Below are 288,358 nucleotides of genomic sequence, written 5' to 3' on the forward strand. Positions count from 1 at the left end.
GGAGGACTTCCTAAAAGAGGCCGATATACTCATATCCAGATTTTTGGAGAAGGGCTACTCCTCCGAATCTTTGGATCTGGCCTTACAGGAAGTGGATGCGTAAGATAGGAATGAGATGCTGGCCTTGCGCCCCAAAAACACTGATGGAATTTCAGATAGTTTCTCATCTAAGTTCTCTTTTTTTACCTAATTTTCTACTCAACACCATGTGGTTAAGAATATCATGAGGAAACATTGGGATGTTCTCAGGAATGATAGGGTTTTAGGCCCTCTCTTGCCTGAGAGACCCCAAGTCACCTTTAGAGGTGTTCCTCCAGTTCGTTTACACTTCAAAGAACTATGACATTGATCAATTTCTTACTTGTACTACTAAGAATGTGGTGTATGTAATCACTTGTCCGTGTGGCCTACATTATATTGGCCGCACTGTGCGCGCTTTTCAAGTGCGCATGAAAGAACATATCGCCAATATAAAAAAAGGATTCCCCAAACATAACCTTTCAAGGCACTATGACCTTTGTCATGGTAAGAATCCCATTGGCACATCATTTGTGGCCATTCAACAGTTTTGTCTACACTGGAGAGGTGACAACGTTAGGAGAGGCATTTCCCGTCTCGAGACGAGATGGATATTTGATTTCAAATCTTATAAGCCTTTTGGTCTAAATGTGGACTGGGATATAAACTTGTTTATTAGTAACAGCTGATTTTTGTTTTAATTTTAGATTTTTTGTACTTTGTCTTTTTCTGTATTTATTTATTTTTCATTAACATTATCTTTTGTGGCGGTGTTGTATGTCACTTGTCCAATAGATTGGCCGGCCTCCTTTATCCTCTTCTTTATCACCATATTTTTGATGCAATCATATTTATGGTGATTGCATCAATTTATGTTATATTTGGGATATTATTATTGGGTGAATATTCCTTCCTCTACCTATTTATTTATTTATATCCCTATAATTTTTATAATTTCATTTGTGCACTAATAACAGTAGTGTTGATTATTGGGCTATTTATTGACATTGCCCGTGCCCCACACTATATATATGTGTAGGTATTAATTTACAAACACATTTTGTTGTCTGTTATCATTATCTTTTTATTTCGTTTTTAATAGCTGATTGGTGTCACCCCCCCTGGAAGTGCTTTTTTTCAGTGTATGGGGTCACGGACGTGGAGGCGGGGCAGACTGGACATCTTTTGCGATCAATTGTGTCCTCTCATGTCTCGCCCTGTGGCTCCGCTTGTTTACTTCCGGGGATGTGTGAAGTAGTGACGAGTTCCGGTATAGCGAAGCGTCACTTCCGTCCGCGATTTCCAGGCAGATCGGTCTTTTTTGGTTCCGCTCCTGCCTGTGCGCCACCTCGTATTGGCTTTTAATTATATATTATGGGGGTACATCGAAAATACCCACAATTTCTAATTATTATTCTTACTATAGGTAAAGCAGTGACGAGTTCCGGTATAGCGGAACGTCACTTCCGGTCACGACTCTTGGGCAGAGCGGCTATTTCTGGCTCCGTTCTTGCCCGAGTGCCACCTCATATTGTTTGTTCTTTTATACACTATGGGAGGCATTAAAATTTTTATATTTTCCATATATTACTTTTATTATTTGTGACCTCATGACCTCCACTCACTTCCGGCATAGCCCCTGTGACAGTGTTCACCGTCACTGGAATTTAAGGACAGATGGGTGATGGTTTGGATTGCTTCATATTTGTCAGCAAGGTCTCCATGTAGAAATATTGAGATTTGTTCCCATTTGCCATGAGGTCTCTGACTAGGAAGTACAACTCCTAATATGGTCATTCCAGGAAGTTCAATGAGGAGACTGACTGTCTAACAATGTTGCTTTTGTCTGAGGTGGCTTTCCATTCACCTGTTGTCGGTGTGCTAATGAACTCACCTGTTGTCTGCTAAGGGATGTATTGACACTCAGAGTAATGTGTATTGGGGGCTCGTTATGGAACCATTGTTCTGTGTCTGGCTATTGTGTACATTGATTGTCCCCTGGGGGCTTCTGTCTCATTACACATAACAGTCCTTCTAATCAAGCTATCGGACCAATCCCTGCTGGCTCATTTTCAAGTCCTCATTTGCATGGCTAAGGAGGACCTGAAGGAGAACGGCATGCACTGTGCAATTGACCAATGGGAAAGTGGTTGTTGGGGGCAGGATGTTCCAAATTCTGTATAAAAGTGTGCTGTGTACTTCCAATAAATTGTCTTCCTGTTTGAACTTACATACAGCCTGCCTGGTGTTTGTTCTAATGGATTCCGAACGGCACATAGCTGTAGTTCGGATCCCGGAGCCTTGGTTGACCGAACCATCAGACGTTGCGATCTTCAAGCTGACTCACTAGAAACAGAGGAGTGTCGGGAGAGTGGAAGCGAGCGAGCAAAGGTCTCGTTACAGCCCCTATATATAACATTTGATTGGTATCATGTGGCCACGCCCCCTGATGATGTCAAGTGTGACGAAACATGTTGGGAGGAGCCTTACCACATGATGCTGGTATGCTGCTGGAGGTCGGCCATGTGTTTGGATGACTAACAGACACACGCTATTTTTATCATATGCCTTTATCTTTGGATATAATGGGAGTACCCTGTGTGCAGCGTTATACTATATGTTTAATAAAGCCTTTTTAAGGATGTCTGCGCAATGATATTGTCATTTCATTTTTATTACGAGGAACAACTCTATATGTTGGGTCCATTCCCCTGGACATACACTTTTATATGATTGATATCTATGCTATCTGGTTGGATTCGCCTGTTGGTCTGTGACAGATGCCTGCTTCATTTGGTTTACCCTGATTGAATGCTGTTTTCTTTAGACCATCTGGTAAGAGGCTGCATGTTTATACCTTCCTGGTGGTGGATATACCGACAGCACGAGTTTGTTTTTATTTTCACTGGGGGATCGTTTTGGAACTTTGTATCTCCTCTGAGCGTGGCTAATTTATTTTGAATTCCTGATTATCCTTCATCAAGAGGACACTGTGTCTCCTGCTCATCTGCCCTTCATGGACTCTCCCTTCATCTCCTTTTATTATTTTTAACATATTCATGTACTAGCGCAATTTATTTCTGTTTACTATAGTTCCTATAGGGACAGCCCCTATAGGCATAGTAAACTGTTTTTTTCTTGTCTAGCACTACTCCTGTAGGGGGCAGCATAACCCAATGGTATAAGAAGCATAAGAGCTGCGTCTGTAAGTGGACGATAGAAAAAATGGGTCCTGCATGAGTTTGGTCTGAATGCGATGCAAATTCAGCCATACAGTTAGTATGGCTGAATTTGCATTGCACATACAGTATGTGACGGTACTCGCCGTCACTGAGGCTTAAAAAACTATGTGACCGATAAATTGATGGTTTGGACTGCTTCAGTTGATCAGACTTGTAACAGATGCATGCCATCAGCTCAAACACCTGTCTTCCATGGATTGTAAATCATGTTGATTTGCTCATCTATTGTTTACTGTGGGTTCTCAGTATTTACACTATGATATGTATATTATATCTTGTTTTACCCTTGGTGCCGGCAGTCTGGGCTTCCAGGCTGACTTAAGTACGCTGAGCTAATTAGCATGTGAATGATAACCTTGTTTAGATGGGATTAGCCATGAGTCAGCTGTACCTCGTTAGCTATTCATTGTGTGATGTTTTTATGTAAATATTCCGGTCATTGTTCATGTAGTGACTGTCATGCTTCTTAGTGTATAAAAGTCTGCTGCTTGTTTTAATAAAAGAGTGAGTTGCTTTCAAAGACATACAAGCTAAGTTTTCAGGCTAGTTTTTGTATGGGGGGCGGCTGGAATATCTCTATGTGTCCAGACTGGAGGAAGCCGTATACTGACGGAAGACCACAAGCACGGTGTGGGTCGACGGTTCCATTACATTGGTGGCAAGCGGTGGGATGCTTCCTGCAGTCAGGAACATCCAAACCTCCACCGGGATCCAAGGCCCGGGGAGCAGTAGAGGAGAGGTACAGATATCAGCCGCCATGGAAGAGGAATTTGGAAGGAGGTTGCGAGAGATGCGGATACAGCACAGGGGGCCAGTGTCAGAGAAGGTCCTGCTGGGATGGCACAATTCAATCCGATTGGAACTCTGGGAGGAAGCGCTAGCTTGTGAGCAGCGACACCAGGGAAAAATCCTCCCCTCCTTCCAGGAAAGGTACTGGTCGCAGTACGAAGTGCGAATGGTGTTTTTGGGGAGACAGCCGCATAATGAATGGAAAGCTGAGTTAAGAAGGCTGGTCCAGGTGGAGATGCGGTTGGATGAGAGCTATAGAGCCCTTCGCTGGTACATAACCCAAGTGTGCCCATGGACAGCAGACGGCAGCCCAACAGAAGGCTTTTGCTACAGCGGCCTGGGGCTGTTATTAGAGAGGCTGTCTGAGGACCCTGACTTTGGGAGCGATTTGGAGTGGCGTTTGGAGGAAATCTTAGAATACAGAGAACAGATGCTGAATGTCTTGGACGTGCACTGGAAGATTTGGAATTTCTAGCCAATCAGGAATGGGAGCTGGAGATCGCCTACAGACGTCTGCTAGACTCTGCTCAGCGCCGGGCCTGGGCTCCCCTTGCCTGGGAATACCCAGAAGTACCAGCTGACAGTCCAGAAATCCTGACTGAAGAGTCGGCAATGTGGCACAAAAATAGTGTGCTTTGCACACCTGCACCCACGGTTTTGGAGGTGGAGGTCTTATGGCGGATGCAGCAAGTGCTGACTCACCTTGACCAACCTGTTTCTGCACAGGACGAGCTTGGATGGAGGAATGCATCTGATCAGCCGCTGGATAAAGGTATGGGAGAAGAGGAAGCCATCTTCATTCCCCAAACACAGATCACAGATTTAACTAATGCCCCATACACACGTGCAGATTATCTGCAGACTTACCAAAACCATATAATATAAGTTTTCAGGCTAGTTTTTGTATGGGGGGCGGCTGGAATATCTCTATATGTCCAGACTGGAGGAAGCCGTATACAGACGGAAGACCACAAGCACGGTGTGGGTCGACGGTTCCGTTACACAGTACATTGCATGTAATCTGCACAGCAATGCGGTGCGAATCACATGAGATGTATGGCATCACACCAGTGTGATCCGGCCCTTAAACCAGACATTTTCTGAAAGCACATGACCTGTAAAATAAAAAAAGTGCTACTGATTTTTTGGGCCCCGCAATAATTGCGCAAATGTTCATCATATCGCTATTTTCACTAAAAAAATACACTAAAATCTTTAATAGTGCACATAAACACAAATTGCAAAAATCCTGCTAAATTACTACTAAAGCATCGTTCACATGGGGCATACTAAAGTGTACGCCCATGGAGGGCCGTGTTTACCTGCGCATGTGTTCCGTTCTGTACAGGCACTCCCAATTATGTCAATTAGGATGCAACATCTGCACAGGCATAGCTGCTATTCCCAATCCGACATCCGTGTGGGTGCACGACCCCAACGCAGACAGCGTGAGCTCAGGGACATGCAAGCGGACCTACATGGATGTCAAATTGGGAGCGGCGGCTCTGTTTGTGCAGTTGCTACATCCCAAATGACATCAACTGTGCATCCCTGTAAAAGTACGCTTTTACACAAGCAGACCAATCGGGTCTGCCTGTTCGTTTTTCAAGCGGGCCCAATCAGATCACCCATTGTTTTCTATGGAGAGGCTGATGTAAATGGGCATGTGTCCGTTTACAACCGCCTGCATCTGAGCCGGTCCACTAAAAACAGACGGATGGGGATCTCATTCCCCATCCATCTAGCAGTTTGGATCGGATGGAAATGGACAGGTGGCCCGTTTCCATCCGACCGCCCCATAGAGAACAGCGGGCTGTGTCTGTTCTGCAACAGTGGAGTGGCCGTTGACCTGTCATCTGCCCGCTCAGCAGGGATCAGCAGAGAGATCCATCACTGAGCAGGCGGACCTGCTTAAGATAAATAAAAAGTATTGCAGCACTGGTGATAAAACAATAACAATAAACACGTGAAGTGAAATTCTCGACATATAAGTCAGTATGTGCAAAAAAAACAAAAATAGTGCAAGCATATATTAAAGTGCATAGTGACATGAACTTTGTTTATAGTCATAAACGTGCATATACTACTTACACAATAAATAATGGTAAAAATCCTATAGTCCATCCAATTCATGAATATATACAATGTTGTCTGTAGAAAAGTCAACCTAAAGTGCAAAAAATCTCCTTTAAGAGAGGTAACTGTGATCTCTTGTATATAACCACCACCGGTTAATGAAGTAGGTAGGTGGCTTACTGGGTGGATAGGATCCAATAGTGTATACTTTTAGGTCACTCACACATAAGGAAAAAGATGTAGTTGTCACTGTATTGCTGATGCTGGGATGCCTTCAGTACACGGGGACCACCTCCAAACACAGCGTGTCATCCATATGGTATTATCAATGGGTAACCACTAGTGACCACAGCCAAGATATCCTCCACAAGAGCTCAATAAAATAGAAAGCAGCCAGCCATCAAGGGGATGTCCACCAATAGGCTACATGTCATAAGAACCAGGCCACTAACCTTTTTTTTTTTCTTATGACATGTGGCTGATTTTCTACCATCCAGGGGTTACACTGGACCATGCGGACGAATTTAGAAGCTTGCTTTAGCATGGACTGCATATTGTGATATTGTGTCATAAAGTAATCCGGAATCTGAGAAAAGCCCCTCTTCCTGGATGTTTCCTGGTCTAAACCAGTGATATTCTGCATTCCTAGAGGATCCTTGTTGCTGAATGCTTTCCTGGCCTGGTACATGCCTTGTGCTTGCAGGTTGATGCCCTTCAATGGAAAAATCCTTTGGCCACCAGCAGTCTTCCACAGCCTATCTGAAGATCTCACAGGGACATTTAATCTTTGAAGGTTGAAGAAAGGTTACAGTAAACTGCTTTAATGTCTCCCTGCCCCAACCTTTATTGTAGTCTTTCCTCTAGACTGAGACTTCGTTCCTGATTGGGAGTTAAGACAGATTCTCTGCCATCATCATTGCATTGCATTGATTGCGACGGATATCTTATAGCCATCATTGGAATAACTTATATTACTTTGACCCACGCTGGTGTTGACCTCTCTATCGTTTGAGGGTCAACACTATCTGGAAAGCAGTTCACCTTATAGCCACGTGGTGTTTGGCATTACATTTCCATTTCATTCACTAGTGTATGGAGAAAACCTTCTTGTTCACCCTTGTTATGGACTTTTTATATGGACTATGATTGTTATTGTACTCCTATATTGGGGTATAGAATTGTTAGAGTGTCAATTCTGTTATAAGTTAATGGTCATTGAAGTGACCATGAACTTACAGCAAGGGGAGAAATTATGTCCGTACGGCGTACAGGCCTTTGCCAGCTGCAAGCAGTGCTGTAGGTCTGTACGCCATACAGACCTGGCAGTTAAATGCTGCAAAGATTCTGATTCCCAAATTCTGGAAACAGTCTGCCTGCCCTACTCTATCTGATTGGCAAAGTGAAGTCTATGTCATTATGGAGGGTGAACGCTGGATACATATTGTTAGGGACCAACAAGAAAAATTTAGAGATGTATGGACAGGATGGATGTACTATGCGCAAGAAATACATAATGATTGAGTATGTCTTCTCCCTGGTCTTATGGAAACCAATTTGTATATCATGAAAACAGGTCAATATCATGCTTTATCCCTGTAAGTTAGCACTTTTTGTACCCTAGTGACAGGCAGGTAATTTATTTCTCTCTTTCAGCTTTATTTGTCTTTTAGCCAGTTTTCAATCCACCAAGGGTCCTTTCACATGGCCGCTCCGTGTGTCCGCAAATCATCCCATCCGTTTGCGGATGATTTGCGGACATAATGTAAGTGAATGGCACTGCGGGTGTCAGCGGAATACCATCCGCTGACATCCGATTTTCCTCCTTTCAGTTCTGTTCCGTTTTTACGAATGGAACAGAACCCCATTTTTTCTTCCGTGTAAAAAACGGAAAGGAAGGAAAATCGGATGTCAGCGGTGTCATCCGCTGACATCCGCAGTGCCATATACTTACATTATGTCCGCATATCATCCGCAAACTGATGGGATGATATGCGGGCACACGGAGCGGATGACAGAAATGTCATCCGCTCCGTGGAAAAAAAAAGTCCCGCAGCGGACCTTTCACAAGGAGCGGCCGTGTGAAAGGACCCTTACAGAGTTTTCCAGGCCTGTAGACTTTACCTTACATAGTAGTCATGTGTGGAGAACTGTGTCAAACACTTTTAGAAAATCCAAGTATACTCCTCATAAAAAAGAAATCAGATTTGACAACGTTTGTCTTTTATGAATCCATGCCGTTTATAAATTAAAATGCTTTTCTTTCACAAAAACTAATCTATGCGGCCTTTCAGTGAACTCTCCAGTATCTTTCCAACCATAGAAATCAAACAAACAGGTCTATAGTTACTTGGTAAAGACTTTGATCCTTTTTAAATACAGGCACCACATTGGCCCGCCAATCCAGTGGTACTATGCCTGATATGAATGATTCCCTGGTCATGAATAATGTCTTATAGACTCATAGTAACCTTCCCCTAGACACAAGCAAAAGGTATGCGAATAAGTGTTTTCATGTGCATGCATTGTGGTGGGTGTGGGGCTGTCATTTTTCTGAGGCCTCACTACCTAAACTGCTTATCTGGTTTCACATTAGTTAAAAGAGTTATACAATGACAAGGTGGAGACCCTTGGTGTTCCTCATCAGAACTCATGAATGAAGATTCTGGTTATTCCTATATCTCCAGTTCTGCTTTGAATAAAACATGCTTTATCCCAATACCGGTTTTGGGTCAGTGTCTTGTTAAGTCTTGAAGCCAAAGCATCATCATGACATCAAAGCAATCAGGATTCTTTAATGACAGTCCAGCAATAGTAGCTTAAAAATATGTCTACTTTTCCAAAAGTGTGCAACAAATGGGCATCACTGAATGCTTAAATCTACAGTAAAAATAGCAAAGAGCATTCATGTTTAGTACCTCTTAGCTGCCAGACTCTAGTGACAGACACTGGAGAGAGTATGCTGATTTTAAATTTGAAAGGTAATAAAGATGTGAGAAAAATTTTATATAAGCACTACAAACTATGTAAGAAAATATAATGACCTATGACCATCAGACCTGGAATGCAGTGGTGCAGGACTTCCAACTAACAAATGAACAGCTGCCACGGGTGCTTTTAGCCTTCTTCTGGAATTCCTCTCTGTATATATACATTTTTCATTTCTATTGCATCCAAGCCCTGGTGAAGTGGGATTACAGAACCTCCAAAATGCATCAATATTTATTGAATACAACAAATAAATAAATGTATCTAGACACACACCAGTGGGTTGGCGCTCCCACCCTTTACTCTTCTGGGTTTTTAGAAAGAAGATTGTGGAATTATGCCCATCATGAGACTCCATCCACTTGGGACTCCATTGCACTTAGAAGGCCAGTGCTTTTCTACCCCTCTATCATATAATGAATATAAAATACAGATTTGATATTATAACTTTATTTAAATTTATGAAAAAAAGTAGATACATTACCCTGATTATATTTTCCAGTTGCATTCAATACCTTTGATTTATATAAAATAAAACACCAAACATCACCACAGAATTCAATTTCTAAACCGTATATACATGTTCTTTTTTTCTTTCTTTTTTTTTTATTTAGATAAAGGATTAGTCTGAAAAAAAAAAGTATTTTGGTAAACTATTTTACCTGTAAACCTGAACAAGTCCACAAAAAAATAAAATAAAAAGGCCTTCTCCATTTTATTTCCCCAGGCCCACTATAATATAAAACATGAAGTTTATGGAAGATAATCATTCTTCAGTATTTGGCACAACTGTATTGCTCTTCATTGATTGACAGTAATGTATTACTATCAAAACACATGAATGCTCAGACCACAGAATAACAACTAATTCAACCTTAGAAAACATAGTGTAAAAAATTGAAACCATGGAACAAATTAGAAAAATGCCTGAAAGCACAACAGCATACTTAATTCTATATTTGTTTTTCTATTAAAGCTCAAAATCTTTAGGCTCTTTTACACTATCGGGCATATTTGTAAAGCAGTGAATGTTACATCCACCAAACAATCACTGCAGATAAATTAAAACTCATGCACCAGGAAGATTTAGCTGACGCTCGGCCCTTTTCTCTCCTGATTGGCTAACTGAATTTTATTGACAGCAGCGGGAGCCTATGGCGCCACTGCAGTGTTTCAGCCAATCAGTAGAGAGAGTCCCGGACGGCAGAGGCACTTGTGGACATCGCTGGATTCCATACAAGACTACCATAAAACAACCTGCATATAGTAAATAAGCAGTTAACTGCCTCCTATCATTGCCATTATTATTCCTGAAAAGATTCTCACCACTGCCACATTTGCGGCTCCCTCTCAGGTAAGGGCTGTTATCAGTGATGTATTTGAGAAAAAAATGGCCTTTCTGGTGAGGTGTTATCAAGAGTTCTGTGTGCTGAGAAGGTTGTAGTCTTGAGCGTTTGTTTAAATACATACCTAAACTTCTCCTATTAGCTCTCTACTGGTCTTTTAAATATACTACTGAAACAATTTTTGTTATATATCGGTTTTATTAGTGCAAAAAAAAGCTGCTGATCCTGTCAGAAATTCAGCAGTGCTTTGTGTCTGTGTACAGGGACATTTGCCCCAAATGCAAAAATTCCATGTTTGGGACATACATCAGTGCTCCATGATGGAATGCTGCTAGAAAAGCAAAAACATCTACAGACTATATACCCTTACAGAAGGAACAGAGTTTCTGAATTGTATGCATGAATAAATGCATGCCCTAAGAGTACATTCACACTTTCTATATATATATAAAAAAAGCCTGTGGTTTTCAAATGCCAATTTAAAACAATGAATGGTGTATGATGCCTACACCACAGATCCTGTATTGCAATGAGCGTGTACTGCACTGTTGACATTGTCCAGGAGCTTCCAGGGGTGCAACAACACTGGAAATGTTAGCTGTAAATTTGAACTTCCTATTGGATGTCACCACACATTTTGGACATTACATTCTGTGAGATTCAGCATTATATGGTCATTGTACTGCTCTCTATTGTTGTACAACTGGTAGTACAGTATTGGGCATAAATTATCAAGAGGCGTGAACACAATCTGTGGTGCCTGATCACAACAAATCCCTCTAAACATTTGTGTGTGTTCTGATTTAAAACATAAATAGGTTTCTGAATATGCAAAATAGCTTTCAGGTAAACATTTCCTCTTTAAGGCCCCTTTCACACTTGTGCAACCTAAAAGTCGCATGATTTTGCCACGATTTTGACTGGATTTGAAGCATTGTCTATGTAATCTTGAAGTCTGTGGACCTCAAAACCCATCAGAGTCGGACCAAAGTCACTGCGGCTTGAATTTGCACAGATATGAACGGTACTCATTGGAAATCATATAATACGACTTGTCTTGCAACTTTGCAGTCTAAAGTTGCAGGAAAAGTCACACACGTGTAAAAGGGGCCTAAACCTATCTATGGACACTGGTAACAGCTAGGTAAAGTGTTCCCACCTTTAAAGACCTGCTGAGTAGGCACCTAGTCTCGGTCTACCTTCCACATGCCAGGGTTCTATGTCTAAGCCATTTATCACTAAATCTGAGCATTGGGAATGTGAGGTTGTGCTTATGCAAATATTGACTTTTAGCCAGTATTGCATAGGTGCACAGTATACAGGGGAACACTTAATCTAAAGATACCCACTGCAATCTTGCCAGAGATGTTAAAGCGATTGCAAGGGTATTTAATATATTTTTTTAAAAATAACAAACCTGTCTATACTTGCCGGCTCTGTGCAATGGAACTGCACATGGCAACTGCGAACCTTCGCTTCTCAGGTCCCCCGCAAGTGCTTTTGGCCCCTCTCAGTCCAGAGTGCCCCCATGGGAAGCTGCTTCTTTTGACACAGACAGTGGGACTTGCACCTCCCCGCCTCAATAGCTTTGATTGACCGCACTGGGAACCAATGGCTTCCGGTGACCCAGAAAAGCCAGCGAGACCCAGAAGTGAGGGGAGAGAAGAGTCTGCAGATGTGCAAAGTGCAAGTTCGAATGACGGCTCAGGTAAGTAAAAGGGGGGTGAGGGGGATGCTAACGACTAAACATTTTTTATCTTAATGCAAGGAATGCATTAAGGTAAAAAATGTTTAGGCTTTAGAACCAATTTCATTTAGATAAGGTTCGCTTTAGAAGGACTGTTTTGGAAATGTGAACATAAAATGTGAATATCAGAAAAGTCAACTGTTGGAGTTCCCAATTTTTACTCCCATCTGCATTCTTTTAGTTTCTTTCTTTATAAATTGCCCAAGTGTTCTTATCCTTACATATAATGAATAAAAAAAGTTCACGTACTACAAATACATGCTGTTTACCAGATATATGTGATGTCATATTTTAACTTATGCTCTATGTACAGTATAAATAAATCAATGGATCAAAATGTATTGAAACACTTCCCAGCAGTGGAGAATGACTTCAGTGTCTTAATAAGTGCATGAACTCCATTAGTAGAGTATCCATTATGGAGAGTATATTTTAGTGTAGGACAATATGGCCTGTAAAAAATAAAAAAAAATAAGACAAAAACAGACTTTGTTTCCCCAAGGTGCATTTAAATTTAAGCTTGTGACCTGACAAAATGTATCTGAGCACCTTTTATAAATAATTTCCAGTGAGGTTAGGACATGCTGTCCTCATACTCATCTAAAACATTTAGACTCAGTAACAGCAATATGTTGTCATGCTGCTGCCACTTGTCTCACTGCCTAGAACATCGTCAACTTTTGTCACGAAAAAAAATGTATGCTTTGCCTGGTAAAAATGCATTGTTACAAAAAATAAGACTGCACACACAGTGGTTTAAAAAGGAATCGGAGGGTGCAGTAACCCAAAGAAGACTTTTGTACTTAAGTAAAATTGTTTTCTTGGAGTCCACTGAGGGACACAGTAGCTCAGAAACAGTTGGGTTATACTGCTGCCTACAAGAAGTGTGGGCAATGGCAAACAGAAAAATCATAAGCCAGCCTCTGTATAACCCCTCCTCTAGCCAGCATGTGAACAAGCAGTCCCAAAGGCAAAGCAAACGCACAGCAGTGTAACCCAACAGACTCAAAAGAAAACAAATTTACTGTATGTATAATAAATCTTATTTTCCTAATATGTCTTATGTGAGATACAGGAATTCAGATGCAGTTGAGACGCCTTAAAGCAGTCCAGCTGAGGGGTGGGCAACACACTGTTTTTTTCCCAAATGTAGGGAATCTGAAGTGCCATGTGTGCTAAGGTTTGCAATTTGCAACAGATAATTTGATGTATTTTGATTGGTTGAGCCATGTAATAGCATATCACTGCTTCTTACAATGTTGTTAATGCAGGCGATTGTATATTTTGATATCCATTTTATTTGGTGTGGAATAGAAAGTGGTAAAAAATACTATGCCAGTCTTTGGTCAAACATTGATGTAGCAGCATTTAGTCTATTAGTTTAGCTCAATACAGATAAAGATATGAACATAAGAGTGCTTACTATTTCAGTGTTCCACTCTCTGCAGGCCTAGGGGAGCTCAATGCCCCTAGGGTACATGTGTACATTGTCTGTTAGTGTACATATACATTTGAAGCCAGGTTGTGCACAGCACCTGGATTTTTCCCTGGAGGTTCTTCATGTGCATCGGTGGAGAAGTTTTATCAACTCCGTAGTGAATGGAGCATAGGTACATAGGAAGCATGGAAGAGAGTCACTGACACAGACACGGTTACCCCATTGGAACAATGAATGAAGAAGGCACAGTTCAAATACATGGCACATTGCTGTATACAAGTAAATAAACCAAACAAAAAAGAGCAATCAATTCAACAGGACACAGGGACACAATTGCTTTAAAAGGGGCTTTTTCCAGCTTGTTTCCAGGCTTCATTAGCTCCTTTAATGGTCTCTCGCTTGACACATCTCAAGTAACCCTGCAAGCCTTGTTGTTGGGGGACATGCTGAAGAAACAAGAAACAGAGTGTGAGCTGTGGGATATCCAATACCTAAATACTCTTGTCTCTTCCAGTATACAAAGCAATATGAAGGATATAACAATGAGCCGATTCTGCTTGCTATGGAGAAATGTCTGGAAGTTATTGTCTTTAACACATGGATGAAGTGCAAACCTCACCATAGGTACAATTTAGAAATGTAAAAGCATAGTGTATGTAGAAATTTAATGATCATTTGTTATCTATTTTATAGTCAAAAATGTATTTTACAACTTATTAAGGCTAGTTTTTACACTTGTGGTTGGGGGGACAGTAAAAAAAAAAAAAAAAAAAAAAAAAAAGTTGAGCTTCCCAACATGTGGTAAAAGTGGTTTTCTCTGTAGCCAGTCAACTGAATTGCGCTGGGACACACTTGCCTGTAATTAGTACGGTTGCGGCACGGTGGCGAGCCGGAGGGCAGGACTACGCGTTTCAAAGTCTCCTGGCCTATGAAGTGTATAGCCATAGCCATACCCACTGACCCTCCCACACACATGCAACAGATTTGTAGAGTTCCTGGGCTGTGTTTGGCTATTCTGTATACTGGCGATTTCTTCCTTATACTGTGGATCCTCTAACAGATGACAGCTCTGCCCTTTCAGGCTTCCCAGGCTGGACAGAGTTGAGATTATCCAGTAATAGCTTTACAATGTGCTACAGTTCCTTGCTTCATGCAACTGGCCAATAGCCTGTATTTTGTTTATTAAAATCTTTCTTACTTCACTTAGATTGTGCCCTCTACTTTTGTTTTTTGTGTGTCAGTTGGAGATCTCAAAGAGCAGCTGCATTTGAGGTGTATGTGGAGTTTAACACCTTGCTTCCAAACAGTTTTCATATACAAGACTTTTTAATATAAGGACTTTCTCACAAACTTTTCTGAGAATTATTTTTGGAATAGTTTAAGTTGTTGATTGCTAGGCTGTGTTTGCGCCAGTTTTTAAAAAAATAATATTCTTTTTGCATGAACCCTAAAACATCACTTCAGTCTGGTGATAGCTATGGGTGTCAATGAGGTGTCTAGAGCCTTTGAGGTGCTGATAAAATAACAAATCACAAGATAACCTATTAATCAGATGGGGTTTTTAACAGCTGTATGCCTATTTAATGCACAAAAATAACAATTTGACAGAGGCAATATTTATTACTGTGAACTGAACATTTTTTAGTATAAAATTTTCATTAAAGGAGAAGTACAGCCAAACCTATGGATCGCAGGAGTGCAGTTCGTTTTGCAGTCACGGCTCTCTGATAAGAGCGGAGGAGGAGAATTGAGCAATCAGCAGTGTTTGATCGCTCACTTCTCACTGCAGAGCCGGCAGGGGATCAATGCTGCATAAAACTGGGTGAGTATGTTTTTGTTTTTTAAAAAAGCTATACTTTTCTTTTGGATAAAATAACAAACAATTATTATCATGCACCCATGTAATGAATAAAGCCTGCTTAGTGCATTCAAACATTTACAAAGAGTGAAAAGTGAAGAGAACAGAACAATGGTGTGCACCGAGGAACAATCCAAATTCTAATTTTAGCAGTATCAATCAAGGTGTCTGATTAAGTAAGCATGAATAATAGCTTTGGGTTATGAATTTTTACACTGAATACATCTTATAGGAATTTACTGATATTTGTTAGTTTGTTAAAGTAATTTATTCTTCTTTCTTCTTTACCAGAGCTAAATAGTTTATGACAATATATTCCATAATTGTATAATGATATTTTTGTATCACATATCACCTTAGCAAAGTGCCTCCACTGTGCCCAACTGATGCGCCATTCTGATTGGACAAAGCTTCAGTTTGTTGGTAGTGTCAAAGCTTGCCTGACTTCTGCCCCCATATACAGTATCTCACAAAAGTGAGTACACCCCTCACATTTTTGTAAATATTTTATTATATGTTTTCATGTGACAACACTGAAGAAATTACACTTTGCTAGAATGTAAAGTAGTGAGTGTACAGCTTGTATAACAGTGTAAATTTGGTGTCCCCTCAAAACAACAAAGCCATTAATGTCTAAACTGCTGGCAACAAGAGTGAGTACACCCTTAAGTGTAAATATCCAAATTGGGCCCAAAAGTGTTAATATTTTGTGGGGCCACCATTATTTTCAAGCACTGCCTTAACCCTCTTGGGCATGGAGTTCACCAGAGCTTTACAGGTTGCCACTGGAGTCTTCCACTCCATGATGACATCACGGAGCTGGTGGATTTTAGAGACCTTGCGCTCCTCCAACTTCTGTTTGAGGATGCCCCACAGATGATCAATAGGATTTAGGTCGGGAGGCATGCTTGGCCAGTCCATCACCTTTACCCTCAGCTTCTTTAACAAGGCAGTGGTCGTCTTGGAGGTGTGTTTGGGGGCGTTATGTTGGAACACTGCCCTGCGGCCCAGTCTCCGAAAGGGAAAGGATCATGCTCTGCTTCAGTATGTAACAGTACATGTTGGCATTCATGGTTCCCTTAATGAACTGCAGCTCCCCAGTGCTTGCAACACTTATGCAGCCCCAGACCATGACACTCCCACCACCATGCTTGACTGTAGGTAAGACACAATTGTCTTTGTACTCCTCACCTGGTTGCCGCCACACACACTTGACACCATCAGAACCAAATAAGTTTTCAGGTTAAGGTTCAGGTTCCAGTAATCCATGTCCTTAGTCTGCATCGCCTTTAGAAGAGGCTTCCTTCTGGGACGACAGCCATGCAGACCAATTTGATGCAGTGTGTGGCTTTTGGTCTGAGCACCTACCCCTTCAACCTCTGCAGCACACATATGTCTAATTCCCAAAGACAACCTCAGGATTCGACACTGAGCGTGTGAGCTCAACTCCTTTGGTCGACCATATGGAGGTCTGTTCTGAGTGGAACCTGTCCTGTTAAACCGCTGTATGGTCTTGGCCACCATGCTGCAGCTCAGTTTCAGGGTCTTGGCAATCTTCTTATAGCCTAGGCCATCTTTATGTAGAGCAACAATTCTTTTTTTCAGATCCTCAGAGTTCTTTGCCATGAGGTGTCATGTTGAACTTCCAGTGACCAGTATGAGAGAGTGAGAGCGATAACATCAAATTTAAAACACCTCTCCCCATTAACGCCTGAGACCTTGTAACACTAACGAGTCACATGACATCGGGGAGGGAAAATGGCTAATTGGGCCCAATTTGGACATTTTCACTAAGGGGTATACTCACTTTTGTTGCCAGTGGTTTAGACATTAATGGTTGTGTGTGGAGTTATTTTGAGGGGACAGCTAATTTACACGGTTATACAAGCTGTACACTCACTAATTTACATTGTAGCAAAGTGTAATTCCTTCAGTGTTGTCACATGAAAAGATATAATAATATATTTACAAAAATGTGAGGGGATACTTTTGTGAGATACTGTATATTCCCACCGTCCATTGATACAACTCATCATAGTTATGTTCCTATAGGAATGTTTGGGGATGAGAATTGCAAGAGCTTTAGCCAACCAAAAAGGCACAGCATCTAAACAGAGCAAAGGGGAAGGGTAGTCCCTGAAAGCTTCTGCAGATGCCTCAGACACCTCTAGATGCCCGCACTTTAACAAGAAAAATTGCTGCTGTCACATGTAAAAGTGACAGAGTCACTGTAAAGCTGAACTCTGGACAAGTTAGAGGATATACAGTATGTGATTGGATTAACCTGCCAAAGCATGTGTAGTTCTGCACAATCAATGTTCTGAACCAGACATCACAGCCAGTTCCATGAATCTCTTGCACTGCAAAAAAAAGCAATGCAGCCTGGTTGAGGACCTGACCCAGCCTGAAGCTGGGCAATGAGCAACCAATTAAGCCTGAGACTGGACAATGAGCTAGCAGCAAGTACAATAAGCTTAACCTTCCTGGAAGCATCAACAGTGTGTTGAGCCAGCTATAGATAAAGCGATCTTCTTTTCTGCAACCACAGACCGAGTTGAAAGGGGAAACACTCCTGCAGAGCCATTGTGTTCTTCCAGTGGGGGGGGCTGCCCGATTGATCAACTTGGGTATATTCAGCCTGCCCATACATGGTCCAAATCATCCCTGCTGAACCGGGCGAGATTCGAACTGTCTATGGCTGGCTTTAGACTGACTGCACTGAGCAAGGCAGTAGAACTGTCCTTGCATCTACTAGTCTGAGTGCTGCTGTGCAGGGGATTACAAGAGACAGATATCGAGACAAATTCAGGGACTTGCAGTTTAATACAAAACATTTTTTAAAACATTTTTAATGAATGACTATTCGGATTAAAAGGGGTTTTAACATCTACCCAGCTTTAATCCTTACATTTTATATTGTGGTCTCAAAATGTGTCTCAGGCACTTCATAATTTTAAGTTCCTTTTATTCTCTCCAAATTAGTAAATTCACAAAACCTATATAATTCTTTTACCTTCAGGCCTCTGTGGAGTCTATTCTTCAGAACACCCAGGAATTCTCCGTGGCTTAAGCAGTTGTCCCCATCCAGGTCAAAGATCTTAAAAACTGTGTCCAGCACGCTTTCTGATAGTTCCTGGCCTGTTGCCACTTTAACAGCTCTCTTGAATTCAGCTAGTAACAATAATGATTTATTTTGTATTACAAAATGTGAAGGAACACAAATATTTTACTCACTGTTAAGTAGTAATGTAAAAAAAATAAAAAAATAAATCCTGATCACCTCCCCAGAGCAGTACAGTGCCACTATATACACGACTTCAGCAGATGGAAGCCTTCCCTCTGGTGGGCAGATGTAAAAGCTGCTCTATGTCTGGTGTTGGAGCGCCGCTGTAACTCAGGAGAGAGCCTCCAGGAATGGCCAAACTCCAGCCCCTCCGTACCACTGTGGACCACATGAAAGTGTCCAGAGTGGGCTGGGAGGGGCTACCGTGATGTGATACGCTGAGAATTGGGCATGGCAATGCGTTTTGAGGCAGAAAACCCCTATAATCCATCAATATAATCCCCTGATGCTCTCAGCCTATAATTTAATCCACTGATGTATTTTTTTTCCCTTTTCATATAATAATGCACTGCCTTAAATGCATCAACATATTGTCGCCCCCCCCCCCCCTATTTTTATTTAGTTTTATGCATGCAGTGATTTTATGTTATTACATGCAATACCATCTGCCCTTATGATTATTAGTATTATGTTCATCAAATTTCTGTTGTAATCTATTTATTCCAGCACTTCTTGGTGTTGGGCAGCCCTAAGAAAGAAGTTCTCGGCCTCAAAACGTGTTGCCACACCCATACATCAGTGTATGACATCACAGTAGCCCAGCCCACCCTGGAGGTTTCCACAGCATCCTGCCTGCACCCTATAGAGGGAGGTGCTGAAGTTCAGCCCTTTCTGTATGCTTCCTTGTGGTTCACAATGGCTCCCCAACACCTGACACATAGCAGCTTTTACATCCTTCCAAACCACCCACCAGAGGGAAGGCTGCTATCTAATGGAGTTGTGTATATGCTGTTCTTTTATCACAAACATGCGAGTACAGTTTTGCCTTTATCTTTTAAGGTTTTTTTTAATATAAAGCATTTTAAAATGAGATCCCATCATGGTGCGGATGGATCTAAATCATCAGAAGATACTATTTCCTCATTATTTAATCGTATAAGAAGTTAGTGACTGAAAAAGCCAGATGCATTCACCAGACAATTATCAGTTATGTGCTGACTGTAGCAAGCCATGCACTAAATTATCAAATTTCACAATCTGACTCAAGAGGAGACCACACATAAATTTGTCAAAATTTTAGAACTGTGTAAGTTTGACTCTGTGGCCTAATTGATTAACTGGTATATGTGGAATTCTGGCATATAGACTGGGGTGATGACTGCCCTTGTCTAGGTAGGTTTATCCTTTTCACACAGCATCCTGTAATGCAGTTTGCGGTTTAACAACTTGTCCTCCGGAGGATATACCCCCCTTCATGACCAGGCCATTTTTTGCTTTACAGCACTGCGTTACTTTAACTGACAATTGCGCAGTTGTGCGATACTGTCCATAAATCCCTGCAGGCATACACCCACACATTCTGCTATAGCCTTCAGTTTTGTTGCAAGCAGAGTTTAGAAGAAAAAAATCCCCATACCACTCATAATTAGAGGGGCAGGTGCTGCGTCTGTCAATGAATTTTAGAGAAAAGGGGTCCAAAAGATAAGTGGCATTGGGGGGGGGGGGCCACGACAGGGACCCCCACCAGGATTACCTCCCCCCAGCAGGTCCACATAGCGGCCTCGGCGCATCTACCCACCGAGGACCATCGTCGCGGACGGAGGTAGGTACCTCTATGACTGGTGGGGAGGGAGGCCTTGGGGGAGTTCTCTCAGAAACTTAACTAGGTAAAAAAATGTATTTTTAAGAAAGGTTCCATTTAAAAATAAAAGAACCAGTTAAGACCGAAGTCCCAGCCGGAAACTAGGTCCTACTCCAAAACTAGGCAGAAACAAATTGAAGGCTATAGCAGAGTGAGTGGGTGTATGCCTGCAGAGATTGCCCCATAGGTGTGGTAAAGTTTTTTTCTGCCTAGTGTCCTACTCCTGTAGGGGGCAGCATAACCCAATGGTCATGAAGAATATGGAGCTGCGTCTGTCAATGATCGATACAGAAACATTTTTTTACTTTCTGCTATAAAACTTATCCAATAAAACATTTTTTAAAAATCTAATTACTTCATAAATTTAGATAAAAATGGATTTTTGTAAAATCTTACCGTAAAATCCTTTTCTCTTAGCTCATTGACAGACGTAGTCCTCGGTGATACAGCACCTTCGGGTTATGTTGCCTCCACAGGAGTAGGACTAGACAGGAAATAAAATGCTCTGGCCACACCCTAGGGGCAGTCCCAGAGGGTATATCCTCTCTCTCTCTGCCTCAGCAAATCAGTTATGTCATAAAAGCAGTCTTTAGAGAATTTAACCCAACCCAACTCAAAAAAACAGAGGGGCGGGTACTACGTCTGTCAATGAGCTAAGAGAAAAGGATTTTACGGTAAGATTTTACAAAAATCCATTTTTCTCTATCGCTCATTGACAGACGTAGTCCTCGGTGATACAGCACCTTCGGGAAGTCCCAGAGCAGTATCACAAATGAGGGGTGGGAAAATGGAAATCAAATCCAAATCTAGAAGGCCCAACCGGTGCCAACTAGAAGTTTACAATGCTCATCCTTAATGATGAGACTCAACAAAAAAAAATTTTCAAACAGAAAAAAACCCTCGAGGTAGACCACCGGTCTCCTCAAATTGCGGCCTGCAAAACCTTGCGGCCAAATGAGGCATCCGCCGATGCCATCACATCAATTTTATAAAATTTTGTAAAGGTATGTACCGACGACCAGGTGGCCGCTTTACATACCTGGACCACTGACGCCTGATGGCGAAAGGCCCAGGAAGTACTGAGCGCTCGAGTGAAGTGCGCCCTAACAGGGAACGGAGGATTCCGACCCTTAATAGAATAAGCCTGTACCACCGTCTGACTGATCCATGTAGATATGGTCGCGGCAGACACAGGCAACTCCCTTCAAGGGCTATCCGTGATCACAAAAAGTGAGTCCGTCTTACGAAAACCACTTTAGGAAGGAAGGATGGATTCGGAAGAAGAACCACCTTATCCCTATGAACCACCAGATCTGGGGAACGACAGGATAATGCGGCCAGTTCTGACACCCTGCGTAGAGAAGTAATGGCCACCAAGAAGGCCACCTTCTGGGAATGTAAGCAAGGGAATCTCCCTAATATCTTCAAAGAGAAGTTTCTGAAGAACCGACCACACTAAATTAAGATACCAGGCGGTAAGGGTGCGCACACTGGCGGAGCCAGATGTCGCACCCCCTGGATGAAATTCCGCACCAAGGAATGATTAGCCAAAGGTTTCTTGAAAGAAGATTGCTAACGCCGAAAACCTGACCCTTGATCGTGCTCAAGGATAGTTTCTGCTCAACCCCTTGTTGCAGACAGACCAAAATTCGGGTCACCGAATAGGTCTGTGGGGGAAATCCAATAGATTCACACCATGCAATATAAGACTTCCATGTGCTGGAAGTCGCTTTCCTTGCTTTAACTGGAGGTAGGAATAACTGAAGCTGACACTCCCTTGTCCTCCAGTACCTGGGTCTCAATGGCCAGGCCATTAAGCCAGCGACTGTAAAGCAAGATGGAAGATCGGTCCCTGAGACCGCAAATCCTCCCTGAGAGGAAGTCTCCAAGGAGCGTCCGCGACTAGCCTCGCCAAGTTGGCGTACCAGGCTTGACGAGGTCAATCCAGAATTTCCAGAATAACTGGAATTCCCTCCACCTCTATCCTGCGAAGAAGTTCCCGCGGCAACTTGAGAGGATGGAAGGCATGCCGTAGCTGATACTGCCCCCACGGGGCGATCAGCGTTTCTGCTGCGTCCGCTAGAGGATCGTGGCGCGAGCTACAAACCTCCGCACCTTCCTGTTAGGCCAAGGTGCCAACAGATCCACATCCGGGATGTCCCAATGAAGGGACAGCTAGGGAAAAAACCTCTGGATGAAGAGGCCATATGCGATTGGATCCGAATCGGGCTGCTCTAGAGCTGCTCGATCCAGTAAATCAGACAAAATCTGATCGCTCTCAGTTCCGATACCCTTATTGGTAATCTGGATACTATCGGAAGAAATGACTTCCCCTGGTTGAGCCTCGGAGACTTCCTGGTCCGCTCGCTCAACCGGATCCGATTGTCCAGGGAATCGGAATTCTGATTCCATTAAAAAAGAATCTCCTTCAGGAGAATTCGGGTATGAGACTGGGTATACGGTACTGCCTCTAAGAAGGCCACCATCAGTCCCAGCCAATTGACGGACAGCAACATCCGAATCGTTGACTGAACCTTCTGGAGTTTCCCAGCAAGGAGAAACTCTTGCCCAGGATGTATCCAACCTTAGGCCCAGATAGTTCAGTCTCCTGGTGGAAACCAGGGATGATCTTTGGGAAAGCGAAAAAACGCTGATGTCCTGCAATGATGGGGATATAAAGATAGGCATCCTATATGTCTATGGACGCCAGGAAATCTCTTTGATGCAGGGAGGCCACCACTGTACGGATGGACTCTATTTCTTCCCAAGTCCAGATTTGGACGCACCTTGCCCTCTTTCTTGGGCATTGTGAATAGGTTCGAATAGAACCCCTGAAACCGTTCAATGTTAGAAGGGAAGAATCGCACCGGTGGAAGTGATCGAAACTCGATCCTGTGTCCTCCAGAAACCGGTGAAGACACCCCCCCCCCACCCCAGAGATGGGTAGAGGTGTATCAGGCTATATTCTTCAGGCTTGGCTGAGCCGGACTCTTTGTTTACCCGACCAGCGCCCTTTGAAACCCCTCTAAAGGGGCTTTGGAGGGTTTTGCCTTATCCCCCGCCCTCGCGGAACGAACAACTCTATATGAGCAGAAAAGGAAGGTCCTCGTTAGTTAAGAGGTCTTTTTATCCTAACAGTCTGTGGCAAGACAGCAGGTGGTACCGTCTATCCTATAAAGAGGAATTCCTCAAACGGATAGCACCTAGCCATGCGTTTGGAAATAACAGGGGTTCGTTTCAAAACGACCCCATTTGGGTAAAGGAAAATCCTTCGCCCTTTTGGTAGGCTAACAAGTACCAAAAAGGAATCTCAGTCTCAGCTACCTCTGCCGGTGTAACCTCAAGACTAAAGGTTTCCCGGACGGACACAACTAGTGCATCCACCACTCTTGTGCTATGGCGGAGGCAGAAAGGTGCTCCTCACTGCTGAGGAGATATTACCTGAGACAACAGCCCCCTAAGAGGGACCTGCAACTGCATTGACCAGTTCCGAATCCGTATCTGAAGTATCTGATAAACAATAGGGGTAGGCGGGGGTCGCTACTTGACCCCCGTCCCTGACAGGCCACCTCCACCCGGGATACCAAAGACTCCAAAACTGCCGATAATGCATTAAAAACAAGTGGGGTACTGGAGGGTCCTGCGGCCACCTTGAGGGGATCAGGTGGGGATACCTATGCGGCAGGGTCAATGATTATACAAGACACTTGCCAGCGACAAAAAATGACAAAGTAAAAAAAAAACTTTTTTTTTTTTGTGTCCCCCAGTCGCAACAGCGCCCCTCAGTGTTACCTGCCTTTTTGGACCCCACAGAGAGAGAGACAGACCCCAAGGCTCATCCCTGATGCACAGAAGTTTTCATCAGCTTGCTCAGTGCTTGTCTTGTTACAGACAGGAAGTCTTTGGCCCTATTTCCTGGGTAAAAGAGGCGGCTCCGCCCCTTAACACGCCTGCCGGCTCCTCCACCTGGCTCCATGAGGTGTTTGAGTCACCTCAAACATGGCCGCCCCCATGCTGGAGACACGAGGCTACACCAAAATGGCGGCCTCGTGCGATCTACCAGACAATGGCGGCGGCCTGCACAGAATAGCGGCATGTCTGCAGAAGGATCTCGGCCTCACAACCCTTCACCCTCATGGTGGTCAGCGTGGTCGGAGGTACCGGACCCTAGCGGGCCGTATGCGGTCCGCTGCTTAGCTGGAGGAATGATCTGGAATGCAGTATACATGTATAGACATCGCCCTGTGGCTACTGACAGGTAGGATACCTTATACTATCACAGTAAAGTTCTAGTACTGCCACTGACTACAATCATTTACACATCTTTACAATTAGATTGTCAGCTCCCAAACCAAGCCTCCTGGCTTCTTGTACACAAAAATCACACTCAATTAGGGGGATCTGTGACATGTTGTAGGATAGAGGGGAACCCATCCTTACCATTACAGAGAGGGGCCCGCGTTCACCACAAGACCCGTCAGGGGGAAAGGGGGAACATACTACTCACCATACCGGAACCAGGCGGGCGCCAACTCCTGACAGTACCCCTCTCCACCGAGGTAGGAGGGCTGTCGACCAATACGGGCGCCGTGACTCATGGTCTTTGGCGTTTCAGCGAGACGTTTAACTCGCAGGGTCAGTCCCCGTCCAGTGGGACTAAGTCGCGGCCGACCCAGCGCGAAGCTATGGCCTGCACGCGCTCGTAGGCTGAACTGGGGTGACCACTGGATCTCAACATCCAGCCCGTCGCCCAGTTCAGCTTTCTTGCTTGAAGATCTCACAGGAACACTGGAGAAAAAAAGCTGTCTTAAAAAATTCTAATTTCTAAGAAAAAAATCCTGCCAGGACCGAAGATCCCAGCAGGGTATCTAGGTCCTTACTCCTGACTAGATAGAAAAAAAAATGATTTGCTGAGGCAGAGAGAGAGAGGATATACCCTCTGGGACTGCCCCTAGGGTGTGGCCAGAGCATTTTATTTCCTGTCTAGTCCTACTCCTGTGGAGGCAACATAACCCGAAGGTGCTGTATCACCGAGGACTACGTCTGTCAATGAGCGATAGAGAAATATAAATTCTGCTACATAATTGTGGTAAAAAAAATCCCAATAAGCTATATTGATTGGTTTGCACCAAAAGTATAGCGTCTACAAACTATGTTATAAATACTGGAATTTTTTATTTTTTTTTTTATACTAGTAATGGTGGTGATCAGCGACTTGTAGCGGGACTGCGATATTGCAGTGGCCAATCGACACTGACACTTTCTGGGAACCAGTGACACTAATACAGTGATCAGTGCTAAAAAATATGCACTGTCACTGTACTGACACTGGCTGGTAAGGGGCTAAAACATCTGGGGCAAAGGGTTAAATGTGTGCCTAACCAGTGTTTAGGTGTACACTGTGTGGTGTTTTTACTAAGGGATGTGGTGGATTTTATTCCCTGTTTTACAGGGAAACAAAATCCACCACATCCCTACTGCCAGGATGGAGTTCTGCCCTGTTTACATAGGCAGAGCTCCGTTCTGTGTCTCTCCGTGAAGGTGCCAGCAGACAGAAATGGGCTGGCACCCACTGATCGGCTTCTGCTGTGACTAATCACAGCAAAAGCGGCGTGCCCCCTAGGTGGAAATGCAGAATCCCGTGATTCTGCACAGATTGGCCACCCTGTAGCAGTAAATCTGCTATAGGGTGGTCATTAAGTAATTAACGTAGATGTAAACTCCAGGTGAAGCATATTTAGTTTGCTAAAACATGGGGTATTAGCTGCCTTTATGTTTTTTTTAAATAAGAACTTTTTTCTCCCCTTGCTACATATGAGTCAAGCAGATCTCCTGCAGTCTCTCTGCTGCTGCCTGTTTACTGTATATTCAGCAAGGGCTGCATAGCATTTCTCAGGGAGGGTTTTCTGATACTGTGACAACAGTGGACCATGTCTAGGTAGTGTGCATCGAAACAGTCATTTGTAGTCTTCAGTAGAAGCCTAGGTAACAGGGTGAAAACACAGCAGCACAATTGGGAGACAGGCACAGGGCACTGTCACCCTATAAAGTAAGTGCTTGAACAATGATCTTCATAGTAGGATCACCAGGCATCATTTCAATAAAAGCCAAACATTTAAAAATTAACATTTCTGTTGCACTTTCCTCCTCCCCGCTGACGTCAGCGGGGGACTCTCAGCCCCTCCCACTCTAGCTGTCAGATCGGCAGAGGGGAGAGCGGGCCGGTCACATGAGCCTTGAGGGGCGCTCAGAAATCAGGTATATAGCAGCATTTTTTTTAATAAAGCATAGCACTGGGACACTTGTCATTAGCAAACAGGGATGTTTGTGTAAACATAACAAAATGGCTTAACAACCACTTTAAAATGTCCATGGGTCGACTGCATGTGAACTCATCACTTGCACTGATGAGCCGGACATTTAGCGGTGGCGAGCTGAGTGCAGGGTGCAGCGGGTAGGATGCCGACCCCTGCCTTAAAGCGAACTGTGTTTTTGATGTTCTCACCTAATTTCACCGCTCTGTTGGCCACACTAAACATCTTCACTGTGATGGAGAAATCCTCCAAGTTGTTCATAAAATGATAAAAGCTCTTAAATTCCTCCAAGCTGATGCTCTGAAATTACAAAGAGTTACAATTCATATGAAAAGCACAAGCTATGCATTCAGTAATTTCTGTACGCGCATGAAGAGGCTGTATAACTTTACAGCATCTCACAAAAATATTTTTTTTAATATTTCTTTGAAGAAATTACACTTTTCTACAATGTAAAGTAGTGAGTGTACAGCTTGTATAAAAGTGTAAATTTGCTGTCCCCTCAAAATAACTCAACACACAGCCATTAATGTCTAAACTGCTGGCAACAAAAGTTAGTACACCCCAATGTGAAAATGTCCAAATTGGGCCCAAAGTGTCAATATTTTGTGTGGCCACCATTATTTTCCAGTACTGCGTTAAACCTCTTGGGCATGGAGTTCACCAGAGCTTCACAGGTTGCCACTGGAGTCCTTTTCCACTCCTCCGTGACCACGTCACGGAGCTGGTGGATGTTAGAGACCTTGCGCTCCTCCATCGTCCGTTAGAGGATGCCCCACAGATGCTTAATAGGGTTTAGGTCTGAAGACATTCTTGGCCAGGCCATCACCTTTACCCTCATCTTTTATAGCGAGGCAGTGGTCGTCTTGGAGGTGTGTTTGGGGTCGTTACGTTGGAATACTGTCCTGCGGCCCAGTCTCTGAAAGGAGGGGATCATGCTCTGCTTCAGTAGGTCACAGTACATGTTGGCATTCGTGGTTCCCTCAATGAACTGTAGCTCCCCACTGCTGGCAGCACTCATGCAGCCCCAGACAATGACACTCCCACCACCATGCTTGACTGTAGGCAAGACACACTAGTCTTTGTACTCCGCACCTGGATTCCGCCACACACACTTGACAGCATCTGGACCAAATAAGTTTATCTTGATCTCATCAGACTACAGGACATGGTTCCAGTAATCCTTGTACTTAGTCTGCTTGTCTTCAGCAAACTGTTTGCGGGCTTTCTTGTGCATCATCTTTAGAAGAGGCTTCCTTCTATTTCTACAGCCATGCAGACCAATTTGATGCAGTGTGCGGCGTATCGTCTGAGCACTGACAGGCTGAACCCCCACCCCTTCAACCTCTGCAGCAATGCTGGCACCACTCATATGTCTATTTCCCAAAGACAACTTCTTTGGTCGACAATAGCGAGGCCTGTTCTGAGTGGAAACTGTCCTGTTAAACGGCTGTATGGTCTTGGCCACCGCACTGCAGCTTCGTTTCATGGTCTTGGCAATCTTCCTATAGCCTAGGCCATCTCTATGTAGAGCAACATTTCTTTTTTTCAGATCCTCAGAGTTCTTTGCCATGGGGTGCCATGTTGAACTTCCAGTGACCAGTATGAGAGACAGAGAGCAATAACCCCAAATTTAACACACCTGCTCCCCATTCACACCTAGGACCTTGTAACACTAAAACACTAACGAGTCACATGACACCGAGGGGGGGGGGGGGGGGTTATGGGGTCGCTAATTGGGCCCAATTTGGACATTTGCACTTACTTTTGTTGCCAGCGGTTTAGACATTGTCTGTGTGTTGAGTTACTTTGAGGGGACAGAGAATTTACACTGTTATGCAAGCTGTACACTCACTACTTTACATTCTAAAGTGTCATTTCTTTAGTGTTGTCACATAAAAAGATATAATTAAATATTTACAAAAATGTGAGGGGTGTACTTTTTTATGTGTAGGTACGACAGCCATGATGCCTCATGGTTAACACAGTTGCCTTGCACAACTGTGTTTCTGCATTCAAAACCTTTCTGATACCAACTTGCAAGACAGAAAATGATGGCCAGTCCAAAGCAAATCCCATCTTTTTGGCTACAGCTTTCACACACTACCCAACACCAGAGGTAAGGTAGCACAGGCCATAACAGTATTGTAATAAAAGGTAGTCATTTAAAAAGTATGTGTGCTAGCCAACTGCCTGTTTAAAATACAGTTTAAAAGCTTAACCAAACTTTCAGATTAGAATGGCTTGATACAATACAGGCACATTTAAAACAAAAGGTCTTCAAAGTCTCATAGTTTTCCATTTTAGAAAACAGCCACAGCCTAAGTATTAAAGCCTGTCTCCTGCCAGTGTGCTGTAGAGGAGGACCCTTGTTCTCTGTGGGGAAGAAGTGACCTCTCTTAGAGGTCTGATGTGCCCGCTGCCAGGTCAGAGCTCTTCAATCAGCAGAGAGCATGAGCTTTGCTGCCGGCAGAGCTATAGACCTAACTCCCAGATGGTATGCTGGACGTCTGCAGAGAGACTACTGCTTCCATACAGAGAACATATCAGCATGGGACTGGCTATTTTAAATAGCTGCGGCAGTCTTTTTTAAGTGAATAGTAGCACTTTGAAAACATTTGTTTTAATGCACCTAAGAATATATTTAGCTGAAAGTTCGATTGTGCTTTAAATCAAAATACAGTTATTCATTAACATTTCTGGCCGATTCCTGTGGAAGTAGAAAATCACTTTAGTAGTCACTGCTAGTATGTGATCCTCATTATCTTCCCTTTTGTTTATCAAAGAATGCAAAGCATCCTCTGATTGGATAAGGTGGAAAGGTAGGGCAGTGATGTCTTGATTGTCCTCTTGTCCAGTCAGAGAATGCTTTGCATTCATTGAGAAAAATGCAAGGCGTTTTTTGAATGGGAGCCGTGCCAAGAAATTAATTCTTTGTTCACTATGCAGCAGGGCAGCTGCTAAACATGGGACCCAGAAGATAGCAAGGCTCACTGTAGTAGCGGAGACTACAACAGTGATTCTCCACATCCACAGGGATCAGCCAGGTATGGAATATGCATATTTACATTGGTCCAAGCTGGGCTAAGGTAACTAGGAAAAAAACCCCCGGAAAACTGCTTTAAATAATCTATTTAGGAAATTACTTAGCTGTGGTCATAGAAAAATCACCTGTAATAGGTAATAGCAGAACACATCCTCTGGATTAACTGTGGGTATAGGATTGTGTATATGATTTTCTATTGGTTGAACTATATGAATTTTTTACTTTTTTTCAACCTGGCAAACTATAACTATGTCCACGTTGTAAAGTACATTAACAAAAAAAGAAACTTAAAGCAAAGCTCCACCCATAAAGGGAAGCTCCGCTTGTATGCTTGCTCCCCACCTCTGCTGCCACATTTGGCACCTTTTTGGGGGGAGCAGGTACCTAGTTTTGACCAGTTTGGCCCCCCTCCTTCCCCCGCAGCCTTCAGTGCACTTCAGAGGTCCCAGAAGACTAGAGCGCATTTACACAGCGCATGCGCTGTAGGAAATCAGCTGTGAAGCCACAAGGCTTTACTGCACGTTTCCTTTACTTAAGATGGCGGCCCCAGCACCAATTGAATAATCAGGCTCTAGTGAGAACACCACTGGATGCCTGGACAGGTAAGTGCCCCAATATAAACAGTCAGCAGCTACAGTATTTGCTGCTGACTTTTAATATTTTTTCTGAAGGAGCCTAGAGCTCCTCTTTAACTTGCAGGGCTTATTGTTATTATGGTAATGACAGCATGAGTGAGACACCTGGCAGAAGAGGCAAACACTGCAATGTTATTTTTATTGGCTCTCAAAGTAATAGTTGCTGAACACACTTCGCCTGGAGGAATCCTGGATTTCACATTCTGCCAGTAGATGTCATTGTTCTCTTCGTCAGTGAAGAAAAGCAGCCACTCTGCGAAATCCTCCTTTCTCATGAAGTCCAATCCCTTCGAGAACTGGGCAAACTCCATTTCTTGAACTTCTGTCTGTAAATTCTCCATAAATCTAAAATAATAAAGGATAAAGACATATTAAGAAAACAAAATATATCCCTCAATCACTGGTACATATAAGCCAGAACAGGCAAAAACAGAGCTCTTGTAATACATGTACAAAGAGTGATCCTATTAAAGTGTACCTGTAGCCTTGGAGCAATCGGTATGCTGTAAAGGAGGTGGTATTTGGGTCCACAACACATCAAAGAGACTCACTGGAGAGGCAAACTGCTGGAGGTATTCCGTGCAAATTGTTCTGACAGGTGAAGCTTCAGCAAACTGCTTAAGTTATACAAAAAAATTGCAAAAGTGCTAAAGGGGGGGGGGGGGGGTGATTCACTAAAGCTGGGTATACATGTACCAAAAAATTGTCTGGTTCAGCAGAACGACCAGCCTCTTTCGAACAGTCCAGCATTTGAACATTGTATTCAGCCAATGGCTACAGTGCTGATCTCTATTCTGATTCAGCATGCTGTTTGAACAAAAAAACCTTAGTGTAAACCTTGCTGAAGTTCAGATTTCCCTGCTCACTCTTGATATATTGCATATTATATTCAGTCTTCCAAGGCTTGACTCTAACTGGTGCCTATGAGAAACATTTTAGGGCAGACATCAGGCTTTTGGGATATGTGACACATCAAGGAGGCTGTAGTGGGTGTACTTGGTAATATCTCTCCTACAATACACATACAGTGCATCCGGAAGTATTCACAGCGCTTCACTTTTTCCACATTGTGTTATGTTACAGCCTTATTCCAAAATGGAATAAATTATTTTCCTCAAGATTTTACAAACAATACCCCATAACTACAACGTGAAGGAAGTTTGTTTGAAATCTTTGCAAAATGTATTAAAAATTAAAAAAAGGAAAAAAAAAAAAAATCACATGTACATAAGTATTCACAGACTTTGCCATGACACTCAAAATTGAGCTCAGGTGCATCCGGTTTCCACTGATCATGCTTAAAATGTTTCTACAACTTGGGAGTCAACCTGCGGTAAATTCAATTGATTGGACATGATTTGAAAAGGCACACCTGTCTACATAAGATCCCATTGTTAACACTGCATGTCAGAGCACAAACCAAGCAATGAAGTCCAAGGAATTTAGTGTAGACCTCCGAGACAGGATTGTATCCAGGCACAGATCTGGAGAAGGGTACAAAAACATTTCTGCAACATTGAGGGTCCCAATGAGCACAGTGGCCTCCATCATCCGTAAATGAAAGAAGTTTTGAATCACCAGGGCTCTCCCTAGAACGGGCCGCCTGGCCAAACTGAGCGATCGGTGGAGAAGGGCCTTATTCAGGAAGGTGACCAAGAACCCGATGATCACTCGGACACAGCTCCAGCATTTCTCTGTGGAGAGAGGAGAACCTTGCAGAGGAACAACTATCTCTGCAGCATTCCACCAATCAGGCCTGTATGGTAGAGTGGCCGAACGGAGCCCACTCCTCAGTAGACACAGGACAGCCCGCCTGGAGTTTGAGAAAAGGCACCTGAAGGACTCTCAGACCGTGAGAAACAAAATTTTCTGGTCTGATGAAACAAAGGTTAAACTCTACGGCCTGAATGGAAAATGTCATGCCTTGAGGAATTCAGGCACCGCTCATCATCTGGTCAATACCATCCCTACAGAGAAGCATGGTGGTGGCAGCATTATGCTGTGGGATGTTTTTCAGAAGCAGGGACTGGGAGACTAGTCAGGGTCAAAGCAAAGATGAATACAGCAATGTACAGAGACATCTTTGATGAAAACCTGCTCAAGAGCACTCTGGACCTCAGGCTGGGATCAAGGTTTATCTTCCAACAGGACAACGACCCTAACCACTTACCCACCAGGCCTATTTTTGACACTTGGTGTTTACAAGCTAAAATCATTTTTTTTTGCTGGAAAACTACATCGAACCCCCAAACATTGTATTTTTTTTTTTCAGAGACCCTATAGAATAAAATTGAGATCGTTGCAATATTTTTTATCACACCGTATTTGGGCAGTGGTCTTCCAAACGCAATTTGTTTGGAAAAAGTCACTTTTTTAATTAAAAAATAGGAAAAGAGGAAAATTATTTTCCATAATGTGAAAGATAATGTTACGCCGAGTAAATAGATACCCAACATGTCATGCTTCAAAAATCCCTATGGGCGACATTTTAAACATTTCTATAGGTTACCAGCTTAGAGTTAAAGAGGAGGTCTAGGGCTCACATTATTGCTCTCGCTCTAACGATCGCGGCGATACCTCACATGTGTGATTTGAACACCGTTTACACATGTGGGCGGGACTTGCGTATGCGTTCACTTCTGCGTGCGAGCTAACGGGGACAGGACGCTTTAATTTTTTTCCCCCCTATTTATTTTATTTTCTTTGATTTTTACACAGTTTAAAAAAAAAATGTGATCATTTTTATTCCTATTACAAGGAATGTAAACATTCCTTGTAATAGAAATAGCCATGACAGGACCTCTTTATTGTGAGATCTGGGGTCAAAAAGTCCTCAGATCTCACAAAGAAGGGTTTAAAACAAATCGGCTCTTTAATGACGATTGACGTTGCTCCGGTCCTCCAAGATCCAAGATCATAGAATCGAGTGAGGGCCATCTTTCCCTCACTCGACTTCCTGTCTGTGTGGAGAGAGGACCGTATCGTTTTCCCTGCTGTCGGCGGGTCCGGAAAGTGGGTAAAACAGCCGGGGTGCGGCGGGAGGGCACCTGTTCTACTGCATCGTAAGGGTGATCCTGCATCGAATCAGCCACAGGGACCATCCTCACCTGAAAGCCGATCGCCCGCCGTTTTAAAAAATAACGGGGTTATGGCAGCTATCTGCTGCCATAACCCCGGTATTTAGCGTCAAAGTAGCGACGTACAACTGCGACGGGCGGTCGGTAAGTGCCTAAGCACACAGACAAGATAACAAAGGAGTGGCTATGGGACAACTCTGTGAATGTCCTTGAGTGGCCCAGCCAGAGCCCAGTTTTTAACCTGATTGAACATCTCTGGGGAGATCTGAAAATTGCTGTGCACCGACACTCCCCATCCAACCTGATGGAGCTTAAGAGTTGGTGCCAAAGAACCTTCAACAAAGTATTGAGCAAAGGCTGTGAATACTTATGTGCATGTGAATTTTATTTTTAATACATTTGCAAAGATTTCAAACAAACTTCTTTTACGTTGTCATTATGGGGTATTGGAGAAAAAAATATACAGAGTATATTACCTGCGCCAATGGGGGACCTGTACAGGTGTGTAAAACCTAGTGATATAGTGACAATAAGTGAAGATTTAAATAAATATAGTGAATGAATGAATGAATAGCAGCTGCTATAGTAAAGTGCTAGTGCCAATGGTGAAGTGTAGTAATCAGAATAAAGTGATTACCTATAGCGCTTGCTAAGGAATATCAACCAATATGATAAATAATACATATAATAAATATTAAAAACCTGATGGTAAATAAATAATTCCTAATAATACATATAAATAATCAATGACTGAAATACATGTGCAAAAACCTATACTAAAACAAGCAAAAAACGCCGTCATACACGAGGGCTGCGAGTGGAGAGCGAGTGGAGTATCGCTCTCCACTCGCAGCCCTTGTGTATGACGGCGTTTTTTGCTTGTTTTATGGACTTTACCCACGTTTCATCTCACCGCTTGAAAATTTTTACCTTTTATTGATGTTTCCTGATATTTTACACCAGTTTTTTATCACTATTGGGACTGTATGTATTTGGAGTGACCGGGGTTGTGTGCAATAAAAAAAACACTTTTATACAGTACTGCACTATCCGGGTTTTTTATTCCCTTACATACTCCGTGGCTGGAGGTGACCCAATAGGAGGATCATTGTACCATCGAGTCCCTGGGGAGATCTAACCACTTTTGGAGACGGCCAGCAGTGGAAGTGGTACTGCAGAGGGATATCCTTACCCGCCAGGAGGGACGTACCTGAATCTGGAGATGGTCTCCTAAGCACGGTTGGTCTTAATGCCGTAAGGCATATAGGACCCACGTTTTCAGGTGAGTTTGAATTTTACCTATTTTCTACGGTGAAGGGCAACCTGGGAAGAGGAAAAAGGAGCACTTGCACTTATTTATCTACACAAGTCTTTGGACTTTTCACTCAGAAGTCACTTTTTTGGTGGAAGTTACCAAAATATGGACTCTCCTTAAATAATTTAGTATATGTTTGTGCACATGTATTTCAGACATTGATTATTTATATGTATTATTAGTAATTATTTACCATCAGGTTTTTAATATTTATTATATGTATTATTTATCATATTGGTTGATATTACTTAGCAAGCGCTATAGGTAATCACTTTATTCTGATTACTACACTCCACATTATGGGGTATTGTTTGTAGAATTTTGAGAAAAATAATGAATTTAATCTATTTAAGGCTTTCTAAATAAAATGTGGAAAAAGTGAAGCACTGTGAATGCTTTCCGGGTGCACTGTAAGTACGGTAACTGTGTTCCCAGATCAACGCTTTATTAATACATGGGAAAAAGATGGACTGGTGCAATAAAATAATTCCTAAATTAAATATCCATATCCTGTGCAGGTAAACAGGGTACATTGCATATAATTTAAGGCTTCATTTTCTTTTTCCCCTTAGTTTCAGGTCACAAATAAGATTGAATGGTGCAAATAATAACACAGGGTACACATTTTGTTGTTTAGAGGAACATAATGTTTTGGAAGTTAAATTGAAATTTGATACTGAGAAATGCAAAATCCAATGATTCGTTTTATACCAGGACTTCTTAAGCACTGCGCCCCCCTGTACCTGCTCACCCCCTATGGACCAGAGCAGTTTTTACATTTCTGCTATGGACCTATGTATTTCAGCCATATCTTTGTTATTACTAAAGATAACAAGTTAATACATATATATATATATATATATATATATATACACACATATTGGCCTACATTTATTAATTTCAAAATTGTCGGTCTTTTTTTGTTTATAGCACAACAAATAAAAAACTGAGTGGTGATCAAATACCACCAAAAGAAAGCTCTATTTGGGGATTAAAATAAAATGTCATTTACGTACAGTGTTGCATGCTTGCGCAATTGTCATTTAAAATAACGCAATGCCGTATAGCAAAAAAAAATGGCCTGGTCACAAAGGGGGATAAATCTTTCAGAGGTCAAAGTGGTTAAATGGGAAATGTTTCAATATATGGTAAATGTGTAAAAATATTAAACAAAAACAAATAAAGTTTAAATATTAATGGATAATAAAAGAAAAACAAAAAACAGCAGGAAAATAATTAAATGTAAATAGAGACAGAGAATAAGGAGTTAATTAGGGCCTGATTAGAGTAAAGGTTATTAAGGGGTTCAAGTTAGAAATCTTTTTTTTTTTTACTTATGTTGCTTTTTTTGTACGGATGTTATCTGCAGATGAAGCTCATTACTTTGGTCTGCAGATGAATGAACACAACGATACAAAAGTATTGTTACGTTACTTTGCATCTTTCTTTATTTGTGTCTGGAGCAGTGTTGTTTATACATACAGATTCAAACTGCTTTTTTGATAACTTCAGCTACCTTCTGTGAGCATACAGTGATCCTGGCTTTGATTAATCAAGGGGGAGTGCCAGCAGCAGGCCAGAGACCCTGGATGTGCTACACACATTCTGTGTACAATGATGACTTTTTTTGGTTGTGTCTGCGTCTATGTAGCTGGCGGCAGGCGAATATGGCAGTAAAGATCTGCACATGCTTGCTGACTGCGCATGCGCGGGTTACTGCCGCCATAATTTACTGACTACACACTACTGTGCATGTGGTGATGGCCACTCTGATGATTGAATTAAATATTACATCTGCAGGACATTAAATAGGGAAAAAGCGCAGGATTATCATCCAGGCTGCAGCTGAAGGGTCTTCAGTATGATTCGGCTCTCAGTGCACCCCTCTATAGGTGGCTGGTGGTTGTGGTATGTTCCTATAGATATGTCACATGCCATCCAATTTGTGTTTGCCCCTCACACCCCTGCTCTACGTGCTTCCTAGATGGCTATACTACTGCTGTGCTATGTGCTCCCCCTCCTGGCCACTTGACCATGTTTCATGCCACTGCACTAAACTGAAAATCCCAACTGTTTCCACTGCCATGATGCACAATAACCCACTCAGTGCCACTCAAAAATCTACTGACTGCCACTGCACCGATGTGCAATACTCCACTTGATGACACTGAACAAACAAGCAATACCCTACTTATAGCTCCTGCATTGATGTTCACATCTGCACTTGCCATCACTGCACCAATGTTCACTAAGCTAACTTCTGCAGTCCTCACCACTGCATCGACACCCACTTGAGCACTCACCACCACTGCACTGACAACCACTTCTGCACTTGCCACCACAACAGAAATGCGCACTTCTTCACTCGCTGCTCCTGCCCCAACAAGCACTTCTGTACTTGGAGCCAGTGCACTGACACAGTTCTACACTTTCCTTCACTGTAATAACACACTCTCACCACATTGGATTGGGTTAAAGAATAATTTTACCTTTGGTAACATGTTACACCTGCATTTAATGTAACATGTTACTGTATAGATGCTGATCCCCTTCCTGTGACAGCAGTTGTTTTCCCTGCACCCACTGTCATATTTTAAAAATAGCACATCTGTGTGGGGTTCCACCCATGCAACCGTGTCATCATTTACAGAAGTCCCATCTTCCACCATGGCAGATGGCTTGTAGGTCTCAATGAACTACGAGAGTGCTGATGAATGCCCTCACAGTTCATTGACTCTTCCTGCACTTCAGTAACTGTCTGCTTATATGGGGTAGACAGCTGTACCAAGTGTCTGCAGGAGCCTGACACTGCACATGCGATCCACTGATCGCAGGCTGCAGTGCACTTTTTTACATGTAAAATCATGTGTATTTATTATTTATTTTATTTACAAAAGGTGAACTTAGCCTTTACGTTTTCTCCTGAGACAGTTTTAGAAATAAAACCCACTATAATTATGGCATGTAGAAAAAATCTTGGATCTGTTTAACAAAATAACCACTAGGGTGTGCTGCTGTTCCATTTAAACGTAGGATATTTTCAGAGTACACACTACATTAGTAGATGTAGCTGTTTGCTTTGCTTCATTAAAACATGCATCTTACAGCAGGAAAATGCATTTTAAGTTGAAATCCCATTCATAGTATGTATCTAACTCACACCGGTACACTGCATCTTTTTAACAACCAGAATTGGTTTTATTGACAGAGAAAAAATACATTGGAAAAGTACAAGAGTTTTAGTTTACATAACAAATCAGCAGAAGTAATAAAGGAGAATCAGTGTACAATAATTAATCATAGAAACATAGAAGATGTGTGCATATGCGAAATCCACACTATTGACACATCAACAGGTGAGAAGGGGAAGGAAACCTCATCAGGGGACACAACACAGCCTAGGGTAAGCAGCCAAGCCCCTACAGGGGGGCCCTCACTGCTCTACCCAGGGCTGCCAAACCTTATTGTACTTTCCGGGGCATCCCCTACTAATGTACTTCAATTTGCACATTGGTAGTACACTGCATCAATAGAGGATACCCAGGAGACCACCGCGGGGGGGAGCGAGGGAAAACCATTTACACAGAATTTATTTTATAGCGTAATACAATAGAAGTGCAAGCAGTGTTTTGGTACAGCGAGGCCTTTGTTCATCTTGCCATCTTGGGACAGGACCAAAACATAGGATAGTGTGTATCTTTATTAGGATGGCATTTAGGACACTCTGGGGAACAATGTGGGTAAATCTGGTGTAGTCTCTGAGGCGTGTAAAAGATTTGATGCAAAAACTTTGTTAGAATCAATCTGTCTGTCACAGGAGAAAATTACCATCTTAACATTATGCTCAAAGCATTCTTCCCAACTTTCTCTATCTAGAGTTGAGATGTCCTCCTTTCACCTCTCCCACAGCCTGTCAATTTTGGGAGATGCAACACTGAGAACAACCAAATAAAGGGAAGATAGGGGTTTCACCAGTCTCCTGCACCAGGATATCCTCTATTGGGTCTGCCTTTAGGATAGGTGCAACAGGAAATTGGGTCCTCACAGCATAATACAATGGATAATATCTGAAAAACATACACCTAGGCAATCTGTATCTGGCAGTCAGGTCACAGTAGGGCAACAATACCCCAGCAGGCATAATATCCTTGTGTTTTCATCCCAAAGCGAGCCCATAGTTGTGGAACTGGAATTGTCCTAGAATGGGGCAGTGATGGTTTACCCCACAACAGGTGGAATGGGGACCAGTGATTAAGTTGGAGGAATCGTTTCCTAGCCACCATCCAAACTCGCAGAGTAGTCTTGGTGGGACAAGGTAGCAAATCGTAGGCCCGAGGGCCCCTAAAGACCAGGTTACCAAGTTCTGTCAGGGAACCCAGAACCGCCGCCTCTAAGCAAACCCCTGCGTTGGCCCAGGATTGCTCAAACAACCATCTAACAGTGACCAGAGTAGCCGCCCAGTAGTATATTTGCAAAATGGGTAGCTCTAGTCCGCCGAAATGTACCGAGAGCTGTCGGGTTGACTTCGCTCAATCCTCAATCCTCCCCAGAGAAAGGAGCTAAGTACCCAAGTTGGGCTGTTTCAAAAGACGTAATTGAATTTAGGGAGATAGATCATTTTGAAAATATTTATACGTCCTAGTAGGTTCAATGGCAGATTGGCTCACTTGGAGCAGTGCGCTTGAAGTTGTAGAAGTATTGGATGAAGGTTCAGTTGAATTAAGCAGTGCAAATCACGAGTGATCCGAACGCCCAAGTATTTAAATTCCTCTGCCCACTGCAGAGGGGTGGAGACCATAGAAGCCCTAGCCTGGGGGTCCAGAGGAAAAAGAACAGACTTGGACCAATTAATGCATACCCCAGAGAACCTTCCAAACGTATCAAAGACCTCGAGGGCCGCCTGCAGCGAGGAGTTTGCATTATGGAGGTACAGCAGGGTGTCATCGGCATAAAGGGAGATTTTTTCCTTCAATGACCCAACCCGCAGGCCCTCAATGTGTCGGGAGCTCCTAACCATTATGGCCAAAGTCTCTAAGACCAATGCAAAAAGGCTAGGGAAGAGGGGACACCCTTGGTGAGTTCCTCTCTGTAGGGGAAAAACAGAGAGCCTATCATTAGTACGAATCCTAGCCCCAGGAGATTTGTAAAGCATGCCCAACCATTGTAAGAACCTAGGTCCAGATCTCTGGAAGACCTTCCAAAGATACCCCCACTCCACAGAGTCAAAAGCTTTTTCAGCATCCAATGAAGCTATGACTCTTGTACCTTCGTTAGAGTGGTGTGTATCCATGTTAAAGAAGAGACCGTGGATATTAATGTCCGTACCCTTTCCAGGCATTAATCCAGTCTGATCAACATGAATCAGCTCTTTCATCACCCCAGAGATGTGAAGGGAAAGAATTTTTGCCAGTATTTTAGCATCAGCATTAATTAACGAGATGATCTTTTAGGAGGCACAATCCTCTGGTCCTTACCCGGTTTGGGGACCAGCATTATAAGTGCTTCAGACAGTGAGTCTGGCAGGGAGTCCAAGGAGTAGAACTGGGCAAAAAGGGACGTGAGCCTAAGTGCCAGCAGGTCTTGATATAAAGAGTAGAATTCAGCAGGAATTCAGTCAGGTCCCAGGGCTTTCCCAGATTGTAAAAAATCCATTGCCATCTGCAACTCTTCTAAAGATATGTCCTGATCGAATTTAGTCTGAGTCTCCAAATCCAGGGTTGGAAAAGAGATCTGGTCCAGATAGGAGCACAGGTCAGTCAGGTTATACGAGATTCTAGAAGAATAAAGCGTTTTGCAGAAATCTGTCATTAATATCCTCAGGATTCATCAGTAAACCCCCAGTCTGTCCCTTAATCCTACCAATGTGTGTGACAGCACATTGCCGTTTATCTAGCCAGGCCAAAAGTTTACCATTTTTGTCTCCAAATTCGAATACCCGCTGAGCTGTAGGGTCACCTCCCGCAAGGGCCTCTGCCAGATCGCATAATTACCCTGTGATGGTTGGGCTACATAGGCTGCCTCTGCCCCTCTCGCCGCCTCCTCAGGGAGGGATTCCCAGATCATCTGGTTCAGAATCCAGTATCTGGACAGCCTCCACAACCCCCGACCCACCATAACTGACAACTGCATGGTGACAGATAAGGGGGCATGATCCAAGACCCCCCCCCCCCCTGGACAGAAGCTCAGCAGAGACCACCCTTCGCAATGCAGCAGGGGAGGCAAAAGCCAGGTCTATGCGAGACTGTCTAGAAGGTAGCGAAGTGGCAGGTATATTCCCTGTCAGAGGGGTGGAGTGCCGCCAAACATCTGTCAGGGAATAAGAGGATGCCCAATGGGAAATACCAGTCGTCCCGGAACCAGAGGAGTGAAGCCTGTCCAGAGCGGGAGAAGGCACCAAATTAAAGCCCCCCCACAATCAATACATTATCAATAGCATACTGTGCAATGGTATTCATCAATAAGTATAATAGATCAACATCAGCCGGTGGAGGCAAGACCAACTATTATTTATGGGGTATCAACTATTGTGATGTGGAGCTGGACATACCTGCCCCCAGGGTCTGTCTTTACCTCCAGGAGCTGAAACGGTAAGGAGTAAGGACTTATGTATTAACACACTAACTCCCCTGGCATAAATGGGGCATGATAATGTGCACCGACCCAAGCTTTCTTAAGACTGAGGACCCTGGATCCCACGAGGTGAGTCTCCTGCAGAATGCAAATATATGGGTGTTTATATTTGAGGCGCAGTTTAGTTAGAAAACTGTAAAATAATACAGTAGAATTATGAAACACACATATAGTGATGAATTAATAAATTGAAATATCGATATCAAACAAATTCTTCTAATCACCAGTAGTGATAAGTGTTCAATATCTTCCTTAAATAAAAGTGCTTGTATACAGTGCGCCTCCACCCGTGTACAAACAGGCCACTCACTAGAAGGCTAAAGGCCTCCAGGACCCAGCTCACTTAAATTGGAAACTTTCACTCTTGGGATCACCTTGAAAGCCTCCGATGCAGATAACCAGACCTATGGTATTGCCCCCCTGGGCTATGGTAAGGAATTTGTATGCTCATTTTTTCCAGCAGGAATAGAGAAATGCCAGGAATTCCACAAAAATATAAAATAGACGAATAATCGTGCAATAGCATCTTTATTCTGTGGAATTAAAAAATATAAATAGATGTACACTTACATATGTTGGTGCCTAACTGTGGCACTGCTTGGCAAATGCCACAAAGTATCCTGCTTACAATACGCCAAACAGCACAGAGACAAGCCCCAAACCTTCTGGTACATAGTCATTTGGAGTGATAAGACCAAAATTTAGCTTTTTGGCCACAACCATAAACGCTACATTTGGAGAGGAGTCATCAAGGCTTATGATAAAAGGTACACCATTCTTACTGTGAAACATGGAGGTGGATCGCTGATGTTTTGGGGATGTGTGAGCTACAAAGGCACTGGCAATTTGGTCAGAATTGATGGCAAGATGAATGCAGTATGTTATCAAAAAATACTGGAGGAAAATATGCATTTATAAGCCCAGAAGCTGCGCATGGGACGTATGACAATGATCCTAAACACAAGGCCAAGTCGACCTGTCATTGTATACAGCAGAATAAAGTGAAGGTTCTGGAGTGGCCATCTTAGTCTCCTGACCTCAATATCATTGAGCCACTCTGGGGAGATCTCAAACGTGCAGTTCATGCAAGACAGCCCAAGAATTAACAGGAACTGGAGGCTTTTTGCCAGGAAGAATGGGCCAGCTTTACCATCTGAGAAGATAAAGAGCCTCATCCACAAATACCGCAAAAGACTTCAAGCTGTCATTGATGTTAAAGGGGGCAATACACAGTATTAAGAACTGGGCTATGTAAACTTTTGATCAGGGTCATTTCGGTAGTTTCTGTTGTCATTATGATTTAAAAAGAGTAAAAACAGTTGACTGATAAATGGCTTCAGCCAAACACTAACCACAAGTGAAAGAAAAGTTTTTGTGTTATCATTCAGATTCTCTGAAAAATGGCCAAGAAATCATCAATTCGGCCAGGGTATGTAGCCTTATGAGCACAACTGTAGTTAGAAACTATCCTGGATTTTGTTAGTGGTTTTGATTAGATGCTTTTTTATTAAATGGACTCTCTGTACAAAGGACTCCTGCATTGAAACTATTTGTTTGCTGTCTTGTTGAAAAAACAAATTGCAAGATAAACCAGCTTGGACTATTCCTAGGTGTGCCTGTGTCATGCATGGTTTACCGCTGCCACTACCAGTTGAGCTACTCACCCTTACACTATGTATATACAGCATATTTACAGACTATACAATACAAGAAGGTTTTTAAAACAAACACTCCTTGATTAAATTATTTACATTAAGATTTTGTATAGATTTCCTGCATATCTTTCTGATACACTCTTCAAACTAATGTGTTCTTTTCAAATGTATATAAAGGAAAAGTGCTGAAGCTGTCCATACCAGTCAGCTACAGTTACTTCTGTAGCAAAAGGTACTCACTACAAGACTGTCAGAGAGAATATCAGTATAGATAATGAATGGGAACCTGCAATACATGGTTAACTGGAGAGCTTTCCAGATCCAGCCAGAATCGATTAATAGCTGTAGATGACTAGGGAACTTCAGGGCTGTCACAGAAGGAACACCAGTATAAACTGGGGACACCTGTGTGCATTGGCTGACTGGACAGCCTTCCAGGATTTAACATAACTGGCATGAATCTACCAGCGGATGTTGATAGTGGAAAAATATTTCAAGCAGGGAGCAGCAGATCTAAAGAAAATACCTCCACTCTCCTGAGAACACTAGCAAAAAACTGAAACAAGCCAGTATATCATGGGTAGGTGGCAGTATAACCCAAAGGTTTAAAGACTTCCTGTGTCCCTCAACAGATGAGAAAGAAATATATGTTTTGTATAGAGACAAAGTATTAATGGCCTGTCGTTTTTTTCTAGAGGAAATTATAAAGGTATGATGTGTGATTTAGAAAAGGCATCTTCTGCTTACACAGCTAAACTAGTTCCTCTTTCCTTCCTTACCTTACTATTGGTCAATAAAGACTCCTGAGTAAATATATGTAGGTTTGATAGATGTGTTCTCTATATACTCATATTTATATATACAGTTATTTCTGCTTTTTCACTGTCATTTAATTTTAAGAGCTAATGTACACTTTTCTGTTAACTGTAGGAAACAAAGTTTGAACCTGTGATTACACTCACCCCCTGATGAAAACTAACCACCTACCATCCTGTTTGATCAAAGAATAGACATTTGTGGTCAGAACCAGTTTGAACCAACTGTCATGGCAGAGTTCCCTTTTTGTGTCAGTCACATAACGTGAACGCCCATTTAACAATTAAGTTACCAAAAGAAGATATGGACACTGATTGGATTGATTATACGATCACACCTAGATTACAACCCAAATAAAAAAAATACAAGGCTGAGGGGTCATTGGCAGCATTTAAGCATTACAAAGAGTGTAATATGAAATGTAAAGGCGAAATCAAGGCGGCTAAAATAGAACACGAGAGACATATAGCGGAAGAGAGTAAAAAAAACCCCAATAAATTCTTTAAGTATATAAACAGTAAGAAAGCGAGGCCAGAACACATTGGCCCCATAAAAGACAAAGGAAATCTGGCCACAGAGGACAAAGAGAAGGCAAAAGTGTTAAATAATTTCTTCTCTTCAGTCTTCACAAAATAATTGGGGGGGCTACACTAACCCAGCTTGTAATGATAAACTAAAAAATACACCTCAGGAAGTACCGCCATGGCTAGGATAGACTTAGAACTAAACTAGAGAAACTTAACATAAATAAATCACCAGGACCGGATGCTTGCACCCGAGGGTTCTTAAAGAGCTCAGCCAGGTGATTACCAGACCATTATTCTTGATCTTTAAGGATAGTCTACAGATGGGTATGATGCCAGCTGATTGGAAAAAAGCCAACGAGGTACCAATATTTAACCACTTAAGCCCTGGAGGATTTGGCTGCTCAAAGACCAGGCCCTATTTTGCGATTCGGCACTGCGTGAATTTAACGGACAATTGCGCGGACGTGCGCAGCTGTACCCAAATTAAATTGAAGTCTTTTTTTCCCATATACAGTGCTTTCTTTTGGGCGTATTTGATCACCTGTGCAATTTTTATTTTTTTCACTATAAACAAAAAAAGATCGACAATTTCGAAAAAATAACAATATTTTTCACATTTTTTCATAAGAAATTTCTCAAAAAAAATGTAAAAATCAAATTTTTTTAAACATTTTTGGCCAATTTGTTTTCTGCTACATATTTTTGGTAAAAAAAAAAAAATTGCAATGAGCGTATTTTGATTGGTTTGCACAAAAGTTATTGCGTTTACTAACTACGGGAAAGATTTCATTTTTATGGTTTCTTTTTTTAACTAGTAATGGCGGCGATCTGCGATTTTTTTTGCGGGACTGCGACATTGTGACGGACAGATCGGACCCCTGACTGACATTTTTGACACTTTTGGGGGTACCAACGACATTACTACAGTAATCAGTGCTATACATATGCACTGTTACTGTAAAAATGACAACTGTTAGGGGGCGTGGCTAGTGAAGTAATCACAGAGACATACAATCCTACATAGCAGGATCGCATAGCCTCTCATTACTTCAGGGAGAATGACAGACGGCTGTGTTTACATCAGCCGTCTGTCTTTCTCCCTCTCCTGAGGGAGATCGTGAGTGGCTGGCTGACATCGGAGCCCCCGGTCACATGCGCAGGCTAGGCAGGGAACGAGCGGGGGCCCCCTACAGGTTCGCGGGCGAGCGACGTACCCATATGTCACTTTGCCTGTAGGGGGCTGACTGCCGCAGTATATAGTCGTGCGGCAGTCGGCAAGTGGTTAAAAAAGGGCCGAGATATATCCCGGGTAAGTATAGGCCAGTCAGCCTAACATCTGTAATGCATAAAGTGGTCACTGCCTCCATCTATAACTGGTCTTAATGGTAAGAAGCACTGGAAGGGCGGATGCATATCAAAAACGAAGAGATTTCCAGTCACAACTTACCAACCAGTCAGCACCAACCGAATTGAACAGGGGTTTGGTTGCACACATTTGCAAATACATACGTAAGCTGCAGGCCCCGACAAGGCACCCTGTGATCTGCAGTCCCTAGCTCTACAATTTAAGGAGTCTCTACAATGAGAGCACATGTATTTAATGGGATAGATGGAGGACAGGTGTTCAGTGTGACCCTGTGCCTTTAAGGAGGGTGGGCTCCCTCTAGTCACCTGTCCTCCATCTATCCCATTAAATACATGTGCTCTCATTGTAGAGACTCCTTAAATTGTAGAGTTAGGGACTGCAGATCACAGGGTGCCTTGTCGGGGCCTGCAGCTTACGTATGTATTTGCAAATGTGTGCAACCAAACCCCTGTTTTTAACGCATACTGTTAGACAGGTCAATTCGGTTGGTGCTGACTGGTTGGTAAGTTGTGACTGGAAATCTCTTCGTTTTTGATATGCATCCGCCCTTCCAGTGCTTCTTACCATTAAGACCAGTTATAGATGGAGGCAGTGACCACTTTATGCATTATTGATCTATATTGAGCCAGGCAACGCACTGACACCTTTGCCGCCATTGTGCGATGTGCTGGGTGTTCAGTGTGACCCTGTGCCTTTAAGGAGGGGTGGGCTCCCTCTAGTCACCTGTCCTCCATCTATCCCATTAAATACATGTGCTCTCATTGTAGAGACTCCTTAAATTGTAGAGTTAGGGACTGCAGATCACAGGGTGCCTTGTCGGGGCCTGCAGCTTACGTATGTATTTGCAAATGTGTGCAACCAAACCCCTGTTTTTAACGCATACTGTTAGACAGGTCAATTCGGTTGGTGCTGACTGGTTGGTAAGTTGTGACTGGAAATCTCTTCGTTTTTGATATGCATCCGCCCTTCCAGTGCTTCTTACCATTAAGACCAGTTATAGATGGAGGCAGTGACCACTTTATGCATTATTGATCTATATTGAGCCAGGCAACGCACTGACACCTTTGCCGCCATTGTGCGATGTGCTGGGTGTTCAGTGTGACCCTGTGCCTTTAAGTAGGGGTGGGCTCCCTCTAGTCACCTGTCCTCCATCTATCCCATTAAATACATGTGCTCTCATTGTAGAGACTCCTTAAATTGTAGAGTTAGGGACTGCAGATCACAGGGTGCCTTGTCGGGGCCTGCAGCTTACGTATGTATTTGCAAATGTGTGCAACCAAACCCCTGTTTTTAACGCATACTGTTAGACAGGTCAATTCGGTTGGTGCTGACCGGTTGGTAAGTTGTGACTGGAAATCTCTTCGTTTTTGATAGCCTAACATCTGTAGTCTGCAAGATTTTGGAGGGGATGTTAAGAGACTACATACAAGACTTTAGTAATGAAAACGGTTTTAGTAGTAATCAGCATGGATTCATGAAAAATCGTTCTTGCCAAACCAATCTATTAACCTTCTATGATGAAGTGAGTTGCCATCTAGATAAAGGAAGGCCTGTGGATGTGGTGTATCTGGACTTTGCAAAGGCATTTGACACCGTTCCCCACAAACGCTTACTGTACAAACTAAGGAATGTAGGTATGGACCATAGAGTCCAGAGGGTGGTGATTAATGGGGAGTACTCTGATTGGGTGGGTGTGGAAAGTGGGGTCCCCCAAGGTTCTGTCCTGGGACCAATCATGTTTAATTTATTCATAAATGATCTAGAGGAGGGTATATCTAGCACAATCTCGGTATTTGCGGATGATACTAAACTAAGCATGCCAATATCTTCTATGCAGGATGTGGAAACCTTACAAGCGGACCTGAACAAAATAATGGGGTGGGCAACTACATGGCAGATGAGGTTTAATGTTGAAAAATGTAAAGTAATGCACTTGGGCGTCAGAAACACGAAAGCAAGCTGGGGGGGGGGGGGAACCGCTGGGTGAATCTAAGATGTAAAAGGACCTGGGGGTACTAGTAGACATGTAATGCCAAGCCGCTGCAAGCAAAGCCAACAGAATACTGGCATGTAGAAAAAAGGGGATTCACTCCAGAAATAAAGAGATTATTCTCCCACTCTACAAGACTCTGGTCTAGCCACATCTGGAGTATGCCCCAAGAAAAGTGCCTGAGCTTTTATACATGTGTGTAAAAATGCTAGCAAAACTCATTCATGTGTGCAAGAAAAAAAAAAAGAAAGCCTTAAACTTACCTTAACCACTTGACCTCTGGAGGTTTTAACCCCCCCCTTTCATGACCAGGACATTTTTTGTGCTACGTCACTGTGTTATTTTAACTTGCAATTGCGCATGCAACGCTGTACCCAAATAAAATTTATGCCATTTTTTCCCACAAATACAGTTTTCTTTTGGTGGTATTTGATCACCACTGCATTTTTTTTGTACTATAAACAAAAAATACAGACAATTTAAAAAAAAGAAATAAATATATATTTTTTACTTTCTGCTGAAAAACATATCAAATAAAAAAAAAAGAAAAAAAAAATCAAATTTTTTCATAAATTTAGGCCAATATGTATTCTGCTACATACATCACTGTACTAATGACACTGGGAAAGGGTTAAACATCTAGGGCGATCAAAGGGTTAACTGTGTGCCTAGCCAGTGTTTTTGTGTACTGTGTTGAGTGCTTTTACTAAGGGAAGTGACAGATTTTATTCCCTGCTTTTCTGGGACACAAAAATCAATCACTCCCCCCCCTATCAGAACTGAGCTCTGCTTTGTTACATATACAGAGCTCCATTCTGAGTCCCTGCCCAACGATCAGCGGGTGCCTGCAAACATTCAGTGCTCGGCACCCGCAAAATGGCTTCTGCTGTGAATGTTAAAGCGGTTTCCTCCTCTCTATATTGCCCCTACTTCAGGGTTTTTTTTTTTTCTCTTCTTCCTTTTAACTTCTTATCAAAATCTTTCCTGGTAAAATTTCTTCCCGACCCCTCTTCTGTCATTTGCTAGGCGAATGACGTCAGCGCCACCTGGTGCCCCTCAGGATATATGATGTGGATATCCCAGGAGGCGCCGGGAGCTTCCATTTACTAAAGCTGGAGGGACGGGCCTATTGGCATGCCATCTATAGGATTGACTGATCCTCCCGATGACCTCCTAAAAGAAAATGGCGGCAGATAACCCGAGTGTGTCGGCTATAGAGAGGGGATCTCAGTGGGACAACGCTGGATCCACTGGGTGGGTAAGTAACCTTCCTGTGTAAGAGGGGAGAGAATCCGCGCTAGGATAGATAAATTTGAATGCTGGCTGCAGCCTACCTCCTATATATAGTCCAAAAAGGATATATAATAGAAATGGGAATGGGGGGAGGTAAAATGGCGCTGCCCAATATACCATACAAAGTAAAAGAAAAGGACCCAATGAAGGGCGTGCTTCTATACGGTGTCAATACAATCAATACATAATATTTAAAAACCGAAAAATGTAAATAAGTGCTTAGAAATTTTTTTTTTGTGTACAACTAGATAATGTAAATGAAACTATATATATATATATATATATATATATATATATATATATATATATATATATATAAGATGCTTGGATATAAAGCGACTAGGTAAATGATCAAATATAATCCATAAAAACACAAAGTGACCCAGTGCTGAAATATATAAATAGATGTGTCTTGATATAATTAGAAAATCAATTCAGTGCAAATTCCAAAAATTCAAAAATTAATGGTGACAGTGCAAAATGTGGCAGTAAAAAGTATATATTTCAGTATGTGTATATATATATTGTAAGCTGGGGAACAGGTAGCAGGTGCAAAGCTCCCTGGGATGAGCAGTCTTTCAGGCACATATACCAAATCCAGTGAGGTAGTGACAAACAGTGCGGTGTTTATTGGTGCTATATACAAGTTTATATACAGGTGCTGTACAGTGCTTTAAGGAAAACAAGCAGGAATAATAATAATAAACAAAAGCCTAGCCGTGTCCCGGCGCTTACTACACACAATGCAGTCCCTCACTAACACAGACTGAGCAAGCCTACAGCTTGTCAGCTTCCAAAGACACAAACTGGTAGTTTTACTGACCTTCCGCTCTCATAGACAAACGTTGTCTATTTTCCCAGGCTGAGAGAGCACTGGCCGTCTGTCTCAGGTGAGTTTAAATTGGCCTGGGGAAGAGGACCAAGACCTGAACTGGATCATGGATCAGAGATCCCTAAGGTATACGAGAGATGCCTGGGAGATGTATAAACCCCGAACAGGACTTTTCCTGGCTCTCTCTGGGACGCTCTGCTACAATATATTTATATATATATATATATATATATATATATATATACACACACTACATATACACTGGAGTGTAGAAGTAAAATCAACTCAGTGCAAAAGTCCAGGAATTAAATCACAGATAAAAGTGCTATTAAGGAGTAAAAAAAAAGTGCTTGCGTCCAAATTCTAGTACTCTTCAAGTGTGGCTAGTGTGATGGATCACTCGTGCTCCCCTCACTCCCAGGACAACACTCACCAGAGATACTAACCCCCACAGGGGTAGTAAGCCTTGAGTAGTTGGAGAAATATGGCTCCTATGGACCTCTATTGGTATCCCATAGTTCCTATTGGTATCTTTTAGAATTCCTTAAAACGTGGCCAATATGCATCCAGGAATGCTCCAGGTATAGAAGAGGAAAGAAGGGCTTGTATATTGTAGTACCTTTAAAATATATTGAAATTTATTGGTGATGTACTCACATAAAATGATAAATCACAGGCAGTAAAAAAGGGCACACAATCCGTGAGGTAGATCACAATGGAACTCTTCCGGAACGCGATGCGTTCCAAGCGCCCAGAGATACGCTCCTCGGAGACGGAAGTGACGCTCAAATATGTGATTTGATTCCTGGACTTTTGCACTGAGTTGATTTTACTTATACACTATGTGTTTTTATGGATTAGATTTGATCATTTACCTAGTCACTTTAAACCAAGCACCTTATATATATATATATATATATATATATATATATATATCTTTTCATTTGCATTAGTTGTACACAAAACATTTTTTTTCTAAGCACTTGGTCACTTGATTGACAGTTTTTGTTTATTAAATATTATGGATTGATTGTATTGACATGGTATAGAAGCAAACCCTTGATTGGGTCCTTTTCTTTTACTTTAGGCTGCATTCACACACCTGGGCGTTTTTGAGCATTTTTCAGCTCCAAAAGCGCTCAAAAAAAACGTTCCAAAACGCCCAACAAGTAAAACCCCATTCATTTAAATGGCCCCTGTTCAAATCTGAGCGTTTTAACGCCTGAAGCAAAACGCCTGTAGCTGGAAAAAGTACATGAGCTTCTTTTTGGGCTGATTACCAGCGTTTTTGATAGATGTCAATGCCTGCCTCCAAAAACGCCTGAAAATTGCGGTAAAATCGCGGCAAAAAAAATTGCAGTAAAAACGCGCCAAAACGCTACGCTCAATTGTAAATGCAGCCTTTTATGGTATATTGGGCAGCGCCATTTTACCCCCTATTCCCAACCTTTCTGTGTAGAACACTGCATCAGGCAGGCAGGGAAAAAACATTTTGTTTAGGGAGTAGGATAAAGTCCTGCTTTAAGTTGATTCCTCTTACATAGATATCTAAGGTTACCCATACACATGAGGTGGCAGTCAACTGATCAACTAGTTTGGGGTGGACAAACATCTTGTGTAAAACAAAGATGCTCAGAAAGAACAACTGATTGCGCTGCTTACAAAACCTTTCTTTCTTTAGCGCCCCCATACCTCCTGAAATTTGCTCCAATGCCCTCCAGTCAAACCTGCCCTTATTTTACCCACTGCTATATATGCTCCAACTTGGAGACTCTTAAAAATATAGAGTTAGGACCACAGTATACAGAGGAGCCTTGAAGTAAGTACTACCACTTCCACATATATTTGCAAATGTGTGCAATTAAACTCTGTTTTTGATGTGAATTGTTAAGACAGGGTCAACTTGGTTTGTTGGAAGGCTAGCTGGTAAGTGTGCTGGAAAGTTTTTTTTTTGTTTGTGTACCCCATGCCTTTCTAACAACCCCCCCCCCCCCACCCACCTCACATACACATTTTTGCCATTATTTTTATTGGTGTTAAAAAATCATTACAAATTGTTAGTAAAAATTCATCAAATTCAACCAGGCTTGTTCTGTAAGAAACCTTGCAGCTTATTAAAGCCTTTCCTGGAGTGCTAAACTTTCATACCTTTCCCATCCTGTTCTTGGACAATCAACATTTGCCTTGACACACTCCAATGTGATTAAATTAGAGTGACCAAGTTACCATATGGCTATAAATGCTGGGGGGAATATTTGTGACACTCATTTTAATTAAAGAAGCAGTTTTGAAGAACAAGTCTGAATACATTAGGAAAAATGTCCCCCATTTATTCTCCCTGTGACAACATGATAAAAAATGAAGAAGGCAGGTGTCACCAACATAAGAAGGTACAGCACAAAGCATGGCTATAGCCATAGCAGGCAATGAATGTGCTTGCAAATAGCACTGTGATTGCAGTCATTTAACCCAGTAGAAATAGTAAATGCAAAAACTTTTGGATAAACCTAATGCATGTATAGTTTGGGAAACTCTGTAAAGAATGTTTACCTTTAAAAAAAAAATTCCACAAAAGCAAAAGTATTCTGTATATCTAGAGAAACTGACTTTGAGGTGTAGTGTAGGCAGGGGGCCCCCTTCAGGGTTATACTAGGGGACCCTTTCTCACAGTGTACATTTGGTACAGACAATAAAAAAAACCTGACCCACGTGATGGATTTTTCTATTGGTTCTTGTCTTTCTGGTCCTCATCCCTAGACTGCGAAGAGAGGGGAAAGCTAAAAGGATAGTCTAATGCTCTGCCCCCACCACCAAAAAAAAAAAGTTTTGGGTGGGATACAGCTTTAACTTCTGGGTCACATCCACCCTCCACAGTAGTACAGCTGAACCTTTTCAGATTCATTGTGGATGAATCCACTGTCCCAGACTCAATATACAATCCAGGAGTCAAAAGTGTATTTTCCATGATAGGTGTCTTGTGTAGATATTTTGCTTTGTGTAGTTACTTAAAAAAAAAAAAAAAGAGAAAAACTTTCTATTTTGAGGGTACTTTGCTTCACTCATGACAACAAGTGTGTTACCTAACTAGAACAGACTGTGCAATAATACAAAGGGAATGCAGTGTAATATAATATAACACCAGAGGAATTAGAGGCTCTTTTGTCAAGAATGCTGGGTAATGACTGCTGACATTTTATAAATAATGAGAAATGACAAGAGTCAAATATTTATTAAATATGACTAAAACTGGCCTGCACGCATAGCAATATTGGCCTGAAATAGCTGATTAAATGAATTATTCATAGGCGCGCCACAAGCTCGGCTGATAAACTCCATGCTCACAGCTTGTGATGTATGAGGTCCTGCGCCCTGCAGGCAGCTGTGTGCCAACACCCTCACAAGTCAAAGGGAGTTCTGCAGGAACAAAGAACCCCAATCTGTCAGAGAGATGCAATTAAATATTTCTCGGGTCCGCAGCTTTTTGGTATTAACTAAACTATGCCTAGCATTTACGGCCCAACTTCTGGACCTGATCAGGATAAGCGAACGTTAGCTGGAAACTTGAAAATGCATTTTATTCTGTTTGGGGAGCAAGTCCAAGCAACAAGTATAACCAGCCAGGAATTATTTAAACCACTGTCACTAGGCTACTTTTAAATGTTTAATTCATTTATTATATATATAATCCAATGCTGCCACTATCGATCAGGCTTCTCACACAACTTCTAGGTGGAACTACAGTCTTTTGCTACATGACTGTGTGTAGGGCAACCTCTTTCTTATGATCTAAGTGTGGGTAGAGTTTCACAGACACAGGAGAACCTAAAGGATCATCTTTAAAAAAATATACATAGTTAACACTTTGTTTGAGCCTACCTAAGAAACCAAATTAAAATAGTCATACTTTACTTAGTAGCTAGCAAGCTTCAAGACAAACCCTGTGGTAGGCACTTTGGTATGTATAACGCAATGCAGTGTATCAGCCAGAAGTATGTGTCGTACTGGACTAGTGGTGTATTTTGGTTTTTGCGCTGCCCTAGGCAAGACTAAATGGGGAACCCCCCCCCCTTTCCCCTCCTATGTAAATTTGTACACCCCTTCCTGTTTAACGGATGTGACTCCCTTCAAAATTGAAGGACTACAAGTTCCAGCAAGAACCCCTGAGATCTCATGATGGGGAGGGGGGCTGAGAAGGGGAGGGTGTGAGAGAGGGGGGTGGGAGGGAGAGAGAGGGGGGTGGGAGGGAGAGAGAGGGAGGGTGGGAGGGAAAGAGAGAGAGGGAGGGTGGGAGGGAAAGAGAGAGAGGGAGGGTGGGAGGGAAAGAGAGAGAGGGAGGGTGGGAGGGAAAGAGAGAGAGGGAGGGTGGGAGGGAAAGAGAGAGAGGGAGGGTGGGAGGGAAAGAGAGAGAGGGAGGGTGGGAGGGAAAGAGAGAGAGAGGGGGTGGGAGGAAGAGAGAGGGGGGTGGGAGGAAGAGAGAGAGAGAGAGAGAGAGAGGGGGTGGGAGGGAGAGAGAGAGAGGGGGGTGGGAGGGAGAGAGAGAGAGGGGGGTGGGAGGGAGAGAGAGAGAGAGAGAGAGAGAGAGGGGGGTGGGAGGGAGAGAGAGAGAGAGAGAGAGGGGGGTGGGAGGGAGAGAGAGAAGGGGGTGGGAGAGGGAGGGTGTGAGATGGTGGAGGGGAGAGAGGGAGGGCGTGAGATGGTGGAGGAGAGAGAGATAGAGACTCTCTGCTTTCATCACGCACTTCAATTCTATAGAAGAGAAGAGAAGAGAAGAGAAGAGAAGAGTTAACTCCAAATCCTACTGGGAGAAGAGGAGCCAATGGTGAGAATAGCTGCAAGGGACATGAAAAACTGAGGATTTAAAAATCCTTTGCATAGACTCACCATCCATTCCCCTTTATATTACCCCCCCCCCCCCGCCCACCATCACAAACTCAACTGCTTTGGCAATGCTAAAATGTATTTGGTCCTGCCAATAAAGCTTATTTGAATTTGAGAGGAGAGAGAGAGGGGGGATGAGAGAGAGAGAGGGAGGGTGAGAGAGGGAGGATGAGAGAGAGAGAAGGGGGATGAGAGAGAGAGAGAGAGAGAGGGGTGAGAGAGAGAGAGGGGTGAGAGAGAGAGGGGGGGTGAGAGAGAGAGAGGGGGGGTGAGAGAGAGAGAGAGGGGGTGAGAGAAAGGGGAGATGAGAGAGAATGCAAAGAGAGAATGCAAAGAATTAAGGAACACCCTACGGACAGCCACCAATAACAAACACAAGAAACCCCAACAACACTGACCTAAGGATAGCCCATAGCATCTTACAGAAAAAATACAAACAAACCCTTAAAAAGAAAAGGCAAAAGTTAATCTCTAACAACCTGCAACAGTTAGAAGAGGCCTTTCAGGAAAATTCTTTCTGGGAAATATGGAAGAATATTGGCTCAGCACCCAGGAAAAACAACCTCCACATCCAAAATGGTGACATCTGGTTTAACTACTTTAAGAACCTCTACAAAGATATTCCAGAAGAGAAATTAACTGTAGAACAAAAAGACATCATCAAAAGACAAAGATATGGAGGAAAAAATCAAGGACTTCCAGAACCCTCTGGATGTACCAGTTACACTACAAGAAATTAGGGAGAAAATCCAAGACTTGCAAATTAAAAAAGCCAGCGGGATGGATGGAATCCTGCCTGAAATGATTAAGCATGGCTCCCCAGATGTACATGCTGCAATATGCAAAGTGTTCAATCTGATCCTGAGTGCTGGTTACTACCCAAAAGTATGGAACCAAGGCCTCATACCACCCATCCATAAGAGTGGAGACCAGTATGATCCAGCCAACTACAGAGGGATATGTGTCAGCAGCACATTAGGGAAACTAATGAGCACAATACAACGTCCTCAGCAGAAGTCAGGCAGGGTTCATGCCAAACCATCGCACTACAGACCACATCTACACCCTGCACAGTCTCATTAGGAACCATATTTACAATACAAAACATGGAAAGATATTCGCCTGTTTTGTGGACTTTAAGAAGGCATTTGACCCTGTGTGGCACCCAGGCCTGTTCCTCAAACTATTGTAAAGTGGAATAGGAGGGAAAATATACAATGTCATCAAAAGTTCATATACTGAGAACAGCTGCAGTGTAAAGGTGAATGGGAAAAAAACCAAACACTTCCAACAGTCCTGGGGAGTCAGACAGGGCGGCAGCCTAAGTCCAACCCTCTTCAACATCTACATCAATGAACTGGCTGCAGCTCTAGAATCCTCCCCAGCACCTGGACTGATTCTGCATGACACAGAGGTGAAGTTCCTGCTCTATGCGGATGACCTCTTACTTCTGTCACCAACAGAAAGAGGCCTACAAGACAGCCTGGAAGTGCTGGAGAAATATAGTGCCACATGGGCACTACCTATCAACTCAAGCAAAACAAAAATCATGGTGTTCCAAAGGGAAAATACAAAAACAAAGAGCCCCTCCTTTACATTAAACAACCACACTCTTGATGAATCCAACAACTACACTTAACTCGGTCTAGAAATTAACCAATCAGGAAGTTTCAGGCCAGCCATAGAGGCCCTAAAAGACAAGGCACGCAGAGCCTTCTATGCCATCAGGAGACGGCTGTATCACCCAAAACCACCGATGCGAGTCTGGCTCAGAGTATTTGATAGCGTCATCACCCCAATCCTTCTATATGGCAGTGAAGTTTGGGGTCCTGTCACCTACCCAGACCAATCCCAATGGGACTCCAGCCCGACAAATATTCCATCTGGAATTCTGCAAGCTACTCCTCCAAGTCCATCGGAGCACCTCCAACAGTGCTTGCTGGACAGATTTCCCTTACTTCTTGCGGTACAAAAGAGGGCGCTATTATTCTGGGATCATCTACAAAAAAGCAGTCCTGACTCGTACCATCATAAGGCCCTACTGACCAATGGGAAACCAGCCCAAGCCTGCCGGCCTGCAACAACTCATCAACGCCTTGCCTATCCCAAACTCCCAACAATTCTACCTGACAAAATCACAAATAAAAAACATAATGAAATATTCAGAAGAAAAATATGTTGAAGAATGGAGAAATGAAATAAACTCCAAGAAACAAACTGTTTACCAGTTACTGCAGAGAGACTACAAACTGGCCCCATACCTGGAGGTGCTACAAGAGCCCAAAGACAGACAGACCCTGAGCCTGTGCAGACTGAGCGCCCACAGCCTGGAAATCAAGTTAGGATGGCACAGACAGACCTAAAAGCCCAGGGAGAGCAGATTGTACCAGCAATGTGACCAGGGGGTCCTGGAGGATGAGGACCACTTCCTTCTACAGTGTCCTAAGTACTTATCAGTGAGGGAAACTCACTTCCAGAGACTCTCCGCTTTCATCCCACACTTCAATTCTATAGAAGAGAAGAGGAAACTCCAAATCCCACTGGGAGAAGAGGAGCCAATAGTGAGAATAGCTGCACAATATGTGACAGCGTGTCACAGACTGAGAGGGACATGAAAAACTGAGGACTTAAAAATCCTTTACATGGACTCACCCCCCATTCCCTTTTATATTACCCATTACCCCCCCCCCCATCACAAACTCAACTGCTTTGGCAATGCTAAAATGTATTTGGTCCTGCCAATAAAGCCAATTTGAATTTGAGAAAGAGGGGGGGAGGAGGAGAGAGGGGGGATGAGGGGGAATGAGAGAGAGGGGGTAGGAGAGAGGAGGGGGGGTGAGGGGGAATGAGAGAGAGGGGGTGAGCAGGAAGAGAGCGAGAGAGAGGGGGGGTGGGAGAGAGGGGGGTGAGAGAGAGGGGTGTGAGAGAGGGGGTGAGAGAAAGAGGGGGTGAGAGAAAGAGGGGGTGAGAGAGAGAGGGGGTGTGAGAGAGAGGGGGTGAGAGAAAGAGGGGGTGAGGGATGAGAGAGAGAGAAAGAGGGGGTGAGGGATGAGAGAGAGAGAGAGAGAGAGGGGGTGAGGGATGAGAGAGAGAGAGGGGGGTGAGGGATGAGAGAGAGAGAGGGGGGTGAGGGATGAGAGAGAGGGAGAGAGAGAGAGGGGGGTGAGGGATGAGAGAGAGGGAGAGAGAGGGAGAGAGAGAGAGAGAGAGAGAGAGAGAGAGAGAGAGGGGGATGAGGGATGAGAGAGAGGGAGAGAGAGGGGGGTGAGGGATGAGAGAGAGGGAGAGAGAGGGGGGTGAGGGATGAGAGAGAGGGAGAGAGAGGGGGGTGAGGGATGAGAGAGAGGGAGAGAGAGGGGGTGAGGGATGAGAGAGAGAGGGGGTGAGGGATGAGAGAGAGAGAGGGGGTGAGAGATGAGAGAGAGAGAGAGGGGGTGAGGGATGAGAGCGAAATGGAATGAGAGAGAGAGAAATGGAATGAGAGAGAGAGAGAGAGCGAGAAATGGGATGAGAGAGAGAAATGGGATGAGAGACAGATGGGATGAGAGAGAGAGAGAGACAGATGGGATGAGAGAGAGAGAGAGGGGGGGTGGGGGAGAGAGAGAGAGGGGTGGTGGGGGAGAGAGAGAGAGAGGTGGTGGGGGGGAGAGAGAGAGAGAGGTGGTGGGGGAGAGAGAGAGAGAGGTGGTGGGGGAGAGAGAGAGGTGGTGGGGGGAGAGAGAGAGGTGGTGGGGGAGAGGGTGGGGGAGAGAGAGAGAGAGAGAGAGAGAGAGAGAGAGAGAGAGGTGGTGGGAGGGGGGGGAGAGAGAAAGAGAGGGGGGTGGGAGAGAGAGAGGGGAATGGGGGAGAGAGAGAGATGGGGGATGAGAGAGAGAGGGGAATGGGGGAGAGGGGGAATGGGGGAGAGGGGGAATGGGAGGGAGCGAGAGAGAGGGGGAATGGGAGGGAGAGAGAGAGGGGGAATGGGAGGGAGAGAGAGAGAGATAGAATGGGGGAGAGGGGAATGGGGGGGAGAGAGAGAGGGAATGGGGAGAGAGAGACAGAGAGAGAGGGGGGAATGGGGGAGAGAGAGACAAAGAGAGGGGGGAATGGTAGAGAGAGGGGTGAGAGAGAGAGGGGTGAGAAAGAGAGAGAGGGGTGAGAAAGAGAGAGAGGGGTGAGAGAGAGAGAGAGGGGTGAGAGAGAGAGGGGTGAGAAAGAGAGAGAGGGGTGAGAAAGAGAGAGAGGGGTGAGAGAGAGAGGTGTGAGAGAGAGCGAGGGGAAGGGGTGTGAGAGAGGGGAAGGGGTGTGAGAGAGAGAGAGGGGAAGGGGTGAGAGAGAGAGAGAGGGGAAGGGGTGAGAGAGAGAGAGAGGGGAAGGGGTGAGAGAGAGAGAGAGGGGAAGGGGTAAGAGAGAGAGAGAGAGGGGAAGGGGTGAGAGAGAGAGGGGAAGGGGTGAGAGAGAGAGGGGAAGGGGTGAGAGAGAGAGAGGGGAAGGGGAGAGAAAGAGAGGGGAAGGGGTGAGAAAGAGAGAGGGGAAGGGGGAGAGAGGGGGTTGGAGACCCCCCTAGCCCTGCCTGCAGTCCCTTCTGTGCCCCCCCTGTCTGTGGGTAGGTGTATGTGATGCACCTATCTCCCGCCCGTCCTCGTCTTCTGGGCCCTTGGTCAGCCTGTCTTCCTGTTGATGTCCCAGCTGGGAGCGGAGAGGTTTCAGAAGGAGTGCAGGCTTTGGGAAATGCCAGGGATGCTTTACCTGTTGCTGCTTAGGACAGGGTGGTTCCGTGGCAGTGTAGGTCTTCTCCCTCCCTGGCTCTCAGTTGTAGCCAGCCTCCTGGGCCGGCCGGCCGCCCGCTCACTGTGTGAAGACGCCCCAGCTGGCAGATTTTGGCGGATTTTGCTCTGTTGCCATTCACCCCACTGTTACCGAACCAGTGGGACTCTTTGGGCCTCATGAGCACTAGGCGCGAAGGAGGAGGAAGTTAAATCCTCCTGCACTTTGAATTATGGGCAGGGCCAGAGAGTCACGGCCCTGACGCCCCTGGTTGTTAAGACCCCAGCCGGCTATTTTGCCGCCCCCCTGCAAAGTGCCGCCCTAGGCCTGGGCCTTGTCGGCCTAGGCCAAAATACAGCACCGTATTGGACTGCTTTTATTGCTGGTAAAAGATAGTCTGAGTCTGTGGTCAACATGATGAAAACGGCCAGAGTTGGTGCACAACGGGAGAATAATTGATAGGTGTTTAAAGAGGGAGGAAAAATGGCAGGTATTGGTGGTCAAAGGGAGGACAAACAGTAAGCATTGGTGGTCACCAGGCACCAGGGTCGATGGTCAGAGGGAGAAAACATTGTCTGGCACTGGTGGTCAGCACAAACAACAAATGGCCAGAGTTGGTGGTCAGTGAGAAAAGGAAAGACTCAGCACTTGGTGGTCAGGGGGAGGAAAAGTGTTCTCATAGGTGGAAAGGACGGACATGGATGCTCAGTGGGGGGTGAGAGAGGTATTGGTGCTGTGGAGGGAAGGGGTGGCACTGGCACTCAGCCGAAATAGGGGGCATTGGTACTCAGTGGAGGAAAATGAGGGGGGGGGAGCACTTGTACTCTGTAGGGGTAAAGGGGAGGGGGCACTGGTAGTTTGTGGAGGGATGGGAAATGCTGATGCTTTGTGAAGAGGGAGGGAGGATGCTGGCACTTAGTGAGGTTAGGTGGGGGAACATCTGTCTCTCTATGGGGGTCATTGGTGTCAATGGATTACTTACCCATCGAATCTGTGCATCCCACGTTGGGCAGGTTTCCACTCTACGGTACAGCTTAGATTTGTAAAATTCTGGGAGTGTGTTAAAATCCTAAAAACAGTTTTGCAGAATCTGGAACCGTTGGGAGGTATGAGGTTATCCGTGTTCTCCATGTACTTGCTATGCACTTTTGTATTTGCTGCAGATTATGCTCATTCATTTGGCTGAATTCCCTTTTCTACTGAAAAAGCTTGGGTCTAGATTCGCAATAATGCTGAACTCCAGGGTATGATCTTTATTGCATACTTACATTGGTCCAGCTTGAACTAATGTAATTGTATGCATACCACATACCTGAAGGACAACTAGGGAGGCCAGCAATCACCTAGTTGGTACTAGGGTCAAATATACACTGTATACCTGTGAACGTGAATAAAAACGTTTATATGCATACAGCGTAAAATACAGCTAATGCCCCATGCACACCAGCATTTAATTTTTTTAAACTCAGGAAAAGTTCTATTGGAAATGTAAACAACTTTTATGTCCCCCAAATAACTTGTTATTGCTTTAAAGCAGGTTCTCCGTACTCAGGTCCATGGTCCAGTTCTAAAGCACACATGCTCATTGTAGGCTGTGTGTCTATGAACAAGGGTCAGCATGGGAGCCCTAACTGAGATAAAGCTGTACAGCCTCATACAACAAACCGCATGCCCATTTTTTTTTTTGCTTTCAGCACATCAACTTCACGGACAACATGCTGTCTAATATATTCCACCAAATTATGCTCCAACAAAGCATATTGCTCTATAGTATGTACTTGTCTCAATTAAAAGCACTAAGAGTCATTTATGTATGCTGCTTTGTCCTCTGCTATCTGCATAAATCACTTCTGACACCAAAAAAAAAAATGATGACATGGGAGGGACCTCCAGTTCATTGACAGCCTCAGCTCTGTTCCGCTGTGCATGCCACGTCACTGCCTAGTTCTCATTTTGGGCAGGAAATCACTCTGAGGTACAGCCTAGATTTGTGAAATGCTGAGATTGTGTTAAAATCCTGGAAAAGTTTTGCAGAATCTGGAACGGTTGGGAGGTATGTGAAAAGGGGTGTGTCCTTTCCCTCCAATCAGCTGTCAGAACTCTCCTCACTGAGCTCTGCACAGAGTAATTTTAGCTCTCTGCCTCATTTCTGAACGCTCGGACAAACTTTATAAATTCAGGACTCAGATTCAGAACAGATCTAGAGAAGAGAAGACTGCAGATAAACAGGTACAACATATTCAGGAGGATTTGTTTAATCTTTGTGTATCACCTGAGGCCAATCACTTCATGGGGTATATGTAAAGGTTTACAGCCACTTTAAGTGTTGGAACCCCATATAGAAATGGAGGAAAGATACACATGTGCAAATAGGTCCTGGAGGGATTTTAAATCAATGGGTGCTTCAGGCTCTTCTGATAGATTTATAATCTGAGCATGCCTTGCACTGTGGTAGACACATTTTAGTGTACAGCCCCAATTCCAATAAAGTTGGGGTGCTGCGTAAAATCGACATAAATAAGAATGGCAGAATAGTTGTTATAACCCTTGATAAAAATTGTTCTGCGTTTTCTGTAAATAAAATGTATTTTTTGTCTTCTCCAAATAGTACGAATGAAGGAAAAAAAGATGACACTATATGGTGTACTGGCCTTCAGGTATAAAGGTATTCACTAAGTGTATGAAGGGAAAGTGGTCCTCCCTAAGCAGCCAGATACCTGGAATCTGGTTGGTTGCTACAGACTCTTAGATGAGGCCAGCTGTCTAACAGATTAAAGCAAATAGGAAAGAACTACCTAAACCTGGCCAGCCCTTTTCTCACGCAGTGTGTGCTATGTCGGACAGGTGTCTCCATGTGTAGAGAGTTTTTTTCCTGTACTGCAGACAGGTGTCGTCTGGCTGTGTATAGAGCTCTCCAGACCTGTCAGCGTATGTTATCTCAACTGGTAAGAGCTCTCATGTGGGTCCACTCAAACTGCTCTATAAAAATGACAGCTCCATCTAAAAGCAAACAGATATCAATCCAAGAGTGTTCTAGATCTTTACAGAACAGAGAAGCCTTCTTAGTAAACACATGTGACAGATCTGGATGACTTCTGCCTTTCCCACCAAGGTAGAGATTTCCCTTTGTGAAATAATGTGTGCCTCTAAAAATCCAATCCATCATCTCCAGCACACACAGCAGGGAGGGGCAGATCAAACACCCACACCAATTTTGTGTGAGGCACGGGATGTAGGCTGGAAAGCTTTCTTTGAGAGATCCAGATGTACATGAATGAAATGGGACGTGCTGGCTTTTCACTCCTAGGAAATATAGAGTGAATAGAGTCAGCATAACTGCATGGCCACAACATCTCTGGTCTGTCCTTCATGGCAAACTCCCCTGTCAGCCAACAGTATAGGCAAAGACAGAAAGCCCTTTACAGTTTATGAGGGAGACAATATAAGTGCCATATTAGACATGATACAGAACTTAGACTTCAGACAGCAAATTTGGGAGAGATGTGTGAAAGTGATGCAGTACCAGGCACTGTGTGCTTTCACAATATACTGTATTTGTTATGCCACCTTTGGTCGCTTGAAGAAAAAGCTCTGCTAGAGAGAGGCTTCCAGTTACATTGCGGCATCCTAAATAGGCTGCATAACATTTATACATAAAAGTGTATTTATAGCCTGTTTTTTTTTTTTAAGTTTTGCATATCATATGGGAAATGTTCAAATACCTATTGTCTGAGCACTGACAGGCTGACCCCCCACCCCTTCAACCTCTGCAGCAATGCTGGCAGCACTCATACGTCTATTTTCCAAAGACAACCTCTGACACTTTGCTACAATGTAAAGTAGTGGGTGTACAGCTTGTATAACCGTGTAAACTTGCTGTCCCCTCAAAATAACTCAACACACAGCAATTAATGTCTAAACCGCTGGCAACAGAAGTGAGTACACCCCTAAATGAAAATGTTCAAATTCAACCCAATTAGCCATTTTCCCTTCCAGGGGTTGTGTGACTCGCTAGTGTTCCAAGGTCTCAGGTGTGAATGGGGAGCAGGTGTGTTAAAATTCTCTCACTCTCTCATACTGGTCACTGGAAGTTCAACATGGCACCTCATGGCAAAGAACTCTGAGGATCTGAAAAAAGAATTGTTGCTCTACATAAAGATGGATTAGGCCAGTGTTTCTCAACTCCGGTCCTCAGGGCACACTAACAGGCCAGGTTTTCAAGAAAACTGAAATACATCACAGGTGATATCATTTGTTGCTCAGTGATTGCAGTATTCTAGTCTGCATCTCCCCAAGGTAACACCTACAATCTGGCCTGTTAGTGTGCCCTGAGGACTGGAGTTGAGAAACACTGGACTAGGCTATAAGAAGATTGCTGAGACGCTGAAACTGAGCTGCTGCATGGTGGCCAAGACCATACAGCGGTTAAACAGGACAGGTTCCACTCAGAACAGGCCTCGCCATGGTTGACCAAAGAAGTTGAGTGCATGTGTCTCCAGACCTAAACCCTATTGAGCATCTGTGGGGCATCTTCAAATGGAAGGTGGAGCAGCGCAAGGTCTCTAACATCCACCAGCTTCGTGATGTTGTCATGGAGGAGTGGAAGAAGACTCCACTGGCAACCTGTGAAGCTCTGGTGAACTCCATGCCCGAGAGGGTTAAGGCAGTGCTGGAAATAATGGTGGCCATACAAAATATTGACACATTGGGCCCAATTTGGACATTTTTACTTAGGGGTGTACTCACTTTTGTTTCCAGTGGTTTAGACATTAATGGCTGTGTGTTGAGTTATTTTGAAGGGACAGCAAATTTACACTGTTATACAAGCTGTACACTCACTACTTTACATTGTAGCAAAGTGTAAGTTCTTCAGTGTTGTCACATGAAAAGGTATAAAATATTTACAAAAATGTGAGGGGTGTACTCATTTTTGTGTGATACTGTATGTGTGTGTGTATATATATATATATATATATATATATATATATATAAACACACACACACACACATATATACATACACGCCCTTTGTATTCAAGCAGCTGCGGAGGCAGGGAATGCCTCGGCTTCTTATGACTGGCAGTGTGAAGTGATCGCCTCCTGGCGGGATAGCTGAGGCATTTTCATAAAAAGGATCTGAACATGCCGGAGCTCATTACTACTGTCCATAAGTCAACAGGAAGTGAGAAGGAATCTCTACACAAGATCATTTTTGTTGTCATTTGAACACAATGGAAGAACTGTTCTTACTTATTGCTTTGGTTTCATTGCAAAATTTTTGAATTTGCCATTATTTTATCTCTCAGTGACATTTGTCACACTCCTCACAGGCCCAAAGTTCGTGTAGCATGTGGTAGTGGATAAATGGATGGAGCCACCGTGCAAATCATAGGAAAATAAAGTTTTTACCAACACACATGGGTATAGTGATAATCTGGTCCTTTATTCACATAAAGCAACAGGCACCACAGGCCAACAATTCAGGACCTCGCAGGATCTCTTTTTTAAAGCATAAAAAGAGATCCCAGCAAGGTCCCAAACCGTTGGCCCCTGATGCCATTTGCTTTTCTAAATAAAGGATAGCATAAACAAAATGACTGTGGTTCTAATGTTTCCCTACTCTTTGTGAAACTAAAAAAAAATGTTTGGCCATTACATATAAGTCCCCTACTTATAAACAAGTTCCGTTCCAGGAGCTCATTCGTAAGTCCAGCACAGACCAATGCTTGCAGACAAAGGCTGCAAGCGCTGATCAGTGTGTTCTGGGGGGGGGAGGGAGTCCGCTGTCAGAATACAATGGCACAGCACGGGAATTCGCTGCACCAACATTGCTTGTGTTGGTACAGCGATGTGTCAGTTTTTTTTTTTTTTGTTTAGCCCACTGGGTTGAACGAAAAAAAAAACTAAGTGTGTGTGTATCCAAGCTTTACAGGATTGGACATGTGATAACATTTGCATTTTTGAAAGTTCACAAGTTGAATGTTCACATGTAGGGGATTTTCTACGCTGTGATTCAGCCTGGGCCCGCGTCTACAATCATACCAGCGATCTGGGTTGACCCTAATTTTTCCCCTTACTTTATTCTTGGTCTTTCTCCCTGCATCGTGCACATTTTGTGGACTCTCTTTATTAACTTATGTTTGAATTGTCACAATTTAACAACAGTGACAATGGAGGAACATGGCAGCATACTGTGTGTTGGCATGGCTGCTCGTAATTCAACTCGGGTGTTTGCAGTAAAGGGGAACTACACCACAGATGGGGGAAATGTGCCTGTATAGCAGTGATATACTGCATATTTTTCCCAGACACACTCTACACTTACAAAGCAGTGAATATGACTCTCAAACATTCACTGTTAGGTAATTTATCACACCCATGCACCCATGTGGTTAATTTTTGTTGAATTCTTGGATTCAACACTTTATACAGTGCTTTGCGAAAGTATTCGGCCCCCTTGAACTTTATGACCTTTTGCCACATTTCAGGCTTCAAACTGTAATTTTTTTGTGAAGAATCAACAACTAGTGGGACACAATCATGAAGTGGAACGAAATTTATTGGATATTTCAAACTTTTTTAACAAATAAAAAACTGAAAATTGGGCGTGCAAAATTATAGCTCGAGCTCAGTGAGGTTGGATGGAGAGCGTTTGTGAACAGCAGTTTTCAGTTTTTTCCACAGATTCTCGATTGGATTCAGGTCTGGACTTTGACTTGGCCATTCTAACACCTGGATATGTTTATTTGTGAACCATTGCATTGTAGATTTTGCTTTATGTTTTGGATCATTGTCTTGTTGGAAGACAAATCTCCATCCCAGTCTCAGGTCTTTTGCAGACTCCATCAGGTTTTCTTCCGTTATGGTCCTGTATTTGGCTCCATCCATCTTCCCATCAATTTTAACCATCTTCCCTGTCCCTGCTGAAGAAAAGCAGGCCCAAACCATGTTGCTGCCACCACCATGTTTGACAGTGGGGATGGTGTGTTCAGGGTGATGAGCGGTGTTGCTTTTACGCCAAACGTAACGTTTTGCATTGTTGCCAAAAAATTCGATTTTGGTTTCATCTGACCAGAGCACCTTCTTTCACATGTTTGGTGTGTCTCCCAGGTGGCTTGTGGCAAACTTTAAACAACACTTTTTATGGATATCTTTAAGAAATGGCTTTCTTCTTGCCACTCTTCCATAAAGGCCAGATTTGTGCAGTATATGCCTGATTGTTGTCCTATGGACAGAGTCTCCCACCTCAGCTGTAGATCTCTGCAGTTCATCCAGAGTGATCATGGGCCTCTTGGCTGCATCTCTGATCAGTCTTCTCCTTGTATGAGCTGAAAGTTTAGAGGGACGGCTAGGTCTTCGTAGATTTGCAGTGGTCTGATACTCCTTCCATTTCAATATTATCGCTTGCACAGTGCTCCTTGGGATGTTTAAAGCTTAGGAAGTCTTTTTGTATCCAAGTCCGGCTTTAAACTTCTCCACAACAGTATCTCGGACCTGCCTGGTGTGTTCCTTGTTCTTCATGATGCTCTCTGCGCTTTAAACGGACCTCTGAGACTATCACAGTGCAGGTGCATTTATACGGAGACTTGATTACACACAGGTGGATTCTATTTATCATCATTAGTCATTTAGGTCAACATTGGATCATTCAGAGATCCTCACTGAACTTCTGGAGAGAGTTTGCTGCACTGAAAGTAAAGGGGCTGAATAATTTTGCACGCCCAATTTTTCAGTTTTTTATCTGTTAACAAAGTTTGAAATATCCAATAAATTTCATTCCACTTCATGATTGTGTCCCACTTGTTGATTCTTCACAAAAAATTACAGTTTTATATCTTTATGTTTGAAGCCTGAAATGTGGCAAAAGGTCGCAAAGTTCAAGGGGGCCGAATACTTTCGCAAGGCACTGTAAATATGCCCCTAGGACTTGTTCACAAATCGCACAGAAACTGGTGTTTTTTTAGCATTGGATAAGGGCCAGTCACCACTAGGGTACATGGGAAACAATGGTTTTTCATTATCCCTGTTCGCACTGCAATGCAGCTCAGAGGTATGGTGCAGTACGCTGCTTTCAAATGCAGACATGTAGCACTTTAAAACAGTGCTCAGGAAGGCACCACATGTCATGGCACTACAAAACACACTGCACTAATGTGTGGAGACTTGAATAAAGTGTCACTCTTGGTAAAAGGTTAAAAAAAAATAGAAAGAAAATTAGGAAAAAAAAAAAGTAAATAGTGTAATGCTGTGAAATGCACATCCCACTGCCCCCCCCCCCCCACGCCACGGCCCGTTGCTATCAAAAATGGACAGATGCCAGCACATTAATAGAGTATTTAGTGTGTGAGCAGTGTGAATGAGCCCCTAGGTGTTTATGGATTAGATACAATTTAAATGATTATATCTGTAGCGGGAAAAGGATGGATGGTCAGGTTTGCTGCCAGATAGTACTACATATTACAGTTCCATTAGTCTTCCAGCTTATCTTATGTGCCTAGTTCTAAAACCTAAATGTGCTCTGCATTTGTTTGGATTACAGGCAATAAAAAACAGCTCATCATAGGTCTAGTATGTTAAACTATGAAGACAACATACCTGTAGAAATTTGAATACTGCAGCTTTTCCCGACCTCCTCGTCCAAAGAAATGAACTAGTAATGTTGTATTGATATCATCACCATCTGTCAAGGTCTCCTGCAAATAACAGAACTTTGGCATAAATAATCATCTAAACATGTTACAGGAGAAATATTTTCAGTCATGATACATTGTCATAGCTGGGGGCTGCAAGCCAGATATTGCTGAAAAATCAGAGACTGTCAAGCCACCTAATAAAACTTTGGGAGCCACCTCAAGCCTATGGGATGCTTGTTGGACATCACTGCCCTAGGCACATTACATTGTTTTCTGGCTTGTCCTTTGTACTTGGTACATGTGTACACTAATTTTAGCCTTTTTCACAAGTGTAGTGCTTTCTTAGAGCCTACAGGTGTCATTCTTGCCACACTAGCTGGTTACAAGAAGTCACCGTAGTTTAACCTTTTACCCTCGAGGAACCTATGGAATAATGTCCAGGTTCTTGGAGAACCTTTGCTAAAAAAAAAAGATTCTACGATTCTACCTACAGCTCACAATACACTGGCATGACCAAATTTCTAAAGAATGTTATAAATAAAAGAATAAGTAATGTGACGTACTCCTTTAAAATTATTTTTCTGTGCTGTCTGGACCACAAGATCACAGCAAAATTTCAGATAATTTGGAAAGGAAGGGCTCATTGAACACTACGTTGAGCTCCGGCAGTCAAAACGTTTTTATCCTGAATGCGATTCCGGAGAGGGATGTTGAGTCAGATTAAACCTTCCCTTACCGCAGGAGCTTCTAAACCCTTGTAAAAACATGGACACGTAGGCTTTTATGAAATTGCGCTTCGAAGCTTTAAAGGGCAAAAAAAAAACAACAAAAGCTCCGAAACTCAAGTTTAGAAGCTGTAGTGTACATGAGCCCTAAAACAGTTGATAGAGTGCCAAAGGATAAGAGCAACAGGGAGACTGAGGCAGAGTTGTCACCCTATAACTGGAAATGCCTAAACAAGGACATTTATGACAAGATAATCTGGTATTTTTTGAAAATTGCTATAGGTTTAAAAAACTGAAAATTACTTTTGAAATAATATTAACATGTTAAAGGGATTGTAAAGGCAGAAGGTTTTTCTTTTTTATTTTATTGCATTCTATGCTGTCAAAGTCAGTCAGCCAATCAGGAGAGAGAAGGAGGTGGGTCCGGGCCACGGCTCCATGTCTGAATGGACACAGGGCGCTGTGACTCGGCTCGGCTGCCCCCCTAGCAAGGTGCTTGCTGTGGGGGACCTCCACAGAAGGGAGGGGCCAGGAGCACAGAAGAGGGACCCGAGAAGAGGAGAATCTGGGCCACTTTGTGCAAAACCAACTGCACAGAGCAGGTAAGTATAACAGGTTTGTTATTTATTTTTATTTTTTTTAAACAAGACTTTACAATCACTTTAATGCTCATTTGAGATTTAATTGATTGGTCTTACATCCAATGTCAATGTTTGTAAACCAAAAGAATGAATTTCTCCAATCTGCTCCCTTCTGGCCAGTTCCTCTTTGAGATCAGGCCAATTCTGACTTTTCTCACATACATGTTAAATCTGCATTTCCACATCTGCATCATTTAGAACCCTCAAACATTATATATTTTCTGAAAACGAAGGCCGGAGAGTAAAGTGGCTGTTGTAGTTTTTGATGTTAAATGATAATTGCGCAGTGCTTCCTTAATGCAAATTTTCAGGAAAAATATACTTTGACCACTTCAATACCAGACACTTTCACTGCCTTCATGCCCAGGCCAAATTTTCAGCTTTCAGTGCTGTCGCACTTTGAATGAAAATTGCACGGTCATGCAACACTGTACCCATATGACATTTTTATATATTTTTTTTTTTTTTTTTAAGACAAAAAGAACTTTCTTTTGGTGGTATTCAATCACCACTGGGTTTTTTTTTTTTTTTTTGCTAAACAAACGAAAAAAGGCCGAAAATCTTTCACTGATGTGCACTGACGAGGCGGCACTGATGGGGCTGCACTGATTATTTGTGTTAATGTCCCCTGTCACATTTGCCGGTTACCAGCTCTCCTCATGCTGTGACAAGGTGTAAGCGGAGCAAGGTTCAGCGGGCAGAAATGGGGGCATTAGTGGTAGGTTACTCACAGTTCCTAAACCCATGGCGGGTAGGGGGACAAATTGCAAGTGCAGACTAAAAACATTGAGTGAAGAAACAGCATGCAACCGGACAAAATTACGAGATTTGTATGCCAATTTTAAAAGGCTGGCCAACAAGATGGGAGAAGTGGAACTGCTAATGTATGAGGATTTAGATTTTGTGGGAATTTCAGAGACTCGGTTTGACAGCTCTCATGACTGGCTGGCAACCATTCAGGGGTATTCCCTATATCACAGGAAGGCAGAAAAGGGGGAGGGGTATGTCTGTATATTAAGAACAGTGCCCAGGTAAATATGAGGGACGACATCACAAATGGAGCTAAGGCGGAGGTAGAATCCCTATGGGTAGAACTTCGAAGGGAAGGCACTATGGGGAAAGTAATATTGGGTATATTCTATAGGCCCCCTAACCAGAGGGAGGAGGGGGAGGCGGACCTCCTATCACAGCTTGGAATGGCAGCAAGGATGGGAAATGTCATTATAATGGGGGACTTTAATTATCCAGATATAGACTGGGCAGAAGGAACCGCGCATTCGTCTAAGGCTCAGCAGTTTCTAAGTGTTTTGCAGGACAATTTCATGGGTCAGATGGTGAACGCACCAACAAGAATCAATGCGGTACTAGACCTACTGATCACCAACATTACTGACCTGATTATGGATATAGAAATACGGGGCAACTTAGGAAACCCTGACCATAGTTCAATCAGTTTCAGTATAAATCGTAGAAGCAGGAAACACAAGGGTAATATAAGGACACTGAATTTCAAAAGAGCTAATTTCCCTAAACTGCGCTCTTTGCTATACAATATAAAATGGGATAGAACTCTAGGAACAAAGAACATGGAGGAAAAATGGGAGTGCTTCAAGAACATACTAAATAAAAGGATTGGCCAGTGCATCCCAAAAGGGAAGTTTAAAAGAGCAAAAATACTTGCATTTACTGTACGCAACTGTCTGGTGATTCTTATGCTTTATAGTTTTTAATGTTTGCTTGGGTTTCAAATTTCACTGCTCACTTTACTTTGTATTTTATCTACCCGATTGTATTCCTCATTTGCTTTACAAGATAACCTTTAGTTGAAAAAAAAAAAAAAGAGCAAAAATAAACCCTGGGTTGCTAAACCCCAACATAAAAATGCATATTAAAACTAAAGAAAAGGCCTTCAAAAAAATACAAGGCTGAGGGTCATTGGCAGCATTCCAACATTACAAAGAGAGCAATAAGAAATGGAGACATATAGCGGAAGAGAGTTAAAAAAAAACCCCAAGAAATTCTATAAGCATATAAATAGTAAGAAAACGAGACCAGAACACATTGGCCCCTTAAAAGTCAATGAAGGGAATCTGGCCACAGAGAACAGAGAGAAGGCAAAAGTGCTAAATAAATTCTTCTCTTCAGTTTTCACGAAAGAATTGGGGGGCTACACTAACCCAGCTTGTAATGTTAAAATAAATAATACACCTCAGGAAGCACCCCAATGGTTAACAGAAGATAGCCTTAGAACGAAACTTGAAAAACTTAACATAAATAAATCACCGGGACCGGATGGCTTGCACCCGAGGGTTCTTAAAGAACCGTTGTTCTTGATCTTTATGGATAGTCTACAGACGGGAATAGTGTCAGCTGATTGCAAAAAAAGCCAAAGTGGTACCAATATTTAAAAAAGGGCCGAGATATATCCCAGGGAATTATAGGCCGGCTAGCCTAACATCAGTAGTCTGCAAAATTTTGGAGGGGATGTGAAGTGATTATATACAGGACTATAGTAATAAAAACGGTATTATTAGTGGTAATTAGCATGGATTCATGAAAAATTGCTCTTGCCAGACCAATCTATTAACCTTCTATGATGAAGTGAGTTGCCATCTAGATAAAGGAAGACATGTGGATGTGGTGTATCTGGACTTTGCAAAGGCATCTGACACAGTTACCCACAAACACTTACTGTACAAACTAAGGTACGTAGATATGGACCATAGGGTGAGTATCTGGATAGAGAACTGGCTCCAGGGGTGAGAACCAGAGGGTGGTGATAAATGGGGAGCATTCAGATTGGGCGGGCGTGGAAAGTGGGGTCCAAAGGATCTGTCCTGGGACCAATCTACTTTAATTCATTCATAAACAACCTAGAGGATGGGATATCCAGCACAATCTTGGTATTTGCGGACGATACTAAGCTAAGCAGGCTAATATCTTCTATGCAGGATGTGGTAACCTTACAAGCAGACCTGAACAAAATAATGGGGTGGGCAACTACATGGCAGATGAGGTTTAATGTAAGGTAATGCACTTGGGTGTCAGAAATACGAACGCAAGTTACTCGCTGGGGAACCTCTGGGTGAATCCAAGATGGAAAAGAACCTGGGGGTCCTAGTGGACAACAGGCTTGGCAGTGGCATGTAATGCCAAGCCGCTGCAAGCAAAGCCAACATAATACTGGCATGTATAAAAAAGGGGATTCACTCCAGAAAATAAAGAGATTATTCTTCCACTTTACAAGACTCTGGTCCGGCCACATCTTGAATATGCCGTCCAGTTCTGGGCACCGGTCCTCAGAAACAATGTGCTAGAACTGGAGAGAGTACAGAGAAGGGCAACAAAGATAATTAGGGGAATGGAGGACATCAGCTATGAGGAAAGACTACAAGCATTGAACTTATTGTCAAGAGACGCTTTAGAGGGGATATGAGATCAAGGTACAAATACTGTACTGGTGACCATAGCATAAGGAACAAACTTTTCAGAGTAAAGGAATTCAATAAGACATGGGGCCACTCACTAAAACTAGAAGAAAAATGGTTTAACCTTAAACTATGTAAGGGGTTCTTTACTGTCAGAGCGGTAAGGATGTGGAATTTTCTTCCACAAGCAGTGGTATCAGCAGGGAGCATCAATAGTTTTAAAAAACGATTGGATGTGCACCTTAAAGACCGCAGCGTACAGGGGTATACAATGTACGGTTAGCAGCAAACACACACACATTATGGGTTGAACTGGATGGACTGATGTCTTTTTTCAACCTCACTATGTAACACTATGTAAGTAAAGGAATGCCGATAACCGGAAAGTGTGTTCACGTGATCGGCTGTGATTAGACACAGCTCATCACACGGTAAAGGGCCGCTGCGATTGGCCCTTTAACGCGATCTGTGATCAGCTGTTAACCAAGGACACATCGATCACAGAGCACAATGGATGCGCGTGCACCAGGGGGTGCGGTTCTGGGAGGATGTCCACGGACGTCCTCACTGAACGAGAGCACTGCGCTGGAGCTGTCTTTCGGCTATAGAACGGGTTTTAGGGGTTAATGAACTTTAGTGCACTCAAACACAATATAATATCCATTATTTGGTAAAATATAAAACATGAGGTTACACTGAGTAAATACACTGCTAACAAAAAATTAAAGGAACACTTTTTTAATCAGATTATAGCATCAAGTCAACTAAACTCCTGGGATATTGATCTGGTCAATTAAGTACCAGAGGGGGTTGTTAATCAGTTTTAGCTGCTTTGGTGTTAATAAAATGAACAGGTGCCCTAGGTGGGCAACAATGAGATGACCTCCAAAAACAGGAATGGTTTTAGAGGTGGAGGCTACTTACATTTTGTTTACCTACTCATCTTTTCTGACTGTTTTTTACTAGTTTTGCATTTGGCCAGGGTCAGTGTCACTACAGGTAGCATTAGGCAATACCTGGACCATATAAAGGTTGCACAGGCAGTCCAACTCCTCCAGGCACATCAATACGTGTCATTGCCAGAAGGTTTTCTGTGTCTCCCAGCACAGTCTCAAGAGCATGGAGGAGATTCCAGGAGACAAGCTATTACTCTAGGAAAGCTGGACAGGGCCATAGAAGGTCCTTTACCACTTGCTGACTAGCCACCATAGTTTTACTGTGACAGGTTGGCTCTATTACACGAAACAACGTAACCTACCAAGGCAGACCGCCGTTCTGTCACAGATGAACACGGGGATCCTGTGTTCCTACTATTTAGGAACACAGGGCTCTGTGTTTATCTATTAAGTACATCCCCCACATAGTAAAAAAGCCCTCCCAAGGAGCACACTTAACTCTTTGATTGCCCCTGGTGTTACCCTTTCCCTGCCAGTGCCATTAATACAGTAACAGTTCATATTTTAAGCACTGATTACTGTATTAATGTCACTGATCCCCTCAAAAAAGTGTCAAATCCGTCCGCCAAAATACCATTAAAAATCGCTGATCGGCGCCATCACTAGTAAAAAAATAAATAAATAAAAATGACAAATCTATCCCCTAGTTTGTAGACGAGATATCTTTTGCGCAAACCAATCAATATACACTTACTGGGATTTTTTTTTACCAAAAATATGTAACAGAATACATATTGGCCTAAATTGATGAAACAATTTTATTTTTTTTATTGGATATGTTTTATATCAGAAAGTAAAAAAACTGATCTTTGTCTTATCGAAAAATCCTTTTCTCTGATGTTCATTGACGAACACAGCTCCATATCTTCTTTGACCCTTGGGTTATGCTGCCCCCTAGGAGTAGGACACTGCTATAGGATCGTTTTGTCACAAGCAGTGTCAGAAGAATACATAGCCCAACTGAAAAGAGGGGTGGGTGCTGTGTCCGTCAATGAACATCAGAGAAAAGGATTTTACGGTAAGACAAAATTCCAGTTCTCTTTCGCTCATTGACGGACACAGCTTCATATCTTCTTTGACCCTTGGGACATCCCAAAGCAGTGTCAACATGAAGGGGGGGGGGGGGGACGGCAATAAACATACTGCCCAAAAAGGCTAAACGTAGCCAACCAGGTAACACAGGAGCTCAACCAGGAACAACTGGAGCTCACCTGACACAAAAATTACACCTTCAAGAGGCTCAAGCCTCTCCAACAGCAGCCTGCAAAACCTTGCGGCCAAAAGCAGCATCCACAGATGCGAATACATCCACCTTGTAAAATTTTGTGAAAGTGTGCACAGACGACCAAGTGGTCACCTTGCAAACCTGGACCACTGACGCCTGATGACGGAAGGCTCAGAAGGCACTAAGCACCCTTCTAGAATGCCCCTTAACCAGGAAAGGAGGAACATGACCCGTAATGGAATAAGGCTTGCCCCACCGTCTGCCTGATCCACCTGGAAATGGTCGCAGCAGATGCAGCCTGCACCCTTATGAGAACCATCTGATTTCGGAAACAAGGAATCCGATTTCCAAAACGACTCAGTTGCCGCCAGGTACACCCTGATTTCCCAGACCACATCCAAGGGATATAAGGCAATCTCTTTAGGGTGCTTAGGCTGAGGACACAAGGAAGGCAACACAATGTCTTCATTTAAGTGGAAACCAGAAACGACCTTAGGAAGGAATGACTGGCAGAGACGTAGCAACACTTTGTCCCTGTGAACCACCAGGTAAGGTGACCGACAGGACAAAGCAGTCAACTCCGACACCCTGCATGTGGAAGTAATAGCCACCAAGAAGGCCACCTTCTGTGTCAAAGTAAGCAGAGGAAGTTCCCGAATATTTTCAAAAGACAGTTTTTGAAGAAGTTCCAGACAGTACCAGATTAAGGTCCCACGGAGGAAATTGAGACCTAACCAGGGGAGCCAAGTGGCATACCCCATGAACGAAAGTGTGAACCAAAGAATTTGTGGCCAGCGGCTTTGGAAGAAAATAGCCAAGACAAAAATCTGGCCCTTGATGGTGCCCAGGGCCAAACGCTGATCTACACCTCTATGGAGAAACTCCAAAAGACGAAACACCGGAAAAGAACGGGGGGGGGGAGGGGGAACCCCTCGAGACTCATACCAAATATGCCCTTCAGACTCGATGATAAATCTTCCTAGAAGTAGATTTTCTAGCTTTCAACAGCGTAGGAATTACTGATTGAGACAACCATCTGTCCTTCAGCATCTGACTTTCAATAGCCAAGCCGTTAAAGCCAGCGACCGTAAAGCCGGATGGAAGATCGGTCCTTGAGCCAAAAGATCTTCTGAGAGGGAGTCTTTAAGGGACATCGGCGACCAGTCTTACTAGATCCGAGTACCAGGATCGGCGAGGCCAGTCTGGAGCCACCATAATGACTGGAATCCCTTCTGCCTCGATTCTGCGCAGAAGCCTCGATAGAAGTTTTAGTCAAGGAAAGGCATACAATAGATACTGGCCCCAAGGGGCCACCAAAGCATCTGTGGCGTTGGCCAGAGGATCCCGAAACCTTGCCACAAACCTCGGAACCTTCGGGTTCAGACAAGAGGCCAACAGGTCCACATCGGGAGTCACTCACCAGAGACACAGTTGTTGAAACACCTCTGGGTGAAGAGACCATTCTCCCTGATCCAGCGACTGCCAACTGACGTAATCTGCCTAATTTTGCATGAAATAAGGTTAAAACATCACTGGTGGTTTAGCGGTGCGGGCTGCTAGTCTTTCTCGCAGAGTGGCGGGCTGGCTTCCGGCTTGCGTTCCACCTAGACATGACGTGAACACGCTATGCGGTCCAATCTGAGGACGTCACCGGAAGTGACGAAACGCGTCAGTTTGGACCGCATAGTGTCATCACGTCACATCTAGGTGGAACGCAAGCCAGAAGCCAGCCCGCCCCTCTGCAAGGAGGACGAGCAGCCCGCACCGCTAAACCACCAGTGATGTTTTAACCTTAGTTCATGCAAAATGTACCCGTTTATGGGAAATAAACTATCTCTTAGTGGAAAATAACTACACTATCTGGAGCTTCTTTCTCTTTACATACCACATATTTGGTCGATTACCCCGGAGCCTAAAGGAGCCATCAGCAGCCCATAGGACCACCAAAGGGGGAACACCTATTGATCCCAGGGGGTTTTCTAAGCACGAATGGTTCTAATGCCATATGGCATATAGGACCCACTAGATCTGATAAGTGATCCAATCTACTTACTCACACTGGCAAGCAACCGATTATACGGCCAATCACGTCAAAGCACTCTGCACCTTCGAATTTCAAGACTCACCTTCACTAAGGACTCTATTTATATTCTTGAGTACTAAAGTCACTATTTGCTCTGGACTATTTATTATTGAATTTATTTTTCCACCATTGTTTATTGTGCTTGTTTTTAGTCTTTTTATTCACCAGTCACATATGCACTATATTGCACCTATTTAATTACCTACTGGGAGTTTTTATGATTTATATGTATATTATCTATATTTATTGACCTATTTAAATGTAAATGTTTGATTGATGCTATACACTCACCATAAAGACTGGTACGGATAACACTATCCACTAGTTATCTATTAGCAAGCGCTGTATTGTGTCTCCCTATAAGACCATTCATTCCACAATAGGTTGAGGTGGGCTGCCAAAAGATGGGGATATGTTCAACAGCAAGGTAGCAAGATGAAGTCACCAGATAAATCTGAGGGTATTGATTTACTCAATTAAGAGTACAATACTTCCTCTATTTGGTCAAAAGTGGAAGATGGTAGTGTTGCATGGTTATTAAAACAGTAAAGGGACTTAGATGAATGTCAATAGAGTCTATGTAAATAACAGCACCATATAGTGACAGGGGTTGTTCGTGTATTGCTTATGCAGAGCAAGGAAACTAGTATACACCAGATAGTTCACAAACTTTGTGGTAAATAAAGTGCACCAGCACTGTAAACAGATTGAAGATTGATTTGTCGGCTCACCTGACTGTGACTGTAATGTACTGAATGTCCCATTTCCTGGAACGCCAGAGGAGAAGGCAGCTCTGTCAGATGTACGGCACACAGGAGTGAAGGATAGGCAGCATCAATTACTCGGGACCATTCGTCTGGTCTGATCACATCACTGTAAGGTCAGTATCACAGTGCCCTTTCCAAGATAGAACCCGTTGTCCTAAGCAGGTGCATTGGAAAAGTGTGCAAACACGCAGCGCTATGTCATCTGTGACGTCAGGAGTGTAACTCACGAGAGCATCTTGCAGGTTGCGAGCTCTACGGGCTACCATTAAAAATATCAGACCTCAGATCTCTCCTCTGCCCTCAAATGCATCTGATCAAACAGACATTGGTTTGATCAGATGCTTTAAAAGCGGATATTGGCTTGTAAACAACAAAGAGACCAGAAGTGACAAAATTCGCCTTTACTTCTGACCTCATTCATCAAATAGGGGGGAAGGTATGCATGCACGTTGCCTTACTGTCTGCAATCGGCCACACAGGATGCAGCAGTCCTGGGTTCCCAGATCACACCAGATAGCCCAGGAAAGACGGTGGGAGGGGGCCCGAATCCGCACCCTGTAAAAGTGATTGGGTGACTCTAGAACTACTCAATGAATGTTACAAGAAAGCCCATTACCAGCTGCAAATCTTAATAACCCATCCTACCTATAATATGGAGAGGGGGGAATGTTCTGTAGTATCAACACACTTTCTGTCCTAGGCTGACAAAAGCTGCTCCTCTCTACATTAGCAAAGAACAATAAGTGCTGTCATCCTAGGACAGGGTCACCAGGTCAAAATAAAGAGAAAAAACAACAGAAAAAAAAAAATACCATAGCTATCAAATCTAAGGACTGGTAAGAGGTTATATAGGTTTTGTTATAAGGTTTAGATCCGCTTGAAGGCTGGCCATACATTAGAAGAATTTAGTTTGAACGTTCGTACAGAAAGTCTGAAAAATCATTTGTTAGAGCATTTACCTTGCCATCACCGAGTAAACTAATTTTGTCCCTTAAAATTTCACCAAGACCTGCTACTTGAATGGAATACTAGTTTTTTTTTCTGCCTAGAACATGTGCTTCACAATATGTACGATTTTCCCCAAACACAAACCCCATTTGCAGTTAGAATGTGGGTAATTCGAGAAAAAAAAAATCTATCCTTCGAATTTTCTTGTCACTACCATCAATAACAATGGTTGATATGACCCCACCAAAAAACAGAAAACAGAACAAATGATACGAAAATTAAAATTTTTAAACATACTTTTACTAGTGCACAGCCTGCATTAGTCTACAGGGAGAGTAGAAAACTCCTTTGATTTGGTATATTTAGTGATCTATCCTGTTTTTAAATGAGGTCTTTGATTTGTGTTCTGCTCATTTTATGGGGAGAGAGTTTATGTAACTGAACACCTAGTCACACTAGACAGAGCTGCTGATGGGCAGAACATATTACAGTCTGAGGTGAGGTCTGCGGACAGATTGCATGTCAGGCTTCTTAGAGAGCAGAAGAGTCATGGTAATGGAATGTTAAAGCAGAAGCCTTCCTGAATGACTTCACAGGACGCTGCAGTTTGGAAACAACGACAGGGTCTAAGTGCGTTCTTTCTGTGGATACATACTTGTGTTTATTCTGCTTGAGCGTAGAAGACGAGTCGGTGCAGACACCTTTGTAGTAGAATTTGCACCATCAAAAAGATATGGAATGAGTCTACTGGGCTGGAAAATGTCTGTGACCAAATACAGGCATGAGTAAGTACTATACATGCCGTACATTGCTCCAGACTCTTTAGCCATAATAAGCAATATCTAATGCTTGATGTGCACATATGAAGACCAATCATACAACACTAACCAACACCTAAAATAGGTCAGTTGAATGAAGACTTCTATTTCAGTTGTGTGTAAACATTACTGATAAAGTCACCCAATGGCTTATGTTTTTTGGTTACTCCAACAGGTTAGTTCTTAGCTTCAGCCACCTCCTTCAGCCATTAAATGAGAATCTCTTTCTACCTACTGGAGCTTTACTTTATGTTACATGAGAAAATAGACATCCTCTGTCACAATGGCGGAACTGCAAATTCATGAAGTATAGAAACTGTTTATCAACAAAAGTTGTTATATCCAATGATCGACTTCTGTTGTGTATTTGCTAATATATACAACAAAAACCTTGGTTTTTAACCCATTTAAAAAACATTTAAATCTATGTGTAAGGATAATGCCCAGGCTTTAACTCACACATGCCTGTGCGATGTGTTAGGACAGCACATTAATTTGGATGGGCTGCCTACTGCACCAAAGCACACCAATAAAATGTATGCACTGTTTATACCCATGCAGCACACACAATGCATTAGTGTGTTACTGTGCACTATTGTGAACTGAGAATGTGCAATGGGGGTGCTATTCAGAATGAATGGCACCACGGCGCATTACATACAAAGTGGCAATCCATGCTTTACTGCAATGCAACAGATTGAATCCAATTTAAACGTTGAAATAATTTAAAACTGAACTGCAGGAATTATACTGTAGAATACCTTGTATTCATTGAAAAGAAATAAAAGACTCTCCCTGGAACCAGATTATCTTGATAAAGCCTGGGCTTTCCAGTCTGACACTTCTAGACAAAGGATATGGGCCCTTAATGAGGGGAAACATAATCTGAACCTCATTCTTGTAGACCAGGAGGAACAAAAACTATTAGGTGTAAGAAACATACCTTCTAGCTACCCTGCTGGAGTTGAGACCAAGAAACCTCAAATTTAAGTGCAAGCTCTATGACCTCATGGATACATAAGCAGCCTGCTCCAAAATAGTTTGTCTCTTTCGTCAACATTTAAGCAGATCTCTATATCTCTAGCAGATGACCACTTCTCTAATATAACTCCCTCCTGCAGTTTTGCCTCAGATGTTGGGACTCTCCTATTTCAGATGAAGAGGTTACGCTAGCTAATAAAACCCTAGAAGTTCACAAAAGACCAGACCCAGGTGGCTTCTCAGTCCCCTAATACAAATGTTTCTCAGACATTTTGGTGCCTTTCTTGCACCATTCCTTTTGACGACAGTCACAACCGGCATTCTTTTCACCCAGAATCCCTCCTGGCTGCCATCTCTATGATCCCGAAACCTAAACCAAACATACTCTCCTGGTTGAGGCCTCCAAGAGAGAAAAGATATTCCCCAGGCTCCTCTCACTTGACTTATGGAAAGGGTTTGACACTGTATCCTGGCCTTACCTTTTTTACATCTTAGAGAAGTGGGGCTTTGGCCCAAGTTTCTCCTTTTGATCTGGACAAACCACTCGCCTACAGCGTAAAGTATGCAGGGTTATTATCCCCTTCTTTCCTGTCATGACACTAGGCAGGATTGTCTGCTGTCCCTGTATTTATTTGCTTTTAGTATTGAGCCACTTGTGTAATTCAGGAAACTACAAATTTAGCCTCTTTTGCAGATAAAGACATTTTGACTGTAACAAATCCATTTGTTTTGTGGTCCAACTTCTACAAAATTCTGATGCAATTTTGGGTCACTTTCGGGCTTGCAGGTTAACTCTACAAAATCTTGGGCTTTAAACATTTTGCCTCCCCTCCCTTACTCCATACCCTCCAACAAATGTTTAAACACCATTGGGAGTATCATAAAATCCCATATCTGGCTGTTTTTTTCTTCATAAATAATTCTACTCTTTTGAGGTTATTACCCCCCTTTCCTTCAGAAACTCAAACTTCTATTACATAACTGGGATCATTATAATTTGCCCTGGCTGGGCCGCATTTGCAGCTGTGAAAATTACATACTTGCCTAAATTATTATGTTTAGAGTTTTGCCAGTTCTGGTACCTGCCGCCACCATGCGCTCTATCCAGTGGCAGGTGACCCTCAAGCCCAGATTTTCCAAACATGTATTTTTTAGACCAAACAGAAGACTGGGTGACCCAAGTTTCTTGAGCTCCTACCACACTGCACAGATTACTGACTAAATATCATGCTGGTCAGGAAACCAAGCTTTGGGTTGAGTTGGAAGCTATTGATTGTTCTCCCATATCCATCCATAAATTACTGTAGTTACATCTTCGAGATAGGAAAGCTCTTCTGAATACTATCACCTAGCATTCACTGCAGCTCTGGGATAGCCTCAAGTACCCATGAGGTTTCTTAGGCCTCCATTTACCCCTTCTGTCCATAATTAGCAAACCTGCTTTCCTCAAGGGTTTTGAATCCCCAGGGGTTTTTAAAACATTAGATCGCTTCCAAGGAGACCTGATTTAATTCCCTGCTGACTTCACAGAGACCCAAATCTTTTGCCAACCTCCAGAAATCCCACCATTTGCCTCCCTCGAGTTATTTCGCTATTTACAGGCCTAGCACTATGTTTTGTCAACCATGTACCTTGAAAGGCGCACCCCAATACTCACTCTTATTTAATCTAAATGTAAAAATGACCCACACTCCACAATTATATTGTTCAGCATAAATGAGCACACCTCAACAGATTGGTCAGAAAACCTTTACTTTCCTTTTAGAATCAACATTTTCTATGAGACACTATACTACAAAATACTCCCACAAATGTGGGCCATTGATTGCAACCAAGATTTGTTCATTTGCACACACAAAAAAAGTATTTTTCCTAACAAAATCATTGAAGACCATGTTGCAAAAATGAATACACCCCAGTGAAAAAGTCTTAGGAGCAAAGCTACATTTTAGGCAACACACACAAATTTAACCACAGGGGAGTCTAATTGTTCATTAAACAGGTGTCCAGCAGACAGTTGATTATAAAAGAGCGTTACTTAAGAAAACCTCTTCCCATTTCTTGCGGTCAGCAATGGCACCACAGGGAAGCGAAATGTCACAAGGCCGGAGATAGAAAATTATTTCTTCACACAAGAAAGGTGACAGCTACAAGAAAATCAGCAAAGCTTTACTCACTAGTCAGAATACGGTAGCAAAAGTGATACAAAAATTTTCCAAAGATGGAACTGCAACCATCCCACAGAAAGGACCAGGCCGTCCACTGAAGTTAACACCTGAACAGGAGAATCGTCTGATAAGAAGGGTTGAAGAAAATCGCCATGCAATGTTCACTGTAGTTAGCTAAAGAAGTAGAAAGCCAAACTGGCGTGATTGTTTCCCATGACACAATACGCCGTACACTGAAGAGGAATGGCATGCATGGGTGTTGTCCACGAAGAAAGCCTGCCTGGAATTTACTGGGACTATGTACTCTGGAGTGATGAGACCAAGTTTAATGTTTTTGGAACTGATGGCTTCAAAACTGTATGGCGTTGCAAAGGTGTGGAGTACAAAGAAAAATACATGGTGCCTACAAGTAAAACATGGTGATGGCAGTGTCCTTCTGAGGGGCTACATGAGTGCTTCTTGTGTCAGGGAGCTGCATTTCATTGATGGTATCATGAATTCACAGATGTACTGCTCTATATTGAAGGAGAAGATTCCACCATTACTTTGTGCCCTTGGTCGTCATGTGCTTTTCCAATATGACAATGATCCAAAACACATCTAAGACCACTGTTGCATTTCAGAACAGGGTGAAAGTGAATCAGTGGCCATGTATGTCCCCTGATCTGAACCCAATTGAACACCTATGGGGAATTCTGAAGAGAAAAGTTGAGCATCATTCTCCATCCAGCATTCAGGCTCTAAAAAGTTGTTCTTGAAGAATCTAAAAAGGAAGATGTAGCAATATGTCGCCAACTTGTTCATTCCATGCCTAGAAGACTTGGTGCTGTCCTCACAAATCACGGAAGTCATACAAAATACTAGATGTAGTAGTTTTTTGTTGTTGGGTGTATTTATTTTTGCATCAACTAATTTGAGTAAAACTGAAGATTTTATAATCCAAGTTATATTATTAACCTTACTTTCATGAAATGGAGCTAAACAAATGTTCTATAAAACTCAAAAATTGTCAAAACTTTGGAAATTGTTCTTGTGTTCATTGAAATATTGATTAAAATCTTACTTTTCAAAAGGGGTGTAGTCATTTATGCTGAGCACTGTACGTCTGTAAATTGGAATGAGACCTACAGATATCCTTGGACCATGAGCACAAGTACCTGTTATCAGAGTACCCGTCACCAGCCCATCAGAGTACCCGAGTACCTGTCTCCAGCCCTTCAGAGTACCTATCTGCAGCCCATCAGAATACCTGAGTACCTGTCTCCAGCCCATCAGGGTATCGGAGTACCCAAATACCTCTCTGCAACCCATCATAGTACCCAAGAACCTCTCTGTAGCCCATCAAAGTACCCGAGTACCTGTCTCCAGCCCAGAGTGCCCGAGTACCTATCTGCAGCCCATCAGATTACCCGAGTACCTGTCTCTAGCCCATCAGAATACCCAAGTACCTCTCTGAAGCTCATCAGAGTACCCGAGTACCTGTCTGAAGCCGAACAGTGTACCTGAGCACCTGTCTGCAGCCCATGCCTCCTAGATGTGTTGGGGTGTTTGCTTTCCAAAATTGAGTCATTTTGTGGGGGTTTACATTGTCCTGGTGTTCCAGGGCCTTCAAAAGTGTGATAGGTTGTAATGAAATTATATATGTGTAATTTATGCCCCTAGAACGCCTGACGGTGCTCCTTGCATGTTGGGCCTCTGTATGTGGCTATGCTGTGACAAAGTCTCACACATGTGGTATCGCTATACTCAGGAGGAGTAGCAGAATGTATTTTGGGGTGTAATTTTTGCTATGTACATGCCATGTGTTAGAAATCTTATAAATTTACAACTTTGTAAAAAATGCGTTTATTTTCTTTACACGTTTTCCAAAAACTCGTGGAAAAAAATGACACGTTTAAAAGACTCATTATGCCTCATAGAATATATGTTGGGGTGTTTGCTTTCCAAAATGGGGTCATTTTGTGGGTAATTCTATTGTCCTGGTGATAGGTCGTTAGGAAATTATATGTGTAATTTATGCTCCTAGAACACCGGACGGTGCTCCTTGAATGTTGGGCCTCTGCATGTGGCCAGGCTGTGTAAAAGTCTCACACATGTGGTATTGCCATACTCAGGAGGAGTAGCAGAATGTATTATGGGGTGTAATTGCAAGTATGCATATACTGTGTGTGAGAAATAACTTATGACAATTTTGTGTAAAAAAAAAAAATGATTTCTTAATTTTCCAAAGAATTGTGGGGAAAAATTACAACTTCAAAAAACTCACCATGCCTCTTACTAAATACCATGGAATGTCTACTTTCCAAAAAGGGGTAATTTGGGGGGTATTTGTACTGTCCTGACATTTCAGGGCCTCGAGAAATTAGATAGGCCATCGGTACATCAGGTGTTATCAATTTTCAATGATTGGCACCATAGCTTGTAGACTCTATAATTTTCACACAGATTAAATAATAACCACTAATTTGGGTTATTTTTACCAAAGATATGTAGAAGTATAAATTTTGGCCCAAATTTATGAAAAAAAATTACTTATTTGCAAAATTTTATAATAGAAACTAAAACAAAATTTTTTTTTTTTTCAAAATGTTCGCTCTTTTTTCACTTATATCGCAAAAAATAAAAAACCCAGTGGTGATTAAATACTACCAAAAGAAAGCTCTATTTGTTTGAAAAAATGATAAAATTTGATTGGGTACAGCGTTGCATGACTGAGTAATTATCATTAAAAATGTGAGCGCTGAAAGCTGAAAATTGGTCTGGGCAGGAAGGGGGTGTAACTGCTCTGTATGGAAGTGGTTAATGAAAAACTGACCGCTCAGCTTCGATGCAACGTGCCGAAATTGAATTGTGTTTGGTAACCACGGAACTACCTGCCACAAGACTTTGATCGTTGACTCCTAGATCTGTACCAGCACCTGTTCTAGTAGGTTCCGACACTTGAAGTCCAAGCCCCCCCAACTGACTACCCTTCACACCTGCTTGATTATTTCTAGCTCTTACTATTTCACTTTCCTGATCTAAAACCTCAAGTTCAATTTAAATGGTCATTCTCCATTTCTGTTGACAATCTTGACGTGACACACACCAGCTGACTTAATAGAAATATGCAATGTTTTATCTGTTCACATGTGCATTTCCATATGTGTAAACTGTAGCACCAACAGCTGTTTTGTGACCAATTATTTTGTGTACTACATTGTGCATGCCAACTCATTTTTAAATAGGGAAATTAAACAAGAAAAAAAAAAATGACGCTTGCTGAATGGTAGAGTTATGGGAGCGGGAGACTCCCTGAGTTCAGTGTACAGATCGCAAGTTGCTCTAGCAGCACCTGGAACGGGACAGCGTAAACTGTATGCAGCACAGACTGCTACATTAAGTTTCAGAATTCCCAGTGGCCATCTGGATAGGGCAAATGGGTAATTACATGTAACCAAGCTGGTCCAATATAAAATGAAAAAAAAAAAAAAAAAAACGACAATACATGCACTTTTGGTTTAATTTTTTTTTTTTTTTTTTGTATGGAGTGCATGTTGGGAAAGTTTTGTACTGTTCGGTGAACTTTGATTTACCCAGTCATCAAAATATGCAGACTTTATATCATTAGTAAATGCTTTCAAGTCAGCCTTTTCTTGGCAGAAGGTGGTATTGGTTAAGAAATGGCTGTCTTATCAACACTTTTTTAAAGCATCAAGGTGTAAGAAGAGACGTTCATGCCAACAGTAGTACGGCATTCAGACAGATTTTCTTCTAAGACACATAGTTTATGATTTTTTACTTATGTTAGGCATAGAATGCTCATTAGATAATGCAGTTATGCCTGAGTGGGTTTTCCACCCAACACACGGGATATGTGCGCTTCTGTTTAAATTGGTAGGCTTTATCTAGACACACACTTTGTAATCCGTGGGACTGTGGCATGTTGACTAGATTACAGCTATCTCAAGATACCATTTTTGAGTTGCTCTCACTTGCAAAGAACGTTTTTTGGTATTGATGTGTGCCATATGCCAAGCAAATGCATACTTCACTGTACATGGCACATGTTATCTGCTGCTAATTAGGTGAGCTGCCAGTTACTGCTAAATGTTAGAAGTCTGCGCTCCCGTTTCTCAGTGGATGGAGAGCTTGTTCTACTCCTCCGTGGCCTGAGAGAAATGTGAGCGGTTTTCAGAGATTCCCTTTAAAAACTGTATTTTATCCAAAGACAACTATATTAAGCAGTTCAGAACATTGCAAACACTCTACCTATGATTAGGTTTCTAGGAAAAACTCCAAACACATTTCCTGCCTATAACATTTGTTGTCTTTACCAATTCAATTATTTTTAATCATCTTTCCCACCTTTTTCTTTACAGTTCTGCCCCTTGTAGTGTCAGAATAGTCCCACTCAACATTTCTCTTGGCTGATCCATCAACACCCATCTAATTTAACAAAAATGAATTTTTCAGTGAACCCTTCTATTCAGGCTGTTTTCTAAAGCTGAAATAGTAATAAAAAGCAGGTACCTTTAGATACCATTGTTGCTTTGAGTTACCCTGCCCCCTAAAATACAGGTGCTCCGATACACACAGGGATTGAATTACTAAAACTAGAGGATGCAAAATCTGGTGCAGCTTCTAGTTTTTTTCCCATTAAAGTTTAATTGAACAAGCTGAAGTTAGAAGCTGACTAGCTACCATGCGCAGATGCACCAGATTTTGCACTTTCCAGTTTTAGCAAACAGTGTGACTTTGTTGGTCTGCACCCCCTTTGCTCCTGAGTCCTTCTGTTATCAATAGCTAGGCAAAAAAAGTGAGAATGAGCAGACCACTGATCACATTTATGTCACATTGAGGGCGCCTCTAAGCAAAAGCACCATTCTAAGACAGTTTGCATTAACACGTTATTCAAACGAAAGGGAAGACTCAGCACAGATTGGAAAAAGAAAAGGGAAGGAATTTTTTTTCATTTAATGGGAGCCAGGGTCCACCTGAAACCCAGTGCCGCCTCTTCGTGTGTTTCACCCTGAAACATAATCATAGGTCCCCATGAGTAGCTTAGTGGTTAGCACTTCTGCTTTACAGCACTGGTGTCCTTGGTTCAAATCCCAGCCAGACAGTTTGCATATTCTCCCCATGCTTGTGTTGGTTTTCTCCACTTTCTTCCCACATCCCAAAGGCATGTTGGTAGGATAATTGGCTCCTGTTTAAATTGCTCCTGGTACGAGTGTATGAAATATTTTAAATAGAAAGAATATCATGGGAACCAGTTAGAATCAATAATGTACTGGTCTGAGTTGGAGTAAACGGTGATGTCCATCAAAAAGTATAAACCAACATTACAGGTAATATGTTATTATGTTTTTACTCTATCAGCCGTGTCACATGCCTCATTTAAAGTCTCAATTTCCTTTCTCTTCCAATTCATAGAAGGGATGGAGGCGCTTGGTCTAGTATAATGTGCCTCATTTAAAGTCCAACAACCCCTCCTTCTTGCCATTTAAATCTGATATGGAGACGTGTGACAATGACCGATATTTACATCTTTGACTATAGGTGATCGCTTTACCCTTATGGCTAACACCGGTGATTGACCCCCTTTAATTAGGCGGTCTCCATATATTCAATTAACATACCGGATAATATGCCTATTCGTATACATTGATTACAAGTTTAATCATGTCCACGTGTAGTATTGTTACCATGTGTGCTGATTGTGCTGGGCTGGCTGACTGACTGCTTCCTTAACCTGGGAGCTGTGATGCACACTGGGACTCTTCCCTTTACCCCGAGCCCATTGGCGTGGGTGATCAGGCGGATGTTTTCCCACTGTGCATTGGTGCCACGCCTTGCACGTGATTTCATCAGCATGGCACTGCGGCATTGGCTGCGTCTTTCCATCTAGTGTGTTATAGGCACCCCTCCAGGAGTTGGTTGCCGATTGGCATCCACCCCCCAATGAGAGATGCTTTTTCCTCAACACTTTAGCGTGGCGTTGGATGTGCAGTGTGGGCTGGCTTTTGACACGGATGTGGCACCCTCTCTTTGGAGCAGCTGGGTTTCATCTTTGCTCTCACGATCTTGCAGATCACACTTGGATTTCCTGCCACAACTAAAGGATTGTAGACCACATTGCTTCAGTGTTTTCCATATCTCTCCTTTACGTTGGTCCTCTTGGGATTTTTTCTTTCTACTTTTTGTCTTTGCACATACTAATCTGGGCTCAATTCCTATGTGGATGTGTCCCAGCATTTCCTGTACAACTATACTTCACCAATTTTGGGACCCCACTTGTACTCCCAGACACCTTGTTTAGCATACAAGCAGCATTATGCACTACATAAAAAGTATACACTATTGTTAAATTTATAGGAAAATCTTGTATGCTGCTGCGCTTGTCACTACTGATCACCATCTTATTTCCATCTTTCTCACAGTTGTGCCATGTTTGTGCCTTGCTTGCCCGCATTTTCACGCCCCAACAGCTCCTGGGAGGGCTGCATTTTTGGCCGAGTTCAGCATTTTATGCCAGTGTGTTTTGTAAGATCTGAGCTGTAGTGTAAGTTAATTGGGGGTTGGCGTTTTCCTCCTTTTCAATTATACCACATTGGTACCTTTTTAAACACACATTTTTTGCAGATACGCATCATACACCTGCTCCTGATGAAGTGGAACACAGACCACAGAAACGCATCGAGCTAACTTTGATGCAGTTTTATGATCATTATGTATTTACAGTCATACTGTACAAATTACTTTGTGCAACAATGGTTGCATCAATCTGGGATTCTGAGAAATGCATACCAGCTCACATCTATACTTTTTATCATCTGCTACCAATATTTTCTTGTTATATGTCATGTGTATTGCCATTGTAACAAGAAATATGTTATTATGTTTTTATTCACACGCCTCATTTAAAGTCTCAATTTCCTTTCTCTTCCAATTCATACAAGGGATGGAGGCGCTTGGTCTAGTATCATGCGCCTCATTTAATGTCCCACAACCCCTCCTTCTTAACATTACAGGTAATGCGCTTTCACCAGGTGGTGTCTGGAAATACTAGTACTCATCTTTTTTAGTTTTTGTGTCTGCGATCATAGGCCCAGAGCTTTAATTGTCTAAAAAATAAGCCCCACCCATTCCAGGGCTCAACCCCAACCCCTGTCAATCAGCTGTTACATTCCAGAGCCTCTATTGCCAACTGAGGTTTTTATTACTTCCCTGGCTCTAACTACTGACCAATCACAATATAAAAATATAAAGGGTAGATTGTCCATTTAGGGTGGGTGACAGAATAAATGTCTCAGTACTGGTTATAGTATATTTTTAGTAGTGTACTTAATTGATTGGCAAAGTAGAAAAAGCTTTATGAAGCTCAGTGCTATTCTACCGATAATGGTGAAGGCTGCTGAGCTGTTAGATTCATGTTTTTCACAAAAGAAAATAACCATTACACTCAAGAATGGATCACATCCTACTTATATTATTAACTTAAAATGTACCTTTTATGTCGTCACATCTCAAGTGAACTATCTTTCCACATGGAGATGTTAGTGGCATTATTTAATACCTACCAAGAGCGTGTCTAAAAATAATTATGTGCACATAATTATTAATAAATTGTGTACGTTGTCAGAATGTGAGGTAAGAGAGATCATGTAGCAATAATTCTCATCCTATTTTAACACATTCAAAAACAGATCTTAAGCACATACAGGGAACCCCCTAAAATCTTCAAACACTGAAACCTAGATCTGAAATGTTAGCACATTAAATATTTTGTCAAAAGACAAACCATTTGGAAGGGAACTGCAACTTTTCCAGTGATCTGTAGGTGGCAAACATTTACTTTTATACAGCACAAGAAAAGTAAGCAAAAAGGGAATTTAGTGATGTGGGTGTATTCTGCTTGCCTCCAACTATTTACACTGATGCACATTTTGTATGCCATCTCTACCTAAAACCTGATTTTATAAACTCCCAAAATGCAAAAAGTATAGCAATGCTCGCTCACTCTCTGGATTGGTCTGGAGTCTACCTGAGTATCTTGTTAAACACACATTTCATTTCTCATGCCCTCCTCATTATGAGGACTAGCATAGACCTAAACTCGTTATACATAATTAATACATGCTGTGTTGTCCAGAGGAAAAAACAAACAAAAAATAGTTGAGGCAGATTCTGTTAATAGCCCTGCCAGACAAATGAGTTCCATCTACATGGAATTTTCTGGAAATGTTATGAATGCCATGTGGACCATTTATCAATGGCCCTGATGGCATGAGTGACTGATTAATATATAAATATACAAAGTGACAGTGAGAGGCCCTGTCATTGTGAAAATATAGGAAAATGTTACACAGGATTTGCATTTAGGGTAAATGCAACATTCCAGACTAGTGTTTCTGCGCAGAGAAAGCTGTGCATTTGGCTTTCTCTGGATTCCGTAGTTCTGGATCAAAACTTTCAATCCTGTGTCTGGGTTTTGCTGAACGCCTGCAAACTGGCTGAGTACACAGATGTGCAGGGTTATTATATACTCAGGTCTGAGGAGAGCTCAGAGCTTCCAGTTGGGAGACAGACCGGTCTCGTTCCAGGAGTCAGGTCCGCTCCTATCAGGGTATCATGACAACACAAATCCATAGGCCAGGGGTGGGCCTTACAGCAGGGTGCGGTCACTAAAGTTTAGAGAGCCAAGTATCCAGGAGAGCCGGACAACATATGGCGCTTTTCCACTGCATGGTACGGCTCGATATGGCTCGCTTTGGCGCTTTTCCACTGCATGGTACGGCTTGATATGGCTCGCTTTGGCGCTTTTCCATTGCATGATACTGCATGGTACGTGTTGGTACGGCTCAGTACGGCTCGCTTAAACAGTACCACCTTGGTTGGGGTTCCAAGCTGGCCGTACCTATACCATATCCCACAATCCTTTGCATGCAGCCTTGATTGATTGTCACTACTAGCCACTGATTGGTCAGAGAATCGTTGAAATCCCACCCACTTACTACTTTAGTGGAAAAGCAAACCGAGGTGAATAGAGCCTATACAGTGCTGAAACGTGCCGACTCGTACCACGCAGTGGAAAAGCAAACCGAGCCGAGCTGGGCCAAGCAGTGCCGAGTGGAGCCGAGCCGGTACTCGCAGTGGAAAAGCGCCTATAGTCAGACTGGTAAGAGGTGCAGTATGGTACTGAAGTTGAAGCTGAGTGAGCTTATGCATTTTACAGTGTTTGTATTCTGCTGAAGCTGGAGAAGATCCCCTGTGTGTGGGAAACTATGTGGGACTGTCTAGCTTTCTGCCATCTTAATAAAAGTGAGCTACCAGGCCCTTAACCCCTTCCAGCCCACGCTACAGCCGACAGACAGCTACAGCATGGGCCTAATTTGCAGGGAGGGCATACATGGACGTGATTGCTCTGTCTGTGCGCCCCCTGCAGCGCACTCTGATCAGGGTAAAGGTCCAATCACAGCAGCCCTTTACCATGTATCCAATGACAGCTGATCATGGAAGTAAACATAAGCTGGTTATTGACTTTTCTTTCCTCATGCTAACAGTGTGAGGAGAGAAAAAGAGAGCCGATAACCTGCTTGTGTTAAAGGAACATCAGCACTGATAATCAGGGCACTGATTATCAGTGTCCTGATTATCAGTGCAGCCCAACAGTGCCACCTATCAGTGTCACCTATCAGGTTCTGCCTATCAGTGCCCAGCAGTGCCACCTACCAGAGCCCATCAGTGCCATCTATTAGTGCTGCCTATTAGTGCCACCTATTACTGCCCTTCAGTGCCGTCTATCAGAGCTCATAAGTGCCACCTATCAGTGCCCATCAGTGTAGCCTTACCAGTGCACATCAGTGAAGTAGAAAAATTATCTGTTTGCTAAATTTTTATAACAAACTATGAAAAATGTTTTTTTTTTCCCCCAAAATTTTCGGTCTTTTTCGTTTGTTTAGAAAAAAATAAAAAACCCAGTGTTAATTTAATACCACTATAAGAAAGCTCTATTTGTGTGAAATTTCATATGGGTACAGTGTTGCATGACCACGCAATTGTCATTCAAAGTGTGACAGTGCTGAAAGATGAAAATTGGCCTGGTCAGGAAGGGGGTAAAAGTTTCCAGTAGGCAAGTGGTTAAATATAGTTCCTGTCTGCTGTGGACTTACTGTATAAATGCATCTATAACGAGAGCTAACTACCCCATGTCACTATTTATCAATCTATATACATGTAGCACTGCCCCTGTACGGAATGCCAGTTATTCACTTTATGGGTCCCCCTGAGTTACCAGCACACAGTCATGACAGATACAAGTTCTTAATTTCTTCTCTTCAGCTCACTCCAATAATCAGTCCAGGGGTATTTGGTTGTTTTTGTGGTTTATAGTAAAATGGGGATAGGAAAATGAAATAGTGGGATACTCCAGTTTAACTATAGACAATGTTGAGGACTCCTATCTTTTGATACAGCCAGGCTGCTGATTCACCCTGCCACTATGGATTATTTTGGATTGAGTCTCTTTTCCCAAGATGACTTGGTGAACAGACAATTATCTTAAGGACACTCTCCCCAGTATCCTCTTTCTCTTCTTTTGCTGACACCTGTCCACTGACTATCCTACAAGCAGGGGTTGCCCCCCTTGACATGAGTCCCTGTACGCACAATACTGTAGTCCCAGGGTCTCCCCTCTCAGTCAGCTTTCCTGGACCTCAGGGTTCAGCTCCTCTCAACCGTTCCTCTAGTCCTCAGGACGACCTCCTGCGACCACATGACACCTCTACACAGGAGGAGGCAGCCGCCTCCCTCCGGGACTCCGCTCCCCAGCCAAAGACCCCGCAGCACATGTGCTCCTGGCTTTTATACAGTATCCCAGAATGCACCGAGGTGACCTGCCCTCTGTCAATCATCAGGACTGTATCAAAAGCCTATGCACCCATTCGTCAGGTTTCCTCCCACTGTACAACATGCCTCCCTATTGGACCAGCATGAAACACTCTTCAGACTGAATGAACCGCTTACTGAGCGCAATGAGCAGACCTCACTAATAGATCCTGCTCCCTGATAGGCAAGGAGAGCAATATAGATTTGCCTGCAGCCCCTCTGGTAAGCAGACTGGGCTCAAAACTATACTCTCTCACTAGCACCTACCTAGGAGGGTGCTACCCACACATTATATCTATCTATCACCACACAATTCCAAGGCAGGGGAGTCGCCTAATGGTTTCATTCAGGGTGGATGCAGCAAGACCAGCCCCAGCAGTCCAACATATAGCACATAATCCAAGGCTGCCACACTCCACAACTTCACAATTTATTCTCTTTTATTTCCAAGCAATAGCCATCCTGTACATCAAAGCAAGTGTTCCATAAGCAAGCTTTCGGATCATGATAGTGTGATGGCATACTGTATATTTTAATTCTGAGTGCGCAATTTCAGCTGTGAATATTTATGACTTTACTATCTATGCTAATGTGGCACTTGGAGCACAGCTAAAGCATACCGGATGATTTGTATACATAAAAGGCACACAGTAGGTTAATGTCTGACTGGGGTCCAGAAGCCTTTCACTCACTGTGTCACCTTTGTCCTAACTAATATGACTGTGATGAAGTGTGGTCCAGTGGATTACAAACAAATACATGTGTGATTTCTTTATAACCTAACATTGCTGCAATCTGTGGTCCAGTCAATTATCGGTTATCAAATACATATTCACAGAATATGCGGGCAACAATCTGGAATCCAGTGGGTCACACATAAGTGAGTATTTTTTAAAGGATGGACTGGACTGGACAGTGGATATGTTCTTACATAAATGTCATTATGAGCAAGTAACTGCAGTTTACCAAAACACTGCTGCAATCTGTGCTCCTGTAGTTTATCTATAAACATATATACAAGCATTCTTGCTACAATCTTGTCTCCAGTGGATTACAAATTTAAGGGGCAATGTTTTTAATACCCTTTACAACTCATTGAAAGAATGCTTCATTTATCGTGAAAAGTGATGAAATTAAAATCAATTGTCTCACATACTCATGCCTTTTGTTTGTCATAGAAAAAGGAAGTGTGAAAAGAGAAATTTTGTTTAACCACTTGAGCTCAGAAAGATTTTACCACCTTAATGACCGGGCCATTTTGTTGCTATTCAGCAGTGCGCTACTTTAACTTGTAACTGTGCAGTCCTGTCACGCTGTACGCAAACATTTTTAGCATCTTTAACATTTTTTTCACACAGAGCTTATTTTGGTGGCATTTGATTGGTTTTTATTTGTTGCAATATAAATTTAAAAAAAGACCGAAAACTAAAAAAACATTTTTTTCTACTTTAAAACATATAAAAAAAAAAAAAATACTTCATAAATGTAGGCCAAAATTATTCTGCTACACATCTTTGGTATAAAAAAAAAAAAAAATTCCAGTAAGTTTATATTGATTGGTTTGTGTGAAATTTATAGCGTCTACAAACTATGGTATAGATACTGGAATTTTTATTTATACTAGTAATGGGGGTGATCAGATACTTACAGTGGGACTGTGATAGTGCGGCGGGGAATCTGGCGCTGACACTTTGTGGGAACTGACTGCCATTGACATCTCATGTGACACTAATACAGTGATAAGGGCTAATATACACTGTCACTGTACTGACTGGGAAGGGGTTAACATCCAGGGAAATCAACTGTGTGCTGAACAAGTGTTAATGTGTTTTCTGTTTTTACTAAGCAATGTTCTGGTTTTTACTCCCTGCTGCTCAGGGAGAAAAACAACAGCACATCACTGCTGTCTGTATAGAGCCTTGTGTTGTGTACCAACACAGAGCTCTTTTTGGTCATTTGCTGATCGGCTTGTATGCAGCGAACAGCAGATCATGCTTCCAGGTGCGCAAGAGTGGCCCCGGAAGAAAGCCATGACATACAGGTACATGATTGTGGCTGTACAAGCTTACCTGCCACAGTAAATGTACTGCGATGGGTCAGCAAGCCGTTATTCTACAAAGATTTTCTAAAATGGAATGGACAAAATGGATTTCTTTGTTTCTATTTTGCAAATAATCTTTTTTCATATATTTAGGACAAAATATATCCTGCTATATTCTTTGGTGAAAATAACTAAAATGCAGTGTTTATTTTTTCGTCCGTAGGAAAGATAGAGAGTCCACAAACTATGTATATCTGAAAATTGATCAATACTGACGATCTAATTTCTTGTGGCTCAAAAAATGCCAGGACAGTACAAAAATGCCTCAAATTACCAATTTTCGGAAAGTAGACAGTCCAAGGTATTTAGTAAGAGGCATGGTGAGTTTTTTGAAGTTGTCATTTTGGTCACATATTTTTGAAAAATTAGGAAATTTTACTTTTTTTTTTTTACATACTGTCACCAGTACAGTACAGCGTCATCTTATAATGGGTGTGGCAGAGATCAGGAAAACTGACTGGTGACAGTATTTAAAAGAACAAACAATTTTTAAGTTTATTATAATAAGTTCCTTTTTATGATTTTTTTTTTTAACACACTGTGACCAGAGCAATACAGTGTTACCATAGTAATACTGTACTGTTCTAGAGAAGTCAGAACAAGAGAATTGGCCCGCGGGACTTTGTATGAGGTACGTGCTCAGTGGCTGGAAATGAATGACATGCATAGTATATGAATAAAATAATGATTGATTTTATTGCATAATACATAAAAATGACAACATATGCTCAATGGCACATAATAGCTCAATGGCTCAAGTACAAATGACATGTAACATGAATAAGAATATCACATTATAGTAGACAACTTGGTGTAACCTCTTGCTTTTGTAGGTAACATAAATAATATAATGAGATGACATGGCATTTGGAATATATATTGTGAACTGACGCGTTTCGGGAGAACATCTCCCTTCTTCAGAGATCGATATATTCAAGGTGTCTCTATAAGAAGACAATATATTACAGTATGCAGTGGGAATGGAATATGAATGAAATAAAAAGGTTCAGTAAATGATAAGAGCTAAAGGAGTACTCAATACTCACAGATCATTAAAGCTCAAATGGCAAGAGTGGACTCCTATGTGGCAGCGGTGCGTCGTGTCTAACCCGGGAGCTGAAGGGTCCCAAAATGCCAGCAACCAGAGAGGGGGGTCCATGGCAGGCAAGTGTGTATATAAGAAAGAAATCAAATCCTTCCAGACCTGTTGTGTATATATATGACAAAATAGTAGAAATGTAGCATATGTGCTAACAATAGTATTATATTCATGTGATTTAATACCAGGTGGGAAGGGCTGGTGTAAATAAAGTATGGGGTTCCCGAAAAGAGTGTGAGAACGTGAATGGGTGAAGACAGGAGGGGGGGGGAAAGGGGGGGAGGGAAGGGAGGGAAAGGGGGGGAGGGGAAGGGAATGGGGGGAAGGAGGGAAGGAGGAAAAGAGGAGGGAGAGCCCAAAAGTAAAAGGGTGATTGGGGAAGATAGAGAGGCAGTGTGTAGTGAAGAAATGATGTGAAGGATAGAAGAGTAAGAAGGGGGTGAGTGAGGTACTAGCCTGAGGAGAGTGGGTGTGCAGAGAGGAAGTGACCGTGAAAGGAGAGGTGAGGATACCCAGTGACTAACCTGTCAAGTTGCTCCGTGGCTGGCAGCAAGAAGGGGACCCTGGCGTCATGCAGCGGGTAGAGTAGATCAGACAGAGCCGAGGCATCTGTGATCTCGTGGAGGAGAGGAACGCTGAGGGCAGACCTCCCCGTCCCGCAGATATGACGGCACGCAGTAGCGTGGGTACGTCAGTGGGAGTACTGACGCACAGCGCTGACGGTGCAGCATGACGCCGATGTAACAGGTGGACCCGCTCATCCCAGATAGGAGGGAGGGGCGGGGACAGCAAGGGGGGGCGGACCCTCCCTATTCGTACATCGCAGCTCCCGGGAAAAGACCAGAACACAGTCTGGCACAAGGGGCCACTGTCGCAAAACAAATATAACATTATTTAATTGTAGAGGAAACCTCTGTATTGATGAAACACTGCATACTGTAAAGGCAAAAAAATAGTAATAAATGGAAAAAAGGCAAAAAAGAGAGAGGGGGGTCACCAAGATTGCATTGTCAGCCGGGAGGGAACCAGAACATTGATGGGCACAGTGGGTGTCTTCCACCCTAAATTAAGTAACAAAAAGGGGTAATGGTCTGGTTCCCACCAAAGCACTCCTCCATCCCAAAATATGTATCAGAACAAGAGAATTGGCCCGCGGGACTTTGTATGAGGTACGTGCTCAGTGGCTGGAAATGAATGACATGCATAGTATATGAATAAAATAATGATTGATTTTCCTCCTTCCCTCCTTCCCCCCATTCCCTTCCCCTCCCCCCCTTTCCCTCCCTTCCCTCCCCCCCTTTCCCCCCCCCCCCCTCCTGTCTTCACCCATTCACGTTCTCACACTCTTTTCGGGAACCCCATACTTTATTTACACCAGCCCTTCCCACCTGGTATTAAATCACATGAATATAATACTATTGTTAGCACATATGCTACATTTCTACTATTTTGTCATATATATACACAACAGGTCTGGAAGGATTTGATTTCTTTCTTATATACACACTTGCCTGCCATGGACCCCCCTCTCTGGTTGCTGGCATTTTGGGACCCTTCAGCTCCCGGGTTAGACACGACGCACCGCTGCCACATAGGAGTCCACTCTTGCCATTTGAGCTTTAATGATCTGTGAGTATTGAGTACTCCTTTAGCTCTTATCATTTACTGAACCTTTTTATTTCATTCATATTCCATTCCCACTGCATACTGTAATATATTGTCTTCTTATAGAGACACCTTGAATATATCGATCTCTGAAGAAGGGAGATGTTCTCCCGAAACGCGTCAGGTCACAATATATATTCCAAATGCCATGTCATCTCATTATATTATTTATGTTACCTACAAAAGCAAGAGGTTACACCAAGTTGTCTACTATAATGTGATATTCTTATTCATGTTACATGTCATTTGTACTTGAGCCATTGAGCTATTATGTGCCATTGAGCATATGTTGTCATTTTTATGTATTATGCAATAAAATCAATCATTATTTTATTCATATACTATGCATGTCATTCATTTCCAGCCACTGAGCACGTACCTCATACAAAGTCCCGCGGGCCAATTCTCTTGTTCTGATACATATTTTGGGATGGAGGAGTGCTTTGGTGGGAACCAGACCATTACCCCTTTTTGTTCTAGAGAAGTAATCAGGATTTCTTTTTTTTTTTAACCACATTATGATTGCTTATACCAGTGAATTGAACTGATTCATTCAGTGTGTTTTGTTGCGATTAGCTGTGAATGGCCACAGCTAATCACATGGTACAGGTGGGCTGTGATTAGCCCTGTCTGTACTGTGCGATTACTGTGGCCAATCACAGATAGCAAAATAATTTGTACACAATGAATGGCATGAAAGGAAGCCATTCATTGTTTACAAATGTCATTTGATCTGCTGTGATTGGTCACAGTGAACACATAGTACCAACAGCAGGCTGGTACACTGTTCACTCACCTGCAGTGTCTCGTGGACACAGCCATTCACAGATTGGCGCTGTTGTGTGGCCGCGAGTACGGTGCATTCCAGGAGGACGTCATAGGATGACGAATGTGGTTAAATGGAGAAAATAGTCCACAGGAGTGTAGCCAACCTCCCTAGATACGGCTGCAACAAGAAAATCAACCCCCAGATTAAATAGAGGGAAAATATAAATGGTAGTTTAAAAACCAGGGAAAACTTTCAAAGAGATACAAGTTGAACTTCAAGAACAGGGTGGATCAATGTCTGATCACATCACCTGTTACTTTTTGAGCAACAGTGGCCTTAAAATTAAGAAGAAACAGAAGGACTCCACTGTTAAAATAAAAAAAGCAAGACTGGAAAGCTTTTGGGGGGTTGTCCAATGGACAACGGAGAGAAAATTGCAGCTTTTTGGCAAGTCAAATCAGCTCTATATTGACGGACTAAAAAAAAGGATCTTTTAAAGGAAAGAACACCATTACCTCTTGTGAAACATGGAGGAGGCTTGCATATGTTTTGGAGCTGCTTTGGCGCATCTAGCAAGAGGTGCACAGAATTTGTGCAGGGCACAGTAAAATCTCAAAGCTATCAAGGAATTCTGAAGCAAAATGTACTGCCCAATATCAGGAAGCTCTTTCTCAGTTGTGGGTCATGGGTTCTCTAAAAGGATAATAATCGAAAACACACAGCTAAAAGCACAGAAGAATGGCTAAGAATAAAAACAAAGGACTATTCTGAAGTGGCCTACTATAAGCCCTCATCTGAATCGTATTGGACATTTATGGAAAGGGCTGAAACCCCAGACAGCCCCCAGAAACCCCAAGAGGAATGGGATAAACTACTAGTTGGAAGGTGCTTTAGTCTAATTGAGAGCTACAGAAATCTCCCTAAGCAAAGACTGTTTTTTTTTTTTTTCTAAGGAGAATACACAATGATGGATGCCATCATTGTAGGTTCCTCTTTCTTCATGAAAAGGTTCAAACAAATCAGTCCATGCTTGTAAGTGAAAAGTATATAGGGGATAGCGAGGACTGGTCTTTTGTGGATATATTGTTACAAAAGGATCATTACAATTGTGTGGAATACACAATGATGAATGGCAACCACTTTGTTCAAATCCAAACAATTTCAGAAACAAATGTTAAAAAAAAAAGTTTTTCATGGAAGGGTACCAACAAATTTGTCCACGTTTGTAAGTGAATATTATATTCACTGGCCCCAGGATTGACTAGCGGAGATATGTTTGTGATGTGGCATTATTATCGTTTTGATAAGTATCTGTCCTTTTGCTGGAATAATGGCTGGTAGCTTTTTAATATGCTTGATCCGCGTGATTGAAATACTGTTGCTATTTTCCTTTGCAGATATAGTCTCATTTACTGGAACAGTAGCATAATCACTATCAAATATGGGTTTTATGAACTATATTATATAGGATTCAATCTAACAGGTTATGAGGAGAGTGCGTGCGTATGTACTAGCGTGACCGCGTTCATGAGAATCCATGCCATTTCCATTGTCTAGTGTTTGGCAGCCATTTTCCTATACTTGGTTCCCATTGTTAGCAATAGTGCATGGTTCCTTTTGCACCCGACGGCTTGAGACTCTTGAATTTTGAAAAAATAACAATATTTTTCACATTTTTTTTTATATTCTCAAAAAAAAAAAATGCAAAAATCAAAATTTTTTAACATTTTAGGCCAATTTGTTTTCTGCTACATTTTTTTGGCAAAAAAATAAAAATCACAATAAGCGTATTTTGATTGGTTTTAGCAAAAGTTATTGTGTTTACTAACTACGGCAAAGATGTATGTCATTTTTATTGTTTTTTTTTTTTAACTAGTAATGGCGGCAATCTGCGATTTTTTTTCGCGGGACTGCGACATTGCGGCGGACAGTTCGGACCCCTGACTGACATTTTTGGGAGTACCAGTGACATTACTACAGTAATCAGTGCTATAAATATGCACTGTTACTGTAAAAATTACACTGGCAGGGAAGGGGTTAACTTTACAGGTGATCAAGGGGTTAAGTGTGTCCCTAGGGGTGTGATTCTGTTAGGGGGCGTGGCTAGTGAAGTAATTACAGAGACATACGATCCTACATAGCAGGATCGCATAGCCTCTGTCATTACTTCAGGGAGAATGACAGATGACTGTGTTTACATCAGCCGTCTGTCTTTCTCCCTCTCCTAAGGGAGATTGCGAGTGGCCGGCGGACATTGGAGCCACCGGTCACACGCGCTGGCTAGGCAGGGAACGAGCGGGGGCGGGAGCGCACCGCCGGCAGCGTGGGCTCGCCCCCTACAGGCTTGTGGGCGAGCGACGTACCCATACATCACTTTGCCTGTAAGGGGCTGACTGCCGCAGTATATAGCCGTGCGGCGGTCGGCAAGTGGTTAAATAAACAAGAGTCCTGTGTTGGAGCAGGACTCATTCAGTTGACATTGACTGTGACACAGCTTGCCCCTGTTTCTCTCTTTGTCGCTGAGCGCCCTAGGATTTCTTTATACAAAAGAGCTATACATTGTACTTTTCAGCACAAGGGATTAATGGCTCTTGGCCTGTATTATTAACCGCAAGTGCGCTTTTCAGCGCAGCGAAGTTCTCTGCGCACCGAGTGAATTTCTATGTGCCAGATCCCATTTATTTCTACGTAGTCCAGCTAAAGAAGGCAGTTTCTGATGATTCAAGTAATTTTATGCATAATAAAGGAATGTGAAAGCAGATAAACAAAGTTGCACAATTGTTCATTATTTTTTTGGACAATAGTATAAAATAAACATATATAAAAATTTTAGGACAATTGTTACCATATTATGCAGGGCATTGGAAAAAAATATGTAAAACTGATGGTTAAAGTGGTTGTAAAGTCAGAAGCATTTTTTTTCTTAATGCATTCTATGATGAAAAGCCTTCTGTGTGCAGCAGCCTCCCTAATACTTACCGGAACCCATCTTGCTCCACCGATGTTGCAGGAGTGTCTCAGCTGCCCGAGACTCTCCCTCCTCATTGGTTGAGGTGGCAGCGTGGCACCATTGGCTCCCGCTGATGTCAAGTACAGTGAGCCAATGAGGAGAGAGCGGGGCGGGGCGGAGGAGGGACTCAGGGAGTGTCTGGACACAGGGAGCTGCGGCAGGGCTCGGAGGCCCCCATAGCAAGCTGATTTCTGTGGGGGTACTCAACAGAAGGGAGGAGTAAGGAACACCAGCAAGGGACCCGAGAGTAGGAGGATCTGGGCTGCTCTGTGCAAAACCACTGTCATTCTCTTTCCACCTTCAGAGCCTCCCTATTCGTAAGTAAGGTACGGTAATTCATTACATTAAAAAACCAACAGTGAGGCTCAGGATATGGGGGCAAGTCTACATTTGCAAATAGTTTTAGCTGCATTGGTTTTCTTACATGTTCTTTTCACTGATCTCAGCCTTTACTCAAGTATATTTTCATCATATGCAGAGTTTAAATTGCTTCAGTTTTAACAGGTTCGTATTAAGGCCAATTTACTAAAATAGTTGAGAATCATCACTCAATAAATCACGTCCGTTACCCACACCTGTGAAATGCAAATTTCTGTTTTGTTTTTTTTGTCGATTTCATTGCGCATGACTGGTTATAGTGAACAAAACTATAATTTAGTGAGTGAAAATGTGCAACTCAAAGTAAATCAACCTTATAAAACTAATGCAAGAATTATTCTGATGATTGAAGGAATTATTCATAATAAAAAGGTGAAGACTAATAGTGAATTTATCTCACCTTTAAAGGCTGTACCTATGTGAGGATTTTATATAAAAAAAAGTGCAATTCATCCTAAATCTCTGAAAGCTTACAATCACACAACATGCCCAGGACCCAGCTTTTACTCTGTCACCACTTGCATCATATCATCCTTTGAACCCAACAAAAATACTACCCAACATAAAGAGACATTTTTGTTTTGGAGAGTAAAGGGGGAGGGTTATGAGATTTCAACAGAACTATTCTTATGACATCTAAATAGCCCCTGTGTCTCTTATCCTTCTGAAGAGGTAAGATGAAAGATGAGCATTTTTCATGAGACTTAATACTAATGGCTATTTAGCTTTCAGCATATCTTAAGTAACCAAACCCATTAGTTCAGTGCGGGTCTTCATGCTTATTGCATATGTGACATTTCAAATATTTTATAGCTTGGCCTCTTCCAGTAGCAGGGCGGAATTAAGTGCTCACATTTTACATGAGGTTATCGCTTAAACAGTGCTAATACGATAATGCATGCAAACTGTATTGCTTTTCTGAAGTCAACTGACACTCTCTAACCCTTTCCTTGCTAAAGGTGGCTATATTACACCACCAAAGAGCCAAAAGGAGGAAGAATCCTGCTGCGGCTTGCACGGATTAATTCTGGATAACTTTTTAGAATATAGATCAGGAAGGAGGCAAAGAATTTAAAGTTGTAAGAGCGTGTCTAAGGTATTAAACGTATATTTGTTGATGCGGCTCCATACGTGAGTCAAGCTCTTTTGTGTTGTTCGGAAATCTTGGCTGATTAGCAGAACATTCTTGTAATAACACCTCTGAGCTGGGGCACAAGGAAGCCTCTCAGAGCTCTCCAAAACATTGATGGGAAGGAGACACATATAAACAATACATATCGCGGCTTATCTGCAATGACAAAGCCTATCCCTGCTTTTATAATAAATATGCACTGACTTGTTTGCGAGTCACTTTATCAGCTGGGATTCCAAGGTGGGATTGGCAAGGCACCAAGTACATTGTTAGAGGGAGTAGCAGACCAGATTTAAACTCTACAAAATATAGCTGTGTTTAAAACACGAAAGGGAAAGGGGGGAAACACACAAGAAGGCTGCTGGGAGGGTTGCATATAACCTTAAATGAACACACATTCTTTCCTAATGTTCCAGTTTAGCTCATTTACCTGAAATGTGCTCAGTGCTAGCCTTGCTTGGTAAGGTCACTGATCAATGTTCCTAGAAGTGATGGTGGTTACAGAGTCAGGGTGGCTCCAAGGTGTCATCTCCTGAGATTGTTTTAGATACCCATAGCAAAAACATAATTGCTATATCTATGGGCTCACTACTAAGAATCTAAGACAAGAAGATTTTCTGGATTTTTCTTTTTTGGGGGGAGGGTTTAATAGCACTTGACAAGCAAACAGACAATCATCTCGAAAAGATGATCCTTTTCGCATCAGTGGCGCTGGCACATCTTTGCCATACAACGTCAATGGCTACCATAAAGCTACCAGTAACAGTTGGCACAAAAAAGTCTTTTTGTGAATATTGTTTCTTTTCTTCCTTCTCACATACATTTACAAGAGCCTGGGGCTTTGGAAGGGTGCAGTACATTTTCAACATAGCGAGGCAAACTAAGCAGGTTATACAGTGTCTCACAAAAGTGAGTACACCCCCCCCCCCCACATTTTTGTAAATATTATATCTTTTCATGTGACAGCACTGAAGAAATTACACTTTACTACAATGTAAAGTAGTGAGTGTACAGCTTGTATAACAGTGTAAATTTGCTGTCCCCTCAAAATAACTCAACACACAGCCAATAATGTCTAAACCGCTGGCAACAAAAGTGAGTACACCCCTAAAAGAAGATGTCCAAATTTGGCCCAAGGTGTCAATATTTTGTGTGGCCACCAATTATTTTCCAGCACTGCCTTAACCCTCTTGGGCATGGAGTTCATCAGAGCTTCACAGGTTGCCACTGGAGTCCTCTTCCACTCCTCCATGATGACATCACAGAGCTGGTGGATGTTAGAGACCTTGCGCCCCTCCATCTTTCATTTGAGGATACCCCACTGATGTTCAATAGGGTTTAGGTCTGGAGACATGCTTGCCTGTCCATCACCTTTACCCTCAGCTTCTTTAGCAAGGCAGTGGTTGTCTTGGAGGTGTGTTTGGGGTCGTTACGTTGGAATACTGCCCTGCTGCCCAGTCTACGAAGGTAGGTGATTATGCTCTGCTCCAGTATGTCACAGTACATGTTGGCATCTCATGGCTCCCCAAACTGTAGCTCCCCAGTCCCGGCAGCACTCATGCAGCCCCAGACCATGACACTCATACCAGCATGCTTGACTCACCTGGTTGCCGCCACACACGCTTGACACCATCAGAACCAAATAAGTTTATCTTGGTCTCATCAGACCACAGGACATGGTTCCTTTAATCCATGTCTTTAGTCTGCTTGTCTTCAGCAAACTGTTTGCGGGCTTTGTTGAGCATCATCTTTAGAAGAGGCTTCCTTCTGGGATGACAGCCACGCAGACTCATTTGATGCAGTGTGCAGCGTATAGTCTGAGCACTGACAGGCTGATCCCCGCAGCAATGCTGGCAGCACTCATACATTTAATTCCCAAATACAACCTCTGGATAGGACGCTGAGCACGGGCACTCAACTTCTTTGGTTGACCATGGCAAGGCCTGTTCTGAGCGGAACCTGTCCTGTTAAACGGCTGTTTGGTCTTGGCCACTGTGCTGCAGCTCAGTTTCAGGGTCTTGGCAATCTTATTATAGCCTAGGCCATCTTATGTAGAGCAACAATTCTTTTTTTCAGATCCTCAGAAAGTTTTTTGCCATGTTGAACTTCCATTGACCAGTATGAGAGAGTGAGAGCGATAACACCAAATTTAGCACACCTGCTCCCCATTCACACCTGAGACCTTGTACCCCTAATGAGTCACATGACACCGGGAAGGGAAAGTGGCTATTTGGGCCCAATTTGGACATTTTAACTTAGGGGTGTACTCACTTTTGTTGCCAGTGGTTTAGACATTATGGCTGTATGTTGAGCTATTTTGAGGGGACAGCAAATTTACAATGTTATACAAGCTGTACACTCACTACTTTACATTGTAGCAAAGTGTCCGTTCTTCAGTGTTGTCACATGAAAAGATATAATAAAATATTTACAAACATGTCAGGGGTGTACTCACTTTCCTGAGATACTGTATGTATTGTTTTTTACATTTTATTTTACACTGTAAACTTCCTAGCCCATATAAATCTCCTTAAAGTGGTTGTAAACCCTCACATATACCCAGTGAAGTGACTGACCTCAGGTGATACACAGAAATGAAACAAATCCTCCTACATAAGTTACACCTGTTTATCTGCAGTCTTCTCTTCTCTGCAGCAAAAGTGGAGAATTTAAAAATTTTGACTTGTCAGAAAAAAAGGGGGTGGAGAGCTGAAGCCATACTCTACAGAGCTCAGCAAAGAGAACTCTGGCAGCTGATTGGAAGGAAGGGAAACACCACGCTTCACACAGCACACAGGAACAGAGCTGAAGCTGTCAATCTGCTGGAGCTCCCTTCCCTGTAACCTTATTTCTCTTGGTGTCAGGAAAACTTGTCACAAAGGATTCATGCTGATAGCATAGAGCAGCGAAGCAGAAGACATATATGACACTTAGTGCTCTTAATTGAGACAAGTACACAATATAGAAGGATATGCTTTGTTCATACTTCATTCACATCGCTGGATCGAGATGGGGCTCAGGTAAGCACAAAAGGGGGCTGAGGGGGGAGCTGCACCCAGAAGGTTTTTTTTAGCTTAATGCAAATAATGTATTAAAGGATAGCTAAACCTGCTCTGTGCCACATTCTAACCCTGATCTATTTAACCCTGAAAAGCAAAAATCACCGTACAGCAAAACCTTGGATTGTGAGCATAATTTGTTCCGGAAACATGCTTATAATCCAAAGCACTCATACCAAAGCGAATTTACCCATAAGAAATAATGGAAACACAGATGATTCGTTCTACAACCATTTATTCATAAATCCTTCAATTTATAGTCCATACAAAAAGATTATAGCAATATGATAGGTTGTGTAACCAGAAAATGTCCATCAACAAATGGCCGCCTCCACAAGGGGATTGGAAGCAAAATCCAGCAGGAGCTACAGAGTAAAAAAAAAAAAAAGGAGGGGCGCCTCTAAGTGCAGAAAAATGGATTTTTGTAAGATCTTACCGTAAAATCCTTTTCTCTTAAGCTCATTGACAGACGTAGTCTTCTTGATTCTCAAGAGCTGGGTTATGTTGTCTCCGCAGGAGTAGGACTAGGCAGAAAGACAAAACGTTCTGGCTCCACCTTAGGGGCAGTCCCTGAGGGTATATCCTCCCTCTCTCTGCTACAGGGAATCAGTTCTGTTTAAAGCAGTACAGAGAATTTAACCCAACCCAACTCAATGATAGAGGGGCGGGTACTACGTCTGTCAATGAGCTTAAGAGAAAAGGATTTTACGGTAAGATCTTACAAAAATCCATTTTTCTCTATCGCTCATTGACAGACGTAGTCTTCTTGATTCTCAAGAGCTGGGACATCCAGAAGCAGTGCCACAAATGAGGGGTGGGATTGACAAAATCAAATCCAATCTAGAAGGCCCAACCGGTGCCAAACTAGAAGTTTTAAAGGCTCATTATAAACAAAGAATGAGACTAAAGAAAAAATTTTCCAACGGAAAAAAACCCTCGAGGTAGACCACTGGTCTCCTCAAATTGCGGCCTGCAAAACCTTGCGGCCAAACGAGGCATCAGACGATGCCATTACATCAACTTTATAATGTTTAGAAAAGGTATGCACCGACGACCAGGTAGCCGCCTTGCACACCTGGACCACTGACGCCTGATGGCGAAAGGCCCATGACGCACTAAGTGCCCGAGTGGAGTGCGCCTTAACAGGGAACGGGGGCTCCCGACCCTTAATAGAATAAGCCTGTACTACCGTCTGTCTGATCCATCTGGAAATGGTCGCGGCAGATGCAGGCAACCCCTTTTTGGGTCCATCTGGGATCACAAAAAGTGAATCCGTCTTGCGAAACGAGTCTGTCGTTTTCAAGTATACCCTGATCGCCCGGACCACATCCAAGGAGTGTAAAGCAAACTCCCGAGGATGACTGGGCTTAGGACACAGGGAAGGTAATACAATTTCTTCATTCAGATGAAATTCTGAAACCACTTTTGGTAGGAAGGATGGATTCGGACGAAGAACCACCTTATCTCTATGAACCACCAGATATGGTGAACGACAAGATAATGCGGCCAGTTCTGACACCCTGCGTGCAGAAGTAATAGCCACCAAGAAGGCCACCTTCTGGGACAACGTGGGTAGAGGAATCTCCCTAATATCTTCAAAGGGAGGTTTCTGAAGAACCGACAACACTAAATTAAGATCCCAGGGGGGTAACGGCGCGTGCACTGGCGGAGCCAGATGTCGCACCCCCTGGATGAAGTTCCGCACCAAGGAATGAGTAGCCAAAGGCTTCTGAAAGAAGACGGCTAATGCTGAGACCTGACCCTTGATAGTACTCAAGGCCAGTTTCTGCTCAACCCCTTGTTGCAGAAAAGCCAATATTCGACTAATCGAATAAGACCGAGGACGGAACCCCAAAGGTTCACACCATGCAATGTAGGACTTCCATGTGCGATGATAAATCTTTCTGGAAGTCGCTTTCCTTGCTTCAACTAGAGTAGGAATAACTGAAGCTGACAAACCTTTGTCCTTCAGCACCTGGGTCTCAATAGCCAGGCCGTTAAAGCCAGCGATCGTAAAGCAGGATGGAAGATCGGTCCCTGAGACAGTAGATCCTCCCTGAGAGGAAGTCTCCACGGGACGTCCGCCACCAGTCTGACCATGTCGGCGTACCAAGTTCGACGAGGCCAGTCCGGCGCTACCAGGATTACTGGGATTCCTTCCTCCTCTATCCTGCGAAGAAGTCTTGGCAGTAACGCGAGAGGAGGGAAGGCATATATTAGCTGGTATTGCCCCCACGGGGCGATCAGTGCGTCTGCGGTTTCTGCTAGAGGATCGCGGGAGCGAGCCACGAATCTCTGAACTTTCCTGTTGAATCGTGATGCCAACAGATCCACATCCGGCACACCGTAGGCACAACTGGTGGAAAACGTCTGGATGGAGGGACCATTCCCCCTGATCCAGGGTCTGACGGCTGAGATAATCTGCCTGCCAATTCTCCACCCCCGGAATGAACACCGCAGAGATTGCTGGAACAAATTGTTCCGCCCAGCGAAGAATGCAAGCCACTTCTTTGGCCGCTCGGACACTCTTGGTGCCCCCCTGGTGATTGACATAAGCCACGGCCGTGGCATTGTCCGACTGGATCCGAACCGGGCTGCCCTGGAGCTGCTCGGTCCAGTGAATCAGACAAAGTCTGATCGCTCTCAGTTCCAATACATTTATCGGTAACCTGGATTCTTCCGGGGACCAAAGTCCCTGGACAGATAACTGACCGAGAATTCCTCCCCATCCGGATAGACTGGCATCCGTGGTCACTATCGTCCAATATATTGGCAGAAATGACTTTCCCTGGCTGAGCATCGGAGACCGAAGCCACCAGACCAGAGACTCTCTGGTCTGTTTGCTCAATCGGATCTGATTGTCCAGGGATTCCGGATTCCGATTCCATCTGAGAAGAATCTCTTGCTGAAGAATTCGGGTATGGGACTGGGCAAATGGGACTGCTTCGAACGAAGCCACCATCAACCCCAGAACCCTCATGCAAGTCCGAAGGGAAGACCAGCTGTTGGACAGTAACAACTGGACTGCTGATTGAATCTTTCGGAGTTTCCCTACCGGAAGAAAAACTCTTGTCCTGACTGTGTCTAGAATTAGACCCAGATATTCGAGCCTCTGGGTGGGAACCAGAAATGACTTTTGCTGGTTCACCAGCCACCCGAATTCCTGTAAAGAAATCATAGTAATTTCTATGTTTTGTAGCAAGGTCTGAGGAGACTCTGCATGAAGCAGAAGATCGTCTAGGTAACCAAGGATCGATATACCTCTTTGGCGCAGAAGTGCCAACATTGGGGCCAACACCTTTGTGAAGACCCGCGGAGCCGTGGCGAGACCGAAAGGTAACGCCACAAACTGATAGTGGTTCTCCTCTACGGAAAAGCGTAGAAACCGCTGATGTCCTGCGAAAATGGGAATGTGAAGATAGGCGTCCTTGATGTCTATGGACGCTAGGACATCCCCTGGATGCAGGAAGGCTGCTACCGTGCGAATGGACTCCATTCTGAATCTTCTTATGTTGACGAAAGAATTGAGTGCTCTTAAGTCCAGAATTGGACGCACTTTGCCCTCTTTCCTGGGTATTGTAAACAGGTTTGAATAAAACCCTTGAAACCGTTCTGTCCAAGGAACGTGGACTACCACTCCTTGTTGTAGTAGATCTGTGACTGCTCTCCGCAGATCTTCTAAACGATCTGAGGATAGTCGGATATTGGAAGGGAAGAATCGCGCCGGTGGGAGAGATCGAAACTCTATCTTGTACCCTGACCTTATGACTTCGCAAACCCATTTGTCCGGGATTCTGGAAAGCCATGGATCCGGGAACCGGCGAAGACGTCCCCCCACCCCAGTTATGGGTGGGGGCGCACCTTCAGGCTTTGGATGGTTTATCTTCAGGTCTGGAGGGGGCGGGCTTTTGCTTGCCCGACCAACGACCCCTGACGCCTCCTGCAGGAGCTTTGGAGGACTTAGTTTTTTCACCCGCTGGACGAAAAAACCTCTTGTGAGCAGAAAAAGGCGGCCCTCGTCTTTGACGAGTTCCTCTACCTTTAAAATTTTGCGGTAAAAAGGTGCTCTTTCCACCGGTGAGATCCTTAATGATCTCATCTAAGTTGGCTCCAAATAGACGCTCTCCTGAAAAGGGGATATTAGCCAATGCTTTTTTGGAACCTTGGTCGGCTAACCAACCTTTTAGCCACAGTGTACGCCTGAGAACCACTGCTGAGACTGATGCTCGCGCCATTAATGGAGTGGCGTCTAACGCCGCATCACACACAAACTGTAACCCCTGTATCATTTGTTCCAACAAATCTGATACCGCCTGAGGGACCTCTTCTAAGTCCCGGCGTAACCACTTGGTCCATTCAGTTACAGCCTGCGAAACCAGACCAATAGCTATTATAGGTCTGAAAGCTGATCCAATCAAGGAAAACATGGTGCGAGACATAGCTTCTATCTTGCGATCCACTGGATCTTTAAAAGACGGAGCGTCTTCTAAAGGAATAACCGTGGCTTTATTCAATCTAGCAATTGGTGAATCCACCACAGGTGGTTCTGTCCATTTCTTAATAAGGGTTTCCTCAAACGGATAACGCCTCCAATGCGTTTAGAAATAGTAAAAGTGCGTTTTGGAAGACGCCATTCTTCTTCGATTGGATTGCCAAAACATTTGGGCAATGGAAAAACCTTCGCCACTTTGATGCGTTTTTTAGTCCCAAAAGGGATTTCAGTTTCAGCTATTTCCGATGGAATACCCTGTAACCTTAAGGTCTCTTGAACAGATACAATGAGTGCGTTTACCAACGCTTCCTCTCGGGCTATGGCGGATGCCGAAACATCCTCCTCACTGTCTGAAGAGACAGGACCCGAGACACCAATCCCAGATGAAGTACCTGCAACTGCAGAAATAGGCTCAGAGTCTGAATCCGAGGTTTCAGATAATAAGGGGTTAGGCGGGGGTCGCTTTCTTGCGCCCTGTCCCTGACAAGCCACTTCCACCCGGGACACAAAAGTTTCCATAATAGCTGACAATGATTCAATTGTCAATGGGGTGCTGGAGGATCCCGCAGACCCCTCGAGGGGATCCGGAGGAGATACATGAGTGGCAGGGTCCATGTTAATACAGGACACCTTTGCCAGCAAAACAAAAAAATTTTCTTTTTTTTTTTTTTTTTTTTTTGTGTGTCTCCCCCTAGCGCAATAGCGCCCCTCAGAGTACCTGCTTCTCGATCCCAGAGAGAGAGAGAGAGGGACCCCCCAAGGCTCACCAACCGATGCAGTGCAGTTTCCAACCAACTGCAGTCAGCGTCTGTCTTACACAGACTGGAAGGAGCTGTTTGCTTTTTCCCGGGTAGAAGGCGTGGCTCCGCCCCCTGTGTACGCCTTCCGGCCTTCCCAGCCCTCCACGAGGTAGCTGGGCTCACAAAACATGGCCGCCCCCATAGAAGAGACATAAGACTCCAAAAACATGGCAGCCGGCGTGACCTGAGGACATACATGCATTCGGTCTACGGCAAAATGGCGGCGGACCGCCGAAATCGTCTTCCCAGCACATCCACCTGCACTCTGCTAAGAGGTGATATATGGATCTACAGAGATACACTACACATAAGGTAGGATTATACCTCCTCTGTCTGCTGTAATGTTACAGTCTGCTGGGTAGAGTGTTAGCTCTTAAACCAAGTCCACTTCCCACAAACACATGCTGTATTACAAGGGGGACTTGTAAGTATCAGATATATACTGACCATATATGGAGGGGCCCATAATACATACTGCCTCATAACGAGGAAAAAAGGGAACGTTTACTCACCATACCGAACCGACAGGCACCCTCTCTTCACAATACCCTCTCCACCGGGGTGGGGGTTTGTGGACGCCTCGACTCTCTGGTACCTGGCGTCCAAGCGAGACTTTTAACTCGCAAAGTCAGTCCCTTCACTGGGACTCCGTCGCGGCCGACCCAGCGCGGAGCTCTGGTCTGCACGCGCTCGTAGGCAGAAACCGGGGTGACCACTGGATCTCAACATCCAGCCCGTCGCCCGGCCCCGCATACTTACTTGAATATGTCGCGGCCGACCAAGCGCAATGCCATGGTCTGCACGCGCTCGTAGGCCGGCTGGGGTGACCACAGGTGTCGCCCAGTCCGGCATTTTTGCTTGAAGATCTCACAGGAAAAAAACACTGGAGAAAACTACCTAAAAAATGTCTTTTTCTTAAAGAAAAAAAGTCTTGCCAGGACCAAAAGATCCCAGCAAGGAACTTAGGTCCTTACTCCTGACTAGACAGAAAAAAACTGATTCCCTGTAGCAGAGAGAGGGAGGATATACCCTCAGGGACTGCCCCTAAGGTGGAGCCAGAACGTTTTGTCTTTCTGCCTAGTCCTACTCCTGCGGAGACAACATAACCCAGCTCTTGAGAATCAAGAAGACTACGTCTGTCAATGAGCGATAGAGAAATATGGTTACATTTAATGAAGGTACAACATTTAGCAACTCAAATGGTTGATGATTAAAAGAGGCACATCTAAGTATGCAGGCATCTGGGGTAAAGCTGTCCACATAGACAATCCTCCGCACCGCCGGCTCTCACTACCGTCAGTCTACAGTCATGCCCGGGATGACTACCCTGCAGTAGAGCGATCTGAAATCGAGGCTTGAAGCGCTCATGGAGCACAGTGTGGAAGGGATGACGTCAATGGCGGTGCTGAGGAATTGAGGAGGAATTTAAACACATGCTATAATCAGGGTCAGGGTATTTAATTCACAGTGCAGGAAAACGTAACGACCACAATGGTCCACCAGTGAGTCCAGTTTTTGGTAAGCAATGGCTCTGTGGATCAAGACCCCATGGGAGTACACAGAATGAGTAGAGTGGCAAGCCACCCCAATCCAGGGGTAGTGTAGGGAGGATGTCGTGTCCCGAGTCAGGTGAGTCTCCTGGAGACCGACAACAGCCGGGTGAAATTTTTTTGAGGCAGGCGGCAATCATGCTACGCTTTAGTGGGTCACTCACCCCCCGAACATTCCAGGAAAGCAGTGTTGTGGCTGTCATGGAGTCAATGCACAGTCATCATCAAAAAAGGGGCTGGATGGGTGGGGGCCAGCCAGAGGCACACATCAGCAGCAGATATCTCGGTGGGAAGAGTTCAACATGAAATGTGAAAAAGATCTTCTTAGAGCCATACGTAAGCCAGCAGAGAAGCAACTTGCGCAACTGCGCATTAGGGAAAGTCAAAAACTGTTGGAGTATGGAGGGCTCGGTGGCAGCCACTGCTGTGCACCGTATCTTCCTCCTTCCCGGGTTGGAGGGGACGGCAAACAGACATGAATTACGGGTGCCAACAGGGCACATAAAACTGATTTCCCTCCCTTCCACCCCCCCCTTTTTTTTTCCCCCAAGGTATAATGCTATAATCGATAATATTATTGCAACATTTCTGATATTTTTGTTTTTTCTTTTTGTATATGTTATTATTGTTTTGTGAAAAATTATAATAAAAGATATTGAAAGTAAAACTGATGCAGATAAACAGTGACTCAAGGTACTCTGTGTCGAGCTAGTGTAACTAAAGCCCAACAGGAGATGTTATCCAAGACACTGGGGTGTTAGATTAAAGCCAATGTGGTTCAGGTTCATCAGGCCGCCGGCGTTGAAATTCCTGTTCATGCATATCCAGCCATTCAGCCACATCCGTGGCCGTTTCAAAGAAATGGGTTTGGCCCCCCCCACCCCGCAGTAACCCGCAGCCGGGCCGGGCACAACATGGCATACTTAAGTTGAATCCGTTGCAACCTCTTTTTAACATCAACATATTTGGACCTCCTACATTGCCCCTCTGCAGAGAAGTCAAGGAAGATTATTTTATTGCCATTGTAGGTTATAGAGCCCCTTTCTCGCGCCAGACGTAGGATCATCCGCCCTGTTATTAACCTGAGATACATGTTGTGCTGCCATTCTGGCATCTCTGGCAAGGGGGAGCAATTGATCTTCGAGGTCGCTGATTGCGACCCTCCACAGCAGTGGTGCATTCACTGATTTTTTGTATGTCCTGGTGCAGGAATGACACAGTCTCCCTTAAACTGCCAAAAGGTTACTTAAGATCATCCACAGACGCTGTGCATTTGTGAACAGCATGTAATATTTCCCCCCAATGTAGATTGTACCTCATCTACTGGCATGTCAAATATATCCGGGGAAGAAGCGTAAGAGGCATCCAGGGGCACCGTGTCATCCAGGGATGCAGCCAGGTAGGCCGGGACACTATGCTGGGAGCCGTGCGGGGGAGGGCTGCTGGAGCTAGGCAGCTTCTGAGTATAATAGAGCACGTCCTGGGGGGGGGGGGGGTTCCCTGGCGGATGGTTTGGGTCCTTTATGGGACTTACCCCCTGGGGTCCTTCATCGCATCCATGCCTCATGCTGGACGTGGAAGTGGGGGGCGCGGGCACCATCTTGGGAGGCCGGGGCCGCGGCTTCTTTCTCCCCCTTCCTGGTCATCAAGGGGCTCACCGGAGGCTGGAGGTGGATCCAGGCACTGTTGAGGGGCTAAGGGCAGCAGTGGTGGTCGGCAGAGAGTTCAGGATGAGGTAAGGATCATACGAGGAGATACAGCGGGAGCTCTGTGAAGTGCGACTACTCACATGCCGATGCAGGCCACGCCCCCAGCTTATTTGCATATGGAGGTCAATGAGCCTGAAAGCTTTCTCACAACTTGAGGTCACATGATTGCTAAGCTAAAAGAAACTACTTTTGTAGCCTAACTTCTCTGTGTTTTTGTGAATTCATGCTTCCTGACACTGTACTGAAGGCATTTCATGGCTCTTATGACACTGAATCTCAGAGTTATGGAGAGCACTAATCTTTTAAAGCTGCAACCCAGCTACATTATACATATTGCTATTATTGTTGGCATAATTGGCACACCTGGCATTGTCTGATAGCTCCCAGGCATCAACAGCAAATGAAGATCCCCAGGTGGTTTCAGTGTTACTGTATTAGAGTCTCAGACATCAAAGAAAGGCACAAAGTAAAAGTTACTTAACAATAAAGCTAATGCAATATTCAGATATTTATTTTATGGAAAAAATTAGAACTAATATACATCAGCTGTCCCTCATCAGTGGGTTAGAATCCACATGTGCCTCCCAGCAGCCTCTTAAGTCATCACATTACTGTCTCAGCACCTGTTATATTATGCACTTTTCATTAGCACACACAGGCCTTAATCATACCATTTAATTCAAATGTTTAATTTTATTGCTGAACAAAGTTTTTTTTTTTTTTTTAGCATCCTTGTTTCATATGCTTTCTTCATAAATACCTTCTCATTAAAGTTACCAGTCTCCCACCCAGATATCATTCTCGATCCAAGATTATGACATTAAAAGAATTTAAAGCAGAGGCAGAAGAAATGAAAGTCCAGAGAACTGTTAAATATAGACCGATAATGATTTGCCGTCTGGGTCTGTGGAACAATAGCACACGAAGGACATCCTGTGCACGATCAGTCTTTATTATAAACTGCCCAGTTGGGTGAGAATCTTGGGTGTCAAAAGATTTTCCATTTCCTTTTTCTTGATTTAAAACTTTTTGACTTCTGCCACATCGACACATTCTAGAAACACCTGTCTATGACCTACGTGGGCCTCCTGAAGGAACCTAGACCTCTGTGAGGAGTGGACTCCAGCCAGGGTCATACAAGGGTAAAATCACATACAACACTGAAAAACAGCCAAAATCGACTCTTGTGTATTGGCTATTTGTTCAGCAGAGAGAAGTGGTGAACCGTGCAAGCTAGGACCTTTTACTAGAAATGTGTGTAACGAGGGACAAAACTACACACAAAAAACATCCTGCAGAAACTGAAGGCTGGATACCACTGCTATAAAGATAGGGTACAGTGTTTTCAGCCCCCCCCCCCCCCCCCCAGGCTTTTTACCAGACTATAGATGTGTTGGCACATTTTGCTTAGATTACAAAGTTGAGCAAGTAGTTAGATATACAGTACTACAATTATGGAATGAAATGGTATTATGTAAGGTCTGTTTTAAAATAAACCTGTGTCCAGAGTATGCATACCAAGGTATTTACATATTTTCAACAGACATTAAAAGCAATTTAAACCAAGCCCTTGCTCTTCTCTGCAGCTTTATGCACTGTGGAGAAATTTATCTTCAAATTCACAACAGAGGCACTAAAGCCTCTTGCACATGATGCTTTTGTTTGAGCATCTACTTTTTCAGATGTAATTTAACGCTTTTTTTTGGTATGTATTTGGACGTATTTGTGCGCATTTTCACATATATGCATTTGCGCACAAACTTATTTTCGCGTTCTCGTTCTGTACAATATGCAAATGAGCATCTGTGTGTATTTGCACGCACGAGGCGTAAATTAATGACCAAAAATGCAGATTGTTACTTTTTTTTTTTCACTGAGGAATGGCACGACGCTTCTTTATGCACCTTTGTGTATAGGCACATTACAAATAATGGGCTGTATTTTAGCTCAGTAAAAAAAAAAAAAAAAAAAACTGTACTGACCCTTTTCAAGCTGTAGTGTGCAAGAGGCCTAAAATCACAACGCCTTTCCCCTTTATTTCTCTTGGCAAGGACTTCCATGCCCTCCCACCGGGAGAACACAAAAGCTCAGCAGGAAGGCACTGACTGCGTTGATGGGGGAATTTGGCAAATTTCTTTCACGCAACCCGTGGTTGCAGGAAAATTGCATTAATCTATGGCAGGGGTAGGCAACCTTAAAAAGGTGGAGATCTACGTGAACCACATGGGAGAAGTGAAAGATCACTGGGCAGTGTCACCTCCTCACACCTGATTTAATCCTCTAATTGCCGTACTACCGTGTCGCAATCACTTGCATTGCACAGCACGGCATGACATCATGGGCTTAAATTAGGTGATGAGGAGGCAACATATCGCCTCATCACCTGTCAAACACACTTGGATTGCTTTTCAGGGGAGCAGCAGTGCTTGCTATACTTGTAAATGAGCCCTTAGTTGCATTTGGCAGTGGCACCCTTAAGGCTCATTCACATGTAAATTTGGGAGTGGTAAAACCCTGCAGTTGAGTCATGGTTTTACCATCCCCTACCCCCTTTAGCTGCTGAGGGAGCAGCCAAAGGTGTACACATGCTGAAGCAGAAAATAAGCCCCCTTTTGTTTTTGGTGGATGCTACCTCCTGCCAGTCGGGACCCATTTAAGTAAATGGGGCCACTCTGCAAGTGCCCCTCAACTGCATGCCTACCTTATTGGATACAAGTGAAAGTGTTGTTTAGCTTTGACCTCATATTATATTATGTGGTTTGTGGTAAATCTAAGAAAACTGTACAAGAAAATTGAACATGTATTGTCAGCCTAAGAATACGTAAATAGTCTGAGCACAGGTGCACTGTTAGGAAAACTAGTTATGTATGTTTATTCTTAACAGTATTTAATTATTTCTCAATATGCAGATTGTCCTATGAAAGATTTATTTTTCCCTATTAAGTTTTATGGCTCTGTATCTGACACTTTGAAGTCAGGACAACTGCTGCCTGTCAACAGCCTAACATTGCGCACCACAAGCTCAGCAGCAGAGAGCCAATTTGTGAGGTCAGAAAGCTGCGACTGTAAACGTTTAGGGACCTTTGACATTCTAATTTGCACTTAGCAATGGCAATTTCCATATTAATATACTGCAAGGTTACTTTCAGGCAGTGCTCAACCTAGTGCACCAACAGCATGAAGGGTGTGCTGAGAAATTCCACCCACTACTGCTGCACATATTTTTAACCTTGTCCAATAATGATATTTTTGACTTCCAGTAAAATCCATTTCTCTGATGTTTATTGACAGACACAGCCCCTAATATTCATAACCATTGGGACACTAGGCAGAAAATAATTCCGGCTACACCCACGGGCAGTCCCAGGGGGTATACTCCCTCTCTCTGCTATAGCCACTCAGTTTTGTTACAAGCAGTGTCAGGAGAATTGTAACTCCACAGAGGGGTGGGTGCTGTGTCCGTCAATGAACATCAGAGAAATGGATTTCATGGTAAGGCAAAAATCCCATTTTCTCTTTCTTTCATTGACGGACACAGCTCCTGATATTCATAACCATTGGGGCGTCCCAAAGCAGTTTTAAACATGAGGTGGTGGAAATAACAAAAACATTTCCCAAGGCTAAACATTAGCCAACCAGACAACAGGAGCTAAACCAAACAACTGGAGCAACTGAAAACAACACACCCTCAAAGAGAATCAGGTCTTCCTAAACAGCAGCCTGCAAAACCTTGCAGCCAAAAGAAGCATCCGTAGATGCCAACACATCCACTTTATAAATCTTTGTGTGCACCGACAACCAGATGGCTGCCTTGCAAACCTGCGTCACTGACGCCTGATGACTGAAAGCCCAGGAGGCAGTAAACGCCCTAGTAGAGTGCACCTTGACAGGGGAAGGAGGAACCTGACCCCGGCCTGATGGAATAGGCCTGAACCATCATCTGTCTAATCCATCCGGAAATGGTGGCAGAGGAAGTGGACAACCCTTTACGAGGTCCATCCGTGAGCACAAAAAAAAAAAAAAAAGTCTGTCTTCCTAAAAGACTCAGTAGCTGCCTGGTACACCCTAATTACCCGGACCACATCCAAGGCATGCAAGGCAATTTCCTTTGGATGTTTAGGCTTGGGACACAGGGAAGGCAACACAATGTTTTCATTCAAATGAAAATCGGACAACCTTTGGAAGGGACGACGGACTGGGGCGAAGAACAACCTTATCTCTATGATTTACCAGGTAAGGTGAACGCCAGGATAACACCACCAGTTCTGACACCCTGCCCGCAGAGGTTATAGCCACTAACAAGGCCACCCTCTGGGACAGCGTAAGCAGAGGAATCTCCCAAATATTTACAAAGGGGGGCTTCTGTAGAGCTAAAAGCACCAAATTAAGATCCCAAGGCGGCAATGGAGCCCACACTGGAGGAACCAAATGTTGAATACCCTGAAGAAAGGTACGCACTAAGGAGTGTGTAGCCAAAGGTCATTGGAAGAAGACCGCTAAAGCCGATACCTAGCCCTTGATGGTATTCAAGGCCAATTTCTGTTCAACCCCCTGTTGAAGGAAGGTCAAGATCAGAGCCACTGAGAAGGAGTGAGGATGAACCCCAAGAGACTCCCACCACGCAATGTACGTCTTCTACGCACGATGATAGATCTTCCTAGAAGAAGATTTCCTAGCTTTCAACAGGATAAGAATCGCCAACTCAGATAAACCCCCATCATTCAGCACCCGGTGTTCAAAAGCCAAGCCATCAAAGCCAGCGACTATAAAGCAGAATGGAAATTTGGTCCTTGGAACAGCAGATCCCCCCTGAGAGGAAGCTGCCAAAGAATATCAGGGACCAGCCGCACCAGATTGGCGTACCGAGGCCAGTTCGGAGCTGCAAAGATGACCAAAATCACTTCTGCCTCGATCCTGCGTAGAAGTTTGTGCAGAAGTTTGAGAGGAGGGAAGGCGTAAATCAGAGGATACTGCATCCTCCATCTTCAGGGTCTCATGAACAGATACAATCAGTGAATCCAGCAGCGCCTTTTTGTGTGCGGTCGCAGACGTAGAAGATCCATCCTAACTATCAGAGGATTCAAGGCGCGTGGTTGCAGTCCCAGCAGGGTGACCCACATCTGCAGTGGAAGAATCAGATTCAGGATCTGATGAGACAGATGAGGTAGGGGAAGGTGGGGGGCGCTTTTTGCTAGCCCATTGCCCGCAAGCCACCTCCACCTGGGACACAGGGGACTCCAGGACGGCCATCAGTGCATGGATGGATGGTTGGGACCCAGTGGGCCCTGCAGCCTCAGAGAGGGGATCAGGTGGGGGAATGTGCTCCAAAGACTCCAGGAGTCACCAGGGGGACCCCACAAAAAGGGTAAAACACTGCTAAGGGACAACCCTCACTGCGCTGGCAGCACCACCCGGTCATCAGGCACAAAGCACCAATCGATCCTCAGCAGAGAGGGAGAGGACCCCACCAGACTCACCACTCATAGAAGCAGCCACCTAGAGCCACCAGGAGAATTTCCACTACATGCGCAGTGATCAGGAAGTAAAATGATCCAGGAGTCAGCACCAGGGGCTCCCACCGCCAAGATCGCCGCCCACGGGGCTCCACTGTCATAGCTGCCGCTATTTACAATGGCAAACCATAATAAAATGGCCCCCGGACTACACAAACATGGCCGCCATGTATATAAACACACAGGCTACAAAATTGAGGCACCATGAAACTAACAGGGACTAAGGAGGGAAACCAGGCCTCAAGAACAGAGCCAGGCATGATGGGGGGGGGGGCCTGGCAGGAGCCCCTTCCAGGTACAACTCCGCCGCACAGTCGATCATCTGGTCGCGGGCGCACCCCCCCCCCGGCTACCCCCCGGGGTAGGATGAGGGACTTGGCAAGGGGGAGTGCCCGGGGGAAGGAGGGAAACCCGGGGGTCCAACCGTCCCAAGGATTGGCCCACGTCTACCCCAAAACCCTCCAAGAGGAGAAGGGGGACAGCTACTCAACAAACAAGGAACTAGGCGGACACCACTCCAGACAGAACCCCTCTCCATCGAAATGGGGGGCTGTCGGCCAGGAGGAATGCTGCGACTCTGGCTAAGACCCGGTCGTATGCAACCTTCTGAGGCGTTTAAGCCGCAGGCCAGCCCTTCGTCCAGTGGGGCTATGTCGTGGCTGACCTAGCATGGAGCTGAGGTCTACGCGCGCTCTCAGGCCAGACTGGAGTGTTCACTGGGTCTAGATTATCCAGCCCGTTGCCCAGTCCGGCAGATGATTGTAGATCTCACAGGAAAAAATCCAGGAGGAAAAAATTTTCTATCTAAAAAAGTTTGCCAGGACCAAAGATCCTAGCAAGGAAAAAGGTCCTTGCTCCTGACAAGGCAGAAAAACACTGAGTGGCTATAACAGAGAGGACTAGGACTGGGACTGCCCATGGGTGTAGCCAGAATTCTTTTCAGCCTAGTGTCGTACTCTTGTAGGGGGCAGTATAACCCAATGGGTATGAATATCAGGAGCTGTGTCCGTCAATGAACGCAAATAGGATTTATACCTTTGTGCCAGTTCTTGATTTGTGGAAGAGGACTTAATTGCATGGAACCCCATCTGCCTATATAGAACAGCAATGACCATCTGTCCTAATGGGGACAGCACAGTTAAAGTGGCCTATGGACCATATGACTAAAATACAGCTAAAGGGGCTAGGTTCAATTGCTCCCCATTCCATCTTCATATTCTGTCTGGATTCCAACACTTTTGTGACACTACATAAATTTCAATTATTTTCAGGATTCTCCTCTTATATGCTTTACATGGGAAATCATACATACATTTATGGTAATTATTGTATAACATACTTGTACCTGTGCAGACGCAGTCTTGAATTCCTCTTTTCTGCCCATAATTTTCTGTAACTAAAAAAAGGAAAATATGTAGTTATTTACTGTGCATTTTACGCTCAGGGGGTTCTATGCTCATAAAAAAGCATGGCAACTAATACATGTATGAATTCAACTTACAGTTTTGTTCCATTACGGAAATCCCTTCTGTACTTCGCAAACAGACCGTTTAGACAATTTATTTAGCTAATACCAAATCGGATTAAAACTGTATTACACGCTCTGCTTCATAATGATACCAAATTACAGACGTTTTGACCAATGCCCAAAGAAAGAGCTCCTATTTTAACCATGGACCTTGGATTCTCCCACAAACAAACTTCCATTCCCCAGGCTCAGACTCCTACTACCACAATCATCTAAAATCAGTGGCGGCTGGTGCTCAAAATTTTTGGGGGGCGCAAACAGAAAAATGTAATAGGCATTGCTTTGCAGCAAAAAACGCTGTAAAAAATTGCGTGACTTTGAGGTCGCAAAAGTGTGAAAGGGGCCTTCAGTAATTAAGGTATAATAGTGTGCCCCCTTTCAATGCAGAGAGACCAGCGTGCCCCTTTCAATGCAGAGAGACCAGCGTGCCCCCTTTCAATGCAGAGAGACCAGCGTGCCCCCTTTCAATGCACAGTGACCCCCCCTTTTAATGCACAGTGACCAGCGTGCTCCCTTTCAATGCACAGTGACCAGTGTGCCCCCTTCAAAACAGTGACCAGCGTACATGCCCCCTTTCAATGCAGTGACCAGCGTAAATGCCCCCTTTCAATGCAGTGACCAGCGTATATGCCCCCTTTCAATGCAGTGACCAGCGTATATGCCCCCTTTCAATGCAGTGACCAGCGTACATGCCCCCTTTCAATGTAGTAACCAGCATACATGCCCCCTTCAATACAGAGACCAGCGTGCGTCCCCCCCAGACCAGTGCACTTACCTGGAGCCCTGGAGCAGCCGCGGCGGCGCCTTCTCCCCAGTGTCCCGGCGGCCGGCTTCTCTTCAATCCCCCGGCGGCGCGTCTCCTCGAGTCCTCCTGCTCCTCCTCGGCCAATGGCATGGGGTTTGCCTTGCGGCCAATCAGGAAGCGCGTATCGGACGCGCTCCCTGATTGGCCAGGAGGAGGATCCGTGTGACAATAGCGAATTTTCATTCGCTATTGTCACACAATGGGTGGGCTCGGGATGCACTGCTCTGCGCCCCGGGTCCACCCTTTGCATCGCCCTATTAGAGCCTCTGGCTCTAATCAGGTGATGCCAAAAAAAAAAAAACCCATTGAACTCCATGCGTCCGGCGCCCCTGCATGCAGATAAAATGCAGTAAAACATGTAGCATTTGTATACGGCTACAGTGTGAGTCACACCCAATTACTATATCCTGTGTGTGTCTCCACAACTCACTCTAGAATAGAATGCAATGTAGTTGGTTACAACAAGAGCAGAGCCAGTAGAGAAGCGCATCAGCATTAACATGTGCAGTGCAGTACATCCTCTAAAAGTGGCCCTGGCCGTAGCAAGCACATTAGTAAATCCTACAGATACATTTCAATGTACACTCACTAGCCACTTTATTAAGTACACCTGTTCAATTGCCTGGTAACACAAATTGCTAATCAGCCAATCGCATGGCAGCAACAATTTAGGCATGTAGACGTGGTGATGACAACCTGCTATAGTTCAAACTGAGCATCAGAATGGGGAAGGAAGGGGATTAAAGTGATTTTGAATGTGGCATGGTTGTTGATGCCAGACGGGCTTGTCTGAGTATTTCAAAAACTGCTGACGTACTGGGATTTTCACACACAACCATCTCTAGAGTTTACAGAGAATGGTCTGAAAAAGAGAAAATATCAAGTGAGCAGCATTTGTGTGGAGGAAAAGGCCTTGTTGAGGTCAGAGAAGAATGGGCAGACTGGTTCAAGATGATAGAAAGGCAACAGTAATTTAAATAACCACTTGTTACAACCAAGGTATGCAGAATACTATCTCTGAATGCAAAACACATCGAACTTTGAAGCAGATGGGCTACAGCAGCAGACGACCACACTGGGTGCCATTCCTGTCAGCTAAGAACAGGAAACCAAGGCTACAATTTTTACAGGCTTACCAAAATTGGACAATAGAAGATCGGAAAAACGTTGCCTGGTCTAATGAGTTTAGATTTCAGCTGCGACATTCAGATAGTAGGGTGAGAATTTGAAGTAAACTACATGAAAGCATGGATCGATCCAGCATTGCATCAATAAATCAGGCTGGTGGTGGTGCTGTAATGGTGTGAGAGATATTTTCTTGCCACACTTTGGGCCCTTTAGTACTAACTGAACATCGTTTAAATGCCATGGCCTACCGGAGTATTGTTGCGGACCATGTCCATCCCTTTATGACTACAGTGTGCCCATTTTCTGATGGCTCCTTCCAGCAGGATAATGCACCATGCCACAAAGCTCAAATTATCTAAAAACTGGTTTCTTGAATAGGACAATGAGGTCACTGTACTCCAATGGCCTCTACAGTCACCAGATCTCAATCCAATGGAACACCTTTGGGATGGGGTGGAATGGGAGATTCTTATCATGGATGTGCAGCCGACAGATCTGCAGCAACTGCGTGATGCTATCATGTGAACATAGACCAAAATCTCTGAGGAATGTTTCCAACACATTGTTGAATCTATGCCATGAACAATGAAGGCAATTCTGAAGACAAAAGGGAGTCCAAACCGGTACTAACAAGGTGTACCTAATGAAGTGGCTGGTAAGTGTATATGAATCTATGTATAGAAACATAGGAATCTTTGCATAATACAAGTTGATAACAGTCATCTTGAGTGTCTTTTCCTGTATTAGGTTTACAATTTTCATGGTACTACCACAAATCATAGTTATTTACAACCCCTAAAGACTAAATTAAAGTAGGCACCCGCTGTAAGAACTTAAAAACAGTGTGGCTGTGTGGGGCTCCACCCACACAGCCGCATCATTCATTCACAGAGTTCTGTGAATGAACGAACTACCAATGTGGCAGACAGCATGTAGTTGTCAATGAACTGCGAGGGCTCTGGTGAGCGCTCTTGTAGTCCATTGATTTTCCTGCTCTTCAATAACCCTCTGCCCTTACATGAAGTAAGGGCAGAAAGCTATACTGAGAGTTTGAATGAGCCTGGTATTGCACCGTGATCTATTCATCCCAGGTGAAACGCTTTCCAAGCCCCTGTGGGAAAAAATATTAAATGCACATTCTTTTCTGCAGAAATATGTGCATTTATTTTTTCCCTAAAGGGGAACTTAGCCTTTAAATACAAAACCAAACATGTAATATATTGCAACTTCAACTTACCAATCATTAGATGTGGTGGATGCATTTGTTTTCTTTTTTTTAGGCTACTTTCCCTCTGGCCAGTAACATACAGTACTTCCTATATTAGAGTGCCACCACTCTTGATGAAGGAGCACAGGGGCACCTTTGGAAAGCTATAGTCAGTCTGGGGGGAGGGGAGTGTAAGATGGGCTAGCAGATTCAAATGCACTAGCAAATTGAAGCCAAATTCAGCATAAGCAGTTACAGCATGCAGTTTGGGATAAAGGTTTTACATGAGTAAATAAAAGCTGATCAATATAAGCACCCCTGCCAGTGGTGAATTCTTTGTCTCATCCCTGTAACTTCTACATTTGCAGGGGAGTTTTTTTGAAAAACAGACTTACTGGCCAGATCACTAGGTGAAAATAAAGGAAAGTGAAAGAGTGCATCAATGTGCCTTAATGAAATATTAATAATATTTCACGATACCAGAGAAATACATTTCAGCTAGTGCCCACCTTACAATGAAAAATGGTCTCTTGCAATTACATTAACAAGTCACACATTGATAATTACAGACATATTAACACATCTCATTCATACCTTCTGGACACTTACCAGTTAGACTTTGCATATAAGATTACAGACGCCTGAATACATTGATACGTACAGACATGTAAACACATCAGACAGCTCAGCATAGACGGGACGGCCCTTCCACAAAAGATACTCCAAACACAAGACGTCTCACATTTACATCAATGTGTTAGGGACAACAAAAACCTTTTCATGTATTTTCTTAGTAGATATATTCTATTGTTAAACTGACCCATGGATTGTACACCAGTTTAAACTGTTTTTTCCAGCTCAAATGGCCCATAAATATGTGAACTATAAATGAATAAATTAGATGTATTATCATCAAGCTTAAGTGCTGTATGCTTTTACATCTCCTGGCCAGAGAAGGAAAATTCACTACACGAGGGAGTCAGAACTGAAGGGTCTTACGTCCGGGACCTAAATGCAAAATCATCTTGCAATTGCCTCCTGACGTGAACGAGCTAACAGAAAGAAAGACCAAAAAAGAAAACAAACGCAGCCATCACATCTAAGAATTAATAAGCTGCAATATAATAAATATTTGCTTTTGGACTGAATAGCACTTTAGGCAATGGGTAATGTAAATTGTACTAATGTGCATGCTTGTGTCTCATTTTTAAAGCAAAATACATTTGTTCTGTCAGTTCTAGGAGATCTCTAGCATAAATGATTGTGTGAACTGTATTCTCTGCCAGTGATAGAACCATATGGTTTGAGTCATCAGCTGCTGAAGCCTGGAATCCTGTCTGGCAGACAAGTACCAACTGGCTGGGAGTATCAACCTGTTGAACCCTGATACATGAATGTTCTTGGGAGACCATGGAGAACATGCAATTTTATCTTTCTTTTCTTTTTACTGTGAACTTGGTTGCTGTGGGTTAGTGCCACTGAAGTATTGGACTACTGCTGTTAAATTAAGGATTGGCTCTTCTGGAACTGAATTTCATTTAACCATTTGCTTTTATCTGTGTTTTTGACATTGTCATAATTCTAACCTCACCACTATAGTTTGAATTATGGATAGGTTTGCTTATTCTTACAGTCTAATGCTGGCCATACACGCACAGAATTTTGGCCGTTTCGAAAGCGAATTGGCCACAAACTTACAGAATAAACTCTTTTACATAATCGTTTTCATGATCATAATGATCGTTCCATAACATGCACAGTACGAGTCAGAATATTATTCTCGTTTCAATTTTACCATAAACATAACTTTTGTAGAAACGATAAAAGTTTTTGCTATGGATCCATCGACATTAGCTGGCACACGATTGAAATCGTCTGTAAACTTGTGTTCACTAACGGCTCGATTTTCGAACGATCTTTCCTAAAACGACCATTTTCGCCCGAAATTCTGTGTGTGTATGGCCAGCATAACTTTCTAATTCAACATGGAAATTTTAAAGTAGAACTAAAGGCATTTTTTCTCATTTTGGATAGAGTAACCCTTGTCGGGTTTTCATTTTGCCCTCTGTGTCCCATTAGGGAGATTCCTCATAACTTTCTGTCCCACAGCGAAAAGGAATAAGAGGAAATCCCTTCAAAATGAGGATCCCTGGCTGTCACCAAAACTAGTGTCCCCATTGGAAGATTTCCCCTCTACTACTGTTCTGATGTTAACCAAAAATGTGGGATTTTCTCTTACTTTCACTTGTGGTGATTACAGTAAACATGTCAAACAGGGAGAGGGTGAATCTCCGTAATGGGGGAACAGATGGCAATAAAAACCGGACATGTTTTATAATCCCTCTTCACTCTATCCAAAACGATAAAACTAAAAAAAAGTTTTGCCTCTGGCTATACTTGAACAAATAAAGCAATTCTAAAAATATAACCTTTCCGTTCTTTGTTTATCTTGTTATATGAAAGCTCAACTAGTATCCTCAACTATTCTGCCAGGTTTGCTGATGGTAATGCAGGGTACACACGGGTTGAAAACGGTCTGTGCGGCAGAAACCGGCTGACTTTCGGCCCGTGTGCACAGCTCCCTGTCCAACCGAAGCCAGTCTCACAACCGGCTTATGTCAAACGAACATGCTGGAAAACCAGCATCCGACCAGTCCTCCTGTCAGAACGCACTTGTTCAGTGGGGAGATCACTGCACTAACATCGCATGTGCTAGAACAGCGATCTTTTTTTTTTTATTTCATTCAGCCTGCTGGGCTGAATGAAAAAAAAAAACTTTGTGTGTACCCAGCTTAAGCCATCTACAGACCTCCCCAAACACAAGAGTAATTATATCAAAGAAAGCATCCCCAGCATCCCTCACCCTCTGATGGATACAGTCCCAAATTCCTACAGGGAGGAGCAAACAACAAGCACCTTTAAAGGGATTCCATGGATACCCTCCTTAAAACAAATACAAGCTGTCTGCCCGTCTTTTCCTTTTCAGTAATGGTTCCACCTGTTTTAAATATCCAGCTGCCATCAACAGCTGTTTCTCAGGAATTTCTGAACTGCAGCAATTATGATTTTAAGACTGTAAATACTTGGAATGGCTGACAAGGGTAAAAAGTGATATAACATTTACTGTTTACTATGAAAGTGCATTTATTATCTAAAGTGGGACTCCAAAAGATCAATTTCAGTTTGAGCTTGAATAGGAATTAATTTTTTTTGTCAGGTCTCTTGTCAAACTCAAAAAAACTCAGAAAAGTTAAGCCCCGGACACCCTATTTAAAGCAGAGAAACATTATGAGTGGAGTTTTGCTTTAATCTTCTTCGAGTGATCTTACAATGTAGAGCAAATACAAGAAATTATGAAAACAGTCATATTTCCACATAATAACAGATCACATACCTTCCCGTGTTCATCTCATTCCTCAAAGGCCAGCAAGAATAAAAAATGGTCTTGAATTAAAACGTATTATATAAACACTTGTATTATGCCCCCCTCATTTATCTTTTCCAGCTTCTATTAAAATAGGGGGGGTGGATATATTTGAGTTAAATATAGAACCCCCCCCCTCATATCTGGAATCCCCACTGCCTCATGAAAGTACTATAAAGTGCTAGTACGGGAAATTTTGAAGTAAGCACTTGAATTTCAGAATTCAGCTTTTGGGTACCACAACCACACAAAAAATTCTTGTAATCCTTTTTGAGCAAATAGTATGCTAGAAAAAAAAACTCATAAGAAGTAGATTTGGTACTCACTCCCTGTCTCCAACCTTCTTATGCCTCCACAGTAAACTTACCTCTAGAGCCATTTACCACCTCAACTTTTCCCTTCATCACTATGGAACGGACTGCCTTTATGACAAAATCGCACCCCTGTCCTGCCCAGATTTGCCCACTTCTGTCTACAATGACTTAAGGCCCGTACACACGATAAGAAATTCGGAAGGGAAATTTCATCCGACGACCAATCTGCCGATTTTCGGATTGTTAGTATGGTGCTTTCGACAGCCGACTCCGACTTTTCGGCTGACGAAATCCTGATGTGCAGGCATTAAAATTTTTGTCCTGGAGTAAAGTTTTTCCACCTAATTTTCTCTTGCGTCCTCCGACAGTCGCCGCCCACTCATACAGTCTTCACCAATGGGGATGTCCCAAAGCAGTGTAGAAATGAGGGGTGGGAAACGCAACCATTCCGAAAGGATTCAGTCGACGACAGGTAAACCCTGATTGCTCTGACAACATCCAAAGAGTGCAACGCAATCTCCTTAGGATGCTTAGGATTCGCACAGAGTGAAAGTAAGACAATTCCCTCATTGAGGTGAAAATCCGAAACCACCTTTGGAAGAAAGGACGGGTTTGGTCGCAAGACCACCTTATCCCTATGAACCACCAGGTAAGGGGAGCGGCAAGACAACGCCGCCAACTCCGACACTCTGCGAGCAGAAGTGATCGCCACCAGAAAGGCAACCTTTTTAGATAGCAGAGGTAACGAGATTTCCCTGATGTTTTCAAACGGGGAACGTTGTAACACGGACAGAACCAAGTTCAAGTCCCATGGAGGTAAAGGCTCCCTTCTAGGAGGGCCAAGTGACGCACACCTTAAATGAAGGTGCGAATCAAGGAATTAGACGCCACAGGGCGCAGAAAAAGAACAGCCAGTGCAGAAACCTGGCCCTTAATCGTAGCCAATGAGTATGAACGAGGAGAGAAACCCCTGGACTCACACCAGGCAAAATAAGATTTCCAAGTTCGGTAATAAATTTTACCAGACGAGGCTTTTCTAGCCTTGATTAAAGTGGGAATGACCTCTGAGGAGAGGCCCCTGCCTCTCAGGACCTGGCTTTCAACAGCCATACCGTTAAAGCCAGCGACTGTAAAGCAGGATGGAAGATCGGACTCTGAGACAGCAGATCTTCCCGCATTGGCAGTTGCCATGGAGGCTCGACAGGTGAACGATGTCCGCTTACCAGGACCAGCGTGGCCAGTCCGGCGCCACCAGAATCACCATTGTTGGTTCCGAGGCTAACCTGCGAAGGAACCTGGACAACAACTGAATCGGAGGAAAGGCATAGATCAGACGATACTGATGCCAGGGCACCACCAGCGCATCCGAGGCATCTGCCAGAGGATCGCGCGTTCTTGCCACGAACCTTTCCACCTTGTGGTTTAGCCGAGACGCGAACAGATCCACATCCAGGGATCCCCACTTCGCACACAGCATTTGAAACACCTCCAGGTGTAGGGACCATTCCCCCTGGTCCAGGGTCTGGCGGCCCAGATAATCGGCCTGCCAAATCTCCACACCCGGAATGTGAACTGCCAATATCGCCGGGACATGAGTCTTGGCCCAAGACAGAATACTGGTCACTTCCTGGGCTGCCCGGGCACTTCTGGTGCCCCCTTGGTGGTTGATGTACGCCACCGCAGTGGCATTGTCCGTCTGCACCCGTACAGCACAGCCTGATCGCTTGCAATTCCAATATGTTTATCGGAAGGGAAGACTCCTCCTCCGACCAAGTGCCCTGGGCAGATAGGTTGCCCAGGACGCCACCCCAGTCCGACAGGCTGGCATCTGTGGTAATCACCGTCCATAGTAACGGCCGGAAGGATTTCCCTTCCGACACAGCCGGGGACTGAAGCCACAACAAGAGATCCATTCTGGTTTGGAGGCTCAGAGACACTCTCACGTCCAAGGACTGAGGTAGTCTGTCCCATCTGGCCAGGATCTCCGCTTGGAGAGACCGCGTGTGAAACTGTGCAAATGGTATCGCCTCGAAGGCCGATACCATCAACCCCAGGGACCGCATACAGGTCCTGAGTGACGAGGATTCGTTGTCTCTGAGGGACCTGACCTCGGACTGTAGGGTCCGGAGCTTGTCCTCCGGCAAGAACACCTTTGCTTGAGCAGAGTCCAGAACCATTCCTAGATACGGGAGACAAACCAAAAGAGACAAGGTTGACTTCTGAACGTTATTCGTCCAACCGAACTCCTGGAGCGTCTGGACCGTAGTGGACAGATCGCGCAGCAGGCTCTGACTGACACTCGATTGTAACAGGAGATCGTCCAGATAACCCAAGATCGCAATGCCCTGCGCCCGCAGCAGTCCAAGAACAGGCACCAACACTTTGGTAAAGACCCTTGGGGCCGAAGCGAGACCGAAAGGTAACGCCACGAACGGATAGTGTTCCTCCGCGATAGCGAATCGGAGGTACCTCTGATGACCCTCAAATATGGGGATGTGTAGATATGCATCCTTCAGGTCGATAAGAGGACAGGAATTCTCCCGGGCTCAGAGAGGCCACCACCGAGCGGAGCGATTCCATGCGGAATTTTCGAACTCGCACTTTGCCCTACTTTCTGGGCACGGTGAACAGATTCGAGTAAAACCCCCGAAACCTGTCCCGATGAGGCACCGGGACAATCACCCCCTGAGCGAGGAGATCCTGCACCACTTGATGCAGGTCTTGTAACCGCCCTGGGGTCAAATGAAGATTTGAGGGAAAGAATCTGTCCGCCGGCCGTGAAAGAAATTCGATCTTGTATCCTGATCGAACGATTTCCTGAACCCACCTGTCCTTAGCTCGGAGCAGCCAAGGCTGGAGGAAACCGCGCAAACGTTCCCCCACCCCTGAAATGGGTGAGGGCGCCCCTTCAGGCAGAGGCGGACTGAGCCACCGCACCAGCTTGGCCGGATTTTTGTTTGCCGGCCCAGGGCTTTCTCTGGCCACCCTGGCCCGTGAAGGGTTTCCCCTTGTACTGTGACTTGAAAGCACGAAAGGAACCCTGATTAGGTTTAAAGGCGGGACCCCGCTTACCGCGGATAAACTTGCCCTTAGGATTCTGGGGCAGCAGTGTACTCTTGCCCCCAGTGACTCCCCTAACCAATTCATCCAGGGATTCCCCAAAAAGGCGAGACCCCGCATAGGGAATGTCAACCACCGCCTTCCTAGATTTCTGGTTAGCCGACCAGCTCTGCAACCATATCAGCCCACGGTTAAGCACCGCGACACTGGACAGGCGCGCAGCTAAAGGGGCCTCATTTAAGGCCGCATCGCACAAATACATGACCCCTTGACAAATCTGGTCCACCATCTCCACGGTAGCGGGAGGGGTAGAATCAGCCACGAGTGTGCGTCTGAGCACTTTGGTCCAATCCGCCACAGCCTGAGCCGCCATGACAGAGGGGAAAATAGGCCTGAGCATGGAACCCGCCACTACATAGGTGTGGCGGGCAAGCGACTCCAGCCGCCTATCCATAGGATCCCTAAATACCGGAGAATCTTCGGTAGGAACCAGTGTAGCCTTGTTCAACCTTGCCACCGTGTGATCCACTTGAGGAGCCACACACCAGCGTGCAACCGTGGGGGACGCAAAAGGATAGAGAAGTTGAAACCTCTTAGGCACCGTGAAGGTGTGTTTTAAATTGCGCCATTGTTCATTCAGTGTGATGAAACTCAGCGGGGCAGTGAAAAACCTGCGCCGTCTTGCGGGTCCTGTGTGTACCAAAAGATGACACAATGCCCGGAGGATTGGGCTCATCCTCTAAATGTAGTGTTTCTTTAGTGGCAGAAATCAGCGCGTCCATAGCTGCGCGTTCCTCCCGGCATCCCAGGGAGGGAATCATCCACCGCTGTAACCTCCGCCTCCCCCTCAGACTCTTGCGGGTCCTGAGAAAAGCGAGACCCTGAAAGGGACACGCTACCTACAGCAACCATGTGACATTCAGAATCAGAGGAAAAAGAAATCCTAGGCCTTTTCCTAGCAGCACGTTCATACATCAGCACATCAATTTGGACACCAAAGTCGCCACAACGGCAGCCAAATTGGTCAGAGTAGAGGATTCAGAAGAACTGGAATCCCCCACCAAAGCTGGAGGAAATTGTTTTTTTTTTTTTTGGTGAGGTACTGGCCCTTTAAGAGCATCGCGGACCCCTGCAGCACACCGCTACAATGGCTGTGGAACACAGACCCCCCACAGGGACAAACTGAGCCAGGAAGATTGCACAATGGAGGAAAAGAAAATAAAATTATAAAATGGACAGAGCCTCCAGAGTAAAAGAAGGAAGTGATGTCACCGCAGAGACTGAACAGAGGCTGCAGGCTTAGGAAACATGGATGCCTATGCAAAGCAATGGGAGGCTGCGGCAAAATGGCCACCGACATGTGCTCGGAACGATTGTTGCCACACACAAGATGGCGTCGTAAGGCGCCAAAAGACATTACACACAATGCTATACAAGCGCCCACAGTGAAGCCAGACATGCTCCCCACACCTAAAATGGCGGACCGGCGGTTTTTAACTCCGCAGCGGTCGCCACACTAGTCTGTACCTCCAAGCACCTTAGTGACACAGGAGAGGGATCCCCCAAACCCCACACAGCGCAGGCTGTGAGAGAAAAACCCCCCGCAGGGACCAGGATCAGGGAGCCCAAAAATGCACAGACACAGGGGACACCACAGACACAGAGGACTGCCGACCCCAGACAGAGGCCCCACACAGAGTGTACTTACCTGTACCCGATGGCGTGGGGTGCCTCATAATAAACGGAAAACCGCCCACCCTCAGATGGCAGGGGAGTGCCGCCAGCCAAAAACGCAGGACACCAGGAGTGCACGGACGAACTGTGCATGTGTCCGGTGAGGTAGCCACCTCACAAGGCTGCATCCCTGGGGACAGGGATGGGTCATTTGTGAGGCCATGGCGAACACATAGCCTGCAAAATGCTCAATGGTGGGCTGAGATTCCATCTAATCCTCTGTCCTGGATAACCAGGACGACCAGTCCGATTCCCAGCTCCGCAAAATCCATCTTCATCCGAAGAGCCGACTAACTAAAAGCTGACAAAATAAACAGCTAGCAAAGCAAAGAAAAAATAAAAAAACTTTTCAGAAAATAAAATTATAAAATGGAAGAAGAAGGCTGAGACTGTAGCCCCAGCACAGGGAAGCCTGACTACTCCTGAACTAGGCAGAAGACAAACTGAGTTGAGATGGCTATTGCAGGAGGGGTATTGGACCAGTGGGACAGTCCCCATGGGTGTGTCTATGGAAATGCTTTTGTTTTAACAAGTCTTTTGCCTAGCTACTCCTAAGGAGAGGAAGTCAATACCCCATTTGTGAAGACTGTATGAGTGGGTGGCGACTGTCGGAGGACGTAAGAGAAACAACATATTCACTCCCTGGTTATCTCCTGCCTTGACTACTGCAGCTCCCTCCTCACTGGCCTACCTTTACACAGGCTATCCCCCTTTAGTCTCTAATGAATGATGTTGCTTAACTTTACTAACCGATCCATGGCTGCTGCCCCCTCTGCCAATCCTTTCACTGGCTTCTACTAGCCCAAAATACAAAGCCATCCACAACACTGCTCCCAGGTATATCACCATCCTCATTTACAGACATCACCCAAATTGTCCTCTCCGCTCATACCATGACATCATGCTCTCTAGATCCCATGTTACCTCCTCCCATTCTCGCCTCTAGGATTTCTCCAGAACCTCTCTCATCCTGTGGAACTCCCTACCCCAATATGGCAGGTAAGCTCCTACCCTGTCTGCCTTAAGCGACCCTTAAAACTAATTTATTCAGGGAAGCTCACCCCACCCCACCTCAAAACTGTACTTCAGCCACCTCCAACAGATCATGCCCTGCAGCTATTACCTTTTTGTGCCTCCTCCCACTCTCTTTAGATTGCAAGCTCCATGAGCAGGGCCCTCCTATTTCTTCTGTATTGAACTGTAATTGTACAGTCTAACTTTATACTGCACAGCGCAGCACAAACTGTTTACACTATATAGAACCTGTATTATAAGAATATTAATAAAGCAAATGCAGTATTTTTAGACAATCATAAAAACTTCTAAATAATAGTTTAAATGTTAAAAAAAAAGTTCAACAAGTTTTAAATGTATAGAATTTAAGCATCAAACCCCTCTCCCCCAATAACTCTGGCCTGTCCTACGCCAGCATGGAGTTAGTGTGAATTACCTCCAGTTTCATTATGTATGAACTGGCAGTAATTCTTTTTGAATCTTTCACAGCCTTAGCGACAGGTTCTTAAAGTGGCGGTGATAGGAACTACCTAAATCGGTTGCAAATCAGTACTCTTACAGAAACTGTTGCAATGCTTTTCTGAATTAGGTTCCATAGTAGGGACCATACCACCAGAAAAGTGTTGTAAATGCTTTATCAAATTCCCCCCAGTATCTTTTTGTGCCAATATTTCCTACATCATGTGCTTAACATGTTGCAGAACTACAAGTCCCATCAGGGCTCTGCCTTTGGGGGTCATGCTTGTAACTGTCAGCGGCTTGCAATACATCATGGGACTTGTAGTTCTGCAACAGCTGGAGGGCCACAAGTTGAGCACCCATGCCCTACATCAGTGTTTCTCAACCTTTTTTTTTTACTCGAGGCACCCTTTAAAATTACAAACAGTCTCAAGGCACCCCATTCTAAAATGTAAAAAACGATTCTATTAGTTTTACATAATGTGGCAGCATCAACACACCCAGGACACCCAACATTAGAGGTGATTTATTCCTATAAAGCGAATACACTTTTGCTCACTTGTACCGACTAGTATTCCTATGTTTCTCTTCTCCCTCAATTTCTCACGTTGAACACCCTTCTTATCAAAACTGAGGACATATTTGGTTGTTAGGATGCCAGTGGCTGTAGGGTCATAATGATGTACAATGAAAACCTATGGTTTTGCATAACTAAAAGGGAGGCTTCATCTATCTGCTGACTTGTATACATTTTTGGGCAATTTTTAGGCATTTGCCAAGGCAAAGGAACCTCAAGGCACCCCAGTGTGCCTTGGCACCCTGGTTGAAAAAGGCTGCCCTACATAGTATGACAGTTCTGGTCCCTGCCACGGTGTAAAAGAAGGTAAATGGCATGCAAGGTTCTCAAAGATGCAGATTGAGAGGCTCCAGAATGGCTATTATGAGTGGAGAAAATTGTTCTTTTGGTTAATTTTTAACACCACTGCTCCTGTGTGTACTGCACTGTGCAGTGCCTACTGTAATATTAATGGCAGGCATTGAAGGGCAGTTTTGATGCTTTAAAATGCTGCCTAAATGCCTCTTAAATGAAGGATATTGATGCAGGTGTGAATGAGCCCTAACCCTGTGTCCAGGTATTACCAAAGACCAGCAATTGTATGCAGGTGTCCACATCCTTCATAATCGAGGGCCTGACAGTAGTTTGGGGTTCCCCTGGGAGACAGGAGGTCCCTGCCCAGAAGCCAAAGCGTGGGCCAGTGAAGCTGGGAGCTGCAGGAGTGCAAGAGAAGAGAGATACAAGAGAAAGAGTTTTATATGTGAGCACACCGGTGCTGTGTAATGTGCTCTGAAGGACAAACCAAAGGCCTAAGCTTGGGGCCTGAGAAGTGATGTTGCAAGAGGAAGCCAGAAGGCTTGATGCGATTTCACATTTGTGTTTGAAGTGATAGTAAAAGCCCTGAAAGAAATTTTTACTTTCTTAGGAAGAAAAGTGGGCCATAAAGCCCTGAAACATATTTGGTGGCTGGTTTTGAACTCACTGGAACTCACTGTACATTTGTGTGAAACCTCCCAAATATCACAACGGCAACAACAAAATGTGAAAATCTGTTGTTCAGCACAGAAAGGGTACTGAAAAAAGCCTTTATAGGCATAAAGAATTAAAAGTAAATTATATTTAAAAAGGTAATTATTTTGTTACTCTGCCTTATAGAGAACCTGTCAGGATATAAATATGGGAGCATTTATTACACCTTCAAAAAAAGTCAGCAATGGAGACTTCCATATTTATACCCCAAAAGCTATCAAGAAGGGGATATCAACACGATTTCACTAATCAGGGTTAGAAAAAAAGAGACTTAGCAATGTGTAAAGAGCACATAGTAAGCAATCCCAGTTTACGTTCACTGCACTTCGATCACTGAAGACAGAACTCTAATAACCATAGCAATAAGAAGGATCACAGGGGCTCAGTAATATTGGAGAGGTACTGGTTTTAAAGTAAATGCTTACCATGAAAAATTCTCTCTTCTCTACCTGTTCATTTCCATCAGTATCCAGCATTTGGAATGCAATATCAAATCCAGTCTTTGGTTCTGAAAAAGGAAAAATACTCTTAATGACTACATAAATAACAGTAATGTGAAAAGCCCATCAAGTGCCTCCTATGCTTTAAAGCAGGTGTAGTGAATTAAAATTCAAGGAGGTCCGGTCACTAAAAAATGTTTCCGCCGAGGTCCGAATCATAAGTTTGTACAATGAAAGATTGTACACATAATTTTTCCTTTTTTTGGGCGCAAGCCACGCTTTTCTTACCGTTTCCTCCACACACTCTGGTAATACTCTGTAAATGTAAATGTCCCTAACTGTGTTCCTCCTTATATCAGGTGCCCCTACCAGAGTAAGTCATTACATTGGGTTCCCCCATCAGACTACCCCCATGAATCAGTTGCCACTGTCAAAGTACCATCTTATATAAGAAACACTGTATAATGCTAAATACACAAACAAACAAATTGTGCAATATATAATAAGGTGAAAACCAAACAACAAATCTGCTAAAAATAATGTGACAGTGCACAAATAAGAAGTGCCTGATGTCCCACCATCAGTGTAGTTTTACTTCTTACCAGAAATCTATGAATAAGGGCATATGTGCAACCAGATCCAATACACAAACCACGTGCTGGGGAGAGGGACAGATGAGAATCCTCCCACACCTTCCTATGCACAGGAGGTAGGTGAGCCTCTTACCAGATATTCAAACTGTAAGAACCTTAAGGAATTCCCAAACCCCCAGGTCAGAGGTGAGTCAGGAGGAAGTAGAGAGGAGACATTGCTGGAAGTGGCAACAGAGGAGGATCAAGAGTAGTCAAGACTAGCAGGGAAAACCGGTCCATTACACCATCTGGATAAGAGGAAGGAATATACTTTCAGTTTGGGAATTCCTTAAGGTTCTTACAGTTTGAATATCTGGTAAGAGGCTCACCTACCTCCTGTGCATAGGAAGGTGTGGGAGGATTCTCATCTGTCCCTCTCCCCAGCACGTAGTTTGCGTATTGGATCCGGTTGCACATATGCCCTTTTTCATAGATTTCTGGTAAAAAGTAAAACTACACTGGTGGTGGGACATCAGGCACTTCTTAGTGTTTTCTGGCTGTCACTGGCAATATCACCTGCTTCGTTTGGTTTTTCCCGGACATCTGCAGTTTTCACTTAAACTTTGTTACTTACTTTTGTATTTTTGTGCACTTTTGTGCCACATTTGTCACGGGCTTTGGTTATTTCACGTGGACCTTTTTCCACTTTGTATTTATTGTTCACTTGTACCAAATTTGTGCACTGTCACATTATTTTTAGCAGATTTATTGTTTGGTTTTCACCTTATTGTATATTGCACAATTTGTTTGTGTATTTAGCATTATACAGTGTTTCTTAAATGCAGAACACTTTTTTATGTGTCTAGCGCACTTGATTTATTGTTCTCACATATTATTCCACTACTTGGATCTAGAGTTGCTGCTTTACACAGTCCATAATCAGCGCACCTTTCACACTTCACCCTCTTATACAAGTTGTCCCCATCAGAGTGCCCCCTTACATCAGGTATTCACGTCAAAGTGCCCAGTTACATCAGGTTTCTTCATCAGAAGCCCCCTTACATCTGGTGTCTCCCATCAGTTTTCCGCCTTACATCATTTTTCCCCATCAGAGTGCCCCCTACATTAGATGCCATTATCAGAGTGCTCCTTTACATCAGGTGACCCCATCACATCAGGTGTGAACATCACAGTGCCCCTTTTCATCAGGTGTCCCCATCAGAGGGCCACCTTACATCAGGTGTCCCCATCAGAGTGCCCCCTTAACATAACATGTGCCCATCAGTGTGTCCTAACATATGTGCCCATCAGCATGCCCCATTAAAATAAAATTTGCCCATCAGCATGCCCCTTATTTTACTTTAAGGGGCACTCTGATGGGTACATTTATATTAAGGTGCACTCTGATGGGTACATTTATGTTAGGGGGCACTCTGATGGGCACATTTTGTTGTGCCCATCTGAGTGAACCTTACATTAAATGTGCCCACACTGTGAGCTACAGGGTTCATGAGCTGCGCTGAGAGTCCTGCTGAAGGAGACGGGACATGCATATAACATCATACCTCTGTAATGTTCTGGTACCTTTGGGTACCCTAATTACTCTTTCATAAGTGTATGCGCCCCACCATTTTTTTTTGGTAAGGTGCGCATACACCTTTAAGACTGATGCTGTCATCACTGAGCGCCGGACTGGATGGCTATTTAGATCGCCGGTTCTCAATCACATGTGTTCGTTCAAACTGCTTTGTGCCTTGATGCTAACCTGTCTTGAAGCTCTCATGCTTGCAAGCATACCTCGCTGTCGGAACCACGCTGCGCTGATCCCTGTATCCCGCTACCGGATCATCCGCTCTTGCCGAACCTCTCCTCTGCTACATTGCTATTAGTGATAAGTACCCCACAGGGGAAACCTCTATAACCTTTATACTAAGGCTTACACTATCTAGCTCTGCATACTAAGGACTATTACTACATCTGCATTATCTAAGATTGCTAGCTCTTGAGCCTACTACCACCTGTTCTTGCACTGGGTTGATCTCTCTTGTATGTCCACCTGCTACTCTGTCATCTGCTACCATACATGATTGCTAAACCTATCTGCATCCCATCTGCTACTATCTTACTTTCAAGAACATTTCCTTTCAAGTGTCTGTCATCTACCATTTCTACCCAACCTGTCTCTTCAGCCTATCATCACTGTGTTACTATATACATAAGTCACTCTAGGAAACATCTTATTGAGTGTGTGTATTTACTTGCTGAATTGAGATCATCCACACATGATGAGTCATTGAGAGTTGGGATTGGTGTCTCAGCGTTTCTCTACATGACTACTGAAGTGGAATATTTCTGCAGCTGAAAATCCACATCATACGTAAAACGCAGGAGCGTTACAGATTGAACGAACCACAAATGGATTCAGCAGAAATAACCACTCAGATGACACAGTTAAAACAGCAAGTAACTGCGTTAATACACGCACTTGCTGAATTAAAAGAAGACAATCAGGCTCTGTCGCAGCAGGTAATTAGACTGACACAACTTACCACTGCTCAGTCCCCTGAACCCAAAATAAATCCTCCTTTGGTATTTACAGGCGATCGCAAAAAATTTCGCGAATTTAAAAACGCATGTGAGTTACTTTTCTTGCTAAAACCCCGTACCTACCTTACTGATCACATTAAGGTTTGTACTATTATTTCTTACCTATCAGGCGATCCTCGGGCCTGGGCAGACTCTCTTTTTGAGAAAAGCGATCAGCTTCTCAACTCCTATGCCTTGTTTCTAGCAGAACTCACTAGCCTATATGATGATCCCAATAGGCAGAGTACTGCCGATCTTCAATTAAGATCCTTGAAACAAGGTGGGAGACCTGTAGAAGACTTTGTCGCAGAATTCAAGAGATGGACCCTTGATTCAGAATGGAATGATGCATCTCTGAAAACCCAATTTAGGCTTGGCCTATCAGAGGCCGTTAAAGACGAGCTCGCCCGAGCGGATCTGCCAAAAACCCTGGATGCATTGATACAACTCAGTATCACCATAGATAGAAGACTACGAGAAAGAAAGGCTGAGAAAATGGGAATGCCATTATCCAGTTCTTCTCGGATTTCGGCAGTTGACCCCGTTCCTATGGAGGTAGGAACCATACGGCCACCTCTATCAACTATGGAAAGAGCCAGAAGACGATCTGATAATCTCTGCTTGTACTGTGCATCCCCGGATCACAAGATAAACGTCTGTCCCCTAGTCTACAAAAAGAAGGGTGAGTGTTCACATGTCCTCCTAGGGGGATTGACAACTTCAATCACTAACCCTTACCTTTCTGTTTGCTTAACATTACAGTGGGACCAGAACAGGATTACTACTAAGGCCATGATTGACACAGGATCTTGTGGAAATTATATTGACATACGTTTTGCTGCTTTAAATAAAGTTGCTATTATTTCTAAACTTAAACCTGTCTCAGTGAGTCTTATTAACGGTGTTCCTTTATCCTCTGGTCCGATCACTGATCAGACACAGGCACTCCTAGTCACTACTAACGGGTCTCATATGGAGACCACTACCTTCGATCTAATACCTTCACCCCACTTTCCCATTGTTTTGGGACTTCCCTGGTTGCACACACATCAACCAACCATAGATTGGAAGGAACGGACCCTGACCTTCCTCTCTTGCTATTGCGAGGGTACGTGTAACCTCCCGTCTTTCGGGAAGATCCTGTCTGTGGTGACAGATGAGATTGCACCACTATGTTATCAGGATCTCTCTGAGGTTTTTCTTGAGAAAAATGCTCAAGCACTACCTCCCCATCGAGACTATGATTGTAGCATTGATCTACTCCCAAATAGCAAATTGCCGTTCGGTCATGTTTATCCTCTTTCACAGGATGAACTTTCCCATCTCAAAGACTATTTGGATGAGAATTTGGAAAAAGGTTTTATTAGACCTTCCACTTCTTCCACAGCAGCAGGACTCTTTTTTTGTCCGCAATAAGGACTCAGGTCTCAGGCCTATCATCGACTATAGGCAATTGAATGCTATTACAATAAAAGATCGCTATCCTCTACCGCTTATCCCTGAGCTCATTGAGCAGGTGCGTGGAGCTACCTATTTTTCAAAATTGGACCTGAAAGGAGCATACAATCTCATTCGAATCCGTGATGGACACGAGTGGAAGACAGCATTCAGAACCAGATACGGATTGTTCGAATATCTTGTAATGCCAGTCGGGCTATGCAACGCCCCTACAGTTTTTCAACGATTTATAAACAATATTTTCAGAGACTTACTAGATGTCTGTGTTGTGGTATATCTGGACGATATACTTATATATTCACGATCCCTGTCTGAACACATAAGACATGTAAGACTAGTATTATCAAGATTGCTTGCACACAACCTTTATGTGAAACTGAAAAAATGCTTGTTTCATAAAGAAGAGGTACTGTTTCTAGGCTACATCATATCCAAAACAGGAATCGAGATGGACATGAGTAAGATATCCTGCATTCAGGATTGGCCTACACCAACCACACGCAAGGCGCTACAGCGATTCCTTGGATTTTCGAATTTCTACAGGAAGTTCATTAGAAACTTCTCTGCCATTGTGAGACCCCTCACACAGCTCACTAGCATTAAAAAAACATTCAAATGGTCAGATGAAGCAAATAAAGCTTTTCACCTGTTAAAGACAAGGTTTACTTCTGCTCCCATACTACGCCATCCAGACCCATCCCTCCAATACATTCTGGAAGTAGATGCGTCAAACATGGCAGTAGGAGCAATACTCTCCCAACGACCAACTCACACTTCACCACTTCATCCAGTCGCCTTTTTTTCTAAATCCCTAAGCAGTCCAGAGATAAATTACCCCGTGGGTGAAAAGGAACTGCTTGCTATAAAATTGGCTCTGGAGAATTGGCGACATCTACTCGAAGGCACCCAATTACCAATACTTATATACACGGACCATAAAAATCTCCAATATCTGCAGACTAACAAAACTCTCTTGCACCGACAGGTACGATGGTCACTATTCTTTCTAAGGTTTAACTTCCTAGTGACCTACACACCTGCAGATAAGAACAAAAAGGCGGATGCACTATCACGACTAACTGAAGAAAACTACTTTGAAATCCCTTCCGTTCCTAGAATACCTCACAAACGCATTATTGGAGTTGTCCGTTCCTTGAAGGAAGAGGTTTTGCATGGTATAAGTTTGGATTCACCCCCACCACAACTAAATACTGATGCAGAAGGCTTCCTCTACTACAACGACAAACTTTACATACCACCTACCATACGCACCAAGATCTTGGAATTATCGCATGATGTGCCTATGGCAGGACATATGGGTATGACAAAGACTCTTAATCTGATTACCAGGCAATTCTGGTGGCCTGACATGAAAACATCTATACAAAGATTCGTCTCTTCATGCAATGTCTGTGCCAGGTCCAAAATTGACACTACGAGACCATCCGGTCTACTATGCAGTCTACCAATACCCCAAACTCCATGGGAAGTTGTGTCCTTGGGACTTTATAGTGGAATTGCCTCCTTCCAAAGGATTTAATACCATCTTAGTGTCAGTGGACCATCTGACAAAAATGGCACATTTCATTGCTATTCGCAGACTACCTTCGTCCAAACAAACGGCAGAACTCCTGATGAAACAGGTCTTTAAGTTACATGGTATCCCAAAAACTCTTCTGTCTGACCGTGGATCACAATTTATTTCCAAGTTCTGGCAAGAACTATGTCACATACTACGGATCGAGCGGAAGCTCACTTCTCCTTACCATCCGCAGACCAACGGACAGACTGAAAGAGTCAACCAATGCATCGAGCAATATTTACGTTGTTACACTTCTTACCAACAGGATGATTGGGTGGATCTTCTCCCTCTGGCAGAATTTGCCTACAACAACGCAACCCACAGTAAGACCAAGCAGAGTCCGTTCTACTTGAACTATGGGTTTCATCCCTCTATTCTTCCACCACGCATCCTTCCTTCAAATAACCCAGTAGCTTCAGACTATCTTACCCAAATAAAGGACTCTCTGGGTTTGCTTAATACTACCATTGCACATGCTCATAGTCAACAAAAGAAGTACTATGATCTTCGCAGAAGACCTTCTCCTCAGTACGCTATCGGGGACCTCGTTTGGCTCTCAACAAAAAATTTAAGACTGAAAATCCCTAGCAAAAAGCTTGGACCTCTGTTGTTGGGACCTTTCCCAATCAAGAAACTTATTGGAAAAGCTGCAGTACAGCTTACATTGCCAATAGACCTCAAAATACATCCATTTCCCATGTGTCGCTACTGAAGCCCCATGTTCCTGACCAAGGAATAAGGCCTACTATCCCACCTCCTCATCCTGTACAAGTTGAAGGTGGAGAAGAATACGAGATAAAAGAGATTCTGGATTCTCGTATCCACAGAGGAAGACTTCAGTACTTGGTTCGATGGAAGAACTATGGGCCCCAAGACGACACCTGGCTAAACACCTCTGACATACATGCCTCTAGATTAATCCGCAATTTTCATGCGAAGTACCCAGACAAACCAGCTCCAGAGGCCTTCAGGAGCCGGCCTTAAGGGGGGGGGGGGGTACTGTAATGTTCTGGTACCTTTGGGTACCCTAATTACTCTTTCATAAGTGTATGTGCCCCACCATTCTCTTTTGGTAAGGTGCGCATACACCTTTAAGACTGATGCGGTCATCACTGAGCGCCGGACTGGATGGCTATTTAGATCGCCGACTCTCACTCACATGTGTTCGTTCAAACTGCTTTGTGCCTTGATGCTAACCTGTCTTGAAGCTCTCATGCTTGCAAGCATACCTCGCTGTCGGAACCACGCTGCGCTGATCCCTGTATCCCGCTACCGGATCATCCGCTCTTGCCGAACCTCTCCTCTGCTACATTGCTATTAGTGATAAGTACCCCACAGGGGAAACCTCTATAACCTTTATACTAAAGCTTACACTATCTAGCTCTGCATACTAAGGACTATTACTACATCTGCATTATCTAAGATTGCTAGCTCTTGAGCCTACTACCACCTGTTCTTGCACTGGGTTGATCTCTCTTGTATGTCCACCTGCTACTCTGTCATCTGCTACCATACATGATTGCTAAACCTATCTGCATCCCATCTGCTACTATCTTACTTTCAAGAACATTTCCTTTCAAGTGTCTGTCATCTACCATCTCTACCCAACCTGTCTCTTCAGCCTATCATCACTGTGTTACTATATACATAAGTCACTCTAGGAAACATCTTATTGAGTGTGTGTATTTACTTGCTGAATTGAGATCATCCACACATGATGAGTCATTGAGAGTTGGGATTGGTGTCTCAGCGTTTCTCTACATGACTACTGAAGTGGAATATTTCTGCAGCTGAAAATCCACATCATACGTAAAACGCAGGAGCGTTACAACCTCACGTCCAGCTAAGTGAGAGACGCAAAATGACGAGCAGCAGGGAACGGGGGCATCTCACCTCAGGAGCCGCGAAACAGTAAACAGCAGGGGGTGGGGCGCACACGCGATGTCATTGGTTGCAAGGATGTTCGCGGTGGGGATGTGGCACTGTACACTGGTGGCCTGATGGTCCGGACAGGAGCTCGGTCCATGTTCGGACCGCGGACCGCCATTTAAGGACAGCTGCTTTAAAGGATATCATCATCTAATCGCTTCTTACATCCAATCTGTTAATAAAAAAAAATATTTTTGTCTTACCGTAAAATCCTTTTCTCTGATGTTCATTAACGGACACAGCTCCATATCTTCCTTAACCGATGGGTTATGCTGCACCCTACAGGAGTAGGACACTAGGCTGAAAAAAAATTGACTACGCCTATAGGGCAGTTTTAGGGAGTATACTCCCACTTCCTGCAATAGAATCTCAGTTTTGTAACAAGTAGTGTCATAAGAATACATAACCTAACGCCACAGAGGGGTGGGTGCCGTGTCCGTCAATGAACATTAGAGAAAAGGATTTTACACTAAGACAAAATTCCAGTTTTCTCTTTCGTTCATTGAAAGACACAGCTCCATATCTTCCTTGACCAATGGGACGTCCCAAAACAGTGTCAGCATGAGGGGGTGGGAAAAACGCAGCAAAAAAAAAAAAAAATGGATTTTTGTAAGAACTTACCGTAAAATCCTTTTCTCTTAAGCTCATTGACAGACGTAGTCTTCTTGATTCTCAAGAGCTGGGTTATGTTGTCTCCGCAGGAGTAGGACTAGGCAGAATGACAAAACGTTCTGGCTCCACCCTAGGGGCAGTCCCTGAGGGTATATCCTCCCTCTCTCTGCTACAGGGAATCAGTTCTGTTTAAAGCAGTACAGAGAATTTAACCCAACCCAACTCAATGATAGAGGGGCGGGTACTACGTCTGTCAATGAGCTTAAGAGAAAAGGATTTTACGGTAAGTTCTTACAAAAATCCATTTTTCTCTATCGCTCATTGACAGACGTAGTCTTCTTGATTCTCAAGAGCTGGGACATCCAGAAGCAGTGCCACAAATGAGGGGTGGGATTGACAAAATCAAATCCAATCTAGAAGGCCCAACCGGTGCCAAACTAGAAGTTTTAAAGGCTCATTATAAACAAAGAATGAGGCTAAAGAAAAAATTTTCCAACGGAAAAAAACCCTCGAGGTAGACCACTGGTCTCCTCAAATTGCGGCCTGCAAAACCTTGCGGCCAAATGAGGCATCAGACGATGCCATTACATCAACTTTATAATGTTTAGAGAAGGTATGCACCGACGACCAGGTAGCCGCCTTGCACACCTGGACCACTGACGCCTGATGGCGAAAGGCCCATGACGCACTAAGTGCCCGAGTGGAGTGCGCCTTAACAGGGAACGGGGGCTCCCGACCCTTAATAGAATAAGCCTGCACTACCGTCTGTCTGATCCATCTGGAAATGGTCGCGGCAGATGCAGGCAACCCCTTTTTGGGTCCATCTGGGATCACAAAAAGTGAATCCGTCTTGCGAAACGAGTCTGTCGTTTTCAAGTATACCCTGATCGCCCGGACCACATCCAAGGAGTGCAAAGCAAATTCCCGAGGATGACTGGGCTTAGGACACAGGGAAGGTAATACAATTTCTTCATTCAGATGAAATTCTGAAACCACTTTTGGTAGGAAGGATGGATTCGGATGAAGAACCACCTTATCTCTATGAACCACCAGATATGGTGAACGACAAGATAATGCGGCCAGTTCTGACACCCTGCGTGCAGAAGTAATAGCCACCAAGAAGGCCACCTTCTGGGACAACGTGGGTAGAGGAATCTCCCTAATATTCTCAAAGGGAGGTTTCTGAAGAACCGACAACACTAAATTAAGATCCCAGGGGGGTAACGGCGCGTGCACTGGCGGAGCCAGATGTCGCACCCCCTGGATGAAATTCCGCACCAAGGAATGAGTAGCCAAAGGCTTCTGAAAGAAGATGGCTAATGCTGAGACCTGACCCTTGATAGTACTCAAGGCCAGTTTCTGCTCAACCCCTTGTTGCAGAAAAGCCAATATTCGACTAATCGAATAAGACCGAGGACGGAACCCCAAAGGTTCACACCATGCAATGTAGGACTTCCATGTGCGATGATAAATCTTTCTGGAAGTCGCTTTCCTTGCTTCAACTAGAGTAGGAATAACTGAAGCTGACAAACCTTTGTCCTTCAGCACCTGGGTCTCAATAGCCAGGCCGTTAAAGCCAGCGATCGTAAAGCAGGATGGAAGATCGGTCCCTGAGACAGTAGATCCTCCCTGAGAGGAAGTCTCCATGGGACGTCCGCCACCATTCTGACCATGTCGGCGTACCAAGCTCGACGAGGCCAGTCCGGAGCTACCAGGATTACTGGGATTCCTTCCTCCTCTACCCTGCGAAGAAGTCTTGGCAGTAACGCGAGAGGAGGGAAGGCATATATTAGCTGGTATTGCCCCCACGGGGCGATCAGTGCGTCTGCGGTTTCTGCTAGAGGATCGCGGGAGCGAGCCACGAATCTCTGAACTTTCCTGTTGAATCGTGATGCCAACAGATCCACATCCGGGGTGCCCCACCGTAGGCACAACTGGTGGAAAATGTCTGGATGGAGGGACCATTCCCCCTGATCCAGGGTCTGACGGCTGAGATAATCTGCCTGCCAATTCTCCACCCCCGGAATGAACACCGCAGAGATTGCTTGAACAAATCGTTCCGCCCAGCGAAGAATGCAAGCCACTTCTTTGGCCGCTCGGACACTCTTGGTGCCCCCCTGATGATTGACATAAGCCACGGCCGTGGCATTGTCCGACTGGATCCGAACCGGGCTGCCCTGGAGCTGCTCGGTCCAGTGAATCAGACAAAGTCTGATCGCTCTCAGTTCCAATACATTTATCGGTAACCTGGATTCTTCCGGGGACCAAAGTCCCTGGACAGATAACTGACCAAGAATTCCTCCCCATCCGGATAGACTGGCATCCGTGGTCACTATCGTCCAATATATTGGCAGAAATGACTTTCCCTGGCTGAGCATTGGAGACCGAAGCCACCAAACCAGAGACTCTCTGGTCTGTTTGCTCAATCGTATCTGATTGTCCAGGGATTCCGGATTCCGATTCCATCTGAGAAGAATCTCTTGCTGAAGAATTCGGGTATGGGACTGGGCAAATGGGACTGCTTCGAATGAAGCCACCATCAACCCCAGAACCCTCATGCACGTCCGAAGGGAAGACCAGCTGTTGGACAGTAACAACTGGACTGCTGATTGAATCTTTCGAAGTTTCCCTACCGGAAGGAAAACTCTCGTCCTGACTGTGTCTAGAATTAGACCCAGATATTCGAGCCTCTGGGTGGGAACCAGAAATGACTTTTGCTGGTTCACCAGCCACCCGAATTCCTGTAAAGAAATCATAGTAATTTCTATGTTTTGTAGCAAGGTCTGAGGAGACTCTGCATGAAGCAGAAGATCGTCTAGGTAACCTAGAATCGATATACCTCTTTGGCGCAGAAGTGCCAACATTGGGGCCAACACCTTTGTGAAGACCCGCGGAGCCGTGGCGAGACCGAAAGGTAACGCCACAAACTGATAGTGGTTCTCCTCTACGGAAAAGCGTAGAAAACGCTGATGTCCTGCGAAAATGGGAATGTGAAGATAGGCGTCCTTGATGTCTATGGACGCTAGGACATCCCCTGGATGCAGGAAGGCTGCTACCGTGCGAATGGACTCCATTCTGAATCTTATGTTGACGAAAGAATTGAGTGCTCTTAAGTCCAGAATTGGACGCACTTTGCCCTCTTTCCTGGGTATTGTAAACAGGTTTGAATAAAACCCTTGAAACCGTTCTGTCCAAGGAACGTGGACTACCACTCCTTGTTGTAGTAAATCTGTGACTGCTCTCCGCAGATCTTCTAAACGGTCTGCGGATAGACGGATATTGGAAGGGAAGAATCGCGCCGGTGGGAGAGATCGAAACTCGATCTTGTACCCTGACCTTATGACTTCGCAAACCCATTTGTCCGGGATTCTGGAAAGCCATGGATCTGGGAACCGGCGAAGACGTCCCCCCACCCCAGTTATGGGTGGGGGCGCACCTTCAGGCTTTGGATGGTTTATCTTCAGGTCTAGAGGGGGCGGGCTTTTGCTTGCCCGACCAACGACCCCTGACGCCTCCTGCAGGAGCTTTGGAGGACTTAGTTTTTTCACCCGCTGGACGAAAAAACCTCTTGTGAGCAGAAAAAGAAGGCCCTCGTCTTTGACGAGTTCCTCTACCTTTAAAATTTTGCGGTAAAAAGGTGCTTTTTCCACCGGTGAGATCCTTAATGATCTCATCTAAGTTGGCTCCAAATAGACGCTCTCCTGAAAAGGGGATATTAGCCAATGCTTTTTTGGAACCTTGGTCGGCTAACCAACCTTTTAGCCACAGTGTACGCCTGAGAACCACTGCTGAGACTGATGCTCGCGCCATTAATGGAGTGGCGTCTAACGCCGCATCACACACAAACTGTAACCCCTGTATCATTTGTTCCAACAAATCTGATACCGCCTGAGGGACTTCTTCTAAATCCCGGCGTAACCACTTGGTCCATTCAGTTACAGCCTGCGAGACCAGACCAATAGCAATTATTGGTCTGAAAGCTGATCCAATCAAGGAAAACATGGTGCGAGACATAGCTTCTATCTTGCGATCCACTGGATCTTTAAAAGACGGAGCGTCTTCTAAAGGAATAACCGTGGCTTTATTCAATCTAGCAATTGGTGAATCCACCACAGGTGGTTCTGTCCATTTCTTAATAAGGGTTTCCTCAAACGGATAACGCCTGTCAATGCGTTTAGAAATATTAAAAGTGCGTTTTGGCAGACGCCATTCTTCTTCGATTGGATTGCCAAAACATTTGGGCAATGGAAAAACCTTCGCCACTTTGATGCGCTTTTTAGTCCCAAAAGGGATCTCAGTTTCAGCTATTTCTGATGGAATACCCTGTAACCTTAAAGTCTCTTGAACAGATACAATGAGTGCGTTTACCAACACTTCCTCTCGGGCTATGGCGGATGCCGAAACATCCTCCTCACTGTCTGAAGAGACAGGACCCGAGACACCAATACCAGATGAAGTACCTGCAACTGCAGAAATAGGCTCAGAGTCTGAATCCGAAGTTTCAGATAATAAGGGGTTAGGCGGGGGTCGCTTTCTTGCGCCCTGTCCCTGACAAGCCACTTCCACCCGGGACACAAAAGTTTCCATAATAGCTGACAAAGATTCAATTGTCAATGGGGTGCTGGAGGATCCCGCAGACCCCTCGAGGGGATCCGGAGGAGATACATGAGTGGCAGGGTCCATGTTAATACAGGACACCTTTGCCAGCAAAAACAAAAAAACTTTTTCTTTTTTTTTTTTTTTTGTGTTTCTCCCCCTAGCGCAATAGCGCCCCTCAGAGTACCTGCTTCTCGATCCCAGAGAGAGAGAGAGGGACCCCCAAGGCTCACCAACCGATGCAGTGCAGTTTCCAACAAACTGCAGTCAGCGTCTGTCTTACACAGACTGGAAGGAGCTGTTTGCTTTTTCCCGGGCAGAAGGCGTGGCTCCGCCCCCTGTGTACGCCTTCCGGCGTTCCCAGCCCTCCACGAGGTAGCTGGGCTCACAAAACATGGCCGCCCCCATAGAAGAGACATAAGACTCCAAAAACATGGCGGCCGGCGTGACCTGAGGACATACATGCATTCGGTCTACGGCAAAATGGCGGCGGACCGCCGATATCGTCTTCCCAGCACATCCACCTGCACTCTGCTACGAGGTGACATATGGATCTACAGAGATACACTGCACATAAGGTAGGATTATACCTCCTATGTCTGCTGTAATGTTACAGTCTGCTGGGTAGAGTGTTAGCTCTTAAACCAAGTCCACTTCCCACAAACACATGCTGTATTACAAGGGGGACTTGTAAGTATCAGATATATACTGACCATATATGGAGGGGCCCATAATATATACTGCCTCATAATGAGGAAAAAAGGGAACGTTTACTCACCATACCGAACCGACAGGCACCCTCTCTTCACAATACCCTCTCCACCGGGGTGGGGGTTTGTGGACGCCTCGACTCTCTGGTACCTGGCGTCCAAGCGAGCTTTTAACTCGCAAAGTCAGTCCCTTTACTGGGACTCCGTCGCGGCCGACTCAGCGCACTGGTCTGCACGCGCTCTTAGGCAGAAACCGGGGTGACCACTGGATCTCAACATCCAGCCCGTCGCCCGGCCCCGCATACTTACTTGAATATGTCGCGGCCGACCAAGCGCAATGCCATGGTCTGCGCGCGCTCGTAGGCCGGCTGGGGTGACCACAAGTGTCGCCCAGTCCGGCATTTTTGCTTGAAGATCTCACAGGAAAAAAACACTGGAGAAAACTACCTAAAAAAATGTCTTTTTCTTAAAGAAAAAAAGTCTTGCCAGGACCAAAAGATCCCAGCAAGGAACTTAGGTCCTTACTCCTGACTAGACAGAAAAAAACTGATTCCCTGTAGCAGAGAGAGGGAGGATATACCCTCAGGGACTGCCCCTAGGGTGGAGCCAGAACGTTTTGTCATTCTGCCTAGTCCTACTCCTGCGGAGACAACATAACCCAGCTCTTGAGAATCAAGAAGACTACGTCTGTCAATGAGCGATAGAGAAAACAGAATTCCCAAAAAAGCTAAACATAGCCAACCAGGTAACCAAAGAGCTCAATCAGAAACAACTGGAGCTCACCTACCAGGAAACAAACACACCCTCAAGAGGCAAAAGCCTCTGCAACACCGGCCTGCAAAACTTTGCGGCCAAAAGCAGCATCCACAGATGCAAGGACATCCACAGACACCTGAAAACGGAAGGCCCAGGTGGCAACAAGCACCCTCGTAGAATGCCCCCTAACAGGGAAAGGAGGAACCTGACCCTTGATGGAATAGGCCTGCACCACTGTTTGCCTGATCCATCTGGAAATGGTCGCAGACGATGCGGCCTGCCCCTTGCAAGATCCATCTGAAAAGACAAACAAGGAATCTAGTTTATGAATCGACTCAGTCGCCGCCACGTACACCCTTATTGCTGGAACCACATCCAGGGAATGGAAGGCAATTTCTTTAGGATGTTTTGGCTTAGGACACAAGGAAAGCAATACAATGTCTTCATTGAAGTTGAACCTCGAGATGACCTTAGGGAGGAACGACTGACAGGGGCGTAGCACCACTTCGTCCCTGTGAACCACTAGGTAAGGTGACCGACAGGACAACGCAGCCAACTCTGACACCCTGCATGCAGAAGTAATACCCACCAAGAAGGCCACCTTCTGTGACAGAGTAAGCAGAAAAGTCCAAAAATATTTTCAAAAGGCGGTTTTTGAAGAACCGACAGCACCAGATTAAGATCCCACGGAGGCATCGGGGACCTTACCGGAGGGGCCAAGTGGCGAACCAAAATGCATGAAGGTGTGAACCAAAGAATTTGTGCCCAGCGGCCGTTGGAAAAAGATTGCCAAGGCTGAAATCTGGCCCTTGATGGTGCCCATGGCCAAATGCTGATCTACACCTCTTTGTAGAAACTCCAGCAGACATGATCCCAAATAGGAACGGAGGGAAACCCCTTGAGACTCACATCAAGTAATGTACGCCTTCCAAACTCAATGGCAAATCTTCCGAGAAGTAAATTTCCTAGCTTTTAACAGAGTAGGAATCGCCAAATCCGACAACCCCCTATCCTTCAGAACCTGGCTTTCAAAGCCAGGCCGTTAAAGCCAGCGACTGTAAAGCAGGGAGGAAGATCGGTCCTTGAGACAAAAGATCTTTTCTGAGAGGAAGCCGCCAGGTGGCATCGGCTACTAGTCTTACCATGCCCATGTACCAAGACTGTCGAGGCTAGTCTGGGGCCACCAGAATGACTGGAATCTCTTCTGCCTTGGTTTTGCGCAGAAGTCTCGGCAGAAGCTGTAGCAGAGGAAAGTCATATATTAGGTGATACTGGCCCCAAGGGGCCACCAGAGTATCTGCGGCATCTGCCAGAGGGTCGCAAGATATTGCCGTTGATGCGGGAGGCTAACAGGTCCACATCGGTGGTCCCCCACCAGAGATGCAGTTGTTGAAATACTTCCGGGTGAATGGACCATTCGCCCGGACTCAGAGCCTACCTACTGAGGTAGTCCACCTGCCAATTTTCCACCCCTGGAATATGCACAGCAGAGAGGGCTAGAACAAAGTGTTCTGCCCACCTTAGAATGCTGGCCACTTCTTTGGCTGCTAGGGAACTTTTGGTACCCCCTTGATGATTGACATATGCCACAGCCATCGCGTTGTCTGATTGAATCCTTACCGGACACCCCTGCAAACGATCCATCCACTGGGACAGGCAAAGCCTGATCATCCGAATTTCCAGGATGTTGATTGGCAGACTGGACTCCTCCTGAGACCAGAACCCCTGGGCTGATTCCATGCCCAAGACACCTCCCCACCCAAACAGGCTGGCGTCCGTGGAAACCACTGTCCAGTATAGGCCCAAAGGGTAATGCCACAAATTGAGAGTGCTTCTCGCCAATGGCAAAGCGAAGAAAATGCTAATGCCCGACAAATATTGGGATATGAAGGTAAGCATCTTTGATATCGATAGAAGCCAGAAAATCCCCTTGATGAAGGGATGCCACTACCATGCAAATGGACTCTCTTCGGAATATCTGAACCAGCAGCAAGCGGTTCAGGGCCTTGAGGTCCAAGATTAGACAGACCTTGCCCTCCTTCTTGGGAACAGTAAAAAAAGTTTGAATAAAACCCTTGGAAACGTTCTGACTCTGGAACTGGTACAATGACTCCATTTGAGAGCAGATTCTGAACCTCCCTGCTGTAGCCAATCTGGGGACAGATGCAGGTTGGAAGGAAAGAACCTTGCTGGGGCAAGGACCGAAACTTGATCTAGCAACTGGACCAGATCACCTCGTGGACCATATTGTCTTGAATGAAAGAGGTCTACGGGTCCGGAAAGAAGCAAAGACGTACCCCCACCCCATGTATGACTGAGGGCGCCCCTTCAGGCACAGGAGGACTTGTCTGCGGGGCCAGCGGAACCCGCTTTTGACTTACTAACCCAGTGTCTCTAGGAACCTCCCGAGAAGGCCCAGGAGGATTTAGGACCCTTGTCCTGCGACCCGAACGAAAGGGCCGCTTGTGGGCAGAGAAAACAGGACCATGTTTGCGGCGAGACTCTGCATTTAGTAACCTACTTAAGCAAGGTGCTCTTACCGCCTGTGAGACCTTTAATGATCTCTTCCATTGAAGCTCTGAACAAGCGGGCCCCCACAAAGGGTAGATCTGTCAGCACCTTCTTGAAAGCCTGGTCCACAGACCAGCATTTCAACCAAATCATGGGGTGCAGTCTCATCACTGTCACAGACATTCTGCAGGCTAAGGGGGCATCCAGAGAGGCATCAAAAATATACTGTAACCAAGTATCAACTGATCTGACAGCTCCGCCAGTTCAGGGGGATGCTGACCCCCTTCCAGATCCTGGCGCAAAAGCTTCGCCCATTCCGTTAAAGTCTGAGAGACCAAGGTTATGGCAAAAAACGGCCTCAAAATTGAACCTGCCATGGTAAACAGGTAACGGACCAGAGATTCAGTCTTTCTGTCTACAGGGTCTTTAAAGGACGGAGCGTCCTCCACTGGTAGCAGCGTGACTTTATTCAACCTGGAGACCTGAGAATCCACCACTGGTGGAACATTCAGTTTCTTTAAGAGGGACTCCTCAAAAGGATATCTCCTAGTGAAAACGTGCTAAATAACAAATGTAGGATCATACATCTAAATTACATATAAAAATAAATACTTAAATAACTATACTGTGCAGTGAAAAACGTCCATATAATATAGTGTAGAAAAAAGTCCATATAAATATAAAGTGCTGTCACTATCCTTTCTCCAAAAAGTGCCAGTAGTGCTGTAGACGTGCCAATATCAAGCTCAAAAAGAAATACAAAGTGACAATGTGCTTCAAACAGTGTCCCAGTGAAAGTACACCTAGAACCGTGCACCCCCTCGTGGCTAGGTCCTCACCTCAATTTATGCTTGCGCTTAAACTTGGTCAGAAAACGTCCTCCCTCAGGGATCGCTCTTTGAAGCAAACAGTGATGATATCATACATAGAGGAAAAGAAACTCAATAGAGCTGAAACCCTTTTTAAAAAAAAAAAAAAAAAAAAATTATTAGATAAAAGCAATAAATTTACTCACATACTGTTGGTGCTGTAAGTGCACCAATCTATCAATCCAGTATCAGAAACTATACCGTAGTGGTGTAGTAGAATCACTGGTCAGCCTTTAGCCACCTGCATCCACCTGTTGGTGTGTGCAGTGCTCCGTCCGTGCCCTTCCCCTACGCTTGACGACACAGGGACCTCATGTCTTTCTGTAGGACCGCCGCTAGGGCAGATTGAGACCCAGAGGGTCCCGCAGCTTCTGAGAGTGGGTCAGCTGGTGATGTGCTCTAGGGGCTCCATTGTAAACTGGGGCCTGCCAGCAAGTTCAATACAAAAATTTTGTAAAAACGCTGTTAAACCCCCCCACGGCTGCACCGATAGCACCACAGGTTCCAGCACACCAGCAGCGCTGCTATAACAGAAAACTGGGAGTATAAACAGCCCGAGGGACTCCCCATCACCACCCACTTAGTTGGGACAGGGAGCGCCCAGCTGCCTGCTGTTCAGAAAGGAAGAGAAAAAAACTGCTGTACCGCCACTAGAGACACCCCGCCAAGCACCACTCCGTACGGCTTCAAGAAAATGGCCACCACATTGACTGTAATAGGAAGCCACCAAAAACATGGCCGCTGAGCTCCCATGCATTAGGCTATGGGAAAATGGTGGTGCCAAGCGGCAAGCACACAACTCCCGGGACCCTCAGGGCTCCATGAGCTATGGTTAGCCAGCAAGGGGGGCTTAGCCAGGGACCCCCCCCCCAGTGCAATTACCGCATAATTTTTGCCGTGGTGTGCTCCCTCCCCCCCCTCCAGCCACAGCTCACCTCACACCCACAGAAGTAATAGCTTCTGTAAGAGGGACTTCTCTCAGCCACCCCAGAAGGGGGGGATGGGGGGGTGTTAGTGCAGGGGAGTGCCATTAGGTAGGAAGGACACATGGGGGCCTACCAACTCAGGGAGGGGCCCGTGTCCTACTCAAAACTTCCCAGAGGAGGGGGGGACACTACTCACCACACCTTTGTAACCGGGCAGGCACCACTCTGGGCAGATCACCTCCCCATCTTAGAATGATTAAGCACACTTGCTAGTGTGTGAAACGCATCTACCTGTTTGCCACATTGGGATGTTCGGTTAATAAACCATAATTTTGATGATATCTGGAGTGCAGCCATTTGTTCTATATTGATTTAGAATGGGAGGTGCTGCGGGCCAGAGGTACGCTGTGACTCAGCCCGGGACCAGGTCGCGTGCGTTCTCGTGAAGTGTTTCACTCGCCGGCCAGCCTCCGTCCAGTGGGGCTATGTCGGGCCGATCTAGTGCGGAGCTGTGGTCTGCAAGCGCTCGCTGGCCAGACTGGGGAGACAGTAAGGATCTAGGATGTCTAGTGCGTCACCCAGTCCGGCAGTTGATTGTAGTTCTTACTGTAACAGACTTGATTGTAGAAAGAAAACAACAAAAGGAAAAAAGTTCAGTTTAAAAAAGGAAAAAAATGCCAGGACCATAGATCCCAGCAAGGAACCAGTGGCGGATCCAGGGGGGGGGCATCGAGTCAATTGCCCCCCCCGAGAAAATAGTACCAGGTTTAAGTTTACAGAGGCATTCTATAAATGCATCTGCAGGTACTTTATTTCTGCCTCCTCGGCTCTAAGGAGACCTAAAATATAATCCCTAAGCCCCATCAGTTCAGAGGGGCCCAGGATGCTGTTTCATAGAGAGAGTTTTTTTTTTTTATTTCCCTGCTCAGGTGGATTAATACCACCAGGAGCCGCATTTTGCGACATTAAAATGAAAGTTCCGGCCAGGCGGAGTGATATCAGTCAGCAGCCTCATCACTGACTGACTCCTGCAGCCAATGGGTGCAGAGAGGAGAGGGAGGGCTCAGGCTGAGGGGGAAGCCTGAGACACAGCAGCGTGCGTCTGTGTGTGTGAACACACTGAGAGGGACAGATCTTCACAGCAGACAGGGGCAGTAAAGAAAACGTCTAGACTGCAATTAATTCATTTGTCTCCAAAAAGGTACAGTGACACACCCATCCCCCTTCACCTATGCCATGTCCTTGCTGCTGGCCAGCCACCATGAGGAATTATACAGCAGCTAAATGCTATCATCATCATTATCATCATGATAATCACACAGTACAGATGCATTGAGCCACAGCACCTGTATTGTGTGATTGTCATGATGATATAGAATGACAGTGAAAATAATCTTCCTGCCTCCTTTACACAGGGTGTGCTGCAGACATGAGTCTAACATGCAGGGCTGTCATTTACTGGCTTTAGGATGCATAAAGTGTTGCATATATCCTTGTGCCGGCATCCCATTTTATTTCTACTGAGACACACAGCCACTGTGTGCCAATATGTCATGCCTCCTGGTGTGCATGCAGGGTGCTTTCATGGACCTGCACCAGCATGTCATATCAGGACACTGCAGCCATGTGTCAGAATACAAATAAATGGCATGCAGGCATGGGGATACATGGAACACTTTAAAACATTGTCACTGTTTTAACCACCTGCCGACCCGCCGCCACAGTTATATGGCGGCAGGTTCTCGCAAATCATCGTACCTGTACGGTGGTGTGCAGGATTGATCCTGGGGGTGCGTGCCCACTTGCCAGCGGGGAAGCTGAGGCACAGGGCCAGCAGCCACGATTGGCGCTGGGCACCTGCAATCCCTCCCTGTGAAGAGAGAACGACGGTCTGCAGTTGGAAACGCAGCAGACCGTTGTTGTCTCAGGAATCACTGCAGAGCTCCTGTGTTCCTCCTATTTAGGAACACAGGTCTCTGTGTTGGTATTACAAGCCCACCCCCACAGTTAGAAAGCACCCCCCAGGCTCATACTTAACCCTTTGATCGCCCCTGGGTAAACGCCTTCCCTGCCAGTGTCATTATTACAGTGACAGTGCATATTTTTAGCACTGATTACTGTTGTAATGTCACTGGTCCTCCCAAAAATGTCAGTTAGGGGTCCGATCTGTCTGCTGCAATGTCGCAGTCCCGCTAAAAATCGCAGATTGCCGCCATTACTAGTAAAAAAAAAAAAAAAATGACAGTGCCCCTCCCGAGATTAGACTCTGGATCCGCCCCTGCAAGGAACTAGGTCCTTTTCCCTGACTAGGCAGAAAAAAGCTGAGATCCTATAGCAGGAAGTATACCCCCTAGGACTGCCCTATATGTGTAGTAATTTTTTTCTGTCTAGTGTCCTACTCCTGTAGGGGGCAGCATAACCATCGGTCAAGGAATATATGGAGCTGTGGCTGTCAATGAACAAAAGAGAAAAGTGTTTTTTTTTTCCCCTTGTATTGACTGAACTAGATAGACTTGTGTCTTTTATCAACCCAACTAAATATGCAAAATAATGCTCCGCTTTAGGTCTCTGCTTAGAAAAGTACTACGAGTGTTGGTATAATCACAGGTTCATACATACCACCCAAAATTTCAAAAAGGAAAAAAAAATCAACTATTAAAAGATGAAATCCACATCCACCTGCCTGAGTTCCTTGCTCAGACAAGTTTTGCCCTTGCTTTGGCTAGTCCTAGAGTAGGACTGAGACCGGGGTGGGGGTTAAACACAAAATAACTGCTACTCCTCCAGTGGTAGGGGAAGGTACTAAAACAGGATCTTAAAGTGAACCTACTAGAAAGTCTGCATGAAAAAATTCCCAACATATACAGTAAAAACGTAACTTATATTTAAAAAGCAATCCTTGAGTTTCAGTTAAGCACCTTGCCAAGCCTGAAAGGGGGAATCTGGGAGACTGATGTCATCAGCCTTCTCCAGGCAGGAGGAAGCATTTTCTTATTCTCCTCTCCCCCAGCGATCAGACTGCAACATAGTAACTTTGTAGGAATCATGCAAAACAATAGCCCAAGGCACTCTTAGCGCAGGCATTTAAAAATACACCAAAGTCTACACCACTGGTCCCACTTTGATCATCAGTGTTTCGCAAATTGTTCCGTATATAGATCACATTTTCCAGACTTCCAGCTATGAGCACAGAAGTATTAATTGGCAAACGTTTAATGGAAACACACTTTTGAAACACAAGTCTGTGAATAGAGACATAACGAAAAGAAACCTGGCCCTGATGAAACATGGGTTCCCACACATCTAATAAACAAACTCAGATTGCCCTTTTCACCTTTTATTAAAATAGGACCATGTTCTGATCTAGTCTTAATAGCAAAATATCATGCATAGGATAGCACCTTGCCAAAACATAAATATACTCTGAGTTATACAGAATAATAGCAAGACTCTCTTTCGCCTGCTAAGAGCTCAAAAATAAAATAATAAAAAAAAAAATAAAAAAAAAAGGATTAGAAGATTAGAAAATGTATTTTATTCAGTACAGTATATGACTGCAATTATGCTTAAAGCGCATGGGATCAGGTGTGCCCTTGGTAGTAAAAACCCCAGTCCATGAAGACTGTTTTACAACTATAAGGTTTGCAGCGTCTATCAGACTTCAACCACAAAACCTACAGAGAGGTTGAAGCAAATATCACTCTTTAAACACCTAACCTAAACTAAAAACCACCTCTTAACCACAAAGCCTACACAGCCAATACCAACATAACCACAACAAAGCCATATGCAATTTTGCATATTATCCACACTTGTTTTTTATAATGAATAATACAATTATTTTTCATTAATAATTAATTCTACACAATGGCTTAATAATAATACCATGATCTAATGTTTTTACAGAAAAGATGTGTTTATCGTTCCGTGGTAAGGGAACCAAAAAATTACATAACTCAGTTATGCCAAAATATAATTGATAGATTTGAATTTACATATCCCAATGAACAAAACAAGGACCCCGATTTCTATACAAAAAAAAGAAGAAAGAAGAAGAAGAAATGTAGAATATCTGAAACCTATTACCAATAGAGAATTTAGAACATTTCTAAAAAAATGTATAAATGAAAAGCTTTATTAGGTGGGGATTTTTTTTTTTTTGTCACATTATACTGCAATTTAAAGTGGCCTCTGGTGGCTGGCCTTAAAAAGGGCAGGTAGGTTCCTCTTTCTGATCGTATTAGATTAGTCCCATAGCCCACTTCTTATCTTTTCCCCTCAATTCTCTTTTCTGTTAAAACTTTTATAAAAATTCTAAAACCAGGGACCATAGAGTTTGTGTATATCTAGGATGTACGCCTTCCATCCTTTAAAGAGGAAGTATACTTGTTTTTTATTTAAATGGCAGACAGGCAGGCAATTTATGACAGAAGAGACCCTTTTGGTCACTTCTGCCATAAATGCAACCTTCTGCCTGTCAGCTGTCATGCTCATGGAGCCACACATGCACAGTGAACATTTTTTGCCCCCGATCTGTGCCACGAGGATGTGACTTCCATGCGCATGTGCAGGTGTGCCATCATCGAGGCCTGACCTATTAAGTGGCTCAAGGCATGGGACCCGGAAGAAAGACTGGGAGAAGATGGAATCGCCGGGGAACGGCCGCATCCGTCCCAGCGCTCTTCTGGGTGGCCACCATATAACAGGTAAGTCTGCCATATTGTACTAATATGCTATGCATACTAGCACATTATGGCATAACCCACCTACGTTCAATTACCATGTATAATATCTTAACTGTAAGTGTTTATGTTACAGACTTGCTTCAGCTGTGGCTGAGGAATTGTACCTTCTGTAAACCTTTTACATACTCCTATGCATCTGTGTCCTAAATAAAGAAGTAAAAAAAAGTCAGGTCCACTTTAACACTGGAGGATTTTGCTGTCTTACGTCCAGGCCACTTTTTGCGATTCGGCACTGTGCGACTTTAACTGACAATTGCGCGGTCGTGCGACGCCGTACCCAAATGAAATTTACGTCCTTTTTTTCCCACAAACAGATCACCTGTGCGATTTTTACTTTTTGCGCTATAAACAAAAAAATAGCGTTTATTTTGAAAAAACAACAATATTTTTAACATTTTTTTATATGAAATTCCCCCCCCCCCCCAAAAAAATGTAAAAATCTAATTTTTTTAAACTTTTTGGCCAATTTGTTTTCTGCTACCTATGTTTGGTAAAAAAAAAATCACAATAAGCGTATTTTGATTGGTTTGCGCAAAAGTTATTGCGTTTACCACGGGAAAGATTTCTGTCATTTTTTTTTTAACGCGTAATGGCGGCGATCTGAGATTTTTTTTGCGGGACTGGTACATTGCGGCGGACAGATCGGACCCCTGACTGACATTTTTGACACTTTTGGGGTTACCAGTGACATTACTGCAGTAATCAGTGCTATATATATATGCACTGTTACTGTAAAAATGACACTGGCAGGGAAGGGGTTAATTTTATTGGAGAGGGAGGGGTTAATGTATGCCTAGTGCTTACTGACGTGTGTGGGGGGAGGTGACAGATCGGATGTTCAGCTATGCTGAACACTGCGATCTGTCACTCCCTGTCACTGAGGAGATCCGCCCGCTCTGTTTACACAGGCGGGCGGATCTCCAAACTAGATTCCCGATCGGGGAAGAGCAGCGGCGATTGCCGCCGCTCCTCCCCTGGCCCGACTCCAGGGGGAGGAGTCCAGCGACGTAGGTCTACGTCGCTGGACGGGATCGTGCCACATTGCCGCAGTAGCAGCAATGTGAGCGGTCCTAAAGTGGTTAACTGTTGAAAGCCTTTTCTCAAATGGCTATGGTATTCATTTTTCAGATTGCTCTCTTTCCACCTCACACTTGTTGCCTAAAGCAGTGGTCCTCAACCCTGGCCTACAGGGCCCACTAACAGGCCAGATTTTAGGTATTACCTTGGGGAGATGCAAACTAGAGTACTGCAATCACTGAGCAGCAAATGATATCACCTGGGATGTATTTCAGTTATCTTGAAAATCTGGCCTGTTAGTGGGCCCTGTAGGCCAGGGTTGAGGACCACTGGCCTAAAGGGTACAATACTTTAACCAGAGCCTATACGACTTGACTTAATTGACTCAAATTTGATTAATAGATTAAGGCAGACCTTTAAAAATCAAAAGTATTTTTGCACACTCACAAAGTTTAAGCAAAAAGGGAAAAAAAAAAAAAAAAAAAAAAAAAATATATATATATATATATATATATATATATATATATATATATATATATATATATATATATATATATATATATATATATAAAAAACCTTATCTTAAACCAGTGTCCAAGGCTTTTGGGAGACAAGGGTATCACCATGGACCCCAGGTAAACTGAATACTCAAATCTCATCATAATGCACTTTTGCATAAGCTTTGCTTTTGTGGTTTTTGAACCTCTGTATTTGTGGGTGGGGGGTTGTGAAAAAAGTAGACCTCCTATCAGCTCCTAAACTTCCCTTGTTACGAAATGCGCTGGAGGAGCTTAGCGCTGATGTTATCGCGCTCGCTCAGCCAAACAGATCACTGTTACATGCTACTCTGTTATATTTTTGTGACTACCTGCCTGTTTTTAGAATAAACTGTGGTTTTATTTACTGCACTATGGAGTATTTGTGGTTCTCTCCTTCTGTTTTTTTTTTTTTGTTTTAATATTTTTTATTAAATATTAAAGTAGGTAGAATAATACAGTATATCCAATACAAACATGGAATGGTAGATATGAGTAGGTCATCATTGCATAAATATAAGGCGAATGAGCAAGTTTGAAAAACTGTAAGGCAGTGTTTCTCAACTCTGTCCCTCAGGGCACACTAACAGGCCAGATTTTAAGTATTACCTTGGGGAGATGCAGACTAGAAAACTGCAATCACTGAGCAGCAAATGATACCACCTGTCATGTATTTCAGTTTTCTAGAAAACCCGGCCTGTTAGTGTGCCCTTAGGACCGGAGATGAGAAACACTGCTGTAAGGTAAATAAACAAACAGGGTAGGTACACCAGTTTGGTCGACTGACTTGTCATATATATGTAATGTATATGTAATGTAATATACCATATAGGCTATTTATTCATGCGTAACATGACCAAAAGTAAAGGCAAGAGGAGGAAGATTTTCGGTATGTCTTAGAGATGGAGATTTCTGACCATATCACCCAGTTATGACCAAAAGCTGCTTTGGTGAGAGAGTTTATGGCTAACAGGCGTTCAAATGTATAGTTTTGTTTGACCTAGATGAGAACATCTAAAATATTGAGAGAAACTTGTGATTTCCTTTTTCGAAGTATAAGTGTGCAGGCTGCTAAGAGTAGGTGCATAATTACTTGTCTAAAAGGAGCAGGGGTATGAGTCAATGCCAATATGGAGTATAGCCAGACCTGGCTTTGGCAGTAAGAGGATTTCCGTAAGGGAGGACATTACTCGGAAAACCAGATTCCGAAAAATTGTCAGGCTTGGGCAATCCCATAAGGTGTGGAGTAAGTGGCCTACTTGGCCACACCAGCACTATGGGGAGCTGGTTGGGAACATTTTAGCCAATCTGTAGGGTGTGAAATACCATCTATTGACAATCTTACACATCAACTCCCAGTAATAAAGGCAATGTGTCGCCTTTTAGATCTCCCTAAAGGCGGATTGCCATTGGTTCTCAGTGAAGGAGTTATTTAGGACGGTTTTCCATTTTGGGATTGAGCTAGATTTCCCAAAGAGAGACTTTCCTTGTAAAATTGTTGCTATTACTCACAGTTTTCTGGGAAGTGTAATACTGCCATGCTCGTGGATATGAAGTTCAACAATGGGGAGTTCATGTAAAAAATGTAAAATGCGGGAGCATGTCAACTGAACCGCTCTCCTTATTTTTAATGCGGTGTGCCATCTGTGGCTGAGATTTGTTTGGTTGGGCAGTCCCAGCTTGCATTCCACAGTGCCATGAGCTGATTCATACTGTGCAGTTAAGACTTCTCATCATTTGGGTTTTAACAGTCTGGTAAGCTGCTTGTTTGGCTTTCATGGTGGTGGAGTTGATGCACAAAAGGACACACTTACACTTGGATCATAATTTATAATTTCTTTTTATTGGACATTTACTTATGAATTTTTGGATTTTTATTTAGATGTACACCACCGCTTCCAGCTGGCCAGGTCCGTCTGCCATATGGACCCGACATTCCTCCTACTGCTATAAGCTCATGATCACCAGAACTCTCTAAGGCCCTCAGAGAGCAAGCTATGGATGCCCCTGAGCCTGGCATAAGATTTGAAAAAAAAAAAAATCCCCAAATTATTTAAAAATCAATCATTCCACTATAAGGAAAATCTACAAGTTGCATAGCTTTTAAAACTGCCAATTTGTCCAGACTTGCTTGGCCCATCAAATTCACCCCAGGAGGTACTTGATGCTTAAAGAAATCTATTTCAACAGTTGGGGGTCAATGTACATGCATCTACAATTAGAAAGAGATTGCACCAAGTTAATCTGAATGGGAGGTGTGTTAGGAACAAGACACTGCTGTCCAAAAAGAATAGAGCAAATCTACAGTTTGTCACTGAACATACAGGCAAAGACTAGGCCCTTTGGAAAAATGCGCTGAACAGTGATCAAAGACACGCTTGCCTGCAAACCAAGGACATGATTTCAGGAGCAGAACCCTGACTTCCTGTGCAGCATGGCAAAGGAAATTCCAAGGTTTGGGGAGCTTCGCTGGGCAGCTCACAGTCAAGTTATACATTCTCCATCATATCAATGTGTGCTTGATGAGGGTGTAAGGCAACTGTTAAAAAGTTAAAACTGAAATGGACATTAGTCTTTCAACACAATAATAATCCATAGCACATAAGCAAATCCACCAAAGGAATGTCTCACAAAGAAATAGGGATTATTGGACTGTCCTAGTCAAAGCCCTGATTTGACTCCCAGTTTTGTAGGGGGATTTTCAAAATGGGTAGCTTGTGGAATTTTGCATAAAGTAGCATGGAGAAAAATATCAGACTGGTGGGAAGTTATACAAAATGCCTACGTGAAGTCAACTGAAAAGGCACTTTTCTCTTGTGTTTTTATTCAAGTATATCACCTTTATCTGTAGGCAAAATTTGAGCAGAAACCAAATGTTTGCCTGTTTAAATATGTTGAAAAAGTCCACAATTTCCATGGGGTGTGGTTCTTTTTTCACTTGACTGTACAAAACCAAGAATTGCACAGGACAGCAGGAGTATCTCCCATAAATTTTAACCACCACCACAACAAAAACAAAATTGCAAGCGCATAATCAATTTATGGTTGATTTTAGGATAAATCAATGTAAATTACAATACCTAAAGGACACCATTACTATTGCTCTATCAGACCTACAAATTAGGATTCCAGGAAATACCTTTTTTTAAAGTTACACCAATTTTTGTTTTGAAAGTAATTGCATCCTCTATATTTGGAGTATGGCAGTTTTAGAATATGTCACGTTGAAAACATTTTATCCTCAAAAAAGTTGTTATTCTGCAACCAAAAAAACAAAAAGCGAGAAAAAAAAAAAAAGCGAAAAAAAAAAAAACAGCTACATTTTATCGCATGCCATTTTAGCTTATCTAGTGTGAAAGGCCAGTTTTCAGTCTTTAATTTGTCCTCAGACACCTAATGTTCGTCTAGCAATCTTCAGAAGAAGTGCGTGCTCCATAAAACCAACCACAAGTGAGAGCCAGAAATTAAGAGCTGCTGGAACATCCAATGTAAAGAATATTCTCTCTCAAAAATGATTTTTTTCCTTCTTGATGGAATGTTGTTCTAAGATTTCTTAGATATTGGTTGTATTCTGATGCCTCCGGAGCTAAGTGAAGTGGATCGGTATGAAATATAATTCCCAGGCACAGACAGAAGATGTTTGTTTCAAACAAGGGTCTTGCAATCTGTTACAAAGGCATGAATAGAGGCAAGCACAATGTGTCTCACAAGACAAGGCCACTGGGTTTACAGGGGGCCCATCATAGGAAAATGATGGTTAGCATGTGGTAAGGATATCCTATGCTCAGTAAATTATTCTTTGGGGTCAATTGACAGCAGAAAAAAAAAATATATAACTTTTGGATTCGGTCGACAGCATTTCTAGGTAACCATGGGTTTTAATAATCTTTCAGAGGTGTGCAACCAAAGGATTGGACTCAAAGCCATGCAATCCTAAAGACAGAGTTCATGTTTGGGAACATGTTACATGTTCCACCCGTTTTTAGGGAATATGTAACATGTTCCCAATCCTGCAGTCGCTCCGTAATCCCTGCACTATCTGTGAAAGCAGGGCAGGGATCTTCTTCGCCTACCTGCTGCCACAATTTAAAAAGAGAGTGGCAGTGCGGGGCTCTGCCCACAATGCGGTGTCACTGATTCACAGATCCCTGTAAATCAGGGAACTACAAGTACCGACAGCCTTTGCAGCTGTTGGCTTGTATTTCTCAATGGACTACCAGGGTACTCAAGTAGTTCATTGAGTCTTCCTGTTTTTATGAAAACTGCCTGCCCGTATGATGTACAGGCAGGCAGCTTACACAGTCTGCAGGAGTCCTGCATGGCACCCACGATCTGCTGATTGCAGGTGCAATGACTTCCAGGCTCCTACATAAAAAGTAAATGCATATTTTTTTTACCTGCAATAAAATGTGCATTTATTTATTTTTTTTAAAAAGTAAACTTCTATTTTAAAAGTATCAAAGTGAGAATGGCATGTTTAGCTCAGCCAAGATTTTACCTATTTGACATAAATGACATAGGTGAAGGTGGTTGGGACTGAAAAATTGATGGGCAATACAGACCATACTTGTATTCTGAGACTGATAAATAAGGCCCAACAACATTATATTATATATAGGTTTTTTTTTGGGGGGGTGACCCATTTTTAGTGCCATGAACCAAATTAAACAAAGCATAGAATACAAACTCTTTATAGGGCTGAATGAGAGTGAAAGGTACATGCATGGGTCCTGGTCAAAAAAATTTTGACAAGCGGCTGCGCAACCTCATCAGCTAATCTTAGGGACAGAACAGTATAAGACTGGCAGAGGGGCTGGGGGGGGGGGGGAAGGGTGCTTATTCTGAAAGAGGCAAAGTATGAGGATAAGAGTTGACATTATGGTGCTCTCTTAAAGAGACAGATTTCATAGGACTGCTTACCCAAAACAAAGAAATAAGTAGCTAAGACCAGGGCTTTTTTTCAGCCGTAACGCGCCGGAAGGGAGTTCCGCCACCTCTGGCAGCCCTCTCTTATGTATTCTGTGTCAGCTGCAGCCCTCAAGTTTTTCAGTCACTAGCACGGCAACGTACAGCTGCCTGTGCTATTCAGGAAGCAGCTTCTGTCCCTGCCTCTACCCACACTGAAAAACAGAGCGGAGGAGCCCTGAAACTCTGCCCCAGCTACAGTTCTGATGTGTCCATCAGCTTCAAAAGAAAGCCCGCGCAGACCATATGGACTGGAGCACCTGCGGTGGAAGAGGTGAGGGAGCTAAGGAGGAAATATGGGGCTGGGGGGCTGTGGAAGAGGTGAGGGAGCTGTGAAGGAAAAATGGGAGGGGGGGGGGCTGTGGAAGAGGTGAGGGAGCAGTGAAGGAAAAACGGGAGGGGGGGCTGTGGAAGAGGTGAGGGAGCAGTGAAGGAAAAACGGGAGGGGGGGCTGTGGAAGAGGTGAGGGAGCAGTGAAGGAAAAACGGGAGGGGGGGCTGTGGAAGAGGTGAGGGAGCAGTGAAGGAAAAACGGCAGGGGGGGCTGTGGAGGAGGTGAGGGAGCAGTGAAGGAAAAACGGGAGGGGGGGCTGTGGAAGAGGTGAGGGAGCAGTGAAGGAAAAACGGGAGGGGGGGGGGCTGTGGAAGAGGTGAGGGAGCAGTGAAGGAAAAACAGCAGGGGGGGCTGTGGAAGAGGTGAGGGAGCAGTGAAGGAAAAACTGGAGGGGGGGGGGGGTCTGTGAAGAGGTGAGAGAGCTGTGAAGGAAAAACGGGAGGGGGGGGTCTGTGGAAGAGGTGAGGGAGCTGTGAAGGAAAACAGGAGGGGGGGAGGGGGCTGTGGAAAAAGTGAGGGAGCAGTAAAGGAAAAACAGGAGAGGGGGGCTGTGGAAAAGGTGAGGGAGCTGTAAAGGAAAAACGGGGGGGGGGGGGGGCTCCAGAGACTGAGTTTGTGGAAAGAGGGGACTGTAAAAGAAGGGGGGTATTTGGGCAGAGAGCACTGTGCTGGGAGGGGGGGGGGAGTTTGTGGAGAGAACTGGGAAAATGTATGTGGGAGGGGGGGATTTATGTAATTTATGCATAGAGGAGAGCTAGGATGGGGGGGAGAATTGTGCAGAGAAGAGGAATGGGAAGGTGGGGCATTTGTGCAGAGAGGACAACTGGGAAGGTGGGGGGATTTGTGCATAGAAGAGGACTGGGAAGGTGGGGGGGGGATTTGTGCAGAGAAGAGGAATGGGAAGGTGGGGGGGATTTGTGCAGAGAGGAGGACTGGGAAGGTGGGGGGATTTGTGAAGAGAGGAGGAATGGGAAGGTGGGGGGATATTTGTGCAGAGAGGAGGACTGGGAAGGTGGGGGGAGATTTGTGCAGAGAGGAGGACTGGGAAGGTGGAGGGATTTGATCGGAGAGGAAGGCTGGGAAATCGGGGAGATTTGTGCAGAGCGAAGAGCTGGGAGAGTGAGGGAAATTTAGCTGGAGAGGAGGGCAGGGAGTGTAAGGGGGATTTAGCTGGAGAGGAGGGCTGGAAAAGTGGGGGGGATTTGTGTGGAGAGGAGGGCAGGGAGAGTGAGGGGGATTTAGCCAGAGAGGGGAGCTGGGAAAGTGGGGGGATTTGTGTGGAGAGGAGGGCTGGGAGAGTGGGAGGTTTTTCTGCAGAGCGATGAGCTAGGAAAGTGGGGGGGGGGGGGATTTGTGCCTAGCGAAGAGCTGGGAAAGTGGGGGGGGGGGGTTCAGATAGGGGAGAGGGGATTTTAGCAGAGAGGACAGCTGGGGGTGGAAATTTGTGCAGAGGAGAACTGGGGAGGGGGGAAGCTTTGTGCAGAGGTAAGAGCTGCAAAAGGCAGAAGTCAGGTTGTGCAAAATGAGAGCTGTGGAGGGTGGGGAAATTGGGGGTGCAGAGGTGGATCAGGGGGGTGGCAAAGGTGAGAGCTGTGGATTGGGGTTAGCTTTAGATGGGGGTGCAGAAGGGAGGCAGAGATAATATGGATGAGGGTGCAGAGGTGAGTTATGGATGGGGGGGTATAAGCTGTAGTTAGAGGGGTGCAGAGTTCAGATGAGGATGATGGGGGGGGGGGCAAAGATGAATTGTGGATAGGGGTGCAGAGTGGAGCTGTGAACAGGGGAAAGAAGAGGTGAGCTGTGGATGAGGGTTGCAGAGGCTAGGTGTGGATGGGGAACACAGTGGTAAGCAAAGAGATAAGTGGAAGTGAGGATTTGATGGTTACTATTGGGGGATACTTGAGGGGGGAGACCAGGGAAATTTTCTGGGGGACAGTAAAGCATACAGAGTTAGTGACCAAGAGTATGTAATGTATGGCACAGCATGCAGGGACCAGTGGTGAGAATTTTGTAGCGCCTTGTATATTACATACTCAGAACCGCTATACTCTGTATGCTGTGCTGTATGTTACGTATTAAAGGTCTCTGGATGGTACTCCTTAACGCTCTACTATGAACAATGGCTTTTGATTACATACTCCTGAGTCCTGCATTCTGTATGCTGGACTGCATATAACATATGCTTTACCACTGCTATCTGTGTGCTGGGCTTTATGTTACATATTTCTGACCCCTCCACTGCACTCTGTACACAGGGCTAGATGCTCCATGTTTCTGAGAACAAGGGAAGCTTCGCATTCAATGTAAGTACTATCCTGTTTGCTGATTTTTTTTATTTCTGCGCCTTGTGTGATATTCACTGCACAATAAACACTTTTGAGCCCCGTGTGTTTTGAAGTCCTGTACTTGTGTGTTACACATCCCTGAACAACGTGCCTTGTGTGACACGCAGTTCTAAGCCTCCCCTTATTTGGGGCTGCTGTACTCCTCGCCTCTAGGGAAGGTGTGTCTGAGGGGTGGAGTTTGGGTGTAGTTGAGGGTGGATTTGAGGCGTGGTTGAGGGCAGGGATTTGGGTGGGGAGAGCGAGTTCCTGCACCTATTTTCTGAGAAAAAAAGCCCTGGCTAAGACACTTTTTTTACACTCATTTAGACAGCCAGGAATCTAGCATATTTGGAAGCAGGGATGCAGCGACAGCTGCCATACGTTTGACAGAGTCATGAGTGGTTTGGTATACACTGGCTTTTTTTTCCCCTATTTCTAGAGGATTACTTTACCCACTTCTGGACCAGAAGGTTTTACCCCCTTAATGACCAGGCCATTTTTTGCAATTTGGCACTGTTTGACTTTAACTGGTAATTGCGCAGTTACGCAATGCTTTACCCAAATAAAATTAATCTTCTTTCTTTCCCACAAATAGGGCTTTCTTTTGGTGGTATTTGATCACCTTTGGGGTTTTTATGTTTTGCGATATGAATGAAAAAAGACCGAATATTGAGAAAAAAAAAAAAGACATTTTCTACTTTTTCTTATAAAAAAAAATCCAATAAACTCAATTTTTGTCAAACATTTAGGCCAAAATGAATTTAGCTACATGTCTTTGATAAAAAAAAATCCCAATAAGCATATATTTATTGGTTTGCGCAAAAAATATAGTGTCTACAAATTATGGTGTATATACTGGAATTTACGCAGCTTTTACTTTTGACTCCCCCTATCTGATTTCTTCAAGTGCTAAAATGGTGGTTTGAGCTCATTGAATATTTAGTTTTTTTGTCACAGGTGTTTGAAAAATGACCAAAAAAAAAAAATGTGTTTTTTTTTTTTTTTTTTTTTTACACAAAGTTGTCATTGAAATGATATACTGCTCATGCATGCCATGCTTCTCCCGAGTATGGGGATACCCCATGTGTGAGACTGGCAGTCTAGCCGTGTACAGGACCCTAAAAACCAATCACTGCCTTCAGGCTTTCCAACAGCGTAAATTGTTGATTTTACTCTTCACTACCTATCACAGTTTCGGAGGTCATGAAATGCCAGGAAAGCACAACCCCCCCCCCCCCCCAAAATAACCCCTTTTCGGAAGCAGACACCCTAAATTTTCCCGAAACATGTTGCAAAACATAAAATATTTCATGAACTCAACATGCCCCTCAGCAAATAGATTGGAGTATCTACTTTCCAAAATGTGGATTTTTTTTGGGGGGTGCTATCTTGGCATTTCATGGCCTCTCAAACTGTGATAGGCAGTGAGGAATGAAATCAACAATTTACGCCCTTAGAAAACCTGAAGGCGGTGATAGGTTTTCGGGGTCCCGTACACAGCTAGGTTCCCAAAAAGTCTCACACATGTGTTATCCTTGCACTCAGGAGAAGAAGCAGAATGCAATTTGGGATGTCATTCCACATATACCCATGGCATGTGTGAGCAATATATCATTTAGTGACAACTTTGTGTAAAAACCCCCCCAAAAATGTAAATTTAAAACTTGTGGCAAAATACAACATATTCCATGGATTCAACATACCTCTCAGCAAATAGCTTGGGGTGTCTACTTTCCAAAAATGGGTCATTTGGGGGGGGGGGGGGGTTTGAACTGTCCTGGCATTTTATGCCCAATATTAGAAGCTTATGCCACACATCACCCACTCTTCTAAGCACTTGAAGACCAAGTCTTTTCTGACACTTTTTGTTTACATGAAAAAAAAAAAAAGTTCTTACACTAGAAAATTACTTTGAACCTCCAAACTTTATATTTATTTTTTTAAAGCAGAGGCCCTACAGAACAAATCGTGGGTGTTGCAATTTTTTTTGTTGTCACACGGTATTTGCGCAGAGATTTTCCAAACACAATTTTTGGCGGGGAAAAAAATTGGATTTTTGTCTTACAGTAAAATCCTTTTCTTTGTTCGTCTATGTTCATTGACGGACACAGCTCCAGAATCTTCTTAGGGTGGGTGCTGTGTCAGTCAAAGAACATCAGAGAAAAGGATTTAACGTTAAGACAAAAATCCAACTCTTTCGTTCATTGACAGACACAGCTCCAGAATCTTCTTAACCATTGGGACGTCCCAAAGCAGTATTAAACATGAGGGGTGGGAAAAACACAGCAGAAAAAAATTCCCAAAGGCTAAACCTAGCAAACCAGGCAAGATGGAGCTCAACCAGGAACAACTGGAGCTCCCCTGAAAACAATACACCCTGCAAAACCTTGCGGCCAAAAGCAGCATCCGTAGATGCCAAAACATCCACTTTATAAAATTTTGTGACAGTGTGCACAGACAACCAGGTGGCCGCCGTGCAAACCTGCATCACTGACACCTGATGACGGGAGGCTCAAAAGGCACTAAGCGCCCGAGCAGAAATGCGCCTTAACAGGGAAAGGAGGAACATGACCCTTAATTGAACAGACCTGCACCAACCTCTGTCTGATCCATCCGGAAATGGTCGCGGCAGACATGGCCAACCCTTTTCGGGGTCCATGCATAAGTACAAATAGTGAATCTGATTTCCTAAACTCCTCGATAGCCACTAGGTATACCCTGATCGCCTGGACCACATCCAGAGAATGCAAGGCAATCTCCTTAGGAGGTTTAGGCTTAGGACACAGGAAAGGCAACACCATGTCTTCATGCAGAGGGAAACCAAAAACAACCTTAGGAAGGAACGACTGACAGGAGCGAAGCACCACTTCATCTTTGTGAACCTCCAGGCACGGTGAACGATAAGACAATGCTGCAAGCTCCGACACCCTGCGTGCAGAAGTAATAGCCACCAAGAAGGCTACTTTCTGGGACAATATAAGCAGAGAAATCCCACAAATATTTTCATAGGGAAGTTTCTGGAAAACCGACAGCACCAAATTGAGGTACCATGGAGGCAATGGAGACCACACTGGAGGAGCCAAGTGGCCAACCCACTGAATAAAGGTGCAAAACAGAGAATGCGTGGCCAAAGGACGTTAAAAGAAAACCGCCAAGGCCAAAACCTGGCTCTTGATGGTACCCGAGGCCAGACGCTGCTCAACATCTCGGTGGAAGAAGCCAAACTCCGAGCCATCGAAAAGGAGTGGGAGTGAACCCCAAGAGATTCACACCGCGCAATGTACTCTTTCCAAACATGATGGTAAATCTTCCTAGAGGTAGATTTGCTAGCTTTTAGCAGCGTGGGAATCACCAATTCAGGCAACCCTCTATCCTTCAGCACCTAGCTTTTGACAGTCAAGCCATTAAAGCCAGTGACTGTAAAGCAAAATGAAATATTGGCCCTTGGGCCAACAGATCTTCTCTGAGGGGAAGTCTCCAAGGAGCATCGGTGCCCAACAGTATCAGATCTGCGTACCAAGACCGGCAAGGCCAGTTTGGAGCCAGTAGGATGGCCGGAATCCCTTCTGCCTCGATCCTTCGCAGGAGTCTTGGCAGAAGTTTTTAGAGAGGGAAAGGCGTATCTCAGATGATACTGGACCCAAGGAGCCACCATTTCCTCTGTTGGCTCCTTGGGTCAGCTGGCCAGAGGATCCTGAGACCGAGCCACAAATCTCTGCACCTTCCTGTTGAGACGAGGCGCCAACAGGTCCAATTTGGGAGTTCCCCACCAGAGACACAACTGATGAAACACCTCTGGATGAAGTGACCATTCTCCGTGTTCCAATGCCTAATGACTGAGATAATCCGCCTGCCAATTTTCCACCCCTGGAATATGCACAGCGGAGAGGGCAGGAAAGAAGCGTTTTGCTCACCTTAGAATGTCGGCCACTTCCCGGGCCACCAGGACAATTCATGTGCCCCCTTGGTGATTGACATAAGCCACAGCCTTGGCTTTGTTCGATTGTGGTGACCACCATCCAGTACAGGGGAAGGAAAGATTTCCCTGGAACTGGAACAATCACTGCTTGTAGTAGCAAGTCCTGCACCGCCCAGAATAGACCTTGAAAACGGTCTGGAGATAAACGCAAGTTGGAAGGAAAGAACCTCTCTGGAGGATAAGCCCAAAACTCGACCTTGTAGCTGGACTGAATGAGCTCATGGACCCACCTAACTTCCATCAGGGAGGTCCACGGGTCCCAAAGGTCCCGCTCTCAGCTTACCAGACCAGGTCCTATTGGAACCTCCGGAGGAGGTCCTTACAGACTTCGATCCCTTGTCTTGAGATCTTGCCTAATGATATTATCCAGGGAGGATCCTAAACAGGCGATCCCCCACAAAGGGAAGATCAGATGAGATCTTCTTGGAAGTCTGATCCGCAGACCAGCATTTCAGCCATATCCTGCGCCGAAGGACCACTGCTGTGAAAAGCCTAGAGATTTAGGGAGCCGCATCCAGAGAGACATCACAGACAAACTGCAAACCCTGGACCAACTGGTCGGCCAGCCCTGCAAAGGCAGAGAGCAGCTGTTCCCCCTCCGGATCCTGGTGCAAAATTTTTGCCCAATCCAACAGAGTCTGGGATACCAAAGCCATGGTGAACACCGGTCTAAGGACCGAACCGGCCACAGTAAACATGTGGCGGACCAAAGTCTCGTCTCTCCTGTCAAAGGGATCTTTAAAAGCCGGAGACTCCTCCACCGGAATTAGGGTGGATTTATTCAGCCTGGAAACCTGAGAGTCCACCACAGGTGAGGATGTCCACTTATTCAACATAGACTCCTCAAAGAGATACCGTCTAGGGAAAGGTTTAGGGCCCGCTAAATTGCATTTTGGACAACCCCACTGACTCTTAACATCCCATGGGCTGAACGAAAAAAAAAAAGAACATAGCAGATTCCTCTATTCACATCAATCAATATGGATGAAGAAATCTCTGCCAAGAAAAGTGTTAAAAAATATATGGCTAAGCATAGGGGAGATTCACCCTCTGTGTCCACTCCATCCCCCATGCTTCGCCATATATGCTCTTTTTTTTTTTTTTTTTTAACTGTGGTGGTGGTAGCGACAGAAACAGTCCCCGATGTAGAGACCAGGTTGGCCAGAATAGGAGGGACAAAAATAGCGGGCGTCACGGCTATATCCGCATTTTCTATAGACCAGACATCTTCATTGGGGTGCACTTTGGGTAGGGGTACCAGGGAGGACACTGCATCTGGATTGGGAATTTGGGCCACAGCACCTTCTGGATACAGAAGGGCTGTGATGACCTCTTCCTGGAATTTTAGGGAGGATCCCGACGCTTTGTATAGCACATGAGCATTCAGCAGAGCCAATTGGAATAAGTATACAGTCACTTTTTTGTACCAGCATCTGGCCTTACGGGCAATTAAGTATGGCGACATCATCTGGGCGTTGAAGTCCACCCCTTCCATGTTAAGTTTGTGGACACAGAGGGGCTCCTCAATACCAGTCGTCGTTGGACTGTCGTATCTGCGTGAATGGAGGACAGAGCGAAAACATTCCGTGTGTCCCTCCACTTCACTGCAGGCTCTCTCCCCCCGTCTTAGTCGGGAATCTACAAGCCGTTGGGGGAAGCCCTGGCAATTAGGTCGCACTGTGCCACATGTGCCTGGTACGCTTGTGTAATTGTCCACGTATAAATGGTACGCCTTTCCAAATAAGAGTGACACCAAGTACCAAACAATCTTGCCACTGCTCCCCATGTAGTCTGGGCAGTTGGGGGGGGGGGGGGAAATCGACATTGCTATCTTTTCCCTCGTGAATCCGGAAACTATATGTATAGCCTGTTGCCCTGTCACAGATATACATCTTGACCCCATATCTGGCACGCTTGCAGGGGAGAAACTGTTTTAAAGCAAGGTGGGCCGAAAATGTAATCAGGGACTCATCAACACAGACAGCTTGTTGGGGCGTATACAAGGCTGCAAACTTCTGGTTAAAGTGATTTACAAGGGGCCGAATTTTGTGGAGCCGGTGATATCCCGAGTCACCCAGAGGACATCAGAGTCCATTGCCACTATAGTGCATGAACCGCAAGATTTTCTCATATCTAGTCCTGGCCATGGCAGCAGAGAACATGGGCATATGATGAATTGGGTCAGTGGAACAATATGGCCGCAATTGACTCTTTTTAGTAATGCTCATGATGAGTGAAAGGCCCAGAAAGGTTTTAATTTTGGAAACAGTGATACGTTTCCATGCAAATTCTCTGGGTCAAATTTGGATTTGCGGTAATTATTTGATCGGCATATAAATTGCTTTGGTCCACAATAGAGCTGTACAGATCTTCCATTAAAAATAGCTCCTAAACTCCAAGGGGAGTAAACTCAGCTGTTTCCACCTGAATTCTGGGTTGGCCAGTGAATTGGGAAAGTAAGGGTGCTGCAGAAGTGGTGGGCTCCCAATGACGATTTGAAATTCTTTAAATTATTGGTGGCTGCAGGACACTACTTGTGCTAGCCACCGCACCAGCTTGAACTGCACTTATGGGACTCAAAACGTCACCAAGTGTTACTGCAGTGCTGGTTGACTATGAACAGGATGTACTAGGCTGCTGGTGCTTGCCAGTTCACCAGAAGGTTGAGCAGCACTAGTACCAACACTGCACACGAGAACCCTGCGGTTGTTGCACCTCAGCAACAGAAGAATGAGGTCGGTACACCTGATATTAGCAGGGACCACTACTCCGTCATCAGAGCTATCTGTCAGGGTGCTGCTGCTCTCTACAGGTTCCAATACTGAGCCTGATTCTGACAGTGAGGCTTTCCCATCGCTTTCATCTGTCATGCTCAGCATTGTGTAGGCCTCTTCACTAGTGTACCTCTGTTTGGACATTTTGGCTAATAAATGTATAGGTACCTAGTGTGACTCATAGGTAAAAAAGCACCAGGTTGTCAAGGAATGCTTGAACGCTACCAAAAAATGTAACTGCTAGTGCTAGCAGAGATCAGCCCTGACTCTGCTAATGCTGCGGTTTAGTGTGCTGTTTATTGGAAGTGACAGTAATCTGCTGATTCTGCACTTCTTGGGAGAGGGGGCGGTGTGTGTGTGTGTGTGCGCGTGTCACTGGCAATCAAAGGAAATCTGGAAATCTGACGCTAACTTTAACGCTAACTGATGTCACCTGTGACACTAATACAGTGATCAGAAAAAGGATCTGTACACTATAATAGTGACACTGTGACCGGGCAATGAAGGGGTTAACTGGGGGTGATCAGGGGGTTAAATCTTTATTAGTAGATATATGGCAGGTACCCTAAACCTATCTGGGACTCCCTCTAACTACCAGTGTCTCTCACACTAACTGAAGTCAAAAGTGACACCAATACAGTGATCAGTAAATTATCTGTATACTGTGTATAGTGTACAATGTGACAGGGAGTTAAAGGGTTAACTGGGGGTTAAATGCGTGTCCATGTGTACTGGTGTCAGTGTAGTGCTTGTGTACTCATGGTAGATGTTCTCTCTTCTCATGCTGGAACCGAAAAGAGCACAAGGAGAGAAGACTGGACCTGATGATTGATCGATTCTGAACCGAATCAAAACATCGCACTCGCCCCCTAGCCCTACGCGCTATTGATGTATAGTTATGTCGCTTCACGCAGCCGAGCCACCTTGCCGCAGTAAATCTGTGGTGGGCGGTCGGCAACAGGTTAAAATACATTAGCACAAAAATTAAACTTAGCACACTTTAATAAGTATAATCAATAGATGGCGACAGAGATTTTCAACACAGTTAAATAGATATCTACTAAGATTTAAATCAGTTCTAGCGGAGGGAAAAAATCTATATATACTGTACATGTCCTACAGACCATTTGGGCTCTCTGTTTAGAGCCCAGCATGCTAACAGCTACTAACAAACTAGTGGTGAAGCCTATAATATAATAAAATAAAAATACAGTACAGTAATAAATGTGGAGATCGCAAAACCTATAATGAGCATATATATTATAAAATATTGATGCAAACAATTTGAATCCATCAAAAAAACAAAATCAAATCAGTGAGGTCCTGCCAAAGAGAAAAAGCCTTCATTTTGCAGCACACATTTGTATATTCTGTTAGGCACTGAACCAAAGAGATATTCAATGGCTTCTGGTGGAATGTATCCCTTGGCTAGTCATTTCTTCAACATTTTAATCCTGGTGCCCTGCCAATCATATCACAAATGTGTTTAAATAAGTTAGGTCAAGTAACCTAGCCTAGCAGGCCAGTCCTTATCGATCTTAGTTGGATCCCATGTTTATCTAGCGATGTTAGTAAAATGGTATGCTCTTGGTGAAAAAAGCATTTTCAGGGTTTACTGTTCTGCTTACAAACGGTCTAGCCATCAAAACACATTGGTCTACAACCAAAAAGGACCATGCATTATGACCCTCCCAAAACATCACTCTAGGACCGAGATGGCAAACATTGGCACCCCAGATGTTTTGGAGCTACATTTCCCATGCTGCTCAACTACACTGTGGAGTGCATGAGCATCATGGGAAATGTAGTTCCAAAACATCTGGGGTGCCAAGGTTCGCCATTACTGCTCTAGGAGAATCTGAGTTACACCACAGCTTTCACAAATAGGTGAGCCTTTGCTCCTGCTCTGTTCTGGATCTGCGTCTTTAGTCAGATTGACATATCTGCACCTTTATTTGTAAATTGATATATTGATATCTGCAGAAGCACCACAGTTGCAGCTCCTTTACAGCTGAAAGCTTCTTCCTCATTACATCAGTTTGTTGGGAGTATACAATAGTGATTTGGGACCTACAGAAGCCTGATATTAAAAGACATAGGATTTATTTCCTTTTAGAGACTCAAAACTTTACAGAACATTTTTTATCTCTTTTGAAGGGTACATCCAAAAGACAAAGAAACCGGATTTGTACTAATTATATTTTTTATACATTTATTACTGAGTGTTCTGTTTAGCAAGCATCTGTATGAAGCTAGGGTTTTTTTTATCTTAGTCTATACATTGAATGGAGAGATCTGCGTATATGAACAATGATCGAATAAAGCTTGTTCTTTTTGTGAAGCATTTAAATGCAAGTTTACATCTTATTTATTTTACTATTATATATAAAGATGATGCTTCTCTACAGCACTACAGACAACACAGACAACATCATATACATCAGTTCTGCCCCTCAAGGACCTTTAGATCAATATCATGACTATTATGGAAAACATGGTGGCTCGTTGGTGGATGGATATTTTTTGTGGGAGAAAACCAGTGCACCCAGAACAAATGGAAAGCTTAGCTTCTTTGGTGGGTAATGGACCCACAACACGTACCATCAGGCTCCAGCTGTGGGGCCTGTCAAAAAATCCTTCCACTATTTCCGATCTAACACAAGAAAAAGTGGCAGAGATAAGTTAATAGTTGGTTAATGGAAATCTGTCCTTAAGAAACGTGTAAGCCAGAGGTCCTCAAACTACAGCCCTCCAGCTGTTGCAGAACTACACATCCCATGAGGCTTTGTATAGCTCTGACATTCACAGACATGACTAGGCATGATGGGAATTGTAGTTCCTGAACAACTGGAGGGCCTTAGTTTGAAGACCCCTGGTGTAAGCTATTGATACCTCCTTCTGAAAATACTAGTTGACTGAAAAAAAACTTTTTAACTTTATCGACTTTCCTGACCTTCAACTTGTTCTGAATTTAGTGGCTAAAAGCACTGATGTCAGGGGGTCAGCATAGCATGTATGCAAGTAGCATATGGCTGCCACCGTTCGTCCCCATTTGTCAGGACAGTCTCTGTTTTGAGAGGTCTGTTCCTGGCAAACTGAATACCCCGTTTAAGCTCAGGCACTGTAATCAGAAGGTCTGACCTACAATGCACAAGCCCCATGGCCATCAAATTATAGCGCTGTTGGAACTTGTGCATGTGCCGCCCTCAAATGGCTGGCTTTCCTTTTCAGGTTTTGTACACCTGAAAAAAAGCTGACAAATTGAGAAAGGAAAGCCAGCCTGCTTCCTAATTATTGCAGCACAAATGCACAATTATCTATACAGTCCAGCAGAGCCATATTAGGGTGGCTCACGCAATTTGGGTTAAACTACACCGCTATGGACAAAGTGTGATGTGGAACGATCCCAAGATTATCTTATTACAACACAAATCTGGTTATTTTACTTCCAGTCTTACCCGGCACGCAAAAAAAGGGGAAACATTTGTGATGCAGTGTGGTCTGCGGCAACCAATCCATTTGCATCTTTTCTGTTTTCTGGAAAAGTGAAGAACAGCATAGTTACTGAGTAACCATATGCTGGTCTTCACTTTTATAACCTGAACTAAGAAAACAGAAAAGATGTAATTTTTTAATGGGAGTGATGTATTATATATATACACATACATATATTTTTTTTATTTATTTTGTGGGTGTAGGCATGGTCAGAAAGCGGTCAGTAGCAACTGCCTTACTTTTCATAAGTGGCTTTAAGCAAAGTTTCCATTAAGGAATGTTATGGTTCTCGCTTCCCTAAGTAATTGCGCTTTAAAGCGGAGTTCCACCCTATGTTTGAACTTTGCAGTTTCCGTTAGATGAAAACACCCTGAAAAAGAATTGATACTTATTTTTTTTTTTTGTTTCACTTACCTGATTTTTTCTGAAAATTAACTTACCTTCCTTCCACTTCCTCCCTCTGCGGTCGTGGCCCCCGACGTCACTTCCTTCTTTGCACTGACTCCTGGGAGATGAGCGTCATCAATCTCAGGAGTCAATGCGCCTGCACCGGTGTCCCGCGTCACTTCTGGTGCATGCGCGTCATTCTCTGCCGATGGATTAGAACAGCTTCTGGGCATGCGCAGAACCCGCTGCGGGATGACGCGCCTGCACCGGAAGTGACGAGCAGGGCATTCTGGGACTCCGACATCACAGAAGAGGAAACGAAGAGGGACGCTCCGGCTTCAGCTGCCCACACCTGAGATGGCAGCGCTGGACAAGACATTTTCAAGGTAAGTTTTTCTTCTTACAGGTAAGCTAAACAGGGGACAGGTCAGAGCCTATCGTTGCTTAAATGCACTAGCCCTGACTGTTCTAGGGGTATTTTTTGCTAAAAAATTTTTTCTTAGGGTGGAACTCCACTTTAAAGTGTTTTATACCTCATCTAAGAAAAATGAACAAAGCACATCTCACTGTAATGTGTACTAGCCTGAATCCAAAGTACCAGGTCTGGTTCCTCCAGGATCTCTGATCCCTCTGGTATCTACTTGAAAAGACTATAAGCCAACACAACAGCCACCTCCCCCTTCAACACACAGCAGGCAACTCATAGGCTCAGCTCTGTATGGTTTTCTTTGAGCCTGTTAGAGGGAGGTGTTTCCCTATTCAGCTATCAGGGAACTCTCTGCAGTGCATGTGTGTGTGATGTGGGATCCATGCCCCTTGCTTTCCAGAGCTAAATAAAATCATTTGATCTGTGTTTTTTATAACAGTCTACAGGGAAAATGCTGCAGATAAACAGGTACAGTTTATGCAGGAGAACTTTGTTCATCTCTGTGTATCACCTGCAGGGTCGCTAATAAAGCGGTATCACTAGCCCTCCTGTATCGGGCCCGGCTTTGCCAACTCAGCAAGGACTCCCAAATTCTGTGCACCGATGTGGTAATAGCCCACAAGTGGCTATTTTTAAAAAAAAACTTCCCAGGCCCCCTGTGTCCAGTAGGGGCCAGGGGCAGAAACAGGACTATTTAATTGCGGTCAGGTTTAGGCAGAGTAATCTGCAGGAGTGCGCCTAACAATTACATTGAAGCCCGGGCCCTTTTGTATCAATACACCAGGGCCAACCTGGGAAAGTGGAACACAGGGGTCCAGGAAGAGCGGGGGATTACCAAAATGGTGCACAGAATTTGAAAGTCCCTGATCTACTTCTGCCCCCCCCCCCCATCTGCTGAGTTCCCACCAGCTCCAGTTGCTCAGCTCATTGCTCAGAAGAAACTAATGCTAGCAGTACTCAGCTCTTGGCTGCTCCCGGGCTCCCAGCTCCAGAGGATCCACCTGCAGGAGAAGCATTGCGTCAGTCCCCAAGAAGCAGCTGGCCAGACCAGGTGCTGGGGAGATGGAGAAGACAGACAATGCTGCATTTGAACTCTTGTTCAATACCCAGCCGGTTTGCAGTGACACATCTGAGGGGCATTATTGCTGTGGATTAGTGCATATTAGTGTCACCCTCTGAAGAGTGATCCACCGTGAATCACTTTTCAGAGGGTGTTTGACAGGCAGCAAGGAAGCATTATATTTCTTCCTCACCATCTATCTGATTTCATCCCGAAAAACCTGTACCACCTCACTGCAACTGCGTTTATTGTACATGGTTGCGAGGTGTCCCCATTCAGTGGAATAGATTGGATTTGGTCACTGAACTTGACATCCCATTTGCTGCCTTTGCCTTTACCACCTCCTAACAACTGCACTCTGTACATTACATATTCCAGACCCCTGCATTCTTTGCATTACCCACTCCTGACCTCTCAACTACATACTCCTGACTTCTGCACTCTGTATATTAAACACTCCTGACTCCTGCAAACTGTACAATACATACAGTGGGGAAAATAATTACTTGATCCCCCGCAAATTTTACATGTTTTCCCACAGAAATGAAGGGTATTTTTATCATAGATGTATTTTTTAAATGATAGAGACAGAAGAGACAGAATAGCAACCAAAAATCCAGAAAAAACACATGATACAAATGTTTTTAAATTGGGTTGCAGTTCAGTTAGTAAAATAGGTATTTGGTCCCCAAGCAAAACATGTCTTAGTACTTGGTGGAGAAATCCTTGTTGGCAAGCACAGAGGTAAGACGTTTCTTGTGGTTGATCAGGTTTGCACACATCTCAGGAGGAATTTTGGTCTACTCTTACAGACTTTCTCAAAATCCTTAAGGTTTCTTGGTTGTGGCTTGGAAACTCGAAGTTTCAGCTCCCTCCATAAAATTTCTATAGGATTAAGGTCTGGAGACCAGGCTAAGCTACGCCATGACCTTAATGTGCTTATTTTTGAGCCACTCCTTTTGTTGCCTTGGCGGTATGTTGTCATGCTGGAATACCAATCCACGACCCATCTTCAGTGTTCTGGCTGAGGGAAGAAGGTTCTCATCGTAAATTTTACAATACATGGCCCTATCCATTGGCCCATCAATGCGGCAAAGTCACCGTGTACCTTTAGCAGAGAAAAAGCCCCAAAGCATCATGTTTCCATCTCCGTGCTTGACTGTAGGGATGGTGTTCTTAGGGTCAAAGTCAGCGTTTTTCCTCCTCCAAACAAGGCGAGTCAAGTTATTGCCAAAGAGCTCAATTTTGGTCTCCTATGATCACAGCACTTTCTCTCAATCCAATCTCGGAATCATTTAGATGTTCATTGGAAAACTTCAGACCTTGCGGGCGCTGCAGAAATTCAATCCATGGCGGCGTATTGTGTTACCATTACCAATGATTTGTTTGGTGATCCCAACTGCCTTGAGATCATTTACAAGCTCGAATCAAGGGCGATTTTGTATTTCTTTAATTTGCGAGTAACCACTCAGTTGTCTTCTCACCAAGCTTCTTGCTGATGGTCTTGTAGCCCATTCCAGCCTTGTGCAGGTCTACAATCTTGTCCCTGGCATCCTTAGACAGCTCTTTGGTCTTGCCCATGATGATGGGTTTAAATGGAAGAGAGATTCTGTGGACAGGTGTCTTTTATACATATAACGCATTGTCCTTAGCAGCACTTTCTTAAATTTTCAGGACTAATCTGTGTACCACATACTGTAGCCAGTCTGTGGGAGCCAGAATTATTGTTGGTTGGTAGGGGATCAAAAACCTATTTTACCGTATATACTCGAGTATAAGCCGACCCGAGTATAAGCCGAGGCCCCTACTTTTACCACAAAAAGATGGGAAAAATGATTGACTCGAGTATAAGCCTAGGGTGAGAATGCAGGGCGGCGGGCATGGTGCAGGAGAATGCAGGGCGGCGGGCATGGTACAGGAGAATGCAGGGTACTGGCATGGTACAGGAGAATGCAGGGTGAATGGCATGGTACAAGAGAATGCAGGGTGACTGGCATGGTACAGGAGAATGCAGGGTGACTGGGATGGTGCAGGAGAATGCAGGGTGGCTGGCAGGGTACAGGAGAATGCAGGGTACTGGCATGGTGCAGGAGAATGCAGGGTACTGGCATGGTGCAGGTGAATGCAGGGTACTGGCATGGTACAGGAGAATGCAGGGTACTAGCATGGTACAGTAGAATGCAGGGTACTGGCATGGTGCAGGATAATGCAGGGTGACTGGCATGGTACAAGAGGATCCGGGGTTGTGGGCATACTACAGGAGATGCAGTGCTGTGGGCATGGTACAGGTGGACCATGCCCGCAGCACTGCATCCCTTGTAGTATACCCGCAGCCCTGCAGAATGGCAGGTAGTGCAGCAGTTTCCCTTACCTGTTCCAGAGGCGCCTTCGTTTTAAAAATGGCGCCGCCCGGCCCCGACATGTCATTGCGCACGCGCCGCCGCCGCTCGTATACTTTCGGCTATTCCCGGCCTCTCCCGAGCGGCGCCGGGAATAGCCGAAATTACACGAGCGGCGGCAGCGCGTGCGCAATGACATGTATGCGCCGGGCGGCGCCATTTTTAAAACTCAAGCACGTCGGAGCGGCCGGGAACTTTTTTTTTTTTTCTTGACTCGAGTATAAGCCGAGGGGGACGTTTTCAGCACAAAAAAATGTGCTGAAAAACTCGGCTTATACTCGAGTATATACGGTACTCACTGAACTGCAATTCAATTTATAACACTTGTATTATGTGTTTTTTTCTGGATTTCTGGTTAATATTCTATCATTTAAAATGCACCTATGATAAAAATGATAGACCCCATCATTTCTTTGTACAGTAACTCACAAAAGTGAGTACACCCCTCACATATTTGTAAATATTTTATTATATCTTTTCACGTGACAACACTGAAGAAATTACACTTTGCTACAATGTAAAGTAGTACTCACTTTTGTTGCCAGCGGTTTAGACATTAATGGCTGTGTGTTGAGTTATTTTGAGGGGACAGCAAATTTACACTGTTAGGGCCGGTTCACATTCGTGCGATTGCAGAGATCGCATGTAATTCGGAGCACACTGCTCCTAAATTACATGCGATCTCTGTGCGATGCAAATTTCAGCCATACAGTTTGTATGGCTGAATTCGCAACGTAATCGCACTAAACACGCACATGACCCTTTTTTTATCCACAGCAGAATCGGATCACACGGTGGTTCACACTAGTGCAAACTTGCAGATTGCACTGCGATATGCGATCTCAACTGGGGGTGTCGATAACTTTTAATTGACACCCCCAGCGTATCGCATATGGCAGTGTGAACTGCCAGGGGTGCGGATGCGATGCGGGATCACGCTGCATATTCGCATCGTGCCCGCATCGCAGAAGTGTGAACCCAGACATATACAAGCTGTACACTCACTACTTTACATTGTAGCAAAGTGTCATTTCTTCAGTGTTGTCACATGAAAAGATATAATAAAATATTTACAAAAATGTGAGGGGTGTACCCACTTTTGTGAGATACTGTAAGTGGGCAAACTTACAAAATCTGCAGGGATCAAATAATTATTTTCCCCATTGTACTCCTGAAACTACACTGTGTAAGTTACATATTCATTTTATACATACACCTAAAAATGACTCTCCCACTATTAGTGCAGTTTTGCCACACTCACATTTCTCCCCAGCACAAAGTCCACACTGCCACCTTCTTCACCACTTGCTGCCTTAGGTCCCAGCCCTGTCGGATGGGGAAGGAGGGGCCTGTCAGGTAGGCTGTACAGGGCCCCATGATTTCTATTAGAGGCTCGTCACTTCACTGGGTATATGTAAAGGTTTACAACCATTATAAAGACAAGTCAAGTGGTCTTTGTCAAAGGACAACATAAAACTTCAAGTAAAGCCAATTAATAGTCAGTGCCTGACTTCAGTAAAAGTGAATGTTCTTGTATAAACCTTTAATAGTTATTACTGTAAGGAGGATCACATTTTAAGTAATGCTAAAGTGAAAAATATTTTTTTACCTTAACCTCCCTGGCGGTATGATTGTTTCCGATTTTAGGTGCTGAAAGCAGTACAATTATTTTGCATGTAATTCTTAACCACTTCCATACCGAGTCATAGTAATAGGACGTCGGCATGGTGGTTGTACGGATCCGGGCGGGCGTCATATGACGTCCGCCCGCTCTAGCTGCTACTGCGCGCCCCCGGGGGCGCGCAGCGCGGCCATCGGGGGTGAGGCTCGTCCCTCGGACATAGCCCATCCCTGATCAAGGTAAACAGCCAATAGAAATTGGCTGTTTACCACGTGATCGGCTGTGTCAATCACAGCCGATCACATGAGCGGCTCCAGCACGAGCCGCTCGTTCTCTCTGCAATGCGCGCCCCCGGGGGCGCGCAGAGCAGCGATCGGGGACGAGGCTCGTCCCTCGGACAGAGTCGATCCCCGATCTAGGTAAAGAGCCAATGAAATTGGCTCTTTACCACGTGACCGACTGTGTCCAATCACAGCCGGTCACAAATGTCAACAGAGAACACGGTAACTAGCTGTCACCGTGTTCTCCTCCTCACACACTGATCCTGTGTGAGGAGGAGAGTGTGGTAACAGCTAGTTACCAATCATAGTGCACCCCAAACACACTGATTGCCCCCCCCCAATAAAGAGTACCTGTCACTAGCCCATCAAAGTACCCAAGTACCTGTCACCAGCCCATCAGGTACTCTGATAACAGGTACTCGGGTACTCTGATGACGGGTACTCGGGTACTCTGATGACGGGTACTCGGGTACTCTGATGACGGGTACTCGGGTACTCTGATGACGGGTACTCGGGTACTCTGATGACGGGTACTCGGGTACTCTGATGACGGGTACTCGGGTACTCTGATGACGGGTACTCGGGTACTCTGATGACGGGTACTCGGGTACTCTGATGACAGGTACCCGGGTACTCTGATGACAGGTACTCGGGTACTCTGATGACAGGTACTCGGGTACTCTGATGACAGGTACTCGGGTACTCTGATGACAGGTACTCGGGTACTCTGATGACAGGTACTCGGGTACTCTGATGACGGGTACTCGTGTACTCTAATGACGGGTACTCGGGTACTCTGATGACAGGTACTCGGGTACTCTGATGACGGATACTCAGGTACTCTGATGACGGATACTCAAGTACTTTGAGTACCTGTCAACGGAGTACCCGTCATCAGAGTACCTGAGTACCTGTCACCTACCCATCAGAGTACCCGAGTACCTTCCACCTGCTCATCAGAGTACCTGACGCCTGAAGTACCCGAGTACTTGCCGCCTGCTCATCAGTACCCATCACTACTCATCAGTACTCATCAGTACCTATCACATATCAGTATCACCTATCAGTATCAGTACTACTCATCAGTACCTATCACCTGCCTGTCACCTGCCCATCAGAGTATCCGAGTACCTGTCACCTGCCTATCGGAGTACCCGAGTACCTGCCACCTGCTCATCAGTACCAGAGTACCTGTCACCTGCCCAACAAAGTACCCGAGTACCTGTCGCCCTTCATACAGCCACCATGTCTAAGTCCAAAAAGGTTTATATACGTCCTCCGTTTAAACCTAAATACCGGTGTTATGGCAGCAGATAGCTGCCATAACCCTGGTATTTTTTTAAACGGTGGACGGTTGGCTTTCCGATAAGGGTGGTCCCAGCGGCGGATTAGCCGTGGGATCACCCTTCTGGGATGGCGGAAGAGGTGCCCCCCCCCCTCCCGCCGCGTCCGGTCCTTTTCCCCGCTTACCGGACCCGCCGGCAGCGGGGAAAACGATCCGGTCCCGGATCCTCACAGACAGGATGTCGAGTGAGGGCAAGCTTGCCCTCACTTGACTCTATGGTCTTGGAGGACCGGAGCTACGGAAAATGTTGTTGCCTAGCAACCGGTTTAAAGGTCCTTTTTTTTTTTTTTCATTTTATATAATAATTTTTTTTTTTTTTTTTTTTCTCTTTCTATCTTTTAGTGTACTTGTGAGATCTGAGGACTTTTTGACCCCAGATCTCACAAAAAGAGGTCCTGTCGTGCCTTTTTCTATTACAAGTAATGTTTACATTTCTTGTAATAGAAATAAAAATGATCCTTTTTTTTTTTTTTGTTAAACGGTGTAAAAATAAAAAATAATAAATAAAATAAATAGTAAAAAAAAAAAAAAAAAAAAATTAAAGCACCCTGTCCCCGTAAGCGACGCATACGGAAACCCCGCCCACATATGTAAACGGTGTTCAAACCACACATGTGAGGTATCGCCGCGATCGTTAGAGCAAGGGGAATAATTTGAGCCCTAGACCTCCTCTGTAACTCAAGGATGGCAACCTGTAGAAATTTTTAAATTGTCGCCTATGGGGATTTTTAAGTACCAAAGTTTGTCGCCATTCCGTGAGCGTGCGCAATTTTGAAACATGACATGTTGGGTATCTATTTACTCGGCGTAACATTATCTTTCACATTATGGAAAAAAATTGGGCTAACTTTACTGGTTTCTTATTTTTTAATTAAAAAAAAAGTGAATTTTTTCCAAAAAAATTGCGTTTGGAAGACCGCTGCGCAAATACGGTGTGATAAAAAATATTGCAATAATCTCCATTTTAATCTCTAGGGTCACTGCTAAAAAAAAATATATAATGTTTGGGGGTTCTAAGCAGTTTTCTAGCAAAACAACTGATTTTAGCTTGTAAACACCAAATGTCAAAAATAGGCCTAGGCAAGTGGCTAGGATGCATGATGATGCTCCTTGGATGTTAGGCCCCTCTATATGGCTAGGCTGTGAAAAAGTCTCACACATGTGGTATTGCCATACTCAGGAGGAGTGGCAGAATGAATTTTGGGGTGTCATTTTTGCTGTGTACATGCTATATGGAATATCCTATAAATTGACAACTTTGTGTAAAAAAAAAAAGTTTTCATTTTTTTCCCACATTTTCCAAAAACCTGTGGAAAAAAATGACATGTTCAAAGGACCCATAATGCCTCATAGAATATACGTTGGAGTGTTTTCTTTCCAAAATGGGGTCATTTTGTGGACTTTTCCATTGTATTGGTGCTCTAGGGCCTTGAAAAGTGTGATAGGTAGTAAGAAAGTTTTATGTGTATTTATGCTCCTAGAACGCCTGAAGGTGCTTCTTGGACGTGGAGTATCTTTTTGTGGCCAGGCTGTGTAAAAGTCTCACACATGTGGTATCGCCAAACTCGGAAGGAGTAGCAGAATGTATTTTTGGGTGTAATTTTTGCTGTGTACATGCTATGTGTTAGAAATAGCTTATAAATTGACAACTTTGTGGGAAAAAAAAGAAAAAAAATTTTTTTTCTTCATTTTCCCAAGAATTGTGGGAAAAAATTACAACTTCAAAAAACTCACCATGCCTCTTACTAAATACCTTGGACTGTCTACTTTACAAAAAGGGGTCATTTGGGCGGTATTTGTACTGTCCTGACATTTCAGGGCCTCAAGAAAGGAGATAGGCAGTCAGTACTTCTGGTGTGATCAATTTTCAGTAATTGGTACCATAGCTTCTAGACTCAATAACTTTCACACTGACTAAATAATATACACTAATTTGGGTTAATTTTACCAGAGACATGTAGCAGTATACATTTTGGCCCAAATGTATGAAGAAAAATTAATTTTTTGCAAAATGTTATAATTGAAACTAAAAAAAAGTGTTTTTTTTTCAAAATTTTTGCTCTTTTTTTGCATATATCACGAAAAAAAAAAAACCCCAGTTGTGATCAAATACCACCAAAAGAAAGCTCTATTTGTGTGAAAAAAATGATAAAAAATTTGTTTGGTTACAGTGTAGCATGACTGAGCAATTGTCATTCAAAGTGTGAGAGTGCTGAAAGCTGAAAATTGGTCTGGGCAGGAAGGGTGTCAAACTGCTCTGTATGGAAGTGGTTAAGGAGGAGCAGCCCAAACCAACTATTTACATATGATTTTTTTTTTTTTACTGTGCGTTCTTCTTTATAACATTTCGGGTATGACAAATTTTGAAACACAAAATCATAAATTATAATATAATAAATAACTATATATATATATATATATATATATATATATACACACACACACATACATACATATATTACAGTGCTTTGCGAAAGTATTCGGCCCCTTGAACTTTTCGACCTTTTGCCACATTTCAGGCTTCAAACAAAGATATAAAACTAATTTTTTGTGAAGAATCAACAAGTAGGACACAATCATGAAGTGGAACGAAATTCATTGGATATTTCAAACTTTAACCAATAAAAAACTGAAAAATTGGGCGTGCAAAATTATTCAGCCCTCTTAAGTTAATATTTTGTAGCGCCAGCTTTTGTTGCGATTACAGCTGTAAGTCGCTTGGGGTATGTCTCTATCAGTTTTGCACATCGAGAGACTGAAATCTTTGCCCATTCCTCCTTGCAAAACAGCTCGAGCTCAGTGAGGTGGGATGGAGAGCGTTTGTGAACAGCATTTTTCAGTTCTTTCCACAGATTCTCGATTGGATTCAGGTCTGGACTTTGACCTGGCCATTCTAACATCTGGATATGTTTATTTGTGAACCATTCCATTGTAGATTTGGCTTCATGTTTTGGATCATTGTCTTGTTGGAAGACAAATCTCCGTCCCAGTCTCAGGTCTTTCGCAGACTCCATCAGGTTTTCTTCCAGAATGGTCCTGTATTTGGCTCCATCCATCTTCCCATCAATTTTAACCATCTTCCCTGTCCCTGCTGAGGAAAAGCAGGCCCAAACCATGATGCTGACACCACCATGTTTGACAGTGGGAATGGTGTGTTCAGGGTGATGAGCTGTGTTGCTTTTACACCAAACAAAACGTTTGGCATTGTTGCCAAAAAGTTAAATTTGGGTTTCATCTGACCAGAGCACCTTCTTCCACATGTTTGGTGTCTCCCCCAGGTGGCTTGTGGCAAACTTTAAACAACACTTTTTATGGATATCTTTAAGAAATGGCTTTCTTCTTGCCACTCTTCCATAAAGGCCAGATTTGTGCAGTATACGACTGATTATTGTCCTATGGACAGAGTCTCCCACCTCAGCTGTAGATCTCTGCAGTTCATCCAGAGTGATCATGGGCCTCTTGGCTGCATCTCTGATCAGTCTTCTCCTTGCATGAGCTGAAAGTTTAGAGGGACGGCCAGGACTACGTAGATTTGCAGTGGTCTGATACTCTATCCATTTCAATATTATCGCTTGCACAGTGCTCCTTGGGATGTTTAAAGCTTGGGAAATCTTTTTGTATCCAAATCCTGCTATAAACTTCTCCACAACAGTATCTCGGACCTGCCTGGTGTGTTCCTTGTTCTTCATGATGCTCTCTGCGCTTTAAACGGACCTCTGAGACTATCACAGTGCAGGTGCATTTATACGGAGACTTGATTACACACAGATGTATTCTATTTATCATCATTATTCATTTAGGTCAACATTGGATCATTCAGAGATCCTCACTGAACTTCTGGAGAGAGTTTGCTGCACTGAAAGTAAAGGGGCTGAATAATTTTTCACGCCCAATTTTTCAGTTTTTTATTTGTTAAAGTTTGAAATATCCAATAAATTTCGTTCCACTTCATGATTGTGTCCCACTTGTTGATTCTTCACAAAAAATTACAGTTTAATATCTTTATGTTTGAAGCCTGAAATGTGGCAAAAGGTCGAAAAGTTCAAGGGGGCCGAATACTTTCGCAAGGCACTGTGTGTGTGTGTGTGTGTATATATATATATATATATATATATATATATATATATATATATATATATATACATACATATCTATCTATAAGTACAGTAAAACTGCAGGAAAGGGCACTGGGGGGCAAACTAATGTCAATTTATTTTATTTTGTAATCTAATCCAATAGGATTACAATATATTAGTGTGTTTGGTTTGTTTTACTATTTGAATTTGCCGCCGGTTCCACCCCCTACGAGCATCACGTCGCAGGAGACGGAAGCCGGGGCTCACAGCATCGGGCGGAAGATCCGGCCACCGTATGCTGCGGGGACACATCGCGGGATCCCGGGGACAAGGTAAGTACCCTCTACCAGGATCCAGCGATGCTCATTGGTGGTACCCTGAGTGTGGCTCGGGGTTACCGCTAATGGCACTAAAATTTCACCCCGAGTCTCACTCGGGAATACCTCTAAGGTGGTTAATGCATTCCTAGAGGTAAAAACTTTTCTTTTTCTCTGCCCATCCCCCCTTCCCTGTGTGAAGGGGTAAAAGAGGGGAGAACCGATATAGTGCTGTGCACGGCTGCATTTCTTCTTCCCTTTCTTCCTCTTTACACAGCATGTGAGCAGCAGCAGGAGCCATGGTCTCCTGCTGCTGTCAATCAAATGCAATGAGGAGGAAGTGGGGGGCAGGGCTAAGTCCTGCTGTGTAAATCTATGAACACGGTTTGCCATCGTGCCACACAAAGAAGGGGAGGAGCGAGGATCGCCGCAGAGGGACCCAAGAAGAGGATTACCCCTGCACAGAGCAGGTGTGTATAACATTTATTGCTTTAATTTAAAAAAAAAAAAAAACACAACAAAAAAACTTGACTTTAGTAACACTTTACAATATGGGTGGCACAGTGGTGTAGTGGTTAGCACCTTCACCTAGCAGCAAGAGGGTCGCTGGTTCGAATCCCAACCATGACACTACCTGCCTGGAGTTTTCATGTTCTCTCCCTGTGCCTGCGTGGGTTTCCTCCGGGTACTCCGGTTTCCTCCCACACTCCAAAGACATGGTGGTAGGTTAATTGGATCCTGTATAAAATTGGTATGTATGCATAAATGTGAGTTAGGGACCTTAGATTGTACGCTCCTTGAGGGCAGGGACTGATGTGAATGTGTAATGTACATGTAAAGCGCTGCGTAAATTGACAGTTATACAAGTACCTGAAAATAATAATTCTTACCCAACCAGAAAAAAAAAAAAACTGATATCAGCAACTCCTAACTAGTTTAGATAACTCTGTATGGTGTACAAAGGTTAATTCAGACAAGTAGCAGGTTATTGCTTGTGTGTGTACAACTGTATGTATGTAACCCGGGAAGACATATTTAGAGAGAATGAGGTCAAATGAGGGAATATAAATAAGATGGCAACTTACTTTGCAGCATGTAAGTATCATTTAAAAATGTGTATGTATGAGTCTTCCCAGAAAAAGGTGCCATTTGCTAATCCAAAGGTTTAGAAAAGTTACCTAGTAACAGGTGCTAGGAATTCTACAATGTCTATGTATTAACATGGAAGGATACAGTACACAGAATAAATAATGCAAATGTCAGGTTTCCACATTTCTAGCAGTCAGTGATTAATGGTGTCTTCAGAACAGTAAGCAGTGATGTAATTTGCATGAGTAAATCAGATTAGGTACACCCTCTGTGTGTGTGTCTTCTCACATTCCAGAACAATACTCCCCTCTCCTCCTTTAAACATCCAGACTGTCAGTACTGCATAGTTGTATTTTCCTTTGGTTTGCCCTGATTTCTCATATTTGACAAAATTTACCTCCCATGTGCTGTGTTTAGATTTTCTGAAAGTCTGTGTAGCAATAACCTCCTCTATATTTAAGTACAAATGGTTACGACAACAAGCAATCTGGGCATGAGGATCGAGTTTACAAATGCCAAAAGTTCTGTGGTTTTTAAAAGGATGTAAATAGATGTAGAATACAAGCGGTCTTACACAAAGTAGTTTTAACAGCTCAACTACCAACAGTATGTGTTTTTCCTGCCAAAAAAAAAAAATGGATTTTTGTAAAATCTTACCGTAAAATCCTTTTCTCTTAAGCTCATTGACAGACGTAGTCCTCGTTGATTAATAACAACTCGGGTTATACTGCCCTCTACAGGAGTAGGACTAGACAGGAAAGAAAACGTTCTGGCCACACCCTAGGGGCAGTCCCAGAGGGTATATCCTCTCACTTCCTGCTACAGGAAATCAGTTATGTCACAAAGCAGTGTTTAAAGAATTTAACCCAACTCAAAAACAGAGGGGCGGGTACTACGTCTGTCAATGAGCTTAAGAGAAAAGGATTTTACGGTAAGATTTTACAAAAATCCATTTTTCTCTGTCGCTCATTGACAGACGTAGTCCTCGTTGATTAATAACAACTCGGGACGTCCCAAAGCAGTACCACAAATGAGGGGTGGGATAACAGAAATCAAAATCCAGAAGGCCCAACCGGAGCCAACCAGAAGCATCAAGGACTCATCGAGCAAAAAGATGAGACCTAAGTGAAACACCCAACAAACCCTTGAGGTAGACCAACAGTCTCCTCAGATTGCGGCCTGCAGAACCTTGTGGCCAAAAGAGGCATCTGACGATGCCATCACATCAACTTTATAAAATGTTGTAAAGGTATGAACCGACGATCAAGTCATCGCCTTGAAAACCTGGATCGCTGACGCCTGATGGCGGAAGACCCAGGAGACACTAGGCGCCCGAGTAGAGTGCGCCTTAACAGGGAACGGAGGATTCCGACCCTTAATAGAATAAGCCTGTACCACCGTCTGACTGGTCCATCTAGAAATGGTCGCGGCAGACACAGGCAACCCCCTTCAAGGGCTATCCGTGATCACAAAAAGTGAGTCCGTCTTACGAAAACAAGTTCGTAGTAGTCAAGTGTATCCTTCTGAACCCCATCCAAGGAGTGTAATGCCAACTCCCAAGGATGGCTAGTCTTAGGACACGGGGAAGGTAACACAATATTTTTATTCAGATGAAAACTCTGAAAACCACTTAGGAAGGAAGGATGGATCTGGAAGAAGAACCACCTTATCCCTATGAACCACCAGATATGGGGAACGACAAGATAATGCGGCCAGTTCTGACACCCTGCGTGCAGAAGTAATGGCCACCAAGAAGGCCACCTTCTGGGATAATGTAAGCAAGGGAATCTCCCTAATATCTTCAAAGAGAAGTTTCTGAAGAACCGACCACACTAAATTAAGATCCCAGGCGGTAAGGGTGCGCGCACTGGCGGAGCCAGATGTCGCACCCCCTGGATGAAATTCCGCACCAAGGAATGATTAGCCAAAGGTTTCTGAAAGAAGATTGCTAACGCTGAAACCTGACCCTTGATAGTGCTCAAGGACAGTTTCTGCTCAACCCCTTGTTGCAGACAGACCAAGATTCGGGTCACCGAATAGGTATGTGGGGGAAAACCAAAAGATTCACACCACGCCATATAAGATTTCCATGTGCTGGAAGTCGCTTTCCTTGCTTTAACTAGAGGTAGGAATAACTGAAGCTGACACTTCCTTGTCCTTCAGTACCTGGGTCTCAATGGCCAGGCCATTAAGCCAGCGATTGTAAAGCAAGATGGAAGATCAGTCCCTGAGACCGCAAATCCTCCCTGAGAGGAAGTCTCCAAGAGGCGTCCGCGACTAGCCTCACCAAGTCGGCGTACCAGGCTCGACGAGGTCAGTCCGGAATTTCCAGAATAACTGGAATTCCCTCCACCTCTATCCTGCGAAGAAGTTCCCGCAGTAACTTGAGAGGATGGAAGGCATGCCGTAGCTGATACTGCTCCCACGGGTCGATCAGCGTTTCTGCTGCGTCCGCTAGAGGATCGCGGGTGCGAGCTACAAACCTCCGCACCTTCCTGTTGAGCCAAGGTGCCAACAGATCCACATCCGGGGTGCCCCAATGAAGGGACAGCTAGTGAAAAACCTCTGGATGAAGAGGCCATACCCCTTGATCCAGAATCTGATGGCTGAAATAATCTGCCTGCCGATTTCCCACCCCCAGAGTGAACACTGCGGGGAGATCCGGAACAAACTGTTCCGTCCAATGAAAGATGCTAGTCGTTTCGATGGCCACCAGGACACTCTAAGTGCCCCTTTTTTGACATAAGTCACGACCGTGGCATAGTGCGATTGGATCCGAATCGGGCTACTCTAGAGCTTCTCGGTCCAGTAAATCAGACAAAATCTGATCGCTCTGAGTTCCGATACCCTATTGGTAACCTGGATGCTATCGGAAGGAATGACTTCCCCTGGTTGAGCATCAGAGACTTCCTGGTCCGCTCGCTCAACCGGATCTGATTGTCCAGGAAATCGTAATTCTGATTCCATTAGAAAAAAATCTCCTTCAGGAGAATTCGGGTATGAGACTGGGTATACGGTACTGCCTCTAAGAAGGCCACCATCAGTCCCAGCCAATTGACGGACAGCAACATCCGAATCATTGACTGAACCTTCTGGAGTTTCTCCGCAAGGAGAAACTTTCTTGCCCAGGATGTATCCAACATTAGGCCCAGATAGTTCAGTCTCCTGGTGGGAACCAGGGATGATCTTTGGGAAAGCGAAGAAAACGCTGATGTCCTGCGATGATGGGGATATGGATTTTTGTAAGATCTTACCGTAAAATCCTTTTCTCTTAAGCTCATTGACAGACGTAGTACCCGCCCCTCTATCATTGAGTTGGGTTGGGTTAATTCTCTGTTACTGCTTTAGAACAGAACTGATTCCCTGTAGCAGAGAGAGGGAGGATATACCCTCAGGGACTGCCCCTAAGGTGGAGCCAGAACGTTTTGTCTTTCTGCCTAGTCCTACTCCTGCGGAGACAACATAACCCAGCTCTTGAGAATCAAGAAGACTACGTCTGTCAATGAGCTTAAGAGAAAAGGATTTTACGGTAAGATCTTACAAAAATCCATTTTTAAAGGATAGACGGTACCACCTGCTGTCTTGCCACAGACTGTTAGGACAAGGAGGACCTCGTAACCAACGAGGACCTTCCCTTTCTGCTCATAAAGAGTTTGTTCGTTCCGCGAGGGCGGGCGATAAGGCGAAACCCTCCAAAGCCCCTTCAGAGGGTTTTTCAAAGGGCGCTGGTCGGCTAAACAAAAAGTCCGGCTCAGCCAAGCCTGAAGAATACAGCCTGATGCGCCCCTACCCATCTCTGGGGTGGGGGGATGTCTTCACCGGTTTCCGGATCCATGGCATGAGGTCATACGGTCAGGATACAGGATCGAGTTTCGATCACTTCCACCGGTACGATTCTTCCCTTCTAACATTGAACGGTTTCAGGGGTTCTATTCGAACCTGTTGACAATGCCCAGGAAAGAGGGCAAGGTGCATCCAATTCTGGACTTGGGGAAAGATGGAGTCCATCTGAACAGTGGTGGCCTCCCTGCATCAGGGGGAGTTCCTGGCGTCCATAGACATTTAGGATGCCTATCCTTATTTTTCTCTATCGCTCATTGACAGACGTAGTCTTCTTGATTCTCAAGAGCTGGGACATCCAGAAGCAGTGCCACAAATGAGGGGTGGGATTGACAAAATCAAATCCAATCTAGAAGGCCCAACCGGTGCCAAACTAGAAGTTTTAAAGGCTCATTATAAACAAAGAATGAGACTAAAAGAAAAATTTCCAACGGAAAAAAAAAACCCTCGAGGTAGACCACTGGTCTCCTCAAATTGCGGCCTGCAAAACCTTGCGGCCAAACGAGGCATCAGACGATGCCATTACATCAACTTTATAATGTTTTGTAAAGGTATGCACCGACGACCAGGTAGCCGCCTTGCACACCTGGACCACTGACGCCTGATGGCGAAAGGCCCATGACGCACTAAGCGCCCGAGTGGAGTGCGCCTTAACAGGGAACGGGGGCTCCCGACGCTTAATAGAATAAGCCTGTACTACCGTCTGTCTGATCCATCTGGAAATGGTCGCGGCAGATGCAGGCAACCCCTTTTTGGGTCCATCCGGGATCACAAAAAGTGAATCCGTCTTGCGAAACGAGTCTGTCGTTTTCAAGTATACCCTGATCGCCCGGACCACATCCAAGGAGTGTAAAGCAAACTCCCGAGGATGACTGGGCTTAGGACACAGGGAAGGTAACACAATTTCTTCATTCAGATGAAATTCTGAAACCACTTTTGGTAGGAAGGATGGATTCGGACGAAGAACCACCTTATCTCTATGAACCACCAGATATGGTGAACGACAAGATAATGCGGCCAGTTCTGACACCCTGCGTGCAAAAGTAATAGCCACCAAGAAGGCCACCTTCTGGGACAACGTAGGTAGAGGAATCTCCCTAATATCTTCAAAGGGAGGTTTCTGAAGAACCGACAACACTAAATTAAGATCCCAGGGGGGTAACGGCGCGTGCACTGGCGGAGCCAGATGTCACACCCCCTGGATGAAATTCCGCACCAAGGAATGAGTAGCCAAAGGCTTCTGAAAGAAGATAGCTAATGCTGAGACCTGACCCTTGATAGTACTCAAGGCCAGTTTCTGCTCAACCCCTTGTTGCAGAAAAGCTAATATTCGACTAATCAAATACGACCGAGGACGGAACCCCAAAGGTTCACACCATGCAATGTAGGACTTCCATGTGCGATGATAAATCTTTCTGGAAGTCGCTTTCCTTGCTTCAACTAGAGTAGGAATAACTGAAGCTGACAAACCTTTGTCCTTCAGCACCTGGGTCTCAATAGCCAGGCCGTTAAAGCCAGCGATCGGAAAGCAGGATGGAAGATCGGTCCCTGAGACAGTAGGTCCTCCCTGAGAGGAAGTCTCCACGGGACGTCCACCACCAGTCTGACCACGTCGGCGTACCAAGCTCGACGAGGCCAGTCCGGAGCTACCAGAATTACTGGAATTCCTTCCTCCTCTATCCTGCGAAGAAGTCTTGGCAGTAACGCGAGAGGAGGGAAGGCATACATTAGCTGGTATTGCCCCCACGGGGCGATCAGTGCGTCTGCGGTCTCTGCTAGAGGATCGCGGGAGCGAGCCACGAATCTCTGAACCTTCCTGTTGAATCGTGATGCCAACAGATCCACATCCGGGGTGCCCCACCGTAGGCACAACTGGTGGAAAACGTCTGGATGGAGGGACCATTCCCCCTGATCCAGAGGCTGACGGCTGAGATAATCTGCCTGCCAATTCTCCACCCCCGGAATGAACACCGCAGAGATCGCTGGAACAAATCGTTCCGCCCAGCGAAGAATGCAAGCCACTTCTTTGGCCGCTCGGACACTCTTGGTGCCCCCCTGGTGATTGACATAAGCCACGGCCGTGGCATTGTCCGACTGGATCCGAACCGGGCTGCCCTGGAGTTGCTCGGTCCAGTGAATCAGACAAAGTCTGATCGCTCTCAGTTCCAATACATTTATCGGCAATCTGGATTCTTCCGGGGACCAAAGTCCCTGGACAGATAACTGACCGAGAATTCCTCCCCATCCGGATAGGCTGGCATCCGTGGTCACTATCGTCCAATATATTGGCAGAAATGACTTTCCCTGGCTGAGCATCGGAGACCGAAGCCACCAGACCAGAGACTCTCTGGTCTGTTTGCTCAATCGGATCTGATTGTCCAGGGATTCCGGATTCCGATTCCATCTGAGAAGAATCTCTTGCTGAAGAATTCGGGTATGGGACTGGGCAAATGGGACTGCTTCGAAGGAAGCCACCATCAACCCCAGAACCCTCATGCAAGTCCGAAGGGAAGACCAGCTGTTGGACAGTAACAACTGGACTGCTGATTGAATCTTTCGGAGTTTCCCTACCGGAAGGAAAACTCTTGTCCTGACTGTGTCTAGAATTAGACCCAGATATTCGAGCCTCTGGGTGGGAACCAGAAATGACTTTTGCTGGTTCACCAGCCACCCGAATTCCTGTAAAGAAATCATAGTAATTTCTATGTTTTGTAGCAAGGTCTGAGGAGACTCTGCATGAAGCAGAAGATCGTCTAGGTAACCAAGAATCGATATGCCTCTTTGGCGCAGTAGTGCCAACATTGGGGCCAACACTTTCGTGAAGACCCGCGGAGCCGTGGCGAGACCGAAAGGTAACGCCACAAACTGATAGTGGTTCTCTTCTACGGAAAAGCGTAGAAATCGCTGATGTCCTGCGAAAATGGGAATGTGAAGATATGCGTCCTTGATGTCTATGGACGCTAGGACATCCCCTGGATGCAGGAAGGCTGCTACTGTGCGAATGGACTCCATTCTGAATCTTCTTATGTTGACAAAAGAATTGAGTGCCCTTAAGTCCAGAATTGGACGCACTTTGCCCTCTTTCCTGGGTATTGTAAATAGGTTTGAGTAAAACCCTTGAAAACGTTCTGTCCAAGGAACGTGGACTACCACTCCTTGTTGTAGAAAATCTGTGACTGCTCTCCGCAGATCTTCTAAACGATCCGGGGATAGTCGGATATTGGAAGGGAAGAATCGCGCCGGTGGGAGAGATCGAAACTCGATCTTGTACCCTGACCTTATGACTTCGCAAACCCATTTGTCCGGGATTCTGGAAAGCCATGGATCCGGGAACCGGCGAAGACGTCCCCCCACCCCAGTTATGGGTGGGGGCGCACCTTCAGGCTTTGGACGGTTTATCTTCAGGTCTGGAGGGGGCGGGCTTTTGCTTGCCCGACCAACGACCCCTGACGCCTCCTGCAGGAGCTTTGGAGGACTTAGTTTTTTCACCCGCGGGACGAAAAAACCTCTTGTGAGCAGAAAAAGAAGGCCCTCGTCTTTGACGAGTTCCTCTACCTTTAAAATTTTGCGGTAAAAAGGTGCTCTTTCCACCCGTGAGATCCTTAATGATCTCATCTAAGTTGGCTCCAAATAGACGCTCTCCTAAAAAGGGGATATTAGCCAATGCTTTTTTGGAACCTTGGTCGGCTAACCAACCTTTTAGCCACAGTGTACGCCTGAGAACCACTGCTGAGACTGATGCTCGCGCCAATAATGGAGTGGCGTCTAACGCCGCATCACACACAAACTGTAACCCCTGTATCATTTGTTCCAACAAATCTGATACCGCCTGAGGGACCTCTTCTAAGTCCCGGCGTAACCACTTGGTCCATTCAGTTACAGCCTGCGAAACCAGACCAATAGCTATTATAGGTCTGAAAGCTGATCCAATCAAGGAAAACATGGTGCGAGACATAGCTTCTATCTTGCGATCCACTGGATCTTTAAAAGACGGAGCGTCTTCTAGAGGAATAACCGTGGCTTTATTCAATCTAGCAATTGGTGAATCCACCACAGGTGGTTCTGTCCATTTCTTAATGAGGGTTTCCTCAAACGGATAACGCCTGTTAATGCGTTTAGAAATAGTAAAAGTGCGTTTTGGCAGACGCCATTCTTCTTCGATTGGATTGCCAAAACATTTGGGCAATGGAAAAACCTTCGCCACTTTGATGCGTTTTTTAGTCCCAAAAGGGATTTCAGTTTCAGCTATTTCCGATGGAATACCCTGTAATCTTAAGGTTTCTTGAACAGATACAATGAGTGCGTTTACCAACGTTTCCTCTCGGGCTATGGCTGATGCCGAAACATCCTCCTCGCTGTCTGAAGAGACAGGACCCGAGACACCAATCCCAGATGAAGTACCTGCAACTGCAGAAATAGGCTCAGAGTCTGAATCCGAGGTTTCAGATAATAAGGGGTTAGGCGGGGGTCGCTTTCTTGCGCCCTGTCCCTGACAAGCCACTTCCACCCGGGACACAAAAGTTTCCATAATAGCTGACAATGATTCAATTGTCAGTGGGGTGCTGGAGGATCCTGCAGACCCCTCGAGGGGATCCGGAGGAGATACATGAGTGGCAGGGTCCATGTTAATTCAGGACACCTTTGCCAGCAAAAACAAAAAAACTTTTCTTTTTTTTTTTTTTTTTGTGCGTCTCCCCCTAGCGCAATAGCGCCCCTCAGAGTACCTGCTTCTCGATCCCACAGAGAGAGAGAGGGACCCCCAAGGCTCACCAACCGATGCAGTGAAGTTTCCAACCAACTGCAGTCAGCGTCTGTCTTTTACAGACTGGAAGGAGCTGTTGCTTTTTCCCGGGTAGAAGGACGTGGCTCCGCCCCCTGTGTACGCCTTCCGGCGTTCCCAGCTCTCCACGAGGTAGCTGGGCTCACGAAACATGGCCGCCCCCATAGAAGAGACATAAGACTCCAAAAACATGGCGGCCGGCGTGACCTGAGGACATACATGCACTTGGTCTACGGCAAAATGGCGGCGGACCGCCGAAATCGTTTTCCCAGCACATCCACCTGCATCTCTGCTAAGTGGCAATATATATATCTACAGGAGATACACTATAAATAAGGTAGGATTAAACCTCCTATGTCTGCTGTAATGTTACAGTCTGCTGGGTAGAGTGTTAGCTCTCAAACCAAGTCCACTTCCCACAAACACCTGCTGTATTTACAAGGGGGACTTTTTAGTATCAGATATATACTGACCATATATGGAGGGGCCCATAATTCATACTGCCTCATAACGAGGAAAGAAAAAAGGGAACGTTTACTCACCATACCAAACCGACAGGCACCCTCTCTTCACAATACCCTCTCCACCGGGGTGGGGGGTTGTGGACCACTCCGGACGCCTCGACTCTCTGGTTCCTGGCGTCCAAGCGAGACTTTTAACTCGCAAGGTCAGTCCCTCCACTGGGACTCCGTCGCGGCCGACCCAGCGCGGAGCTCTGGTCTGCACGCGCTCGTAGGCAGAAACCGGGGTGACCACTGGATCTCAACATCCAGCCCGTCGCCCGGCCCCGCATACTTACTTGAATGTGTCGCGGCCGACCAAGCGCAATGCAATGGTCTGCGCGCGCTCGTAGGCCGGCTGGGGTGACCACAAGTGTCGCCCAGTCCGGCATTTTTGCTTGAAGATCTCACAGGAAAAACACTGGAGAAAAACTACCTAAAAAAATTTCTTTTTCTAAAAAGAAAAAAGTCTTGCCAGGACCAAAAGATCCCAGCAAGGAACTTAGGTCCTTACTCCTGACTAGACAGAAAAAAACTGATTCCCTGTAGCAGAGAGAGGGAGGATATACCCTCAGGGACTGCCCCTAAGGTGGAGCCAGAACGTTTTGTCTTTCTGCCTAGTCCTACTCCTGCGGAGACAACATAACCCAGCTCTTGAGAATCAAGAAGACTACGTCTGTCAATGAGCGATAGAGAAAGAGGGATTCCTCAAACGGATAGCGCCTAGCCATGCGTTAGGAAATAACAGGGGTTCGTTTCAAAACTACCCCATTTGGGTAAAGGAAAATCCTTCGCCCTTTTGGTAGGCTAACAAGTACCAAAAAAGAATTTCAGTCTCAGCTACCTCTGCCGGTGTAACCTCAAGACTAAAGGTTTCCCGGACGGACACAACTAGTGCATCCACCACTCTTGTGCTATGGCGGAGGCAGAAACGTTCTCCTCACTGCTGAGGAGACATTACCTGAGACAACAGCCCCATAAGAGGGACCTGCAGCTGCATTGACCAGCTCCGAATCCGTATCTGAAGTATCAGATAAAAAATAGGGGTAGGCGGGGGTCGCTTCTTGACCCCCGTCCCTGACAGGCCACCTCCACCGGGATACCAAAGTCTCCAAAACTGCCGATAATGCATTAAAAACAAGTGGGGTACTGGAGGGTCCTGCGGCCACCTTGAGGGGATCAGGTGGGGATACCTATGCGGCAGGGTCAATGATTATACAAGACATTTGCCAGCGACAAAAAATGACAAAGTAAAAAACTTTTTTTTTTTTGTATCCCCCAGTCGCAACAGCGCCCCTCAGTGTTACCTGCCTTTTTGGACCCCACAGAGAGAGAGACCCCAAGGCTCATCCCTGATGCACAGAAGTTTTCATCAGCTTGCTCAGTGCGGTCCTGTTACAGACAGGAAGTCTTTGGCCCTTTTTCCTGGGTAAAGGAGGCGGCTCCGCCCTTAACACGCCTTCCGGCACCTCCCCCTGGCTCCACGAGGTGTTTGGTCACCTCAAACATGGCCGCCCCCATGCTGGAGACACGAGGCTACGCCAATATGGCGGCCTCGTGTGCTCTGCAAGACAATGGCGGCGGCCTGTTAGGATAGCGGCGGCTTAGCAGCGGCCTGCGGGATGCTGTATTCGGCCTAGCGGCATGCGGGAGTACATCGGCCCCCCAAACTTCACCCTGGATGGTGATCAGCCTGGGCGGCAGTACCGGACCCTGGCGGGCCGCATGCGGTCCGTGGGCCGTCGGAAGGCAGCCTGCCCTAGCTGGAGGAATGCGATCTGGACTGCAGTTATACATGCATAGACATCGCCCTGTGAACCTCTGACAGGTAGGATACCTTATGCTACCACAGTAATATTCTAGTACTGCCACTGACTTCAGTCATCTTTACAGTTTTGAAATGACATTAGATTGTCAGCTCCCAAACCAAGCCTCCTGGTTTCTTGTTCACAAAAATCACACTCAAATAGGGGGATCTGTGACATGTTATAGGATAGAGGGGAGACCCATCCTTACCATTTCAGAGAGGGGCCCGCGTTCACCACAAACCCGTCAGGGGGAAAAGGGGGAACATACTACTCACCATACCGGAACCAGGCGGGCGCCAACTCCTGACAGTACCCCTCTCCACCGGGGTGGGAGGGCTGTCGACCAATACGGACGCCGTGACTCATGGTCATTGGCGTTTAAGCGAGACGTTTAACTCGCAGGGTCAGTCCCCGTCCAGTGGGACTATGTCGCGGCCGACCCGGCGCGGAGCTATGGCCTGCACGCGCTCGTAGGCTGAACTGGGGTGACCACTGGATCTCAACATCCAGCCCGTCGCCCAGTTCCAGCTTTCTTGCTTGAAGATCTCACAGGAACACTGGAGAAAAAAGCTGTCTAAAAAATCTTTCTAAGAAAAAAATCCTGCCAGGACCGAAGATCCTAGCAAGGCATCTAGGTCCTTACTCCTAACTAGACAGAAAAAAACGGATTTGCTGTAGCAGGAAGTGAGAGGATATACCCTCTGGGACTGCCCCTAGGGTGTGGCCAGAACGTTTTCTTTCCTGTCTAGTCCTACTCCTGTAGAGGGCAGTATAACCCGAGTTGTTATTAATCAAGTGTAGTCAGGACCAGGCCCTCAATTTTTTTTCTGCTAAAAATAAGCAGTGCAGCTTATTCCAAGACCTACCCCCATTAATCTTTTTTTAGGCCTCGTTCACGCAGGTGTATCTATGCATACACCTATGTGAAGGGCCGGCTTTACATGCAGGAAATGAACAGGTGTTCTGTGCATCCTATGCAGGCAGTCCAATTCATTTCCATACGGACACAGTTGCTGTCTGCGTTTGGGGACAAGCAACCACATGACTATTAAATTGGGACCAGGGGCTATGTATGTGTGAATGAGACTGCCTGCATGTGGATGCCCACACCACTTGTGCATCTCATGTAGGTTTTGTGGGTCCCTTGCATGGGTATACACACAGATATATGTGAACAATGCCTTAGAATAGATCCTGGGTTTCACCGTTTGTTCTACTTTTCAGATCTTGGGCTCAACTGTTTTGTTTTTATATTCTGGGCTCAACTGTTTGTTCTGTTTTCAGATCTTGGGCTCAACTTTTCTATTTTTAGATTCTGGGCTCAACTGCTTGATATATTTTTTTGATTCTGGGCTCAGCTGTTTGATCTATTCCTAAGGGCCATACATACTAAGATTTTCTGAAGACTTTTTCCTTCAGATTTACCCTTTCTATGTAGTGCAAGGGCCTGCCAGATTGCATACAAATTGAAAGTGTTTAGGTTTGACCTCATATTATATGGTTTTGGTAAATCTAAAGCAAAAAGTCTTCAGAAAATCTTAGTGTACATGGCCCATTAGATCCTGGGCTCAAGTGTTCAACCCATTCTTAGGTCCTGGACCCGACAGTTTGATCTATTTTTAGACTCTGGGCTATTATCCAGTGTTAAAAAAATAAATAAATAAATACATTTGCCACTTTCCTAGCCCCAGATGCAGGGGCACTTGCACCGCTCTCAGATTGGGATCAGTGGCTGTGTCTATGCAGCTAAGTCTCAAAGGTAAGTATGACAGGTTTGTTATTTAAAAAAAATAAAATAAAGTTTTGCCTTTACAAACACTTTAAAATTATACTCGCCTGTGAAATCAAAACAACTGCTCAATCTATTTTAAGATTCAGGTCTCAAATTTTTGATCTATTTTTAGGTCTCGTTCACACGGGTGAACCATGCATATACCTGTGGGAAGGGCCAACTTCACATGCCCGAAATGCGCAGTCCCATTAATTTCCATATGGACACAATCACTGTCTGCATTTGAGAACAAGCACCCGCACGGCTGCCAAATTGGGACCAGGGACTATGTCTGTGTGAATGAGACTACCTGCGTGTGGATGCATGCAACGCCTGTGCATCCCATGCAGGATTGTGGGTACTTTGCATTGATGTACACACAGATACATGTTAACAAGGCCTTAAATCCTGGGCTCTACTGTTAATTCTACTTTTTGATCCTGGGCTCTACTGTTCATTCTATTTTTTGATCCTGAGCTCTACTGCTCATTCTATTTTTTTGATCCTGGGCTCTACTGCTCATTCTATTTTTTGATACTGGGCTCTACTGTTCATTCTATTTTTTGATCCTCGGCTCTACTGTTCATTCTATTTTTTTGACATTTCTGTCATCCGCTCCGTGTGCCCGCATATCATCCCATCCGTTTGCGGATGATATGCGGACATAATGTAAGTATATGGCACTGCGGATGTCAGCGGATGACACCGCTGACATCCGATTTTCCTTCCTTTCCGTTTTTTACACGGAAGGAAAAATGGGGTTCTGTTCCATTCGTAAAAATGGAACAGAACTGACAGGAGGAAAATCGGGTGTCAGCGGATGGTATTCCGCTGACACCCGCAGTGCCATTCACTTACATTATGTCCGCAAATCATCCGCAAACGGATTGGATGATTTGCGGACACACGGAGCGGCCGTGTGAAAGGACCCTAAAGCTTTAGGCACTGTTTTCTTTTCAACAGATTTTTATTGAGTTTTAAAAGCACTGTGAACAAACAATAACGTGTCAGGGACACACAGAAATATTAGAACTTTGGCAAACAGTATGACACACTTTAGTCAGATGATGATTCGAAATGCAGTGTAATAACCATAAAGAACACTCATGAAGGGGAGTAGAAGCCCCCCCCCCAGGCCGGCCCCAGCGCCAGCCGCCCCCCAGGTCCCTCACATATCATCAGGAGAGACCACCCACTGCCACCGGCCCCGGGAAGAGCCCTCCCCCAGGATACGGCCGACCAGCCGGACGGGCAAGAAAGTCCCCAGCCCAGCTAGCAGCGCTGTCTGAACCATGCAAATAAGTCATAAGGACATCAACATAATAAGAGGAAAATAGAGGTGAGAAAAGGGTAAACAGTCACAGTAGCATCTGTTTATAATGGAAGGCATTACGAGAAAAAGAAAACACAAGGGTAACCAACCTTCTATAGAGTGAGTATACATCAATATTGAAATCTTGCATTAAAGTACCATCTTAGCCAAGGTTCCCACCTATCCGTTATTAAGTCTGCTTTACCCGCAACATAAGTTCGTACGAGGCATGAGTATGGTGAGTATCACTTCTCTGATACTAGGGGCATCCAGTGACTTCCAATGTCTGAGAATTATGATGTGAGGCTAAGAGGACGTGGAAAAATTATGTCCGCAAATGGTGCGGAATGTGGTCAATTAAGCACTGTTTTAAAAGAAAACAGGAAATGCATTTTAACTGTTTCTAGTTTGCCATACGTACATATATGTTCTGGATGGGAGATGCAGTGATACCAGCTTTGTGGCTGCAGCAATGGTCCTGGTATCGCGCAGACATCGCAAGTGATCTGCACAGCAATGCGGTGAGAAATCACATGCGATGTCTAGCATCGCACCAGTGTGAACCAGCCCTCAAACCAGACATTTTCTGAAAGCACATGACCTGTACAATAAAAAAAGTGCTACTGATTTTTTGGGCCCCGCAATATTTGCGCAACTGTTCATCATATCGCTATTTTTAACGGCTGCACAGGCATAGCTGCTGTTCCCAATCTGACATCCGTGTGGGTGCACTACCCCGAACGCAGACAATCGGAGCTCAGGGATATGCACGTAGACCTACATGGATGTCAAATTGGGAGCGGCAGCTCTTTTCATGCAGTTGCTACATCCGAAATTACACCAATGGGACTCCCTGAACCAGGGTGCACGGAACACCTGTGCATCCCTGTAAAGGTACGCTGTGTATGCCCGGTGTGAACAAGGACTAAGGTTCCTTTCACACAAGCAGACTGATCGGGTCTACCTGTCCGTTTTAAAAGTGGGCCCAATTGGACCATCCATTGTTTTCTATGGAGAGTCTGATGTAAATGTGCATTTGTACGTTTACATCCGCCTGCATCCGATCCACTAAAAACAGACGGATGGGGAGCCATTCCCCATCCATCTAGCAGATCGGATCGGATGGAAATGGACAGACAGTCCGTTTCCATTCAACCACCCCATGGAGAACAGTGGGCTGTGTCCGTTCTGCACCATTGGAGCGGACGCAGACCTGTAATTCGCCTGCTCAGCGGGAATCAGCAGAGAGATCCCCCACTGAGCAGGTGGATCTACTTGACAGAGTCCACTCCACTTTTTTTTTTTGCTTGATTTTTTAAATTTATTTAAAAAAAAAAAAATATATATATATATATATACATATATACACACACATATATATATACACTGTGTTTGTATATATATATATATATATATATATATATATATATATATATATATATATATATAATTAAGGGGATAGGAAAGGAGAGTGGGAGTAGTCTTAGGTGACAGGAAGTGGGCGGGAGGTGGGGAGGCTGGGGACAGGGAAGTGGCAGCATGGGGGGGGGGGGGGCAGCCACATTTTAGGTTAATAACTCTGATCAGCAGATTGTAATCCGATGATTAGTTATAGAATTGTTCAGTAGTTCAACAATTCTGTTATAAGGTAATGGTCACTGAAGTGACCAAGAGCTTTTAGGAGAGGGAGAAATGATGTCTGTACGGCGTACGGACCTGGCCAGCTGATGGCAGTGCTGTAGGTCCGTACGCTGTATGGACCAGGCAGTAAAAGGGTTAATTTGATTTTTCCGTATTATTTCTTAACTTTAAAGTAAATTAAGAGTTTTGCCATATATTCTCTTTATTTCGGTCAGTTGCTCAAGTTATTAACCCAAAGCAATTATGATTTTTGACTACACACTTTTTCCCCCCCCTTTATCATTTTCTAGTAATAAAGTATAGTTGGCACTTACAGGACTTCCAGAGGAGCAAAATGATAGTGTAAAGGTTAGCTTTAGAGGGTATTTAATGCTGTGTTTGTTTCCTTGAGAAAAGCAGGCTGGGATCTGCCCAAATGGTGGTTTGATAAAGCAACCTTTGCGCTATCCTTGTGCTCCAAAGGAAGTCTGAGTGCCCACTATACTTTCATATTACCTCCTCTAGGTTGAGCAGAGTGTGCGTTATATACATAAATCCAACAAGCAGGTGAGGTGTAAGCTTCTGTGGAAAGGGTGCTGGAAATGGACAGGCTCTATACTGTTAAACCAGCATATCTACAAAATGTACTGCACTTCCAAGGTTTCCTGCTCAATGTGATTTTCTTTAAACTTTCGGTGCTTATGTTCCTGTATATACAGAATATACATACACTCACGTGACACATTAAGAACAACCCATGGAAATTTTTTACTTTTTCAATATATTAGAACAGGCAAGCATTAGATCTTTATTCACACAGTTTCTATAGATAAAGGTTTTCTACTTGAATAAGAACACAAAAAAATGTTTTCCTTTCTTGCTTGCATAATCATTAAAGTGGAACATTAGGCTCCACAATGAAAATGGACGGACAAGCAGAATTTTTACTGCAGAAGAGACATGCTTATTCTCTTCTCTATTAAAGCTACTTACCTGTATGTCCGCACCAGAGTAATGCCGAATCGGACAGAACTCCCACATATGAGACATCATCTCGGCCCGGCCACTGACAGCGGCTGGCGATCAAGACCCGGAAGCCAGCTCCCTGAAGATGTTAGTGGCTGGCGGTGAGTTCTGGGGATGGCAGTTCACTGGAGTATGGTCCTGCTTTAAGGTGGTTCTAAACACTGGAAGCTAATCTGGATCTGTACTTGTTTTTTCCATATGACAAATCTGTATTTTTGTTAATTTTAGATCATGACTACACCATGACAATTTTATGTGCCAATTGTTTAGTAAGTCACTTTGATCTGTTAGCACTTTTTGAATAAAGATCTAACATTTTCCTGTTCAAATACAGTGGGTTTAAAAAAGTCAGCAGTTTCTATGTGTAACTGGCATATCGGCATGGATATTGCACCACTTCTTTAAACAAAATCTCTAAAACCGAGCTCATAATATTCCCCACCGCCTGTGCCCCTCTCCATGACTTTTCCATCAAAATCAATAATGCAAACATCAATCCCTCCCCTTACCGCAGGGTAACAGACTCTGACCTATCCTTTCAGCCCCAAATCCAATCGTTGTCAAAAGCTTGTAGACTTCACCTCCGTAACATCTCTAAAATTAAAATACGCCTTTTTTTAACAAATGAAACCACCAAGCTACTCATTCACTCCCTTAATATCTCTCGCCTTCACTATTGCAGTCTATCATGAATGCTGCTGTCAGACTCATCTACCTTACCAACCGCTCAGTGTCTGCTACCTCTCTCCGCCAATCCCTACACTGGCTTCAAAATACAACATACAAAGCCATTCACAACTCTGCCGAGATATCACCCAAACCATCCTCTCCGCTCCTCTCAAGACCTCCTGCTCTCAAGCTCCCTTGTCTCCTCCTCCCATGCTCTTTCTCTGAACTTCTCCAGAGCCCCTCCCATCCTCTGGAACTCTATACCTCAATCTGTTCAATTATCTCCTACTCTGGATGCCATTAGGCAATCCCTGAAGAGATCACACCTCCAACAGATTTATTTTACACTTTCATCAGCTTATCCCCCACAGTTATATAATCATTTGCCCTACCCTACTAGATTGTAAGCTTTTATGAGCAGGGCCCCCTTAACCCGCTTGTACTTTTTTGTACTTTAACTGTACTGTCCCCCTTTTATATTGCTAAGTGCTGTGTAAACTGTTAACGCTCTATAAATCTTGTATTATAGTAATAACACTTCCTTTTTCCAGGACTATAAAAATTGATAGATAAATCGATAAGATTGACAGTGCATGTAACCATTTAAGTACTACATAAAATACATACTTGTAAGGATTGTCAGCAGGAATAAATACTCTGTGTAGGAGATGAGGCCTGTAGGACAGAAAAGACAGAGGATCAGACAACAGCGTTCCTTCTCTGTAATCACAGTCACACGACACACACTGCAGGCATTACAGCTCATTTTTATTAGGGACACTACAGTTTACATTACCATGTCACATTTACACAAATAAAAGCAAGGCAGATACGTTTCACATTTTTCATTGTTATCATTAACACTCCCAACTGAGCAAAACAAGTTCTTATGTTTGTACAGCACAGAAAGTGATGCAACGAGCGCATGTGTTTTTTTACATTTTGAACTCAATAAAAGTAATAATATTTAACAATAAAAATACTTATATTTATCACTTAATGTACTGTTTATACCAAGTATTTGGTTCAATCATTTTTAAAGCCTTTTAACTTCTCACACAAAATTGTTTATGTCGTATTTAGCAGTCTTTAAAATAGTACCTAAAAAAAGAACAAATTGTTTAAAGTTAACAAGCAAAGTTTAAGTCCCGCAAAGCAGGCATCTGCAGGTGCTTGCTTTTACCTTCCCATGGCTTCCTGTTGATCCTCTTTTAGTAGGCCATGTGATCAACTTAAAAAAAATGCAGGGAAAAGAACGAAAAATCAAGTATTTCAAATGCTTACTTGCAGTAAACCTAGCAGAAAATGTGCTTACTTCAAGAAGAGTAAATTCCCAAGCACAGCACCCTCCATCTAAACAATGGGTTATAGAAAAGAAACACCCCCCCCCCCCCTTTAAAATAATCACATTTTGTTGCTTTGCAGCTTGAAATGAAGACAGACAGTTTTTGTTTTATCCAGCTATATTTATAGTGCAACCTATAACATCCAAGTGAAAGATCTAACACCAACATGTCAGGAAAAAAAAGAAATTAAAACGGAATCCTGAGTTGGAAAAAGAATCACACCCACCTAAAAATGACTTGTAAATTCAATCGGGCGTAACTAATCCCCTTTTCAATGGCACACAAAGCAATTTGACTTTCAACAGTGATCCGCTGTGGTTATTTTGATTAGCTCTGCATAAAAAGAGCTTTCCTGGAGCATTTCAGTCCCTGATAGTGCAACAGGCCATGTCTTGGTAGGTTTGCATTTGTGCCATACTCTTTCCATTTTTGGATGATGGATTAAACAGTGCTCCGTGAGATTTTCAAAGCTTTGGATATTTTTTTTTTTTTATAACCCAACTCTGCTTTAAACTTCTCCACAACTTTATCCCTGACCTGTCTGGTGTGTTCCCTGGCCTTCATGATGCGGTTTGTTCACCAAGGTTCTCTAACAAACCTCCCAGGGCTTCATAGAACAGCTGTACTTATACTTACATTAAATAACACACAGGTGGACTCTATTTACTAATTAGAGGGCTTCTGAAGTCAATTGGTTCCACTTGATTTTAGTTAGGGGTATCAGAGTAAAGGGGACGGCACACACTTTTTAGATATTTATTTGTAAAATATTTTGAAAACCATTTATCATATTTCTTCCACTTCACAATTATGTGCCATTTTGTGTTGGTCTTACACAAAGTCCCAGTACAATAAGTTTCTGTTAATGGTCGTAACATGACAAAATGTGGAAAATATCAAGGGGTATGAATACTTTTTCAAGGTACTGTAAAGACAGGTGCTTCCATACCAGTCAATAAATTGTCATTGGTATTGCATTTAGTCCTGTTGTCAGTGAGAAATCCAGCATTCTTTACCTCATGAAAGGCTCTCTATCCCCCTAATATCCTGTTTACAAGACCGGTGGCTATATCCTTTTTCCTCCCAACCCCTTCTCTTGTACATTTCCCCCTTGAAGTCCTTTGAAAACAAGTGTTGCTGCTCACCCCGTTTGGCGGATCTGCGATTCTCAGACTATCCAGTCTGATCCGCCTCTGCCTGGTCTGTCCCATTTCCTATGACAGAAAAGTGTGCAACGACGTGGGTGGGCAGTGTCAAAGTCCTATTTGTAGCACATACACCCATAGTCCCGCCCACTAGTGACTAAATCCCAGGGCATTATGGGAATTATGGTCTCAGTGTGCAGTAATGAACACTAACAGGAAGGGACATCGCCACTTCGGAGATCCCTTTTCCCGGAACCTGGGGATTTAAGAGGAAGCTTTTTTTTTAAACCGTGAGTTTTCTACAAAGTTCACATTTATATTTAAAAAATTACATTGGTGGTTTTGCTAAACTATGTAAACATGGCAATTGTAAAGCTTTTAACAACATCCAGAGTTCTTCTTTAAAGTAATTATAAAGGTAATGCATTCTCTGCATTAAGGTAAAAATGCCCCAATACATTTTCTAACCACCCCTAAACACTACCTAGCTTGTCTTACACTCCAGGATTCTCCCCGCCTGCAGCCGCACTGCTCTCTCCTTTGAGATTCACAGGATACGTCAAGAGCAGCCAGAGAGCCGTCAGTCAAATCCTGTGGCGAGGGAGCATGGGGCCATGGCCAAGCCAGGCTGTGTGTTTATGGACACACACAGCCTAGCTTGGGAGCACGCCCGCACTCAAAAGTAGATGCAACGGACTGCGCCAGCAGGGGACCACAAAAACAAAAAAAAGAAGACGAAGAAGGAGGTAAGGGACCCCTTTGTGCAATACCATTGCATAGAGCAGGTAATTATAAGCTTTTTTTAATTTTAATTACAAAAAAAAAAAAAAATTACTTTAATATCACTTTAGGGACTGGATGACCAGTAATTTGATGAAAGCTGTAGATTTGAAAAACAAAAAATAAATTACTCTTGAAGCTACTTTAACACGTTAAAGTGAGGTTTTAGTGATTGAGAACACTTATATTTTAACTGCTGGCTCTGATACCATTAAGGAGATTTTCCCTCATTTCTTCTCCTAGTGACAGGGGTTCAAGTGTAAGAGTAAGGGATAGGAAAAAATATCTTTCAAGTAGAAAATATAAACTCAATGTCTAGGTTTGCAAAGATTAATGTCCTTAAAATATCGATCTTGCCTACAGTACTCTACATTTTGCAAATGTTATCTATGAGCGTGCCCCAGCTAATACAGTGATGTATAGGACATTGCTGAGTATTCTCCTATTTTGATGCTCTTAAAGCAATTTTGATACACTGGAAAAAAAAAAAAAAACACGCCTCCCCCTCGCTGCAGTCTTGGAAAGGCTTGGTAAATGCATTTTTTTTTTAAATTAAGATACATATCTAAATCGAGGTTGTCCTGGAAAATCTGAAAAAAAGTTTGGAGTAGCTGGATGTCAACAGAAGCTAAAATTGATAGACCTTCCTTCGATCTCTTCCATTATCTTTGTTTCCTTGCTCCTTTCACACAGGTCTTTTTGGACTAGGAGCATAGGGCTCATTAGTTAGACGGGCATATTCTCAACCCAGAAAGACATACTGTGTATTTCATATTACACACAGTTTTACTTTCCTGTTGACTTAGGCAGGTCATACATGATGCAAATTTCAAACGAAAATACAAATCGAAAGTAAAATTGATTGTTTTTCGTATCAGTGTGGTATGTGCGACATGATTTTCGTACGACAGCCAGAATTGACTGACCCAGTTAGGTTTTTTTGCGAACATTGGCTAAATTTCGCATCATTATGGGGGAGTTGTATGATTTGACCTAACAAAAAACTGCGCAGGATTCCCAAAAAGTTTTAACCAGTAGGAAAAGATAACAAAATGAACAACAACACATGAACGATTGTTCGTCTACAACAAATAATGATAATAATGCAGGAAATACTATAGGTCATATAGGCTCACATTTGTGGCTGGCAGGGTCTCGGGAGACCCAGGCATCAGACGTGGGGACTGACCATATTCAATTCTGATTGAACCCATGAGCCATACCTACTAATGGGAGAACTTCTCTGAATAAGTGCATACAGACACTTTATGAGTTGAACCTGGAATGATCTATGATTTTGTCCCAGAATTTCATCCTGATGTTGGGCAAGTGGCAATTTTTGGCGGTTCCGTGGTCTTTGATGCAGCTGGGTTTTTGTCTCCCCCTAACTGGAAATCACCCTTTTTACAGTTATGTCATTCAACAGATATCTGTGAAGTTAATGTGGACAAATAGTTCAGAAGAAGCGGGTCAGATGTGCCATGAAACATGTCGAAAACTGTTTTGTCCTGATTTCCATTAATAACACAATATTATGTGTTTTCAATCTTTCTATTGGGGCGTTATCTGGCCCTTTGGTGTTCTGCTTTAAAGAAACCAATACACCTACAAAGGCCTACTAGTTTACAATCTGGGTATACACAATTTAGAGTCATTGGGCAACCTGTCAGGTCATCTGTCCACCATTTGTTTTTTAAAATTAAATGTCTGTGCTTCCACCCTGGGCTTTGCCAGTAAGTTGGAGTAATATATTTATAAAGGAAAGAAACTTTCACATTTAGATTAAATGAAAAGTAACGTGTGATTGTACTGTATACCTGCTAGAAATTGTAGTTTAAACTGGAGCAGATCATGCACATAGACTCATAGGCTGATGTAATTAACACATAACTGGAGTTTTAATCCCTTCCATTCGGTATACACATGCATTGCAACTGGGCAGGAACAAGGAACCAGACAGTTTCCTCTCACCTGTTTGTAGAAGCTTAAAGTATCACTAAACCCACATCATAAAAAATGATCAATAAATGGTGTATTACATGCTGTTCATACTCACTCAGTCACTATGAGATTAATATTCTGTATTTTCTGTAAACCTGGTTGATCCTGCTGCTCTCTATCTCCCCCTTCTGTTCATGTCCTCAATTCAGCTAGGGATTTTTCAGCTGTGGTGACAACTCTGCACATGCTCAGTGTTCAGTGAGTTTCTATGCTGAGCTTTTCCTCCCTTTCACATCTGAGCAAGTCCATGTGACTATAGAGTCACACATGTGGGTGTATAAACAGTGGTAAATGGCAGCCCACTCCCTCCTCCTCCATGCCTACTAAACCGCTAAACACAATTAGATATTACATGTAGATTAAAAGATGCTTCGCCTCCCTGTTATTCTAAGACACAGGCTGGAGGGGTGTGACACAGTCTGACAGGTAGAAATCCACCCACACCACGTCATTGCCAAAAAATAATAAATATTTGATTTCAAGTATATAGGTCTATGACAATTTAAAACTGTTTGATAGTAATGATTTATTTTTTACTCTGTATTGCAAAGACTGTTTTTTTTTTTTTTTTTGGGGGGGGGGGTTCACTGTGACCAGCAGCAGAGGACTAGAAGCTCCTCCTGCTTATGTTTCCCTGCAGACAGGCTGGGGAAGATCTGGGTTATGTGACAGCTGTATATCGATTAGGAAAAAGGTACTTTCAGTATCTCACAAAAGTGAGTACACCCCTAACATTTTCATATTTTATTATATCTTTTCATGTGACAACACTGAAGAAATGAAACTTTGCTACAATGTAAGGTAGTGAGTGTACAGCTTGTAAAGCAGTGTAAATTTTCTGTCCCCTCAAAATAACTCAACACAGCCATTATTATCTAAACCGCTGGTAACAAAAGGGAATACACTCCTAAGTGGAAATGTCCAAATTGGGCCCAGTTAGCCTCCCTGGTGTCATGTGACTCGTTAGTGTTACAAGGTCTCAAGTGTGAATGAGGAGCAAGTGTGTTAAATTTGGTGGTATCACTCTCACTCTCTCATACTGGTCACTAAGTTCAACATGGCACCTGATGGCAAAGAACTCTAAGGATCTGAAAAACAGAATTGTTGCTCTACATAAAGATGGCCTAGGCTATAAGAAGATTGTAAAGACCCTGAAACTGAGCTGCAGCACAATGGCCAAGACCATACAGCCGTTCCACTCAGAACAGGCCTCGCCATCGACGACCAAAGAAGTCTAGTGCACATGCTCAGCGTCATATCCAGAGGTTGTCTTTGAGAAATAGACGTATGAGTGCTGCCAGCATTGCTACAGAGGTTGAAAAAGTGGGGGTCAGCCTGCCGGTGCTCAGACCATACGCTGCACACTGCATCAAATTGGTGTGCATGGTTGTCGCCCCAGAAGGAAGCCTCTTCTAAAGATGATGCACAAGAAAGCCCGCAAACAGTTTGCTGAAGACAAGCAGACTAAGGACACAGATTACTGGAACCATGTCCCGTGATCTGATGAGACCAAGATAAACTTATTTGGTTCAGATGGTGTCAAGCGTGTTGGGCGGCAACCAGGTGAGTATAAAGACAAGTGTGTTTTGCCTACAGTCAAGCATGGTGTTGAGAGAGTCATGGTCAGGGGCTGCATGAGTGCTGCTGATTCATTGAGGGAACCATGAATGCCAACATGTACTGTGACATAATGAAACAGAGCATGATCCCCTCCCTTCGGAGACTGGGCCGCAGGGCAGTTTTTCAACATTATAACGACCCCAAACACACCTCCAGGACGACCACTGCCTTGCTAAAGAAGCTGAGGGTAAACTTGATGGACTAGCCAAGCATGTCTATAAACTTAAACTCTATTGAGCATCTGTGGGGCATCCTCAAACGGAGGGTGGAGGAGCGCAAGGTCTCTAACATCCACCAGCTCCGTGATGTTGTCATGGAGGAGTGGAAGAGGGCTCCAGTGGCAACCTGTGAAGCTCTGGTGAACTCCATGACCAAGAGGATGAAGGTAGTGCTGGAAAATAATAGTGGCCACACAAAATATTGACACTTTGGGCCCAATTTGTACATTTTCACTTAGAGGTGTACTCACTTTTGTTGCCAGCGGTTTAGGCATTAATGGCTGTGTGTTGTTATTTTGAAGGGACAGCAAATTTACACTGTTATACAAGCTGTACACTCACTACTTTACATTGTAGCAAAGTGTAATTTCTTCAGTGTTGTCACATGAAAAAATATAATAAAATATTTACAAAAATGTTAGGGGTGTACTCCCTTTTGTGAGATACGGTAGATGTTTTTTTAATTAAAATAATTACAGTGCCGTCATCATACAGCAATAAAAGGGTCAATGTAAATTAAACAGTATATGTTCAGTATCACTTTAAGAAGCTGATCTTGTCACCTGTCACTGTTATTTATTTTATGGCAACGTGGTAAAGAAAAAGAATTGCTACAGCCCCAAAAAATCTTTCTGAAAGTCAGGATTTGCTTGCAGCTTGGCATTCCCCCCATGTGACGGTGCTTGGGATTGGCAATTGACTACTCAGACATCGGCCACAGCATTCTAGGAGGGAAGCCGAAAGGTCCGTGTGTGCCCATACCGGACAGTAGCAGGTTTTATCTAAGGCTTTCAGGGTGGTTCACAACTGTTGCCAGTAATCTACAACGTAAAAGGAGGCCACTATGGTGCCTGCTAGGGAGGCAGGTTGGAGGTTAATGTGTGCCCCATACCTGGCAGTACCAGACAGCTCCTTGTGGTCTCTTGATGATTTTAATGCAGTTGCTCTGTGGCAGGACTAAGCAAAACTGCACAGAGTCAGAATACAAATACACCTGCAGTGTTCCAGCTGCCATTTAACTTTCTTTTTTTTTTTTCCTTTTGTCTTTTCTGTTGTCAGAATCATCTCGTGGTCTCTTTAAGGTGGCTGCTTTCTCTGGAATTCTGCACTCCTACTCTCCACTAATGAAGTGCCATTGGATTACTATACAAACAAGTTATGATTTCTCTTCTTTTGAAATGAGTAGGCCTTGTACTGAAAAGAAATGGTTAAAGTGCAAATGGCTGTAAATGGCCATGTAACAGAATAGTTGTTCATTTTTTCTGAAAGGTTATCTTTTGTTCCCCCTTTCTGCGTACATCTGTGCATATTTAAATTTCACACTCAGAAAGGTCACAAATTAGTCAGCATTCTATAGATAAGTGCGGTTTCAGCTTACAGGCGACTAATCCTGTAATTATAAAATATATCTGATGGGCAATTTATTTCCCAGCGAGAAAACACTCTTTCACTTGGAAAATATCTTTAAAAACTGGAGTGTTGAAGTATATTGTCTACTGTAGACAAGGCTAGCCCGCACTCACCCTGCCCTTAAAGTTAGGCAGTTTGGAACCAGAAAAAAAACAATCTTTTTGCTATAGCACAACACAAGCATTTATTTTTATTTGAGCTGTCCAGTGAGCATCACATAGTGGTGGCTGACACATAGGGGTTGATTTACTAAAACTGGAGAGTGCAAAATTTAGTTCAGCTCTGCAAATAAGCCATTTAGCTTCTAGATTGTTTTGTCAAACCTTAATTGAACAAGCTGAAGTTAGAAGCCGATTGGCTACCATATACATCTGCACCAGATTTTGCACTGTCTGGTCTTAGTAAATCAGCCCCATAGTCTGACATTATCGGGTGCCAAAAAGCCTATCCGCTGGATTACTGTGCAAAGCAACATGGGTGAAAACGAATGTGAAATTGGGCTGTGGGTGGCCTAATTCGTATCACCTGGCTTTACAAGCTTCAGGAAGACTCGGTGCAGACAGATGGAAAATTGCCATTCCTAACAGTGAATGCATCTGATCAGATGCAGTCAATGTTCGGATGATCAGACAGCCATGGATGCTGCCTGTCTGAATACAATAGCCAGTACAACATGTACAATGTTTAATGTACATAGAGAATTCTGTGTGTGTATGGTTAGCCTTACTTTAAGCACTTTGACTCTAGCCAGACTTTTCATCACAGAATGACCTCCAGGCACAGAACCTGAACAAAGGGTCACACGCTCTAGGCCTGTGCTTGATCCCTGAGGCAGCTCTCCAGGCACATAGGTTGCACACAGGGGAACCTCTTTTCCACTAGCCCCGGTCATAGAACTCTGCAACCCTCTAAGATTCTGGCAAGTAATGCAGCACAGATTGTTCCTGGGCACAATGTTCTGCAAGGGCTACAGACAGACGTTTACAAATCTTACCCTTCTTACCCTTCCATGAATAAAGAAGATACCACAATTTGGCATCCATTATTGTTCAATATTTATTAATAATCGTTTTCATTACCTTTAGTCCCGGTCCACACTAGCGCGACTTGTCAGGCGACTTGTCAGCCTGACAAGTTGCGCTCCCTCGCGGTCCATTGACCGCTACAGGACCCGTTCTAATAGGAGCGACACAAGTCGTAGTACAGAGTTGTGTCCCCTTAGAGTGAACCAACTCTTACATGCAATCACTGCATCAATCAATGAGAGTTCTGCACCTGCCAGCAGGTAGTTTGGGCCACTCTTCATGAGCAAACTTCTCCAGGCTGCATGTTTTAGGTCTTTCCATAGATGTTTGATAGGATTCAGATCAGGGCTCATAAAAAAACATTTCTCTTCAGTTCATTGACAGACACTGCTCCATATTTTTTACCATAGTGTTATGCTGCCCTCTACAGGAGTAGGACTAGGCATACAACACAAAAGTCTGGCTACGCCCGGTGAGCCGTCCTCAGCTGGCATAATTCCCTTCTCTTCTTAGAGATACTCAGTTTTTGTTTGCCTAGTTCGGGAGTAGGGCCTAGTCGCCCTGCCAGGCCCTAGGTCCTGGCATTTTTGTCTATTTTTTCTGTTTTTAGGATCTTTTCTGTTTTTTTTCTGTTGACATCTTCTAGCAACTACATACCGTAGCTCTGCGCTCGGTCGGCCGTGCATACCGTAGCTCTGCGCTCGGTCGGCGGTGACATAGCCCCACTGGAAAAGGGCTGGTCCGCGAGTTAAACATCTCGCAAGGTTACATACGACCTGGTCTCAGCCTGAGTTGCATCGTTCCTTCTGGCCGACAGCTCCCCCACTTCGGACATTTATTAAATCATGTACTATATAAGAAACATCAAGCGTTGTGAATACAATTGGCATCACATTAGAGGTGTGGTTAAAAGGTCAAAACAACATTGCAACACTTCCCATACTGGCATAAAAAATAGTGTTTGGAAGTACGAGTTTCAAATCTCATTAATGGTACACTCGCATGCTGTACGTGAGCGCCACTTTCATTTATCGATTGACAGATCGTTCGAAATTTGCATCGTGTATGGCCTGCCTTAGGTGGGGAGTTGCATAGAGATAGGCAGGCTGTGGTTGGGGGGGGGGGGGGATAAGATGCAGAGGGGGGAGTTAGCACTATGCCACCATGTATATTTTTTCTTTAGGTGGTCCAACATGACCAAACTTGGGGTCAGTTGTGACCATCTTTTCTTTTTTTTGATTGTATTTGTATTTTTATATTTACCCACAAACTTTAACAGAATCTTCAAAACTATAGTCCGAACTACATACAGGAATGGCTATGAAAACACACAAGACTGCCACATTACCTTACTGTAATAATAGCCCTGCAGGTCCAGCACCAATAGGAGCCTTTTTTCCCCTCGGTTGTATGATAAGATCCTTTTTGCAAAGTGAAAACCTTTCAAATGACAACTGAATAATGGGGCAAGTTAATGCACAGGTGTCGTTCTCATAGAAAGCACTGACTTTTATTCCAGTCTTAAACAAACACTCCTGAATTCACTGTATCCAGAGTGTAAAGCAAGGGGCTGGGAAAGGCAGGCCTCATCCCCGGTCTGTCAGGGCACACTGAGACACATTTCAAAGCCTCACAGGCACTAGTGGGATTAATCACTCAACTGAAGCTTATATAGTACAGAAGACATTTCAGTGTGGCATGTTTAAATACCGCTTATGGAAAAGTAAATAATTTACCAACGTTTACATTGAGCCAAATTAATAGACAAAAAAAATGGCGATGGCTTCGGACAGCAAAAATAGTATGGATTTTTAATTAGAGAGTAGCAATAACAATTGTAATTTTTCCAGGAAAAGTTAACTCAGAATCTTACAAAAATTAAGCCCTAATAATGCATATTAAGGACCTCCCGGGAACGTTTTTTCTTTTAAAGGAATGGCATTAATTAGGGTTTCTCATAAATTGCAGTTGATTGCTCCAGTGGGTGGAGTTGAGTAAGGCATGGGGGGGGGGGGGGGGTGTTACACACAAGAAAACATGGCTAATGTGATTTCACTTATTTTCCAAAATCTTTTACCAAATAAAACCTAATTTTCTAAAACAAAGTGAATCGCAAATAATTTTTTTTTTGGGTCAAATACTTGTTTTAACCATTTTTCATCCTTTCTATATCAACACTTCTCATCTGCTATATCCTCTTTACAATCCCTTTGTATCTACAATATGCACACACTCCAGTGATAGCTGCAGGGCATTTTTCAGGGCAAGTTTCCCGACAGTGACAACAGTGGTCCATGCCAGCATAAATGTCTGTTGAAACAGCCCCTTGTATTCTCCTTTGCAATCCCTTATCACTGGGGCACAATTGGTAGACAGGGACAGAGCATTGTCACTTTATAACAAAAAGTGCCTGAACAAGGACCTTCATGTCCACATCACCAGGGGTTAATTTATTAAAAGTTGCAGGCTGAAAAATATGGAAGAGTACTTTTGTACTTACATTAATATGTTATAGCTTTCATATGATTTTTTAGACTGGTTTTATAAATTTATAGATACATGCATAGAATGCATGAAGGTAAAAAACCTTCTCCCTTTGGAATCAAAGTACATCTGCACACTTTTTTTTTTAAATGAGGGCCAAAGTTTTACTTTAACTTGCATTAATACACTGCAAAGATAAGAACCCAGCCTAAGAGTTCAGGGATCTCTTGTAGTGGCTCTGGTTCCTGAGAACATTATTGCCCATCTTACAGGAACCTATAATGTGAAGCCAAACGTATATTGTGAACTGTATAGACATCAACATGCACAGACATTTGTGTTTGTTCCACTTTTCTTCAGACATGTGCCAACAAAATCGTGCGAGTTCAGCTGAACTTGCAGGATTTCAAACAGACATTTTCAGTCCAACTTCAGGGGCGATTTTACAGACATCTCTGCATGTTCATGTTCGGACGGTGCCATTGCTGGCAATTAGCTGTTAAAATGGACCAATGTGAACGTGGTTTTAAAGCTTGTATATGTTTATTAATCAATTGTTAATCCTTTTGTTTTTCTCCTGAAGAAAAAAAAAAAAAACTAAACACACAACAAACTTATCAAGTACAGCAGAAAAGCTGGATTTGAGAAAAGTAACAAATCCAAAAGGGCCAAAGTGGGAAACTTAAAAAAGTCACAGCAAAGACTAAACACATGCAAGTGCTCATGGATGCAAGGTATCCATCCATGTACATTTTTAGAAAGAAAAAAATGAAAAGGAAAATACAAAAATGAATGCAAGCACAATGCAGCATAGAATAACAATTATCTGCAGCATCAGTTCTCTGTAAGTTAAAAAGAAAATCCAACTCATCTCAGGTCTTGCCCCAATACTGCACCTCCAGTGTAACTCATTTACAGTGTCTTAAAGGTCTCCCCAGATGTATGAGCTCCTGGCCAGGTCTTTATCATAATGTGCATGCTTTTGTGCCTTGCTTAGGGCATACATGCTTAGTGGGACAGGGGTCCTTTTCATTATACTTGTAAGCTTTGCTCAGGGCACATATGCAGTGTGGCCTGGGTAATTTTCATTGTGCCTGTTGCAGTGTCTTGCTTAGGATGCACATGCGCAATGTGGTCAGGGTACTAAACATGGTAAGGGTGCCCATATGCAGTATGGTAGTTTGGCAAGGAATCATAAGTCAAGTGGTCCTCAAGCATGATATCATACCATTTGCAGTGTGCACTTTCTGGCCGGAAGCTCAGGTGAAGCACAGCAGAGGGGGAACAAAGCTTGGAGACTTGCGGCATATTAACATTTTTATATCAACACACCCTAGCAGGCAAAACCTCACAGTGGCAAGGGAAATTACGTGAACCCCTGAATCTGCCTTAAAATGTGATCTGACCCAACAATAGACAAACACAATGCGCTTAAGCTAATAACACACAAACAATTCTTATTTCTCGTGTCTTAAGTGAACACACCTATTAAACATTCACAGTGCAGGAGGAATAAAAGTTAATTTATACACCAGTTACTTCAACAAAGCCAATTGGCGTCAGTAGTTTGCACACCTAGAGTCCACCTAATAAAATTAAATACATACATTGATTGGTAAAAGACACTCAAACATTTTAGGACTGCTGTTCTTAGGAAGCATCAGCTGATATGAACCATGCCTCACAAAAATGACCTCTCTAAAGACATACCATCACGAGTAGTTGATCTGGATAAGGCTGGAAAGGGATACAAAGCAATCTCAAAGGCATTTGTCAGTCAACAGTTAGACAAATTGTCTATAAATGTAGATGATTAGCCACAGTACTAAACTTTTCTAGAAGTGTGCACAAAGCTGAAATGACTCCCAAGGTACAACAAAGAATCCTCAATGAGGTAAAGAAAAACCCATGAGTAACAGCTAAAGGCTTGAAGACATCACTGGAACTGGCAAACATCCCTGTTCATGAGTCTACCAAACGCAAGTCTTCAAACAGGCAGGGTGTCTAATAAAGAATACTACAGAGGCTATTTTCCAAAGAGTACCTTGGCAAACTGCAACTCTACTGGGAAATTGTTTTGTGAACTGATGAAACAAGAGTTGAATTGTCCGGGAAGAATATGCGGCACTATGTATGACACAAAGAGGGCACAGCTTATCAACATCATACATTATTGCAAATGGTCAAGTATGGTGGAGGGAACATCATGATTTTGGCTGGCTTTGCTGCCTGAGGACCTGAACCACTTGCCATCAGAGGGAAAAATTAGCTCCCAAGTTTACCAAAATATCCTACAGGATAATGTCAGGATGACTGTCTGCCAGTTGAAGCTTAGTATAAGTGATGCAGCAGGACAATTACCCTAAGCATTGAAGTAAATCCACCACAGACTGGCTTCAGAAAAATAAATGTGCCTTTTAGAGTGGCCCATGTCAGAGTCCAGACCTTACCCTATAGAAATGTGTAATAACTTGAGAGCTGTTCACGCCAGACATCCTAAAAATGTGTCTAGGCAGAAGTAGTTTTGTAAAAAGGAATGGTGAAAAATTCCTTCTTAACGCTGTGCGGGTCTGAGCCAAAGCTACCAAAAGCGCTTGCTTTAAGTCATTGCTGCCAAAAGAGGTTTGATCCGCTTACTTTTTCCTCCGGCATTGTGAATATTTCATTAGTGTGTTAAATAAAGACACAAGAAATTATAATTGTGTGTTACCAGTTTAACACAGTGTGTGTGTCTATTGTTGTAACATCAATGTGGATCAGACCACATTTTATGGCAAATTATTGCAGAAAACCAGTTAATTCCAAGAGGTTAACATATTTTTGCTTGCCACTGTAGATACAGTGGGGAAAATAATTATTTTATCCTCTGCAGATTTTGTAAATTTGCCCACTTACAAAACAATTAAGGGTCTATAACTTTTATCATAAGTGTATTTTAAATGATAGACACAGAATATCAAACAAAAATCAAGAAAAAACATATAATACAAATGTTACAAATTGAGTTGCAGTTCAGTGAGTAAAATAAATATTTGATCCCCAAGCAAAACAGGACTTAGTGCTTGGTGGAGAAACCTTTGTTGGCAAGCGCAGAGGTAAGACATGTCTTGTAGTTGGTGACCAGGTTTGCACACATCTCAGGAGAGATTTTGGTCCAATCTTCTCTAAATCCTTACTGTCAACTCAAATTTTCAGCTCCCTCCATACATTTTCTATAGGATTAAGGTCTGGAGACTGGCTAGGCCACTCCATGACCTTAATGTGCTTCTTCTTGAGCCATTACTTTGTTGACTTGGTGGTATGTTTTGGGTCATTGTCATGCTGAAAGACCCATCCATGACCCATCTTCAGTGTTCTGGCTGAGGGAAGAAGGTTCTCATCCAAGATTTTACAATACATGACCCCATCCATTGCCCTCTCAATGTGGCAAAGTCGGTCTTGTACCTTAATACTTTTTTACTTACTGAACTGCAGCTTAATTTTAAACATTTGTATGATGTGTTTTTTCTGGATTTTTGGCTGATATGCTGTTTCTATAATTTAAAATACACTTATGATAAAAATTATTGACTTAATTTCCTTGTAAGTGGGCAAACTAACAAAATCTGCAGGGGATGAAAATTATTTTCCCCACTGTATGTAGACTTCCATTATTCATGTCCATTAAATCTGCATTTTTTTTTTTGCTTTCTTTTTTTAACATTTTTGCCTAAGCATAGATCAAGGTTTATTTCAGTGTCGGTTCACACTTGTGCGGCTGTGGAGATCGCATGTAATTCAGAGCGCACTGCTTCTTCATTACATGCGATCTCATGTGCGGTGCGAATTTCAGCCATACACTTTGTATGGCTGAATTCGCACTGCATCAGCACCAAAGACGCACAGGAGGCATTTTTTGAGCCGCGTCAAAATCAGATCGCACAGTGGTTCACACTTGTGCGATCCGATTCTGTGCGTACTTGCAGATCGCACTGCGATATGCAATCAAACTGGGGGAGTGGTTAACTTTTAATTGACACCCCCTGCGTATTGCATATGGCAGTGTGAACTGCCAGATGTGCGGATGCGATGCGGGAAAAGGCTGCATATTCGCAGCGTTCCCGCATCGCACAAGTGTGAACCGAGCCTCAAGGATGATTTAACTTACTGCTGAATAACTCACTACATCTGCTGAAGTCTGTTCAAAGGATAAACTACATTTTCAGTACAATTTTTTTTTGTTTTTGCCATTACTTAAAACAGACATGCTCAACCCGCGGCACGCAAAGTTGTCTGACGTGGTACACAACCTCAAAAATATGGCAACCCGCACAGGCACAGCCACAGCCGCACAGCCTCCTTTGGGTGCACGCCACACTATTGAATTATTGCGGGTCCTCCATAATTCCAGCGGCTGTCATACACAAGCTGCTATTGCAGCCGCCTCCATGCTCTTCTATTCTTTCCCAATAAATAGACACAAGGAGAGGAGCCTTTAGCCAAGTGGAAAACATCTAGTGGCACCCATAGAAGAGATCTGAAGGTAAACTTTTACAGTTGTGGGACGAGCTTAGTGTCACCCTGGGCTTGTAAATGCATTATGTCATTGTGTCATTTTATCTTTGCCTATCAAAGAAGTTTATTGAACTACTTGGGCATGTGCATCCCCGGGGTGTTGTATTTAGTTTAGATTGTCCACAGTCCTTGCTTTGGCAATTCAAGGGATGGCTGCAAAGACCCTGATATAGTGAAGTCTCCAAAACTCGTTTGGTGCTTTCTTTGGCTAGTCACACCTGAGCGCAAGTGTGGGATTAATGGTGATCTGGTTAATAAAAAATGTGATTAATGAAATTGAACATTCAACGGGGATTGGTCCCACAGGAAATGATGATCCAGATTGTTTAAAAACTTCATTATGCTATTCAAAAAAAAATTGAAATTTTGAACCATGTAATTTCATTGTGGCCCACGACTGGTTACCAAATCACTTAGGTGGCCCGCGCTCTTCAAAAGGATGAACACCCTTGACTTAAAACAAGACTACAGATAATGAATTACAGTTTTTCTTTGCTCGGGCTCTCACGAAAAGCACTCTGGGAGAAGGACATCACCTAGTGAGCTAGTAGGTTGCATTTTCTCAGTAAATCTCCCCCCAATGATCACTCTGTTCAATGTAGTATGCTAGCAATTGGGGAATAGGAATAATTTGTGAGAGCCAAGAGCAGGGTGGCATGTGCAAGGGCAGCAGGACTGACCTATGCATTAATAATTTTTACACTAGCTAGTCACTGAGGCGCAGCAACATCGGGTTAAGTTTATTAAGACGTACATACACAGACAAGAACGGCTCAACCAACCTTGATCTAGAAGTAGTTGCTGAGCCAGGAGGATACCTGGACAAAGATGGCGCTGCTAATGTCAGCTCTGGTGTTAAAGAGCCAACAACGCCTATTAATAAATAAACCACCACTGGATAAATGACATAAGAAAGAAAATACAATCTCACCTTTATCACCTAAGTCTCTGAAAAATGATGGACCTGGTTTTGCTTTAGCTGCCTGGGTAAGCATTCCATCAAATTCCTTTGGAAAAAAGTAAATTTTAGTTAGAGAGCATATAATGGCAAATTTACATTTTCATTTTCCTGAGCAATACAATTCATTGGTTTTTCCTTTATTTTCACTTAGTGACCTGGCCAGTATTTGCAGTCTTAGGGTGTCATCACTCTGGATGGAGGTGAAATGGAGCCAACTATGGACAATTTGAGGAGAGGGTCGTGTTAGGCCTGGTTCACACCTATGTGTTTTTTTGAGCGCTTTAGAATGAATGTCTCATAAAAATACATTGAATCCAATAAATCCGTTCACATCTGCTCTTCTTGAATGCACTGCCTTGTAGTGCTTCAGTAAAACAAAGGCAGGTCTGATTTTCTGTGCATTTTCATGTCCTGTGATGTCAAATAGAAAAATATAAACAGGTGCAAAATGCACAACACCACAAATTAAAAAATGCACTAAAATAAAAAAAAAAAAAAACAGACAGTATATGGACCAATTTCAGTATTAAAAAGGTGGGTGATATCGTTCGAACCACCACACTCTTACAATTTGATGCTTTGAAATCAAAATTTAAATTACCCAATTCTAACCTGTTTCGTTACTTACAACTGCGTCATGCATATAATTCCCAATTTGGTACTATACCAATCACACTACAAGAGAGTGATATGGAGTCTATCCTTCGAGATGATTTTCTAGACAAAGCCTTGTCCAATATTGAGAAGTAATTGTTTGTGGATACCAGCATGGTCTTCTCACCTTGCAGAATAGCGTTGGAGGGGGTGTTCTCTCAGTTGGACAGAGATGACTGGGATATCTTTGGGATAATAATTTCTCCAGATTGGTTTCAACTAGAGACCATCTCATCCAATACAAAATTCTTGCATCGCAGACATCTTATTCCAGCCAGATTGGCTAGAATCTTTCCTTCCCAGTCGTCCTGCTGCTGGTGGTGCACCTCGCCTGGGGAGGATTTTATGCATATATTTAGGCATGGCTATACAGAGGTCCTGGTTAGAAGTTACTGAATGTATAGAGGAAGGTATTACTCTGTGTTGGACCCACTGCTGAAGTGTGTCTCCTGGGACTAATCAGTGCCCTGGCTCCTAAAAGAGTAATACGTACCCTTTTGATTTTGCTATTCTACTATGCAAGAAAGATGATAGTGCTAGCTTGGGAAAAGTCTACACCTCCTGCTGCTCAGGCCCGGAAGGCACTTGTTAATAAACCACTTCTGTTCTATAAAGCCACTTATACCAGTAGAGGAATACCTAATTAATTTGAGAAAGTGTAGGGTGGGTGGACGAAAAGCGCATCTACAGCATCTGAGTCTGATATATTTAATGGCTCCTGGTAGTTGCCATACTACATATTAGTATGGTTCATTGATGATATTTTGGGGCTTTGTGTAAGATGTTTCCCTCAATTTGGGCAGGGTAAATCTGTATTAGCTTCGGGGTCTGTTATTTAGTACCTTGGACCAGTAGATTGTTAATAAACCTGGGAGTCCGTAAAGCAATTTTATGACACGCTATGCTTGAACTAAAGATGTAACAGACTTACTGTTATTACAAAGATACATTAGCCCTAGAGTTATTTTGTGGGCCTTTGTGCTGAGGCTTGTCTGTCAAGTGTCCCCTGATTGTCAAGCTGTTCTTAAATGTGTATGTGTTTTCTGTTCTGGTACTGTTCTAAAAACTGCAATAAAAAGAATTAAGAAAAAAAAAAAAAAAAAACAGACAAAAAGGACATGGATAGATGTGAACTTAGCCTTAGCTGTTCTAGCACTTTCGGTAAGCATTTAAAGTAACAATTTTTTAGCTTTTGGGATAAAGGTTTTATATAAACAAATAAGGTTTTTTGTAAATTAATAAACCATTGTTATGGCCCATTTACAATGCCCCGACAGCTGCCACACACTAAGCCATGGTGGTTCCTTTTTTGTTTTCTCAGCTTTATTTGAAGTGAACAAAGTCATTCCTGTCACTGTATGACAGAACCTTGCACTGTACTGCTGTACAGTGATATGAGCTCTTTTCCTGTACCCCATGTTTTAGCTTGCTGCATGTTTGCATTTTAGTGCAGCTCTGGGCTGTGTGAATTTGACACATCCTTGGATCCCCAGGATAGCGGACCTCCCACAACCTTTGTTCCTTACTAACAAAACACATAGAAAATTTACTTACACAAAACAAAATTGCCCATGGGACTTTAACGAGGCACAGCCAAAGATGTATGATATATACAAGACATTTTTATTACAAAAAACAGATATTACATACATTTAAAACCAAATATACCAAATATGTGTGTACATGAATAACCATAATTGAATGAATCAAGGTTGAGCTAAATTTCCATAGGGTGGGTACAAATTTGCTTCTTCAGGAGAGGTACATATTAATATCTAGAGTTGTTTGAAAAAAAAAAAAAAAACACACCCCCAAGCCACCACACTCACACATAAATGCGACAGGACCTACTCATTTGATTTCATCTATGAATCTCCACACATATTCAGTAGTATGGCAAATTATATTAGGTTAACAGATCTTCCAAATCTGAAACAGGAAAATGGCAAGGCAGAGTCATCCAATAGTCCACATACAGTCAGGTCCATATGCTTTGCCGGGCTCTAACTGCAGCTGTCTTCAGTTGTTCTTTGTTTGTGGGTCTTCCTGCCTTTAGATTTGCCTTCAGCAAGTGAAATGCCTGCTCACTTGGGTTGAGATCAGGTGATTGACTCAGCCATTGCAGAATATTACAGTTTTCCTTCAAAAGCTCCTGGGTTGCTTTTGCAGTGCGTTTGGATCATTGTCCATCTGTACTGTGAAGCGCTGTCCAATCCACTTTGCTGCATTTGGCTGAATCTGGACTGACAGTATATCTCTAAACATTGCAGAATCCCTCCGGCTGCTTCTGTCTTATCATAAAAAAAAAAAAAAAAAAAAAAAACATGACCCAGTGCCACTGGAAGCCATACATGCCCATGCCATCACACTAGATCCACCACATTTTACAGAAGACATTGTGTGCTTTGGATCATAAACTGTTCCAAGCCTTCTCCACGCTTTTTTCTTATCGTCATTCTGGTACAGATTAAGCTTAGTTTCATCCGTCCAAAGAATGCTTTTCCAGAACTGTTATGGCTTTTCTAGATGTTTTTTTTTGGCAAAGTCTATTCTGGTTTTTCTATTCTTCAGACTTATGAATGGTTTGTACCTTGTGGTGAACCCTCTGTGTTTGCTCTCGTGAAGTCTTCTCTTGATTGCAGACTTTGACAATGATACGCCCACCTCCTGGAGAGTGTCCTTCACTTGTCTGGATGTTGTGAATGCATTTTTCTTTATCATAGAGAGGATCCTGCGATTATTCACCACTGTCGTCTTCCATAGATGTCGAGATCTTTTTATGTTGCTGAGCTCACCAGTGCGTTCTTCTTTCCTCAGAATGCACCAAACTGTTGATTTGGCCACTCCTAATGTTGCTGCTATGTCTCTGATGGATTTGTTTTGTTTTTGAAGCCTTACAATGGCCTATTTAACTTGCATGGACAGCTCCTTTGAACACATGATGTAGGTTCACAGCAATAGATTCCAAATGCAAATACCACACTAAGGGCTTTCACACAGGCGGACCGTTCAGATCCGCCTGTCCGTTTTTTTGACGGATCTGAACGGTCCCCCAATGGATCCCTATGGGGCATCGGATGTCAGCGGAGACATGTCCGCTGATGTCTGATCCGTCAAATCTGGACGGATGCAAACCCAATTTTCCATCTGTCCAGCGGATCGGATGAGAACGGACCATCCGATTTCCCCATAGAGATGCATGGGGAACTGACAGTTGTGTCTCCGCACACAGCGCGGAGATACAGCTGTCATCCTCCTGCTCAGCGGGGAATCGGCGGATTGATCCCCCGCTGAGAGTCCATCCGACGGACGGAGTGTGTGAAAGGGGCCTTAGAATCAACTCCAGGCCTTTTACCTGCTTAATTGATGAATAAATAATGGAGTAGCCCACACCTGGTCATGAAACAGCTTTTTATTTAATTGTCCAATTATTTTTGTTCCCTTAAAAAAAGGCGGGGGGGGGGGCATTAAGAGCTGTAATTCCTAAACTCTTCCTCCAGTTTGGATGTACATACTCTCAAATGAAACCTGAGAGTGTGCACTTTCAGCCCATATCCATTATATAACTATGGCAGAATGGAATATGTTTTGGTAAATACCTTAAAAAAATTTAAATTGTGCCTGTCTCCAAATATATATGGACCTAACTGTAGTTCACCCCGGGAGTTGTGGAGAGGAGGGAGACCAGACACTACAATGCAAACCCCTGTGATGACACCAGAGGGCACAGTAGGGAATCTACATAGGCTCTGGAAATTAAAAAAAAAAAAAAAAAAAAAAAAAAGATAAACCTCCATGAAGGGGGCCAATCTGAAAAGACATGACCTAATCCCCCAGCGTCCTAAAGATAGTGCCTGGGCAAGATAGTGAAGGCAAAAACTGCAAAAGCCTAAAAAATGTGCCATTGAAAAGTGAGTGATGAATGGTAGAAATGAATAGTGCAAGAGGGCATATACAGTTGCTTAAAAAAATAAACAAGGTGCAAGCGAATGCTATTATAGCTTAGCTTGGCATCTGCCATAATGAATAAACAAATAAATTGAGATGAATACATTAATTGTGAGTAAGAATTGTTGTCTTTTAAACCGTGTATAATAAATGAGGAAAACGCCAAGTAGTCACTAATGGTGAGAAAGTCCCAGATGCCCTGACCACCAGGGTCTCCAGGATCCATATCAGAGAAAAGAAAAAAAGTGAAAAACAGTGACATGCTAATCCAAAAATGGGTGCAACAAAGAAGGTGCTACAAGAGAAACCCCTTAAAAAGTGCATCATGTATAAATGAGAAGTGTATCATAGATAAGGCACAAAGGTAGAAACAAGGGAAAAATGGATTTTTGTAAGATCTTACCGTAAACTCCTTTTCTCTTAAGCTCACTGACAGACGCAGTCCTCTTGATTAATATCAAATTGGGTTATACTGCCCTCTACAGGAGTAGGACACTAGGCAGAAGAAAACGTTCTGGCCACACCTTAGGGGCAGTCCCAGAGGGTATATCCTCTCTCTCTCTGCTACAGGATGTCAGTTATGTCACAAAGCAGTGTCAGAGAATTTAACCCAACTCAAGATAGAGGGGCGGGTACTGCGTCTGTCAATGAGCTTAAGAGAAAAGGATTTTACGGTAAGATCTTACAAAAATCCATTTTTCTCTGTCGCTCATTGACAGACGCAGTCCTCTTGATTAATATCAAATTGGGACGTCCCAAAGCAGTGCCACAAATGAGGGGTGGGATAACAGAAATCAAAATTCAAATCCAGAAGGCCCAACCGGTGCCGACTAGAAGTCTTAAAGGCTCATCAGACAAAAGGATGAGACTCAACTGAAAACCCAACAGAAAAAAACCCTCGAGGTAGACCAACGGTCTCCTCAAATTGCGGCCTGCAGAACCTTGCGGCCAAAAGAGGCATCCGCCGATGCCATCACATCAACTTTATAAAATTTTGTAAAGGTATGAACCGACGACCAGGTAGCTGCCTTGCAAACCTGAACCACTGACGCCTGATGGCCCAGGAAGCACTAAGCGCCCGAGTGGAGTGCGCCTTAACAGGGAACGGAGGATTCCGACCCTTAATAGAATAAGCCTGTACCACCGTCTGTCTGATCCATCTGGAGATAGTCACGGCAGATGCAGGCAACCCCTTTTTGGGGCCATCCGTAATCACAAAAAGTGAATCCGTTTTACGAAATGAGTCTGTAGTCTTCAGGTATACCCTGATCGCCCGAACCACATCCAAGGAGTGTAATGCAAACTCCCGATGATGGCTGGGCTTAGGACACAAGGAAGGTAATACAATATCTTCATTCAGATGAAACTCTGAAACCACTTTAGGAAGAAAGGATGGATTCGGACGAAGAACCACCTTATCCCTATGAACCACCAGATATGGGGAACGACAAGATAATGCGGCCAGTTCTGACACCCTGCATGCAGAAGTGATCGCCACCAAGAAGGCCACCTTCTGGGATAACGTAAGCAAGGGAATCTCTCTAATATCTTCAAAGGGAGATTTCTGAAGAACCGACAACACCAAATTAAGATCCCAGGGCGGCAAGGGCGCGTGCACCGGCGGAGCCAGGTGCCGCACCCCCTGGATGAAATTCCGCACCAAGGAATGAGTAGCCAAAGGCTTCTGAAAGAAGATTGCTAATGCTGAACCCTGACCCTTGATAGTACTCAAGGCCAGCTTCTGCTCAACCCCCTGTTGCAGAAAAGCCAAGATTCGGGTCACCGAATAGGCACGTGGAGGAAATCCAAGGGATTCACACAACGCAATATAAGACTTCCATGTGCGATGATAGACTTTTCTGGAAGTCGCCTTCCTTGCTTTAATTAGAGTAGGAATGACTATAGCTGACAAACCCTTGTCCTTCAGCACCTGGGTCTCAACAGCCAGGCCGTTAAAGCCAGCGATCGTAAAGCAGGATGGAAGATCGGTCCCTGAGACAGAAGGTCCTCCCTGAGAGGAAGTCGCCACGGGACGTCCGCGATCAGTCTGACCAGGTCGGCGTACCAGGCCCGACGGGGCCAATCCGGAGCCACCAGGATGACTGGAATTCCCTCCACCTCTATCCTGCGAAGAAGTTTCTGCAGCAACTTGAGAGGAGGGGCGACCAGCGCGTCTGCAGTGTCTGCTAGAGGATGGCGGGAGCGAGCTACAAACCTCTGCACCTTCCTGTTGAGCCGAGATGCCAACAGATCCACATCCGGGGTGCCCCAACGAAGGCACAGTTGGTGAAATATTTCTGGATGAAGAGACCATTCCCCTTGATCCAGAATCTGACGGCTGAGATAATCTGCCTGCCAATTTTCCACCCCCGGAATGAATACCTCGGAGAGAGCTGGAACAAACCGTTCCGCCCAATGAAGAATGCGGGCCACTTCTATGGCCGCCAGAGCACTCTTGGTGCCCCCTTGGTGATTGACGTAAGCCACGGCCGTGGCATTGTCCGACTGGATCTGAAACGGGCTGCCCCGGAGCTGCTCGGTCCAGTGAATCAGACAAAGTCTGATCGCTCTCAGTTCCAACACATTTATCGGTAACCTGGATTCTTCCAGGGACCAAAGTCCCTAAGCAGATAATCTGACGAGAATTCCTCCCCATCCGGATAGACTGGCATCCGTGGTGACAATCGTCCAGTAGATCGGGAGAAATGACTTCCCCTGGCTGAGCATCGGAGACCGAAGCCACCAGACCAGAGATTCCCTGGTCCGTTCGCTCAGTCGGATCCGATTGTCCAGGGAATCGGGATTCCGGTTCCATTTGAGAAGAATCTCCTTTTGAAGGATTCGGGTATGGGACTGGGCAAACGGTACTGCCTCGAAGGAGGCCACCATCAGTCCCAGGACCCTCATGCAAGTCCGAAGGGAAGGCCAGTGGATGGACAGTAACAACTGAATCGTTGACTGAATCTTCTGGAGTTTCTCCGCCGGGAGAAACACTTTTGCCAAGGATGTGTCTAAAGTTAGGCCCAGATAGTCCAGCCTCCTGGTGGGAACCAGATATGACTTCTGCAGGTTCACCAGCCACCCGAACTCTTGCAGGGAGATCATAGTGATCTCCAAGTTTAGCAACAGAGCCTGCGGAGACTCTGCATGAAGAAGAAGATCGTCTAGGTAACCTAGAATCGATATGCCCCGCTGTCGCAACAGCGCCAAATCTGGGGCCAACACCTTTGTGAAGACCCGAGGAGCAGTGGCGAGACCAAAGGGTAATGCCGCAAACTGATAATGGTTCTCTCCTACGGAAAAGCGAAGAAAACGCTGATGTCCTGCAAAGATGGGAATATGAAAATAGGCATCCTTGATGTCTATGGACGACAGAAAATCCCCCTGACGCAGGGAGGCCACTACTGTGCGCATGGACTCCATTTTGAATTTTTGTACCTGGACAAAATGATTGAGTGCCCTTAAGTCCAGAATTGGACGCACCTTGCCCTCTTTCCTGGGTATTGTGAACAGGTTTGAATAGAACCCCTGAAAACGTTCTGTCCAAGGAACGGGAACTACCACTCCTTGTTGCATCAAGTCTATTACTGCCCCCGCAAAGCTTTTAAGCGATCCGGGGATAGTCGAATATTGGAAGGGAAGAATCGCACCGGTGGAAGTGATCGAAACTCGATCTTGTATCCCGACCGTATGACCTCGCGAACCCATTTGTCCGGGATTCTGGAAAGCCATGGATCCGGAAACCGGTGAAGACGTCCCCCCACCCCTGAGATGGGTGGGGGCGCACCTTCAGGCTGTATTGGTCTTATCTTCAGGTTTGGCTGAGCCAGACTTTTGTTTACCCGACCAGCGCCCTTCGAAACCCCCTGAAGGGGCTTTGGAGGGCTTCGCCTTATCGCCCGCCCCAGCAGAACGAAAAAACTTTTTATGAGCGGAAAAGGAAGGTCCTAGTCTGTTACGAGGTCCTTTACCCTTAGCAGTCTGTGGCAAAAAAGTGCTCTTGCCCCCAGTGAGATCCATGATAATCTCATCCAGGGTGGCCCCAAACAGGCGATTCCCTTGAAAGGGGAGATTAGCCAAAGCTTTTTTGGAACCTTGATCCGCCAACCAGCACTTTAACCACAACACACGTCTGAGGACCACTGCTGAAACCGATGCACGCCCCAACAATGGAGTGGCGTCACAGACGAACTGTAACCCTTGTATCATCTGCTCCAGCAAATCTGATACTGCCGGGGGGGTAATTCTCCCCTCTAGGTCACGGCGTAACAACTTGGTCCATTCTGTCAAAGTTTGTGAAACTAAACCAATGGAACCCACTGGCCTAAATGCTGACCCTATCAGGGTAAAGATGAAGCGGGATACCGCTTCCACCTTACGATCCACCGGATCCCTAAAGGACGGAGAGTCCTCATACGGGATAACAGTAGATTTATTTAGTCTGGAAATCGGTGAATCCACCAATGGTGGTACTGTCCATTTTTTAAGGAGAGATTCCTCAAACGGATAACGCCTAGCAATGCGTTTGGAAATACCAGGGGTTCGTTTTGGACGACCCCATTCAAGGGAAACACCTTCGCCATCTTGGTAGGCTTGTTAGTACCAAAAGGAATTTCAGTATCAGCTACCTCTGCCGGTGTAACCTCAAGTCTTAAGGTTTCCCGGACAGATACAACTAGTGCATCCACCAACGCTTCTTCTTGTGCTATGGCGGAGGCAGAGATGTCCTCCTCACTGTCTGAGGAGACACAAGCCCCAGAAGAGGGACCTGCGGCTGCAGTGACAGGCTCAGAATCTGTATCTGAAGTGTCAGATGAAATAGGGGTAGGCGGGGGTCGCTTCTTTGCGCCCCGTCCCTGACAGGCCACCTCCACCCGGGATACAAAAGACTCCAAAACCGCTGACAATGCATCAATCATAAGTGGGGAACTGGAGGGTCCTGCGGCCACCTCGAGGGGATCAGGTGGGGATACATGTGTGGCAGGGTCCATGACTAATCCAAGAACACTTGCCAGCAAACAAAAAATTGCAAAAGAAAAAAAAACTTTTTTTTTTGTAATCCCCCAGCGCAACAGCGCCCCTCAGTGTTACCTGCTTCGGACCCCCAGAGAGAGAGTCCCCAAGGGCTCACCACCTGATGCACAGAAGCTTCTATCTAACTGCTCTCAGCGCTGTCCTTACAGACAGGAAGTCTTGTGGATTGTTTTCCCGGGTAAAGGAGGCGGCTCCGCCCCTTTACACGCCTTCCGGCGCTGCCCCTGCTGCTACTCGAGGTAGCTGGGCATATCAAAAATGGCCGCCCCCATGCAGGAGACACCAGGCTACGCCAAAATGGCGGCCCCGCGCGACCTGCGGGAGGATGGCGGCGGCCTGCTAAATCGTGCGGTCTGCGGAGGGTTGGTATCGGCGTGCGGCCTGCGGGAGGATGGCGGCGGCCTGTGGAAAGATGGCGGCGGCCTGCTAAATCGTGCGGCCTGCGGAGGGATGGTATCGGCGTGCGGCCTGCGGGAGGATGGCGGTAGTCCATGTAACTGCATTCTATGCATAAGGTATGCTTGATTATATCACCCTCTTACATGACCATTTTAAATAGTAGCGCCAGCCCCTGTCTCCATCCCTGACCTCAGTCATGGTCCTTTACAGTGCCAACTCTTTACAGTGACTATTAGATAGTCAGCTCCCAAACCAAGCCTCCTGGTTCTTATTCACCAAATCACACTCAAGAGGGAGATCTGTGAAACATGTCATAGGATAGAGGGGGCCCAGGATCAAGAGGGTCCGACCATCCACAGAGGGGCCCGTGTCCATTCCCAAAACCAGACGGGGGGGAGGGGGAACATTCTACTCACCATACTGGAACCGGAGGGCACCCACTCCTAACAGAACCCCTCTCCACCGAGGTGGGGGGGGCTGTTGACCAATACGGACGCCGCGACTCAGTTTCCGACTGGCCGTCGGTGTCCCGGCGAGATGTTTAACTTGCAGGCCCAGTCCCCATCCAGTGGGACTAGGTCACGGCCGACCCAGCGCGGAGCTAGGGCCTGCACGCGCTCGTAGACTGACTGGGGTGACCACTGGATCTTAACATCCAGCCCGTCGCCCAGCTCCAGCAAAATTGTTTAAATGTGTCGCGGCCGATCCAGCGCGGAGCTGGAATCTGCACGCGCTTGTAGGCCGGCTGGGGTGACCACTGGACCTCAACATCCAGCCCATCGCCCAGATCCGGCATAATTGCTTGAAGATCTCACAGAAACAACTGGAGAAAAAAAGCTAACTTAAAAAGAATCTATCAAAAAAATCTTGCCAGGACCAAAAGATCCCAGCAAGGAACTTAGGTCCTTACTCCTGACTAGACAGAAAAAAACTGACATCCTGTAGCAGAGAGAGAGAGGATATACCCTCTGGGACTGCCCCTAAGGTGTGGCCAGAACATTTTCTTCTGCCTAGTGTCCTACTCCTGTAGAGGGCAGTATAACCCAATTTGATATCAAGAGGACTGCGTCTGTCAATGAGCGACAGAGAAATAATAGTTACCTTACGAGCATTGGTCACCAGTGACACTCACTACTGACACAGCCAGGACCAGCCTGCAGGGAAGGTTGGTGTGTATGGGGTGCACCAGGCTAAATAGCCAGAGCACTTGCTAAATTCTGCCCCTCCAACATCAAATTGGCGGAAAACTGCCAATGGGCTCATGCAAAGAGAATGGTGGCAGAAGAGATGCCGCCATAAGAGCATGGCCGACAGGACACAAGACACATGTGGCAGCACACAGCAGATACATCATCATGCGGCGCCTGCCCTTGGGGGAAGATCGTATGTTGCATGCATGAAGATGTGTACGCTGGAAAACCGGCGCTGATCCCAGCCACAGGGGGTGCATGTGCGTAACAGTCGGTGGAGACAGGATGGGACACCAAGCCCTCCCGCAACTGGATGCAGATGCAGGAGGGGGCGTGAAGGTCAATCACCTGGGGACACAGGACTAAGAGAAAGGTGGCAAAACTGATCCCAAAGGTCCCAAACCAGGTGGTCGTGTTGAAAAGGGGGCTTGCAACTGGTCTCTCTCCTCTCCACAACTCCCGGGGTGAACTATGTGGACAAGTGGATGACTCTCCCTGGCCGTTTTACTATTTTATATTTGGAAGGTTTGTTAACCTAATATAATTTGCCATACTACTGAATATGTGTGGAGATTCATAGAATCAACCAAATAACTAGTAAGTCCGGGCGGATTTGTATGTGTGTGGTGGCTTGAGGGTGTTTTTTTTTTCTTTAAACAACCCTGTCTCTAGTTTTAGATATTCATCCTTCCCAGCCAGTGTCATTAGTACAGTGACAGTGAATAATTTTTAGCGCTGATTACTGTAACTGGTCTCCATAAAGTGTCAGTGTCCACTAGTAAAAAAAAAAAAAAAAAATCCCATCGTTTGTAGATACGTTTTTGCACAAACCATATACACTTACTGGGATTTTTTTTAACAAAAATGTAGAAGAATACATATTGGCCTAAACTGGTAAAGAAATTAGATTTTTTAAATTTTTTTAATGGATTTATTGCAGAAAATAACAATATTGTTTTCTTTCAAAATTGTCATTCTTTTCTTGTTTATAGCGCAATAAACAAAAACCGCAGAGGTGATCAAATACCATCAAAAGAAAGCTCTATTTGTGGGAAAAAAGACTTACATTTTATTTGGGTACAGCATCGCAAGTTGTCAGTTAAAATAACGCAGTGCCGTATCACAAAAACTGGTCTGGTCAGGAAAGGGGGTAAATCTTCCGGACTTCAAGTGGTTAAAGTGATACTAAAGTCTCCCCCTTTTTTTTTTTTATATAAAAATAACAAACATGGAGTGGATTTGCACAGAGCAGTCCAGATCCTCCTCTTCTTGGGTCCCTCCTTTGGCGCTCCTAGCCTCTCCCTCCTGCTGACTGCCCCCGCAGCAAGCAGCTTTCTATGGGGGCACCCAAGCCGAGCCGCAGCTCTGTGTGTCCATTCAGATGTGGAGCCGTGACTCGGCCCTGCCCCCTCTCTCTCCTAATTGGCTCACTGACTAACAGACACCAAAGGCACCCGCTGTAGGTCTCAGCCAATCAGGAGGGAGAGTCTCAGACAGTCGTGTCCCTCGTACAACATTGCTGGATTGAGATGGGCTCAGGTAAGTATTAGGAGGGCTGAGGGAGGCTGCTGAACACAGAACGTTTTATATCTTCATGCATTGAATGCATGAAGATAAAAAAAAAACCTCTCTTACTTTACAACCACTTTAAACTGAATCGCTTCACCTACCTCTAAATGAACATGTCAGCTGCTTGGGAGTACACATTAACATGGCCTCGATGCTTAGCTTCATAATGCGGCAATTTTAACTCGAATTGTTAAGGTTCACAGGTAGCATTGCCTGTCAAACTTGTCCATTGAGCTCAATGGGGCTGCGCAGTAGCCACAAGCCAAATGCTTGACTCTCGGTTGTGACAATATTTCAATGCAAAATTCCCATTCGGATGGGGGGGGGGGGGGGAATTCAGGAGGCAGCAGTTTCACCTTCTGCACTAAAAGTGGGAGGGTCTTAAAGGGGCATTAACCACTTAAGGACCAGGCCTATTTCTGACACGTTGTTTACAAGTTAAAAATCAGTATTTTTTGGTAGAAAATTACTTCGAACCCCCTAACATATGTGTCATTTTTAGCAAAGACTCTAGAGAATAAAATGGCAGTGGTTGCAGTATTTTATGTCACACAGTATTTGTGCAGCGGTCTTTCAAACGCAATTTTTTTGGGAAAAAATACACTTCACTGAATAAAAAAAAAAAAAACTAAACAGTAAAAGTTAGCCCAATTTATTTTATATTGTGAAAGGTGATGTCATGCTGAGTAGTAAATAGATACCCAACATGTTTTGGTTTAAAACTGCGCACACTCGTGGAATGGCGACAAACTACTGTACTTAAAAATCTCCATAGGTGACGCTTTAAAAATTTTTAACGGTTACCAGTTTAGAGTTACAGAGGAGGTCTTTTGCTAGAATTATGGCTCTCGTTCTGACGATTGCAGCGATTCCTCATGTGTGATTTGAACCCCGTTTTCATTTGCAGGCGTGACTTACGTATGCGTTTTCTTTGGGGCACACCGGGACAGAGGGGGCTTTAAAAATGCTTTATTTTTTTTTCCTTTTTTATTTTTTTTTACTGTTCCTTTAAAATAAAAATCTGATCACTTTTATTGCTGTCACAAGGAATGTAAACTTCCTTTGTGACAGTAATAGGCAGTGACAGGTACTCTTTATGGAGGGATTTGGGGTCTAAAAAGTATCCAAAATGTCAAAATCAACATTTTTGAATAGTCATTTTTATAAAATCGGCGTCATTGGAAGCCGAGTAAACTGGAAGTGATGTTGTGACTTTGCTTCCGGGTTACTTCATTGGAGACCCGATCAAAGCAGAATCCGGCTTTGTTCGAGTCTCTGACTAGCCGGCGAATGGTACTGGGGTGATGCCTCTAGCTGCAGGCATCACCCCGGTACAACCACTTCTTCAAGCCAATGTACAATGTCGGTTTGCAGGAAGTGGTTAAAAAAACAGTAGGGTGTGCTGCATACAGAGTGCAGGGTTCAGGGGTGCGCTGCGTTCAGAGTGCAGGGTTCAGGGGTGCGCTGCGTTCAGAGTGCAGGGTTCAGGGGTGTGCTGTGTACAGAGGCTCAGGGGTGCGCTGCGTTCAGAGGTTCAGGGGTGCGCTGCGTACAGAGTGCAGGGCTCAGGGGGTGCGCTGCGTACAGAGTGCAGGGCTCAGGGGGTGCGCTGCGTACAGAGTGCAGGGCTCAGGGGGTGCGCTGCGTACAGAGTGCAGGGCTAAGGGGGTGCGCTGCGTACAGAGTGCAGGGCTCAGGGGGTGCGCTGCGTACAGAGTGCAGGGCTCAGGGGGTGCGCTGCGTACAGAGTGCAGGGCTCAGGGGGTGCGCTGCGTACAGAGTGCAGGGCTCAGGGGGTGCGCTGCGTACAGAGTGCAGAGGTTCAGGGGTGGGCTGCGTACAGAGGTTCAGGGGTGCGCTGCGTACAGAGTGCAGAGGTTCAGGGGTGCGCTGCGTACAGAGTGCAGGGCTCAGGGGTGTGCTGCGTACAGAGTGCAGGGCTCAGGGGTGCGCTGCGTACAGAGTGCAGAGGTTCAGGGGTGGGCTGCGTACAGAGGTTCAGGGGTGCGCTGCGTACAGAGTGCAGAGGTTCAGGGGTGCGCTGCGTACCGAGTGCAGGGTTCAGGGATGCGCTGCACACCGAGTGCAGGGTTCAGGGATGCCCTGCATTCCCCCAAATCTACCTCTCCACAGTACAGTGCTTTTCTTCACCCAAATCCCTTTTCTTGACAGTACCTGACAGAGAACTGTGGCTGCAGAAGAGAAAGATAAGTTACTCAGGAGGGCAAAGTAATATAGCTGCGGGGCATGTGAGGCCATTGGCATAGGCTTCAGGAGCTGTTGCTGCCAGACAAGCACTGGATTCCAACTATCGATCGATGCAGAGAGGCAGCAGGTGGGGCACAGTTGAGATCACTCAACAGCCGACACTAGAGGAGCAGGATTGGCAAATGTGGCTGCCTGCTCCTTCCGCCGCCAGCTTCAGCCTGCTTCTATTTAAAAATAGTTCCAACTGACTCCAAACTCTGTCCAGATAAGTGGCTGATGGTGCTGCATCAAGCTCAAGGGGTTCATTCTTACCACTTGCTGAGCCAAAAATAAAATAAAATTTCCTCAACGAACATTTACTGACAGCTGTAAAAAATGGCTGATTTTACAAACTGTCGGTAAATTTACTGACAGTTGGGCACTCTGTCTAGCGAGGACCGATGTTCCTACAGTGAGGAAAAACGCTGGTCGCCATAACTAGACATAAGCACCCCTGTCAGTGGTAACTGGTTTGTCTCAACCCTTTAAATGCCGCTTTTGCTAGAAGATTGGTCTGGGAAAGGAAGTTAAAAAATAACAGACCTACTGGCCGGAGCACCAGGTGAAAAAAAAAAAAAAAAAAGAAAACTTATGCAGCCACTTCATCTAAGAATTTGTATACTGCAATATAATACATTTTGTGTTCAATATTGGTTTAACACAAGGATAAGGATCTATATGGGAATGGGGAAATACTGCCCTTTGGATTAAACAAGGAACTAAACCCACTCATACCATCCCATTTTGGGTGCATTATTTAAAGTGAATGTAAGGCCATTTTTTTTATTTTAATATGGAAGGTAAAGGGTTAGAAGGTCTGTCAGGTTGTTATTGCTCTCTGTGTTTGCACATCTCTCTATTTGCCTTGGTGATGGTTATCACAAAAAAAGAAAAAGAAGGAAAATCCAAAGTTCTACAAGAGATTTTGGATAGAGTAAGGGAGGGTTATAACCCCTGCTGGGTTTTATTTGCCATCTGTGTCCTACTGGGGAGATTTCTCTTCACATCCTGTCCCATAGCCAAAAGAGGAAGAGAGTGAAAATCCCTCCAAAGTGAGGGAATCCCTCGTTGTCACTAGGTTACCATTGGATTTCCCCTCTATTCTAGTTCTGAAGACAACCTAAAGTTTGGGATTTTCTTTTATTTGTAATAACAGTACACAGGACCAAATGGGTGAATCCCAAATTCTAGTTCTAATCCCTCTCCCCTTTATCTAAAAACTTAAAAAAAATAATAATGTTTTGCCTTTAAGTTGTCAATAGAATAGAGGAGAAATCTTCCGATATTTATTTGGGACGCTGGGCCTATTCACTCTACAACACACATAAAAACGCCCCTGCAGTACATTGCGTTTTGGTGGGTTTCTATCCATGTTTCTGTGCGGTTATGTGCATTTTCATGCGTTTTTCTGCATATATTTTATAAAGGCATATTTTTCTACCGTATTGTTGTGGATGAGAAGTGCACTGCAGTGCTTTTTGATGTGTTTACATGCGTTTCTGTGTGCTGCGGTGCACTTTTATGCATACATGTATAGAAACATAGAAACATAGAATGTGTCGGCAGATAAGAACCATTTGGCCCATCTAGTCTGCCCAATATATCTGAATCCTATGAATAGTCCCTGGCCCTATCTTATATGAAGGATAGCCTTATGCCTATGCATGCTTAAACTCCTTCACTGTATTTGCAGCTACCACTTCTGCAGGAAGGTTATTCCATGCATCCACTACTCTCTCTGTAAAGTAATACTTCCTCATATTACTTTTAAACCTTTGCCCCTCTAATTTAAAACTGTGTCCTCTTGTGGTAGTTTTTCTTCTTTTAAATATGCTCTCCTCCTTTACCGAGTTGATTCCCTTTATGTATTTAAAAGTTTCTATCATATCCCCTCTGTCTCTTCTTTCTTCCAAGCTATACATGTTAAGGTCCTTTAACCTTTCCTGGTAAGTTTTTTCCTGCAATCCATGTACTAGTTTAGTAGCTCTTCTCTGAACTCTCTCCAGAGTATCTATATCCTTCTGGAGATATGGCCTCCAGTACTGCGTACAATACTCCAAGTGAGGTCTCACCAGTGTTCTGTACAGCGGCATAGGCACTTCTCTCTTTCTACTGCTTATACCTCTCCCTATACATCCAAGCATTCTGCTGGCATTTTGTGCTGCTCTATTACATTGTCTTCCCACCTTTAAGTCTTCTGAAATAATTACTCCTAAATCCCTTTCCTCAGATAATGAGGTCAGGACTGTGTCAAATATTCTATATTCTGCCCTTGGGTTTTTACGCCCCAGGTGCATTATCTTGCACTTATCCACATTAAATTTCAGTTGCCAGAGTTCTGACCATTCTTCTAGTTTTCCTAAATCCTTTTCTATTTGGTGTTTCCCTCCAGGAACATCAACACTGTTGCATATCTTTGTGTTATCAGTAAAAAGACAAACCTTACCATCGAGGCCTTTTGCAATATCACTTATGAAGATATTAAACAAAATTGGTCCCAGTACAGATCCCTGAGGTACCCCACTGGTAACATGACCTTGTTCTGAATGTTCTCCATTGACTACAACCCTCTGTTGTCTGTCACTCAGCCACTGCCTAATCCACTCAACAATACAGTAAACCCCCCTCCATTGCGGGGGTTACGCGAAAAGTAAAAATTCTGCGAAATAGAAAAACCCTATTAAAATGCAGTGTAGGCATGATTTTTTTACTGTCACTGTACGTGTAGAAGCATTTTAAGGTCTTTAAACACACTTTTAAAACAATAGAAACTCATTTAAACACATAAAAGATACTTAGAGACAGAGCAAGAGCTATGAAAAACACAAAAATCTTTCATTTTTAATGATTTATATAGTAAAATAACATTACAAAAAAAAACGCGAATTACCGGGACCGCAAAAACTGAACCGCGATGTAGCGGGGGATTACTGTATGGGAGTCCATGCTCAATGACTGCAGTTTATTGATAAGTCTTCTATGTGGGACAGTGTCAAAAGCCTTACTAAAATCTAGATATGCAATGTCTACTGCACCTCCATGGTCTATTTTAGTCACTCAGTCAAAAAAATCTATAAGATTTGTTTGACATGATCTCCCTGAAGTAAACCCATGTTTTTCATCTTGCAATCCATGGGTTTTAAGATGTTCCACAATCCTATCCTTTAATAGGGTTTCCATTTATTTGCCTACTATTGATGTCAGACTCACTGGTCTATAGTTGCTCGATTCCTCCCTACTACCTTTCCTGTGAATGGGAACGACATTTGCCAATTTCCAATCTTCCGGGAAGACTCCTGTTACTAATGATTGGTTAAATAAATCTGTTAATGGTTTTGCCAGCTCACCACTAAGCTCTTTTAATAATTTTGGGTGTATCTCATCAGGACCCTGTGACTTATTTGTCTTCACTTTAGACAGCAATCTTAGAACGTCTTCCTCTGTAAAGACACATGCATTAAATGATTCATTAGTCATCCTTTCAAGTGGAGATCCTTCTTTTTCTTCTGTAAAAACTGAACAGAAGTATTCATTAAAGCAGTTGGCTAGCCCTTTATTCTCTTCTACATACCTTCCGTCCTTTGTTTTTAATTTAGTTATTCCTTGTTTTAATTTCCTTTTTTCATTTATATATCTGAAGAATGTCTTATCCCCCTTTTTCATAGACTGAGCTAGTTTTTCTTCTGCCTGCGCTTTAGAAGTTCTTATAACTTGCTTGGCCTCTTTCTGCCTAATCTTGTAGATTTCCTTATCTTCATTGCTCTGGGTTTTTTTATAATTACAAAATGCTAGCTTTTTATTTTTAAAGTGGAGTTCCACCCTATTTTTATACTTACCTCCATCTTCTCGCTCCGGGTCACCTGAAAAAGAAATGGATAATCGCATATTTTTTTTTTTTTTTACTTACCTCGTAGCGAAGAAAATATACTTACCTTACTTCCTTCTTCCTCCTTCCTCGGCCGCGGCCCGTCGTCACTTCCTGGCTCTGCAATGATTCCTGGGAGCTGGACGTCATAGCTCCCAGGAATCATTGCGCCTGCACCGGCCCCGACGTCAGTTCCGGGTCGCGCACGTCATCCCCTTCTAAACAGCTTCTGGGCATGCCCAGAAGCTGTGGAGGGGTGACGCGCGCGACCCGGAAGTGACGTCGGGGCCGGCGCAGAGCATCGTGGGACCACAGAAGGCAGAAGAAGACGCCGAAGAGGACGCGCTGGCTTCAAGCTGCCCACATCTGAGATGGCTGCGCTGGACAAGACGTTTGCAAGGTAAGTATTTCGTCTTGCAGGTAAGTGCAACCCGGGACAGATCAGAGGCTAGCCATTGTGGAATGCACTAGCCCTGACTGTCCCGGGGGTATTAAAAAAAAAAAAATCCAGGGTGGAACTCCGCTTTAATGATTTGGGCCACTTCTGCTGAGTACCACAGTGGTCTCTTCCTTTTTTGCTTTTACTGACAAGTCTAATGCAATTTTCTGTTGCCTTCAATAATGCACCTTTTAAGTAGTCCCATTTCTCCTGGACTCCATGTAATCCGTTCCAGTCTGATAAGGACTCATTTATGACTAATTTCATTTTTGAAAAGTCTGTTTTTCTAAAATCTAAAACTTTTGTTTTTGTGTGGTGTGACTCTTTCACAGTTCTTATATTAAACCACACTGACTGGTGATCACTAGATCCCAAGGTTTCGCCTATAATGACATCATATACCAAATCCCCATTTGTGAATACCAAATCCAAAATGGCCTCCCTCCGGGTTGGCTTCTCAACCACTTGTTGCAGAGACAACCCCAGTAGGGAATTTAGAATATCTGTACTCCTGGTAGAACTTGCTATTTTGGTTTTCCAGTTTATATCTGGAAGATTGAAATCTCCCATAATGATAACTTCTCCTTTCATTGTCATTTTAGCTATTTCTTCAACTAGTAGATCATCTAGATCTTTAACTTGACCAGGTGGTCTATATATCACACCTACACGAGTTACTGCATGATTAGCAAACTGCAACGTAACCCAAGTTGGCCTCACCAACTTGTATTAGGTTAGATTTAATGCTATCTTTCACATACAGGGCCACTCCTCCTCCTTTCTTGCCTTCTCTGTCTCTTCTGTATAAAGAGTACCCTGGTATGGTTATGTCCCAGTCATTTCTTTCATTAAACCATGTCTCCGTAACAGCCACTAAATCTACATTCTCAGATGCCATTATTGACCCAAGTTCATTGATTTTTTTACCTAAACTGCGAGCATTTGTAGACAGGACTCTGAGCTTATCATTTCTTAACCTCTGTGCCTCTGACCTGTTCTGGCATTGTTTCGGGGGGCAATTGGACTCTTGTATTTTCACTCTTTTGCCCCCCCTTCCTAGTTTAAATACTCTTTCGCAAATTCTTGGAGTTGTTCACTAAGTACATTTGTTCCTTTGAGAGAAAGATGCAAACCTTTTTTTTTTGTACAGTTACTTTCTATTCCAAGTAGAGCTATCATGAGAAACAAAGCCAAATCCTTGCTCTTGACACCATTTACTAAGCCTTATGTTGAACTCCTTTATGCGCCTCTGCCTATCATTCTGAACATTACGCACTGCTATAGAACACAAAGAAACACAGCATTCTGGTGTGAACACAAAAACTATGGTTCTCTATGTGTCTTTGCAGTTCTCTGCATTTTTGCATGCAGGAAAATGCAGATAACTGCACATTGGGGGTTATTTACCAAAGATGTAGAGTGCACATTCTGGTGCACCTCTGCATAGAAACCAATCAGCTTCCAGGTTTCATTGCCAAAGCTTAATTGAACAAGCTGAGAATAGAAGCTGATTGGTTATGATGCACAGCTGCACCAGATTCTGTGTTCATCAGCTTTAGTAAAATCTCCCCCACAGTGTGAATGGGCCCTTAGAATTTTTTTTTCTCACTACCTGGTGTGTCTTTAGGAACATAAAAGAAAATCTCCCCAGTGGGACACAAACTGCTTTAATAAGAGGCCTAACCATTTACCTGTCTGCTGTTCACATTTCATTTCTAGTGCCTAAAGGCTACACTGCCATTTTTATTTTTCTAGTTCAACTCCCCCATTTCCACAGCCAATATCTGCTGAAATATAAACAATATGTGCAATGCTAAAAGATAACTAACATATAATAGTCAGTTATGACCCTGATAAAAATATCATATAAATGTGAAAAGCAATATAACAAATGTATATATGTGAAAAAATGTAATAAACAGAATCACATCATAGAAGTGAAATACAAAAATAATATAGAAAGATGCAGTCCTTGTATGTTGCATAAAGCATGAAGCAAATGCTCTTCAAAGACGTTCTCCAAAAGGGAATATTGAGAAAATTGCTGTGACACAATCCACCACCAATCATATAAGGAGGTTTACCAGAGTGAGTGGACCCAGTTTGGCATATGCCTAGTGAGTCTACTAATGCGTTAGTGTGTATACACCCAATGTACCAGGGAGGAGGATAAATAGCCTCTCACATCAATCTCCTTCTTACTCATGTACTAAAAAGACTGTTACCCGTCCAAGGTTTATGTAGAGAATGTTGCTCTCAAGATGGATACTCTCCCAAAAAGGATAAGTCATCAAAGAAAATAAACAAAAAGTTCCACATAGTGTAAAACCATAGAGTAAAAGTGTTTATTAAAAGTTCAGAACACTTACAATTAGGTAGATAAAAAGCGCTTTCAGAATAGGTATGTATACAGCATCAGCACGCAGTAGCTAGGACATGACTCGACCCGACGCGTTTCGTCTGCTTAGACATCATCTGGGTGTGCTACTGTAAATGCCACTGATTTAAAAAAAAAATATGACCCCAATTAGGATGGACAACATGTGACACCGTTTGCCTGTGGACAAGAAGTTTGACTTCCTGTGTCTTGCCAAGATGGCGCTGGCACGTGCGTTCCAAGCCTCGTAATCAATAGGAGGCTGGTATATGTAAGAAGGGAAGCATCCTGTGTATCAAACAGGAACCAAAAAGATTGCAAATGTAAGTAATCCAAGCCTAGCTGTCATGGCTATCTAGGCTTTCATGTGATAGGCGGAAACTTCCTGTAGAAACGGGATTGCGTAATCGCGCACACCAAGCCTCGTCTTGAGTAACACACAGGCAGAAACTTCCTGCAGAAATGAGATTGCGCAGTCAATCCTCAAGGATTGATAACTGTGCATTTTTTTGCCAACATGTAACATTTTTTGTGGGTTAACTCATCCCCTACTATATTTTCAAATATACCCATTTTTTTAAATATATTATTTTTTTATATTTTTAAAACTTTTTATCTAAGTTGGGGAGCTACATATATATCTGTCCTTAGAGGTATAGTGCATAATTGCATCCTTACATTATATGTGAGCCGTTTGGGCAATATTTTGCTCTTGGCTTCCCACAGACCCCTTTTATTTCATTAGAGCAAAACGTAAACATTTTATTTGAGCCGAGTATTTATGCCCTTCTAGTGTGGGATAAATGTAGTCCAACTGAGCTGATGGGTTGCTCAAAACAAGGCTTGGTGGGCAGGTGACTGCGCAATCTCATCTCTGCAGGAGGTTTCCGCCTGTGTATTACCTCAAAACGAGGCTTAGTGCGGGCGTAATTATGCGATCCTGTTTTAACAGGAGGTTTCCGCCTATCACGTGCAAGCCTCGCGTTGACAGCTAGGCTTGGATTACATACATTTGCGATATTCTTGGTTCCGGTTTTATACACCGGACACTTTCCTTCTTACATATACCAGCCTCCTACTGATTACCAGGTTTGGAAAGCACGCACCGGCGCCATCTTGGCAAGACACAAGAAGTCAAATTTCTTCTCCACAGGCAAATGGTGTCACATGTTGTCCATCCTAATTGGGGCCATATTTTTTATTTAAAATCACAGTTAAATTGACAGTTGCACACTCCAGATGATGTCTATGCAGACGAAACACGTCGGGTCATGTTCATGCTACTGTGTATTGCTGCTGTATACAGACCTATTCTGAAAGCAGTTTTTATCTATTAAAAGTTCAGAACACTTACAATTAGGTAACCACTTTCCCTGTATGGTTTTACACTATGTGGAGCTTTTCTTTGATGACCTATCCGTTTTGGGAGAGTATCCATCTTGAGAGCAACATTCTCTACATAAACCTCGGTCGATGACGGTTAACAGAGTCTTTCTAGTACATGAGTGAGAAGGAGATCGATGTGAGGAGCTATTCATCGTCCTCCCTGGTACTTTGGGTGTATATACACCAACGCATTAGTCGACTCACTAGGCGTATGGCAAACTGGGTCCACTCACTCTGGTAAGCCTCCCTATATGATTGGTGGTGGATTGTGCCTCAGCAATTTTCTCTATATTCACTTTTGGAGCATGTCTTTGAAGAGCATTTGCTTCATGCTTTTTGCAACATACAAGGACTGCATCTTTCTATAATTTTTTTGTATTTCACTTCTAGGATGATGTGATTCTGTTTATTTTTTCACATATATACATTTGTTATGATATGATTATGAGATGATTTATATGATATTTTTTTCAGGTTCATTACTGCCGATTGTATGTTAGTTATCCATTAGCGCTGCCCATATTGTTTATATTTAAACATTGTTTGCCTTGGCTCAGGTGTTGTGCTGGCTGCTGTTTTTCTACATTAGCGTATTCATTTCTTTGCATTTTTAATATCTGCTGAATATATGCCTGGTTATCAAAAATGGCCACATGTACCAAGAATACCCCCCAACGCCTGCAAGTCAAACACAATTATAGTCACCTACTGGTCTACTTAAATTGTTAATGTGATATCCATTATTCCCCAAATACTCAGCTCTCCTGCAGTCTGCGCCCACTGCCTCACTTCCATTGTCAACGGTTATCAGGGGCGATGATTGGCTGCCCTGCTTGTGAAGCCACTCAGAAGTTTTTGTCTCACACAGAGCATATCCTTGGTTATGGCCAACAAACAGAAGTTTAAGTGAGTCGGAGGCTTCAGGGACCAGCCCCAGGACAGAGTGGAAAATTTGGGGGAAAAGGGAAGGGTAGGGTTATGGCAGCTGCAAATGAGACATGTAGACCAAGTCAATATTTAATTTTATTGGCTGCCTTAAGTTTAAATGCAACCATAAAAATAAAAGACTGTCACAAGTTCAGTGTGGCCGCTTTCAATAGCCAGCCAGATCTCCACCACTATATGGAACCCTAACAAGAGGATCTCCCATATATGGCAAGGTCATGACAGGCTGGCTGTTTTGCTTTTCCAACAGACTGTGTCACCAGCCTGTTTTCCATATATTCTGTTAAAACACACACACACCAGAGGGAACATAATAGATATGTTTATGTAGGATGTACTTTTTGGATTCTTCATAAGAATACTGGGAGGGAGCCCTCAGGATAGACAACCGTAGCAAAGATAAAAAAGTTTGGTTGGCCTACCATAGTCAGGTGTGGGGGGAGATTGTCCATTGTACATAAAATATGAATTACCTCAGTAAAGCTTGTAGTTGTTAGTCACAGTCAACTGAAGGTGCACATTTGGAGAGGACAGTTGGTTTGCAAGAGATGCGAAAAAGGTCATCTATGTCAAACTGGAACATCTATCCCTAAAACAAAGGTGGGGGGTTTTGACACCATGGTGTAGATTTACTAAAGCTGGAGAGTGCAAAACCAGGCTCCCTTCTGCATAGAAAAGAATTTGCTTCCAGGTTTTATTGCCAAAGCTTAATTGGAAAAACTGAGGTTAGAAGCTGATTGGCTACCATGCACAGCTCCACTAGATTCTAAATGCACCAGTTTAAATAAATATAATGGCAGTTTAACCTTTTAACATGGTAACTGGACAATATACATCTTCAGCCATGTAAGTTAGAAGCATTGACACCAATGTAGACTTCCCGACACCACTGGATGGAATTATATAAACTAGCACAGGGAGGCTCCACAACTTTTTTACCTCCCATCCTTGTCTTGGACAATCAACATCTGTTCTTGACACATTATGTGGTGACTTGGTAAGGGTGGCTGCTACCTGTGTGAATATAGATGCTAGGGTATGTTCTGGACACTCTTTAGAACTGAAGAAGTGTCTTGGATAAGCTAGAAAATGCAGAACAAGTCCAGGTGAATGTCTAACTAATACTAGCTATACCATGACTTGGATAAAAGGAGAACCTTCACAGTGTCCCTAATTGTTTTTTACATGCTGAAAATTATACAGCTAGACTTTTTCCCTAGTATAAACCTCACCTCATAAATCTCAGATTACAGTAAAATGGAACATATTTAAAGAATTTTAGGCCATGATGAAATTAGGTAATAGTATTTTTAGACATATAAAACGTCATAGGAAATATGACATTCTTCTCATGTTTTAGTGTTTAGTCAACCTCTGTTTACCAGGGCGGTATGGAAGGAGCATCCTGTATTTCCTTCCTCTTATCTGATTTGTAAGATGACATGGTGAGTACTGTAAATATTTATGGTAAAGGTAGAAAGGTAAAAGCCTATTAGCACACAGCATTCTTTGCAGATTCAATTGTTCATACCTTTTTTGTCAAGTTTCTACTGCCAGTCTTGCCTAAAAAAACAAATAAATAATCTATTAGATATGTATAAAAACACAAACTATACATATTTTTATTAATGACTATAATAATTTTAATCATCACATTGTTCATCCACTCATTACGGCAGACCTTCTTATAGTTTAAAAAAAAAAAAACCCACACCTTTGCCTTCCTAGGTACAAACTGCAACAAAAGGCAGGACATACTTACAGTTGTTGGATCTCATGGTGGATGGTAAGATTACCAAAAGTCTAGGCATTAAGAAACGTGATCCCTTCCACAGGGGTTGATTTGGCAGTCTGACCTCAAATCTTCTACAGTTTAAAGCACTCCTGGCCCTTGCACTCTGTGTGTTATTTAGACTGCCCATATAGTATACAATTTTCTTGTAAAATTTTCCTTTAGATTTACCAAAATTAAATTATATGGTCAAACCTAAACACTTAATTTGTATGCAATCAGGCAGCCCCTTGCACTACATAGTTAAAGGCAAATCTTAAGGAAATTGAGCAAGAAAATTGTATAATGTTTGGCCAGCCTTACTCTTGTCCCCTGCACTTTGCGCATCAATTATGTCTGACCCCTGTACTCTGTGCATTACATACTCCTGACCCCTGCACTCATAACTGTAACCTAGCGCAGAGTAGGCCCAGTATTTCTTTACCCATACCCCTTTAAGACTCTCCCACTGTTGCTGCAATTTGGTGATACCCACAATTCACATTAGTGCACCACATAACTTTTATTTATGGTGAAAGTATTTGGTATTTATAACTTGAATGTCTGACTCTTGTTCCAAAATTCTGTGACAAACTCTTTCAGGGCGTGTTAAAATGTAACCGACCCAAGTGTATGGCTACAAATAGGTGAGTGAATTGGGGTGTGGTTATACATGGGTGTAGTCCGTAGGGTGTCCCCAGATTTCAAACTGATGGGTCCGGCATTCTTTTTTGGAAAGTAGAAAGCTGCAGGTTTAAAAAATGTTGAACATGACTTGAGATTACATTTAGAAACTCCAGGTACAGTTATTTTTACAGTTACATTGGTGTAGAGTGTAAAGCATTCTCTGATTGGATTAGGTGGAGAGGGTGACATCATCGTCTCCTTTTTACCCTGCAATAATTAAACTCTCTGCATTTATTGAAAAAAATGAAAAGAATTCTCAGAATGGAGCCCGTGCCTAGTAGGCAACCTCCTGGGTTCAAAATGCAACTGGGCAAGAACGATGTAGGGTGATATTGGAATCCCAATATCACGCTTATATTAAAAAAAGCGGACACTCTTCACTTACTCTTGAAATATTACTTTAAGGTACACTAAGCCTTATACCGCTGGTATCATGCCATGTTATGCTGATGGAAACAAAAAGTCGTCCCTACTTTAACCAATCATGACATAACGATCAATTTTGTTTCATCCTAGAGAACATTAGGTTTTATATTGTCACTATGGCTCATCTCAAATAGTTTCCCCAGAGACTTTGTTACCCTAAATTTCCCTATTACAGTTAGGACTTTTAGCTATAAAAATGAAATGGTTGTTGCAGAGTGAGTTCACTAGCTTAATTTGACCTATTGCCTTTAAAGCTCTGACATTAGCCCATATTTTCCCCATACTGTTTCCCATATTTGTGTTAAAGTATGATGGATCATGGAAAAACATTTCCAGCCTCACAATTAGGTTTGTGAAACCACTTCTGCCCGTGGCAAATCACAGCTGAATCAGCTGTACTCAGCAATGTTTTTTTAGTTACGCTTATCAACTAATTTTACCCAATCTAGCCGCAGGATGTCTCCTCTGACGCTATCTGAACATCATATTGTTCTAGAGAAGCTCGGCTGGTGTGGAAATGTGGCCCTCTGCCTGTAACATGAAGTGCTTGTAGCTGGTGGCTGGTTTGCTCCTTCTCAGCCATATAAACAGAGCATGGAATATTTCAGATAGGTGGAGGCACGCTGAGGAAAAAAATGTACTAAATGGTGGAAGCCAAAATTCCATCAAAGGTTTTGAGATCTACTGAAAAAAGTGTTTTTTGATCTTTAAGACTTCTAATAAAAGCAGAGCCAGGTTTTCTTAAGCTCTACACTTCAGCAAGTAGCACGTAAAGGGCATAAAAAATTGCTTCTAATTTAACCCAGTGTGGACTGAACACAAGACTCAATACGCAAAGGGGAATAAAAATCAACCAACGCATAAAGTATTTATATATGAACATTGCTGTGATGCTCTATATTTTTATTAACATCACAAGCTGCAAAACCTGTCTTAACCTCTTAAGTACCACAAGTGTCGTAACCAAGTCCTGAGAAATAGCCACGATCAGCGCACCCTGCGTTTTATATTAACACATTTTGAGCTCCTTGCGATAGCAAAGTGACTTTTGCCATTATTTCCAAACCTAGACAGGACTTCATTTGGATGTTCTCTTTATCTTCACAATCTTTCAACTTCTTTAAAAAAAAAAGTTTCTAAAAACTAAACCCAAGTCCAACCCAAACACTATTTCAAATTCTAGCCTAAATAAAAAAGTGTAAGTGCAGCCGAGCAAAAATTCAAGTGATATTAAAGCTTCAGCTTTTTTTTTTTTTTTAACAAAAAAATAACAAATATGCTGTACATACCTGCTCTGTGTAATGGTTTTGCACAGCGCAGCCCTGATCTTCTACTTCTTCTCAGGTCCCTCGCTGGCGCTCCAGGCTCCTCTCTTTTGACCAGTACCCCCAATAGCAAGTCGTTTGCTTTGGGGGCACGGACTCTATGTGTCCAAAAGACACAGAGCAGCGGGTCGGCACCCCCCCCCTCTCCTCACTGGCTGTGACTGACGGAGAGAGAAAGACTCAGGACAGCCAAGACTCACGTGCACATCACTGGTTTGAAAAGGGGCTCAGGTGAGTATTAGGAGGGGCTGTGGGGGAAGCAATACACAGAACGTTTTTTACCTTCATGCAAAAAACCTTCAGCCTTTGCAACCATTTTAATTGACAGATATAGCAATTTACTACTTTTTTCAAAATTAAAAACTTTTCGCTATACAAAGGTATTACACCCAGCATTAGGAAAAACTCAAATAAGCACTAAAAAATCGAATACAGGTTCATACATTCATGTCTAAATTTCCATACTAGCGTATCCAATGAAAGCGTTTTAAAATGTGAAGGAAATCCCTTCTTTATTCCTTTCTTTACAGCTTCTATGCCCCACCCCTAATAGAAAAAGAATTTGTAGGCATTACAAGGTTGAGCTCAGTTCCCGCCACCCCCTGTCCCCCCCCCCTTTTTTTTTATTGTTACTAGGACACAGGCGGCCCATGGTTGCAACGTTAGCATATGTGTCCATGCACATTTACAGGCTGAAAAAAAACAAAAAACACCCTCACAAGTTCATTTTTGAGAGGAGCTTTCGGGCAGAAACATTTCTTGTAGTGTTTTGGGGAAAACCACTTATAAGCCTAAATTAGCCTAAACACATGTACAGTATGCTCCGTAGGAGCATTTTTTTGTTGCTTTTTTTCTGCTTCCAGTTCTGGTATTTTTTTTTGCTGCCTAGTGTGCATGGATCCTTAAAAGTGTAAGTAAAAAACTATTAATTAACAATTGCAGGTTAAATTGTCTAGTGGATGGGGGTTTGGTGGAAGAACAATTCAGAATTATTCATGTTACCACCTGCAGCAGTTAAAATGCCACTACCATTCACTGAGGATGTTTGGCCTTTATTATATTCAGCTTTGCTTTGATAACATAGAAATTGGCCTAACAGTAAATTATGTAAATTTGGTTTCCTTGGTGTTTATATAGGGAAGAAAAATGCTGAGGTCCAGGAGCCTTATTTGCTACCATTCACAAAAAAACTATGTATGGAAGTAGGATTTGTGAACATTGAAATCTGAATCAGTAGCAAGCCAAAGACAGAAGTATAAGAACTTGCTTTTGAGCAAAATGGATTGCCAAGGACCTATTTACGTCTGAGCAATGCTTTAACATAACATGCGGGGTGCATTAACACACCAAACACACACCATTTTTAGAAAAGCAGCGCACCACAACGCATAACATGCCTTGCTGTGCATTATCACATCATTGCTAATTCAGCCAAACTCTGAGCTGACCCTTCCTCTCTTGTAAATGGTTGAGCTGCTCTTAAATAGAGCAGGCAGTAACTAAAAACAATGTACTGGTAAACTGTAGCACATCTGATGGATTTTAATACTTCCTATTTAATAAGTAACTAAACAGACAAGGTTTTTAACAAAGATGAAAGCAATAAACTGTTAATAGGTGCACAGACTGGCAATGAGGTGGGAGGATACCCTGTGCCAGGAGGCAGATTGCTGGTATTTACATAAGTAATAAACAGAGCCTGGTAATCACATGAAGCATCAAGACTGTTCACTTGGCACCTGACCTCTCCTGCATTTCAGTTCATGACACTGCCTGTATAGGAGAAAAGCTTTCAATGTGATAAAAAAGTTAAAAGAGGCAATTAAATCAAGGTGTTTGCAGGCAAACCATGTGCATGAAAAAAAAAGAAATATGAATGCAGTAAAAGCAATCTGCCTGTCAAAAAAAAACAGCAAAGTGCATTAACATAAGTAAGGAGAGCCCATACATAGCCCTGTATTTGGAAAGGATATGACGGATTTGAAAGCTACATGCCACAGGTCGCGAAAGGGTAAATCTCAAAGAATGAAAGCACTTGTGAGTGCTACTGTTATGAATATAAAATGTTTGTAAATGAATTAAGACATTGGAAATGGGAATTGGAAATGGAATACTGGTACCTTCAGACATTTTAAAAGCCTTAGATATTTATCATGAGGCAGTACCCTGAGCTGGTTTTGTGCTCAATGGCTTTTGGCCCAGGTTTCATTCATGTATGAAAGCTAAAGGTTATATATGGCCAAAGCTCTTTTGGCCATACTTTTCCTGTGGATCACAGGAGTGCACATAGTTCTGCACCCTTGTGACCCAGATTCAGCAAACAGCGAGCAAAAGCCCACTGTCGGCTGACATCACAGAGCCTTAAAAGGCCCTGCAGGAATCCCGGCAATAATGTTGAGGTTCACACAGATGCCTGACCGACAGCTGGCTCAGTCTCTCAGCGCACTGCTTAGAGCCTGAGCCAGCTGCTCCCACCCCCTTTACAGTCTGGCGCTCCAGTGATCGCTGGAGGGGCAGAGCACAGAGCGATCCTGAGAACTGAGAGATTGGTGGTCTTTGATCGCTAAGTTCATGGTGTAGAGGCAGCAGGGGGTCAGCTTCAGCATTGGATCGATACTGCAGTCATCTGGTGGAGTCTGAACGTTTTTTTTTTTCTTTCTGCACTTCTCTTTTTTTAAAAAAGATTCTATAGCTTTAGTGAGATAACTTACCTGGTTATCTACCATGAAGTATGTCCCACGTCCTCTTAGAATGCTGTAAAAATCTTCTGTGCAGACGTCCAGTCTCCTTCATGTCTCTGAACTTCTCTGTAAGAACTCTTGTCAATGGATGAGAGAGGAGGAGGGGGTGGGTCCATGTCAGAAACTTTTACACAGCAGCTTCACAGAAGACCTGAAGCCATAAACTGCAGCAGTACTGAACGTTCAGAGACAGGAAGAGGATGAGGCATCCCTACAGTAAAAAACTTTCTCCAGGATTAAGTTGTGACGTGGGATGACATTGGACATACTTTTTAACAGGAAAGTTAGCTCAATAAACCTATAGAGTGATTTTTTTTTGTATGGCTAATTTTAGTTTTAAACTTTACTTCCAGTCAAAGATATCAATACTAACTGCATATCCAACCCCAGCTATTATGGAGAGGACATTTTATTCCAGCTAACTTAAAGCGGAGTTCCACCCTGGGAACGTTTTTTTAATAAAAATACCCCCGGGACAGTCAGGGCTAGTGCATTCCACAATGGCTAGCCTCTGATCTGTCCTGGGTTGCACTTACCTTTTAGAAGAAATACTTACCTTGAAAATGTATTGTCCAGCGCTGCCATCTCAGGTGTGGGCAGCTTGAAGCCAGCGCGATCCTCTTGTGTCCTCTTCCGTCTTCTTCGGTCCCACCCTCACTTCCGGTGCCGCAGCGTCATCCCTGCACAGCTTCTGGGCATGCCCAGAAGCTGTTTATCAAGGTATGACGGCGCCTGCACCGGAACTGACGTCGGGGCCGGTGCAGGCGCATCGATTCCTGGGAGCGATGACGTTCAGCTCCCAGGAATCATTGCAAGCCAGGAAGTGATGAATCGCCGTGGCCACTGAGGGGAGGAAGAGGAATGTCCAGAAGCTGTTTAGCAAGGTATAACGGCGCCTGCACCGGAACTGACGTCGGGGCCGGTGCAGGCGCATTGATTCCTGGGAGCGATGACGTTCAGCTCCCAGGAATCATTGCAAGCCAGGAAGTGACGAATCGCTGTGGCCGCCGAGGGGAGGAAGAGGAAGTAAGGTGAGTATATTTTATTCTAAACCAGGTAAGTAAAAAAAAAAAAAAAATTGTCATTATCCATTTGTTTTTCAGGTGACCCCGGGCAAGAAGATGGAGGTAAGTGTAATTTTAGGGTGGAACTCCGCTTTAAGAGGATTTTGTAAGAGTTAGCCTTCGGTAACGTCAAAGGTTCCAACCCTTCCTCGCGCTACTAAAGTGTGTATTTGTCTGTGGGAGGAGAAAACCCCAGATAGCAGTAACAACCTGACAGAGGATCCAACTCTTCCCTGCTCTATTCAAAACTAAGAAGTTTTGCCTGAAGTTGAGCTTTAAACTGTTAAATTTTGCAAAACCCACTAGATCTAGTAGGACTATCTCCCCCAGACTTTATTTTATACTATTTAGACTTAACTTGGACTTACTATTTGGACTTAATCATACCATGTTTGTTACTGGTTCCCAAAGCATAAATTATATAATCTGCGCGGCTTATTAATTAAACCTTTTGGTCTAGCTGACTAGTTTTATGCATTAACCCAGGGCTACAAAAGGTGGACACTAAGCAAAATATATGTAGTTTCCTTTACTCATGCCCCTAAAATCTGGAATTCTAATGATGCCTTCAAAAAAAACAAAAAAAAAAAAAAAACAGTTGCCGGAATCCTCAAAAATATTCCACTCTAAAAATAATGGTGCAAATATGCAATACTTTGCACTTATTTACCCCTTCCATAAACAAAGAAAACAAGGGTCTACTCTAGGCCACCTTTTTATAATTCTTAGCACCTAGGGCAACTGAGGTTGCCCCAACCAGGCTTAGCAATGTAAGACAATTGGATGATTAGGGCATGTATTCTATCAGCACACAGATTCAAACTGAGGAGACTAAAAAAAAAAACATAAAGGGGGTATTTATAAAATAATAATAAAAAAAAAGTCTGCACAGTTATTTGTCTAGAGAAAAAAAGTTTGTTCTATGAGACTGGAGCAAAACTGAATGTTCCCTTTCAATTTCCTCTACAGGTCAAATGCTATAGACAAAAAAAAAAAAATGAGCGATTTGGAAAAATACTTCATTACAGCCATTAGATGGTGTTGAAGATTTCAGGAAATAACTGGATTTTTGTCTTAGCGTAAAATCCTTTTCTCTGAGGTTCACTGACAGACGCCGCTTCAATTCTTCAGACCATTGGGTATTATACTGTCACTCTTCAGGGGTAGGACTAGGCGGAAACCTTTTTAGTTATGCCCCTGGGGCAGTCCCAGAGGGTATACCATCACTTCCTGCTGTAGGACTTCCAGTTTGTAACAAGCAGTGTCAGAAGAAAAAATAACACAACCCCAAAAGAGGGGCAGGTGCGGTGTCTGTCAGTGAACCTCAGAGAAAAAGATTTTGCGGTAAGACAAAAATCCAGTTTTCCCTTTCGTTAACTGACAGACAGCTTCACGTCTTCAGACCATTGGGATGTCCCAAAGCAGTGTCAACACGAGGGGGTGGAAAAAAAAAAGACAGCAAATGCAGAATTCCCAACAAGGCTAAACATAGCCCACCAGGTAACAGGAGCTCACCTAGGAACAACTGGAGCTCACCACCAGAAAAAAAATGTCACCCTCATCAAAACGGAAGCCTGCAAAAAATGTTGCGGCCAAACGCCGCATTCGAAGATGCAAGTACATACACCTTATAAAATTTTGTGAATGTGTGTACAGACGACCAAGTAGCCGCCTTGCACACCTGAACCAATGAAACCTGATGACGGAAGGCCCTGGAGGCACTAAGCACCCATAGAATGTGCTTTAAAAGGGAAAAAGAGGAACTTGACCTTTAATGGAGTAGGCCTGCACCACCCTCTGCCTGATCCACTTAGAAATGGTCACAGAAGATGCGGCCTGCCCCTTACAAAGGTCCATCCGTAAGAACAAAATCGGATTTTGGAATCAGATCAGTCACCGCCAGGTAAACGAGAATCACTCGTACCACATCTAAGCAATGTAAGGCAAATTCCGTAGGATGTTCAGGCTTAGGACGGTAGCACAATGTCTCCATTCAACAGAACCCCCGAGACAACCTTAAGAAGGAACGCCTGACAGGGTCGTAACACCACTTTGTCCCTATGAAGCACCAAGGAAGGTGACTGACAGGACAACGCAGCCGTCTGACACACGACGTGTGGAAGTTATAGCTACTAAGAAAGCTACCTTCTGCCACAGAGTGAGCAGAGGAATTTCCCCAATATTTTCAAAGGGAGGCCTTTGAAGAACCGACAGAACCAGATTGGTACCAGGGATCGCCCCGGAGGGGCCAAATGGCGAACTCCCTACACAAAAGCGTGAACCAAAGACATCGCCGCCAACGGCCTTTGGAAAAAAAATAGTCAAGGCGGAAATCTGGCCCTTGATGGTGCCCACAGCTAAACATTGATCTACACCCAATTGAAGAAACTCCAAAAGGCGAGAAACAGAAAAGGAGCAGGGAGAACCCCCCCCTCTCAAGACTCACACCAAGTAATGTACGCCTTCCAAACTCTATGATAAACCTTCCTGGAAGTAGATTTCTTAGCCTTCAACAGTGTAGGAATCACCCACTCCGACAGCCCTCTGTCTTTCAGCACCTGGCTTTCAATAGCCACGCCGTTAAAACCAACGACCATAAAGCAGGATGGAAGATTGGTGACAGAAGATCTTCCCTGAGAGGAAGTTTCCAAGGGACGTCTGCTACCAGCCTAACCAGACCTGCGTACCACTCTTTGTGCCCCCTTGATGACTGACATATGCCACAGCCATAGCATTGTCCAATTGTATCCGCACAGGTCGCCCCTGCAGACGATCCGTCCACTGAGACAGAAAGTCTAATCACCCGAATTTCCAGGATGTTGATCGGCAACCTGGACTCCTCCCGAGTCCAGATACCTTGGGCTGAACACACTTCCAAGACACCTCCCCATCCGGACAGACTGGCATCCCCGGTGATTACAGTCCAATACAGGGGAAGAAAAAGATTTTCCCAGACGAAGTGCCGGGGAGCGAAGCCACCATAGGAGAGACTCCCTTAAACCCTGACTCAACCGAATCAGTCTGTCCAATGACAGCAGAACCTTGTTCTATTTGATTAGAATCTCCCTTTGCAAAGGTCTGGAGTGCAACTGGGCAAACGGAACCGCCTCGAAGGTGGACACCATCAGACCCAGCAATTGCATGCAAGTCCTGAGTGATGATCGATGGTTGGACAACAGGAGCCAGACAGCCTTCTGTAGTTTCAGCAGTTTCGTTTAAGGAAAAAACATCCGGGCTGACGCTGAGTCCAGCGTCAGACCCAAGTAGTCCAGCTTTGTGGATGGCGATAGTGCCGATTTCTGAAAAATTCAATGTCCACCCGAACTCCTGCAGAGTTTGCACCGTAGCCTCCAAGTCGACTTCTAGAGCCGAGGAAGACGACCATCCAGGTAACCTAGTACCGTGATCCCCTTCTGCCATAACAAGGCCAACACTGGGGCCAAAACCTTTGTGAACACTCAAGGAGCTGAAGTGAGAACAAAGAGTATTGCCATGAATTGAAAGTGCTCCTCGCCCACGGCAAAAAGAAACCGCTGATGCCCGACATATAGTGGAATATGACAATAAGCGTCCTTGAGATCGATAGAAGCCATCAGATCTCCTTGATGAAGAAAAGCTACTACTGTGCGGATGGACTCCATCTGAAATTTCTGGACCCGCACAAAGTGGTTCAGAGCCTTGAGATCCATGATCAGATGAATCTTGCTTCCTTCCTGGGAACTGTGAACAGATTTGAATAAAAACCCTGGAAACGTTTAGACTCTGGAATCAGCACAATAAGTCCTTGGGCTAACAGGTCCTGCACTGCTCCGTAGAGGCCCTGTAGCCGCTCTGGAGGCAGGCCTAAGTTGGAAGGCAAGGACTGAAACTCGATCTTGTAACCGAAACGAATCGGTCCGTGGACCCATTTGTCCTGAATGAGCAAGGTCCATGAAAGAAGCAAAGGATGTCCCTCCACCCCAGACACGGATGAGGGTGCCCCTTCAGGCTGGGGAAGGCTTGCCTGCAGAAACCAGAAGTGCTCGCTTTGGATTTACAATTCCAGGGTCTCTTGGAACCTCCCGCAAAGTTACGGGTGTATCCCAAGCCCTTTTCCTGCGATCCAGATGGACAAAAGGGCCAAAAAATAGGGACCCCGCTTACGGCAAGGTTCCTTGTCCTTAGAAGCCTGTGGAAGCAAAGTACTCTTGCCTTCCGTAAGGCCCTAAATGATCTCTTTCATAGAGGGACGGTCACCTACAAAAGGGAAGATCAGTCAGTACCTTTTTAGGAGTCTGGTCACGGACCAGTACTTCAACCAGATCATGCGGCAAAGGATCACCGCTGTCACAAAAACCCTGTTGGCCAGGGGGGCCGCATCCAGGGATTCATCACAAATATACTGTAACCCTTGGATCAACTGATCCGCCAGCTCAGAAGGATGTTGACTCCCCTCCAGATCCTGGCACAAAACCTTAGCTCATTCTGTTAAGGTCTGGGATACCAAAGCGATAGCAAACCGTATAGCTATAAAATTCAACCAGCCACAGTGAAGAGATATCAGACCAGAGCCTCAGCTCTTTTGTCTATGGGGTCCTTAAAAGACAGGGAATATTCCACTGGCAAAAGTCTGGTCTTATTCAGCCTGGAAACCTGAGAGTCCACTGACAGTGGAACCATCCATTTCGTCAGAAGAGACTCCTCAAAGGAATATTTTTTTACCAAAACGCTTAAGTATTTCAACCATGCGTTTCGGGGAACCCCACTGACTAGTGACAATCTCGTCAAAACAGGCAGGAAAGGGAAAAACCTATTATTTACTTTAGAAGATTTACGGTGCCAAATTGCACCGGTGTTGCCAACTCAGCTGCAGCTGAGTCCTCCAACTTAAAAATTTCCCACACTGATACAATCAGGGCCTCCACCAGCGCATTTTCATGCGTGGCTGCAGAGGAGGAGGACTCATCCTCGCTATAAGAGCACTCCGAGTGCGTGGGCGCAGACCCAGTGGGCTGACTCTCGTCTGCGGCGGCCAAATAAGCCTCAGAATCTCAGGAAGCAGGTGAAGGCGGGGGGCGCTTCTTGCCAGGTCTCCTTTGCAGGGCCATATCTACTTTGGCTACTAGCGACTGCAGGGCTGCTGTCATGGCTGCCAGGGCAGACTGAGACCCAAAAAAAAAAAAAAATTTCCCCGTAAAAAAACGGGAGGCCCCTCCCCCCTGTGCACCGCTGTGGCACTACAAGCAGCGCGCTCACTGCACTGTATACAGCAAAGAAAGGATGGTGAAGGATTTGGCCAGTAACACAACCCTATATTAGAGTGCCTCGGATCTGAATGAAGGAGCACAGAGACACCTTTGAACAGCAGCATAGTTAATCTGGGGAGTGATAGATGGACTAGCAAAATTTCGGTACACAAGCAGTTGCAGCAACAGTTTATTTTTTCATTTGAAATAAAGGTTTTACATGAATAATTAATTATCCATTGTAAGCACCCCTGTCAGTGGTAAATGATTTGTCTCAACACTTAAAGGAATGGTTCACCTTTGGAACATTTTACACCCGTATGTTAGGTTCTTCCTTCACCCGTCTTAAGCGCTGCCAATCACTACTAGAGATCAGACACATGCAAAGACAAGCTGCGAGTCTCTGCCAGGTCTACAGGATCTGGTGCATGCCCCAGATCACGAACATATGCACACAAGCCAAAAGATCTTTAGTAGTTCTTTGGCAGATCCCTCACAACATGTCCCCACATCACTGTCTCACAAACAGCTTTTTGGATGCTATGTTACTATGCTATGTGTATGTTTTGCTATAAAAAAAAAAAAAAAAAAAGCTGACACAAAAACTTCCTTTCTGTAATATTGCCTAATTTGATTTTTATTGTTAAAGTTTAATTTTCCTCTATAAATCTGTTGCGACAGGGCTCTTACAAAAATATAAAACCAAGATATGAAAGATGTTAGATTTTACTGCAGATATAACGGGTAGCCATTTTTCTGTTTGGCATTGTAATGATGGTGCTGTGCAAACTTCTGTGTGATCTAATTTACCCCTCCTTTTACTGTCAATTAATTATGGCGACTTAAAGAGGAGCTCAAGCCTCCCAGCCGAAAAGAAAAAAAAAATGAATACTGCAGCTGCTGACTTTTAATATTAAGGCACTTGCCTGTCCAGGAATCCAGAGGTGTCCTTATCTGAGACAATTTTTCAATCGGCTATCAGGTGCTGGTGCCGCAATTTTGACTAAGGGAAACCGGCAGTGAAGCCTCATGGCTTCACAGATGGTTTACTACTGTGCATGCGTGAAGCGCGCTGTGCTTTGTGAATGGGTTGGCCTGCAGGAAAAGGAGGGTGGGCTGAACTGTCAAAACCAAGTATACCCCCCCCCAGGTGCCAAATGTGGCAGTGGAGGGGGGGAGTAGGCAGACAAGTGGAGCTTCCTCTTTTGGGTGGAGCTCTACTTTAAAAATAAAAAGTTAAAGGCCCCTTTCACACAGGCCGCCTGTCCGTTTTTTTGGCAGATCTGAACGGATGCCCCATGCATCTTTATGGGGCATCGGATATTATCGGAGACATGTCCGCTGACATCCGATCCGTCAAATCTGGACGGATGGAAACCCTATTTTCTCTCCGTCCACGGATGGGATCGGATGAGAATGGACAGACGGTCCGTTTTCATCCGATTCCCCCATAGAGAACAGCGGGGACCTGACAGCTCTGTCTCCAAACACAGGGTGGAGAAAGAGCTGTCATCCGCCTGCTCAGCGGGAGATAAGCGGGTCGATCCCCCGCTGAGAAAAACGAAGTCCGCCAACGGACTCCCATGTGTGAAAGGGGCCGAAAGCTGAACCTTAGGCAGATATAAAATATACAAATTAAAGGATAAGTGTGGGAATCTGCTTCTAAATATTTTTTTCAAGCCAGATGCTGATTGGTTACTATGCACAGCTGCGCCAGATTCGGTCTGCTCCAGTTTTCTCTCTAAACCTCTAGCATCTACCAGACCCCCCCCCCCCCCCCCACCACACACACACTTTGGAGGGTCTGATTCTGAGTGTATAGAGCCTCAAAGCCTGCTTTTTCCAAAGACCGAAATGTGTTCAGAACACTTGTCTGATACAGCACAGATGTGTAGTGTGGATCAAGTGGATACTCTTCCCCACAGACAAAAGTACTAAAGTTATAAACCAGATGCCAGAGCATATAGCCCACACTGTTTATAGCAAGTCAGTACGCCATGCTGAGTGTTTTATGTGGGTATGGAATTTCATTCTCTCCACAAAATAATAGAAACTCACTTTTAGTTTAAGTTCTGCGGTGCATTGATTCAATCAAGCGACATCTAAAAAAAAAAAAACCTACAAACTGTTGTAAAGCATGTCTGATTACGGTTTTAAAATAAACCTTTCCTTTCCTAAACTATAGTAAAGTAGCTACTAGAATACAATGAAGTCACTCTCACCAAAGGGGTTTAGATATGCTATTTTGTAAGTCAAGGGTTGGCCTTCCATTCAAACACTGAGGATGATCATCATCGGCACAACCAATGGATGCAAGTGTAACTGGATTCAAGAGGGATGGACCAGACCTAAACCTATTGGGCAAAAGTTTAACATATTCAATTTCCCATTTGTCCATTTAGTCAATGAGGCTGCCAATCATATCAAATGACCAATAGGAAGGATAAACAAATGGGAGGAGCAGGGACAAGCTAGACAAAGAAAAGGCAAGATACTCATATAACATTTAGCTGCTTTTATCTCTGGATCTAAAGTTCTTGAAATTAGTTTTTTGTTGAAGATAAGCATATTCACAATATACTCTGAATTGCTGAGGCATATTCCAATGCTAGTACAGTCTAAAGCTCCCTTTGCCCATTCACAGGGCACTTCCATGTATGCTCCACAGCTGTGACAGTGCAAGAAAGCAGAGACGTAAGGAAGGGGAGCATACATGTTTCTGGGTGGTGGGTTAGTAAGAGAATCTGTCACTTTGAACTTCTTGGGAAAAGTAGCAGCTTTTCTTTCTAAGGCCCTAAGCAATTACATTAAATAGTTTCTCAGCACAATGTGTTCTAATTGTCTAAGAAGATAACAAAGACTAAGCAGAGAAAGGGATTTATATTACTTGAAGAGAATTAAAAACAGCGACTCATGCATGGCATAAAGTACTTTTAATGAATATGATTTTACGGCGGATGTAAACTGCATGGCTGGATATCATGTACTGGAACATAGTTGTACACAGCCACCCCTCCAGCGCTGACTGAGGATTACGGCATTCCTTCGTAGCAAAACATTGCTGGTCAAAGGGCTTTCAGACTGACATACATATCAGCAGCAGAGATGCGTACATGAAATGCCATTACAACAAGAATGGCTGTGTAATTGCTTGGGATGAATAAATGCATATTGATGAGGTCCTCTGGGCATCTTACCACATATTCCAGATCTCTGGCTTTAGTTCATAAAAGTCCACCTGGGCTGGTGAGCCTCAAAACAAGCTGGTGACATAGTGCTGTGAGGCCCACAGCTGGAGACTGTTGTTTTCAAGCCAGTTTGCGGATGCTAAGCATCTGCATCTTTGTGTTCTAACCATTATCTGTCATTCCTCAGTATCATAGTAAAAGGTGCCTGGCTCATACCTTTTGACAGAAGACTTCCTCTGTGCTCTCCATCAAGCATCAGAACAAGAAAAATGAACTACGCAGAGATCATCCAGCTGCCCACATGACACCAAATTGTCTCGGATTCCCCCACAAACCCCTAATTCCTCTGATCTGAACTGCGGCATTTGAACTTTTTAAGAACTGGTGCCCAAAACTGAACTGCATATTCCAGATGAGGTCTTACTGATGATTTGTACAGGGGCAAAATTATATCTCTCTCTGTGGAGTCCATGCCTCTGTTAGTAAAAGAAAGGACTTTGCTTGCTTTGGAAACAGCAGCTTGGCATTACATGCTATTATTAAGCTTATGATCTACCAGAACACCCAGATTCTTCTCCGTTATGGATTCCCCCAGTTCTACTCCACCTAGTATGTATGATGCATGCATATTCTTAGCCCCCAAGTGCATAACTTTACATTTATTAACATTAAACCTCATAGTAAAAGGTGTCTGGCTCATACCTTTTGACAGAAGACTTCCTCTGTGCTCTCCATCGAGCATCAGAACAAGAAAAATGAACTACACAGAGATCACCCAGCTGCCCACATGACACCAAATTGTCTCGGATGCCCCCACAAACCCCTAATTCCTCTGATCTGAACTGCGGCATTTGACAGAGGATGTTTGTTCTTCAGGCATACATCATATAAATATCAATGAGTCTGCCACTCCCAGATGATGCACAAAATAATGCTGGTTTTACTCGAAAATGATATAATATATATTTAACTTAAATATACTGTCCCTTGGAAGCTGGCTCTCCATCTCACTGCTCTCTAGTGCCATAATATAGGTACTCCAGCAGCATCACATTCCACATTTGATTTTGATATGACAGGCGACGATGAGACCGGTTGGTTTCCAGCAAGAAGAGCAACTTGGGGGACTGAATGTCAAAGCTGGAACTGGTTTGGAGAAGATTGGTGGACCATGAATTAAGGCATGGCTTTCTCTGAATTACATAATTTCCTAGTAAAATGAGCATTGTTTTTACTGTTGCTCTATAATGTGACCTGTCAAATGCAGCTGAACCAGGTCAGATGAAGAAAACTGCAGGTGCAACGCACCTGCAACAAAATCTGAATAATCAGATCAAAGTCCTTAAGGGCCCTTTCACACTTGGAGTCCGTCAGGCGGACTACGTTTTTCTCAGCGGGGGATCGGCGGATCGATCCCCCGCTGAGCAGGCGGATGACAGCTGTGTCTCTGCGCTGTTTGCGGAGACACAGCTGTCAGGTCCCCATGCATCTCTATGGGGGAATCGGATGGGAATGGACCGTCTGTCCGTTCTCATCCGATCCCATCTGATCCAATGGACGGATGGAAAATAGGGTTTCCATCCGTCCAGATTTGATGGATCGGATGTCAGCGGATATGTCTCCGATGCCCCCTAGAGATGCATGGGGTGATCCACCAAAAAAAACTGACAGGCGGATCTGAACGGTTCCGCCTGTGTGAAAGGCTGGTTTTCACCTGATTGGGAGCTATAGAGAGCTAAAACAGGCTTTCAGAAAGTGAGAGATGCCACTCAGTATCTGTTAAAAAAAATCTCTTCTGCACTACAAACTGATACATAAAGGATTTAATGAAACACCAGATTAATAGCCAGAAAGTAGTGTGGTGGACATGTGAATTCAAAGAAAGTAAGCACTAAGTTAACTTACTATGATCCATGCACGTGATTAAGACTTAAACATCACTTGTGTACGCTCACCTTCTTTCAAGGTTTAAAGGAACTTGGTTCTCTTCTAAGAACTACCTCTTTCCACAGCACTGATACTTACTATCTGCTGACTCTCCATTGACGGCTTTGACAAGTGGACATTAGTATTGCATACTGGGGGGGGGGGGGGGGGGGTTTAGGCTCCCTGATACCTGAAAGTATTGGGTATTTACAATAAGAATGATTGATCAGACCGAGTAACTGATTGGTGGAGCAGTGTACAGAAGGAAAATATCTGCAGAGAGTGTTTTTTTCCCCCAAGAGAACCTGTCATTTTGCCCTGTTAATCCATATATTTTTTTCTGGAATGCAAAAAGCAAGATGAGACTTCACTTGGTATTTTAATGGCTGTTCAAAGTCAACAATTCAAGAAAGGAGATCTCATCATTCACATTCCCTGAAATACTGACCAGAAGGTAATGTAATCCGCTGGCTGAAGAATTTGTGAGGTATGATTTTTTTCAAACCATCAAGCAATTTATCCTGATATTAGACTAGTAACTATAGCTTTAGAACAGGAATGATTTGCTGGTTTCTAATACATAGGTGTAAAAACAACCCACATAAAACTAGTCAACAGTACAAAATAGCAAATTGTGTTTTCTCAAAGTTATTTTTAGGAAGTGAAGTTTTTGTTTAAAAATTAATTTGTGTAGACCCTATTGGTTGACTATTGTATTTGATTGAGTATTGCATAGAGCACCATAAACTCTACTCTAACTATTCAAAGCAGCGTAGCCCTGCCTCCATAACACTTCAAAATGTAATTAAGGCCCCTCTCCATAGGATGCCAAGGTGCTTCTATTGTGAGATAAAAACCTGAAAGCTGCTTAAAAAAAACTTCAGGGCTTCTAGGGTTTTTGTAGAGAAAACTGCACTGCTTCAACCCTCCATGCACTCTCATGCTGGCGTCAGGTGCTGGCTTGGAGTCTTTCCCTCCACACATCGCTCAATAGTTCAAAGGAAACACTGCACACTGATGATGGCATTGCAGGAAAAACTTTAATCAGCTGACAAGCTTCAGCACATAGTCATCGTCCCCAGGACATCTGCATCTATCACCAGAAGGCCAGTGGCATCTATGTTCCGGAATTATGTCAGCAGGCTCAGCATATACTTTCTGGACTGAGATACTAGCTCAGTGATGGCAAACTTTGGCACCCCAGATGTTTTACCACTACATTGAAGTGTAGTTGAGCATCATGGGATATGTAGTTCCAAAATATCTGGGGAGCCAAGTTTCGCCACCACTGTACTAGCTTATAGAAGACAATCATCTAAATCCTGGTGCCTATGTAGTTCTTGCCTATATTCACAAATATTGACAAAGATCAGGGCCCTACTGCAGCCTCTCACCTTGTGAATTGCTACATTTCTGAGTTACAATGATGCTGTCAAATCACTGGGGGAGCTTGGAAATATTTTCCCTTGCCTGCAGCAGACTGATGACATTTTAGCCAAGGGAAGACATTATCTGGAAATCGCGGACTGTTGTTTAATGATAAAAGGTAATTACTAATGCTATACATCATGACACACCAGTAACTTATTCATGCAGGCTTGGAAAGTCTACTTTAAAGTGCATCTAAACCCTAAGGCCCTGTTTATACCGGAGCATTTTTCAGCTCGTAAAATGCTCATCTCTAAAGTCTCAAAATGCCCAACAAACAAAATCCTATTCATTTCAATGCCCCTGTTCACATGAGTGTTTTGTCGTCTAAAGCAAAACACCTGAAGCTCAAAAAAGTACATGAGCTTCTTTTCTGGCAGATTACAAACGTTTTTGTTAGATGTCAATGCCTGCCTCCAAACACTTGCGAAAAACGCCTGAAAACAATACGCTCAGGTGTGAATGGAGCCTAAAACAAACATGTAAAATATTGCATCTTACCGGTCCATAGATGAGAATGCTGCATTCATTTTTATTTTCAGGGCCTAATTCCCTTTATTTTCAGATGGTATTTCTCTCTCCCCTCTCCCTGAGTGGCAATGCTCACTCTTCTATTGTTATCTATTGAGAGAGCCATTGTAGACAGCCAGGCTGGACTTCAAATTGGTATGCTATTGTTTACCTCCATTACATAGTTAGTCAGGTTGAAAAAAGACACAAGTCCATCCGGTTCAACCATAAAAAAAAACAAAAAAAAAAACAGTATTAAAAACCCTACCATACAATCCCATATACACAATCCTATACCTGGCGTTGATCCAGAGGAAGGCGAAAATAAACCCCAGCTAAGCATGATCCAATTTGCTACAGCAGGGGAAAAAAATTCCTTCCCGATCCCCCGAGAGGCAATCGGATATTCCCTGGGTCAACTTTACCTAAAAAAAATTTTAGTACCCCTTTATATTATGTACACCTATGAAAATATCCAGGCCTTTTTTAAAGCAATCTAGTGAGCTAGCCAGAACCACCTCTGGAGGGAGTCTATTCCACATTTTCACAGCTCTTATGGTGAAGAAACCATTCTGTATTTGGAGACGAAATCGGTTTTCCTCTAGACGTAAAGAGTGCCCCCTTGTCCTCTGTGTTGACCTTAAAGTGAACAACTCAAACCCAAGTTCACTCTATGGACCCCTTATGTATTTATACATGTTGAATTTATTCAAGAGAGAATAAATTCAGTTCCTCTAATCTTTTCTCATAGCTGAGGTCCTCCATGCCTCTTATCAGTTTGGTTGCCCTTCTCTGCACTTTCTCCAGTTCCCCAATATCCTTACTGGGTCTTACTGATGATTTGTACAGGGGGCAAAATTATATCTCTCTCTCTGGAGTCCATGCCTCTGTTAATACAAGAAAGGACTTTGCTTGCTTTGGAAACAGCAGCTTGGCATTGCATGCTATTATTAAGCTTATGATCTACCAGAACACCCAGATCCTGCTCCGCTATGGATTCCCCCAGTTCTACTCCACCTAGTATGTATGATGCATGCATATTCATAGCCCCCAAGTGCATAACTTTACATTTATTAACATTAAACCTCATTTGCCACATAGTTGCCCAATCAAACAGTGCATTGAAGTCAGATTGTAAGTTGGAGACATCCTGTAAAGAAGTTATGCCACTGCAAAGCTTGGTGTCATCTTACATTTGAAGTGATGGCATTAGCTGTTTTTCGAAAAATAAGATTTCTCTTCTTGCTTCCAGTTCACATCACAGGAAGTGACAAAAAGAGCACTGCTTTTTTCTTTGCTTTGATTCGATTTGTTAGGAGTGCTATGGAAGCCCAGGTTTGATAGCTGCCTTCAGCTTGTCTGCACTGTTGGGTCCGATGCCTCGTCTTCCTCTTGACAGTATCCCACAGATTCTCTATGGGGTTTAGGTCAGCAAGTTTGCTGGCCAATCAAGCATAGTGATGCCATCATTAAACCAGGTATTGGTACTTTTGGCAGTGTGGGCAGGTGCCAAGTCCTGCTGGAAAATGAATCAGCATCTCCATAAAGGTGGTCAGCAGAGGGAAGCATGAAGTGCTCTACAATTTCCTGGTAGAGGGCTGCACTGAACTTAAAAAGCTGATTTCAAAAAGTGACAGCTATTACGGGGAACGTCTCCCCATACTGCTGTCACAGGGAGTGCGGGGATCGGGCAGCGGCTGCACCATTGGAAACATGTTACATGTTCCGCTCTAAAAACGGATGGAACGTGTAACCTGTTCCCAAAGGTAAATTTATCCTTTAAGTTAGCTAGCAAGGCACAGGATGGTGTTAGCTATTACAATATGTGGTTGGCTTGCTAAAACTAAACTGAAGACCAGTTCATAACTTAAAACGGTCACAAAAACTTCCCAGTGAAATTACATAATGGGAAGGTGTCTTATGGTCTTTCATGCTATCCAAGATATTTCCCAAATGTCAGTAACAAAATTAATGTTGTACAGGGCATCCAGAAAGTATTCACAGTGCTTTACTTTTTCCACATTTAGTTATGTTACAACCTTATTCCAAAATTGATTAAATTCATTATTTTCCTCAAAATTCTACAAACAATACCCCTTAAATGACAACATGAAAGACGTTTGTTTGAAATCTTTGCAAATTTATTTAAAAAGAAACAAAAAAAAAAAAAACACATGTACATAAAGCATTTACAGCCTTTGCTCAATACTTTGTTGAAGCACCTTTGGCACCAATTACAGCCTCAAGTCTTCTTGATTATGATGCTTCAAGCTTGGCACACCTATTTTTGGGCAGTTTACCCCATTCTTCTTTGCAGGACCTCTCAAGCTCAATCAGGTTGGATGGGGAGCATCAGTGCACAGCCAGCCATTTTCAGACCTCTTCAGATATGTTCAATCGGGTTCAAGTCTGGGCTCCTCCGGGACATTCACAGAGTTGTCCCATAACCAGTCCCCACAGCACGATGCTGCCACCACCATGCTTTACAGTAGGGATGGTATTGGCCAGGTGATGAGTTGTGCCTTGTTTCCTCCAGATTGGAAAGAAAAAAATATTGTAAAAAATTGTTTTTGTTTTTTTCAGAATTGTCGCTCTTTTTTTTGTTCAGAATGCAAAAAATTAAAATCTCAGAGGTGATCAAATACCACCAAAAGAAAGCTCTATTTGTGGGAAAAAAAGGACATAAATTTTATCTGGGTAAGGCATTGCACAACTGCGCAATTGTCAATTAAAGTAACGCAAAAAATGGCCTGGTCATTAAGGGGGAAAGCCTTCCGGTCCAGAAGTGGTTAATAAATTTGTAAAGATTTCAAACAAACTTCTTTAACGTCAATAAGGGGTATTGTTAGTAGAATTTCGAGGAAATTAATTTAATCCTTTTCGGAATAAGGCTGTAAAAAACAAAATGTGGAAAAAGTGAAGTGCTGTGAATACTTTCTACATGTACTGTATTAACCAGAATGAAGTATAAAGCTTAGATTTGGAAAATTGAGAAAATCTTTGGTTTGTAGAGACAGGAATATGGTCATGACTTTTTTCTTTCCTCCTATGCAAGTACCACATTACATCTAACAGACACATAAGGGCACATGTAATGTATATGCTGGCTCCTTGTGTCCTCCTGTGTTCAGAACAGTCATCTCTTGGAGGAAATTAGGAGAGCTTTTGTATACTCTTGGGAAGATGCCAGGCCTGGCACAGATCCATAACACAGGGAGCTTTGCGTCACCATCCAACCATGCCCATCTCACTGCCAGCAGGCAAACAGGAGCTGTACTGCAGAATACTGCAGAGAAATCCTGTCAGCTTAATAACCACTTAGTACTCCAAGAAAAGTTCACACTGCAACATGCTGCAAGAAATGTGATCATCAGCATGCAGAGTATGACATATGTAAATGAAATTTAAACTATTGTAAACCTTCCTTTTTTATTTTTTTGTTAAATAAAAATAACAAACATGACTATGCTTACTTGCCCTGTGCAATGGTTTTGCACAGAGCAGCCCTGATACCCCTCTTCTGGGGTCCCCTGCTAGCACTCCAGGCCCCTCCTCTTCATCGGGTGCCCCCACAGAAATCCGCTTTACCTGGGGACATCTGTGTGGGCTCGGTCCCAAGTCTTGCTGCTGCTTCCAGACACAGACAGCAGGACAATTCACAGGAATTGACTGACCGCAGCGGGAGCCAAAGGCTCTAGCTGTTATCAACCTGTCCAATGAGAAAAGAGACAGCGGCTGGAGTCGCTGTGCTTGTGCACATCACTGGTTAGGCTCAGGTAAAAAAAAAAAAAGGGGGAGGGGGTCTGGGGGGCAGCTGCAGTACATAAGGTTTTTCACCTTAATGTATAGAACGCATTAAGGTAAACCTTAAAGTGGAATACAAGTTTCCTGGCTCTCTCTGGGTTTAATATTTTCAGTTACTTACATAGAACAAGCATGCAGCAAAGGTCACCAATGAAGGCCTCCGTATTTCTCACAGTACAAGTATCTTTAAAAGTGATGAACAAATAAAACAGGTCACAAGTATGTCTAGGCAAAAAAACTACTTAAAAACACTCAAAACCTGTTTCAGAACCCTCATGTGACTACAAGACAAACAATCCAAATGACACAAACTTACCAAAGTAAAAGCCCAGTCAAATACTAACCAAGCCTAATCCGAATCCCAACCCTTTCTAAGCTCTGATTCTAACTACCCTGTAATGAAAGAGGTCTATTCTCACCAACTCTGAGGGCAATCTGGTTCGGTCACATGATTGGCTCTCTGAGCTGTCTTCAGTGTAGAGGATGGACAGACAACAAACGTGGCACACACCAGGGCTGTCTTCCTTTACCCAATCCTTCCTATTCTGGCTATAGAGCCATTGGCAGTCGCAATTAGGGATAACTCATATCACCAGAGTCTTGAACATGGGACTCCACTTTAACTCAATCTGTTTTCGGATGATGGCCTTCTAGTTCTTACCAACCCAACATGACACTCCAGAACCTTCAGCACCTCCTCACCCAGTTTGTGGACTTCTGGGGCCTGTGGGGGAACCCTACTAAACAAAAGCCCTAGACATTTTGCTTCCTTCTGAGCCAGTCATTCATGTCCAGTCTTGCCTATCATTGGACAACCCCATTGTTGGACAATCTAGGTGTGAAATTATACTCTCATTGTACCTCCTTATTTTCAGCCAACTATTGCCCCTTATTATGTACCCTTACCTCCCTTAGGTTAGGATGGAAATTCCTGACTTCTCATGGCTAGGCCGAAATAGTGCCATAAAATTACCATCCTCCCCAAAGCTTTCTATGGTTTCCAAACCTTACTGGTGCCTTTTTTTTTTTTTTTTTTTAACAACTCTTACAAAACCAAATCTTTTCCTTAATTTGGGCCCATGATTGCCTTAAGGTCCTTTGCCTTACAATATGCACTCATAACTTCAAGGTGGCCTGGGAGTCTAACGTAGAACTGTAAAGCAGCACTAATCTATAAATCTATCAATAAAGGCCCAAAAGAAAACTGGTGACACACCCAGTTTTGGCAGCAAAGCAAATGAGAGCAAGGAAGTTAAGGACCGTATGAACCTAATGCTAGTGAACGAGAAAATGTCTAGTATTCTCAATGACTCACAATCTAAATTCCTTAAAATTTGGGAACATGGCTCAATTATGCCCTAGCATCCTTGAACTCCACCAGCCTGAGAATCCTATAATTTTCTTGACCCTTGTCTGTGGGGGGATGAGCTCCATCTTCCCCTTTCCCCCCCCCTTTGTTCCCTCTTTTTTGTTCTCCCATATCGGTGTGATTCTCTTCATTAGTCTATTCTTCTTTGACAGCTTATTTTACATACAAAGCTTAAATACTGAGGACACGATCCTAAAGACAAACTGCAGTAGAACACTATTACACTAACTGTTGAATTTTCACTGCTTGTTCATTTATAGTGCCGTGCATAAATGAGTACACCCCAACAGATTTGTCAGAAAACCTTTACTTACCTTTCAGAATCAACATTTTCTATGGGGCACTATACTACAAAATACTACAAATGCGGGCAGTTGATTGCAACCAAGATTTGTTAATTTGCATGTTGCAAAAACGAATACACTCAAATCAAAGTCTTAGGAGTAAAGCTACATTTTAGACAAAATTCTAATAAGAATTCAACTACAGGGGAGTCTAATTTTTCATTTAACAGGAGTCCAGCAGACAGTTGATTATAAAAGGGCATTTCTTATTATAGAAAACCCCTTCCCATTTAATGCTGTCAGCAATGGCACCGCATAAAAGAGAAATGTCACAAGGCCTGTGAAAGAAAATAATTTGACACAAGAAAGGTGAAAGCTACAAAAAATGCCAGCAAAACTTTACTCATCAGTCAGAATACTGTAGCAAAAGTGATACAAAACTGTAAACGATGGAACTGCAACCATCTCACAGAGACATACAGGCCATCCACGGAAGTTTAAACCTCGACAGGAGCATCTTCTAAAGAGAAGGGTTGAAGAAAATTGCCATGCAAGTTCACTGCAGTTAGCTAAAGAAGTAGAAAGCCAAACTGGGTGATTGTACACAGCAGAGGAATGGCATGCATGGCTGTCATCCATGAAGGAAGCCTCTCCTAAAGCCCATGCAAAAAAAAGTTTTTACGAACCGATGGCTTCAAAACTGTCGTAGCAAAAGTGATGAGTACAAAGAAAAGTGCATGGTACCTACAGTGAAACACGGTGGTGGCAGTGTCCTTCTCTGGGGCTGCATGAGTGCTGCTGGTGTCAGGGAACTGCTTTCATTGATGGTATTATGAATTCACAGATGTACTGCTCTATATTGAAAGAGAAGATGCTACTATCACTAGGTGGCCTTGGTTGTCATGCACTTTTCCAACATGACAATGATCCAAAACACACATCTAGGGCCACTGTTGCATTTCTGAAGATTCAGTGGCCAAGTATATCTCCTGATCTGCACCCAATCGAACACTTATGGGAAATTCTGAAGTTGAGCATCACTCTACATCAAGCATCCAGGCTCTTTAAAGAATAGAAAAAGATGTTGCAATATGTCACTAACTTGTTCATTCCATGCTTAGACTTGCTGCTGTCCTGACAAATCATGGAGGTCATACAAAATACTAGATGTAGTAGTTTTTGTTGTGGGGTGTATTCATTTTTGCATCAGCTAATTTGAGTAAAACTTAAGATTTAATTTAAGTTATATTAACCTTACCTTTGTATAATGAGCTAAACAAATGTTCTAGAAAACTCAGTTTTGTCAAAATTTCGGAAATGGTTCATGTTCACTGAGATATTGATGAAAATCTTACTTTTCAAAAGGGGTGTACTCATTTATGTTAAACACTGTACCCCTCACCCAGTACAATATTTGTAACCCCCACATTGGTAGCTTAGCAGTTATTTCATTTTCTCTAAAAAAAAAATAAAAGAAATGAACCAAAATGCCAAGCACTGTTTTTAGCCCACTTCCCTTGTGGTGGACCACAGAACACCTCCTACTTTCCTCATTGTCATAAGAGAGAAGTGTTCTGTAGTCCCCAGAGTATAATTGGGTAGGGATGACAACACTAGAGATTGCACTGCAGCAGAAGCACTGCAATGTCAGCAATATTTACCCTTTTTTTTGTCCATACACTTTATTTCCCTGGGTTGGGGATCACAAACACTCCCACTCTTTATTCAAACACAGTGCTTTGTGATTGGGCCAGTGCTATCACATGGGTGCAGGGACAGAGTCCATAGCCCTTTGTAAGCTCAGACAAGTTGGTATGGAGCTTACGAGTCTTATCCCAGAGCAAACAGCCAAATGTTGCAGCCCAGAGCATACAGCCAAATGTTGCAGCAGGGAGCAAAGGAGGAATTTAATTACCCTTTTTATTTAGGCCCCTTTCACACAGGCGGACCGTTCAGATCCGCCTGTCGTTTTTTTTGGCGGATCTGAACGGTCCCCCTATACATCCCTACAGGGCATTGGATGTCAGTGGAGACATGTACGCTGACATCCGATCCGTCAACTCTGGACGGATGGAAACCCTATTTTCCATCCGTCCAGCGGATCGGATGAGAACGGACCGTCGGTCCGTTCCCATCCGATTCCCCCATAGAGATGTATGGGGAACTGACAGCTGTGTCTCCGCACACAGCGTGGAGAACAGCTGTCATCCTCCTGCTCAGCGGGGGATTGGCGGATCAATCCCCCGCTGAGATAAACGGAGTCTGTCCGACGGACGGTGTGAAAGGGGCCTTAGGGTTCATTTACACAGGTAGAAACACTGCATTTCGATGCGTATGGCTTCTAGGTTTGGTTCTAAATGCAGCACCATAGTAATCAATGAGCTGATACATGCAGCAATGTCTACATCTGTCTACACTTAGGCTGGTCATACATGTTCAATTTTCCTTTAGATTTACCAAAAACCATATAATATGGAGGTCAAGCAAACTAAACAACTTTCAATTGTATCCAATTAGGCAGGCTCTTGCACTATATAGTTTAAGGTGAATCTAAAAGAAAATTGTACAAGAAAATTGAACATGTATGGCCAACCTTAGTCATGCACAAGCACAAATAGTTAAGGAGGATCTTGCAGCTCTGCCAGAAAGAGCCTCTCTTTCATGCAGAAAATACTTGTTTAAATGCAGCGTCTTTTTTTGCCTATATGAATTAGCTCTAGCTTTTTCAACAAGAACATTTCTTTCATGCAGAAATTACGTGTCTAAACTTAGTGTTTTTTTTCTGCCCATGTGAATAAGCTCTTACCCTGCATGGCCAAAAGAGAGGTTTACTTTCACCAAGACCACAGTGACCAGCTATGATGACCAAAACAGCACAACGTGCCATAAACTTTATGAAAGCAAAAAAGTATTTTCCCCAAACAAAGCTTTTAGTGCCAATACAAAGAAAAACGAATAAATATAATAGGAAATAGTACAACCCCAATTCCAAAATAGTTTGGATTGTGTGCAAAATCTACATAAAAACAGAATGCAAATGAATCTGCAAATCTTTTAAACCCATATTTTATTCACAATAGAAAATAGAAAGAATATAAAATGTTTACACTGAAATTGTACAATTTTAAGAAAACAAAAAGCAATTTTGAAAACTGATGGCAGCAACATGTCTCAAAAAGTTGGGACAGGGCCATGTTTATCACAGTGTACATCCCCCCTCTTCTTCTAACAGCGCTTTGGTAATGTCTGGGAACTGAGGAGACCAGTTGCTGGAGTTTTTCGAGAGGAATGTTGTCTCATTCTTGCCTGAGCATTCTAATTGCTCAACAGTCCTGGGCCACAGCAGGTGTACATGCCCAGGTGCTGCCTCTGCAGCTAAAGGGGGTGGCAGATGAGGCAGCAAGGGGTGCCAGATTTTCCCCTTCTAGCCATCATAATTTAAACACACCCATTTTGACATGGTGTGCTACGCGTACCACAGGTCGCTGTCCCCTTGAAGTGTCCTTCATTCTCAAATTTGGGACGTATGATTTAGGCCTGGTTCACACTGTTGTGGCACAGAATTCACAGCGATTTCTGTGCGTTTACTGCACTACATCAAGATCACACCCCATTCATGCGAACCGTTGCGTGTGTGTATGTTAACACTCCAAAATTGGTTCACAAAATAGTGCAATTTTCAGATTTAACTCTGGTGCAGCACAAAGGGCCCTGTCCGATTTTGGTGCACATGCGATGTGATTTTAGCCATACAAAATCAGTGCTGCCGAATCGCATGTGATTTAAACATAAGTGTAATGGTCCCCCCTACTCAAGAAGAGTATGTCCGCCGTATAAACTCCCCTTGCCCGATACCAGCATGATCCAAGATCCCTTAAGCCCACCCAGTCACTTGTCGAGACATCAGTGTAGGGTGGTAAGAAGCATAAGATCGTTTACTCAAACACAGGCACAACAGATATACACTCTAGGACAATCCCCCCCCCTCCCCTTTAGCAGCTAATTCACATACAGATATACATCCCATAATAGGATGATCCCAAGGCAGACAGAAACAATAGAACAATGGGATACAGGCACTTAACAATAAAAAAAACCCACCCCACCTCAAACTATCTAGCAATCTGAAAAGTGAAATTGTTTATCTTCATATATATATTTCTTGAGTTATATTGTTCAGGAATATTATTGTCCCAAGTGAAAGAGCCTATCCATTCTTTCAACACAAACCACACATATAGAACCCAGGATAACAGGGGTAAAATGAAATGCTCAGTTCGGTGGTGTTGTACAGTGAGGCTGATGAGTGCAGACCCAACTGGGGTTCTTGGTCACCTAATAGACACAGGGTGACTTACACATAAGAGGGGCTGGGGAAGCTGGACAAGGAGTTTCCCGACCTCTCTAAGGTAATCTGGGTTCCTTGAGCCCCCCACCCAAAAGTGACTCCTGTCACAATAAGAACCTAAACATACCTTTAATTCAGCTCGTTATTCTCTAAACAGCAGTAATAAGAGAAGGAGTGACAGCACTGTGAGCCAATCAGTCTGTGTTACTTGCAATGCTCTCTAACATTGGTCCCTTGCTTGCATGGTGTAGAAAGCCGTGTTAACAGTTATGACCTCTGTAGCATGCCAATGTTAGTTCTTGGTCCCATGAAGAGACTGGAGCAGGTTAGTGACCAGAATGCATCTGCAACTGAAAGAGTGAGGTTCTCAACCTGGCTTGCTCCCTTACAGCAGATCACATGACCAGCTGGACAGTTACAAATCTATTTGCAGGTAAGAAAGTCTGTATGCATTTCAACTCTGTTGACACCTGGAGTTTAAAAGTGTTAAAGCCAGGACTCTGCATTCACTATATCTTGTCTCCCACAGACCATGGAAATGTAATTTTTTTAATAAATTATTTTAGTAAATCTAAACTGCTAGATACCTTTTATCATCAGCAGTATATAGCAGTATTGTGACTTCTATCAGTGTGTGAATAAAGCTTGTAGGAGGAGTTTTCATTCTACTCTGACTGTCCTATGAGGCTCTCTAGACGGTGCTGATCATATACCCCCTGCCAAGAAGAAGAAAAAAAAAAAAAAAAACTCTCTAGCAATACACAACAAACTGAACATGTGCAGAGTGACTCCAAAGGCTCTGTTTAATCAGGAGATGGATTGGGGACAGTGGAAGAAGGTGAGGATCAGAGAAAACGGGATCAAACTGCCTTTTACACAATGCGGATGATTAAACCCTTAGGTTCCACAGGGAGTATAACAAGTATTCTTTATTGCATATATAGACTGATTTTACTGTTGTGGGTCCTAGTAACACTAAGTTACTATATACCATACACTTTTTTTGCAAGTTATGTGTGAACTGATTGCATTACACATTGCACATATTCTTCCTAGAAAAGTGTTAGGTTCTTGGCATAATGCTTATTGTGACATATTTCGGTCCCATGTCCCTAATTTGCTTTAGGCCCCAGAGTCTAGTCAAGACTACCCAGGTACATATAACTAATAAAATGTTTACTTTCTGTATTGTTTACATTTACCGAACTCAGACATACTGTGAGCTACTTTACAAAACTGCTTTTTTATATAAATTACCGTCAAGTATGGAAATGTTTTAATTTCAGCAATGACACTAAAAGGATATCAGGATGCGCATGCCAGCAAACTAGATAACTCCTCTGGAACTAACTTTTGGGCATAGGCTAAAACATATTCCCTTTTGTGCACATAAGAATTGGGCACTGGCTAATATAAGTGCATGCGCAAACTCGTGCACGCACACGAGCGGTCGAGGATTTTCGTGCACGCTTGCGCACACCTGTGATAGATGCTGGTGCCAAACAGACTGCTGCTTTGTCTTCAGCCTTCTGTGAACCTGCATCCAGTTCCTGACCCAGCTTGTCTTGACCATCCTCTGAACTCCACCTGCATCGACCTTGGCTTGTCCCCTGACTTCTGCTTCTGTCTGCTCCTTTGGCTCCTGGTCCACTAATCGGTTCCAGACCCGGCTTGTCTCCTGAACACAGTCCTGTCTGAGCCCTGTAACTGATCCATCCTGTCTGTGAATGACTTGGCTTTCCTGACCTTGCTACACTGCCTGCTGTTGCCAGCACCAGCTGCCTGCCTACTTGCCTGCTTGTTGAAGCCATCTGATGACTTCTCTTGCCCAGCAAAGACACCTGCCCTGCTTCTAGCATGACTTGCAGGCACTCGTGCCACTCTGTACTTCTGCGCCTCCTGTCTACACCATCAGGGGCCCCAAGTCAGAGGTGTAAAAGAGGCCTTCCTCATCATATCAGGTTCTGCTACCAGGTACGTGATAACAGGGAGGAAAAATCAGATCAACTCTATACTGTTCAATGCAAGCCTTGATAAATCTGCAAGGCTCTTCTTGCTGCAGTAGCACTGATTGTCTAATGTGCCGGCTGACCTTGTCTGAGGACAGCAAATCTGCACAGATCAAAGTCACAATGTGACGTCTGCAGATTGAGATTGGAAGATAGGTTTGATAAAACACGGACGTCTGTCTTATCACATGTGTGAAGCTTACAAGACGTCACAATATTTGTTCTGTTACATTAAATGTTCTCTCTTGGTCATCCGCTAGTAATTTTTTGAACACTAAAATACACAATCTAAGGAGCTAGAAATATAAATACTGATTAGTTGGATATTAAGAATGGCAACTGTGTTACTGCACAGTACCACACACTGAAAGCAAAACTCCAACTTTCTTTTCACTAGACCTGAATGGAATAATCAGTCCCAGCACAGATCATACCTCTGTAGCATGTTGCTCTGTTGTCTGCAGATTCCCTGATATTCTGAGTTTTAGTTGTGGCTTTATACCATGTGACACTGTGTATAGTCTAATGTAGACAGAATGCCTTTCATAGCTACTTCCTGCTTCATCTGTAGCCTAGAGCACACCCCTCTGTAGTCTCAAACTGTGCAAATGATGTAACTTCCTTCATAGCTCTGATGGTGGGTGGGATGGAATACATCTTACTCAGTCCTACCCAGTCACACCTACAGGAAGAGTTAAAACCTCCCAAGTCCCTCCTTACAGAGAACAGCTTTATTCCAAATAAAATAGTACACACCTTCACAATACACAGCCTGTTCTGATAGCTAGCTATGCTGCTGGGAGGGATAAATAGATAGCCTTGGTAGTTGGTACACACAACACCACATGAAGGTCACATGACTTCCAGCGCCACTTTTACAGACTATCACACAGAAAATGCGTGCTTTTTCTTGCAGATTACCCTGTATGACGGGAGTCACTTTGGTTGGGGGGCCGTGGAACACAGCTTACCTTAGAGAGGCTGCGAAATACCTCTCTCAGCCCCCTAGGCCTCTCTTATGTGTAAGACACCCTGTGTCTATTAGGGACACAGGGTGACCAAGAAGCCCAGTCTGGCCTACCCAAACCAGACTTCCACAGACTGATCAGCTATGAGAGCTACATGTGCCCTGCCGGGACAAACTTACAAACTATGTGGAACTTTTTAAAGGAAGCCTCCATGGAAGAAGTTTGCGGTTCCGTTTCATTGGTGGCAAGTGGTGGGATTCTTCCTGCAGTCTGGGACATCCAAACCTCCACCGGGATCCAAGGTCCGGATAGCAGAAGAGGAGAAGTACAAAGATTAACCACCATGGTAGAGGAATTTGGAAGGAGATTGCGAGAGATGCGGATACAGCACAGGGGACCCGTGTCAGAGAAGATCCTGCTAGGACGGCATGATGTAATCTGCTGGGAACTCTGGAAGGAAGCGCTAGCCCGTGAGCATCGACACCAGGGAAAAATCCTCCCCTTCTTCCAGGAAAGGTACTGGTTGCAGTACAAGGTTCGAATGGTGTTTTTGGGGAGACAACCGCACAAGGAATGGAAAGCTGAGTTAAGCAGGCTGGTCCAGGTGGAGATGCTGGTGGATGAGAGCTACAGAGCCCTATGCTGGTATGTAACCCAAGTGTGCCTTTTTGCATGTGTGCGCTATTCTTTTTTAATATGTAACCCAAGTGTGCCCATGGACAGTGGATGACAGCCCAACCAAAGGCTTTTGCTACAGCGGCCCAGGGCTGTTATTACAGAGAGGCTGTCCAAGGGCCCGAACTTTGGGAGCGATTTGGAGTGGCAGTTAGAGGAAATTGAGGATTACAGAGAAGAGATACTGAAAATCTCTGAAGTGTTCTGGGCACTGGAAGATTTTGAGTTTTTGGCCATTCAGGAATGGGAGCTGGAGACCGCCTACACAGGGCTGCTAGACTCTGCTCAGCGCCGGGCCTGGGCTCCCCTTGCCTGGGAATATCCAGAAGGCTTTTGATAACGCTCTGTGTGCGGAGCGAAACGCGTCAAGCTGTTCATCCGAGTACGTACTACGCCCGACTACATCCACGTTCCGATATACGGGGACACGGGGAGTGAGTACAGCCGTTTGGATTGGCAACCCGTGGGATGATTTTTAGGCGCTTGAACCTTTGCCAGATTGTAAGTGTATCTTGTATTGTGTGCATCGAATAAAGTGGTTACATCAGGGCTCAAAATTTAAAGTCCTGAGCTACTAGCCAGGCCTGAAGGGTTACTCGCCACCAGTTGCCCCACCCAACTCCTACCCCGCCCCTAATTCCGCCCCTAAACACGCCCTCATAAATTATCTCATAAAATTACACTGTTAAATGTTTTTGCATTAATGCAGAAGTTACAAAAATAAATATTAACAACAACGTTTTCAGTGCCCATTAGTGCAGCCTAATCAGCGCCCATCAAGGGTCTGGAACCCCCCAAATCACCCTCCTAGTACCCCCCCCCCCCAAATTTCACCTCCTAGAACAAATCCTACCCGTCAAATCCTCCCCCCATCAAAATTTTCCCCTAGCACAAAAAACCCCCATTATTCTTACTGGCACATACCCCCCCCCCCCGAATACCCCCTTTTAACAGCCCCAAGACTTCCTGTTCTGGCACAAATCCATCCCCCCACCCCATTCCAATAATCTCTTCAAGGACGATCACCAAATCCCCACTCCTGGCACAAATCCTAACCCCCTCCCCCAGCACGAATCACTCCTCCTAGCACCCTCCCCCCCAATTCCCCTGCTAGAAGAAATCTTATATTGTCACCTCTCAAATTCCCCCTCCCCCCCATATCAATCCCACCTAGAAGTAATCATCTTCTCCCCACCCCTCCCAGTACAAATACTTTTTGGGGGATTGTCCTGGGGGGGGGGGGGATTTGTACTAGGAGGGGTGGGGAGAAGATGATTACTTCTAGGTGGGATCAATATGGGAGGGGGGGCTGTGCTGAGATGGGGGGTTGTGCTAAGAGGGGGGGATTGTGCTGAGATGGGGGGGTTGTGCTAGGAGGGGGGGACTGTGCTGAGATGGGGGGGTTGTGCTAGGAGGGGGGGGACTGTGCTAGGAGGGGGGGGGACTGTGCTGAGATGGGGGGGTTGTGCTAGGAGGGGGGGTAGACTGTGCTGAGATGGGGGGGTTGTGCTAGGAGGGGGGGGACTGTGCTGAGATGGGGGGTTGTGCTAGGAGGGGGGGGACTGTGCTGAGATGGGGGGGTTGTGCTAGGAGGGGGGGATTGTGCTGAGATAGGGGGGAATGGGCTAGGAGTGGGAGGGGGGATTG

General features: G+C 43.9%; 2 protein-coding genes across 2 annotated transcripts in view; both read right to left on the reverse strand.

Moving 5' to 3' along the window:
* Positions 1 to 13,382: 13,382 nt before the first annotated feature.
* LOC309547510 (calcium uptake protein 2, mitochondrial-like) lies at positions 13,383 to 228,954 on the reverse strand. The gene is made up of 9 exons (XM_082247379.1): positions 228,881 to 228,954; positions 211,994 to 212,041; positions 137,749 to 137,831; positions 122,411 to 122,461; positions 68,142 to 68,239; positions 30,593 to 30,764; positions 26,930 to 27,038; positions 18,513 to 18,670; positions 13,383 to 14,087 (listed from the first exon to the last, which is right to left on the reverse strand). The coding sequence occupies exons 1-9, from the start codon at positions 228,942 to 228,944 to the stop codon at positions 13,980 to 13,982; spliced, it is 891 nt and encodes a 296-aa protein (XP_082103505.1). The 5' UTR covers positions 228,945 to 228,954; the 3' UTR covers positions 13,383 to 13,979.
* A 25,534-nt stretch (positions 228,955 to 254,488) lies between these two features.
* The window catches only part of LOC309548218 (calcium uptake protein 2, mitochondrial-like), a gene marked incomplete at its 3' end in the record, with an annotated part of 354,686 nt that continues 320,816 nt past the window's right edge, over positions 254,489 to 288,358 (reverse strand). Inside the window, exon 3 of the mRNA XM_082248172.1 lies at positions 254,489 to 254,526. Coding sequence (XP_082104298.1) covers positions 254,489 to 254,526 — 38 coding nt within the window. The remainder of the gene's footprint in view (positions 254,527 to 288,358) is intronic.

The sequence above is a fragment of the Pelophylax lessonae genome, assembly GCF_965119305.1.
Source record: "Pelophylax lessonae genome assembly, chromosome: 2".
NCBI lineage: Eukaryota > Metazoa > Chordata > Amphibia > Anura > Ranidae > Pelophylax > Pelophylax lessonae.

Excerpts from the sequence above, each read along its gene's own strand:
- LOC309547510 (XM_082247379.1), bottom strand. The coding sequence starts at position 228,944 with ATGCTTACCCAGGCAGCTAAAGCAAAACCAGGTCCATCATTTTTCAGA. Across the intron at positions 30,765-68,141 it reads CAGTATTCAAATTTCTACAG|ATTTATGGAGAATTTACAGA; the intron begins GTATGTTGTCTT and ends TTATTATTTTAG. Across the intron at positions 27,039-30,592 it reads CCAGGATTCCTCCAGGCGAA|AGCATCAGCTTGGAGGAATT; the intron begins GTGTGTTCAGCA and ends TTGTAATTTCAG.